Consider the following 288,358-nt stretch of genomic DNA (forward strand, 5'->3'; position numbering starts at 1 on the left):
ATTGGCCTCGGGGAGACCAAAACATCCAACACCGCGGAGACACCATCACGTGTTTCTCAACGCAGTGATTCCAGAACACTGCCCCCATCCCTTACGGGAAATATGCAGATGCATGTAAAGAAGCTGCGGAGACACCATCACGTGTTTCTTGACGCAAGCAGTGAATAGCCAGGCCTTTCCCCGGGAAGGAACAACCACGGGAAGGGCAGCATCCTATGAAGGAAAGCCACCTATGCCAAGCATGGTATCCATCCACAGACAGCTGTTTCGGGGTTTTTGCCCCTCATCAGTGTGGAGTAGGAAAATTATGCTCCTTGCACACGCTGAACTAAACACATATAAAATGTGTCCCCTGACACTGTGAAACTGTCCCGGAGGTGGGACTTCCCTTCGTAATGACAAGCAGCACAGCCGGCATTCATACCCCTTTGGCGCCAGGCGCCGCCTCCTCAGTGTTGTTTGAATCTGTCACAGAGCCTGCGCTGTTGTGTTAAACCTTGGCCATGCGCAGTTATCGCTGCCCATCTTCTGACATCTTTTGGTGTCAGGATGACTGCGCCTGTGCGGCTGCGCAGCCCGAGATCCCGCCACGCAGTGGCTTCTGATTTAGTCACACTGTGGGGCTGGGATTCATGGGCATGCGCAGTGCATATCTTTGCCTCTCACTCCTCTACATCCGCCTTCTTCAGAGTGTGTGGCGTCAGCTGATCCCTAATCACATGCCAAGGCCGTGACGCCGCACAGTCAGAGGAAGGCGGAAGGAGATGATAAAGAGGCGAAGATATGTACAGCGCATTCCCATGAATCCCAGCCCCGCAGTGTGAGTAAATCAGAAGACACTGCGTGGCAGGATCTCGGGCTGCGCGGCCGCACAGGTGCAGTCATCCTGACACCAAAAGATTTCAGAAGATGGGCAGCGGCCAAGGTTTAACACAACAGCGCGGGCTCTGTGACAGATTCAAACAACACTGAGGAGGCGGCGCCTGGCACCAAAGGGGTATGAATGCAGGCTGTGCTGCGTCTCATTGCGAAGGAAAGTCCCACCTCCGGAATGGTTTCACGTTATGAGGGGACAGATATTTTATAAGTGTTAAGTGCAGCGTCTGCAAGGAGCATAACTAAAAGACCCACCTGTTCCTTGCGCAGCATTACTGCTGCACAAGGTGGCTCTTAGAGTTACAAACGCCTGAGAGGGGGGGACAGGTTCCCTTTTATTGCTGTTATTGTGCCAGCGTGGCGGTCGCTGGATACGTTGCAGGATACACAGCAGGGGAGCAGCAGGGTTACTGAACCCCACTAACACATTGGCGAGATGTTTGGCTCTGTGCAAACAGCACTTCCGGGCAGCAACCGGCAGTGTTGGAGCCCAGGTACAGCAGGAGGAACAGTGTGTAGGCTGAAGCCAGCACTGGAGGCATTTGAATGTCTGTTATTGTGCCAGCGTGGCGGTCACATGACACGTTGCCGGATACACAGCAGGGGAGCAGCTGGCGTTACTGAACCCCACTAACACATTGGCGAGGTGTTTGGCTCTGTGCAAACAGCACTTCTGGGCAGCAACCAGCGGTGTTGGAGCCCAGGTACAGCAGGAGGAGCTGTGTGTAGGCCGAAGCCTGCACTGGAGGCATTTGAATGTCTGTTATTGTGCCAGTGTGGCGGTCGCATGACACGTTGCCGGATACACAGCAGGGGAGCAGCTGGCGTTACTGAACCCCACTAACACATTGGTGAGGTGTTTGGCTCTGTGCAAACAGCACTTCCGGGCAGCAACCAACGGTGTTGGAGCCCAGGTACAGCAGGAGGTGCAGTGTGCAGGCCGAAGCCAGCACTGGAGGCATTTGAATGTCTGTTATTGTGCCAGCGTGGCAGTCGCATGACACGTTGCCGGATACACAGCAGGGGAGAAGCAGGCATTACTGAACCCCACTAACACATTGGCGAGGTGTTTGGCTCTGTGCAAACAGCACTTCCGGGCAGCAACCGGCGGTGTTGGAGCCCAGGTACAGCAGGAGGAGCAGTGTGTAGGCCGAAGCCTGCACTGGAGGCATTTGAATGTCTGTTATTGTGCCAGCGTGGCGGTCGCATGACACGTTGCCGGATACACAGCAGGGGAGCAGCTGGCGTTACTGAACCCCACTAACACATTGGCGAGGTGTTTGGCTCTGTGCAAACAGCACTTCCGGGCAGCAACCAGCGGTGTTAGAGCCCAGGGACAGCAGGAGGAGCAGAGTGTAGGCCGAGGCCTAATTGGATCAAGTTTAAAGTGAACTTTTAACCCCCCCCCCCATGCGTTAGCAACTGAAAGAGCCAACTTGTGCAGCACTAATGGTGCACAAGGACAAGGTGGTTCTTTTCATTATGCTCCTTGCACACGGTGAACTAAACACTCATAAAATATGTCCCCTGATACCGTGATACCGTCCCACAGGTGGTACTTTCCGTCGTGACGAGACGCAGCACAGCCGGCATTCATACCCCCATGCCGACAGGCGTCGCCTCATCAGCGTTGCTTGAATCTATCACGGAGCCCGCGCTGTTATGTTAAACCTTGGCCATGCGCAGTTAGCGCTGCCCGTCTTCTAACATCATTTGGTGTCCTGGTGGCTGTGGCTGTGCGGCCGCGCTGCCAGAGATCACGCCACGCTGTGTCTTCTGATTTAGTCCCTTTGCGGGGCTGGGATTCCGGGGCCTGTGCAGTGCATATCTTCGCCTCTCCCTACTCTACATCCGCCTTCTTCGGAGTGTGCAGCGTCACGGCCGTGGCATCTGAATTGGGATCCGCTGACGCCACACTGTCTGTAGAAGGCGGGGGGAGAAGAGGGAGAGGCGAAGATATGCGCAGGCCCAGGAATCACAGCACCACAGTGTGACTAAATCAGAAGACACAGCGTGGTGTGATCTCTGTAAGCGCGGCCGCACAGGCACCATGACATCAAATGATGGCAGAAGATGGGCAGCGCTAACTGTGCAAGCCCAAGGTTAAACATTACAGCGTAGGCTCCGGGACAGATGCAAACAACGCTGAGGAGGCGGTGCTCGGCACCATGGAGGTATGAATGCCGGCTGTGATGCGTCTCATTGCAAAAGAAAGTCCCACCTACGGGACTGATTCACGGTATGAGGGGACACATACTTAATAAGTGTTAAGTGCAACATGTGCAAGAAGCATAACAAAAAGCCACCTGTTCCTTGTGCAGCATTACTGCTACACAAGGTGGCTCTTTAAGTTACAAACGCCTGGGGGGAGGGGACAGGTTCCCTTTTATTTGCTGTTATTGTGCCAGCGTGGCTTTTGCTGGACACGTTGCCGGCTACACAGCAGGGGAACAGCTGGCGTTGCTGAACCCCACTGACACGTGACCGAGTGTTTTTTCTGTGTAGCCAGCACTTCCGTGCGACAACTGACAGTGTTGAAACCCAGGGAATCCAAGAGGAGCAGAGTGTAGGCCGAAGCCTGCACTGGAGGCAGGTAAATGTCTGTTATTGTGCCAGTGTGGCTTTTGCTGGACACGTTGCCGGCTACGCAGCAGGGGAACAGCTGGCGTTGCTGAACCCCACTGACACGTGAGCGAGTGTTTTTTCTGTGTAGCCAGCACTTCCGGGCGACAACTGACAGTGTTGAAACCCAGGGAATCCAAGAGTTGCAGAGTGTAGGCCAAAGCCTGCACTGGAGGCAGGTAAATGTCTGTTATTGTACCAGCTTGGCTTAAGCTGGACACGTTGCCAGGCTACACAGCAGGGGAACAGCTGGTGTTGCTGAACCCCACTGACACGTGAGCGAGTGTTTTTTCTGTGTAGCCAGCACTTCCGTGCAACAACTGACAGTGTTGAAACCCAGGGAATTCAAGAGGAGCAGAGTGTAGGCCGAAGCCTGCACTGGAGGCAGGTAAATGTCTGTTATTGTGCCAGCGTGGCTTTTGCTGAATACGTTGCCGGCTACACAGCAGGGGAACAGCTGGCATTGCTGAACCCCACTGACACGTGAGCGAGTGTTTTTTTCTGGGCAGCCAGCATTTCCGGGCACCAACTGACGGTGTTAGAGCCCAGGGACAGCAGGAGGAGCAGATAGGAGGTTTTGTCAGATACACAGCTGGGAATCAGCTGACGTTCCTGAAACCCAATAACATGGCAGCAAGTGTTAACTGTGCAGCCAGCACTTCCAGGCACCAACTAGCTGTGTTAGAGCCCAGGGAAAGCAGGAGGAGCTGAGTGTAGGAGGAGGCCTACTTGGATCAAGTTGAAAGTGAACCTTTCACCCCCCATGCGTTTGCAACTGAAAGAGCCAACTTGTGCAGCACTAATGGTGCACAAGGACAAGGTGGTTCTTTTAATTATGCTCCTTGCACACGGTAAACTAAACACTTTAAAAATGTGTCCCCTGATACCGTGATACCGTCCCACAGGTGGTACTTTCTGTCGTGATGAGACGCAGCACAGCCAGCATTCACACCCCCATGGCGCGGGGCGCCGCCTCATCAGCATTGCTTGAATCTGTCACGGAGCCCGTGCTGTTATGTTAAACCCTGGCCATGCGCAGTTAGCGCTGCCCGTCTTCTAACATCATTTGGTGTCATGGTAACGGTGCCTGTGCGGCCGCACCGCCCGAGAGACCGCCTCGCAGTGTCTTCTGATTTAGTCCCACTCCAGGGCTGGGATTCCTGGGCATGCGCAGTGCATATCTTCCCCTATCACTAGTCTCCATCCGCCTTCTTCAGAGTGTGCGGCGTCACAGCTGTGGCATGTGAATTGGGATCAGCTGATGCCACACTGTCTGTAGAAGGCGGAGGGAGAAGAGGGAGAGCCAAAGATATGCACTGTGCATGCCCAGGAATCCCAGGCGTGATCACTGGCAGCGCGCCTGCACAGGCACAGTCAGCATGACATCAAATGATGTCATAAGATGGGCTGCACTAACTGTGCATGCTCAAGGTTAAACATAACAGCGCAGGCTCCGGGACAGATGCAAACAACGCTGAGGAGGCGGCGCTCGGCACCATGGGGGTATGAATGCCGGCTGTGCTACGTCTCATAGCAAAGGAAAGTCCCATCTATGGGACGGTTTCATGGTATGAGGGGACACATACAGTGGGGCAAAAAAGTATTTAGTCAGTCAGCAATAGTGCAAGTTCCACCACTTAAAAAGATGAGAGGCGTCTGTAATTTACATCATAGGTAGACCTCAACTATGGGAGACAAACTGAGAAAAAAAAATCCAGAAAATCACATTGTCTGTTTTTTTAACATTTTATTTGCATATTATGGTGGAAAATAAGTATTTGGTCAGAAACAAAATTTAATCTCAATACTTTGTAATATATCCTTTGTTGGCAATGACAGAGGTCAAACGTTTTCTGTAAGTCTTCACAAGGTTGCCACACACTGTTGTTGGTATGTTGGCCCATTCCTCCATGCAGATCTCCTCTAGAGCAGTGATGTTTTTGGCTTTTCGCTTGGCAACACGGACTTTCAACTCCCTCCAAAGGTTTTCTATAGGGTTGAGATCTGGAGACTGGCTAGGCCACTCCAGGACCTTGAAATGCTTCTTACGAAGCCACTCCTTCGTTGCCCTGGCGGTGTGCTTTAGATCATTGTCATGTTGAAAGACCCAGCCACGTTTCATCTTCAATGCCCTTGCTGATGGAAGGAGGTTTGCACTCAAAATCTCACGATACATGGCCCCATTCATTCTTTCATGTACCCGGATCAGTCGTCCTGGCCCCTTTGCAGAGAAACAGCCCCAAAGCATGATGTTTCCACCACCATGCTTTACAGTAGGAATGGTGTTTGATGGATGCAACTCAGTATTCTTTTTCCTCCAAACACGACAAGTTGTGTTTCTACCAAACAGTTCCAGTTTGGTTTCATCAGACCGTAGGACATTCTCCCAAAACTCCTCTGGATCATCCAAATGCTCTCTAGCAAACTTCAGATGGGCCCGGACATGTACTGGCTTAAGCAGTGGGACACGTCTGGCACTGCAGGATCTGAGTCCATGGTGGCATAGTGTGTTACTTATGGTAGGCCTTGTTACATTGGTCCCAGCTCTCTGCAGTTCATTCACTAGGTCCCCCCGCGTAGTTCTGGGATTTTTGCTCACCGTTCTTGTGATCATTCTGACCCCACGGGGTGGGATTTTGCGTGGAGCCCCAGATCGAGGGAGATTATCAGTGGTCTTGTATGTCTTCCATTTTCTAATTATTGCTCCCACTGTTGATTTCTTCACTCCAAGCTGGTTGGCTATTGCAGATTCAGTCTGCCCAGCCTGGTGCAGGGCTACAATTTTGTTTCTGGTGTCCTTTGACAGCTCTTTGGTCTTCACCATAGTGGAGTTTGGAGTCAGACTGTTTGAGGGTGTGCACAGGTGTCTTTTTATACTGATAACAAGTTTAAACAGGTGCCATTACTACAGGTAATGAGTGGAGGAAAGAGGAGACTCTTAAAGAAGAAGTTACAGGTCTATGAGAGCCAGAAATCTTGATTGTTTGTTTCTGACCAAATACTTATTTTCCACCATAAAATGCAAAAAAAATGTTAAAAAAACAGACAATGTGATTTTCTGGATTTTTTTTTCTCAGTTTGTCTCCCATAGTTGAGGTCTACCTATGATGTAAATTACAGACGCCTCTCATCTTTTTAAGTGGTGGAACTTGCACTATTGCTGACTGACTAAATACTTTTTTGCCCCACTGTATTTCATAAGTGTTAAGTGCAGCGTGTGCAAGAAGCAGAACTAAAGGAGCCACCTGTTCCTTGTGCAGCATTTGTGCTACACAAGGTGGCTCTTTCAGTTACAGATGCCTGGGAGGGACAGGTTCCCTTTAATTGCTGTTGTAGTGCCAGCGTGGCGGTCGCTGGACACGTTGCCGGATACACAGCAGGGGATTGAAACATGAACACAGCTGGAGACCTGGATATTGTTGGCAACCAATTATTTAATCGGTAAGAGGAGTGGCAAATTCCTGTGAGATCCAGGCCTTGTTCATTTTCAAAAAAGTAAGCCGGTGAACGTTATCGGATGATAGTTGCATGCGATGGTCTGTTAGTACACCACCTGCAGCACTAAAGACGCGTTCCGATAATACACTGGCAGCAGGGCAAGCCAGCACCTCCAATGCATACTGGCTAAGCTGTGGCCATGTATCCAGCTTAGAGACCCAAAACTTGAAGGGGGAGGAGCCGTCTGGGAGTACGCTGAGAGTGCAAGACATGTAGTTAGTCTGTCACCATCTGACGGAAACGTGGCCTCCTGCTGACTGGATCCGTCACCGTCAGTGATGGTGTAGACATTTGTGGCGGGCACACAAAACTTTGCCACTGTTGGAACAGACTGGTCTTGGCTTGTGCTGGGCCACTGCTTCTGCTACCTCTTTGTGCAGAGATTCCTCCACTGCCTCTACGCACAGAGCTGGAAAGATGTCTTCCTCCTCGATTGACTCCTCCTCATCCTCCTCACAAAAGGTCCCCTGCCTATTCCTTTGTGAGGAACCACGTCGCGCAGACTGTCCAGAAGCCGATGGCATTTCTGACTCCTCATCCTCAACCTCTTCCACCACCTCATCCCTTAGCGCTTGCAGGGTTCTTTCAAGGAGGCAGATAAGGGGGACAGTCATGCTGACTAGTGCATCATCTGCACTCGCCATCTGCGTGGATTCATCAAAGGCCCGCAAAACCTGGCAGATGGCCTTCATAGTGGCCCACTCAGTGGTTGTGAAGTCTGAACGGCGCGCACTGCGACTTTTTTGCGCCTGATGCAGCTGGTACTCCATTACTGCTGGCTGCTGCTCACACAACCGCTCAAACATATGTAATGTGGAATTCCACCTGGTGGGGAGGTCACATATGATGCGATGTTCCGGAAGACGGAATCGGCGCTGCAGACTTGCAATGCGCGATCTGGCCATGCTGGAACGCCGCAAGTGAGCACACTCAAGGCGGACCTTGTGCAGCAGTGCATCAAGATCCGGATAGTCCCTCAGAAAACTCTGCACAATCAAATTGAGCACATGTGCCAGACATGGGATGTGAGTGAGGTTGCCAAGGGCCAGAGCTGCCACCAGATTTCGGCCATTGTCACACACTACCATGCAGATTCGCTGGCGCCAACCACTTGTCGCTCTCAGAATTGATGGCATTCCAGAGCTCCTGCGCTGTGTGGCTTCGATTCCCCAAAGAAATTAATTTAAGTACGGCCTGTTGACGTTTGGCCAATGCTGTGCTCATATCAGTTGTAACAGGTAAGCGTTCACGGGTCAAGGTGGAGGTAGACCGTGACGGCTCCTGCAACGATTATTCTGAGGAACTGGAGTATGAGGAGGCGTTGGCAGTACACGTACAGCACCACTCGCCATGTCTGTACCCGGCTCCACAACATTGACCTAATGGGCAGTGAGGGAAAGGTATCGTCCCTGTCCATGGTGACTGGTCCACGCATCGGTGGTGAGGTGGACCTTGCTACTAACGGCGTTTAGTAGCGCATGTTTGATGTTTGCCTCCACATGCTTTTGCAGGGCAGGGACGGCTTGCCTGCTGAAATGAAAGCGGCTGGGCACATTGTATTGTGGGACTGCCAATGCCATCAAGTTACGGAAGGTGTCAGTCTTCACCAGCCTGAATGAGAGCATTTCCAGTGACAGAAGTTTGGCAATGCCTGCATTCAGAGCCTGTGCTCGTGGGTGGTTTGCCGAGAATGGCCGCCTTTTCTCCCATACCTGTGCTACTGATGGCTGTAGACTGGGCAGGGAGTGTGAGGATGACTGGGAACGTGGTGCTGTGGGTGGAATTACACTGGGTCTCTGGACAACAGTGCCAGAGGTTCTTCCATGCCGATCCTGTGAAAAAGCCGAACCAGCAGTGTGTGAGCTGGAGGAAGAGGCAACAACACGAGCTGAAGAGGTGGTAGGTGCCGCTGTAGGTTGGCCTAGGTCTTCAGTGTGTTTTTGTAACTCCACCGCGTGCTTGGTCCGCACATGTTTCCACATGTTTGAGGTATTGAGGTTGCTGACATTTCTACCTCGTTTGATTTTCTGACTACACAGCTTGCATTTGACAAAGCAAATGTCATCTGCAACTGTGTCAAAAGAGGACCAGGTACTGCAAGTCTTGGGAGCGCCCGCTTTGGATTTTGGAAGAGGCATGCTCCTAATGGGTGCCGAAGTGGAGGCTCCAGGCGCCACAGTCTTCCCCCTCTCTCTCCCAGCCGTTCGGGGAATCTCTTCCTCAGAGCTGCTCCCACCACCTTCCTGTTCCTCACGCCATGATGGGTCGAGGACCTCATCATCTACGCTACCCTCTGCCACCAACTGCTTCTCCTGGATAGTCTCGGCAGCACAGTACACACCAGAAACTGGCACCTGGGTCTCCTCATCTGATGCGTACTAAGAAGTTGTAACCGGAAGCACTGTCCCACCCGCCTCTTCTGATTCAGAGAGACAAAGCTGTTGGGCATCACTGCATACAGCCTCTTCTTCTGATTCTCTAATGATGCTTGGCTGGCCCCCTGTTTCCAAGCCAAGAGATTCAGAGAACAGAAGTAGAGATGGCTCCTGTCCTGGGCTCTCTGACTGCCTGGGCAATTTGGCAGGTAGTGAAGAGACAGATGGTTGCTCTTCAGTGCTCTGTGCCTGAGAGGATGTGGCACTTATTCCGACAAAGCTGCGCATGAAGGTCTGCTCCCTGCTGAAACTGGGGGATGATGAGTCACCGGTGCCCGCAGCTGGCACAGAATCCCCACGTCCTCTCCCTGCTCCACGCCCACGTGTCTTACTCCCTGCCTTCTTCATCGTGATAGACTGAGTGATAAAGATAGGCAGAAAAGTACTAACGGCTTAGTGTGCTTATTCCTGAACAGCTGCTAACAGGTATAAGAAACACTTATTTTATGGAGTGTGGACTAGACTTTATTATGCGCTTATGTGTCCTACACAACAGTAAAGTGGAGTGTTTGGTGAACTTTGGGTTTGTTTCGCAGAACAGACACTACAGAGTGAGTGCAGTACTCACACACACACCGTGCAGACAGCCGTGAACGGCGCTGCAAGGCCAAGAAAAGCTCCTCTATCTAACCCTATTGCAATTTAGGACAATGGATTCAGCAGTATGAGGCAGTTACGCACTCTGAGCTGAACACAACCGGTTGTGGCTGCGGACAGACTACAGAGTGAGCTGCACTCACACAGATGGAAAGCCACTAATATAGGATATATTTGAAAAAATGTGCAGCAGGCTGCACTAATTGCAAAAAAGGACAATGGATTTAGCAGTATGAGGCAGTGACGCACTCTGAGCTGAACACAACCGGCTGTGGCTGCGGACAGACTACAGAGTGAGCTGCACTCACACAGACCGTGCAGACAGCCGCGAACGGCGCTGCAAGGCCAAACAAAGCTCCTCTATCTAATCCTATATAGTGATTTTCCACAATCTAGCAGGATACAGATGGAAAGCCACTAATATAGGATATATTTGAAAAAATGTGCAGCAGGCTGCACTAATTGCAAAAAAGAAAAAGGATTTAGCAGTATGAGGCAATGAAGCACCCTGAGCTGACCACAACCGGCTGTGGCTATGGACAGACAGCAGAGTGAGCTGCACTCACACATACAGACCTTGCAGACAGCTGTGAAATGCGCTGCAAGGCAAAAGCAAGGTGAACACACAGCGGTTGCTAATTTAGCCTGGATTAAGCACAATTAAGCAAATCGCAATCTCTAAACTGTTCCTCAGTCAGAACACAGCGTCCTGTCCCTAACTGAATTCACAGCAGAGTGAGCACAAAATGGCGGCGGCGGCGACTTTTAAAGGGCGTCGTGACATCATTTCAGCAGCCAATCACAGCCATGGCAGTAGTTACGTGCCCACCATGCAGAACAGGATGTGCCCACACTTCAAATCATTCCTCATTGGCTGATTCATAAAAAACCGGGAGTTTGCATGATGGGAATTTCCGATTCCGGTTTCCGATACACTGAAAGTATGGGAACTTGGTATCGGAATTCCGATACCGCGAATATCGGCCGATACCCGATACTTGCGGTATCTGAATGCTCAACACTAGTGGTAATATGTGGTCTGGTCGTGTTGGTATTTGTTCCTTGTATGTAGTTGGTCACCATGTGGTGGTAATATGTGGTCTTTATATGCTGTGTTGGTATATGTCCCTTGTATGTGATATTGTTCAGTCACTGTGGTGTTAATATGTGGTCTGCACATGGTGTGGTGATATTTGTTCCTTGTAGATAGTATTATAGGTCACTATGTGGTGATAATATGGTGTCTGGTCATGGTGTTGTGGTATTTGTCCCTTGTATGTGGTATTATTGGTCATTTGAAAAATTGAAAAATAAAAATATACCTAAATTGTATTGCATATTTTAACAAATGTTTAATAAGTTGGAGTAGAGTAGGGCCTGGCCAAAAGAGTATACCTTGTCGTCATGGCAGATTAAAAAAACAAAATCTGCTGGCTATACGTGTATGATCTGGTGATGGGAACTGAATGTGTGATTGCTGAGAAATGGAGTTTTTAAAAGAGACAGCGGTGGGGTTGTGGACAGTTCGAAGGGTGGAGACGGGGCTGGGGTGGAACCAGGGCGGAGTCTTAAGGGGGCCCGGAAAATGTTGCCAGTATGGGGCCCCGAAACTCCTAGTGGCAGCCCTAACCGGAGCCCCTGGAGAGCGGTCACATCTGCCAATGTGACAGCTCTCCACAGGAGATCGTCGTGGGACACTCGTTATTAAATGGATTACATCAGATCAGCAGGGAGTATGCTGTTGGTTTATTATTATTAATTTTTTTTACAGGTGATTGAGGGCTTCGGGGATTAGCTGTATGGTGAGTACGTATGTTTATATGCGTCTACTGTATGTGTGTATGTGTTTTTCTACTATTGTCCCATCATCCGGCTAGCTGTCACTGTAGCAGGCATAGCCGTATGGGACTAGTAATCCCATCGGACGATGTCTGCCTACATACAGACCCGTACACACACAGCCCCGCAGACCCCCGCACACAAACACCCGCACACAGACACGCACATCTTCACCGCACACACACACAGTCTACGCCCACACACTCTTCCCTCTCCCGGTCTGCAGCGTTTCTCGCAGGCACATCCGCAGCAAAACCGCAGATCTTTTTTAAACCTGTGGTTTTGCTGCGGATTGGCCTGACACAATGGAAGTCAATGGGTGCAGAAACGCTGCAGATCCACAAAAAGAATTGACATGCTGTGGAAAATAAAACGCTGTAAATCCGCGTGTTTTTTTGCCGCAACATGTGCAGCGCCCCAGGGTCCTGGTCTTTGCAGTAATATCATTCTCCTCTAGGGGGAGTGATGTTACGTTTGGAGGCAGTGAAAGACAACTGAATCCAGGTATCACAAACATACAACATATTTCGCACTCCAGACCACCAAGGGGAGCTATGCTCCTATTTATTAGGGCACTCCTCACACTTAGGTAAAACTGGTTGCCTGGGGAGGAAGTTAGAGAGTTGCTGGCTGAGCTTGGCTCAGGTAGTTGGTCCCTGACAGGGGTGGGATCCTGTCAGAGGCCGAGACGGAAGGACACGGAGCTGCGCCTGCCCTGAGTGCGGCAGCTTCCAGAAAGAGACACTAAAAGAGAACTGTACTGTAGAGAGGGTGAAGAAGTCGTAGCAAAGGAGTGGATATCAGAGGAGTTCTGCCCTGCACAGGCTGCCTCCTTCTGAGGCGCAGGATCCCGGTAGCCAGAACACTGAGGGAGCAACAGTCCTTTATGCCTTGCTCCAGAGACCGGCAGGACAGCTAATTTCACGTTACCTGCCCGCCCTATACCCAGGAGGCAAGGTGGCACCCACGAGAGGCTGGGGCTTGATAGAGTCCCTGTAAAAAGCCTCAAGCCACCGGTCATACGGGTTTGTCCTATCCATCTGGGGGACAGAGAGAGAGACATAACATCTATAATAGTTGTGAGGACCTTATGAGAAGCTTAGCAGTAAGGTACTACAACACACGGAGCTAGAGGAAGGCTACTGATTTCTACCTCGATAAGGGGACTCTGGATTTGCCTCCAAACCAGCCTGACTCTGCCTGCCCTGTGGTCTGGTGCTCTGACCTGTGGATGCTGAAGCCTTCAGTAAAAAGGTAAAGAGACTGCAACCTTATGTCCTCATTCTTCACTGCGCCTCTCACCACCCACCATCTACACACAGGGAAGCCCTGGGGACAGGGTCAGACTGGGGTGTCTGGGGCCCACCAGGAGAATGGACTCTAGGGGCCCACCCTACAGCTATATGCAAATATCTGTCATTATAGCGGAGCATCAGCTGTAAAACACCGGCGGCTGCTGCACATCTACCGTGTGCCCCAATAACTGGGATGTATAATTACGGTAGTTTACATTAATGGGGTTCTTGGTTAAAACAAGTTATCACCGATCCATGGGCTCCACAGGATAGGTGATCGCTTAGGTCCGACCATTAGAAACTGCACCGATTGGAAGAATGGGGAAGTTTTATCCCTGACAGGACACTTTTATCACCATTTTAAAATGCAGTGGCAGGTGGGATGTCTGACCGCAGCTCCATTCTCTTTGGGGCTTCCAGAAAAAAACAAGTGCAGCCACTGAGGGAATGAATGGATCAGTGATCTAGTCGGACATGCCACTCCAGTCTAATGGGGATAAAAAGTTCCACATTTTGCTGAATGGGTCCAAGCAGTCAGACCCCCACCAATCAATATGTTATCACTTATTCTGTGGAGAGGTGATTACTTTTTTCCACAGGAAATCCCCTGTAAGTGCATCTCCGCCGCTGTGTACAAAGCATTAAAACTCTAATGGAAATAAAGAATCTTCTCCTAATTAATATCAGAGAGAACAAATGACCACCATACACAACACAATCCACTATACCAATACCAATATTACCACATGCAGGAAGAATTACCACTACACCATGACCAGACCACATAGTGACCGAATAATACTACATACAAGGGACAAATACCGCCACACCAAGAACAGATCACATATTACCACCACACAGTGACCGTATAATATGACTTATTAGGGCAGCACGGTTCAGAGGTTAGCACTGCAGCTTGCAGCGCTGGGGTCCTGGGTTCAAATCCCACCAAGGACAACATCTGCAATGAGTTTGTATGTACTCTTCGTGTTTGCGTTGGTTTCCTCCAGGTACTGTGGTTTCCTTCCACATTTACAAAGACATACTGCTAGGGAATCTAGATTGTGAGCCCCATCGGGGACAGTGGCAATAATGTCTGTAAAGCGCTGTGAAATTAATAGCGCTATATAAATGACTAAAAATAAATAAAAATAAATATTACCAGCATATAGGGACCACATGATACCACATACAAGGAGAAATACTGCCACGCCGCGACCAGACCACAAATTACCAACACATAGAGCCCGAATACTACAATATTGATTATGAATACAAACCACAATACTAACAACACTGTTATTACCACCAGTGACAATGTACACAGTGCCTCTGTATATAGTGTCAGTGTACAGGTAATACAGTGATCACCAGTGACATTATACACAGGAGCTCTGTATATATTGTATAGTGTACGGGTAATACAGTAATCACCAGTGACATTATACACAGGAGCTCTGTATATAGTGTCAGTGTACAGGTAATAGAGTGACCACCAGTGACATTACATACAGGAGCTCTGTATATAGTGTCAGTGTACACATAATACAGTGATCACCAGTGACATTATACAAAGGAGCTCTGTACACAGTATATAGTGTAAGTGTACAAGCAACACACTGACTCACCGGTGACATCTGTAGTTGAGGTCTTTTTTCTTCATCCAGTGCAGACCGCCATTACTTCTTCCAGCCAAGACTCGTCTCTACAGAAAATAACACAGTTAGCTATAGCTGATCGCTTCCAGAGCACATTCCCCACTATTTTCCTCGACTTTTATACTATGATATCTCACATGTAGTGTGACCAAATAAATAAGAATGATCACCACTATGGTATTAATATATAAAAAACAATTTTATTAAATTCAAGTATAAAATATGTAAAAATACAGTAAACAACATGTAAAGAAAGGTGTAGAATCCACAATAAGGGACTAAACTGCCATAGGCTTACTCTAAACCAACGGGATAGGCACTGGCATACAGACATAAAGGTAACCCACTAATGAAAACTGCCTAGGTACATCACAGAATGACTATGTCAGGAGCTGTGAAGGCAATGCTAAAATGGCATCTACCTGTGTGCAAATATCCTAATAGGAGAAGCTAACAGCTATCCGGCTCGCAAGGATGAATAGCCGAAAGCCTAAATGGCATATGACAAGTGGGAGATGTAAGCGACAAAAAATATATACCTTTGCTGTGCGTCCCGTGTGAGAGCCCCGGCGTCCCTCTGCCCCGACGCGCGTTTCGCGTTCGCTTCTTCTGGAGGCGTGTCAGGGCAGGGGGTAAGCCGGTTTTTATATCACAAATTGCGCCGTTTTCATATCCGTGGGTAGTGCGCATGAATAGAGTGCGGACCCAAGGGATAGCAGGTTAGGGGTGCCCATTGGGGTATGGTGTAGCCGAGTCGTACTTACGGACGACTCATTTAAACAAATCCACAGAACACAATGGTATTATATATGCATACGCATGCCGGTATAGGCTATAAACTATGTGAAATAGTCTTATGAAAGTGACCCGTGCGCTGTGGAAGAAATTGTGGACACCCACTTAACTAGGAAGAAATCCAACCAGAGCCAGCATATGGATACAAGCAAGATGTATACATAGTATAGAAGTCTTATATATTCACATACACTTGCTCAAAACAATATTGTACACATCCCTCCTATATGGGGGTCAAAGTACCAACTATACGTAGATATCTCACATGTAGTGTGACCAAATAAATAAGAATGATCACCACTATGGTACTAATATATGAAAAACAATTTTATTAAATTCAAGTATAAAATATGTAAAAATACAGTAAACAACATGTAAAGAAAGGTATAGAATCCACAATAATGGACTATACCGAGTCGTCCGTAAGAAATCCAACCAGAGCCAGCATATGGATACAAGCAAGATGAACACCAGACAGGAATTGTATATTAAAAAACGCCTTTATTAAATACAGTGGCAATTAGATGTATATTTTACATATTCATAAAAAATCCGCATGAGAAAAGACAAAAATAATAATGTATAAAAGAATTTAAAAAAATATAGAAAAACCTGAAGTAAAAGGCTGACCCCAACAGTATATATAAGCAAAGAAGATGCTGCCTATACAGACTAGCAAATTACTCCTAAAAAAACAGAACACAAGGTGCCAAGGTGCAATATAGCCAGATACGGCCGAAAATGTGCACAGCACAATATTAAATACGGGCAATGATACTACTCTATTAGTTGGAAGCCGTGGGAATCACTAAAGTCCACCAATAACCAAGGGGATCAAAGCACATCTGCTTGCACAATTAAGGTATAGTGTGCTCCCCATACCACCACCTCACATGCTTGGATTAATTAGGCTGCTTTGATCCCCTTGGTTAGCATCTTCTTTGCTTATCCTTCCACCAATTTTGGTAAATATTGTTGCACTATTGACACTTTATTTATATTTAGCACACTGCTGATATCTGTATTTCTTTTTTTGTACAATTATTAACATATTTGGGCACATTGCACTTTTAGTAGTCCAGCATACATCTATATACGGATACTCTTGTGCTGCTTATTATTTTTAAGGCTTTAGTTGGGCTACATAGATTTTGTGGGAGCTACACCCCTTGCGGCTTATATATACTGTTGGGGTCAGCCTTTTACTTCAGGTTTTTCTATATTTTTTTAAATTCTTTTATACATTATTATTTTTGTCTTTTCTCATGCGGATTTTTTATGAATATGTAAAATATACATCTAATTGCCACTGTATTTAATAAAGGCGTTTTTTAATATACAATTCCTGTCTGGTGTTCATCTTGCTTGTATCCATATGCTGGCTCTGGTTGGATTTCTTACGGACGACTCGGTATAGTCCATTATTGTGGATTCTATACCTTTCTTTACATGTTGTTTACTGTATTTTTACATATTTTATACTTGAATTTAATAAAATTGTTTTTCATATATTAGTACCATAGTGGTGATCATTCTTATTTATTTGGTCACACTACATGTGAGATATCTACGTATAGTTGGTACTTTGACCCCCATATAGGAGGGATGTGTACAATATTGTTTTGAGCAAGTGTATGTGAATATATAAGACTTCTATACTATGTCAGGTGAAGAAAAAAAAGACATAGTGGCACCCTGCACAGTAGCAGGACCCTTTTGTTCTCCCCATGGAAGACAGTAAGATCAAAAGTAAATTACAGCAGTAATAATGTCCCCTGATTGGCCCCTACAGCAATTATGTCCCCATTTGCCACCATAAACCAATAATGTATGTTCCTCATCCTGACCTCAATACAGTAATTATGTCACCCCTTTATTTAATAAGGTGCCAGATCCTTGGTCCCTTTATTTAATGTCTCCATCTTGGACCCCAATGTCCACCTTAATAAGGTCCCTATCCTGGCCCCCTTCCAGTAATAATGTCCTCATCCTGGGCCCCTTTATTTAATGTACCCTCCCTGGGCCCCTATGTCCGTCCCTATGGCCACTACCTTGCCCAACTACAGAGGGGGGGATTCTTCTCACCTTCTTGCGCTCCCCAGTATCCTCTTCTGGCTTCATATTCGGCCTGGTCGTTACAATGGCTGCCGACTGCAGCTGTGATAGGGCACTCTGCTCTGTGACAGGCCGCGCGCTGACGTCACATAGCAGTAACACTGAAAGGCCGCTGGCCTATAAAAGGCTGCAGGAGTCATTTAACAAGACTGCCCTGTCACAGTAGCAGCCGGTATTCATCTTGTTGTGCGTTGTCGCCAGGGTTGGCTCCAGGTTTTCATGGGCCCCTTTAACACATGCCACGATTCCTGATGCACAGATAAAAAAACAGATATAGTACAAAATATAGGCACCACACAGTGCGCCATACAGTATTACGGGCACCTCATAGTCCTTCATACAGTATTATGGGTAACCACAGTCCTCCATACAGTATTATGGGCACCTCATAGTCCGTCATACAGTATTATGGTCAACACATAGTGCCCATACAGTATTACGGGCACCTCATAGTCCTCCATATAGTATTGTGGGTAACCACAGTCCTCCATACAGTATTATGGGCACCTCATAGTCTGTGATACAGTATTATGGTCAACACATAGTGCCCATACAGTATTACGGGCACCTCATAGTCCTCCATATAGTATTATGGGCCCCATGTAATGCTTCTCCATACAGCACATCATGGGCCCCCTGCTCCTACATACAGTATTGTGGGCCCCGTGCTTCTTTACACAGTATTATGCCCCCCAGCTCCTCCACACAGTATTATGGGACCCCCGATCCTCCACACAGTATTACGCCCCCCCAGCTCCTCCACACAGTATTATGCCCCAGCTCCTCCACACAGTATTATGGGCTCCCCGCTCCTCCACACAGTATTATGCCCCCCCGCACAGTATTATGCCCCCCGCACAGTATTTCCCTCCCAGCTCCTCCACACAGTATTATGCCCCCCGAACAGTATTATGCCCACCCCCTGCACAGTATTATTGCCCCCCGCACAGTATTTTTTCCCCTGCACAGTATTATTTCCCCCTTGCACAGTATTATGCCCCCCGCACAGTATTTTCCCCCCCAGCTCCTCCACACTATTATGCCCCACAGTATTCCCCCCCCAGCTCCTCCACACAGTATTATGCCCTGCACAGTATCCCCCCCAGCTCCTCCGCACAGTATTATGCCCCCGCACAGTATTCCCCCCCAGCTCCTCGACACAGTATTATGCCCCGCACAGTATTCCCCCCCCAGCTCCTCCACACAGTATTATGCCCCCGCACAGTATTTCCCCCCTCCAGCTCCTCCACACATTATTATGTCGTACCTCCCCCTGCACAGTATTTTGCCCACCCCGCACAGTATTATGCCACCCCTACCCGCTCCTTCATTATTATTGTCCCCAGTCAGACATAAAAAAAAATCCTCACCTCTCCCGTTCCCAGCGAAGGTCCGGTGCACTCAGCGTCTCTCTGGCTCTGCAATGCTCAGGACAGAGAGGCTGAGCGCTCAGTGATGACGTCATCGCACCCTCTGCCCTGAGACGTCGCAGAGTCAGAGGGCGCTGAAGACACTACAGCTGCCGCAGGAACCAGGAGACATGAGTATTAGAAGGGGGGCCCGATGCCAGCGCTGGCACTGGGGGGGGAACCCTGGTCGTGGCGGCGGTCAGAGCCGCCCGAAGATTTAAAGGGCCCGCGTCTTTTTTTTTTCTTCTTCCTCCTCCACCTCCCTGGGTCGGGGTCCACCGGTATCCCCGTGGGCCAGTCCGACACTGCCTGGGGACATACTTCACCTGTGAGAAGATATACTATCTAGCTGCCATAACATCACCCCAGCGGACCCCTTAGCAGCGTTGGTCACCCTGACCGAATACCACAGGTGGCGTCACGAACATATCCCTTTAAAGACCTTTCCCTTTAATTCGGACGTCCCAAGGGCCACGGACCGGGTCAGCCACCGTGACATCCCCCTGAGAACCGAAGGACCCGGTACAGAGTACCCCACAGCGCCTGGGGGGCGATCCATATGTGCACACCAAATGTCAGTTTCCCATTGACTAATATTGCTTGTGCACTATGCTGCGGATTTGATGCAATTCCGCGAGTGCAAAAAACGCTGCGGATCCACATCAAAATCCGCAACGTGTGCACATAGCCTAACAGTGGGCAACCAGGCTTATCAGTGGTTAGCCACGTCTGGCTGAGGGGTAGGGGTGACACTGTGGGACCTTGCCTGCCAGTAAGGTTTCCTAATTATGCACCAATATTATGTGAAGGAAGGGTGGCTAACACTACAATATTGCCATGATGAAGGGTGCAGGTAGACGTGCCCACCTCCCCCACAGCCGTGCCCTCTGTATACAGCCAGGCTGTGGGCACACAGATGCCTACGTACATGCCACCAGCATCTGGACATAGTTTCCTCTCCAGGCGGGGACGGGGCAGGGAACACATCTGGGAGCGGATAGTGAGGGGGAGTCGGACAAGGAAGTGCAGGAGGCAGGGCGCACTCCGTGCAGCTGCACAGTCACACCGAAAGGCTTCTGCGGACACTACGAGGACTAATGTGGTGCGGGGCAGCCGAGGTGACCGGCATGTAATGGCACTGGAGAGAGACCGCTGCTGGAGGACAAACATGGCAGCTCTCCTCACCGCTGCACTGTGGAGTATGGCGGTGCTGTGCACGGCGCGGCCGGGGATACAGGTAAGACTGCGCTGAGGGGAGACGGTGCCCCTCACCTGTGCACCGGCCAAAGGCGGGAAACTCCCACAGAAGAACCCTTCACAGGTTGTTACCCGAGAGCCCACCTCAGCCCGCAGGTGCCCCCATAGAGACAGCTGGTACCAGACACCTGGCACATAACTGCGGTCCTCACAGCCCTCGGGTTATCATCTCGCCAGCCGCCATAGCTGCACAGCAGGTTGTCCAGTACCTCAGCATTAGGTGAAGGGCATTTCCAGGTGCAGCAGACACATGCTTTCCTAGAAAAGCCAGGCTGCGGAAACTCCCCACATCCTGCCATTGTGCGAGGAGCTGGCCGTATCCACACTGTGTAACCCACCTCCGCCATGGTGCCTCCTCTGTGCTGCCCGAGGACTGGCATCTGCTCATCATGGCCCCAATGTTACACTGAATCTGACGTGAAACACGAACAGTACTGGAGAATAGTGAAAGCTGTGAGGACATAAAAAGTACCAGAATTCCAGCCAGCCGGGGTTTTTGGAGAAATAGTCACTTCTGGCTTTGGTCGTGGTGTATCTGCTTATACGTAGGTAGTATCAATGTATAAGGTTATTTTATCACAAAACTACAAGGATAAGGCTATTGTGGGCTGAGGGAGCCATTCATGTAGTGAAGGGTGGTCTACCCCATATACCCCATTGTGCAAACTCTGAGCACACTGCTACTATCAGAATACAATAAACTGCCTAGTGCCGAAGTTATAAATGGCACATTTGTCTCTTGTGCCTGCTGATACAATTTAGTGCATAAACAAAATCTTATTCTGCTTCAAGTTTTGTACCACAAACTGATACCTAAGTTTTTTTTTTAGTATTTTTTGCACCACCCATTGCTTTCCATGGGTGAAATACGCTGAAAGAAGTGACATGTTCCATTCTGCAAAACCCAAGAATTTGCCCGTGTTACTGAGTACAAAAAAAACAAGCTGTGTGCATGAGATTTCTGAAATCTCATAGACTTTGCTGGTACTACAAAACAGAGCTGATAATGTGCATAAAAATGCTGAAAAACATGCAACCTGTGAACAAGGTCTTACACTTACTCGCCTCTCTGAAAGATAGAGGGGTTCCGAGCAATGTGCCAGCTACATGTGTCCAACATAATCATTTAAAGGGTTTGTACCAAGTGACCACATTTTCTTCTATTTGAAGGTTAGGTGCCTGCCTGTGCATCGCTTACTTCAGGAAGCATTAGCGCCAGCATGCAGTATGTATGCACAATGGCAGTCTGATACACTGGTAATGTTCTCCTCGGAATCCTTGTGTCCTTGTATACACGTGAATCTTAGGGTACCGTCACACAGTGGCATTTTGATTGCTACGACAGCACGATCCGTGACGCTCCAGCATCGTAACAATGCTATTTGTGAACCATTTCATTGTAGATTGTGATTTATGTTTGGGATCATTATCTTGTTGGAAGACAAATCTCCGTCCCAGTCTCAGGTCTTTGAATTTCCACAAAAATTTAAAATAACCAATAAATTTCGTTCAACTTCACAATTGTGTTCCACTTGTTGTTGATTCTTCACCAAAAATTTACATTTGGTATCTTTATGTTTGAAGCATGATATGTGGGAAAAGGTTGAAATTTTCAAGGGGGCCGAATACTTTCGCAAGGCACTGTATAATCTATCTATCATCTATCTGTCTGTGTGTGTGTGTAAACATTATTCTTCAATGGAATATGTAAAATAAGAGGTTGGACAAAGAAATGACATCACAATTCTTTTTTTAATTAAATAATAGATCTTTATTTAGGTTACAAAAAGCAGACAAATCCGCATGAAAAAAACTCATGAAAATCCGCACAAAAAAACGCACGGATTTTTGCCTGCGTTCTGCCAAGAGATGCAGATTCTGTGCAGAAAATTCTGCAGACAAATCTGCAACCTGTGCACATAGCCCAAAAATCAAAGATGAGCTGCGGCCACCGACATCAGGGGCTTATCTACAACATTCTGTAATGCTATAGATAAGCCCCTGATGTATCCTGGAAGATGAGAAAAAGAGGTTATATTATACTCATCCAGTCGGAGTCCCGCTGCGGTCCGGGTCCGATGGGCGTCGCGGTCCGGGACCTTCTATCTTCTTACGATGACGTCCTCTTCTTGTCTTCACGACGCAGCTCCGGCGCAGGCGTACTTTGTCTGCAAAGTACTGCAGTGTGCAGGCAGTGGGAAAGGTCAGAGAGGCCCAGCGCCTGTGCACTGCAGTACTTTGCTCTTCGCTTTTCTATAGAATGGTGACTTTCCAAGCTTTCTTTTCATTTTAGAGCACATAATAGTGATGGATTTAATTGTAGCAGTGTCTCATTTTTAGAGTTTTTGAGTTGTGTTCAGCATTGCTTTTTTTGCAGTTCATGAACTGAACTTGTGTGGCGGCGTGCCAAGTAATCAATTAATTTCCATTGTCAAAGAAGGGAAATCACAGTTGGATAAATACGGAAGGCTGAGATTTTGGGATTATATGATTTAGTCAATTGAGAAGCATAATAATACTTTGCTTCCTACATAAATATTATATACTAGATGGTGGCCCGATTCTAGAATATGTATGTATATAGCAGCCACATAGTATATAGCACAGGCCACGTAGTATATAGGAGCCATGTAGTATATAGCAGACAAATACTACGTGGCCTGTGTTATATACTACGTGGCTGCTATATACATACATATTGTAGAATACCCGATGCGTTAATACAGGCCACGCAATATATAACAGTGGCCACGCAGTATATAACACAGCCACGTACTATATAACACAGCCCACACAGTATATAGCAGCCACGTAGTATATAACACTGCCCACGCAGTATATAGCAGCCACGTAGTATATAACACTGCCCGCGCTGTATATAGTAGCCACGCAGTATATAACACTGCCCACACAGTATATAGCAGCCACGTAATATATAACACTGCCCACGCAGTATATAGCAGCCACATAGTATATAACACTGCCTACGCAGTATATAGCAGCCACGCAGTATATAACACTGCCTATGTAGTATATAGCACAGCCCACAGAGTATATCACACAGCCCACATAGTATATAACACTGCCTATGTAGTATATAGCAGCCACGTAGTATACAGCAGTGTGGGCACCATATCCCTGTTAAAAAAATAATTAAAATAAAAAAGTTATATACTCACCCCTGGGATCCACCGAAGCTCCGGCGATACGCGCACGGCTGCCGCCATCTTCCGTTCCCAGGATGCATTGCAAAATTACCCAGATGACTTAGCGGTCTCGCGAGACCGCTAAGTCTTCTGGGTAATTTCGCAATGCATCGCCGGGAACGTAAGATGGCGGCCAGCGCGAGCGGCTCGGCGGACAACGGAGGGTGAGTATAGCAGGTTTTTTGTTTTTTTTATTATTTTTAACCCCTTCATGACCCAGCCTATTTTGACCTTAAAGACCTTGCAGTTTTTTGCAATTCTGACCAGTGTCCCTTTATGAGGTAATAACTCAGGAACGCTTCAACGGATCCTAGCGATTCTGAGATTGTTTTCTCGTGACATATTGGGCTTCATGTTAGTGGTAAATTTAGGTCAATAAATTCTGCGTTTATTTGTGATAAAAATGGAAATTTGGCGAAAATGTTGAAAATTTCGCAATTTTCACATTTTGAATTTTTATTCTGTTAAACCAGAGAGTTATGTGACACAAAATAGTTAATAAATAACATTTCCCATATGTATACTTTACATCAGCACAATTTTGGAAACAAAATTTTTTTTTGCTAGGAAGTTATAAGGGTTAAAATTTGACCAGCGATTTCTCATTTTTACAACGAAATTTACAAAACCATTTTTTTTAGGGACCACCTCACATTTGAAGTCAGTTTGAGGGGTCTATATGGCTGAAAATACCCAAAAGTGACACCATTCTAAAAAAATGCACCCCTCAAGGTACTCAAAACCACATTCCAGAAGTTTATTAACCCTTCAGGTGCTTCACAGCAGCAGAAGCAACATGGAAGGAAAAAATTTACATTTAACTTTTTAGTCACAAAAATTATCTTTTAGCAACAATTTTTTTTATTTTCCCAATGGTAAAAAGAGAAACTGAACCACGAAAGTTGTTGTCCAATTTGTCCTGAGTACACTGATACCTCATATGTGGGGGTAAACCACTGTTTGGACGCACGGCAGGGCTTGGAAGGGAAGGAGCGCCATTTGACTTTTTGAATGAAAAATTGGCTCCACTCTTTAGCGGACACCATGTCACGTTTGGAGAGCCCCTGTGTGCCTAAAAATTGGAGCTCCCCCACAAGTGACCCCATTTTGGAAACTAGACGCCCCAAGGAACTTATCTAGATGCATAGTGAGCACTTTGAACCCCCAGGTGCTTCACAAATTGATCCGTAAAAATGAAAAAGTACTTTTTTTTCACAAAAAAATTCTTTTAGCCTCAATTTTTTCATTTTCACATGGGCAACAGGATAAAATGGATCCTAAAATTTGTTGGGCAATTTCTCCTGAGTACACTGATACCTCACATGTGGGGGTAAACCACTGTTTGGGCACATGGTAAGGCTCGGAAGGGAAGGAGCGCCATTTGACTTTTTGAATGGAAAATTAGCTCCAATTGTTAGCGGACACCATGTCGCGTTTGGAGAGCCCCTGTGTGCCTAAACATTGGAGCTCCCCCACAAGTGACCCTATTTTGGAAACTAGACCCCCCAAGGAACTTATCTAGATGCATATTGAGCACTTTAAACCCCCAGGTGCTTCACAGAAGTTTATAACGCAGAGCCATGAAAATAAAAAATAATTTTTCTTTTCTCAAAAATGATTTTTTAGCCTGGAATTTCCTATTTTGCCAAGGGTAATAGGAGAAATTGGACCCCAAATGTTCTTGTCCAGTTTGTCCTGAGTACGCTGATACCCCATATGTGGGGGTAAACCACTGTTTGGGCGCACGGCAGGGCTCGGAAGGGAAGGCACGCCATTTGGCTTTTTAAATGGAAAATTAGCTCCAATCATTAGCGGACACCATGTCACGTTTGGAGAGCCCCTGTATGCCTAAACATTGGAGATCCCCCACAAGTGACCCCATTTTGGAAACTAGACCCCCCAAGGAACTTATCTAGATGCATATTGAGCACTTTAAACCCCCAAGTGCTTCACAGAAGTTTATAACGCAGAGCCATGAAAATAAAAAAAAAAAATTATTTTCTCAAAAATGATCTTTTAGCCTGCAATTTTTTATTTTCCCAAGGGTAACAGGAGAAATTTGACCTCAAAAGTTGTTGTCCAGTTTCTCCTGAGTACGCTGATACCCCATATGTGGGGGTAAACCACTGTTTGGGCACATGCCGGGGCTCGGAAGTGAAGTAGTGACGTTTTGAAATGCAGACTTTGATGGAATGCTCTGTGGGCGTCACCAGGGCCGGCGTCAGCACCCGGCACAGCGGGCAAATGTCGGGGCCCTGGGGAGAGAGGGGGGCCCACTCAGACTGTCATAGATACAGCTGGGCGAGCAGGAGATAACATGCTCTCTCCGCCTACAAAGTCACTGCTGGCTGCGTTCTCTTAACCCCTATGTGCCAGCTCTGACACAAGCATCTTATCACTCAGTGAGTGCAGCCAGGCAGGCACACATAGGGGTTAAGAGAAGGCAGCCAGTGTGACATTGTTTGTGGGGGGAGAGAGTTCTCTGCTCTGCTCTCCGCCCCTGGCTGGCTGCTGTGCTGCTGAAGTTATGAGGCAGATTCAGGAGGAGCTCCTAGTCCTACCAGTGCATGAGTGAGTGGCGCTGCTATATACTACGTGGGCTGCGCTGCTATATACTATGTGGGCTGCGCTGCTATATACTACGTGGGCTGCGCTGCTATATACTACGTGGGCTGCTATATACTACGTGGGCTGTGCTATATACTACATGGGCTGCTATATGCTACGTGGGCTGCTATATACTACATGGGCTGCTATATACTACGTGGGCAGTGTTATATACTACATGGCTGTGTTTATATGCGATCATGAATCGGGGTATGTGTTAAAGGAGGGGCCCACTGAGACTCTTTCGCCCGGGGCCCTCAAAAACCTGGAGCCGGCCCTGGGCGTCACGTTGCGTTTGCAGAGCCCCTGATGTGGCTAAACAGTAGAAACCCCCCACAAGTGACCCCATTTTGGAAACTAGACCCCGAAAGGAACTTATCTAGATGTGTGGTGAGGACTTTGAACCCCTAAGTGCTTCACAAAAGTTTATAACGCAGAGCCATGAAAATAAAAAAAAAAAAATTATTTTCTCAAAAATGATCTTTTAGCCTGCAATTTTTTATTTCCCCAAGGGTTACAGGAGAAATTGGACCCCAAAAGTTGTTGTCCAGTTTCTCCTGAGTACGCTGATACCCCATATGTGGGGGTAAACCACTGTTTGGGCACACGTCGGGGCTCAGAAGGGAAGTAGTGACTTTTGAAATGCAGACTTTGATGGAACGGTCTGCGGGCGTCACGTGCGTTTGCAGAGCCCCTGGTGTGCCTAAACAGTAGAAACCCCCCACAAGTGACCCCATTTTAGAAACTAGACCCACCAAGGAACTTATCTAGACATGTGGTGAGCACTTTGAACCCCCAAGTGCTTCACAGACGTTTACAACGCAGAGCAGTGAAAATAAAAAAATCATTTTTCTTTCCTCAAAAATGATGTTTTAGCAAGCATTTTTTTATTTTCACAAGGGTAACAGGAGAAATTGGACCCCAGTAATTGTTGCGCAGTTTGTCCTGAGTATGCTGGTACCCCATATGTGGGGGTAAACCACTGTTTGGGCACACGTCGGGGCTCGGAAGTGAGGGAGCACCATTTGACTTTTTGAATACAAGATTGGCTGGAATCAATGGTGGCGCCATGTTGCGTTTGGAGACCCCTGATGTGCCTAAACAGTGGAAACCCCTCAATTCTACCTCCAACACTAACCCCCCCACACCCCTAACCCTAATCCCAACTGTAGCCATAACCCTAATCACAATCCTAACCCCAACACACCCCTAACCACAACCCTAACCCCAACACACCCCTAACCCTAACCACAACCCTAATTCCAACCCTAACCCTAAGGCTATGTGCCCACGTTGCGGATTCGTGGGAGATTTTTCAGCATCATTTTTGAAAAATACGCGGGTAAAAGGCACTGCGTTTTACCTGCGGATTTTCCGCGGATGTCCAGTGTTTTTTGTGCGGATTTCACCTGCGGATTCCTATTGAGGAACAGGTGTAAAACGCTGCGGAATCCGCACAAAGAATTGACATGCTGCGGAAAATACAACGCAGCGTTTCCGCGTGGTATTTTCCGCACCATGGGCACAGCGGATTTGGTTTTCCATAGGTTTACTTGGTACTGTAAACCTGATGGAAAACTGCTACGAATCCGCAGCGGCCAATCCGCTGCGGATCCACAGCCAAATCCGCACCGTGTGCACATAGCCTAATTCTAAAGGTATGTGCACACGCTGCGGAAAACGCTGCGGATCCGCAGCAGTTTCCCATGAGTTTACAGTTCAATGTAAACCTATGGGAAACAAAAATCGCTGTACACATGCTGCGGAAAAACTGCACGGAAACGCAGCAGTTTACATTCCGCAGCATGTCACTTCTTTGTGCGGATTCCGCAGCGGTTTTACAACTGCTCCAGTAGAAAATCGCAGTTGTAAAACCGCAGTGAAATGCGCAGAAAAAACACGGTAAGTCCGCCATAAATCCGCAGCGGTTTAGCACTGCGGATTTATGAAATCCGCAGCGGAAAAATCCGCAGAGGACCAGAATACGTGTGCACATACCGAAACCCTACCCTTAACCCTAACCCTACCCCTAACCCTAACCCTAACCCTACCCCTAACCTTAACCCTACCCCTAACCCTAGCCCTAACCCTTTTCTAACATTAGTGGAAAAAAAAAATTATTTTTTTATTGTCCCTACCTATGGGGATGACAAAGGGGGGAGGGTCATTTATTATTTTTTTTATTTTGATCACTGAGAGATTATATCTCAGTGATCAAAATGCACTTTGAACGAATCTGCCGGCCGGCAGATTCGGCGGGCGCACTGCGCATGCGCCCGCCATTTTGGAAGATGGCGGCGCCCGGGGAGAAGACGGACGGACCCCGGCAGGACCGGTAAGTATGATGGGGTGGGGGGGGGGGATCGGAGCACGGGGGTGGTGGATCGGAACGCGGGAGGGGTGGAACGGAGCACCGGGGGGTGGAACGGAGCACGGGGGGGTGGAACGGAGCACGGGGGGGTGGAACGGAGCACGGGGGGGGTGGATCGGAGTGCAGGGGGGGTGATTGGAGCACGGGGGGGGTGATTGGAGCACGGGGGTGAGCGGACAAAAGCACGGGGGGAGCCGGAGCACAGGACGGAGGGGAGCCGGAGCAGTGTACCGGCCAGATCGGAGGGCTGGGGGGGCGATCGGTGGGGTGGGGGCACAGTAGTATTTCCAGCCATGGCCGATGATATTGCAGCATCGGCCATGGCTGGATTGTAATATTTCACCCGTTATAATAGGTGAAATATTACAAATCGCTCTGATTGGCAGTTTCACTTTCAACAGCCAATCAGAGCGATCGTAGCCACGGGGGGGTGAAGCCACCCCCCCTGGGCTAAACTACCACTCCCCCTGTCCCTGCAGATCGGGTGAAATGGGAGTTAACCCTTTCACCCGGCCTGCATGGACGCGATCTTTCCATGACGCCACATAGGCGTCATGGCTCGGATTGGCACCGACTTTCATGACGCCTACGTGGCGTCATGGGTCGGGAAGGGGTTAACACTACATTTTTTTTACTATTGATGCCGCATAGGCAGCATCAATAGTAAAAAGTTGGGGACACACAGGGTTAATAGCAGCGGTAACGATACCGCCGGCATTAACCCTGTGTGAGCGGTGACCGGAGGGGAGTATGCGGGCGCCGGGCACTGACTGCAGGGAGTAAGGAGCGGCCATTTTCTTCTGTACTGTGCCCGTCGCTGATAGGTCGTGGCTGTTTTGCCGCGACCAATCAGTGACTTGGATTTCCATGACAGACAGAGGCTGCGACCAATGAATATCCGTGACAGAAAGACAGACGGAAGTGACCCTTAGACAATTATATAGTAGATAAGCTTAGGTACGGTAAGTACATCAGAGAGATAGCCTTTTATTTTTATATCCCATTGTAGTGTACATACATTATATATAATTATATACAGGGTGGGCCATTTATATGGATACACCTAAATGAAATGGGAATGGTTTGTGACCTAGATTGGCACGCTGAATTTGCAGAATGGGCAAAACAAAAATTTGAACAGGACCCTCAGTTTACACAGAACATTATGTTCAGTGATGAGGCAAACTTTTTGGGTGGGCCATTTATATGGATACACCTAAATAAAATGGGAATGGTGACAGTTTTCTTGCATAGGGAGTCTTGCATTGAAATCTGCTGCAATGACTCGGGTACTGCGTTCACCAGACATCAACACAATTTCTATCCGCTCCTTACGTGTTAACATCTGCAACATGTCAATGGCTGTAAACAAAGAGAAACTTGTAAATAACTCATGAAAGAATAAAGATACGTTAAAACCAAGCACATCATTGTTTTTCTTGTGAAATTCTCAATAAGTTTGATGTATCACATGACCCTCTTCCCATTGAAAAAAATAAAGTTGGATCCAAAATGGCCAACTTCAAAATGGCCACCATGGTCACCACCCAACTTGAAAAGTTTTCCCCTCCCATATACTAATGTGCCACAAACAGGAAGTTGATATCACCAACCATTCCCATTTTATTTAGGTGTATCCATATAAATGGCCCACCCTGTATATTAAAAAGCGACCTAAAGCTATATTGAATAAAGGTTAGAAATTTAACACATAATTTGTTTAGAGTGTAATCACTATTTCTTGTTATTTACTAGACACAAAACTTCTTTAACTTTAGAAGAGCAGATAAAGTGTAAGGCTATGTGCACACGTTCAGGATTTCTTGCAGAAATTTCCTGAGAAAAACTGGAAATTTTCTGCAAGAAATCTGCATGCATTGTTTGCGCGTTTTTACCGCGTTTTTGGTGCTTTTTTTTGCGGATTTTTCCGGACATGTCCCAATGCATTATATAGTGGGAAATCCGCAAAAAATCCGCAAAATTAATGAACATGCTGCGTTTTTTTTCACGGAAAAAGCGCATCATGTGCACAAAAATTGCGGAATGCATTCTAAATGATGGGATGCATAATGTATGCTGTTTTTTTTGCAGTTTTCTAGCGCTTTTATAGGGAAAAAACACGAAAAAAACGCGAAAAATCAGCAACGTGTGCACACAGCCTAATAGTTATCTAAATGATGTAGTATGTCATACGCACTTTTCAGGATCTACTGCTATTGGTTTTGCAGTTGGCATCACTGAATGTTGCTTTATTTTTATGCAGTTTTTTTTGCACCGAAGCAAGAATTGTTTTGAGAGGGCAGAGGTGTATCTCGGGTTTCTGGCACCCGGGGCAAGAATTCATTTTGGCGCCCCCCAAGGACATATGCGATTTTCACACTTAGTCATGTACCGACGAGCTCCTCCCCCTAATGCTCTCAATGATCAGTGAAAAACTGAGAGAAGCAGAAGAGAAGCTCGACATTGTCACAGGACCACAAGTATGAAAGTCGCATGTGAGTGAAGTGTCCATGTGACAACTACTGGATCCTGCAGAGCTGAATCCTGACATCGCAGGCTTCTGAATTTTCACAACTAATGCACTGCACACTTTTAGGATTCTCCCTTGCCTGTGGACAGTCATGTCAGCACATGCATGCGATTTGTATACTTCTCACCACAATCTGACTAGACGTCCCCGGCCTCGCTCAGTTCATTGAGTGAGGCCACACATATCTAGTCAGTATGTGACCGCATGTATCTAAATTGCCAGCATGAGAGAATCCTGACAGTGTGCAGGGCGCACTGTGAGAATTCAGAAATCTGTAGTCATAAAGAATGACTGCAGACTCATTACAAACCTGGACATTCCGTTTAAAGCTCCTAACATAAATAAAAACATGAGAATTAGTCAGTATCACAAATAACATTTACATCCAGGTACCTTATAGATGACGTCGTCTCTGGAGCCGATCTTCTTTTCTTCATCTTGTCCAGACCCCATGATGAGTTTTCTTATCCACAGCCGTCTCTGCAGACTTCCATCTTCTCCGTTCTTTTGCAGAAAATCTCCACATGACGCCCTTAAAGATACAAGTGTCATTATAATGCTCCTGAATAAAAAATTGCCCCTCACTATATTGTCTGCACAAAATATGACCCCCACACTGTCCCTCTTATGGTTCATGCTCTTCACACTGACCTCTCCTTTCCATACCGGCCCCCTCTTCACATTGTCCTCTCATACTGTGTTTCCCCTATAAGGCCCAGTATTTATACTGTACTCTCTCATCACACTCCCCCTTGCTGGTATACTGTCCCCTCCTGGCTGTGCCCTCACACTGTCCCTCCATGCTACACCCCCACTATTCAGTTTCTATTCTGTACCCACTCACTTTTGTCCCCCCATACTGTCTCCTCACACTATTACCCTCCCTCCTTATACTGTCTCCTCTCACATCCCTCTGTTCACCATACTGTCTCCTCATATATTTTCCCCCTCACTTTCTATACTACCTGCTTACCTAACTCCCCATACTGTGTCTGCACACATCCCATCACCCTCACTCCCCGTACTCTGTCCACATACATTTTTCACATCGCTCTTCATACTGTGCTCTCATTCTCCCATATTGTTTTCTAATACATGCCCCCCATTCCCTCATGATGTTTCCTCATACATGCCCCCAATTCCCCCATACTGTTTCCTCATACTTGGCCCCAATTCCCCTGTACTGTTTCCTCATATATGCCCCCCATTGCTCTTCATTTTGTGTCCTCAAGTCTCCCACACACATTAAATCCCCCATCCCCACTACAAATCTCACCCCACACATAATAAATTCCCCAACCCCAAATTCTCCCTACACATAATAAATCCCCCTATCCCCACTCAAATTGTCCACACACATATTATTGTCCTCTACCCCACGCCATCATTGATCTCTTCACTACCTCCATCATTGCCTTCTCCGTCATGCCCATCATTGCCCATTTCACCACCTCCAGCATTTCCTCCCCAGCAATCCCATCATTGCCCTTTCCACCACATCCATCATTTCCTCCTCCTCCACCATCCCCATCCTTGCCCATTCCACCACTTCCATCATTTCCTCCTCCACCAACATCCCCATCCTTGCCCATTCCACCACTTCCATAATTTCCTCCTCCACCAACATCCCCATCCTTGCCCATTCCACCACTTCCATCATTTCCTCCTCCATCACCATCCCCATCCTTGCCCATTCCACCACTTCCATCATTTCCTCCTCCACCACCATCCCCATCCTTGCCCATTCCACCACTTCCATCATTTCCTCCTCCACCACCATCCCCATCCTTGCCCATTCCACCACTTCCATCATTTCCTTGTCCACCACCATCCCCATCCTTGCCCATTCCACCACTTCCATCATTTCCTCCTCCACCAACATCCCCATCCTTGCCCATTCCACCACTTCCATCATTTCTTCCTCCTCCACCACCATCCCCATCCTTTCCCATTCCACCACTTCCATAATTTCTTCCACCACCATCCCCATCCTTGCCCATTCCACCACTTCCATCATTTCCTCCTCCACCACCATCCCCATCCTTGCCCATTCCACCACTTCCATCATTTCCTCCACCGCCATCCCTGTTATGGACCTGGTGGTTAGGAGCACCCGGCACGGCCTGATAGTTAAACTCACGCAGGACAAGCTCTGGGATGTGGGAGCTCTGCTGACCGCAGGCCCTAATCCTATCACAACAACTAGAAATAGCTGTGGAGCGTTCCTGACTCTCCCTAGACGCCTCTTCACAGCCTAAGAGCTAGCTAGCCCTAGAGATAGAAAATAAAGCCTACCTTGCCTCAGAGAAATTCCCCAAAGGAAAAGGCAGCCCCCCACATATATTGACTGTGAGTAAAGATGAAAGTCACAAACGCAGAAATGAAACAGGTTTCAGCAAAGGGAGGCCAGACTTACTAAACAGACAGAGGATAGGAAAGGTATCTTTGCGGTCAGCAAAAAAAACTACAAAAGACCACGCAGAGTGTGCAAAAAGACCTCCGCACCGACTCACGGTTCGGAGGTGCCACTCTGCATCCCAGAGCTTCCAGCTAGCAAGACAAAATCATGATAACCAGCTGGACAAGGAAACAATGAACAAATAATAACTATCAGGAACTTAGCTTCTGCTGGAGAAGACAGGTCACCAGAAAGATCCAAGAGCGAACTGAACCAATGCAGGAACATTGACAGCTGGCATGGAGTAACGATCTGAGTGGAGTTAAATAGAGCAGCCAACCAAAGGATAAACCACGTCACCTGTGTAAGGAACCTCAGAAGCAGCAGCTTCACTCACAGCCACCAGAGGGAGCCCATGGACAGAACTCGCCGAAGTACCATTCACGACCACAGGAGGGAGTTCGACAACAGAATTCACAACACATCCCCATCCTTGCCCATTCCACCACTTCCATAATTTCCTCCTCCACCAACATCCCCATCCTTGCCTATTCCACCACTTCCATCATTTCCTCCTCCATCACCATCCCCATCCTTGCCCATTCCACCACATCCATCATTTCCTCCTCCACCACCATCCCCATCCTTTCCCATTCCACCACTTCCATCATTTCCTCCACCACCACCATCCGCATCCTTGCCCATTCCACCACTTCCATCATTTCCTCCACCACCATCCCCATCCTTACCCATTCCACCACTTCCATCATTTCCTCCACCACCATCCCCATCCTTGCCCATTCCACCACTTCCATCATTTCCTCCTCCATCACCATCCCCATCCTTGCCCATTCCACCACTTCCATCATTTTCTCCTCCACCACCATCCCCATCCTTCCCCATTCCACCACTTCCATCATTTCCTCCTCCACCACCATCCCCATCCTTGCCCATTCCATCACTTCCATCATTTCCTCCTCCACCACCATCCCCATCCTTGCCCATTCCACCACTTCCATCATTTCCTCCTCCACCACCATCCCCATCCTTGCTCTCTCCTCCCCCTACACACACACACACACCATTTACTTCTCTGCACATTCCCCTGCAGCACGCCACACACACACACACACACACCCCTCTCACCTCTCCTCGCGCTCTTCATTGCCTTCCTTTGACACAGCCATCCGCTGAATGATGACTTCATCCAGCGGCGGGTCTGTGTGAGAGGAAGCGCGGGCAGGAAGACAGATCGCTGCAGCTCCGCTGCTATTTTCTCTTGTGGGCAGCGGAGCTGCAGGGATTTCTCCCTGCCTGCCACAGCCACCCTGCAGGGGCCCCCCTCCATCTCCGCACCTGTTGGGAGCCGGCGCCTCTGCAGCTTCTCTGTGCTTCTCAGCTTGACAGTCGGCACAGAGAACAGCTGACTCCCAGACCAGGGGCGGCAGAATGCAGCTGCCGGGGGAGACACTGCGGATCGCCATATTATGCGGCCCGACTGCGCCCCCCTGCCGGCTGCGCCCGGGGCACATGCCCCGGCTGCCCCCCCCTAGATACGCCACTGTGAGAGGGAATGGAAAATATAAATGAAGGACTTATAATTCACCATGCCAAATTTAATTCTGGATTTGATTTAAACAAATGCTGTTTCAGACTCTAAATTGGTGATATTCCATGGTCTGCTTTTAGGGAAATTGTCATCTGATTCATGCTGCTCGAACTATGGGCAGCGTGAATCAGAGGCTGTCTGCATTATTACAATTGTGTAAGTGTTACTATGAGACACTGGTGTTTCAAAGAAAAAATACTTTGATAAGACCGGCAGGGATTAAGTATCTTACTTGTTTTAGGCTAGTCCCCAGAGAGGGCTGGTAATGGAACCAGTGCAGTTAGTGACAACAGTACTGCTACCTGGTGACCTCATTTGAGGGCAGTGCTAGACAATGTGGTGCGCACACCGCTTCCATCACCACCCCCTGAGACTGTCTTCTTTCACAGTTAGAAGATGCAGCAGCGGAGATCAAATCAGATTGCTGTCGTTGAGCTCACCTCTCCCGCAGCTTCTATCACCATCAATCCAGGACCTCTTAAGGGAGTGGTGATGAGATACAAAAACTGTAGTAAGTAACTGTAGGTAAGTGAGTGTAGCCCCAGCCTCCTGAGATGTTCTGTTTGAGACTCCTCTCAAATGAAACATCACAGGAAGTTAAGTAAAAAAAATAAATTTAGGGATTAGCTAGATAGGGAAAATGTAGGGTATTTTATAAGAAAGAAAATTAAAAAGTGGTTGGGATGTAAATATATATACAGCGGTATGTAATCGTTTGGGCACCCCTGGTCAAACTTACTGTTTTTTTTTTTTTTTAAATTATAAAAAGGAAAATGGGTCTATGCAAAATTTTGGGCACCCTTGGTGATTTGTGTGCTCAAATCTAATAACTTTAATAACTTTGCCCAACGCTTCAGACCTTAATTGGCCTGTTCCTGTCATTACTAGGAAAGACCAAGTGATCTAAATTTCCCATGTTTATAAAAGCCCAACCTATTCTAACCTTGTGCAAAACAGCAGCCATGGGTTCTTCTAAGCAGCTGCCTAGCACTCTGAAAATGAAAATGGTGGAGGCCCACAAAGCAGGAGAAGGCTATAAGAAGATATCAAAGCGTTTTCAAGTTGCCCTTTCTTCAGTTTGAAATCTACATATATAATCGACAGTTGGGACTTCCGGCCACTGTTTCCGAATCCCATAAGGCACCGCGGCAGTGTCACTTGCGCAGGCACAGTTTGTGGCGCAAGTGACATACACGTCTCCGCTATTCCCACACATGCGCAGTAACAGCTGCGTTGTTACTACGTATGCGTGGGAATAGCGGTGACGTGTATGTCACTTGCGCCTGCGCAAGTGACGTTCATGTCACATACACAGATGTTAATTTCACCGCACTCCCAATGCAATAGCATCTGGCCTATTTCTAGTGTAATTAATAAATGGCAGTTAACAGGAACAGTGAAGGTCAAAATAAGGTTTGGAAGACAAAAGCAAAATTTCATTGAAAGTTGCACGTAGGATTACTGCAAAGGCAAATCATAACCTCAGCTTGACTGCAAAAGATCTTCAGAAACATTTATCAGGCATTGTAGTTGTGGTACATTGTTCTACTGTTCAGAGACACCTGCACAAACATGGCCTTCATGAAAGAGTCACCAGAAGAAAACCTCTTCTGCGTCCTCACCATAAAATTCAGTGTCAAAAGTATGCCAAGGAACATCTAAACAACTCTGTAGCATTTTGGAAAGAAGTCCTGTGGACCGATGAGATTAAAATAGAACTCTTTGGCCACAATGTATGTGTTGAGTGAAAAGGGCACAGAATTTCAGGAACAAATCATCTCGCCAACCATTAAGCTTAGGGGTGGATCAATCAGGCTTTGAGGTTGTGTTGCAGTCAATGGCACGGGGACTAACTCACTATTAGAGGGAAGAATGGATTCAATGAAATTTCAACAAATTCTTGATGCAAACATAACACCATCTGCAAAAAAAGCTGAAGTTCAAAAGAGAATGGCTTCTACAAATAGATAGTGATCCTAAACATACCACAAAATCCACAACAGACACCCTTAAAAGGCACAAGTTGAAGGTTTTACAATGGCCCTCACAGTGCGCTGATCTGAACATCAGTGAAAATCTGTGGCTAGACCTCAAAATAGCAGTGCATGCAAGACGACGAAGGAATTTCACAGAAGTGGAAGAATTTTCCAAGAAGAATGGATGAAAATCCCTCAAACAAGAATTGAAAGACTTGGCTGGCTACAAAAAGTGTTTACAAGCTGTGGTGCTTGAAAAAGGGGGTGCTACTAGGTACTGACCATGGAGGGTGCCCAAACTTTGCATCTGCATATTTTCCATTTTGTAATTTTTAAAATGTAAAAGATGAAAAAAATATATATATTTTGCCTAAAATACAAAGGAAATATGTCATGTCTAACTTCAGACCTTTTAGAGATCGTTTAATTTTCAACTTGCTTAACTGTTTACAATAACAGTAATTTTGACCAGGAGTGCCCAAACTTTTACATATCAGTGTATATTTATAAAGAAAATTTTAGGTACCGGACCACCCCTTTAAGACCTGACTTTATTGTGGTGTTAGGGACACTTAACATATTTGATAATTTTTCTAATATACATTCATTATCATTCTGTGGGTGACCATTATTCTCTTAATGGAATTTCGTCAACAGAATGTGACACCCCAAACTATTTATATGCGCATGCAGCCTTTTCAAAGACAAGTCCAACAATACCTTTATAGCCCTTTCCTCCGTTACTGAGAATCAGTGTTTGAACTGATATGCAAATGAAACTAAAAAGCTATTGTAGATCTATAGCCTCTGTCACTCCAGCTCTATTCCCTGACCAGTGCCCTATTTTCCTGAGGTCAGTGGGAAGTAGAGCTGGAGTGACAGAGGCTATAGATCTACAATAGCGCTTAAGCATTATTTGTCACATCAATTCAAACACTGATTTTTCAGTAACAGAAAAACAGACTAGCCCTATAAAGGCATTTCTGGACTTGTTTCTGAAAGCGCTACATGTGTAGATAAATAGTTTTGGGGCGATATCCTGCTGACATACTTCCTTTAACCCGTTCATGACATTTCATGGAAACTTAACCCCCTAAATGCTACGATCGAATGCAATCGCAGTATTCCAGGAGCCGGTAGAGGGATGACAGCCCCTCTGCCTGCCTTTGATTCGGAGACTCCACGGCGTGACCCAGTGACGTCATGACAACATCTGGGTCACCAGAGCTAGGAAAGCTACTGATCATATGACTGGTGTCTGCAACGTACTGGTCACTAAAGCGTACAGGTCACTACAATGGCCACTTGTAATTTTCACTCAGCAACTTTCATTGTTGCTTGTTTCTGGAAATACTCATGGAGTCAAAATCGTCACTACCCTTGTAGATAAATTTCCAAAGTGGCATAATTTCCAAAATGGGATCACTTGAGGGGGGATTCTGCTCTTCTAGCAATTAGGGGCTCTGTATATGGAGTCTGCAAACTGTTTTAGGAACATCTGCGCTCCAGGAGGCAAATAGCGCTTTGTTCCTCCTGACTCTCTCCATATGGCTAAGTAATACAGTACAGCCACATACGGGATATTGCTACGTTCAGTAGAAATTGTGGGACAAATTTTGGGGTTATTTTGGTGCCATTTTTACTCACTTCTTGTGTGAAAATGTAAAATCTGGGACTACAATAACAGTTTGGTGGTAAAAATTTAGTTATTTTTTCTTCACTGCCCAATGGTATAAAATTTTGTGACACACCCGTAGTGTTAATATGATCACTGCACCCCTAGATGAAGTTATTGATAGATGTAGTTTGTAAAATGGGGTCACTTACAGGGGTTTTTGCTGTTCTGGCGCCTCATGGGGTCTCCCAGTGGGTCATAGCCACAGTAAAATCTGGAAATCCTTGCCTTCTGAACTTCGGACTGTGCCTGAAAAATATTTCCTGATTACATGTAGGGTATTGGCGCACTCAGAAAAAAATGGACCTTAGTTTGTTGTAAAAAAAAATCCTATTGTCCCTTAGAAAAATTAAAAACTTGGGGCTAAAACAGTATTTCAGTGGTAAAAATGTAATTTATTCTTTCTTCACTGCTCAGTGGTATAAAATTCTGTGAGGCACATGTGGTGGCAATATGATATATGATCACTGCACCCCTAGATGAATTCATTGTGGAGTGTAGTTTGTAAAATGAGTTCACATACAGTGAAGGCAATAATTATTTGGTCCCATGCTGATTTTGTAAGTTTGCCCACTGACAAAGACATGAACAGTCTATAATTTTAAGGGTAGGTTCATTTTAACATTGAGAGATAGAATATACAGTGGGGCAAAAAAGTATTTAGTCAGTCAGCAATAGTGCAAGTTCCACCACTTAAAAAGATGAGAGGCGTCTGTAATTTACATCATAGGTAGACCTCAACTATGGGAGACAAACTGAGAAAAAAAAATCCAGAAAATCACATTGTCTGTTTTTTTAACATTTTATTTGCATATTATGGTGGAAAATAAGTATTTGGTCAGAAACAAAATTTCATCTCAATACTTTGTAATATATCCTTTGTTGGCAATGACAGAGGTCAAACGTTTTCTGTAAGTCTTCACAAGGTTGCCACACACTGTTGTTGGTATGTTGGCCCATTCCTCCATGCAGATCTCCTCTAGAGCAGTGATGTTTTTGGCTTTTCGCTTGGCAACACGGACTTTCAACTCCCTCCAAAGGTTATCTATAGGGTTGAGATCTGGAGACTGGCTAGGCCACTCCAGGACCTTGAAATGCTTCTTACGAAGCCACTCCTTTGTTGCCTGGCGGTGTGCTTTGGATCATTGTCATGTTGAAAGACCCAGCCACATTTCATCTTCAATGCCCTTGCTGATGGCAGGAGGTTTGCACTCAAAATCTCACAATACATGGCCCCATTCATTCTTTCATGTACCCGGATCAGTCGTCCTGGCCCCTTTGCAGAGAAACAGCCCCAAAGCATGATGTTTCCACCACCATGCTTTACAGTAGGTATGGTGTTTGATGGATGCAACTCAGTATTCTTTTTCCTCCAAACACGACAAGTTGTGTTTCTACCAAACAGTTCCAGTTTGGTTTCATCAGACCATAGGACATTCTCCCAAAACTCCTCTGGGTCATCCAAATGCTCTCTAGCAAACTTCAGACGGGCCCGGACATGTACTGGCTTAAGCAGTGGGACACGTCTGGCACTGCAGGATCTGAGTCCATGGTGGCGTAGTGTGTTACTTATGGTAGGCCTTGTTACATTGGTCCCAGCTCTCTGCAGTTCATTCACTAGGTCCCCCCGCGTGGTTCTGGGATTTTTGCTCACCGTTCTTGTGATCATTCTGACCCCACGGGGTGGGATTTTGCGTGGAGCCCCAGATCGAGGGAGATTATCAGTGGTCTTGTATGTCTTCCATTTTCTAATTATTGCTCCCACTGTTGATTTCTTCACTCCAAGCTGGTTGGCTATTGCAGATTCAGTCTTCCCAGCCTGGTGCAGGGCTACAATTTTGTTTCTGGTGTCCTTTGACAGCTCTTTGGTCTTCACCATAGTGGAGTTTGGAGTCAGACTGTTTGAGGGTGTGCACAGGTGTCTTTTTATACTGATAACAAGTTTAAACAGGTGCCATTACTACAGGTAATGAGTGGAGGAAAGCGGAGACTCTTAAAGAAGAAGTTACAGGTCTGTGAGAGCCAGAAATCTTGATTGTTTGTTTCTGACCAAATACTTATTTTCCACCATAATATGCAAATAAAATGTTAAAAAAACAGACAATGTGATTTTCTGGATTTTTTTTTCTCAGTTTGTCTCCCATAGTTGAGGTCTACCTATGATGTAAATTACAGACGCCTCTCATCTTTTTAAGTGGTGGAACTTGCACTATTGCTGACTGACTAAATACTTTTTTGCCCCACTGTATATAAATATATAAAGCTGAGTGTATGTATGTGTGTGTGTATGGTGTATGTATGAAGTCATGCCCACTCCTCATACACCGCCCACTCCGCATAGCCACACTCACTCCACATGCAAATCCCTGTCCACACGGCTCACATTGTTAGTGCACACGGGCGGAGACACATTCACCTCAAAAGCCACTCTGCAAAACTTACCGGCTGTGACGTCCCAGCCGCTGCGAGCTACAATCAGAGCCGCCGCCTTCAGAGTATTAGTGCGCGCAGGCCCAGGCTACATCTAGTTACGTCGAAAATGAGAGGAGTGAGGGGAAAATGAGAGGAGTGAGGGGAGAATGACAGGTGTGAGGGGGAAAATGAGAGATGTGAGGGGGAAAATTATACAAGTGACGTGCTCCAGGGCCGTGGGGTACTCGGTACCGGGTCAGGTACTTAAAGGGGCGTGTCACGCAGCGGCGACCCGGTCCGTGACTCTGGGCGCCCATGTTAAAGGGAGGTCTTTAAAGTTTTTGAAATAAAGGAATGTTTATCATGACGCCACCTGTGGTATTTGGTCAATAGGGACCGACTCTGCTTAAAAGGGGTCCTCTGGGGTGATGTTATGGCAGCTAGATGGTATAACTTCCCACAGGTGAAGTAGGTCCCCAGGGCTCCCAATGAATAGATGGAGGATGGTGAGTGGTGCAGTAAAGAACGAAAGACGCAGCTGTGCAGTCTTTTTACCTGGTTTACTGATGGTAGCAGGTAGCCACAGTCCAGGGCACCAGATCACAGGTACAGGCAGGGTCCAGACCGGCTGGGAAGCGAGTTTAGAGTCAAGCTTTATCAGGTGGAGTTAAAAGCCTTCCTTCTAGCGCTGTGTTGTTATAGTCCCTTACTGCCTATGGCTTTGTAACAATGTCCTCTCAGTTATCTCTGTGCTTTGTTGAACTGGGACACAAACCCATATGACTGGTGACTCGAGCCTTTTCACAGGGTCTCTATCACAACCCGGGCTTTATGTGTCACTGTGTCTCCTGGGTGTTAGAGCGAACAGGTGATGTATAATCCAGCTGTCCTGTCGGTTTCTGCTGTGTCTTAGAGTCCCACAAAAGCCTCGGTCTTCCGGCTACTGGTGTCTGCGCTTTGCCAGGGAAGACAGTCTGTTTGCTGCTGTCCTCTCCTGGTGTCCTCGCCTGTGCTTCTCTCTCCAGCATGTTAGCTAAAGGCTGTTCTTCCTTTTGTATCTCGCTATCTAGGAGCTACAACACTTCAGGCTGTACGGCCCCTCACTCATCCTTCTGCCTCAGACTGCTCCTGTGTGCTGGAAGTGCATTTGAACAGCAAGGTTGATTGCTGTAGAGGGGAACTAGAAAAAAAAAATCTATAAATCTTCAGCAGAGCGAGTGTGAGCGAGCTGAGTGTGAGCTGAGTGTAAGTGTGGACGGCGGTAAGTGTGACTTGTGATTCAGTGACTTTGGATTCAGGGAGTTTCCAGGGGAGGAATTGCTGTCTGATTTTTATTAATACTTTGTATTTATTTATTTATTTATTTATTTTTTAATTGAACTGTTCTGTCTGGTGCAATCCCCATTAGGAAATGTGCTCCACGATTGTTAATGCCAGCCAGTGCACATCTTGCCACATGTATGCAGTCCTTGAGCAGCCGATCGAGGGTGCATACTGCTGTGCGAGATGTGAGCACGTTGTGCATTTGGAAACCCAGATTCTGACTCTAAATGTGCAGCTGGCAACACTGAGATCCATAGACAATATGGAGAGGAGTCTTCTGCTCACGGAGCAGACGCTCAATGGGACAGATGAGGGGGGTGATGGTGGGATGGAGCTGCAGGACAATGAAGTAGCAAGCTGGGTGACAGTTAGGAAGCGGGGTAGAGGGAAGAGTGCCAGGGAGGCTAGTCCTGATCTGGAACACCCCAATAAGTTTGCTAAGTTGGCAGATGAGGGGGGTGCCAGTACAGGGGTAGCACTGCTGCAGCCAGGCATGTCCTCTGAAAGCCGGAGGAGTGACTGCTCCAGTAAGGAGGGAAATAGGAGAGCAGGGCAGGCCAGACAGGTGCTGGTAGTGGGGGACTCAATTATTAGGGGAACAGATAGGGCAATCTGTCACAAAGACAGGGATCGTCGAACGGTGTGCTGCCTACCTGGCGCTCGAGTCCGACACATCGCTGATCGGGTGGACAGATTATTGGGAGGGGCTGGTGAGGACCCAGCGGTCATGGTGCACATTGGCACTAATGACAAAGTTAGAGGTAGGTGGAAGGTCCTTAAAGATGATTTCAGGGAATTAGGCTGCAAGCTGAAAGCAAGGACCTCCAACGTGGTATTTTCCGAAATACTGCCGGTACCACGTGCCACGCCAGAGAGGCAACGGGAGATTAGGGAGGTTAATAAGTGGCTCAAGAATTGGTGTAGGAAAGAGGGGTTTGGGTTCCTGCAGAACTGGGCCGACTTTTCAGTTGGCTACAGGCTCTACGCTAGGGACGGGCTGCACCTCAATGGGGAGGGTGCAGCTGTGCTGGGGGAGAGAATGGCTAGAAGGTTGGAGGAGTGTTTAAACTAGGAATTGGGGGGGAGGGTATTCATTTTATAGGAGGGGAAGATAGTGCAGACAGAGTCCTGGGCACAAATAAGGAAGTTGGGGGTGGCGGTGGCATGGGGGGTGGGGTCAGAACAGTTAATAATTTAAGAAATAGAAGTACAGAGAGGAACATAAAGTGCATGTATACTAATGCCAGAAGCCTTGCCAACAAAATGGACGAATTAGAACTAATGTTGTTGGAGCATAATTATGACATGGTGGGGATATCTGAGACATGGCTGGATGAGAGCCATGACTGGGCTGTTAACTTGCAGGGCTACAGCCTGTTCAGAAATGACCGTACAGATAAGCGAGGGGGAGGGGTGTGTCTATATGTAAAATCATCCTTAAAACCCATCCTGCGCGATAATATAGGTGAATTTAATGAAAATGTAGAATCCCTGTGGGTGGAGATAAGGGGAGGGGGAAAAAATAATAAATTACTGATAGGGGTTTGTTATAAATCTCCAAAAATAATGGAAGCAATGGAGAATATCCTCGTAAAGCAAATAGATGAAGCTGCGACTCAAGGAGAAGTCATTATTATGGGGGACTTCAACTACCCTGAAATAGATTGGGGAATAGAAACCTGCAGTTCCAGCAAAGGTAATCAGTTTTTGACAATTATGAGAGACAATTACCTTTCACAACTCGTTCAGGACCCAACAAGAAGGGGGGCACTGCTAGACCTAATATTAACCAACAGGCCAGACCGCATATCAAATATAAGGGTTGGGGGTCACTTGGGAAATAGCGATCACAAAATAATAAGTTTTCAAGTATCCTTTAAAAAGATGTGTAGTAGAGGGGTTACAAGGACACTAAACTTCAGGAGGGCAAATTTCCAACGGATGAGAGAGGATCTTGGTGCAATTAACTGGGACGATATCCTGAGACACAAAAATACACAAAGAAAATGGGAGACGTTTATTAGCATCCTGGATAGGACCTGTGCACAGTATATACCGTATGGGAATAAACATACTAGAAATAGGAGGAAACCAATATGGCTAAATAGAGCTGTAAGGGGCGCAATAAGTGACAAAAAGAAAGCATTTAGAGAATTAAAGGAAGTAGGTAGTGAGGAGGCATTAAATAAATACAGAAAATTAAATAAATTCTGTAAAAAGCAAATCAAGGCAGCAAAGATTGAGACAGAGAGACTCATTGCCAGAGAGAGTAAAAATAATCCTAAAATATTCTTTAACTACATAAATAGTAAGAAACTAAAAAATGATAGTGTTGGCCCCCTTAAAAATAGTCTGGGTGAGATGGTGGATGAGGATGAGGAAAAAGCCAATATGCTAAATGACTTTTTTTCATCAGTATTTACACAAGAAAATCCCATGGCAGACAAAATGTCTAGTGATAAAAATTCCCAATTAAATGTCACCTGCTTAACCCAGCAGGAAGTGCGGCGGCGTCTAAAAATCACTAAAATTGACAAATCTCCGGGCCCGGATGGGATACACCCTCGAGTACTGCAGGAATTAAGTACAGTCATTGATAGACCATTATTTTTAATCTTTAAAGACTCCATAATAACAGGGTCTGTGCCACAGGACTGGCGTATAGCAAATGTGGTGCCAATATTCAAAAAGGGGACAAAAACTGAACTCGGAAATTATAGGCCAGTAAGCTTAACCTCTACTGTGGGTAAAATACTGGAGGGCATTCTAAGGGATGCTATACTGGAGTATCTGAAGAGGAATAACCTCATGACCCAGTATCAGCACGGGTTTACTAGGGACCGTTCATGTCAGACTAATTTGATCAGTTTCTATAAAGAGGTAAGTTCCAGATTGGACCAAGGGAACCCAGTGGATGTAGTGTATATGGACTTTTCAAAAGCTTTTGATACGGTGCCACACAAAAGGTTGATACATAAAATGAGAATAATGGGGATAGGGGAAAATATGTGCAAGTGGGTTGAGAGCTGGCTCAGGGATAGGAAACAAAGGGTGGTTATTAATGGAGCACACTCGGACTGGGTAGCGGTTAGCAGTGGGGTACCACAGGGGTCAGTATTGGGCCCTCTTCTTTTTAACATATTTATTAATGACCTTGTAGGGGGCATTCAGAGTAGAATTTCAATATTTGCAGATGACACTAAACTCTGCAGGGTAATCAATACAGAGGAGGACAATTTTATATTACAGGATGATTTATGTAAACTAGAAGCTTGGGCTGATAAATGGCAAATGAGCTTTAATGGGGATAAATGTAAGGTCATGCACTTGGGTAGAAGTAATAAGATGTATAATTATGTGCTTAATTCTAAAACTCTGGGCAAAACCGTCAATGAAAAAGACCTGGGTGTATGGGTGGATGACAAACTTAAATTCAGTGGCCAGTGTCAGGCAGCTGCTACAAAGGCAAATAAAATAATGGGATGCATTAAAAAAGGCATAGATGCTCATGAGGAGAACATAATTTTACCTCTATACAAGTCACTAGTTCGACCACACTTAGAATACTGTGCACAGTTCTGGTCTCCGGTGTTTAAGAAAGACATAGCTGAACTGGAGCGGGTGCAGAGAAGAGCGACCAAGGTTATTAGAGGACTGGGGGGTCTGCAATACCAAGATAGGTTATTACACTTGGGGCTATTTAGTTTGGAAAAACGAAGACTAAGGGGTGATCTTATTTTAATGTATAAATATATGAGGGGACAGTACAAAGACCTTTCTGATGATCTTTTTAATCATAGACCTGAAACAGGGACAAGGGGGCATCCTCTGCGGTTGGAGGAAAAAAGGTTTAAGCATAATAACAGACGCGGATTCTTTACTGTAAGAGCAGTGAGACTATGGAACTCTCTGCCGTATGATGTTGTAATGAGTGATTCATTACTTAAATTTAAGAGGGGACTGGATACCTTTCTGGAAAAGTATAATGTTACAGGGTATATACACTAGATTCCTTGATAGGGCGTTGATCCAGGGAACTAGTCTGATTGCCGTATGTGGAGTCGGGAAGGAATTTTTTTCCCCATTGTGGAGATTACTCTTTGTACATGGGTTTTTTTTGCCTTCCTCTGGATCAACATGTTAGGTTAGGCTATGGGTTGAACTAGATGGACATATAGTCTTCCTTCAACCTTAATAACTATGTAACTATGTAACTATGTAACTGACTAAATCTTCTCAACTGCCTAGCAACTAACTCCTCCTCCCAACCAGAGAGAGCAGCTCCCCTGAAGTCGGGTGTAGAGCTCCCCCTTCTGGCCTGGAGTCAGAACGGTGTTGTATGTGCTAATTACTTGTTAAGAGGAATCTTTCATCGCTTCCAAGCGTCACAACACTCTCCCAATGAGGAAAGCAATGCCACTGTGACAACCAGGACCCTGGGCGTCACACTGCTGCAGTATGAGGCTGTGTATAGAGAAGAGTAAGGCGCTGCAAGTGGAGGCTGTGTATGAGGCCACATTCACACGTTCAGTATTTGGTCAGTATTTGACCTCAGTATTTATAAGCCAAAACCACGAGTGGGTGAAAACTACAGAAGTTGTGACGTGTTTCTAATATACTTTTCCTATGACTGTTTTACTCCAAGTTTTAGCTTACAAATACTGAGGTAAAAATACTGACCAAATAACGTGTGAACGAGGTCTAAAGGAGAAGTGTGTGGTGGTGCTGCAGAGGAAGTAAGCTGTGTATACGATACGCTTTATTGCAATTAGTGCTATTTCTCTCGGGATCAAGTTTCTCCAATTGTACATGGAAGAGGAGTGTGAGGTGCTGCTGGAGGAGGCGACTATAAATGAGAAAAGCTGTGCTGCAGAAAAATGCTGTGTATAAAGGAGGAGCATGAGGTGCAGGAGGAATAAGGCCCCTTAACTGTCGCCCTTTAAAAGTCGTATTGGCAGTCGTTGAGGGATTAATATTGTGTTAAAAAAAATTTTGCTTCAACAAAATGACGCCGTTGTGTTCCCAACCTGTTTACACATGTAATTGAAGCAACCATTTTGACAGAATGTGCCAAAGGAGAGGACATTTTCATTCCAAGAATTTCACTCATTCCATCTGATTTACCTTTTGATTTTAAGCGCCTCCAGTTTCCAGTTCAACTGGGATTTGCAATCTCCATTAACAAGGCTCAGAGACAGTCTTTGAAAGTAGTAGGGATCGATTTGAAATCTCCATGCTTTTCTCATGGTCAACTTTTTGTTGCCTGCCCTGTTCAAGAGTTGGAACTGCCAAAAATCTGTTCATCTTTGCAGCAGAAGGAAAAACCAAAAATGTTTATCAAAAGGCTCTTGAATTAGTTGAAAATAAAATACTATCAATACTTGGGTAATCATTTATTTAATTTGTGTTGCAAATCTGTAGTGTTGAATATATGATGTGAAATGTTTTTATGTGCAATATAATCATTGTAATTTGTTATAACTAACCACAGTTAGTTATTATGCACAGGCAACATCGGGTTTTTCAGCTAGTCAAAAATAAAATCCTCTTCCCTTCTGAGCTTTGCCCTATGCCTCAAAAGTAGTATTCTCCCACACATCTGGTATCGTATGGTGCAATTTCTCCTGTTACCCTTACGAAAATGCAAAATTTGGTGCCAAAATAACATTTTTGAGGGGAAAATGTGATATTTTTTTTCACAGGTCAATGTTATAAACTTCAAGGTGCTCACCACGCATCTAAGTGCATTCCTTGAGGGGTCTAGTTTCTAAAATGGGGTCATTGTGGGTGGTTTCCTCTGTTTAGGAACATCAGGGGCTCTGCAAATGGGGCATGACGTCCGCTAATGATTCCAGGATATTTTACATGAAAAAAGTCAAATGACGCTCCTTCCCTTCCGAGCCCTGCCGTCCGCCCAAACAGTAGTTTTCTCCCTCGTTGGGTATCAGGAGAAATTGCAAAGCAAATTGTATGGTGCAATTTGTCCTGTTACCCTTATGAAAAATGCAATATTTTGAACTAAAAACATTTGTGGGAAAAGTGGATTTTTTTTATTTTCACTGCTCAACATTATAAACTTCTGTGAAGCATCTGAGGGTGAGCTCACCACATATCTAGATCAGTTCCCTGAGGGGTCTAGTTTCAAAATGGTGTCATTTGTGGGGGATTTTCAGAGTTTAGGCACATCAGAGGCTCTCCAAATGTGAAAGCAAATTTTGCATTCAAAAAGTCAAATGGCGCTCCTTCCCTTCTGAGTTCTGCCATTTGCCAAAACAGTGGTTTTCTTTTTCATATGGGGTATCGGCATGCTCAGGAGAAATTAGCCAACAAATTTAGAGGTCCATTTTTTCTTGTTACTCTTGTCAAAATAAAAAAAATTGGGATCTGAAGTAAATTTTTTGTGAAAAAACGTTAAATGTTCATTTTTCTTCCACATTCCAAAAATTCCTGAGAAGCACCTGAAGGGTTAATAAACTTCTTGAATGTGGTTTTGAGCACCTTGAGGGGTGATGTGGCCCATAAAAAAAATGGATTTGTAAATTTTTGTTGGAAAAATTAGAAATTGCTGGTCAACTTTTAACCCTTACAACTACCAAACAAAAAAAAATGGTTCCAAAATTATGCTGATGTAAAGTAACATGTAGGAAATGTTACTTATCAACTATTTTGTGTGACGTATCTCTGCATGAAAATTCAAATTTGGAAAAATGCGAAATTTTCAAAATTCTCACCAAATGTCTGTTTTTTCACAAATAAACACAAGTCATACCGAAGAAATTTTACCACTATCATGAAGTACAATATGTCACGAAAAAACAGTCTCAGAATCAGTGGAATCCGTTGAAGCGTTCCAGAGTTATAACCACATAGTGACAGTGGTGAAAATTGTAAAAATTGTCCCGGTCATTAGCATGCAAAGCACCTTGAAGGGTAAAGAGGGTAACAACCATTAGTGAATTGGAGCTCCACCTGTGGCAGTTAGTTAGTGAAATCCTGCTATCAATATGACAGCGGGATTTAACATTCCGGCCATCCTTTGGTGTACTGTCACATGATCGCGGGGTGTCAATAGATTGTCATGACAGCCAGGTGTCTGCTAAAGAACCCTGTGTCTGTCATTACGATACTTTTGTAAACGCCAGCTTGTGGCTGGCATTCATAGGAAATTGTGATTTCTGCTTGACTGAAGCCCTGCTATGTATGGCACAAGCGATCAGAGGATCACAACTTCAAGTCTCATAAAGATACTATTAAATTCAGTAAAAAGTTAAGTTTTTTAAAATAGACAAAAATAAAAAAAAACAAGTTCAAATCGTAAACATTTTGCTTCATTGAAAATAAAACAATTTTTAAAAATACACATATTTGGCATCAAACAAAACTACTCGAGAAATAAGGGTAGGAACAAGAAAAGGCGCATATGCTATAAAAGTATGAAATTTTTTTTTATGTTTTATTGTGAATCCATGTTATTTAAAATCAGGTTTAACCCCTTAGTGACAAAGCCAATTTGGTACTTAATGACCGAGCCAATTTTTACAATTCTGACCACTGTCACTTTATGAGGTTATAACTCTGGAACGCTTCAACGGATCCCGCTGATTCTGAGAATGTTTTTTCGTGACATATTGTACTTCATGTTAGTGGTAACATTTCTTCGATATTACTTGCGATTATTTATGAAAAAAATGGAAATATAGCGAAAATTTTTAATATTTTGCAATTTTCAAACTTTGTATTTTTATGCCCTTAAATCAGAGAGATATGTCATGAAAAATAGTTAATGAATAACATTTCCCACATGTCTACTTTACATCAGCACAATTTTGGAAACAAAATTTTTTTTTGTTAGGGAGTTATAAGGGTTAAAAGTTGACCAGCAATTTCTCATTTTTCCAACACGATTTTTTTTTAGGGACCACATCACATTTGAAGTCATTTTGAGGGGTCTATATGATAGAAAATAACGAAGTGTGACACCATTCTAAAAACTACACCCCTCAAGGTTCTTAAAACCACATTCAAGAAGTTTATTAACCCTTTACGTGCTTCACAGGAACTGAAACAATGTGGAAGGAAAAAATTAACATTTAACTTTTTTTTGCAAACATTTTAATTCAGAACCATTTTTTTTTATTTTCACATGTGTAAAAACAGAAATGTAACCATAAATTTTGTTATGCAATTTCTCCTGAACACGGCAATACCCCATATGTGGGGGTAAACCACTTTTTGGGCGTACAGCAGAACTTGGAAGTGAAGGAGCTCCGTTTGACTTTTTCAATGCAGAATTAGTTGGAATTGAGATTGGACACCATGTCACGTTTAGAGAGCCCCTGATGTGCCTAAACAGTGGAAACTCCCCACAAGTGACACCATTTTGGAAACTAGACCCCTTAAGGAACTTATCTAGATGTGTGGTGAGCACTTTGAGCCCCCAAGCGCTTCACAGAAGTTTATAACGTAGAGCCGTGAAAATAAAAAATCGCATTTGTTTACACAAAAATTATTTTTTCGCCCACAAATTCTTATTTTCACGAGGGTAACAGGAGAAATTAGACCACAAAAGTTGTTGTGCAATTTCTCCTGAATACGTCGATACCCCACATGTGAGGGTAAACCACTGTTTGGGCGCACCGCAAAGCTTGGAAGAGAAGGAGTGCCGTTTTACTTTTTCAATGTAGAATTGGCTGGAATTGAGATTGGACGCCATGTCGCGTTTGGAGAGCCCCTGGTGTGCCTAAACAGTGGAAACCCCCCACAAGTGACCCCATTTTGGAAACTAGACCCCTTAAGGAACTTATTTATATGTGTGGTGAGCACTTTAAACCCCCAGGTGCTTCACAGAAGTTTATAACGTAGAGCCGTGAAAATAAAAAATCGTATTTTTTCTACAAAAATGATCTTTTTGACCCAAAATTTTTATTTTCACAAGGGTAACAGGAGAAATTAGACCACAAAAGTTGTTGTGCAATTTCTCCTGAGTTCGTCAATACCCCATACAGTTAGGGCCAGAAATATTTGGACAGTGACACAAGTTTTGTTATTTTAGCTGTTTACAAAAACATGTTCAGAAATACAATTATATATATAATATGGGCTGAAAGTGCACACTCCCAGCTGCAATATGATAGTTTCCACATCCAAATCGGAGAAAGGGTTTAGGAATCATAGCTCTGTAATGCATAGCGTCCTCTTTTTCAAGGGACCAAAAGTAATTGGACAATGGACTCTAAGGGCTGCAATTAACTCTGAAGGCGTCTCCCTCGTTAACCTGTAATCAATGAAGTAGTTAAAAGGTCAGGGGTGGATTCCAGGTGTGTGGTTTTGCATTTGGAAGCTGTTGCTGTGAGCAGACAACATGCGGTCAAAGGAACTCTCAATTGAGGTGAAGCAGAACATCCTGAGGCTGAAAAAATCCATCAGAGAGATAGCAGACATGCTTGGAGTAGCAAAATCAACAGTTGGGTACATTCTGAGAAAAAAGGAATTGACTAGTGAGCTTGGGAACTCAAAAAGGCCTGGGCGTCCACGGATGACAACAGTGGTGGATGATCGCCGCATACTTAATTTGGTGAAGAAGAACCCGTTCACAACATCAACTGAAGTCCAGAACACTCTCAGTGAAGTAGGTGTATCTGTCTCTAAGTCAACAGTAAAGAGAAGACTCCATGACAGTAAATACAAAGGGTTCACATCTAGATGCAAACCATTCATCAATACCAAAAATAGACAGGCCAGAGTTAAATTTGCAGAAAAACACCTCAAGAAGCCAGCTCAGTTCTGGAAAAGTATTCTATGGACAGATGAGACAAAGATCAACCTGTACCAGAATGATGGGAAGAAAAAAGTTTGGAGAAGAAAGGGAACGGCACATGATCCAAGGCACACCACATCCTCTGTAAAACATGGTGGAGGCAACGTGATGGCATGGGCATGCATGGCTTTCAATGGCACTGGGTCACTTGTGTTTATTGATGACATAAGAGCAGACAAGAGTAGCCGGATGAATTCTGAAGTGTACCGGGATATACTTTCAGCCCAGATTCAGCCAAATGCTGCAAAGTTGATTGGACGGCGCTTCATAGTACAGATGGACAATGACCCCAAGCATACAGCCAAAGCTACCCAGGAGTTCATGAGTGCCAAAAAGTGGAACATTCTGCAATGGCCAAGTCAATCTCCAGATCTAAACCTAATTGAGCATGCATTTCACTTGCTCAAATCCAGACTTAAGACGGAAAGACCCACAAACAAGCAAGACCTGAAGGCTGCGGCTGTAAAGGCCTGGCAAAGCATTAAGAAGGAGGAAACCCAGCGTTTGGTGATGTCCATGGGTTCCAGACTTAAGGCAATGATTGCCTCCAAAGGATTTGCAACAAAATATTGAAAATAAAAATATTTTGTTTGGGTTATGTTTATTTGTCCAATTACTTTTGACCTCCTAAAATGTGGAGTGTTTGTAAAGAAATGTGTACAATTCCTACATTTTCTATCAGATATTTTTGTTCAACCCTTCAAATTAAACGTTACAATCTGCACTTGAATTCTGTTGTAGAGGTTTCATTTCAAATCCAATGTGGTGGCATGCAGAGCCCAAATCGCGAAAATTGTGTCACTGTCCAAATATTTCTGGCCCTAACTGTATGTGGGGGTAAACCACTGTTTGGGCGCACAGCAGAGCTTGGAAGATGGAAGAGAAGGAGTGCCATATTACTTTTTCAATGTAGAATTGGCAGGAATTGAGATTGGACGCCATGTCGCGTTTGGAGAGCCCCTGATGTGCCTAATCAGTAAAAACCCTCCACAAGTGACACCATTTTGGTAACTAGACCCCCCAAGGAACTTATATAGATGTGTGGTGAGAACTTGGAATGCCCAAGTGCTTCACAGAAGTTTATAATGCAGAGTCGTGAAAATAAAAGATATTTTTTTTTCCACAAAAAAAATTTTTTAGCCCCCAAGTTTTTATTTTCACAAGGGTAACCGGAGAAATTGGACCCCAAAAGTTGTTGTCCAATTTATCCCGAGTACGCTGATGCCCCATATGTGGGGGTAACCCACTGTTTGGGCGCACAGCAGAGTTCAGAAGGGAGGGAGCACTATTTGACTTTTTGAGCGCAAAATTGGCTGTCGTGTTTGGAGACCCCCTGATGTACCTAAACAGTGGAAACCCCCCAATTCTAGCTCCAACCCTAACCCCAACACACCCCTAACCCTAATCACAACCCGATCCATAATCCTAATCACAACCCTAATGATAATCACAACCCTTACCCCAAAACAACCCTAATGTCAACCCTAACCATAACCCTAATCAAAACCCTAAATCCAACACACCCCTAATCCTAATCTCAACCCTAACCTCAAACCTAACCCTAATCCCAATACACCCTGTTAGGACTGGCGGAACGCACCAAGACAGATGGTATAGATGCGTTCGCAGTCCGGGGTCCACCGTGCAGGTGAAAACCTGCTGCTAGCAATTAGCAGACTATATGGCGGTACACTAAAGTATACACGCGTGGGTTAACCTCACCCTGCGTGAAATAAACAATCCTGTTAAGGCACAGGACCGCGGTACCGTACCTAAAGCGCGAGCAAGTAGTCAGCGAACTCAACCCCAACTAGGATTAAAGTCCGATTAGACCCTTGCTGGCACAACACCACAACTGGGTGTGTAGGAAACTGAAGAGCAATATTAAGGCACAAGAGTGCATGCAGTGCCGCACTGACGAACGCCACTAACCACCCAGGCTTGGGTAAGGAAAGCACAGAGGAAGTGCACGGCGCCGTACTGGCGGTCACAGCAACTGGACGCTATAATGTGTGACTAGTGCTGTAGGATAAGTCGGGCGCTAGGTAGCAGCCATACACCTTCCGCGAACAGTCATTCAATAGGGTAGGGGTATCCAAGGACGACTTGCACTCACAACATACACACATTAGCGATTGAAAGACAATACTAGCGCATGGCCGTGCGGTCATGCGCAGTTTATATAGCAGCAGCACAGGAAGTGGCCACAGCACCTTTGCCCTTCCAAGACCTGCCAAGAGGACCAATGGAATGTGCTGCAGAGCCTGAGCACATGACCCTCGATCTCCAACGGGAGATCTTACCCTGGGCATGCTCAGTACGTGCAGACAAGGACTTAGTCCCAGAGAAGTCCGCTCGCTGCTGACCAGCACTGACTTTAATGGCAGAGACTGGAGAAGCAGCAGTAACTCTCAGAACAGAGTGAGAATGAGCAAGACGCTGGGACCGACGTCTTTGCTGAGCAGACTCCACTGCGGCTGGACAAGAATGGGAGACCGCAGCGGAGGTGGCTCGAGATTCCCCCTGTGCAGAAGCGGGAGCTCGACCCCTAACATTACCCCCCCTCCTAGGGCCCCCCCTCCTTGGGCCTCGCTACGTTCGAAGGCAGCAATGAGCTGCGGAGCCCGAATGTGCTCAGCAGGCTCCCAGGACCTATCCTCAGGGCCGTAACCCTTCCAGTCCACCAAAAAAAATTTTTTGCCACGTACCACCTTGCACCCCAAGATAGCGTTCACCTCGAAATCGTCCGTAGACGAACCCGATGTCCCGGCAGATGACTCAGAAAACCGGGACATGTATACGGGCTTAAGGAGGGACACATGAAAGGTGTCGGTGATACCAAGGCGTGGAGGAAGGGCCAGACGGTAGACCACAGGATTAACCTGTTCGAGGACCTTGAAGGGACCCAAGTAGCGAGGAGCAAATTTAGTGGACTCAACTCGCAGCCTGATGTTACGGGCGGAGAGCCACACCAAGTCGCCAGGAGCAAAGGACGGGACGGGGCGGCGCGCCGATGAGCATCGGCGGAGGACCTCATTCTCTCCTTAGAGGCCCGAATGGCATCCTGAGTGCGGTCCCAAATATCCCGTGCCTCCACAGCCCAGTCTGCCACCCTGGAGTCTGCGGAAGACACGGGCATAGGCACAGGTACCCGTGGATGCTGACCATAGTTGAGGAGGAATGGGGTTTGTCCAGTGGATTCGGCTATGGCGTTGTTCAGCGCAAACTCTGCCCATGATAGCAAGGATGCCCAGTCATCCTGCCTGGCTGAAACAAAATGTCGCAGGTATGTGACCAAGGTCTGGTTGGCCCTCTCTACCAACCCATTCGTCTCGGGATGATAAGCGGAAGAGAGATTCAACTCAATACTGAGAAGACGACACAGCTCTCTCCAGAACCGAGACGCAAACTGGGGACCCCGGTCACTGACAATTTTGTCAGGCATACCATGTAGGCGGAAGATGTGCTTAATGAACAACGCAGCCAAGGCCCGTGCAGAAGGTAACCGTGGTAGCGGCACCAAATGCACCATTTTCGAGAAATGATCGGTGATGACCCAAATGATGGTACAGCCGCGAGACTTGGGCAAACCCACGACAAAGTCCATCCCGACCATCTCCCAGGGCCTATCTGCCACCGGCAAGGGATAGAGCAACCCAGCTGGCCTTTGACGTGGAGATTTATTTTTGGCGCAGGAGACACGCCAGAATATAATCCCTGACATCCCGGACCATATGCGGCCACCAGTACGTCCTCGCCAGTAGCTCAGATGTCCTCTTTGTCCCAAAGTGTCCACCCACTCTGGACGAATGAGCCCAAGAGAGAACCTCCGGTCGCAAATTAATGGGCACAAAAGTCTTGCCCGGAGGCACAGACTCAAGCGAAACCGGCGCTATGGTTCTCAGGCTCTCAGAAGGAACAATAAGCCGAGGCTCCTCTTCCTCCTCTTCAGTTGACATAAGGGAGCGAGAGAGAGCATCAGCACGAATATTCTTCTCCCCGGCGAAAAAATGAAGAGAAAAGTGGAACCGGGAAAAGAACAAGGACCATCTGGCTTGGCGAGAATTTAGCCGCTGGGCTGTTTGTAAGTAGACCAAATTTTTGTGGTCAGTGTAAACCTGGAAGGGAAACCGCGCACCTTCCAGAAGATGTCTCCACTCTGAAAAGGCCAACTTCATTGCTAGCAGCTCCCTATCCCCGATGGAGTAGTTTCTCTCCGCTGGCGAGAAGGTCTTAGAGAAGAAGAAGCATGGATGCTTCCGACCTTGAGCATCCTTCTGATAGAGGACTGCTCCAGCACCAACGGATGAGGCATCCACCTCCATTAGGAATGGCTTATCCACATCGGGACGATGTAAGATGGGAGCGCTAGCAAAGTGGGACTTAATAGAAGTGAAGGCCTTGGAGACCTCTTCCGACCACAATTTAGGATTCGCTCCCTTCTTGGTGAGGGCTACCAAGGGAGCTACCAGAGTTGAGAAGTGGGGAATGAACTGGCGGTAATAGTTAATGAACCCCATAAAGCGCTGCACCGCTTTAAGAGAATGGGGCTCTTGCCAGTCCATCACAGCCTGTAGTTTGGCAGGATCCATAGCCAATCCCTGGGCGGAGATGATATAGCCCAGGAACGGCAAAGACTCCTGCTCAAACATACACTTCTCCAACTTAGCGTAAAGAGAGTTTGCCCTAGGAGGTCGAAGACTCTGCCAACATCTCTCCGGTGGGAGTCAATATCTGGAGAAAAGATGAGAATATCATCCAGATAGACTACAACTGAGGTGGAAAGCATATCCCAGAAGATGTCGTTGACAAAGTCTTGAAAAACGGCTGGGGCATTACAGAGCCCAAAGGGCATCACCAGATACTCATAGTGTCCATCTCTGGTGTTAAACGCCATTTTCCATTCGTCCCCCTCACGGATGCGAATCAGGTTGTAAGCACCCCGCAGATCTAATTTAGTAAACACTCTAGCTCCCCGAAGCCTATCGAAGAGCTCGGATATCAAGGGCAAAGGATACTTGTTCTTAACGGTGATAGCGTTAAGACCCCTGTAGTCTATGCATGGACATAGTTCCCCATTCTTCTTCTGCACGAAGAAGAACCCTGCCCCAGCAGGTGACACTGACTTCCTGATAAAACCTCTTGCCAGATTCTCTTGAATTTACTGAGACATGGCCTCCATCTCCGGGAGAGATAATGGATAAACTCGACCCCGGGGAGGCTCCGCACCAGGCAAGAGATCGATAGGACAGTCATAGGGGCGATGGGGCGGAAGGGTCTCCACCGCCTTTTTGGAGAACACGTCTGCGTAAGACCAATATTGCTTGGGGAGAGAGGATAGATCTGCGGGTACCTCAGTAGTAGCAACCTGAATGCACTCTCGGTGACACCTACCCCCACATGATTCACCCCATCCCAGAATTCTGCCTGAGGACCACTCGATGTGAGGAGAGTGGTACCGTAGCCAAGGTATCCCCAACAGGACCTAATCAATACCCTCAGGAATGATGAGCAGAGAAATAATCTCCTGATGGGATGGCGACATGGACAGAGTAACAGGGATGGTCTGATGTGTTATCTGTGCGGGGAGTGTCGACCCATTCACCACTCGTACCGTTACTGGTTGAGATAGCATAACCAGGGGTATTGCGTGACGTTGGGCGAAGGCAGAAGACATAAAATTGCCCTCCGCCCCAGAATCCACGCAGAGGTCTACCGAGTGGGAGGATGAGCCAAAGGTAATTGTTCCCTTAAAGAACAATTTGGAGGCAAACGTCGCAGTGTCTAGTGCACCTCCACCTACTACCACTAGACGCTGACGTTTCCTCGACCGCTGATGACATCTGGTGGCAAGATGTCCTGACTGTTGGCATACATGGCAACCCTGGAGTGCACGAGCGGTCTGGGACTTAGATCCCGCTCGTGACACCACCTTAGGTTCCTGGAACTCAGGAGCCTGGACTGGAGATTCCAAAGGTTTGGCGAAGGTGGGAGCCAGCCGAAACCTCTGCCTACACTGGGCTCGCTCTAACCTCCGCTCGTGAAAACGGAGGTCGATGCGAGTAGATACTGTTATTAACTCTTCCAGTGTGGCGGGAATCTCCCTAGTGGCCAGAGCATCCTTAACGTGGTCAGCCAGCCCCCTCCAAAATATAGGGATAAGGGCTTTATCTGACCACTCCAGCTCAGATGCTAGAGTGCGGAAATGGACGGCAAAAAGGCTGACCAAGGACGAGCCCTGAGTCAGTGCCAACAGTTGGAGCGCCGTGTCATGGGTGACACGAGGTCCTAGAAAGACCTGTTTCAGAGTGCTCAGGAATAACGGAGCACTCTGCACGACATGATCGCCACGCTCCCACAGCGGCGTAGCCCACTGCAACGCCCTGTCCGACAATAAGGAAATTATAAAGCCCACCTTAGCCCGCTCTGTAGGGAAACGAGAGGCCAGAAGCTCGAGATGTATTGAGCACTGACTCACGAAACCCCTACAGGACTTACTGTCACCAGAAAATTTCTCTGGTAGCGGGAGGCGAGATAGCGTCGGTACAGGGGCGGCAGTGGACAAGGTAGCTGCAGCCACACTTGCAGCCTGAACAGCGACAGCAGTAACATCCACAGCTGAGGTTGAACGCTCAAGAGCCGCCAACCTTCCCTCCAGCTGCTGGATGTACCGCTGTAAACGCTGGTCGTCCGCCATTTTACTAGCCAGACCCTGGCGCTAGTATTCTGTTAGGACTGGCGGAACGCACCAAGACAGATGGTATAGATGCGTTCGCAGTCCGGGGTCCACCGTGCAGGTGAAAACTGCTGCTAGCAATTAGCAGACTATATGGCGGTACACTAAAGTATACACGCGTGGGTTAACCTCACCCAGCGTGAAAGAAGCAATCCTGTTAAGGCACAGGACCGCGGTACCGTACCTAAAGCGCGAGCAAGTAGTCAGCGAACTCAACCCCAACTAGGATTAAAGTCCGATTAGACCCTTGCTGGCAGAACACCGCAACTGGGTGTGTAGGAAACTGAAGAGCAATATTAAGGCACAAGAGTGCATGCAGTGCCGCACTGACGAACGCCACTAACCACCCAGGCTTGGGTAAGGAAAGCACAGAGGAAGTGCACGGCGCCGTACTGGCGGTCACAGCAACTGGACGCTATAATGTGTGACTAGTGCTGTAGGATAAGTCGGGCGCTAGGTAGCAGCCATACACCTTCCGCGATCAGTCATTCAATAGGGTAGGGGTATCCAAGGACGACTTGCACTCACAACATACACACATTAGCGATTGAAAGACAATACTAGCGCATGGCCGTCCGGTCATGCGCAGTTTATATAGCAGCAGCACAGGAAGTGGCCACAGCACCTTTGCCCTTCCAAGACCTGCCAAGAGGACCAATGGAATGTGCTGCAGAGCCTGAGCACATGACCCTCGATCTCCAACGGGAGATCTTACCCTGGGCATGCTCAGTACGTGCAGACAAGGACTTAGTCCCAGAGAAGTCCGCTCGCTGCTGACCAGCACAGACTTTAATGGCAGAGACTGGAGAAGCAGCAGTAACTCTCAGAACAGAGTGAGAATGAGCAAGACGCTGGGACTGACGTCTTTGCTGAGCAGACTCCACTGCGGCTGGACAAGAATGGGAGACCGCAGCGGAGGTGGCTCGAGATTCCCCCTGTGCAGAAGCGGGAACTCGACCCCTAACACACCCCTAATCCCAACCCTAACCTTAACCCTAATCCCAAGCGTAACCCTAATGCCAACCCTAACCCTAATCCAAACCCTAACCCTATTCCCAACTCTAACCCTAACTTTAGCCGCAACCCTAGCCCCAACTTTAGCCCCAACCCTAGCCCTAACCCTAACTTTAGCCCCAACCCTAACCCTAGCCCTAAGGCTACTTTCACAATTGCGTCGTTTGGCATCCGTCGTTTTGGACAAAAAATGGATCCTGCAAATGTGCCCGCAGGATGCGTTTTTTGCCCATAGACTTGTATTGCCGACGGATCGCGACAGATGGCCACACGTCGTGTCCGTCGTGCACTGGATCAGTTGTGTTTTGGCGGACCGTCGGCACAAAAAAGTTCAATGTAATGTTTTTTTGTACGTCGCGTCCGCCATTTCCGACCGCGCATGCATGGCCGTAACTCCGCCCCCTCCTCCCCAGGACATAGATTGGGCAGTGGATGCGTTGAAAAACTACGTCCGCTGCCCACGTTGTGCACAGTTTTCACAACGTGCGTCGGTATGTCGGGCCGACGCATTGCGACGGCCCTGTACCGACGTAAGTGTGAAAGAAGCCTAACCCTAAATTTAGCCCCAACCCTAACCCTAAATTTAGCCCCAACCCTAACCCTAACCCTAAATTTAGCCCCAACCCTAACCCTAAATTTAGCCCCAACCCTAACCCTAATTTTAGCCCCAACTGATTTCTCCTGCCGGCCGGCAGATGGCGACAGATTTGCGGTCGCCGGTAAACAGTTAATTACCGGCGATCGCAAAACAAGGGTCGGTAAAACCGACCCCGATCATGTTCTTTGGGGTCTCGGCTACCCCCGGCAGGCGAGACCCCAAAGATCATCCCGGTGCCGGCCGGCGGGTGCACTGCGCATGCGCCCGCCATTTTGTTGCCGGAAAAAGATGGCGGCGCCCATCAGGAGCCACGAGGAGCACCGGGGGAGACAGGTTAGTATCGGGGGGCTATCTGGGACCCCTTTTCTCTGTCCTCTGATGTGCGATCACATCGGAGGACAGGGAAATTGTTTTTTTTTTTTTGATCGCTGGTAAACGGTTAATTACCGGCGATCGCAAAAGCGGGGTCGGTAAAAACCAACCCGAATCATGTTCTTTGGGGTCTTGGCTACCCCCGGCAGCCGAGACCCCGGAGAAAATCGGACTCTTGGGGGCGCTATTTACTTTTTCCACAGCGCCGTTAATTAACGGTGCTGTGGTTTAAGTACCCTTAACTGCCGCCGTTAAAAGGCGTATCGGCGGTCGTTAAGGGGTTAAAAACCCCTTGGAAAAAGCTTAGGCGAGATGGCGACGTCAGGGTGGTAGCCCTGATTACATGCAAACCCATTATATTTCCAGCAGTTACTTTATTATGAGTAAACTACTACCTGGCACCTTAGAATGACCATGCACTGCTAATAAGATTATAGTACATGCTGCATGTGATCTAATGATCACCACACCATTTAAAAGCCGAACCTTTCAGTGTAGAAACATTTGCTCTTTACATTATTTATATAGTTATAGTTATACTAGATGGTTGCCCGATTCTAACGCATCGGGAATTCTAGAATATGTATGTCCACGTAGTATATTGCCCAGCCATGTAGTATATTGCCAAGCACGTAGTATATTGCCCAGCCACGTAGTATATTGCCCAGCCACGTAGTAGATTGCCCAGTGATGTAGTATATTGCCCAGTCACGTAGTATATTGCCCAGCCACGTAGTATATTGCCCAGCCACGTAGTATATTGCCCAGTTACATTGTATATATAAGCCTACAACCTGCAGTAACCACCGATCGACCAATCCGCTGCATGACCAGCTCTATCCTCGCCTACTGTATCCTCACCCATCCCTTGTAGATTGTGAGCCTTCGCGGGCAGGGTCCTCACTCCTCCTGTACCAGTTATGACTTGTATTGTTTAAGATTATTGTACTTGTTTTTATTATGTATACCCTTCCTCACATGTAAAGCGCCATGGAATAAATGGCGCTATAACAATAAATAATAATAATAATATTGCCCAGTGACGTAGTATATTGCCCAGCCACGTAGTAGATTGCCCAGTTACATTGTATATTGCCCAGTGACGTAGTATATTTCCCAGTTACATTGTATATTGCCCAGTGACATAGTATACAGCAGAGACACATAGTATATTGCCCAGTGACGTAGTATACAGCACAGAGCCACATAGTATATTGCCCAGTCACGTAGTATATTGCCCAGTGACGTAGTATACAGCACAGAGCCACGTAGTATATTGCACAGCCCATGTAGTATATTGCCCAGCTATGTAGTATATTGCCCAGCCACGTATGACACAGGTTAAAAAAATAAACATATACTCACCTTCCGCAGGCGCGTTCTAGCACTGTCGCCTGTGTGGGGTGCAGGTGATATCTTCCGCTCCCAGGGTGTGCTGGCGTCGCGGTCACGTGACCGTGTCGCGGTCACATGACCGTGACGTCATGGCAGGTCCTTGTGCAGGACCTGTCATGACATCGCGGTCACATGACCGTGTAGCGGTCACATGACCGTGACGTCACGGCATGTCCTTTACGCGCTGGCGCGCAGGACTTGTGATGACGTCGCGGTCACATGACCGTGACGTCATGGCAGGTCCTTCTGCCAGACCATCCGTGCGACCGGAACGTGCCGGTTGCATCACGAGGAGCGGGAAAGGCCGCGTAGGTGAGTATATAATCATTTTTTATTTTTTTTATTATTTTTAACATTCGATGTTTTTACTATTGGCGCTGCATAGGCTGCGTCAATAGTAAAAATCTTGGTCACACAGGGTTAATAGCAGCGGTAACGGACTGCATTACACCGCGGCATAACGCGGTCCGTTACCGCTGCCAGTAACCCTGTGTGAGGGCAGACTGGAGGGGTGTATGCGGGCGCCGGGCAGTGAGTGCGGGGAGTAAGGAGCGGCCATTTTCTTCCGGACTGTGCGCGTCGCTGATTGGTCGCGGCAGCCATGACAGGCAGCTGCCGAGACCAATCAGCGAACGAATAACCGTTACAGACAGAAGGACAGTCGGAAGTACCCCTTAGACAATTATATAGTAGATTGTGCATTAACCTTACTTACAGTGGGGAAAATAAGTATTTGATACACTGACCATTTTGCAAATTTTCCCACCTGCAAAGATTGGAGAGGTCTGTAATTTTTATCGTAAGTACACTACACCTGTGAGAGACAAAAACTAAAAATTAAAACCAGAAAATCATATTTTATGATTTTTACATACGGTAATTAGTTTGCATTTTATTGCATTAGTTTGCTACTTTTGGGAAATCCCTGCTTGCTTTTAAACCTGATTTTAATAACATGGATTCAGAATAAAGATTTAAAAAATATTTTAATACAGTTATAGCATATGTGCTTTTTTTTGTTCCTGAGACCTTATTTCTCATGTAGTGGTCTTTAACCCATTACTTGCCAAATTAGAAATTTTCATTTTACGGATTTTTCAGAAAAGGGTGTCCCAATATTCAATTAAAAATGACAATGACATGATTTCCTATTTTGAAAACACTCATTTTAAAAACACAACACAAAAAATTGGATTAATTATAAAAATTATAAAATCTTAGTTGCTAGAAGCAAAAGATTAGGCGTCCCAAAAAAAGGACAAGGTAAATAATGGGTTAAAGGGAACCTGTCACCAGATTTGGCCGATATAAGATACGGCCACCGCTTTTCAGGGCTGATAAGCAGCATTCTATAATGTTGTAGATAAGCCCCCGATCCAGCCTGAAAGATAAGAAAAACACGTTTTATTATACTCGCCCGGGGAGCGGTCCAGTCCGATGCGTGCCGCAGGTTCGGGTCCAGCGCCTCCCATCTTCTTATAATCGCCGCCCACCAGCTTGCTCCTCAGGCTCCCCAGCATCGCTCTCCTGTTCAGGTGTACTTTCCCGACGCCTGCGCACTGCAGTTCTTTGCTCTGCCCTCATCAGGGCAAAGTACGCCTGCGCCTGAGCCACAGCAAGAAGACAAAAAGAGGACGTCATCAAATGAGGACGCCCATTTGACCGGACCGCCCCTCCAGGTGAGTATAATATAACCTCTTTTTCTCATCTTTCAGGATACATTGGGGGCTTATCTACAGCATTACAGAATGCTGTAGATAAGCCCTGATGCCGGTGGGCTTACCTCATATACAATTTTGGGCGTGACAGGTTCCCTTTAACCCTTCCCGACCTGTGACACAGCGTATGCGTCATGAAAGTCGGTGCCAATCCGACCTGTGACGCATATGCTGTGTCACAGAAGGTTTGCGTTACTGCGGGTCGGGTGACCGGGGTTAATGAAAGCTCACCCGACCCGCAGGTGCAGGGGGACCTATACCTGACCCCAGGGGGGGTGGCTTTGCCCCCCCGGAGCTACGATCACTCCTGGTGACCTTTTTGTCACCCCCCTCAGATGTGATTGGAGCTAGCGTCCATGTGACGCTAGCCCTCCAATCACATGTGGAGGGGCGGAGAAAAACAATGTCTGCCTCGCTCCTCAGCTTCATCCCATCCGTGGAAGCGGAGGAGCGAGGTGCCTGACTTCTCACCTGCCCCCCAGACACCGCGATCGCCGCCGCTGCACACCTCTTCACAGCGCCGCTGCTGCACACCTCCCCCACTGCCTGCACCACCGCTGCTGCTGAGGACAAGTACCTCCCCTCTCCTGTCCTCCACTCCCCCCAACCTCCGCTCACTCCCCCTGCCCCCCCCGATCACCCCCTGCTCCGGTGATCACCCCCTGCCCCCCTTTATCACCTGCTGCTGCTGCTTTATTCTCTCCTCTCCTACCGCCCCCTGCGCCTGTCAGCCCTTCCTCCCCTGGTGATCACCTTCAGTGATCACCCCCTGCCCCCTGATCACCTTCTGTCCCCCTGATCACCCCCTGCCTCCCTGATCACCCCCTGCCCCCTTTTATCACCTGCTGCTGCAGGCTCCATTTTCTCCTCTCCTACCCCCTCTGCGCCTTTCATCCCCTCCTCCCCTGGTGATCACCCTCTCCAGTGATCACCCCTAATTATCCCCGGCCCCCCTGATCACCCCCTAATTACCTGCTGCCGGCGCCATGTACAGCTCGTCCTCTGCTTCCCTCCTGCCCCCCCTCCGTGCCTGACAGCTCCATCCTTCCCTGGTGATCACAACCCTCGCCCCCCTAATCACTCCCTGCCCCCCTGAACACCCCCTGCCCTCTGATCACCCCCTGCACTCCTTTATCACCTGCTGCTGCCGGCTCCATTTGCTCTTCTCCTACCCCCCTGCGCCTGACAGCTCCATCCTGTCACCACACCACACACACCAGCCTGACGTACACTATACGACACCACACACCAACCTGACGTACACTACACCACACACCAACCTGACGTACACTACACCACACACACCAACCTTCGGCCACCGTAGTCTTCCCGCCTCTCAGCGGTGCACGCGGCGGCTTCCGTTCCTATAGATGCTTTGTGTGCAGGACCTGCGATGACGTTAGTCACATGACCGTGACGTCATCGCAGGTCCTTCACACAAAGCATCCATGGGAACGGAAGCGGCCGTGTGTACTGCTGAGAGGGGGGAATAATAATAATAATCTTTATTTATAAGACTACAGGGGCCATCAGAAGGTGAGTATATCACTATTTTAAATTTTAATTATTTTTTTTTATTAACAATTATATGGTGCCCAGTCCGTGGAGGAGAGGAGACTCTCCTCCACGCTGGGTACCAACCGCACATGATCTGCTTACTTCCCGCATGGTGAGCATAGCCCCATGCGAGAAGTAAGCAGATCAGTGCATTCCGATGTGTACGGAATCCCGCGATTCCGCAAATTTAATGAACATGCTGCGTTTTTTTCTGGAATGCGATTCCACTCAGGAAAACGCAGCATGTGCACAAAAAATGCGGATTGCATTGGATGCTTAATGTGAGTGTTATTTTCGTGGTTTTATGGCGTATTTATAGCGAAAAACCACGAAAAAAATGCGGAAAATCTGCTACGTGTGCACACAGCCGAAATCTCCGAGTACTTATAAAAACTTGGAGGACACCCGAGCGTGTTCGGGAAATCTCGAGTACTGAGTATATTCGCTCAACACTACTCCTAATGAAAGCCAAACAAAAACAGTGGTGGCATTGTTTTTTCTTTCATCATTTTGCCTCAATGGGAGTTCCTTTTTCCAGTTTTCAATACATTATATAGTAAAGTGCGTGCTGTCATTCAAAACTACAACTAGGCTTGTTCAAACAAGATCTCATATGGCGATGATGATGGGCAAATATAAACATTACTAGATGGTGGCCCGATTCTAACGCATTGGGTAGTCTAGAATATGCATGTCCACTTAGTATATTGCCCAGCCACATAGTATATTGCCCAGCCACGTAGTGTATTGCCCAGCCACGTAATATATTGCCCAGCCACGTAGTATATTGCCCAGTGACGTATTGCCCAGCCACATAGTATATAGCACAGCTCACGTAGTACGGTATATTGGCCAGCCACATAGTATATAGCAGAGCCACGTAGTATATTGCCCAGCCACATAGTATATTGCCCAGCCACATAGTATATTGCCCAGTCACGTAGTATATAGCAGAGCCACGTAGTATATTGTCCAGCCACATAGTATATTGCCCAGTCACATAGTATATTGTCCAGCACAGAGCCACGTAGTATAGAGACTTAAAAAAATAAACATATACTCACCTTCCGAAGGCCCGTTGGAAGTCCTGCTATACTTACCATCTGCCGCCTTTCTCGCTCCTCGCCATGCTCCCGGGACCGCGGGACAACTACATTGCTAGCGGCAGCTTGCAGGCCCAGGGCTGGTGTGAGCAGGACCTATGATGTCGCACACCAGCGCTGGGACGGGAGCGGAAGCTGCCGCTTGCAATGGAGCAGTCCGGGGAGCGTGGCGAGGAGCGGGAAAGGCGGCGGAGGGTGAGTATAGTGAGTATAGCAGGTTTTTTTTTTTTTTTTTAACATGACCTATTTTTACTATTGATGCTGCATAGGCAGCATCAATAGTAAATAGTTGCGGACACACAGGGTTAATAGCAGCGGTAACGGAGTGCGTTACACCGCGGGCCGTTACCGCTGCCATTAACCCTGTGTGAGCGGTGAGTAGAGGGGATTACGGAGCGGGCGCCGGGCAGTGAGTGCAGGGGAGTAGGGGAGGGACTAATCGGACTGTGGCCGTCATGACAGGCAGCTGCCGAGACCAATCAGCGAACGAATAACCGTGACAGAAGGACAGACAGACAGACGGAAGTGACCCTTAGACAATTATATATATATAGATGACTCTTAGGAAAAGGAGGCTAAAAAAAATTAAAGTGCAAAAATGATACATTTCCTGGTAATGAAGGAGTTAAAAAAGGGCTATGGGGAACAGTTGCCAGTAGGAATCAAGCAAAGACTGACTCCCTTTGTATAAAGTGCATCAATCATCTCTGGTGTGTGTGGCAGAGATGGGGAAATAAGTACGTGATTTACGGTATATTATTTGAGTTATTGGACTTAAGAATCCCATGCTCCTTCCTTTTTCTCCCATCTATAATGCTGCAGATTTCTAATTCTCTTGCCTTGGGAAAATAGCAAATTGAATGCAAAAATTGCATACTAAAATACTAGGAGTAGATATAAAATCCCCAGTGTGTCTTGCACTGTTCTATTCTGGTAACCTCAATCTGTGACCATCCTGGGAAAATGTTTTCAAGGACTGAGTATTAATGAAGAGACTTGGCAAAGTCACTTTGAGGCTATGTGCACACGTTCAGGAATGTGTGCAGAATTTTCCTGAGCAAATCCGAACTCCTTTCGCAGGAAATCCGCTCACGTTTTTTGTGCTTTTTTTTGCTGCTTTTTTGTGGATTTTTCCAGAGGTTCCTAATGCAATAATATAGCCGCAAATTCGCAAAAAATCCGCAAAATTAATGAACGTGTTGCGTTTTTTTTCCGCAATGCATTTTTTTTGCGGAAAAAACACAGCATGGGCACAAAATTTGCGGAATGCATTAAATTGATGGAATGCTTAGTGTAAGTGTTTTTTAAGCGTTTTTGCAGTGTAAAACCGCCGAAAAAACGAGAAAAATCCGGAACTTGTGCACATAGCCTGATGGTATTTGAAACTGTGGATTGTGTATTGCTGTGTCTCTAGTGTTATTTTATGATTTGAATACTAAACTATTGCTTTAATGTTGCTTGAACTTTTGATGACACAGATCGTATCATACACTAGCAGAAGTCAATATTTCTCCTGTCTCATCCTTGGCACGTGTCTTCCCCCAAACTTACATTATGATACTCCAGAACAGATTTCATGTTGGTTTCTTTTACAAGGTAAAATGGCTGCCGTGCGTGGGTGTGTGAGACTGCTGCGTGCATAGTTTAGTTCTTAGGAAAACATACATTGTTTCATTTGGGAAGCAATCAAGTAAAGGAGGCAGATGTTTTTTTTCCTGCCCAGGGTACACGTTTTCCTGTTTCCCTGCCACCTACAAACTTAATTCAGCGTTACTAACTAGGGTGGAGTACACAGTCCAAAATCTAATGAGCAGATGAGTTGTATTGTAATATAGGAACAACGAAGGGTTGAGCACAATAGATGTGGGTTCAGGATAAACGCTGAATACGAAATGAACTGTTTTCACGTTCTATGACTATCGACATTTCCCCTCACATCCTCATCTTTATATAGTCTAAGATTCGGTTCACATCTGCCTTGTGACGCTTGACAAGCTGTAACACTGTGCCAGAGTGAATAGCAACCACACATACCACATTGACTTATAGGGGAGCTCATTTTCAGCCTCTGTTGTGGATGTTTTCAGATTTCATGGATGCTGGTGGTATACACAATATAACGTAATCCAGTACTATATTTAAGGGCTCACCTGGTGAGGTGGATTCTCTGAGCCTTAGGTCTGGGTGAGCAATACAGAGCGGGTCTTGATGACTGACACATGGGAGTACAAAGATGTATATGCAGTATAGCATCTTCCAGCTGGGCAATGGGTAATTCATTATCAACATCCATTGTACATGTATGGCGCAAGCTGGAAGAGGATGTATGGAGTGGGCTCACAAGGTAAGCCCACCTCATACCCAGCAGATAATGGATGTGACACACAGCCAGGCCTGCCTCTAATAGACGCAGGTGGAGCTAAGTTCTGCCCGCAACTGTTAACCTGTTAAATTGCACTGTAAAATTCTTACAGCAGTATTAAGTGTGTCGGCATAGAGGCGCTTCATTCCATGGCGGCGGGACCCCAATGGATTGCCATGACAGCCGGGTTGAAGACAGACAGACTGACAATCTGTTGAAGGCAGAGCTGTGTCTGTCATCACAGAGCTCCTTTTAACCCCTTCCCGACATGCACCATATCTACTATATAATTGTCTAAGGGTCACTTCCATCTTTCTGTCTGTCCTTCTGTCTGTCCTTCTGTCACGGATATTCATTGGTCGCGGCCTCTGTCTGTCATGGAATCCAAGTCGCTGATTGGTCTCGCCAGCTGCCTGTCATGGCTGCCGCGACCAATCAGCGACGACCACAGTCCGATTAGTCCCTCCTTACTCCCCTTCAGTCAGTGCCCGGCGCCTGCTCCATACTCCCCGCAGTCAGTGCCCGCTCCATACTCCCCGCAGTCAGTGCCCGCTCCATACTCCCCGCAGTCAGTGCCCGGCGCCTGCTCCATATTCCCCGCAGTCAGCGCCCACTCCATACTCCCCTCCAGTCACCGCTCACACAGGGTTAATGCCAGCGGTAACAGACCGCGTTATGCCGTGGGTAACTCACTCTGTTATCGCCGCTATTAACCCTGTGTGACCAAGTTTTTACTATTGATGCTGCCTATGCAGAGGTTCGCTGGCTCTACGCTGGATCCCGCCGGGTGAGTATATAACTTTTTTATTTTAATTATTTTTTTTAACCGGGATATGGTGCCCACACTGCTAAATACTACGTGGGCTGTGTTAGATACCGCGTGGCTGCTATATACTACCTGGCCAGTGTTAGATACTATGTGGGCTGTGTTCTATACTGCGCGGGCTGTGCTATATATTACGTGGCCAGTGTTATATACTGCGTGGGCTGCGTTATATACTACATGGCTGCTATATAATACGTGGGCAGTGTTATACTACGTGGCTGTGTTTGATACTGCATGCTATATGCTACGTAGCCACTGCTAGATACTATGTGGGCTGTGCTATATATTACGTGGGCTGTGTTATATTTTACATGGCCAGTGTTACATACTACGTGGGCTGTGTTGTATACTGCGTGGCTGCTATATACTGCGTGGCTGCTATATACTGTGTGGGCTGTGTTATATACTACGTGGGCTGTGCTATTTACTGCATGGCCTATATTAACGCATCGGGTATTCTACAATATGTATGTATGTATATAGCAGCCACATGGTATATACCAAAGGCCACGTAGTACTCCTATATACTACGTGGCCTGTGTTATATACTATGTGGCTGCTATATACATACATATTCTAGAATACCCGATGCGTTAGAATCGGGCCACCATCTAGTCTAATATATAAAGCTGAATGTGTGTATATGTTTTTATGTATGTATGTCTGGGATTGGCATCTGCACCGTCGCATCTACAGCCACAAAATTTTGCACAGTCACACGTCTGGACCCTGAGAGCGTCATAGGCTATGTTGTGAGGAGAAATTTTAACCCTGCGAGTTCCAATTCATGAAAAAATGTTGCCCTTATCTACATAATGGGGAAAAAGTGAAAGGAAAAGTGTCAGAGGCAAATTGACAGCTGCCAGATGTGAACTTAAAGAATGAGAGCGATGGCGCCAAAGAGTATATACCATACAGTTGCTAAGGTGGGGGCCCGACATGGGATACTCGCCACATACGGGGATATGAACACACACAAAATGCGCCACACACTACCACGTGCTTGAACACATATACCACCCTCAGCACACATTTCACCACACATACACCAACCTCGCCACATAAAAGTTGAAACACAAAAGTCGCCACATGCAAAACTCGCCACATGCAAAACTAGGCTCACGCAAAACTCACCTCAAGGAAAACTCGCCACACGCAAAACTAGCACACGTGGAAAAATTGCCACATGCACAAAAATTGCAACACATGCAAAAGTTGCCTCACACAAAATTTGCACATACTCAAAACGCACCACACATAAAACTCGCCACGCGCAAAACTCGCCATGCGCAAAACTTGCTGCACACAACTTGCTACACTAACCTGTCACATGCAACTCGACACACAAAAAGTTGCTAAATCAAAAAGATCCGGCACTCAAAATATCTTCAATTTAGATTTATTTTCATGCAATCCCAAATTCAAACGTTTCGGTCAGTTACTTAGACCTTCTTCCGTCTAGAATTGGACAACAGAAACAAACAATAAATTTAAACAATAAATATTCAAACGCCTCAAATTTGCGCAAAAACGTAACATACTGTTTTTTTTTTCAAAACGTCACTTAAAGAGGCTAACTATACAAAAGCAAAAACGGAAGCCCCAAAGTAACTTCTCAGCGTAGAGCGCAGGATAAATGTGATCCAAAATGTTATGTAAAATCTTCAACTCAATTCACAAAAAAAAGCAAGTCAGGTCCGTCATCTGTTAACGGTAGTACAGGGGGCTTCCACGTTACTACGTTACTGGTAGTACAAAGGCCCTGGAAAAGCATTATGGCACCTTACCCCCCAAAAGAAATCCAGTGAATTCTGCACTCCCAAATCCAAATGCCACCATCCCGCCTGAGGCCCAGTGTGCCTAAGCCACATTTATAGTCACCATGTTAGCAATGAGAGCCCGCCTAATTTATGAATTCATGTCACCAGAAGCACAAGCTGGGCATCAGGGCTGTGGAGTCTGAGTCGGAGCCCATTTTGGTGGAGTCGGTGTCATGGAAATTGAGTAGTCTGAGTCAGAGGTTTGGCTTACCGACTCCACAGCCCTGCTGGGCATAATGTACTTGTGACTACAACATACTAGGAACCACAATGTATGGGCACTACAATAGCAAATTAGCAATTTTCACTCGGCAAAATCCACTGCTGCTTGTTTCTGGAAAACATCCATGGAATAAAAATTGTCACTACACCTGTAGATAAATTCACAAAAGGGTGTAATTTCCAAAATGGGGTCACTTGAGGGGGGATTCTGCTTTTATAGCACTTAGGGCTCTGTATATGGAGGCTGCAAACTATTCTAGGAAAATCTGTGCTCCAGGAGGTAAATAGCACTCAGTCCATCCCGAGTCTCGCCGTGTGGCTAAGCAGTACTTTACAGATTATTATGGGGTATTTCTGTTCTCCGCAGAAATTTTGGGACAAATTTTCGTGCCATTTTTACCCCTTTTCCAGTATGAAAATGTAAAATTTGGGACTAACATACAACCTTGGTATTAAAAATGTAGTTATTTTTTTCACTGCCCAATGGTATAAAATTCTGCCATCCTCCTGTGGTGTCAATATGATCACTGCACCCCTAGATAAATTGATTGAGAGGTGTAGTTTGTAAAATCTGTTACTTTTGGTGGTGGTTCTGCTGGTCTGTCACCTCAGGAGCTCTGCCAATGTGACATTGCGCTACTTCCCTTCTGAGGTTTGCACTGTGTCTCAAAAGTAGTTTTAGACCACATATTGGGTTTCAGTGTACTTAGGAGAAATTGCACAACAAATGTTGAGGTCCATTTTCTCCCGTTACCCTTGTGAAAATGCAACATTTTGGGGCTAAAAAACATTTTTGTGGGAAAAATGTGTTATTTTTTTTTCACAGCTAAACATTATAAACTTCTGTGAAGCACCCCAGGGGTTCAAGTTGCTGAATGCACATTTAGATAAGTTCCCTTAGGAGTCTAGTTTCTAAAATGGTGTCACTTGTGGGGGGTTTCTACTGTTTAGTCACATCAGGGGCTCTCCAAACGCATCATGGTATCCGCTAATTATTCCAGAAAAGGTGGCATTCAAAAAGTCAAATGGCACTCCTTCCCCTCTGAGCCCTGGCGTGCACCCAAACAGTGGTTTTCCCCCACATATGGGGTATCTGTGTGCTCAGGAGAAATTGCATAACAAATTTTATAGTCCATTTTCTCCTGTTATCCTTGTGATAGTAAAAAAAATGGATCTAAAGGAAAATTTTTGTGAAAAAAGTTGCAAATTGTCTCTTCAGAGAGGAAGAGAACTAGAACTCTAATGCCACCTATTGGAAGTAGCAATCCTAACAGTCAATGTCGATCCTTTACCGAGCCTTGTCACATGACTTAGGATAATAGCCAAACCAGAATCTCAATTTGCAGACAAAAGTTAAATTTTTTCTTTCCACATTCCATTAATTCCTGTGAAGCACCTGAAGGATTAATAAACTTCTTTAATGTGGTTTTGAGCACCTTTAGGGGTGCAGTTTTTAGAATGGTGTCACTTTTGGGTATTTTCTGTCCTCTAGACCCTTCAAAGTCACTTCAAATGTGAAGTGAGAAAGCCAAACCTTATCTCCAGGACGAAACAAAGGCTGGTCTAGACGTCTCTTGTCCGCTTGTCTCTTCATTCGTTCAGAAGATTTCTTTAATGTTGCCTTCATGTTCTTCCAGATTCTACAGAAACCCTTGATGAGAGCGAGCTTCAGGCGCAGGAATGTCAGTGGTAGTAGATACAGGGAACGGAATATTGGATGTTGACTGTAGGCAACGAAAAACGGAGATTTTGCTGAGGACTCGCTCATATGGTTGTTATGTGAGAATTCAGGCCAAAGCAGAAGTTTGACCCAATCACTGATGAGCATTAACGAAGTACTGCCAGAAGTTGGCCAGGATCTGATTAACCTGCTCTACCTGGCTATTGGATTGTGGATGTGAGGCAGAAGAGAAGTCCAAGGTAGCATTCAGTAGTTTGCAGGTAACCCTCCAGAAGCGAGAAGTAAACTGAACGCCTCTATCTGAGACTATATGAAGAGGTAACTCATTGAGGCAGAAAATACGTTGGATGAACATCTCGGCAAGCACAGGAGCAGACGGGAGGCTGGACAACAGAGCAAAATGGGCTATTTTAGAAAAGTATCCACAGCTACCCAGATGACAGTACATCCAGCCTATACTGGAAGATCGGTAATGAAATACATCTCTATGTGCCGCCTTGGAGAAGATGGTATGGGTAAAAGAAGTAACCAGTCAGTCAGAAACTCTTTTGGAGTCTTATTCTGGGCACAGGAGGAAAAGGCCGAAACAAAATCTGCAATATCATTGCATAGGGAAGGCCACCATTAATGCCGTGAAATGAGAAGAGCCATTTTCTTCTGTCCAGCGTGAGCAGATAATTTGGAGAGTAACTCCTTAGAAGAACTTGCTTCCTTTCCAGTTCAGCGGTGAAGGTCTTTCCGGATGAGACCCAAGACAAGTCTAGCAGAGTGACAGTAAGCATCTTGGAGGGCTCACTGATGTGCAGAGGCTCCTACATCTAGAAAGCGCAGCCGCTTTGACGTTCTTGTCTAGTGGCCAAAAATTAAGAACAAAATCAAAACGAGTGACGAACAAAGACCACCTGGCTTGATGCGGATTTAGGTGCTGTGCGGACTGCAGATAGGCAAAGTTCTTATGGTCCATATACAGATGCTTCTCACAAAATTAGAATATCATTAAAAAGTTAATTTATTTCAGTTCTTCAATGCAAAAAGTGAAACTCCTATATTATATAGAGTAATTACAAACAGAGTGATCTATTTCATGTGTTTCTTTCTGTTAATGTTGATGATTATGGCTTACAGCCAATAAAAACCCCAAAGTCATTATCTCAGTAAATTAGAATACTTTATAATACCAGCTTGAAAAATGACTTTAAAATTCGAAATATTGGCCTATTGAAATGTATGTTCAGTAAATGAACTCAATACTTGGTCGGGCTCCTTTTGCATCAATTGTTGCATCAATAGGGCGTGGCATGGAGGCGATCAGCCTGTGGCACTGCTGAGGTGTTATGGAAGCCCAGGTTGCTTTGATAGCAGCCTTCAGTTCGTCTGCATTGTTGGGTCCGGTGTCCCTCATGTTCCTCTTGACAATACCACACTGATTCTCTATGGGATTAAGGTCAGGTGAGTTTGCTGGCCAATCAAGCACAGTGATACTGTTGTTTTTAAACCAGGTATTGGTACTTTTGACAGTGTGGACAGGTGCCAAGTCATGCTGGAGAATGACATTTCCATCTCCAAGAAGCTTGTCGGCAGAGGGAAGCATGAAGTGCTCTAAAATTTCCTGGTAGATGGCTGCGCTGAATTTGGTCTTGATAAAACACAGTGAACCTGCACCAGCTGATGACATGGATCTCCAAACCATCACTGATTGTTGAAACTTCACACTAGACCTCAAGCAGCTTGGGTTGTGTGCCTCTCCACTCTTCCTCCAGATTCTGGGACCTTGATTTCCAAATGAAATGCAAAATTTACTTTCATCTGAAAACAACACCTTGGACCACTGAGCAACAGTTCAGTTATTTTCCTCCTTGGCCCAGGTAAGATGCTTCTGGCATTATCTATTGGTCATGAGTGGCTTGACACAAGGGATGCAACACTTGTAGCTCATGTCCTGGATATGTCTGTCTGTGGTGGCTCTTGAAGCAATGACTCCAGCAGCAGTCCATTCCTTGTGAATCTCCCTCAAATTTTTGAATGGCCTTTTCTTAAAGGGAAGGTGCCATCAAAAAAAAATTTTTTTCAGAAATTGTAAAAATGTAAAGAATTAATGATTACATTTTCTTAAAAAATATTATCATTTGTTAATAATTTAGTAAAATATGAAAAATAATTTGAAAAGTTTTGGAATTTCCACTTTTCAACACTAGGGGGAGCAGCTGCTGAAATTTCAGAAAAACCTAGTGTACAACTAGCTCACATTACTGCACTGCTGTAATTATGGGCGGAGTCTGCTGACGTGTGTGATGTCTCTTCCCCTTCTGGGTGTTTGCTAAGGGATTAGAGAGGATGATATTCAGGAACCCAGTGAGCAGCCATTTTGTTGGTGACTGCAGAGTATGGCTGCCGTCACACTATCAGTATTTGGTCAGTATTTTACCTCAGTATTTTTAAGCCAAAACCAGGAGAGGAACAAATAGAGGAAAAGTATAATAGAAACATATGCACCACTAATGCATTTATCACCCACTCCTGGTTTTGGCTTACAAATACTGAGGTAAAATACTGACCAAATACTGATAGTGGATGGCAGCCTTAGGCTATTTTCACGCTAGCGTTGTTGGCTGTACGTTGCAATGCGTCGTTCAGGAGAAAAAAACACATCCTGCAAAGTTGTCTGCAGGATGCGTTTTTCCCCCATAGACTAACATTACCGACGCATTGCGACATATTGCCACACGTCGTAACTGTCGTGCGACGGTTGCGTCATGTTTTGGTGGACCGCCGCCACAAAAAAAGTTACATGTAACGTTTGTGCATCGAGTCCACCATTTTCGACCGCACATGCACGGCCGAAACTCCGCCCCATCCTCCCCAGACCTTACAATGGGGCAGCGGAAGCGTCGTAAGACTGCTTCCGCTGCCCACGTCGGACATTTCTTTCACAGCATGCGTCGGTACGACGCACTGCGACGGGCCCGTACCGATGCTAGTGTGAAAGCAGCCTTATACTGACAAGTCTACGGTCACCGAGGATGGCAGGCAGCAAGGATTCTGGGAGATATGTGGTGGAGGGAGCAGGGTGACAGCAGCACAGAGTATTTCAGGAGAGCAGTGTGCTGGTCTATGGGGGCCCCCTGTTCGGTGTGCGGAGCAGCCAGGGATTGTACGTAGAGCACTGTCTTTTATACTCATGGATGGACCATCTGCTTGTTTGCTCCACAGAAATCCAGGAAACATTTCTGCGGATTGATGGCCTGTTCTGATCCAGACTTTGCATGCAGACCCCATTCCCCTCCTCAGATCCTGTCTTCCCCATCCTGTCCTGGCAATGTGTGAAAGCGAGGCGACAGGCGCAGTCTGGGGTGACGCTGGGAAGGAAATGTAGCCATATAGTAACAATAAAAATGAGACACTTCTCTTCAGCTGCCTCTCCAGCCTTCCCCTTACTGCACCTAACTGGAGGTCATGCTGCCCCCTCTATTACCCCAGACCCGCGTGCAGGTGCTCAGCCAGAACCACCATAGAATGGGTCGCTTTCTGAAGATAATACTGCCATAGTGTTCTCACATAATACCGCCATATAGATCACACACAATACTATCAAATAGATCACACAATACTGTCATACAGTTCTCATATAATACCACCATATTGATCACACATAATACCGCCAGTGTTCTCACATACCGCCATATAGATCACACATAATACTGCCATAGTATTCTCACATAATACCGCCATATAGATCACACATAATACCGCCAGTGTTCTCACATACCACCATATAGATCACACATAATACTGCCATAGTGTTCTCACATAATACCGCCATATAGATCACACATAATACTGCCATAGTGTTCTCACATAATACCGCCATATAGATCACACATAATGCTGCCAGTGTTCTCACATAATACCGCCATATAGATCACACACAATACCACCATATAATTCTCACAATACTGATCAAGCATAATACCACCATACAGATCACATAATACCGTCATATAGATCTCACATAATGCCATAATACAGCATGACGCCCGCAGCTCCTGTTATCCCACGCATTGAGTTGTGTGTGCAATAGGGAAAGATATGCAGGGGGGAGAGGAGTGCATAGAAGTGGATTAGATACACGGTTCACCAGACAGTATCACACAGGAGAGGATTAGATACACGGCTCAGCAGACAGTATCACACAGGAGAGGATTAGATACACGGCTCAGCAGACAATATCACACAGGAGAGGATTAGATACACGGCTCAGCAGTCAGTATTTCACAGGATTAGATACACAGGTCAGCACAGGATAGGATTAGATACACGGTTCACCAGACAGTATCACACAGGAGAGGATTAGATACACGGCTCAGCAGACAGTATCACACAGGAGAGGATTAGATACACGGCTCACCAGACAGTATCACACAGGAGAGGATTAGATACACGGCTCAGCAGTCAGTATTCCACAGGAGGATTAGATACACAGGTCAGCACAGGATAGGATTAGATACACGGCTCAGCAGACAGTATTACACAGGAGAGGATTAGATACACGGCTCAGCAGACAGTATCACACAGGATAGGATTAGATACACGCCTCACCAGACAGTATCACACAGGAAAATAACTTGAAAATAACTTATAAAAATAACGAATTAAAGAGGTTTTTTTTTTTTACAATATTAAAACGCGGCACCTTCCCTTTAACAGTCCTTTCAACGCTGCAGTTATCCTAGTTGCTTGCACACTTTTTTCTACCACACTTTTTCCTTCCACTCAACTTTCCATTAATATGCTTGGATACAGTACTCTGTAAACAGCCAGCTACTTTAGCAGTGACATTTTGTGTCCTTGTGGAGTGTGTGAATGACTGCCTTTTGGACATCTGTCAAGTCAGCAGTCTTCTCCATGTTCGTGGCGCCCTACTGAAACAGACTAAGGGATTTTTTTAAATGCTTAGGAAACCTTTGCAGGTGTTCTTTGCTAATTTTTCTAATTTACTGAGATAATGCTTTTTGGCTTTTCATGGGCTGTAAGCCATAATCATCAGCATTAACAGAAATAAACATTTGAAATGCATCACTCTGTAGTGACTATTTAATATGACTTTCATTTTGTGTATTGAAGAACTGAAAAAAATTTACTTTTTGATGATATTATAATTTTGTAAGAAGCACCTGTAGATAATTACAGGATGAACCGCTCCTTTAGAGTAGAAGGTGCCACTCCTCCAAAGCCTATTTCATCGCCAACAATTCTCAATCGCCTATCAAGTAGTTTCAGTCTGGAGCCAAGAAGGCTTTGGAAAAGAAACAGATCACCATACGCCCCGTGTGAAATTTCTGAGTAAGGATGGCACTGACCCCAGATGAGGAAGCATCCACCTCCAAGAAGAATTGTTTATTACTGTCAGGTTAATGCAGCACTGGAGCTGAAGTTTAAGGAAGAAAAGGTACCTTCAGCCTCCAGAGCCCATACCTTAAGGTTAGCAACCTTACATGTTACGGAGTTGTCTGAGAGGAAAAATGTGTAATGAACTGGCAGTAATAATTTGCGAATCCCAGAAACCGCTGAATAGGCCATCAGGACAGGGCTACTTCACGATGGCAAACACTTTCTCGAGATCCATCCTCAGTCTGGTTTCAGAGATGATGTATCCTAAGAAGGAAGAGAGGTTTGTTCAAAGACAGACTTCTCAATCTTGGTGAACAAATGGTTCTTCCTCAATCTCCGCAAGACCTGGTGGACATACCTCCTGCTTGTGGGCAGATCGGGAAACAACACCAGTATATCGTCCAGTTAAACCACCACACAAGAGTAGAGAAGATCCCGGAAGATATAGTTTACTAGTTCTTGGAAGACTGCTGGGGCATTGCAGAGCCCAAACATCATTATGTGATACTCATAATGTCATCCTGGGTGTTTAAGGCAGTCTTCCATTCGTCCCCCTTGCATACTTGAACTAGGTTATATGCTCCCCATAGATTAAGCTTAGTAGAGACTCTTAAACCACTGAGACGATCAAGCAACTACGAGATGAGGATCAGAAGATACTTATTCTTGGTCGTTATCTGGTTGAGACCCTATAGTCTATACAGGGAAGTAGTGAGCCGTTATTCTTAACAAAGAATAATCCTGCTCCAGCTGGGGAGGATGACTTCTGGATAAATCCCATGAAAAGGTTCTCTTTGATATATGCAGACATGGCTCAGGTCTCTGCCTGAGATGGGATAGATACGGCCTCGAAGAAGAGAAGAACCAGGAAGAGGATCTATAGGGCAGTCATGCGGCTTGTGTAGTGCTAGCATCTCTGCTTCATGGAAGATGTCCATGAGGGCCCAATAGGCGGGAGGAAAGCCTTGTAAATTTGATGGAGTAGCCGGAGGTACAGCACGGCAAATGGGGAGCAGGCATTTCTCATGACATTACTGACCCTAATGCAGCATTTCTCCAGATCTCCAATCCAGGACAGGCTCATGTGCATGTAGCAAAAGAAGGCAGAGGAGAAGAGGATGGGACAGACCTGGTATAACATAAAAGGAGATTTTCTCCGAGTGCAACAGTCCTACCCAAAGCGCCACTGACTTGAAGATGAAGAGAACGGCTTCCGATAGAGGTCTCCCATCCACGGATTGTACCACCAATGGACATTGAAAGGGTCAATCTGATAATGATCAACCTTGGACTGTTGTATCAAATTTCCTGCGTAGCCAGAGGTCAGATAGGCTGATTCAATAAAACTGGTGTTGCCACAGGAAACTGACACTGACAGAGTCAACGGAAGAGAGGAGTAGTTGTCACCCAGGGTAGCCTCTCCTACGGACCCTAAACTCGAGTCCCCTTGCTTCTCTGGACAGGAATGAATAAGATCACTATCCTTGTGCCGTACATGTATATCGTACATGTACGGCACAAGGATAGAGCATGTACAGGAGCTCTTCCCGTGACAAATGCAGTTTACACAATAAAAAAGTTTAGATTTTAACCCCTTACCGACCTCCTCCGTACTAGTACTGCGGAGGTCGCATCTCTTAGTTTGATTCAGGCTCCGGCGGTGAGCCCACATCAAATGCGGGGCATGTCAGCTGTTTTGAACAGCTGACATGTGCCCGCAATAGCGGCGGGTGGAATCGCGATCCTCCCGCTGCTATTAACTAGTTAAATGCTGCTGTCAAACACTGACAGCGGCATTTAACTAGTGCTTCCGGCCATCGGCCGGAAATGAGCGCATCGCTGACCCCCCTCAAGTGATCTGCTACATAGGAGCGATCTGAGCTTCGCTCCTATGTAGCAGAGCCGATCGAGTTGTGCCAGCTTCTAGCCTCCCATAGAAGCTATTGAAGCATGGCAAAAGTAAAAAAAAAATGTTTTAAAAAATATGAAAAAATATAAAAGTTTAAATCACAACCCTTTTGCCCCATTCAAAATAAAGCAATAAAAATAAAATCAAACCTATACATGTTTGGTATCGCCGCGTTCAGAGTCGCCCGATCTATCAATTAAAAAAAAAGGATTAACCTGATTGCTAAACGGCGTAGCGAGAAAAAAATTTGAAACACCAGAATTACGTTTTATTGGTCGCCACGACAGTGCATTAAAATGCAATAATGGGCGATCAAAAGAACGTTTCTGCACCAAAATGGTATCATTAACAACATCAGCTCGGTGTGCAAAAAATAAGCCCTCACCCAATTCGAGATCATAAAAAATGGAGACGCTACGGCTACGGTGGAATATTACGCAATTTATTTATTTTTTTTAGTAAAGTTTGGAATGTTTTTTATCACTTAGATAAAACATAATCTAGACATGTTTGGTGCCTATGAACTCGTAATGACCCGGAGAATCAAAATGGCCGGTTAGTTTTAGCATTTAGTGAACTTAGCAAAAAAGCCAAACAAAAAACCAGTGTGGAATTGCACTTTTTTGCAATTTCACCGCACTTGGAATTTTCTTCCCTTTTTCTAGTACGGTATATACCCTAATACGGTTGCATTGAAGGAAAAATAAAAGTATTACGGGCTCTTGACAATGACATAGTCAGGAAAAAATTTTCTTCCTGAAAGCTCAAAGTTATTAAGTCCTAAAGGTTTAATAATGAAACCAGAATCTGGAAGCAATACAAACAAATCTAAAAAAAAATAAAGGAAAGTATTAAGAGAATAGGTAAAGAGGGTAACTCACGGGTTGGAAAATAGAATAATAAACTGAATACAATAATGAAGAGAAAAATTAAGAGAAAACAAAATAACAGTTTCTTGTTTGTTCATATTTGTTTAATTTTTACCTAATTAATGCATGTTTTTGTAATGTTCAAATGCAATTGCTCGCTCACTGGGCTAGATGTTGGCTAATATTGCCTCCTAGAATACTTGAGCACATGTGGTCGATGCCACATACTTTTAGAAGTGAAGTATTATATTTACTGTGTAATAAAAATATGTCTAGGGTTTTTAGTTAAGTTTTTTCTTCTGATGAAATGGTTTATCTCATGTTCATGAACCCTTGTTTTTATTTCTGTTCTGATGAGACCCACATAAATCTTGGGGCATGGGAAAACTTCATAATATACCACTGTTTTCGTAGAGCATGCAGTGTGCTGTGTGATAGCATATTTGTCCTGTTGCTTGCGTCTCACATGAATTGCATACCTGTATCGGACCTGTAATAATTAGGCCAGGGTCACACTTGCGAGTGCAATGCGAGAAACTCGCACATCAATACTCGGCACTGCCGCCGGCACGTTCAGCTGCATAGAAATACATGCAGCCGCACACTCCAGTCCCGAGTGCCGGCGACAGTGCCGGGTATTGATGCTAGAGACTCGCGTGAGTTTCTCGCAAGTGTGACTCCACCCTTAAAGGGGTTGTCCACTACTAGAACAACCTCTTATTGAACTAAATGTTTGGCCCTTATAAAATAGAAGAGCCTATACTACCCTGCCGCTGATTGGGCGTCGTGCACCCTGTGTCCTTCCACTGCACCAGAGCTCCAGGCCCACGAGTGCTGGCACGGCATGGGAGGTGAGTATAGGTTTTTTTATTTTATCGGTGCCATACATTAAGTTTAAGAAGGGTTTGTCCTAGTAGTGGACAATCCCTTTAGGGATGTGTTCACACATTGCGGATTAGGCTTAGGAATTTCTGGTGCGGATTCTGCCTCTCCTGGCAGAAAACGCACCTGCGGATTTATTGCGTTTTTTGTGCGTTTTTGTGGTGGTTTTATTGCGGATTTGCTGCGTTTTTACCCCTGCGGTTTTCTATAAAGGAATAGGTACAAAAATGCTGCAGATTCACAAAAAAGAAGTGACATGCTACTTCTTTTAAACCGCAGCGTTTTCGCAGCGGATTTTCCGCAAATTGTGCACAGCATTTTTTTTTCTCATTGATTTATATTGTACTGTTTATCAATTGTGGATCTGCTGCGTTTCTGCACTGCAAAAAAACGCTGCGGATCCGCAGAGAATCCGCAACGTGTGCACATAGCCTTAACTTCTTTCTGACCTCGGACGGGATAGTATGTCCGAGGTCAGATACCACGCTTTGATGCAGGGCTCCGGCAGTGAGCCCGCATCAAAGCTGTTCAAAACAGCTGACATGTGCCCGCAATCGCGATTCACCCGTCGCCATTATCTAGTTAAATGCCGTTGTCAAACGCTGACAGCGGCATTTAACCGGCGCTTCCGGCCAGGCAGCCGGAAATGAGCGCATCGCCGACCCTAGTCACATGATCCTTGAGACCTCTATGGTTACTGATGCTGGCTTGCTGTGAGCGCCCCCCTGTGGTCGGCGTTCATAGCAAGCCTGCGTTTCTGCTGCATAGCAGTGATCTGATGATCGCTGCTATGTAGCAGAGCGATCGAGTAGTGCCAGCTTCTAGCCTCCCATGGAGGCTATTGAAGCATGGCAAAAGTAAAAAAAATAAATAAATAAAGTGAAAAAAAATAAAAAAAAAGTACAGGCGTGTAGTACGGAGGACATAGAACTTCAATGATCAATCATGAACTTCAATCCAATATTGCGGCCAGCATGCAGCCAGCGGGTAAGGAAAGGGTGAATCAAACACCCGAAAACTCCGCCCATATGACCGAAAACCGGTCCCGCCAAATTCAGGTGACAGGTTCCCTTTAATTTTGCATGTCGAGCTGACATTTTATTGATACCATGTTGGTGGAGATACGATCTTATGATCGCCAGTTTTTGCATGTTAATATAATGTTGCTGCAACCAAAAAGCGTAATTCTTGTCATTTTTACTTTTTTTTTCTCGCTATGCCGTTTAGCGATCAGATTAATCCTTTTTTTATTGATAGCTCTTGCAATTTTGAACGCGGTGATACCAAATATGTGTATGTTTGATTTTTTTATTGTTTTATTTTGAATGGAGCGAAAGGGAGGTGATTTAAACTTTTTATACATTTTTTTTTATTAACTTTTTTTAACTTTTGTCATGCTTCAATAGTCTCCATGTGAGACTAGAAGCTGTCATATCCCGATCGGCTCTGCTACATACAGGTGATGATCAGATCACATGTACAGTATGTAGTAGAATACCTCAGTTGCTATGAGCGCCGAACACCAGGCAGCGCTCACAGCAAGCCGGCAGTGACAACCATAGAGGTCCCCAGGAGACCTCTGGTAGTCATGCCAACCCACCGGTGACCTGCGACCACGTGACAGGGGCCACCGATGGGCAGATTTCTGGCCCAATGGCCGGAAGCACGCGTTAAATGCCGCTGAAAGAGTTTGACAGCAGCATTTAACGGGTTAATAGACAGGGGTGGATCCCGATTCCACCCGCTGCTGTTCCAGGCACATGTCAGTTGTTCAAAACAGCTGACATGTGCTGGAAAAGAAGTGGGCTCACCGCCAGAGCCCACATCAAAGGGGGAGACATGACATGTGCAGTACTAGTACGGCGCCTGTCGTGAAGGGGTTAAAGTGATACCTTGGTTGATGAAATCCATCTTATGTTTGTTCTTTAATCTTTATTTTCGATTTTAAGTTAATGATATGCTCGTGCCCCAGGGCGGACCTGGAGGGGGGTCTTTATGTGGTGCTCTGATTAGGTATTTATAGTGCAGACTCCTGACAGGTCACTGATCCCCCACTGACCTGCCCCTAGTTTGCATAATAAATATCTGTACATACTTATAAAAAAACAAAACAAATAAACTTCTGCAGACAGGTACCAGCTGTGGCAACTACTCTGCAGCATAATCGCATGTTTCATGTCAAAATAATACATGTTCCTGATGTTATTCTGCTTGAAAAAAATTAGTTTGAAAATGGCACTCTCTGCACCTGCGCAGTAGTAGCTATCGGTGTATATTAAGCTGTGATCTGAGAGCTGCTACTGCGCAGGCCTGGGCGGCACCATCTTGGAGGAGGAAATTTTTTTTCTTATCCATTAAGATGGCGCCGCCTGTGTAGTAGCAGCTATCGGATCACAGCTATCGGATCACAGCTATATACACCGATAGCTACTACTGCACATGCGCCAGTGGCGCCATCTTACTGGAGAAGGAGAAAAAAATCCTCCCCCAAGATAGTGCCACTCGCGCCTGCACAGTAGCTGCTCTCGGCTATCTCCAAGAGCTGCTACTGCACAGGCAGCTCCATCTTGGAGGGGTTTTTTTTCCCCTTCTCCATTAAGATGGCGCCACCGATGTCTGCACAGTAGCATCTATCGGATCACCGCTATATACATCAATAGCTGCTACTGCGCAGGCACGGTGGGATCCATTTTCAAATTGATTATTTTTTCTAGCTGAATAACATCAAGAACATGTATTATTGCAACATGAAACATGCAATTATGCTGCAGAGCAAGTGCCACGGCTGCCATCTGCCTGCAGAAGTTTTTTTAATAAGTATGTACAGATATTTATTATGCAAACTAGGGGGTAGATCAGTGACCTGTCAGCAGTCTGCATTATGAATACCTAATCAGAGCACCACATAAAGACCCCCGTCCAGGCCTTCCCACGGGGCATATCATTAACTAAAAATGAAAATAAAGATTAAAGAACAAGTACAAGATGGATTTCATCAACCAAGGTAACATTTTAATCAGTATAATGGCGCCTACCTGACACTGTGTGTTTGTAGGTTACTATGCACAATCCTGCTGACAGGTTCCCTAAAAAATCCTCAGAACAGAGTTTTCAGATTATGAAGAGGATTTGGCGAGATTCTGCTCAGTTTCTGCTCCAAAAACTCATCACGCCTATTTTGGTTTTGGTGATGTATTAATGTACTGATAGTAGTTCTGGTGATGTATTTATGTAATTTTTTTTTGTAGCCCTTGGTATTGGTTCAGTATAGCATCGCAGCCCTTTTACAAAAAAATATTGTGCACCCTTTATTTAAAATATGACATACTAAAAAGAAACGAAAAGCCTAGCTTCAAAAACGCATGTAAAAAAACTCACTCAAAAATGCAATGGAATGACTTAAATAGCCTAATTTATCTACTATGCACAGAAAATCTGGAACATCAAACACTTTTCTCAAGAACGTAGCCTACAAAGCAATCTTGCAGATTTCCTAAATGTCATGCTGTGATACTTACGGTAGTTTGGACCAACATTTCTCTATTGTAAGGCTGCTAATTAGATGGACCTACCAACATTTTTCATGTGCTGATATGAAAAGCAGACTTAGTAACAATATGTGCTGTTCTTCTTAAGATAATATTGTCTCACCTGTTGAGCCTGTCATGTGATTTACAGAACTTTACTTTCACCACATTATTCTATTTTAAGTAATATAATTACTGAACTACCCTAGTCATTATAACTTCCTTATGAAACAGCATGGGAATGTAAGCAGCATAATACATGTGGTCAGAAAACATCAGCACTACTGTGAACATTTTTTTTCTGTGGTGATATTACTCCACATCAGTATCTACCTTGTGCAACATTAAAGACTTGACCCATGAAGAAAGTTGGCAATTTCTAAATTACTAGCTTCCTGTAAAAAAGCCAGAAAACACTAGAGGTTTATATGGAACCAATTGTTTGTTTAGTTGAAACTTTTTTTTTTTTATCAACCAAGACTGGATTCTGTGAGGAGATATGGAATTACTCATAGCTAGGCCAGTTTCACAGTTCGGTAAAAAACGGACCTTTCTCGCATTGGAAGTATTAAGCAGTTGGCTCGGGTTGAGATATCTGGCGGACTGGCTCGGTTCATGTTTCTCATTCTACAATGGTCCATGTTTCACAGACGTGTGAAGCAAGTTGAATCTGGGTGCTTTTTATCACTCGTAATGTGGATTCATTGGCCAGACTGCCTGCTATTTATTGGAATGGGAGGTTTGAGTGTTACATCCATAATATTAGAGAAACAAAAACTGTTGGCCTTTTCAAAACAGTTTGTACAAAAAAAATAATGATTTGGAAAATATTTAGGAAATGAATCTATGATAACATTGGAAAATGTTTCTGTTCATTCTGCATACAGGGAAATGAAGGTTAAATGAAAAAAGGGAACTTATTGAATACCTATTGGGTGATATGGTGCCCATTCTGCCAAATTTATAATAGTTCCACATATAGCATAAATAGTAGGCATAGCTCAGTTGGGATGCCAGACATGCTTCTCTTAACTTTACCACCTCTTGGCTGATGTACACTTAGGCTAGTTTCACATTTGTGTTAGAATCCGCAGCGTTTAATCCGCATCCGCAAGTACAGGAAAAAACGCATATCAACATGTACAAACGCAGCGTTTTTTTAGACGCATGCGGGAACTGTTATGACCTGGTGGTCAGGACAATAATGGACCTGGTGGTTAAGAGCACACGGAATGACCTGATAGTTACTGATAATAAGGACGAGCTCTGGGACGTGGGAACTCTGCTGACCGCAATCCCTAATCCTATCACACACACTAGAAATAGCCGTGGATTGCTCCTAACGCTCCCTATGCAACTCGGCACAGCCTAAGGAACTAGCTAGCCCTGAAGATAGAAAAATAAAGCCTACCTTGCCTCAGAGAAATTCCCCAAAGGAAAAGGCAGCCCCCCACATATAATGACTGTGAGTAAAGATGAAAATACAAACACAGAGATGAAATAGATTTTAGCAAAGTGAGACCCGACTTACTGAATAGACTGAGGATAGGAAAGGTTGCTTTGCGGTCAGCACAAAAACCTACAAAAAGACCACGCAGAGGGCGCAAAAAGACCCTCCGCACCGACTCACGGTGTGGAGGCGCTCCCTCTGCGTCCCAGAGCTTCCAGCAAGCAAGAACACAATAAAAATAGCAAGCTGGACAGAAAAATAGCAAACCAAAGAAAAACAAGCAGGAACTTAGCTTCTGCTGGGAAGACAGGTCACAAGAACGATCCAGGAGTGAACTAGACCAATACTGGAACATTGACAGGTGGCATGGAGCAAAGATCTAAGTGGAGTTAAATAGAGCAGCCAGCTAACGAATTAACCTCGTCACCTGTGGAAGGAAACTCAGAAACACCCACAGCCACCAGAGGAAGTCCATGGAGAGAAGCAGCCGAAGTACCATTCACGACCACAGGAGGGAGCCCGACAACAGAATCCACAACAGGGAACCCCATTTTTCTAATTTTGGTTATAGACATTACCACAATGAATTTTAAACCAAACAATTCAGATGCAGTTGAAGTTCAGACTTCCAGCTTTCATTTGAGGGTATCCACATTCAAATTGGATGAAGGGTTTAGGAGTTTCAGCTCCTTAACATGTGTCACCCTGTTTTTAAAGGGACCAAAAGTAATTGGACAACTGACTCTAAGGCTATTTCATGGACAGGTGTGGGCAATCCCTTTGTTATGTCATTCTTAATTAAGCAGATAAAAGGCCTGGAGTTGATTTGAGGTGTGGTGCTTGCATTTGGAAGGTTTTGCTGTGAAGTAAACATGCGGTCAAAGGAGCTCTCCATACAGGTGAAACAAGCCATCCTTAAGCTGCGAAAACAGAAAAAACCCATCCGAGAAATTGCTACAATATTAGGAGTGGCAAAATCTACAGTTTGGTACATCCTGAGAAAGAAAGCACTGCTGAATTCATCAATGCACAAAGACATGGGCGCCCACGGAAGACAACAGTGGTGGATGATCGCAGAATAATCTCCATGGTGAAGAGAAACCCATTCACAACAGCCAACCAAGTGACCAACACTCTGCAGGAGGTCAGCGTATCAATATCCATATCTACCATAAAGAGAAGACTGCATGAAAGTAAATACAGAGGGTTCACTGCACGGTGCAAGCCACTCATAAGCATCAAGAATAAAAGGCTAGACTGGACTTTGCTAAAAAAAACATCTAAAAAAGCCAGCACAGTTCTGGAAGAACATTCTTTGGACAGATGAAACCAAGATCAACCTCTTCCAGAATGATAGAAAGAGCGAAGTATGGCGAAGGCGTGGTACAGCTCATGATCCAAAGCATACCACATCATCTGTAAAACACGGCAGAAGGCAGTGTGATGGCTTGGGCATGCATGGCTGCCAGTGGCACTGGGTCACTAGTGTTTACTGATGATGTGACACAGGATAGAAGCAGCCAAATGAATTCTGAGGTATTCAGAGACATACTTTGTGCTCAATCCAGCCAAATGCAGCCAAACTGATTGGTTGTCGTTTCATACTTCATAGTACATGCCTGCACAAGGCAAGATTGCACCTTGTGCAGGCATGTACTATGGAGGACAGAGAATGATCTTCAATCCAATATTGCAGCCAGCATGCAGCCAGCGGGTAAGGAAAGGGTGAATCAAAAAACCCCAAACCCCGCCCCTATGGCTGAAGATTGTTCCCTCCAAATTCAGGTGACAGAGTCCCTTTAATATTATAATTTTCCTCAAATTGTTCCACTCCTTGTTTTGTCTTACAAATACTGATATAAAATACTGACCACATACTGCTATTGTGACGGCAGCCATGTTGTTTTAGTGGTAAGGTTGTTGACGTCATTGCGTCCTGATTCTGTTCTGCTCTGCAGTATCCATTGGACACAGACTGAAGAGACAATGGCTGTCATACAAAACAGATCTATCTCATCAAGTCAGGTGTCAGAAATAATAAATTCATGATGCACATATAACAGCCTCATGAATTCACTATTTCTGACACATGTCCAGGTGAGCATAGGTATGCCTTGTATGACCGCCATTGTCTCTTCACTTTGTGTGAAATAGAGTACGTACACAGAATAGAAAAAGGAGGTTATACAATGCACTTCTCTACTCACCAGGTCAGGCGTCCTAACTAATGAGTTTTTCGACACCTGACCTGTTGAGTATAGTTTTGCATTGTATTGCCACCATTTTCTCTTCAGTCTGCAACACTAGTCACATACTAAGCAGAATGAAGAGATTATGGAGAAAATACAAGTATAAATTTTTTGGTCCACCTCATAGCTCTATACTAAAGACACACAAAGTGTTGTACTTGCTAATTATTGGAGCTATGATGTGGCAAAAAATAAAGTGTGCAGCGCAGTGTTTTATTTGGTGCACGGTGTGTGTTGCCGGTGGTGAAAGACACAATTAACCAAACATAATTGGGGGCAAAAACTTGTATTTATTTTAGAACAACAAAAATATTTATTTAACTGCGCCTGCTTGGGGTAGAGTGATAGAAACGGGGGGGTGTGAAGCTGTGAGGCCTGGCTAACTGTGGACGACGCAGGGGTGGCAGGAGAAAAGGCAATGAAACTTGTGGGGTCTGGTAGTTCGGGGATAGGGCTTGACACATGAGAGGCCTGAGACGCACTGGAAGGGTGAGACAAACCTGACATTACAGACACACTAGGAGGTGAGGGGGGAGGAATACTAAGAGTACGCTGTTTTTTATTTTTTCTCCCTTTATGGGATCGCCAGGTTCTGCTAAGCCTCGGTGGGCTCATATGTCGTGGCATGGTCGTGGTTGATGACCATGCCAGAGTCCATAGTGCTCGTAGAGCATGCAGCAATGCCAGAGTCCATAGTGCTCGTAGAGCGGAAGGCCATGCCAGAGTCCATAGCACTTGTAGAGCGGAAGGCCATGCCTGGGTCCTGCTGCATCGTGGTGGTGGTGGCGGTACGGAAGGCCATGCCTGGGTCCTGCTGCATCGTGGTGGTGGCGGTACGGAAGGCCATGCCAGGGTCCTGCTGCATCGTTGTGTCAGTGGAGGAGGTCCAAGCAGGAGCAGCGGTTGTCATGGTGGAGGAGGTCCAAGCAGGAGCAGCAGTTGTCATGGTGGTGGCGGTGGGCTGTCCAACAGCACTCGGCATGGTGGTGGTGCTGTACTGGTGTCCGGCAGTGCTAGGAATAGAGGTGGCCGTGCAGTGGTATGCAGCAGAGGTCGGCATTGATGTTAATCGTGACAGTGAAGGCACAGATGGATATGCCGCCACTGTCTGCTGAAAATACCGACTCTGCTGCATAGCCTGCACGTAAGCAGCATTGCAGGCCTGCATGACACTAAGCTGGAGATCAGGAGTAAGGTGTTCCGACATGCCCTGCTCAATTTGGTTAAAAAAAATTATGTGCTGGCCTCTGGAGGTCAGCTTTTACTTGGTGAAGGCTTTTGGTGACCTCCTGGATACGTGTATTCATGTGGCTAAGGGAAATATCCATTCGGTCACCCAAAGCCTTGAGTCCTTCGTGAAAAACCGAGTAAAAACTCGGGCATGAGGGACCTGTCCGATGCCCTCTGCCGCTGCTGGGAGGAGCCCTCCAAAAAAGGGGCAGAGGACTGAGAAAGGGGAAGTCCTGATGGACCAGCTTCCTGGTCTCCAGTTAGTGTGGCAGGCCCACTTGCTGCAGCGCTGCTGGATGGCTGGGACGGGTCCGTGGCTGTCTGATGAAGGACCGCTCCAGAACCAGGGCCAACAGTACTGCTCCATGTGCTGTGAAAAAAAGGAAAAAAAATTAATAACAAAAATTAACCAGACGCTAACTCCTGTGGAATAGAAACATACAGATTATGGCAATACAACTCAACCTAATTCACGGGAGAAATACTTACGTTCTCTGGGCAAGGACCGGTCTTAAAAATGCCAGAACGCGATGGTATTTGTACTTTCGGATCCTTGCTCCTGAACCACTGGGAACACGGCTCTCTTGATGCAGCTCCTTGTTGAAGCGGTCCTTCATCGAACGCCAACGTGTTTTGACTTTGAGCACTGCTGAAAAAAACAAAAAATTATGGTTAGACAATGTACTTTTGGCCGTGCTCACACAACTGTGTGTGATGAGAGAAACTCCTGAGAGTTTCTCTCATCACACACAGTTGTGTGAGCACGGTCAAGGTCTCTGCTGCTTCACACTGCATTCTAATACTTACAAAATGCAGTTCGGACCCGAGTAGGGGCATTGTCCCAGCCATCCCACATCGCTTTGGCCACCTCATTCCATAGGCACCGGATCGTCACGTTGTCCGAGTGCTGTGGAACCCGGGTGTCCCACAACGGGACTCGCTCCTGGACTAGGGAGATGAGGAGGTCATTTTCTGTGAGGTCTTCATCCCATTCTGGAACCTAAAAATTAAATACAGAAATTTATGTTGGATACATTAACATAAGGAAAAGAAAGAAAACAGAGGCTGAGAACTGGCATGAATAAGGAAAGTCAAGATACAAAAGGAGTCCAGAAGAAAATTGTAAAGAAAGATGAAGGCAAAGAAAGGAAGATTAACCCCTTAGTGACAGAGCCAATTTGGTACTTAATGACCAGGCCAATTTTTGCAATTCTGACCACTGTCACTTTATGAGGTTATAAATCTGGAACGCTTCAACGGATCCCGCTGATTCTGAGATTGTTTTTTCGTGACATATTGTACTTCATGTTAGTGGTAACATTTCTTCGATATTACTTGCGATTATTTATGAAAAAAACGGAAATATGGCGAAAATTTTTAAAATTTAGCAATTTTCAAACTTTGTATTTTTATGCCCTTAAATCAGAGAGATATGTCACGAAAAATAGTTAATAAATAACATTTCCCACATGTCTACTTTACATCAGCACAATTTTGGAAACAAAATTTTTTTTTGTTAGGGAGTTATAAGGGTTAAAAGTTGACCAGCAATTTCTCATTTTTACAACACCATTTTTTTTTAGGGACCACATCACATTTGAAGTCATTTTGAGGGGTCTATATGATAGAAAATACCCAAGTGTGACACCATTCTAAAAATTACACCCCTCAAGGTTCTCAAAACCACATTCAAGAAGTTTATTAACCCATTACGTGCTTCACAGGAACTGAAACAATGTGGAAGGAAAAAATGAACATTTAACTTTTTTTTGCAAACATCTTAATTCAGAACCATTTTTTTTATTTTCACAAGTGTAAAAACAGAAATGTAACCATAAATTTTGTTATGCAATTTCTCCTGAATACGCCAATACCCCATATGTGGGGGTAAACCACTTTTTGGACGCACCGCAGAACTTAGAAGTGAAGGAGCGCCGTTTGACTTTTTCAATGCAGAATTGGCTGGAATTGAGTTGGCGACTCTGGGTTCAGCACCTGTTCACACTCAGTCTATGTTTGGATGTGCAGGTCAGGTTTTTGAAATGTATTCTTTAGCCTTCTGATCGTGCACTCCCCGCCTCCTAGCCACAGGTGTTTTAATTATAGTAGGTCCAATACCCCTCCACAGAAAGAGAGAATTTGAGTCCAAGAAGAGGTTTCACATGTACCCATTCAGATGGAGACGTTTATTCTCGGTGAGGTAGGTCAAGCGTAGGACCTCGTATAAGAGAGATGCCGTAAAGTGGCTACGAGGTACACATAAATATGGCCATTTTTATGCGCTAAAAGCTCTCATTTTTCATATTTCTAGTGCAGTAATGCAGTTCAAATTTCGTGTTTTCAAGTTTGCATGTTTTGGCGCTGCAGTGTGCTGCCCTTTTTACTTAACTATATACGAGTTGGCGACTCTGGATTCAGCACCTGTTCACACTCAGTCTATGTTTGGATGTGCAGGTCAGGTTTTTGAAATATATTGGCTGGAATTGAGATCGGACACCATGTCACGTTTAGAGAGCCCCTGATGTGCCTAAACAGTGGAAACTCCCCACAAGTGACACCATTTTGGAAACTAGACCCCTTAAGGAACTTATCTAGATGTGTGGTGAGCACTTTAAACCCCCAAGCGCGTCACAGAAGTTTATAACGTAGAGCCGTGAAAATAAATCGCTTTTGTTTACACAAAAATGATCTTTTCGCCCACAAATTCTTATTTTCACAAGGGTAACAGGAGAAATTAGACAAACAAAACAAAAGTTGTTGTGCGATTTCTCCTGAATACGTCGATACCCCATATGTGAGGGTAAACCACTGTTTGGGCACACCGCAGAGCTTGGAAGTGAAGGAGCGCCGTTTGACTTTTTCAATGTAGAATTGGCTGGAATTGAGATTGGACGCCATGTCGCGTTTGGAGAGCCTCTGATGTGCCTAAACAGTGGAAACCCCCCACAAGTGACCCCATTTTGGAAACTAGACCCCTTAAGGAACATATCTAGATGTGTGGTGAGCACTTTGAACTCCCATGTGCTTTACAGAAGTTTATAATGCAGAGCCGTGAAAATAAAAAATATTTTTTTTTTCCACAAAAAAGATTTTTTAGCCCCCAAGTTTTTATTTTCATAAGGGTAACAAGAGAAATTGGACTGCAATAGTTGTTGTCCAATTTATCCTGAGTACGCTGATGCGCCATATGTGGGGGTAAACCACTGTTTGGGCGCACGGCAGAGCTCGGAAGGGAAGGAGCGCCTTTTTGGAATGCAGACTTTGATAGAGTGGTCTGTGGGCATTATGTTGCGATTGCAGAGCCCCTGATGTACCTAAACTGTAGTAACCCCCAACAAGTGACCCCATTTTGGAAACTAGACCCCCCAAGGAACTTATCTAGATGTGTGGTGAGAACTTTGAATGCCCAAGTGCTTCACAGAAGTTTTGAATGCAGAGTCGTGAAAATAAAAAATATATATTTTTTTCACAAAAAAGATATTGTAGCCCCCAAGTTTTTATTTTCACAAGGGTAACAAGAGAAATTGGACCCCAGAAGTTGTTGTCCAATTTATCCCAAGTACGCTGATGCCCCATATGTGGGGGTAACCCACTGTTTGGGCGCACGGCAGAGCTCAGAAGGGAGGGAGCACCATTTGACTTTTTGAGCGCAAAATTGGCTGTCGTGTTTGGAGACCCCCTGATGTACCTAAACAGTGGAAACCCCCCAATTCTAGCTCCAACCCTAACCCCAACACACCCCTAACCCTAATCCCAACCTGATCCATAATCCTAATCACTAACCCTAACCATAATCACAACCCTTACCCCAAAACAACCCTAATGTCAACCCTAACCATAACCCTAATCAAAACCCTAAATCCAACACACCCCTAATCCTAATCTCAACCCTAACCTCAAACCTAATCCTAATCCCAATACACCCCTAATCACAACCCTAACCTTAACCCTAATCCCAAACCTAACCCTAATCCCAAGCATAACCCTAATGCCAACCCTAACCCTAATACCAACCCTAATCCAAACCCTAACCCTAATCCCAGCTCTAACCCTAACTTTAGCCCCAACCCTAGCCCTAACTTTAGCCCCAACCCTAACCCTAGCCCTAAGGCTACTTTCACACTTGCGTAGTTTGGCATTCCGTCGCAATCCGTCGGTTTGGACAAGAAACGGATCCTGCAAATGTGCCCGCAGGATGCGTTTTTTGCCCATAGACTTGTATTGCCGACGGATCGTGACGGATGGCCACACGTCGCGTCCGTCGTGCACTGGATCAGTTGTGTTTTGGCGGACCGTCGGCACAAAAAAACGTTCAATGAAACGTTTTTTTTGTACGTCGCATCCGCCATTTCTGACCGCGCATGCGTGGCCGTAACTCCGCCCCCTCCTCCCCAGGACATAGATTGTGCAGCGGATGCGTTGAAAAACTACAGCTGCTGCCCACGTTGTGCACAATTTTCACAACGTGCGTCGGTATGACGGGGCCGACGCATTGCGACGGTCCCGTACCGACGTAAGTGTGAAAGAAGCCTAACCCTAAATTTAGCCCCAACCCTAACCCTAAATTTAGCCCCAACCCTAGCCCTAACCCTAGCCCTAACCCTAGCCCTAACCCTAGCCCTAACCCTACCCCTAACCTAACCCTACCCCTAACCCTACCCCTAACCTAACCCTACCCCTAACCCTAACCCTACCCCTAACCCTAACCCTACCCCTAACCCTAACCCTAATTTTAGCCCCAACTGCTGTTCTCCTGCCGGCCAGCAGATGGAGACAGATGGCGGGCGCACTGGGCATGCGTCCGCCATGTTCTTCTGCCGGCGGCCAGGAGGAGCAGCAAGAGGATCCAGGGACACAGGTGAGTATTGTAGGGTCCCTGAATCCCCCTATTTCTCTGTCCTCTGATGTGCGATCACATCAGAGGACAGAGAATTACACTTTACTTTTTTTTTCTTTTTGCGGTCGCCGGTAAACAGTTAATTACCGGCGATCGCAAAACAGGGGTCGGTAAAACCGACCCCGATCATGCTCTTTGGGGTCTCGGCTACCCCCGGCAGCCGAGATCCCAAAGATTCTCCCGGTGCCGGCCGGCGGGCGCACTGCGCATGCGCCCGCCATTTTGAAGATGGCGGCGCCCACCGGGAGACACGAGGAGCATCGGGGGAGCTAGGTGAGTAAACTAATTACCGGCGATCGCAAATGCGGGGTGGGTTAAAAACCCCCCGAATCATGTTCTCTGGGGTCTCGGCTACCCCCGGCAGCCGAGACCCCGGAGAAAATCGGCCTCTGGGGGGCGCTATCGACTTTTTCCACAGCGCCGTTAATTAACGGCGCTGTGGTTTAAGTACCCTTAGCGGCCGCCGTTAAAAGGCGTATCGGCGGTCGCTAAGGGGTTAAAGAATACTAAAGTGAGGATACAGTAAACAGTCAGCTTTGTATACGTACACGCTGCCGCCTTGCCACCCGACCTTGACTCCGCTGCTCCAGCCCAGCCTCTGCTGCAGTAGAAGAAGTGCTCTAAAAAAATGAAAAAAAAAAATTGTCATATGTGTAGATGTGACAGTGAATACTTACCAATCTGAGGAGGGGAGTACTCGCTTCACTGACATGTTCGGTTTCAGAAAGCCCAGGACGTTGCTCCTCATCAGAAGAAGAAGACATTCTGATGCATGCAGAAAGAAAGAAATGGAAGAAATTAGGACATGTAGAGACAGAAAATAGAAAATAAAGGCATTGGCTAGGATATACTCACATTGTTCTGGGTGTAGATTCCTTCCTGTGTCTGGTCTGCTGCGTCTGGAAAGCTTCTCTGTCTGCTGCGCAGTGACCTGCAACTGCCCACTCCCTACCTTTATCTCCTTGTATGTGGGGGGTGGCTTATCAGTGTCTAGACATGTATTTCTCTGGAGCAACGCATGCGTTCACGATCGCAAGCAAATGCATGTGCTTGTGAACGCATGCGTTCACATAGACAGCAATGCGTTTTTTTGGTGCATTCCTTGCGCAGTCAACCGCATACGTTTCTAGGTGGAAAATTGACGCCTCTAGAATTACTACATGTAGCGTTTACCACGCCAACCCGCAGATGACGAAACGACGCATGCGTCGTCAAAAAGCAACCGATCGCAGACGCATGCGTCCCTAATGTTAAATATAGGAATACACAACGCATGCGGATATTTGCGGAAGAAACGCTGCAGACACAACTGCAAATGTGAAACCGGCCTAGAAAAAACATTATAGAATAAGGCAGATATATTTACCAACACCAGGTCACATACTAATTCACTACAGGATCCAGCAGGTACCCATGATAAAGGCAGAGGCAGCACAAATGCAAAATACTGATTAACCACTCACAACCCACAACCTACCACGCATGGAGGAGGTGGCTTCTTAGTATTATAAATGCCCAAAGATAAGGCTTATAAAGTGAGCCAGTCACGCAGATAACTGTAATGTACAGTGGCTGGCTTCTAGCCTATTGGTCATGCCTATACTATAAGAGCTAGTGGACTGCCCAGCACTTAGGATAGGTCATCAACTTCTGATAAGGAGGGGTCCGACACTCTGCACCCTCACCGATCAGTTTTTATCTGTGTCAGCGGCTGCCAGTCAGTGGTACTCACTTGCGGAGCTGGCCGTCTTCTGATAGTGGCCACTGCAGGGTACTACACATTCTCCTATTGTCCTGAATAGTGTAGTGGCCGTAGCAGGCTGCTATTAGTAGACTGAGCCATTCCGCAAGTGAGTACTTCAAGCCAGTGGCCGTCGACATTGATAACAGCTAATCGGCGGGGTGCTGGGTGTCTGACCCCAACCGATCAGACATTGATGACCTATCCTCAGGATAGGTCATCAATAAAAAAAGCGTCTGACCCCAACCGATCAGACATTGATGACCTATCCTCAGGATAGGTCATCAATAAAAAAAAAGTACTGGACAACTTCTTTAAGTGCATCCCGCAGAGACTCTGATGTATACTTAAATCTAAATAAATTTTGCACGTTCACAGATTTGTAATAAATACTGACTCATCTTGGCTCTGCCCTTTCTCTGTTGTGAATTTGCATTCTGACACATTTTATTTTATTAGTCTTCCTCATCACGTCTCATCTTGCACAGAAATAAGTGTTGAGGTTGCATACCAATCCAGGCAAATAACACATGAAGTGAAAAATACAATCTTTCTTCTTGGCAACGCGAACAATACACTTGCTGCGGCTATGCAATTGGCTTCAAGCCCCATAAATCTGCAGAAGGTGTCCGCTGTATGTTATACCTGACACTCTGCTGCAGTGTTTCGGGATCGGAAATAACGCCAATGATAAGCGCTTAGACCAGGGGTGGGGAACTTCAGGGCCATTTACGGCCCTTGATGACCTTTTATCAGGCCCCAAGCAGATTCTCAGGGACTGTATTCTTGGGCAGAGAGGTGTATTTTGATTACAACCAGCACATTAACCCCTTAGCGACCGCCGATACGCCTTTTAAAGGGAACCTGTCACCCCGTTTTTTGAGATTGAGCTATAAATACTGTTAAATAGGGCCTGCGCTGTGTGTTCCTATAGTGTATGTAGTGTACCCCGATTCCCTATGTATGCTGAGAAATAACTTACCAAAGTCGCCGTTTTCGCCTGTCAATCAGGCTGGTCAGGTCGGGAGGGCGTGGTGACATCGGTGGTTCTTCCTCAGCTTTACGTTGGTGGCGTAGTGGCGTAGTGGTGAACAAGCAGCGCGCGATCTGCGCTGTAATCCCTTGCATCGGTGGGGGCGGCCATCTTCCTGGGGCCGCGCGTGCGCAGATCGAGTGCTCTGCTGCACGGGGCTTCAGGAAAATGGCCGCGGGATGCCGCGCGTGCGCATTAGAGATCGCGGCGGCCATTTTCCCAAAGCCGAGATGCAAACTCGGCTTTGGGAAAATGGCCGCCGCGATCTCTAATGCGCACGCGCGGCATCCCACGGCCATTTTCCTGAAGCCCCGTGCAGCAGAGCACTCGATCTGCGCACGCGCGGCCCCAGGAAGATGGCCGCCCCCACCGATGCAAGGGATTACAGCGTAGATCGCGCGCTGCTTGTTCACCACTACGCCACTACGCCACCAACGTAAAGCTGAGGAAGAACCAGCGATGTCACCACGCCCTCCCGACCTGACCAGCCTGATTGACAGGCGAAAACGGCGACTTTGGTAAGTTATTTCTCAGCATACATAGGGAATCGGGGTACACTACATACACTATAGGAACACACAGCGCAGGCCCTATTTAACAGTATTTATAGCTCAATCTCAAAAAACGGGGTGACAGGTTCCCTTTAACGGCGGCCGCTAAGGGTACTTAAACCACAGCGCCGTTAATTAACGGCGCTGTGGAAAAAGTGAATAGCGCCCCCCAGAGTCAGATTTTCTCCGGGGTCTCGGCTGCCGGGTGTAGCCGAGACCCCAGAGAACATGATTCGGGGTTTTTTTTTTACCCACCCCGCATTTGCGATCGCCGGTAATTAACCGTTTACCGGCGATCACAAAAAAACCCAAAAACCGCGATCTCTTTTTAATTTCTCTGTCCTCCGATGTGATCGCACATCGGAGGACAGAGAAAAGGGGTCCCAGGTAGCCCCCCAATACTCACCTATCTCCCCCGGTGCTCCTCGTGTCTCCCGGTGGGCACCGCCATCTTCAAAATGGCGGGCGCATGCGCAGTGCGCCTGCCGGCCGGCCCCGCGTCAGTCTTTGGGGTCTCGGCTGCCGGGGGCAGCCGAGACCCCAAAGAGCATGATCGGGGTCGGTTTTACCGACCCCTGTTTTGCGATCGCCGGTAATTAACTGTTTACCGGCGACCGCAAAAAAAAAAAAAAGTAAAGTGTAATTCTCTGTCCTCTGATGTGATCGTACGTCAGAGGACAGAGAAATAGGGGGATTCAGGGACCCTGTCATACTCACCTCTGTCCCTGGATCCTCCTGCTGCTCCTCCTGGCCGCCGGCAAAAGAAAATGGCGGGCGCATGCGCAGTGCGCCCGCCATCTGTCTCCATCTGCTGGCCGGCAGGAGAACAGCAGTTGGGGCTAAAATTAGGGTTAGGGTTAGGGCTAGGGTTAGGGTTAGGGCTAGAGATAGGGTTAGGGTTAGGGTTGGGGCTACATTTAGGGTTAGGGTTGGGGCTAAATTCAGGGTTAGGGTTCTTTCACACTTACGTCGGTATGGGGCCGTCGCAATGCGTCGGCCCGACATACCGACGCACGTTGTGAAAATTGTGCACAACGTGGGCAGGGGCTGTAGTTTTTCAACGCATCCGCTGCCCAATCTATGTCCTGGGGAGGAGGGGGCGGAGTTACGGCCACGCATGCGCGGTCAGAAATGGCGGATGCGACGTACAAAAAACGTTTCATTGAACGTTTTTTTGTGCCGACGGTCCGCCAAAACAACTGATCCAGTGCACGACGGACGCGACGTGTGGCCATCCGTCATGATCCGTCGGCAATACAAGTCTATGGGCAAAAAACGCATCCTGCGGGCACATTTGCAGGATCCGTTTCTTGTCCAAAACGACGGATTGCGACGGATGCCAAACGATGCAAGTGTGAAAGTAGCCTTAGCAAGAGAAGAAGAAAGCTTATGCATAAATATGTGCACACCTGCTACAAAGTTATGAGAAAATATATGTAATTTTTATTATTAGCATGAACACCAAATAGCACAAAATCTAAAATCAATTAAAAACAACAATGACCATACACCCTTACACATATGAAGATGTACATTACAAAACCCTCTCTATATGTATACTCATGGATTGGTTATAGACAAGAAACAATCTACATTAATTAACCATCAACAATTCCATATTGTATATCCCCAGCAAATAACCAGGTAAGTATACCATACCAATAAACATGTCCCTGGCCCTATTTCAAAGAGCCAAATAAGGGCGTCCCCAAACTTGCTCAAAATGGTTGCCACCCATGTAAATGGGGAAATGTGTAAATAGTTTCAGTCCCTGCTGGAATCAAGTAAGAATATAAAGTTGTATCCCAAAATAGCCATATATATGGGGCATATTAATGATACAAACGAATAGCCCCTGGAAGTAATAAGTGGACTAAACGCATAAAATGCAAGCCAGCATGTCCTGGGCATGGAACACATAAGGCACAGCCGTCCACAATGAAGTAAACCTGCTGGTATGCAGAGTAAGGCTGTTAAGATTCCAGCTCCGGACCAGGGCTAAGAGGGAATGCAGGAAGAGTAAGGGTGTGGGTAAATCCCACGCGTATCGCCGCTCTAGGCGGCTTCGTCAGGGAAGATCTTATTACTTCCAGGGGCATTAATATGCACATTTCCCCATTTACATGGGTGGTAACCATTTTGAGCAAGTTTGGGGACGCCCTTATTTGGCTCTTTGAAATAGGGCCAGGGACATGTTTATTAGTATGGTATACTTACCTGGTTATTTGCTGGGGATATATAATATGGAATTGTTGATGGTTAATTAATGTAGATTGTTTCTTGTCTATAACCAATCCATGAGTATACATATAGAGAGGGTTTTGTAATGTACATCTTCATATGGGTAAGGGTGTATGGTCATTGTTGTTTTTAATTGATTTTAGATTTTGTGCTATTTGGTGTTCATGCTAATAATAAAAATTACATATATTTTCTCATAACTTTGTAGCAGGTGTGCACATATTTATGCATGGGCTTTCTTCTTCTCTTGGTTTAACATATATATTCCATGCATTTGTCAGCACCCTGCTTTAATGATATAACTATATATTATTGTAAGACAGTGGTGCACCCGAAAATTTAAATATCGATTGAAAGTAGCCTTAGGGTTAGGGTTGGGGCTAAAGTTAGGGCTAGGGTTGGGGCTAAAGTTAGGGTTAGAGTTGGGGTTAGGGTTTGGATTAGGGTTGGTATTAGGGTTAGGGTTGGAATTAGGGTTACGGTTGGGATTAGGGTTAGGTTTGGGATTAGGGTTAAGGTTAGGGTTGTGATTAGGGGTGTATTGAGATTAGGGTTAGGTTTGAGGTTAGGGTTGAGATTAGGATTAGGGGTGTGTTGGATTTAGGGTTTTGATTAGGGTTATGGTTAGGGTTGACATTAGGGTTGTTTTGGGGTAAGGGTTGTGATTATGGTTAGGGTTAGTGATTAGGATTATGGATCAGGTTGAGATTAGGGTTAGGGGTGTGTTGGGGTTAGGGTTGGAGCTAGAATTGGGGGGTTTCCACTGTTTAGGTACATCAGGGGGTCTCCAAACACGACAGCCAATTTTGCGCTCAAAAAGTCAAATGGTGCTCCCTCCCTTCTGAGCTCTGCCGTGCGCCCAAACAGTGGTTTACCCCCACATATGGGGCATCAGCATACTCAGGATAAATTGGACAACAAATTTAGTGGTCCAATTTCTCCTGTTACCCTTGTGAAAATAAAAACTTGGGGGCTACAATATCTTTTTTGTGAAAAAAAAAATATTTTTTATTTTCACGACTCTGCATTCTAAACTTCTGTGAAGCACTTGGGCATTCAAAGTTCTCACCACACATCTAGATAAGTTCCTTGGGGGGTCTAGTTTCCAAAATGGTGTCACTTGTGGAGGGTTTCTACTGGTTAGGTACATCAGGGGCTCTGCAAACGCAACATAATGCCCGCAGACCATTCTATCAAAGTCTGCATTCCAAAACGGCGCTCCTTCCTTCCGAGCTCTGCCGTGCGCCCAAACAGTGGTTTACCCCCACATATGGGGTACCAGCATACTCAGGACAAATTGGACAACAACTTTTGGGGTCCAATTTCTCTTGTTACCCTTGTGAAAATAAAAACTTGGGGGCTAAAAAATCTTTTTTGTGGAAAAAAAAAATATTTTTTATTTTCATGGCTCTACGTTATAAACTTCTGTGAAGCACATGGGGGTTCAAAGTGCTCACCACACATCTAGATAAGTTCCTTAAGGGGTCTAGTTTCCAAAATGGTGTCACTTGTGGGGGGTTTCCACTGTTTAGGCACATCAGGGGCTCTCCAAACGCGACATGGCGTCCAATCTCAATTCCAGCCAATTCTACATTGAAAAAGTAAAACGGCACTCCTTCTCTTCCAAGCTCTGCGGTGCGCCCAAACAGTGGTTTACCCCCACATATTGGGTATCGACGTACTCAGGAGAAATTGCACAACAACTTTTGTGGTCTAATTTCTCCTGTTACCCTTGTGAAAATAAAAATTTGTGGGCAAAAAGATAATTTTTGTGTAAACAAAAGCGATTTTTTATTTTCACGGCTCTACGTTATAAACTTCTGTGACGCACTTGGGGGTTTAAAGTGCTCACCACACATCTAGATAAGTTCCTTAAGGGGTCTAGTTTCCAAAATGGTGTCACTTGTGGGGAGTTTCCACTGTTTAGGCACATCAGGGGCTCTCTAAACGTGACATGGCGTCCGATCTCAATTCCAGCCAATTCTGCATTGAAAAAGTCAAACAGCGCTCCTTCACTTCTAAGTTCTGCGATGCGCCCAAAAAGTGGTTTACCCCCACATATGGGGTATTGGCGTATTCAGGAGAAATTGCATAACAAAATTTATGGTTACATTTCTGTTTTTACACTTGTGAAAATAAAAAAATGGTTCTGAATTAAGATGTTTGCAAAAAAAAGTTAAATGTTCATTTTTTCCTTCCACATTGTTTCAGTTCCTGTGAAGCACGTAAAGGGTTAATAAACTTCTTGAATGTGGTTTTGAGAATCTTGAGGGGTGTAGTTTTTAGAATGGTGTCACACTTCATTATTTTCTATCATATAGACCCCTCAAAATGACTTCAAATGTGATGTGGTCCCTAAAAAAATGGTGTTGTAAAAATGAGAAATTGCTGGTCAACTTTTAACCCTTATAACTCCCTAACAAAAAAAAATTTTGTTTCCAAAATTGTGCTGATGTAAAGTAGACATGTGGGAAATGTTATTTATTAACTATTTTTCGTGACCTATTTCTCTGATTTAAGGGCATAAAAATACAAAGTTTGAAAATTGCAAAATTTTAAAAATTTTCGCCATATTTCCGTTTTTTTCATAAATAATCGCAAGTAATATCGAAGAAATGTTACCACTAACATGAAGTACAATATGTCACGAAAAAACAATCTCAGAATCAGCGGGATCCGTTGAACCGTTCCATAGTTATAACCTCATAAAGTGACAGTGGTCAGAATTGCAAAAATTGGCTCGGTCATTAAGTACCAAATTGGCTCTGTCACTAAGGGGTTAATTTCTTCTTGCTCTGTTAGCACACACACAATGTTCACTACTGAACATTGAAGGGCATGCAATGAAAGATCACGTCCTGACACCAGTGCTAGAGTCAGGAGGTACATTGTGGGCAGAGCTTGTACGGCCCCCGAAGGATGGTATAAATATCCAAATGGCCTTTGGCAGGAAAAAGATTCCCCACCCCTGGCTTAGACGTTTGCACCTTCAATGCTGATATTTAAAACATATACTAACTAACTAAACTACGACATATAGTGAGGAGGTCTATGTTACCCCAACATGATCATGATGTGCCAGTTTATATCAAGCGCTGGACCTAAAATGATTGCCCAACAGTTGGAGGAAAGTATTGCAGTGCATCACTTAAAATCATATGGTCAATTAACTTAGTGTTAGTAAAAATTAATAAAGAGCATGTTAAAAAGGAGTACAGATAGCAAAAGACTTAATGAAAACTTTTTTACCATTATAAAATTCTTTTTTTATGCAAAATGTGAGACATATCTATTTAGAAGTATACTGACCCTCAGAATAAGATTTACATGTCATTTATACTGTATGGTGAACTCCATAAAAATAAAACTAAAAAAGAAGAAACAATTAGAGAAAATTTCTCCAAAAAAAAAGATAATCATCTTTAGTAAATACTCTGAAATGGTTCTAATAAAAAAAAAACTATTTCCCCTTCTAAAAACAAGACAAAATGCAACTGTTGACAAAAAGAAAGTTGGTAATTAAGTTATTGCTTTCGATAAGCAATGATGATGATAAGAAAAAAAGTGTCCCAGAGTGCCCAAAATGGCTCTTACCTCAAAACGCTTAATATTGTTTTCTCCTCCATTATAATTAGTCACTTCTTGAGCTTCTGCAAATAGCACTGATGCTGGGTGACGAATAGTAAGTGTCAATCTTTACCCAGCTCTCTGTACCATGAATAGAATGGAAATTCTCCCTGTTTCTTCTTCTTGTATGACGCTAACTGAACATATAATGTATTATCACCGCCCGGGAAATCCTACTGTAAAAAATAAGAAAAATGTGTAAACAGTCCTAAGTGGAGTTGGTGTGAATCGATTCGTAGGACCCAGTTCAGTGGCCATAGATTACTTACTAATTGAATCTCATCAACTTTAGTACTAACTGATCTCACTTAAACCCCTAGATTTATGAAGTCAAGTCTGTTAGGCTGCTTTCACATTTGCGTCTGTGTCTGCAGCGTTACATCCGCATGCGTCCTGTGTACATATCTTTAACATGGTGTACGCAGAGACATGCATTTGCTTGCGGATGTGTGCGCATGCGTCATTTCGTGATGTGCGGCGGGGTGTGGCGATCACAACATGTTGCATTTTTGAAATCGTCAAAAATTCCTCAAATATGCGCAGGCATGCGCATGCGGATGAGTGCGTAAAAAACGCATTACTGGCTATGGGAACGCATGCTTACGCATGTCCTTGTGTACACATGCTTTTGATGCAATTGCGTACTTCAGACTGCGCATGTCCAGTAGCTGATTGAGACACGCCCTCCTGGAAATATCGAACGTATGCGCATAAACGCAAACACAGGCAAAAAACGCATGCACACACAGTCATGCGTAAGCTCATGCGGACAAAAAACTGTTGCGTAAGCATTCGTTTGCATGTGTTTTGCATGCATTTGCGCATGCGGATGATTCACTGCGGACTCAAACGCTAATGTGAACCTAGCCTTAGTGAGCCTGAACTAAGCACACTTGGAAATGCAGAATCATCTTGTTGTTACTGGTGTTGTAAGCTTCTCAATTTCATTGAAATTTGCTGAGTTGCAGTTTATTCTAGAAGTACTTTTAAAGTTATTTCGTTATTTTGCTGCATACAAAATTAATATGTAGGATTTAAATTGAAATTCTATAAAAATGTGTGTAGGTGACAAGCAGAAGGCCTTCTATCCTTTAGAAGCCTTTTGACTCTTTTCTAAGTATTTTTTTAAAGGAGAATCCGTAATGAATCTCAGGTAACTTGGTGAAGATTTTTTTCCCCCCCCCTCTGGCTTTCTATTCAATTTTTCTTCAAAGGAGGAAATACATTTAAGGAAATTTGAACTATGGTGCTTATACGTGCTTGGTTACTTTTTGGTTGGGTTTTGATAAAAATGACAGAATTCTTGGACCAGTTATGTCTGCAAATTGTGCAGGTCTCTGTTCTCTTCTACATTGTGCATTTATACAGGAGCTGCCTGGTATAAAACAACAAGTAATTTCTCTTTCATAAAATGGATAAAAATGGTGCATGCTCCAAATTTTTCTACACAGATCTTCCACAAGCAAACATGCTAACAGTAGTAAAGTGTGCAGTCTGTTGTGCACTGAGTGAAAACATGGTCATCTGTGCTCAATAGTGATGAGCGAGTATACTCGTATACTCGTGTGCACGGGTTTTTCCAAGCACGCTCGGGTGACCTCCGAGTATTTATGACTGCTCAGAGATTGTTTTCATCACGGCAGCTGAATGATTTACAGCTACTAGCCAGCCTGAGTACATGTGGGGGTTGCCTGGTTGCTAGGGAATCCCCCCACATGTAATCAAGCAGGCTAGTAGCTGTAAATCATTCAGCTGCCGTAATGAAGACTAAATCTCCGAGCAGTCATAAATACTCGGAGGGCACACGAGCGTGCTTTGGAAAACCCTAGCAATGAGTACACTCGCTCATCACTAGTCCTCAATCTTACGATTCTACATGTTAAGAACAGTGACAAGAGAAGGCATAAGATTCACAGGTTCGTTTACCATTAGAATCTAAAACAGCATATTGCCAATGTATTTTATACTTTATGATAAAGGGTACTGACAAAAAGAGAGTGCAAATCTAGTTTAAAGCTATACCCCCTTTGGTATTATTTCCCTACACAGCAGAACCATTTTGGATCATATATTTGATATATCATACTGTGTGTGGAGCTTCATTTTTTGAAGCACGAAGAGGTTCAATTTAATTCTTTCCCTGAAAAAATTACCACCTGTTGTGAAACTTGTATAGCAGCCCTGTCCCATCCTGTTGTAAATATCCTTTATTTAGAGGCGGATGTGGAATGAAAAATTGTTGGCAGTAGAGAAGATAACACAATGGACATCTGTTACACAGCTAGGAAATGCAGGACAAATATAAGCATTTTGCAGGAAATCTATTTTTGAGAAAGGTTTCTGATTGAGTACATTATACACACACAAATTCAGGTTTTCGTAAATAACTTTTTATAAGAAAATGTAAACATTTTATTAACCCCTTACTGCCGGAGACAATTTTCACCTTCACTACATAGCACCCTTTTTCTAATCATGTGGCTTTGTATCTCAGGAATGTTTCTTCTAATCCCAATGATTCTGAGATTCTTTTTTTCTCATGATTCTTTGTACTGTAGTGAGTTTAAATCAATAACATTTTCGATTTATTTATGAAAATGTTGGAAATTGAGCAAAAATTTCGCTAAAGTTTTATGCCCTTTTAACAAAAGTCATTCCAAACAAAATAATTAAGAAATTACTTTTCCTTTTATTTTATTAGGATGTTAAAAGGGTTAAAAGTCCCCTTCATGACATGAGCAGTACATGTACTGCTCATATCGTGTCTCCCCCTTTGATGTGGGCTCCGGCGTTGAGCCCACATCAAAGTTGAGACATGTCAGCTGTTTTGTACAGCTGACATGTGCGCGCAATAGCGGCGGGTGAAATCGCGATTCCCCCGCCGCTATTAACCTGTTAAATGCCGCTGTCAAACGCTGACAGCGGCATTTAACCATCGCGCGGCCGGAAAAGAAGCACATCGCCAACCCCCGTCACATGATCGGGGGTCGGCGATGCGTCAGGATGGTAACCATAGAGGTCTTTGAGACCTCTATGGTTACTGATGCCGGCCTGCTGTGAGCGCCCCCCTGTGGTCGGTGCTCATAGCACACCTGCAATTCAGCTACATAGCAGCGATCTGATGTTCGCTGCTATGTAGCTGAGCCGATCGAGTGGTGCCAGCTTCTAGCCTCCCATGGAGGCTATTGAGGCATGGCAAAAGTAAAAAAAAAAATGTTTTTAAAAATATGAAAAAAAAAATAAAAAAATATGAAAGTTTAAATAACCCCCATTTTGCCCCATGCAAAATATAATAAAAAAAAAAAATCAAACCTACACATATTTGGTATCGCCGCGTTCAGAATCACCCGATCTATCAGTAAAAAAAAAGCATTAACCTGATCGCTAAACAGCGTAGGGAGAAAAAAATTTGAAACACCAGAATTACGTTTTTTTTGGTCGCCGCGACATTGCATTCAAATGCAATAACGGGTGATCAAAAGAACATATCTGCACAAATGTGGTATCATTAAAAACGTCATCTCGGCACGCAAAAAACAAGCCCTCACATGGCCATATTGACGGAAAAATAAAAAAGTTACGGCTCTGGGAAGGAGGGAAGTGAAAAATGAAAACGCAAAAACGAAAAAGGGCCGCGACTTGAAGGGGTTAAGTGAAATGAAAAAATGAAAAATAGAAATTAGAGCTACTGGTAATTGTATTTCCAGGAGTCCATCATGACAACACGACAGGAGGGTAGTCCTTATTCATCCTCTAGGGACAGGAAACACAAGAGGTTAAAAGCTCCCCCCTTTCCGCCTCATCCCCTGTGTCTTTTACCAATCACTACACCAGGATGGATGCAACTCTATTTTATTGAATTCTTACATACAAATGTTAACGTCACATCAGCTTCAGAATTCAGGGGAGGGAATGTAATGATGCTGTCATAATTGACTCCTGGAAATACACTTAGGGATAGGTCTATTTTCTATTTTCCCCAGGACATCCCTCATGACAGCATGACAGGAGAAATACCAAATAAATGGCATTCTAGGGAGGGACCACTGCCTGCAAGACCTTTCGTCCGTAAGCTAATTGCTGACCTGACATCACAACTAGCTTGTAGTGCTTATAAAAGGTCGTTATATTAGACCAAGTTGCAGCCCTACAGATTTGGTCAATGGAAACCCTTGCTCTTTTGGCCCAGGATACAGAAATAGCCCTTGTGGAGCTGGCTTTAAATTTAAGCTGGGGATCTTTTTTCTGTGACTCATATGCTAACGATATGGTTGATGTTATCCATCTAGACAAAGTTAACTTTGAGCCTTTTTTGCCATTATTCTTTCCTGCATATTGTATGAATAAGTTTGAGTCCTGCCTCTAAGGAGCTGTTACTTCTACATAGCTCACCACTGTCCTTCATACGTCCAGTGTGTGAAACAGCCTCTCCTTCTCATTTTTTGGGAGATGACAAAAAGATGGAAGAACAATATCCTGTCTCAAAGCTTAAATATTAAGCGATCCTCTAGGATCTGTAAATAGGGATCCCTACTGATAGTGACCTGATTTAACCCAAGCGTTTCACTGAGGTTACTGCTACTAGGAATGCAGTCTTCATGGAGAGAAAGTGTAACAACTCTGCTGGCATCACGGCATGGCCTCACATCTCTCACACAATCTTACCCACTGCTCCAGGCCATGATGTGGTTTCTGTTTCATGCCAGCTCCATGTTCTGTGTCTGTGCTCTGTGCATGCTTCATGGCTATGTGTATAGGGGGCCGGCGCCTGAACTCTCTGGTTCTTATAGGAATCAGGTGCATCTGTCTAATCAGTTCCTGACCAATTACCAAGAGGCCTCCTGTATATAGTGCAGCTCCACCCTGTGGTCTGGGCCTGTGCAACTTACTCCCTCAGTCAGTTCTTAGCTGCTGAGGTGCCAGGTCCTGTCTCGGTTACTCTTTCTTGTCTGCCACCCAGGGGGGTGTTGTACCCTGGTCTTGTCCTGTTTAGCCACCCAGTGGGGCTTTGTACCCTGGCTTGTGTCTATGTCTCTGTGTCTTGTCTCGTTCGTGACTCTGTCTTAGTCTAGTCCTATTCCTCTGTCTGTTTATATCTGTCTTGGTTTGCCTTTTCTGCTCTGTTCATCACTGTCTGTGGCTCTGCTTCTCTTTGCTCTGCACTCTGACCTTGCTTTACACTCTGTGGCTCTGCTTCTCTTTGCTCTGCACTCTGACCTTGCTTTACACTCTGTGGCTTTGCTCTCAGCTCTGCACTCAGACCTTGCTCCGCACTCTGTGGCGTTGCTCTGTGGCTCCGCTCTTTGCGGTTCTACCTGGCTCCGCTCTTTGCGGTTCTACCTGGCTCCGCTCTTTGCGGTTCTACCTGGCTCCGCTCTTTGCGGTTCTACCTGGCTCCGCTCTTTGCGGTTCTACCTACCTCCTGCGTTTCTGCACTTGGCTCCGTCTCCGCTCTTGGCTCCGCCTCCAGCGTCTCTGCTCTTGGCTCCGCCTCCAGCGTCTCCGCTCTTGGCTCCGCTCTTGGCTCTGTTTTCTCCTTCTCTTCTCTTAGTTCCACCTTCTACTCGTACTCAGCCTCCTGCGTTTCTGTTCTTGGTTCTATCTCTTGTGCTTTCGCTCTGCATCCGCTCTTGCGGTCTTTCTCTACTTGTTATTTAGTCCTCCTGTCTGAACAGGTTCCTACCTGTTTCACATACCTGCCTGCAGACCGGTCCCTACCGGTTCTTCCTATGTTCGTGTGTCTGTTGTACCCGTCTGCCTGCCTGTGTCCCAGCCGTGCACGCCTGTCAGCCAGAGTACCAGCCGTGCCCGCTCCGTTCCTTAGTGGGATCAGCAGCCACAGCCAGACATCACCCTGGAGTGGCACCTGGTAGCTTCCTATTGCACAAGTCTGACCTCACCATCATAGGCTCCAGCGAACACCTAGGAAGCTACTTAGTTACGCCCCTTCCAGGGAAGTTTGGTCTGTGGTCCAGTGGGGCCACACCCCCGTATGCCCGCGCCAACCAGTCTGGGCGCGTGCGTGACAGAAAGTTGATGCTGGATTCCTCCTGGGGCTCAAAGAGATCTGCATAGTGTAACCAGCACCAGGTTTAGGTTCCATGGTGGAATGGTCTCCCTGACTGTGAGTCTCAACCTAGTAATGGCTCGAGTGAACCTTGCAACTCAACCCAAGGATGGTCTGCTAAAGGGAAGTCCATAAAGGCGATAAGGTCAGAAATCTGTACGTTTAGCGTTCTAGGCCTCAGGCCCATCTCAAATCGTTGGAGGAACTCCAGTATTCTGGGAACGTCTGGTCGAGCTGCGTCCGAAATATATTTCCTCACGTAAGAGCAGAACCTTTTCCATATCTTGGAATAGATCACTGACGTCACTGGCTTCCTACTCGCCTGCCTGGTAATTATCACCTTCTGATAACCCCTTAGAGCTTAGGAGTTTCCACTCAGGATCCAGGCTGTCAGGTGTAGAATGCGAGAGTCTTGGTGCCAGAGGGGACCCTGGGACAGCAGGTCGCATCTGTCTGGAAGGGGCGCCGGATCTTCCAATGCCATGTGGCATAACGCTGGAAACCAACTCCTCCTTGGGCCAGAAGGGGGGTACCGATATCACTGTTGCTTGTTCTTCCTTGATTTTCCTCAGAATTCTTGGAATAAGGAGGAAAGTGGGGAATGCCTACAGAAAATCTTCCCAACTTTGAGATAGGGCATCTATCCCTTCTGGATTGTCCCTTGGATGTATGGAGAAGAACCTTGCCATCTTTGCATTCTTCCGGGTTGCAAACTGGTCTGTATGTGGTATCCCTCATCTCTGGGTCAGCTGGTGAAACACTTCTAGGTTCAATCCCCACTTGGAAGACCATAGCTTTTTCCTTCTGTTATGTTTTCGAAGCCTTTCAAGTGCACTGCCGAGATGAACCGTGCGTTCCTTTCTGCCCTCTGAAATATATGTTCTGCTAAGGTCTGCAGGAGCTGGCCTCTCGGACCTCCTTGGCGCCGCAGAAAGGAAACTGCTGTGATGTTGTCCGAAAGAACTTTCACATGATGATCTCTGACCGTATCCTGACAAAGCTGCAGAGTATCCCATACTGCCTTTAGTTCTCTGTAGTTGGAAGATCTTCTCTGCAGATATCGACCTTCCTACTTTGCTCCCCATTCTTTCAAACTTGCGTCGGTGGTAATATGGGCACAGGGAGAAAGATTCCATGGTACTTCTCTTTTGAGATTGTTCCCGGATGTCCACCATGATAGGGAACTCCTTAGACTGGCCTGGGATTCCCATCTTTCTGTCTAGACCCGAGTGATGCCTGTTCCAGACTGTAAATACCGAACCTTCAAGCCATCTTGAATGAGCCTGACTCCATCGTACGCTCGGAATGCAGGACATCATCAGGCCTAGGATCCTCATGGCATATCTGATGGAGACTGTTCTCTTCCTCTGCAATGCCTGGATCCTTTTCTGATCTCTTCCCGTTTCACCTGAGCCAGAAAAGACATCCTGCAATGGGAATCGAGGAGGACTCCTAAAACACCTTCTGAGTACTTGGGTATAGGTTGGACTTTTCCCAGTTTACTCGCCAACCCAGGCCCCCTAAAATGTTGATAGCCTGGGCCAGCTGCTGATTGAGGTGGATTCCTGAGTCTGCTACTAGCAGGATGTCATCTAGGTATGGGACCACGATTATTCCTTCCCTTCTCAGAAAGGCTACTACATCCGTCATTATCTTTGTAAAGATGCAAGGGGCTGAGGATAGGCTGATTGGAAAGCACGTAAACTGGAAATGGTGGCCTGATCCCTGATGATCTAAAGCAAACCTCAGATACTGGCGGTGGTTTGGGTGATTTGGCACGTGGTAGTATGAATCTCTTAGATCTAACGTGCACATGAAGGAGTCTTTCCCTATTAGCTGGATGCTTGATTTTATTGCCTCCATTTTGAATCTCTTGTACCTGACCCAATGATTCAGGGGCTTTAAGTTTATAATGGTCCGATATTTGCCCGAAGGTTTTTTTATGGAGAAAAGGGAGGAATAGTGACCCTGACCTATCTCTAAAACAGGTACCGGATCCACTGCTCCTATCTCCAAGAGGTTCTTGACGTCTGCCCAGAGTGTCTTTTGCATGGAGAGGGATTGGGGTTTGGTGGTGCAAAGCCGTTGAGGTGGGAGATAGAGAAGTGTATCCTGTACCCTTTGACTATGGTCCGCAGGATCCACTGGTTGCTCGTAATGGCCCTCCATTGTCCCAGGAAGCCCTGCAATCTCCCCTCTACCTTCCCGGCATCAAGACCTTCTCTGTGAGCCGGAAGAGAACTGGGTGGATCTACCCTTACCTCCACATGGGGTAACTCAACCTGCCTGATTTTCCCTTCCCCTTATAGTCCTGCCTAGGGGACTGACAGGGCCACGAAAGGAATGCAGTTTCATTTTTTTCCTCCGGGAACCCCTTTTTGTCGTCCGCGGCCTTCTCTAAAATGACATCTAGCACCGGACCGAAGACATGTATACCTGAGGAAGGGATGGAGCAGAGTTTACTCTTAGACTGGCTGCCCCTGACCATGTTTTAAGCTCGATGGCCCGCTGCGCCGAATTAGAGAGCACATTACTCCTAGCTGCAATTCTTACAGACTCCGCTGAAGCATCTGCTATAAACTGCATCACCATTTTTAGTATAGGGAGGGACTCCAACATAACCTCTCTAGGGATGTTAGCTTTTATCTGGGTGGTCAGCTCATCAATCCAGATGCACATAGATCTGGCTACCAAGGTGGCTGCTATAGCCGAAGATTACCAACTCCTTTTCAATAGTCCCGCTGCCTTCCTATCCATAGCGTCCTGCAGGCAGGAAGAATTCTCAAATGGTATTGAGGTCTTCTTTGTCACTTTGATAATAGGAATGTCCACTTTCGGAATTTCTTCCCAAGCCTTGATTTCCTCTGGGTCAAAGGGGAGACGGGCTTTAAAGTTCCTGGGAATGACCAGGTGCTTTTCCGTATCGTCCCATTCTTCCAGGATCATAGCCTTGATGTGTTGGTTGACTGGGAACACTCTATTCCTTTGCGTTCTCAGTCCCCCAAACATCTCATCTTGAATTGAGTGAGGGACCTCAGTCTCTTCCATTTTCATAGTAGCTCTCACAGCCTTCAATAGGTCATCCGTATTCTCAGATGAGAAAAAGTACTTCTTTCTCTCCTCCGAAGGCCTCGGGGGAAAACTCTCTTTTCCCTCCTCCATGTCTTCCTCTGAATAGAATGAGTACTGGGACGCTTCCTCTGAGGATTCCTCCATCTCCCATCTGGCTCTTTTGTGATGAGAAGTGTTCGGATCTGGATGTAGTGGGATGAGACTGGCAACCATGCTCTGGTGGACCTCTTCCCTAATTATTGCACGCATATCTGTTAAGAAGGACGCTTGTTCTTTCAGAAATTTTTAAACAAACCCAGCACATAACTGTTTTTTTATATGAATCTGCTAGCTTTGTATTGCATATCGGGCATCTCCTCATTCTCTTCCAGGAAGAGGAACTCGATATTAAGGGAGTCCCTTTATCCTAATATGAAAGACGGAAAATTTTTGCATTCACTCTTCATGGCCACTACGATATGTATTTGGTGAGGCAAGCGCTATGGGGTTACTTACACTGGCCAAGGACTGCTTGGCTGGTGCTTCTGAGCGGTGCAAATTAACCTCCATGGTTCAGACTGTGCACACCACACCATTCTGTCAGCACCCATTTATAGGGTCTTGCCTTGTCCAGGTGGCCTTCAGATTACCCCCACAGACCTTCCATGCATTCCTTGTTGGAACGCACGCTGCACCACCTCGATCAGAAGTGCCCCTTTAAACCGGAAGTGCACTCAATCAAAAGACATCCTCACGCTGGAACGTACGCTTGTCTGTGCGACCGGAAGTCAGCAGCTGGCAGCATCATGGAGCCGAGAGCCCTCCGGAGAGGGAAGCGGCATCGTCGGGAGCTCCGTCCTGCTCCACCAACAGGCTGCGGGACCCCCGCCCAGTGAGGAATTGGCTCCGGACCCTTTTGACAGCAGGAAGGGAAGAGATCCAGTCCCCTCTGATCCTGCTGAGCCCCGGTAAGCAGATTGTGCTCCTGCGCTCCTCTTGCTGCGCCCTGTCCTGCTAGGGACAGGAATAACACTGCGGGTGAGGCGGAAGGGGGGCTTTTAACCTCGTGTGTTTCCTGTCCCTAGAGGATGAATAAGACTACCATCTTGTTGTGCTGCCATGACGGATGACCTGTGGAAAATTAAATTTCTTCAATTAAAAGTTGTTTTAGCCTCAAATTTTTCATTCTCACAACCTGTAAATGAGAGAGAATGCTGTGAATTGTTAATCAATTTTTGTTGAATGCTCCGATATCCCATATGTAGTCAGTGTCTACTGTTTGCACACACCGCACGACACAGAAGGGAAGGAGCATTTTTTTTACATTTGGAGCACAATTTTGACTGCAGGAGTCGTCCACCAAGGATGCTATTTTGGAAACTACTCACCTCAAAGTGTTTATCTAGCGGTGTTGTGCTCTTTTCGGATTCAGAGAAGCTTTATGTAAGTTTATAACATTGCGTCGTGAAATTGAAAAATTTATTTTTTAGCCCCAATTATTTCCCTTTTGCAATGTTATCAGGAGAAATCGAATGCCACAAATTGTTTGCACTTTTTCTTGAGTTTACTGAAACCCCATATTTGGTTGGCATCTACTGTTTAGGCACATATCAGGTCTTGGAAAGAAAGGCACTCTGTTTGACTTTTGAACCACAATTTTGTTGGGAATAGATTTTGGACACCTTGTTGCATTTACAGAGCCCCCAGGGTGCCAAAATGGCAGAAACACACTGCAAGTGACACCATTTTGAAAACTACGCCTTTAAAGGAATTCATCTTAGAATGTAGTAACCTTTTGTAGACTCATATGTTCTTCATGAAAATGTACATATTTTTCAATGAAAATGTTTGTTTAGCCCCAAATTTTTCCTTTTGGAGCTAACATTTTTGGATTTCAAAATTTGTAAAGCCATTTTTCCTTAGTACGCCGAAACCTAATTTGTGGTCAGCAAAACTGTTTTGCCACACAGCATGGCACAGAAGAGAAGCAGTGCTATTTGATTTTTGGAGCTCTATTTTGTTTTGAATAGATTGTGAACACCTTGTTGGATTTTCAGAGTATTCTAGGTGTCAAAATGGCAGAAGCCCCAACAAGTAAGCTCATTTTGAAAACTACACCCATCCACTAATTTATCTAGGGGTGTAGTGAATGTCTTGAACTTAAAGGTTCCTGTCAAAAGTTTATATCATTGGGACACTGTTATGATAGTGTAGCAACTCAGGAAAATGGGCAACACATTAAAAACTGCAACTGACTCTGCCGCTTCCTGTACAGACTAGAGATCCTGACTCTACAGTCCCTAGTGGTTCCTGTGTGAGCTGAGATTGCCATTATCTAGTCTGTGATTAGGGCTATCTATGCTACCTGAAAGGCTGTTGAATGCTTTGCGTTCCTACTAAAGAACGAGAGGGCAGAGCAGAGTAAATTACCTGCAGAAAGGAAAGTGCACTGAAATAGAAAGAGATCCCAGAGTGAGTAAAACAAACCATGAGGATAAAGGATTAAGTGCGTACTTATAGCGAATATGCTGCCTATCTCCAAAAAAGAAACAGAAGATAGGTGCAGGGAAAAGAACATAAACGGCAAAGAGATGAACCATATCTAATCTTTCACTGATTGGCTTAAAGTACAGCAGTATGGCTGGACATCCAAATGAGACCATCACCAACAGGAAATAATACCAGCAGGGAAAAGTATATAAAGCCTCACCCGAAAGGTGATAGAACAGGCAAATGAGTAAATGAAAACACCTGTTACCCTAACAAGACAAAAGTAAGGAAAACAGAAACTAAACATGCAGAGAAAAGGTGTATCTCCTGTGGCTCAGTGTTCAGAGAAGACAACCACAAAGACAAACTTATGGGTTCAAACTCAGACGCATGACAGACCCAAACATGAAAAATTACATTTTTCCACTAAAATTATGCTTTATCTTCAATATTTTTTGTACAGTGGCTAATAGGAGAAAATAGAAAATATTATGTTTTACATATTGCATGGTCTAACTTGGACAAATGGTAGGGCTAGGAATGGAAGAAATGTTATTTTGCTTTTGGAGAGCAAATTTGTCTGGAATAGTTTGCAAGTGCCAATTGCAAAGCCTCAGAGGTACCTGAACAGCAGAAAAAAAAACCAAAGTGACTCCATTTCAGAAACTACACTTTTTTAAGAAATTCATCTAGAGTTATGGTGAGCATTTTAAAGCCGCAAATGCTTCATATACTTTTATAATGCTGAGATAATAAAAAAAAAAAAAAAGGGAAAAAAACATCATTTTTTTTTACTCGCACAAGGTTTTAATTGGTGGAAATGGAACCCAAAATTTATAAAGTGATTACTCCAGAATCCAGTAATACTCTGTGGTTGTAAACTACTGTTTGTGCACACAGGAGGGGGGTTCGAAAGGGAACAATCGCTGTTATTGCACAAAGTTGGCATAGTAGTTTGTGGGTGCCACTTTCAGCGCCCTTGAGGTTCTAGAGAAGCAGTAAACCCACAGAGTGACCTCATTTTGGAATCTACACCCTTCAGGCAATTCATCTAGGGGAATGGTGAGGAGTTTTATACCACAGATGTTTCACCAATTTCTTTACCATTGGGCTGTGTGAAAATGAAAAATTACATTTGTTACAACAGAAAGTAGATTTAGATCAAATTGAATGTTTCATCTTTATGGTAGTTGCTAAGGAAAAAGTACTCCATCATTTTATTATGTTTCTCCTATGTAATGCAATACCCTATATGTGGTTATAAACTTCCGTTGGGGCACACGGCACGGCTCATAAGAAAAGGCGCACCATTAGAAATTCACAAAATGTGAGCCCATTTTACAAATTACTCTCAGGTTAAGCATCTATGAATGTAGGTACTATCCGTATGACATGCGATGCAATCCACATCTAATGGATGCATCATTTCTGGGGCGGCTGAGAGCTGGTGTTATTATTCTGGGAAGGGGCCTTTATCCATGGAGCTTCTCAGCCAATTAATAACTTATCACAGGCTTGCCTGTTTATTAACCCCTTAATCCCATATGACGTACTATCCCGTCAAGGTGACCTGGGACTTAATTCCCAGTGATGGGATAGTACGTCATATGCAATCGGCCGCGCTCACGGGGAAGATCGCGGTCGGGTGTCAGCTGACTATCGCAGCTGACATCCGGCACTATGTGCCAGGAGCGGGCACTCGACCGCTCCTCGCACATTAATCCCTGGAACACTGCGATCAAATATGGTTGCAGCGTTGTGGGGGGCATAGGGAAGCATCGCGCAGGGAGGGGGCTCCCTGCGGGCTTTCGTGAGACCCTCGGTACAAGGCGACGTGCTCAGCTTGTACCGAGCGTCTCCTCCCTGCAGGCCCCAGATCCAAAATGGCCGCCTGTAAGCCTGGAGCAGTGCACGTCAGATCGCTGATCTGACACAGTGCTCTGCAAACTGTCAGATCAGCGACCTGTCACTGTATAGTGAGATGTCCCCCTCCCCCCCCCCCCCGGGATAATGTGATAATGTAAAAAAAAAATGTAGATGTGTAAAAAAAAATAAAAAATTCCTAAATAGAGAAAAAAAATATTATTCCCATAAATACATTTCTTTATCTAAATAAAAAAAGCAATAAAAGTACACATATTTAGTATCGCCGCATCTATAACGACCCGACCTATAACACTGTCCCACTAGTTAATCCCTTCAGTGAACATCGTAAAAAAAAAGGGGCAAAAAACAACGCTTTATTATCATACCGCTGAACAAAAAGTGAAACACCACGTGATCAAAAAGACGGATATAAATAACCATGGTACCGCTGAAAACGTCATCTTGTCCCGCAAAAAACGAGCCACCATACAACATCTTCAGCAAAATTAAAAAGTTATTGTCCTCAGAATAAAGCGATGCAAAAAAAAAAAAAATTTTTCTATAAAATAGTTTTTATCGTATAAAAGCGCCAAAACATAAAAAAAGATATAAATTAGGTATCACAGGAATCGTACTGTTTTACCAAACATTGAACGGTATAAACTTTCCTTCCCCTCCGCCCCCCCCCCCCCCCACACACACACACACACAAACAAAAAAAAGGAAATTCATGAATGGCTGGTTTTTGGTCATTCTGCCTCACAAAAATTGGAATAAAAAGCGATCAAAAAATGTCATGTGCCCGTAAATGTTACCAATAAAAACGTCAACTCATCCCGCAAAAAACAAGACCTCACATGACTCTATGGACCAAAATATGGAAAAATTATAGCTCTCAAAATGTGGAGACGCAAAAACTATTTTTTGCAATAAAAAGCGTCTTTTAGTGTGTGACAGCTGCCAATCATAAAAATACGCTAAAAAACCTGCTATAAAAGTAAATCAAACCCCCCTTCATGACCCCCTTAGTTAGGGAAAAATAATAAAATTTAAAAAATGTATTTATTTCCATTTTCCCATTAGGGTTAGGGTTGGGGCTAGGGTTAGGGCTAGGGTTAGGGCTAGGGTTGGGGCTAAAGTTAGGGTTAGGGTTGGGGCTAAAGTTAGGGTTAGGGCTACAGTTAGGGTTGGGGCTAAAGTTAGGGTTGGGGCTAAAGTTAGGGTTAGGGCTCCAGTTATGGATGGGGCTAAAGTTAGGGTTATGGTTTTGATTACATTTACGGTTGAGATTAGGGTTAGTGGTGTGTCAGGGTTAGGGGTGTGGTTAGGGTTGGGATTAGGGTTAGGGGTGTGTAGGGGTTAGGGGTGTAGTTGGGATTATGGTTAGGGGTGTGTTTGGGTTAGGGTTTCAGTTACAATTGGGGATTTCCACTGTTTAGGCACATCAGGACTCTCCAAACGCGACATGGCGTCTGATCTCAATTCCATCCAGTTCTGTGTTGAAAAAGTAAAACCGTGCTCCTTCCCTTCCGAGCTCTCCCGTGTGCCTAAACGGGTTTACCCCAACATATGGGGTATCAGCGTACTCAGGACAAATTGGACAACAACTTTTGGGGTCCAGTTTCTCTTGTTACCCTTGGGAAAATAAAAATTTGGAGGGCTAAAAAACAATTTTTGTGGGAAAAAAATGATTTTTTATTTTCAAGGCTCTGCGTTATAAACTGTAGTGAAACAACTTGGGGGTTCAAAGTTCTCACAACACACCTAGATAAGTTCCTTGGGGGGTCTAGTTTCCAATATGGGGTCACTTGTGAGGGGTTTCTACTGTTTAGGCAGATCAGGGGCTCTGCAAATGCAACGTGATGCCTGCAGAACAATCCATCTAAGTCTGCATTCCAAATGGCGCTCTTTCCCTTCTGAGCTCTGCCATGCGCCCAAACGGTGGTCCCCCCCCCACATATGGGGTATCAGTGTACTCAGGACAAATTGGACAACAACTTTTGGGGTCCAATTTCTTCTCTGACCCTTGATAAAATAAAAAATTGGGAGCAAAAAGATCATTTTTGTGAAAAAATATGATTTTTACGGCTCTGCATTATAAACTTCTGTGAAGCACTTGGTTGGTCAAAGTACTCACCACACATCTAGATAAGTTCCTTAGGGGGTCTACTTTCCAAAATGGTGTCACTTTTGGGGGGTTTCAATGTTTAGGCACATCAGGGGCTCTCCAAACGCAACATGGTGTCCCATCTCAATTCCAGTCAATTTTGCATTGAAAAGTCAAACGGCGCTCCTTCCCTTCTGAGCTCTGTCATGCGCCCAAACAGTGGTTTACCCCCACATATGGGGTATCGGCATACTCAGCACAAATTGTACAACAACTTGGGGGTCCATTTTCTCCTGTTACTCTTGGTAAAATAAAACAAATTAGAGCTGAATAATTTTTTTGTGAAAAAAAGTTAAATGTTCATTTTTTTTCCAAACATTTCAAAAATTCCTGTGAAACACCTGAAGGGTCAATAAACTTCTTGAATGTGGTTTTGAGCACCTTGAGTGGTTCAGTTTTTAGAATGGTGTCACACTTGGGTATTTTCTATCATATAGACCCCTAAAAATGACTTTAAATGTGATGTGGTCCCTAAAAAAAAATGGTGTTGTAAAAATGAGAAATTGCTGGTCAACTTTTAACCCTTATAACTCCCTAAGAAAAAAAATTTGGTTCCAAAATTGTGCTGATGTAAAGTAGACATGTGGGAAATGTTACTTATTAAGTATTTTGTGTGACATATCTCTTTGATTTAAGGGCATAAAAATTCAAAGTTGGAAAATTGCGAAATTTTCTAAATTTTCGCCAAATTTCTGTTTTTTCACAAATAAACGCCGGTAATATGAAAGAAATTTTAACACTATCATGAAGCCCAATATGTCACAAGAAAACAATGTCAGAATCACCGGGATCCGTTGAAGCGTTCCAAAGTTATAACCTCATAAAGGGACAATGGTAAAAATTGGCCCGGTCATTAACATGCCCCCTTGGGGCTTAAGGGGTTAAAAAGGGAGGACCCCTCCCCCCTCAGCTGCCCCAGAAATGGTGCATTCATTAGATGTGCCAATTCTGGTGCTTAGCCTCGGCTCTTTCCGATTGCCCTGGTTCGTTGGCATTCAGGGTAACTGTTTTGGGGTTGATGTCAGCTTTGTAATATCCGCTGACATCAAGCCCAGGGGTTAGTAATGGAGAGGAGTCTGTCAGACACCCCCATTACTAACCCCGTAAGTTAAAATAACAATGTGAGCGAACCATTAGGATGCATTTGGACAACTGTATAAATCGGTCCGAGATTGAACTGCAATACTCGTACTAACCACGACTCTCTTGACATGAGCGTGACAACTGCATAGAAATAAACAAAGCTGTCACTCTCGGGTCTGTAGAGCCTCGGCCAGTCCATTCATTGGACTCTGACCGATTTATTTGATCGTCTGAATAAACTCTTGCTAGGTATCTGTGACAAAATCCACAACTGAATTTGGCAGCTGAATTTTTTCTCCCATGTGAACTTACCCCTTGATCTAGAAAAGAGAACAATACTGTGGCATTTGAACACATAAGTTCTTTTTGTTTGTATTTTACATGATGTGAGCTAAAGAACGCTGTGTATATTCTCTTATGCACATAGGAATATTCATGTGGATGGAAAATCCCTTTAAAAATTGATCACACTCCTAGTTGACAGTACATGGAGCATAGATTTCTGACCTGCTACTTGTCATGAGTAAAAGTAAAAAAAAGAAAACAGCTCATGAAAGACATCAACCGAGCATATCAATCTTTGTCAAATGTGTAGTATGCGATCTTTCGTGCCATATGGAAAAGGATCTTGTGTTACTTATTTTACTTTTCTCTGAGTCATACTTCTGGGAAGCAAAATGAAAGCGTTCACCCATAGATGAAAACTGACATAAAAGGTGATGAGAGCTCTCTTTCCATTATCGGTTTAATATTCTTGACTGTACCTCCATGTGTTCAGGTTGAGGGTGAGACGCCCATAGGTCAGTGACACAGTGTTCCATGGAAATACCCTGTTATATAGTTATATAGCTCTTCCACTTAATAACCTGTCTGTCACACTAATAGAAACAGCATAACATTGTGAAGGTGAGAAACAATAGTGAAGAAAACGTCCATAATAGTGCTGGGAAAGCAGAAACAATACCCACACCTAAGACATAAGCACATGCGTTTTTTTGGTGAACATGTGTTGATTTTTTTTTTGCATGATTTAAATGTACTAGCTATTCAGTAGGATAACTAGAGTCTGGAGGGCTCTGGTGCAAAATTTGTACCTAGCCCCACCTATAAGTTAATTTGATGAATCGGTCCTTCTAGCTTTTTAGATTCTATAATAATATTAATAATAATCTTTATTTTTATAAAGCAAGGAATAATATTAGTAGGATAATAAAACCTAACTTTTAAGGTGTAATCAAATAAAAACAGGGGAACACATTTATGAACAATACCATAAAGAAAGTGCTCAAAAATACCAGTTCAGATAATAAATAGTTTGGTCTCACCCCTTTGATGTCCTGGAAAAGGCTATGCTTCCAATAAGGAAACCAGGGGAAGCGGTATGTTGCATTGGCTGCCCTGTCATGCCCCGTGCCAGTCTCCCGTAGTCTCCTGTCCTGACAAGGACAGTACCCAAGTGTGGTCATGTCTTAGAAGATGTCCCTTAATTCCCTCCTGATGCGTTTCATCCACTAGTCGAAGTGGACTCATTATGGGAATGGGAGTATATAGAGATATTAGGGTTCTGAGTTTCAGAACCATAGTGAATATTTTTGGACATCTTTGCACATGCCAATTTTCAGTTATTTCTCATAACCCCTTTCCCATGTACAGCACCATGGAATTAATGGTGCTATATAAATAAATAATAATAAATTTAATTTATGCATAAAATTGAGGGTCCCTCTTCCACATATACAGTGGGGGAAAGTATTTGATCCCTTGCTGATTTTGTTAGCCCAATGACAAAGACATGAATAGTCTATAATTTTAAGTGTAGGTTAATTTTAACATTGCGAGATAGAATATCAAAAATAAAATCCAGAAAATCACATTGTATACATTTATATAAATGTATTTGCATTTTTCAGTGAGATTAAGTATTTGATTCTTCTGGCTAACAAGACTTAACCCTTGTTAGCAAGCACAGCAAGCAGTCAGATGTTTTTTGTAGCTGATGATGAGGTTTGCGCACATGTGAGGAGGATTTTTGGTCCACTACTCTTTGCAGATCATCTCTAAATCATTAAGATTTTGAGGCTGTCGCTTGGTAACTCAGAGCTTCAACTCCTTCTATAAGTTTTCTATGGTATTAAGGTCTGGAGATTGGCTAGTCCACTCCATGACCTTAATGTGTTTTTGAGCCACTCCATTGTTGCCTTGACTGTATGTTTTGGGTCATTGTCTTGCTGAAAGACTCAGCCACGACCTATTTTTAATGTCTTAGCGTAGTGAAGGAGGTTGTCACTTAGGATTTTATCGTAAATGGCTACATCCATTCTTCCATTGATGTGGTGAAGTAGTCTTGTGGCCTTAGCAAAGACCCCCCAAAACACCTCTATGCTTGACAGTGGGGATGGTGTTCTTTGGGTCATAGGCAGCATTTGTCTTCCCCCAAACACGGCGAGTTGAGTTAATGCCAAAAACCTTAATTTTTGTCTCATCTGAGCACCGCACCTTCTCCCAATCACTCACAGAATCATCCAGTTGTTCATTGGCAAGCTTCAGACAGGCCTGCACATGTACCTTCTTGAGCAGGGGGACCTTGCGGGCACTGCAGGATTTTAAATCTTTACGGCGTAATGTGTTACCAATGTCTTTCTTGGTGACTGTGGTCTCAGCTGCCTTGAGATCATTAACAAGTTCCCCCGTGTAATTTTAGGCTGATCTCTCACCTTCCTCATGATCAAGGATACCCCTTGAGGTAAGATCTTGCATGGTGTCCCATATCGATGTCGATTGACAGTCACTTTGTATTTCTTCCATTTTCTTACTATGGCACCAACCGTTGTCTCCTCACCCAGCGTCTTACTTATGGTTTTGTAGCCCATTCCTGCTTTGTGCAGGTCTACGATCTTGTCCCTGACAGCCTTAGAAAGCTCTTTGGTCTTGTCCCTGTTGTAGAGGTTGAGTCTGACTGATTAATTGAGTCTGTGGACAGCAGTCTTGCATCTTGTGTACCTGTCTTGTTAGGTTCCCGTGCGGTCGGCGGCACGTCAAAACGACGCACGCAGAGGCATCTGCAGACAAACATGTCCATGCGTACCCACTGTTAAAGATAGGTACGCAAAACGCATGCGTAGCTGTGCGGATATGAAGGGAAAAAGTATGCAGCCTTACGCAGGGCTGCCGAACGCAAATGTGTACTTAGCCTAAGACCGCTGCCTTTAATGCATGTAACGAGGTGATTAGGAGCGTCTAACAGGTCTGGATGAGCCAGAACGCTTAATGGTTGGTAGAGGATCAAATACTTATTTCTCACTGCAAAATGCAAATAAATGTATATAATTTATACAATGTGATTTTCTGGATTTTATCTTTGATATTCTATCTCTCAATGTTAAAATTAATCTACCCTTAAAACTATAGACTGTTCATGTCTTTGTCAGTGGGTAAGCTTACAAAATCAGCAAGGGAATTATATACTTATTTCCCCCTCTGTATATGTGAAAGAGTATACCTATGATGAGGGACCCTAAATTTTATACATAAATTAAATTTATAATATTACCAAAATATGAGTGCATTGAAGCACTCACAGACCACTATGACACACAAAAATATAATAAAATCAATAAAGTTTATTGAAAAACAATTTTAAAACAATACAAAAATACCATATGAGGATATCAAAAAGACTCTGACAAAATTCCATATTTAAGCAGCAGGAATGTAGTTATGTATCTCGTGGGAAGCATGCTAGTACCATAAAAAATTGTAACCTTGGTCAAGTAAAAAAACTCACATAAAAATCATTTAAGGTCCTAATGTTATGTATATAAACCTGGATGATAAGAGCCTAGTTTCACTTAGACGCCCATGGAATCATATATTTGCAGCTGGTTAGAAAATACTATTAAAACATAGCTTTTATTATTATACGCTAAAATCACTATATTACCACGTGGTTACAAAGTGCCGGTGCTCACAACATAGTGCAAAACATAAAACCGTAAGAAAATCTTGGCAAACCACACATATGCCTCTTTCCCAGGGTTAGTAGAATTTTAGCCCTTTATTGGGTATAGCAGATAATGGAGATACCACATCAGTCCCCTTTACTATTGCTTGTTACCTCTGAGGGGCGTTTTTTCTTTCAGCACCTTCCCTGGACACGGAAAGAGTGCTATACATTTCACCCCACAGTTAACCTAGTAATGTGACCAAAATCCGTCTGGTTTAGACCAACAAACCAATGTACATGCTGGCATATGCCCAGAAAACACAGCGGATCCTCTTGCTGTCACTTATTACTGCATATGGTGTTTACACATAAAACGCATGCTCCATAAATAAACAGAGGAATACAGAAACCTCTCTCATGTTATTAAACCATAGATGCTTCCGGAATACATATATACCCCTCTCAATACACTGGTAGGTATATGTTCAATTGGTGCATCGAATGGATTTATATCAAAATATGTTAAGGTTTATACTCATCCATGGGACCGGGTCTTCCCAGCGGTGCCTTTTCAGAGTGCCAGGGATCCTTCTCTTTGATAAGTGCAACGTAGCACTCCGTTCCTCAATCCCTCTAGAGCTGATGTCTCCCAACGTTTCATAATAATATTCATCAGGGGGGTACTGACATCTTAGCAGCATACATCGGTGAGCATTGAGCATTGCCAGGGAAGGTGCTGAAAGAAAAAACGCCCCTCAGAGGTAACAAGCAATAGTAAAGGGGACTGATGTGGTATCTCCATTATCTGCTATACCCAATAAAGGGCTAAAATTCTACTAACCCTGGGAAAGAGGCATATGTGTGGTTTGCCAAGATTTTCTTACGGTTTTATGTTTTGCACTATGTTGTGAGCACCGGCACTTTGTAACCACGTGGTAATATAGTGATTTTAGCGTATAATAATAAAAGCTATGTTTTAATAGTATTTTCTAACCAGCTGCAAATATCTGTAGACTATACGGGTTGTATTTCAATATTGTCCTTCGCTGATAAAGAGCCCATGGAATCATAGTAGATAAAGTTAATGCTTACCCATGTTGAATATCGCTGCAGTAGTGCCCCTGTATATGTGGAAGAGTATACCTATGATGAGGGACCCTAAATTTTATACATAAATTAAATTTATGAGATCAAATAACTGAAAATTGGCATGTACATATTTATTTGCCCATTTTGTGATGAAGCCCCTAAGGGTATGTGCAGACGTTGCGGTTTTTCCCGTGGATTTGCGGCAATTTTGATGCTGCGAATCTGCAACAGTTTCCCATGCGGTTTACAGTACCATGTAAACCCAATCCGCTGTGCTCATGCTGCGGAGAAAAACGTGCGGAAACGCAGCATTGTTTTTTACGTAGCATGTTAATTCTTTGTGCGGATCTGCAGCGTTTCTGCACCCATTGACTTGCATTGAGTCGGACACATCCACAGCAAAACCGCAGATCTAAAAAAGATCTGCGGTTTAGCTCTGGGGGAAACGCTGCAGATCGGGAGGAGGGAGTGTGTGAGGGGAGTGTGGGTGGTGACTGTGTGCGTGTATGTGTGCGGGGCCTGCGGGCGGTCGCGGCTCTATGCAGGGCTGTCGGGGGTCTGTGCCGAACTCTGTGCGGGGCTGTCGGGGGTCTGTGCGGGGCTGTCGGGGGTCTGCCGTGACTGTCGAGGGTCTTCCGGGGGTGTGTGTGGGGCTGTCGGGGTCTGCCATAACTGTCGGGGGTCTGTCGTGGCTGTCGGGGGTCTGTGCGGGCTGTCAGGGGGGTCTTGGGGGTGTGTGTGTGCATGCAGGCATGCCTGCTACAGTTACAGTGATTGATACATTAGCCAATGATGGGACAGTAGTAGTCCCATCATCCGGCTAATGTGTTGAATGTAAAAAAAACCCACATACACAACTAGCTTTTCTAGCTATAAAATATAGGGGGACCCCACATCATTTTTTTTTTAGGGTCCCCCTATTTTAATAGCCAGTAAGGGCTACGAAGACAGCTGCGGGCTGATATTCATAGCCTGGGAAGGGGCCATGGGTATTACCCCCTTCCCAGTCTACAAATATTGGCCCCTGGCCTTCGACTTTCCCCCTCTGGCGCAGAAAATTGCGCGGGAGCCCACAACACTTTTTTTCCTTTTTTTTTTTTTATTAAACGTTCATTAATCAACATCGGCCTTGCTATTATACAGTTGTGGCCAAAATTATTGACACCCCTGCAATTCTGTCAGATAATACTCAGTTTCTTCCTGAAAATGATTGCAATCACAAATTCTTTGTAATTATTATCTTCATTTAATTTGTCTTAAATGAAAAAACACAAAAGAGAATGAAGCAAAAAGCAAAACATTGATCATTTCACACAAAACTCCAAAAATAGGCAGACAAAAGTATTGGCACCATCAGCCTAATACTTGGTTGCACAGCCTTTAGCCAAAATAACTGTGACCAACCGCTTCCGGTAACCATCAATGAGTTTCTTACAATGCTCTGCTGGAATTTTAGACCATTCATCTTTGGCAAACTGCTCCAGGTCCCTGATATTTGAAGGGTGCCTTCTCCAAACTGCCATTTTTAGATCTCTCCACAGGTGTTCTATGGAATTCAGGTCTGGACTCATTGCTGGCCACCTTAGAAGTCTCCAGTGCTTTCTCTTAAACCATTTTCTAGTGCTTTTTTGAAGTGTGTTTTGGGTCATTGTCCTGCCTGAAGACCCATGACCTCTGAGGGAGACCCAGCTTTCTCACACTGGGCCCTACATTATGCTGCAAAATTTGTTGGTAGTCTTCAGACTTCATAATGCCATGCACACGGTCAAGCAGTCCAGTGCCAGAGGCAGCAAAGCAACCCCAAAACATCAGGGAACCTCCGCCATGTTTAACTGTAGGGACCGTGTTCTTTGAATGCCTCTTTTTTTCTCCTGTAAACTCTATGTTGATGCCTTTGCCTAAAAAGCTCTACTTTTGTCTCATCTGACCAGAGAACATTCTTCCAAAACGTTTTAGGCTTTTTCAGGTAAGTTTTGGCAAACTCCACCCTGTCTTTTTTATGTCTCGGGGTAAGAAGTGAGGTCTTCCTGGGTCTCCTACCATACAGTCCCTTTTCATTCAGACGCCGACGGATAGTACGGGTTGACACTGTTGTACCCTCGGACTGCAGGGCAGCCTGAACTTGTTTGGATGTTAGTCGAGGTTCTTTATCCAACATCCGCACAATCTTGCGTTGAAATCTCTTGTCAATTTTTCTTTTACGTCCACATCTAGGGAGGTTAGCCACAGTGCCAAGGGCTTTAAACTTCTTGATGACACTGCGCATGGTAGACACAGGAACATGCAAGTCTTTGGAGATGGATTTGTAGCCTTGAGATTGCTCATGCTTCCTTGCAATTTGGATTCTCAAGTCCTCAGACAGTTCTTTGGTCTTCTTTCTTTTCTCCATGCTCAATGTGGTACACACAAGGACACAGGACAGAGGTTGAGTTAACTTTAATCCATGTCAACTGGCTACAAGTGTGATTTAGTTATTGCCAACACCTGTTAGGTGCCACAGATAAGTTACAGATGCTGTTAATTACACAAATTAGAGAAGCATCACATGATTTTTCGAACAGTGCCAATACTTTTGTCCACCCCCTTTTTATGTTTGGTGTGGAATTATATCCAATTTGGCTTTAGGACAATTCTTTTTGTGTTTTTTCATTTTAGGGCTCTTCTCCATTTGCGAGAAACACGTTTTTGTCTCGCATGTGAAAACCAAGCTCTGGCGCCGGCACTTGGGAGCTTAGCGTGCAGCTCCATGTGTTGCTATGCAGCCGCACGCTCCGCTCTGGAGTGCCGTTACCAGATCTTGGTTTTCACATGCGAAACACGGACGTTTTCTCGCAAATGGAAAAGAGCCCTAAGACAAATTAAATGAAGATAATAATAATAACAAAGAATTTGTGTTTGCAGTCATTTTCAGGAAGAAACTGAGTATTATCTGACAGAATAGCAGGGGTGTCAATACTTTTGGCCACAACTGTATATCTATGGATATATCTATCTATAGATACATATATATATCTATCCATATATCTATCTGGCTACTTTCACACATCAGGTTTTTTGCCGTCAGGCAAAGTTCAGCGAGTTTTGAAAAAAAGGATCAGTTTTTTTCTCATTGAGTTGTATTGGCACCAGATTGCGCCTGATGGCCACACTTTTCATCCGTTTTTTGCCGGATCCGTCAAAAAAAGCTGTTTGCGGTGGACAGAACGTTTTTTCTGTCTGGCGAAAAAACGCACAGTGATGGATCCTGCAAAAAACATATGAAACTGAGATGTGAAATGATGAATCCGGCCTCCGAATTCGTTTTTTCATGCATTTTTTTCCATTGAAATCATGCACATTTTCCGTTTTCTCTCTCTAAAAAAAAACGGATCAGTTGCATCAGTTTTTTACTATTTGCAATAGATCAGTTTTTTCAAAAATTCGCCGGATCCTGCCAGACGGAAAAAACTGATGTGTGAAAGTAGCCTAACTATCCATATATCCATCTACATCTATCCATAGATAGATCTATCCATAGATCTATCTATTCATATACAGTATCTATAGATCTATCTATATGTAGATCTATCTATATATCTATTTCAATCCTTCTATCTATAGATAGATAGATAGATACAGTCATGGACAAAAATTTGGAGAATGAGACAAATATTAATTTTTCCAAAGTCTACTGCTTCATTTTTTCTAATGGCAATTTGCATATACTCCTGAATGTCAGAGTGATCAGCTTAACAGCAATTACTGTATTTGCAAAGTCAATATTTGCCCAGAAAATGAACTTTAACCCCCAAAACACATTTCAACATCATTGCAGTCCTGCCTTAAAAGGAGCAGCTAACATCGTTTTAGTGATTGATCCATTAACACAGGTGTGGGTGTTGATGAGGACAGGGCTGGCGATCAATCAGTCATGATTAAGTAAGAATGACATCACTGGACACTTTAAAAGGAGGCTGGTGCTTGGTATCATTGTTTCTCTTCAGTTAATCATGGTTATCTCTAAAGAAACACGTGCAGCCATCATTGCACTGCACAAAAATGGCCTAATAGGGAAGAGTATCGCAGCTACAAAGATTGCACCTCAGTCAACAATCTATCGCATCATCAAGAACTTCAAGGAGAGAGCTTCCATTGTTGTCAAAAAGGCTCCAGGGCGCCCAAGAAAGACCAGCAAGCGCCAGGACCATATCTTAAAACTGTTTCAGCTGCGGGATCGGACTACCAGCAGTGCCGAGCTTGCTCAGGAATGACAGCAGGCTGGTGTGAGTGCTTCTGCACGCACTGTGAGGCGGAGACTCTTTGAGCAAGGCCTGGTTTCAAGGAGGGCAGCAAAGAAGCCACTTCTCTCGAGAAAAAACATCAGGGACCGCCTGATATTCTGCAAAAGGTACAGGGAGTGGACTGCTGAGGACTGGGGCAAAGTCATTTTGTCTGATGAATCCCCTTTTCGATTGTTTGGGACATCTGGAAAACAGCTTATTCGGAGAAGAAGAGGTGAGCGCTACCACCAGTCTTGTCTCATGCCAACTGTAAAGCATCCTGAAACCATTCATCTGTGGGGTTGCTTCTCAGCCAAGGGAATCGGCTCACTCACAGTCTTGCCTAAAAACACAGCCATGAATAATGAATGGTACCAGAATGTCCTCCAAGAGCAACTTCTCCCAACTGTCCAAGAGCAGTTTGGCGCCCAACAATGCCTTTTCCAGCATGATGGAGCACCTTGCCATAAAGCAAAGGTGATAACTAAATGGCTCATGGAACAAAACATAGAGATTTTGGGTCCATGGCCTGGAAACTTCCCAGATCTTAATCCCATTGAGAACTTGTGGTCAATCATCAAGAGACGGGTGAACAAACAAAAACCAACAAATTTTGGCAAAATGCAAGCATTGATTATGCAAGAATGGACTGCTATCAGTCAGGATTTGGTCCAGAAGTTGATTGAGAGCATGCCAGGGAGAATTGCAGAGGTCTTGAAGAAGAAGGGTCAACACTGCAAATATTGACTAGCTGCATTAACTCATTCTAACTGTCAATATAACCTATTGGTACTCATAATATGATTGCAATTATATTTCTGTATGTGATATAAACATCAGACAAACACTAATAAAAACCAGAGGGCAGCAGATCATGTGAAAATATAATTTTGGTGTCATTCTCAAAAATTTTGGCCATGACTGTAGATAGATAGATAGCTAGATAGTGCTGCCATCGTTTTTCTGGATAATAGATAGATAGATAGATAGATAGATAGATAGATAGATAGATAGATAGATAGATAGAAGGAATGAGATAAATATATCTATGGATAGATGTAGATAGATATATGGATAGATAGATATATCTATCCATATATCTATCTACATCTATCCATAGATATACTACATCTATCCATAGATATATTTATCTCATTCCTTCCATCTATCTATCTATATCCCATTCCTTCCATCTATCTATCTATGATATGAATGAGATAGATAGATAGATAGATAGATAGATAGATAGATAGATGATAGATATAATAGATGGATAGAAGGAATGAGATAGCTATAGATAGATAGATAGATAGATAGAAAGAATGAGCTAGATAGATAGATGACAGATAGATCTATAGATAGATAATATCTATCGATCTATGTATAGATATATCTATTTATCTATCCCATTCCTTCCATCTATCTATTGATAGAAGGAATGAGAGATAGATATAATAGATAGATAGAAGAAATGAGATAGATGATAGATAGATAGAAGGAATGAGATAGATAGAAGGAATGAGATAGATGATGGATATAATAGATAGATAGAAGAAATGAGATAGATGATAGATAGAATAGATAGAAAGAATGAGCTAGATAGATAGATAGATGACAGATAGATCTATAGAAAGATAATATCTATCGATCTATGTATAGATCTATTTATCTATCTCATTCAATCTATCATCTATCTCATTCCTTCTGTCTGTGTCTATTGAAGGAATGAGATAGATGATAGATATAATAGATAGATAGAAGAAATGAGATAGATGATAGAAGGAATGAGATAGATGATAGATAGAATAGATAGAAAGAATGAGCTAGATAGATAGATCTATAGATAGATAATATCTATCGATCTTTGTATAGATCTTTCTATCCATCTAGCTAATTCCTGCTATCTATCTATCTATCTATCTATCTATCTATCTATCTCATTCCTTCTATCTATCGCATTCCTTCTATCTATCTGTCTATCTATCTGTTTATCTGTGTGTAATGGAGGGTGGGTTGGATAAATGTAAAAGAGGAGGTTGGACAAGAAATGACATCATAAATCTTTTTTTTGTTCAATAATACATCTTTATTTAGCTTTCAAAAATGTGAAAAAAGCGCATAAACGCACCTGCGTTTTCAGCCAAGAGCTGCGGATTTAGTGCAGAAAAATACGCAGGCAAATCTGCAACGTGTGCACATACCCTAAAAATTTCTGGTGCAAGCAATTTCTTTCATAAGTCACATGCTTAGTGAAAGGAAGTCAACCTTTATGCACATCACAAGAAGAAGGAAATTGCATTGGCGTTTGAATCATTCTTATCTTGTATGTGTTCTATCAGAGAACGGGAGCCATTTTGGTGATTGATCTATGATGCTCTCTGGGGCAGACAAATAATGGCCTGATGGTCTTTCCTATGTAAAACAATTCAAAGGGACAAAAAATAATGTAAACTACATAACATGCTCTACAGGTAATGAAATCCCTGACTACATGTGAAATGCCCCCTATCTGGAGCTGTTTGGTTAAAGTTAAATATAAAGAACAAATAGAACAATCCCCACATTTTGAAACTATCTTATGGACTCAAATTTTCTAACCAAAATATCCTTTACATTGAAGTTTTAAGAGATCGTGAGTACAATTTCCTTCTTTTGATGTTATGCCACTGTTTATTTTTGTTTTTGTTTTTTTTCAAAACGCACCTGAAGTCTCTGAATGTTCTAGCCTGTCTCAGCTTACATTTCAGAGGAGTGATTAGCAGTGGCACACATCTCCCCTGCATGCCACCTGTTTGCAATTTAAGTGTCACATGGTCTGTCAATATACACACCATTTCTGAAGTTAACAGGCCTGTTAGACAAGTCAGGAGCAAAGATGTTGAGAAGTTCAAGTCAGGGTTGGGATTTTAAAGAACAAAAAATACCAATCTCTGATGATACTCTAGAGCACCATCAAATCCATTATCATCAAATGGAAAGAACATGATACCACAACAAATCTGCCAAGAGGAGGCAGCTCACCAAAACTCTCAGCCCGAGCAAGGAGGGCATTAATCAGAGAGGCAGCACAGACATCAAAAGTAATCCTGAAGGAGCTGCAGAGTTCCCAAGCAGAGACTGTCCATATGTCCATACGTGCACAATAAGTCGCACAATCCATAGAGGTGGCCTTTATGGAAGAGTGGGCAGAAAAAAAGCTTTTACTTACACACACAAATTGTAAGGCTCATTTTGAGTTTGCCAAAAGACCGATGTAAAATGGATGATTTTGCATGCGCTCTTGTGAACCATCAATAAGAAAAACTAGGATAAAGTTACTACAATGTTCCTTGTTCTTTTTTGGGAAAGGTGCTGAATGCTGACCATTGAATACTTATATATTTCATACTAGATGGTGGCCCGATTCTAACGTATCGGGTATTCTAGAATATGTAGGTAGTATATAGCACAGGCTACGTACTATATTGCACAGTGACGTAGTATATAACACAACTGACGTAGTATATAGCATAGCTACGTAGTATATAAGACAGCTACGTAGTATATAACACAACGTACGTAGTATATAGCAGTGCTATGTAGTATATAACACAGCCACGTAGTGTATTGCACAGGTATGTAGTATATTAGTCAGCCACGTAGTATATAGCAGAGCCATGTAGTATATAACATAGAGTGCGTTACACCGCGGTCCGTTAACGCTGGCATTAACCCTGTGTGAGCGCTCAGCGCTGACTGCAGGGCACTAAAGCAGCGGCCATTTCGCTGCCAGACTGTGGCTGTCGCTGATTGGTCGTGGCAATGGTCGTGGGCGTTTTGCAACGACCAATCAGCGACTTGGATTTCCATGACAGACAGAGGCCGCGACCAATGAATATCCGTGACAGACAGAAAGACGGAAGTGACCCTTAGACAATTGTATAGTAGACTAGATGGCAGCCCGATTCTAAAGAATCGGGAGTCTAGAATCCATATATACTTTATTTATTCAAATGTAAGAATAATACAATTAATAAATAATAGTAAGAAAGAACAAAAAATGGCTGCACTCACCAGCTCTTGACAATTCTTGTTATTTAAGGTACAGTTACACAGGATCCATGAACATGCTTATGAGGGGAGGGATGAAAGACATCAGACTTAGCACGCTGTTTGCGCTTACGTGCGGCATCGGCGGCTTTTCTCTCTGCATCATTACCATACTTTATATCAGACCTGATCTTACGTGCGCCATCATAAGCTTTGGACTCTGTGTCATTCGTATACTTAACAGTGTCCATGCGCTTGCATCTATCCTCTGTACTCTTGTTAGCACGCTGTTTGCGCTTACGTGCGGCATCGGCGTCTTTTTGCTCTGCATTATTAGTATACTTTCTATCAGACCTAATCTTACGTGCGCCATCAGCAGCTTTGGGCTCTGTGTCATTAGTATCCTTACTATTAGAGCTCATGTTGGCTAAGCTAAACAGCTTTAAGCGTGGTGGTGGCAAACAACAGGTTAATAAGAGGCAGTGTCAGGTAGTAGGAAAATAGCCAGTTAATAATAGGCAATAGTTCTTTGCAGGAATGCAGATATTAATAAATAGGCAGTTTATATTGCAGAGAAATTGCTGGGCAATAATGGACAATGTCCTTATGTGGCAAATAATAGAGCAATATACCCAATGTGGCAAAGAAGAGGTTAATAAACGGCAGTCTCTCAGTATAACAGTCAGTGAATAATAGGCAGTATATGGAGAAAACACCAAACAAAAGTTCAAAATTGGTGTGAAAATGTCACTGAACCACTTCACAACTAAATATATATAGTTTTGGTAAATGGTATTATCATTTTTTTGACGAAATTCGGCAGGAGCTTGAAGAGCAACGTCACTGGGCCCGCCTCCACGCAGTAGAAACTTGCTGTGAGGTAAAAATTCAAAAATCACACCAAAATGGCGGGCGGAGTGTGTCACAGTACGGCACGTTTCTGATTGGTCGCTCGCAGCAGGCGGCAACCAATCAGACACTGGACACTGTTGACGTCACTTATCTCCGGACATTAGCTCCGGACATTAGCTCCGGACATTAGCAGGAAGTAGTATTCTAGGCAATTATATATTAGACTAGATGGCAGCCCGATTCTAAAGAATCGGGAGTCTAGAATCCATATATACTTTATTTATTCAAATGTAAGAATAATACAATTAATAAATAATAGTAAGAAAGAACAAAAAATGGCTGCACTCACCAGCTCTGCATTATTAGTATACTTTCTATCAGACCTAATCTTACGTGCGCCATCAGCAGCTTTGGGCTCTGTGTCATTAGTATCCTTACTATTAGAGCTCATGTTGGCTAAGCTAAACAGCTTTAAGCGTGGTGGTGGCAAACAACAGGTTAATAAGAGGCAGTGTCAGGTAGTAGGAAAATAGCCAGTTAATAATAGGCAATAGTTCTTTGCAGGAATGCGGATATTAATAAATAGGCAGTTTATATTGCAGAGAAATTGCTGGGCAATAATGGACAATGTCCTTATGTGGCAAATAATAGAGCAATATACCCAATGTGGCAAAGAAGAGGTTAATAAACGGCAGTCTGTCAGTATAACAGTCAGTGAATAATAGGCAGTATATGGAGAAAACACCAAACAAAAGTTCAAAATTGGTGTGAAAATGTCACTGAACCACTTCACAACTAAATATATATAGTTTTGGTAAATGGTATTATCGTTTTTTTTGACGAAATTCGGCAGGAGCTTGAAGAGCAACGTCACTGGGCCCGCCTCCACGCAGTAGAAACTTGCTGTGAGGAAAAAATTCAAAAATCACACCAAAATGGTGGGCGGAGTGTGTCACAGTACGGCACGTTTCTGATTGGTCGCTCGCAGCAGGCGGCAACCAATCAGACACTGGACACTGTTGACGTCACTTATCTCCGGACATTAGCTCCGGACATTAGCTCCGGACATTAGCTCCGGACAGGAAGTTGGCACAAATTGCAGGAAGTAGTATTCTAGGCAATTATATATTAGATAGTTACCATGTGATTGTTAAGGCAGACCTGTGGATTTTGTTTGTTGAGATCTGCAGCACATCCTTTTCTAGTTGAATGGTTACATTTTTATATTGTATGACTTCCAAGGGTCACTATTAAACTTAAAAAAGGTATTGCCTTTTGTGTCATATAAATAGTATATGCCATAAATGTCTAAGAGATGCACGTTCCACTCTTTAACACATGGAACGCTCTACAATGAAGACTATGGGTGTTTTAGTGCTGCATTTCACAATTCCCCTACAATAGAATAGTGAGAGCTGCATGCATAATCAGCCACCACTGTAACTCACATATGGCTCTCTCTAATGAATCTTAATACTCTATTTGTGTTTCCCATCCCTGCTTCTGAGCAGTGTGATTCTCTGGAAATTACTGTATACAGAAGGATGTGGGACGCAGATTTTGCTCCCATTACTGTGAGAGTTGTCGTCATTGCTGGTCCAATCTCCCTGACCACCAGAATTGACATTTGTACTTGTAAATTTAATGTAATGCCTCATCAGAAGCCATACTGAATTGTCAGAGCTAGTAATTGCTGCATGGCTAATGGTGCAAGAGGAGTTCGTATGAGGAGGAGAGTTGAAGGAGTTATTAGTGACTGTTGCTTGGTTTGTATACGTGCTAATTCTTTATCCTTCTCTGTTTTGGTTTATTCCCCTACCTCCATGCCCCAGTGCATTCCTCTGTTACAGGTGAGTGAATATTTTGTATTCCTGGAGTTCTCTGTTAAGCCCTTGCTTGTGTTGCCTTGTTTATCAGGTTGGTGTGCTACGGTGCACAGTAGCGCCCACTCCTCCCTGGTTGGGGAAAGAGAACAGATGGAGTGCTAACTCAGGAAATGAGGCAAGAGCAGAGGCCCCAGCATCTTTGCCATCTAAAGTATCCCAAGAAGCAGGGTGAGCTAGGGCGCCCCCATAGTGTTAGAGACAGAGAAGGCGCCCCTGGTCCTGGGTCATCCGACAGCTGTGTCTTGACATTACCATAATGGTTTATTGGTGCACCAAACCAGTGTTCCTCACAGTGTGGGGTGAGCTGAGAAGGCACTGACTTGATTATATTATAATTGATGCTTTTTGTCCTTGGTTTAATGTTGTATTTAGTTCAGGAATCAAATGTTAACATAACTTAACTGACAACCGCTTTTTATGCTGCAAATGGCCTAGCGTAATCTGATAACCTATACTCGCCTACCTGTCCATCTCTGCTTAAGAATTGTGCTGCCTGAGTCTGTCTTCTTCCTAGACTAAGCTCATAAGAGCATGTAAAAAGTCATCTGATTTTCATCCAGAAAAAAACAATGATTTTTCATCCATATGCAATTCGTATGACAATCGTTTTTATATATCAGTGAATAAAAGATCCCCAAACTTTCGGTCTAGCCAATACTTTTGTATTGATGGCTTATCCTCAGCTTCCAGAATACGCCAACTGGCTGTGGGAATTCTTTGGTGTTCTGTGAATAATTTGACTAAATTATATCAGTTTATCTTGGGGTCAACATTCATTTTGTGATAAACTCCAGATGCATTCTTCTGAGCTCTTTTGCAAGACCCCAATTTTTCATTCATTTTGTTTCCTGATGGGTCCCTGTTTAACAGTCCTGTCTCCCTACCCCACAGCTTTTGAATCCGACCTGACACTCAACAAAGACGTATATCTTTAGTTTATTCAATTCTTGACATCCCTCCCCCTGACATTAAAGATTTAGGAATATTAAAATTACTAGGTAGATGGTACCATTTGAAAAGAAAGTCTGGCTGTTCATCTAGTAGAAACCTCTATTAAAATAATGCATGGGGCTTATTCTGTGCACTCAAGGTTACATTTACTTTTCACACATCTTCCCCAGAGTATTCCCTTTTGTCTTGACTTCTTGCCTCCATGTATTCTTAATGTGCCCTTTAGTAGTTCAATTTTGGACGGCAATTATTTATCTACGTAGCGGAAGCCCTACAGTTCCCTTTCTCTAGGACAGCTTCAGTGCTGTTACTGAGAAACAAGCCCCCTTGACATCAAAACCAAGCCCATAAATTAACTCAACATATTTGCACAACTGCAAGAATTCATATTGCAGCCATCTGGAAGATAAGCACCCTCTCTACTGATATGGTCAAGGATAGGATGAATAAAATGCCCCTGTGAAAAATAAATGCGTATAAAACTGATACAGGAAAGAAAAAAAGGTATCAACCACTGAGGACTCTCAATTCTAAATATTTTGCGTATAAACCTTGGAGCCTTGCATAAGTCATGGAGCCTTTCACTTGGACCTTACAGCTTTGGTTAGATTATGGGTGAATCTGAATTAGATGAATCCTGACCTCTTGAGGCTCTTTATGAGAGTCTTACTACCTCTATAGACAAGTAACATATGTTTATATATATATATATATATATATATATATATATATATATATGTCATGTTAATTATCTGAATGTCATGCTGAGTTACCCTGATCCTGATTTTGCCTGTCCCACTCCCAACATTTTTTTAAATTCTATTTGTATGGTTATTATACTTTTTTTCATTTTGTTGTATTGTTACTGATATGTTATTACTGGAAAACCTCAGTAGTAAATTTTTAATGTTATCTAAAATGTTCTCGTTTTTTGATAAAAGATTTGATTGCATGTACAACATGTTTTGTCTGACTAGCCCCCTGTGCAGGGACATCTATACTCGTATATAATTACCTAAAAGGTACTTCCGTCTGGTTCTAACTTCCGTCTGTCTGTAACGGAAATCCTGGGTCGCTGATTGGTCGCGGCCGGCCACGATCAATCAGCGATATTGGGGGGGGGGGGGATTAAACACTGCTTCATTTTTTATGCAGCATCAATAGTAAAAACACATTGTTAGAAATAATAAAAAAAACAAAACAAAAAAAACATTATATTCTCACCTTCCAAAGTCCGCCGTTGCCTTTCCTGCTTCTCGCGCTCCGATCCCAAGAATGCATTGGGGCAACGCCTCGAGATCACGTGGCGGTCTCCCGAGACCGCTACATGATCACGGGTTATTGCTGCCAGGCATTACTGGGAACGTAGCTTTGTGAGGAGCATCGGTAAAGGCCTCGGCTGGATCCGGGGGCTGACGGAAGGTGAGTATATAACTATTTTTTATTTTAATTGTTTATTTTAACAGGGATATGGTGCCCACATTGCTATGTACGACATGGCCTGTGTTATATGCTGCGTGGGCTGTGTTATATACTGCGTGGGCTGTGTTATATACTGCATGGGCTGTGCTATATACTACGTGCCTGTGTTATATACTGCATGGGCTGTGCTATATACTACGTGCCTGTGCTTCATACTACGTGGACTGTGCAATATACTACGTGGCTGTGTTATATACTGCGTGGGCTGTGTAATATACAGCATGCGCTGTGTTATATACTACGTGGCTGTGTTATATACTATGTGGGCTGTGCAATATAATACATGGCTGTGTTATATACTGCGTGCGCTGTGTTATATACTACGTGGCTGTGCTACATACTACGTGGGCTGTGCAATATACTGCATGGGCTGTGTTATATACTGCGTGGTCTGTGTTATATACTACGTGGCTGTGCATTCTAGAATACCCAAAGCGTTAGAATCGGGCCACCATCTAGTGTTTTCATATGTGTGTAGTTAGTGTAGGACTGAAAATACAATAATGTGAACATAGCCTTACATTGGGGCCAATCAGGGGTGGCAGCAGTCACGTGCCATATTAATGCTATCATGGCTTCCATTCTGAGTGATGAAGAGAACCGATCACCAGTGTGTGGCTGATAAGTTTTACTAAATAAAAAGGGAAGCCATAACTAGGTGATTGGTTCCCTTTAACTGTTTCTGTCAAGGTTCCCCACAGATGATTGCTGGGTGGTAAGGGGGAGTGGGTTGGAGGGTTGAGGGGGAGGGTGAATATCAGCAGGGGAACATTTTTTGAAAAGCTAATTGTCAAGTGATCCTTTTACCAAAATATGAATTGCCGAAGTCAGAGAAACCCTTTAATATGCTAGCATGTTCTCTTGTGTTTTTTTCAGAACTCTCTGAAATGTGATCCACATAAGCAGTATGAAAATCGTGGACGATGCTGCACTAAATGCCCACCTGGTATGTTTTAAATAAACTGCTAAGACATCTCTTTATGGTGTGTGTATATAGGGCTTCATTTTCTGGAGAACATATTGACAGGCTAAGGCCTCTTTCACACTTCGTCTTTTAGCTCCCGTCGAAATCCGTCGATTTTTGTAAAAACGGGATCCTGCAAATTTTTCTGCAGGATCCTGTATTTTCCCATAGACTTGTATTAGTGACGGATTGTGACGGATGGCCATCCGTTTCATCCGTCGTGCACTGGATCCATCGGAAAATTGTTGTTCGTCGGGCGGAGAAAACGTTCAGAGGAACGTTTTTTCTGCACGCTGGAAAATCGCTCAGCGACGGGTCCTGCGCTGCCCGTCGTTGGCTATAATGGAAGCCTATGAACGCAAGATTCATCGCTGATCATCAGAAACAGGAATCTAGCGACGAACCCATATAAGTCGCATCGACGCATTCTGACGGCCGCCTGCCGACGAAAGTGTGAAAGTAACCCAACAATGATATAGCAATGTGAAAGCACTGTGGATAAAACGTACGAGGCCCAAACAGAAAACAAACTCATCTCTGTGACAAAGTAATCTTCCTACTCAGAGCAAAGACCATATTCTATTTGGTTACGTGGATATTTAAGAGTAACCATTCTTTAATTTTTTATTTCAGAAATCGCGTCAAAAGAAGAAACTTTATAATATATCTTATCAGAAAAATATGCTTCGTTCTCCACCAGGACTGATCATTTATTCTCAAAATTATCAATTCACATGTAAAATCTCTAATCCATGATGAATCCATGTTACGCTATTGAAATAGGAGAAGGCAGTTGCTTCTGAATAAGATGACAGGATGGGGTAGGACTAGAGAAGAGCTTTGTCTCAAACTCCACCTTCCTCCTCCCTCCCTTCTACATAGAATCTTATCAGTAGCAGCTTCCATCTCCTATATTAGCAATGGGAACGTCTTAATACAGATTTTACCCATGAATTGAGAATTTTGAGAATGATATGATCAGTCCAGGTGGAGAAAGAAGCAGATCTTTCTGATAAGATACAGAGGTGTGAAAAAGTATGTGCCCCCTTCATGATTCCCTATTCTTTTGCATGTTTGTCACACTTAAGGCTATGTGCACACGTAGGAAATGTGGTGCAGAATTTTCTGCACTAAATCTGCATCTCCTGGCAGAATCCGCAGGTGCGGTTTTTATGCGATTTTAGTGTGTTTTTTTTGTGGGGAATTGATGCAGATTTTGTGCAGTTTTTACCATTGCAGATTTCTATTAATGGAGGGGTGCAGAAACGCCCAAATGAAGTGACATGCACTTCTTTGAAATCTGCAGCGTTTCCGCTCGGATTTTTCTGCACCATGTGCACAGCTTTTTTTTTTCACATTGATTTACATTGTACTGTAAATCACAGTGCAGATCTGCAGCGTTTCTGCAGCAGAAAAATCCGCTGCAGAACTGCACTAATTCTGCACTAAATCTGCATCGTGTGCACATACCCTAAATGTTTCAGATCACCAAACAAATTTAAATATTAGACAAAGACAACACATGTAAACACACAGTGCAGCTTTTAAATGAAGGCCTTTATTATTAAGGGAAAAAGAAATCCAAACCTACAGGGCGCAGTGTGAAAAAAGTGATTACTCCCCCCACCCACCTTAAAACATAAATTAACTGTGGTTGATCACATCTTTGGGAAGCAGAGTTCAAATTCCCTAGCCACACCTAGGCCTGATTACTGACACACTTGTTCTCAATCAAGAAATCACTTAACACTAGAAGTCCCAGAAATTTCGAGCTCCAAAGGTTCCAAGTCTAACCACACCATCAGAGGCTCTAGTGAACAGTCAGGTGATCGTTTAGTCACGCCCCTCCAGGCTCTCCACGGTCCATGGCACAGTAGTTCCACAAACCATGTCTGTGACAATGATCCACAAGACTTTTGGGAGAATACTCTGTAGACTCGTGAGATAAAAGTTGAACTTTTTGGAAGGTGTATGTTCCATTACATCTGGTGTAGAAGTAACATTATTTCAGAAAAGGAAAGGAAAATCATACCAAAAGTAAAATATGTTTTGGTAGTGTGATGGTCTGGGGATGTTTTGCTGCTTCAGGACCTGGAAGACTTACTGTGGTAAATGGGACCATGAATTTTGCTGTATACCAAAAAATCCTGAAGGAGGATGTCCAGTCATCTGTTTGTGACCTCAAACTGAAGAGCACTTGAGTTATGCAGCAGGACAATAATCCAAAACACACCAGCAAGTCCACCTCTGAATGGCTTAAGAAAAACAAAATTAAGACTTTGTAGTGGCCTAGTCAAAGTCCTGACCTTAATCTGATTGAGATGCTGCGGCATGACATTAAAAAGGCGGTTCATGCTCGGAAACGCTCCAATGTGGCTGAATTACAACAATTCTACAAATATGAGTGGGTCAAAATTCCTGCAGAGCAATGTAAAAGACTCATAGCCAATTATAGCAAATGCGTGATTGCAGTTGTTGCAAGGGTGGCCCTACCACCCCAGCTTTAGGGGGAAATCACTTTTTCACACAGGGCTCTGTAGTTTTGGATTTCTTTTTCCATTAATAATATAGACTTTTAAAAACTGAGTTTTTTATTTACTTGTGTTATATTTGTCTGATATTTACATTTGTTTGGTTATCTGAAACATTTAAGTATGACAAACTTGCAAAAGAATAGGAAATCAGGAAGGGGGCAAACACTTTTTCACACCATTGTACATTGCTAAGTTGCTTACCTTCATCTGTACTAGTGATTTATGAAATACAAATTTAAACAATGGTTGGTCTTTAACCCCTTCATGACCTTGGGATTTTTCGTTTTTCCGTGTTCGTTTTTCACTCCCCTCCTTCCCAGAGCCATAACTTTTTTATTTTTCCGTCAATTTGGCCATGTGAGGGCTTATTTTTTGCGGGACGAGTTGTACTTTTGAACGACATCATTGGTTTTAGCATGTTGTGTACTAGAAAACGGGGAAAAAATTCCAAGTGCGGTGAAATTGCAAAAAAAAGTGCAATCCCACACTTGTTTTTTGTTTGGCTTTTTTGCTAGGTTCACTAAATGCTAAAACTGACCTGCCACTATGATTCTCCAGGTCAGTACGAGTTCATAGACACCTAACATGACTAGGTTATTTTTTATCTAAGTGGAGAAAAAAAATTCCAAACTTTGCTAAAAAAAAAAAAATTTCGCCATTTTCCGATACTCATAGCGTCTCCATTTTTCGTGATCTGGGGTCGGTTGAGGGCTTATTTTTTGCGTGCCGAGATGACGTTTTTAATGATAGCATTTTGGTGCAGATACGTTCTTTTGATCGCCCGTTATTGCATTTTAATGCAATGTCGCGGCGACCTAAAAAACGTAATTCTGGCGTTTCAAATTTTTTTCTCGCTACGCAGTTTAGCGATCAGATACACCAAAAGCAAACCACCTTCACACAAAGGCATGAAGTAAAAAAGTAAATCTTTATTAATCACAATATTAAAAATAGACAATGGCGGGTGAACACCTAGAGCACAGGACAAAAGGTGGGCACCCCAGAGCAAAATCTCCACATATAATAGTAAAAGTACTTTGAATACAATGTAAACTGGCAAGTGCCAATGTGCAATTAATCATGTACATACATGCAGTTCATACAGCGGAGTAGAATTACAGTAGTAATGACAAAATATATGATTGCCAAGTGAAAACAAAAATGTATAATTACCAAATGGAGCGCTCCTGGGGACCCACCACACCCGACGCGCGTTTCGCACCGATCAGGTTAATGCTTTTTTTTAATTGATAGATCGGGCGATTCTGAGCGCAGCGATTCCAAATATGTGTAGATTTGATTTTTTTTTTATTGATTTATTTTGATTGGGGCGAAAGGGGGGTGATTTAAACTTTTATATTTTTTTTTTTTTTTTCACATTTTTTTTAACTTTTTTTTTTTACTTTTGCCATGCTTCAATAGCTTTCATGGGAGGCTAGAAGCAGGCACAGCACGATCGGCTCTGCTACATAGCAGCGATCTGCTGATCGCTGCTATGTAGCAGAAATGGAGGTGTGCTGTGAGCGCCGACCACAGGGTGGCGCTCACAGCCACCAGTGATCAGTAACCATAGAGGTCTCTAGGACCTCTATGGTTACCATCCTGACGCATCGCCGACCCCCGATCATGTGACAGGGGTCGGCGATGACATCATTTCCGGCCACCCGGCCGGAAGCGGTGGTTAAATGCCGCTGTCTGCGTTTGACAGCGGCATTTAACTAGTTAATAGGTGCGGGCAGATCGCGATTCTGCCCGCGCCTATTACGGGCACATGTCAGCTGTTCAAAACAGCTGACATGTCCCGGCTTTGATGCGGGCTCACCGCGGAGCCCTGCATCAAAGCAGGGGATCTGACCTTGGACGTACTATCCCGTCCGAGGTCAGAAGGGGGTTAAGGCAACTTTTTCAGTGATATGTTTCAAATCTTTTGAAGCTTATTTCCTTTGGCACGTGTGCTAATATTTTTATAAGACTTAATGAAAAAATTTTGGGGGAACAATGCTACTATTATTTAGTTGTTTACAGGAACAAGTTGAACGTTTCAATGATTCCTTTTTTCTTCTGTACTTGACAATGAAACCTAACATGTTGAAACAGTTTGCATCTTTAACCAATATAACTAGTTAAATATATTTAACTTCAAATATGCTGATTTAATTGATGTATAGCTTTGTACAACACACAGAAGTTGCAGAAAGTGTATACCTCTCTGCAGGAGCCACCGTATCTGTGCATTACACACACGGCCCATTGATTTCAGAAGACTTTGTGTGATGCTTAGTTTTTACAGTTCTAACTTTCGAGACATGGTTTATGTGGTTCAATTGCATGTTCAGCATTAAGTTGGCTGCTAACTAGACATAATGATATGATTTACATTTTACAGTAGCTTATACTCATATTTATTCAACCTAGGCACACACATGAAAGCCAAATGCACTCCCATTGCAAACACGACCTGCAGTCCCTGTGGCCCTAATGAATATATGAGCGTTTGGAATGAAGATGTGAAGTGCACACATTACAGGGTTTGTGATTCAGGTAAGTGATTGATTGTCACTACTGACTACACAGTCATTTAGGGTATGTGCACCCTTTGCGGATTTGGCTGCGGGTCCACAGTGAATTTGACGCTGCGGATTCGCAGCAGTTTTCCATGCTTTGTACAGTACCATGTAAACGTACGGAAAACCAAATCTGCAGTTCACATGCGGAAAATACCGCACGGAAACGCTGCGGTTTATTTTCCGCAGCATGTAAATTCTTTGTGCGGATTCCACAGTGTTTTACACCGGCTCCATAATTGGAATCTGCAGGTGTAAAAATGCAGGAGAAATCCGCACAAAAACCGCGGTAAATCCGCAGGTAAAAGGCAAGGCGTTTTACCTGCGGATTTTTCAGAATCTGCGCGGAAAAATCCGCACACAAATCCGCAACGTGTGCACATAGCCTTACTTTACAGTTGTGTGATACTTTAAAAGTGCATTAAAATTTACCATGGTGCCACATAAAAAAAATATATAAATTCTTGTACTTGGACTTTTTATTGATCATAATGGCATAGTTAACCTAATTTTCCTAATATACTTACTAACTATACTATTTTACTGCTTTTTTTTTTTTACAACTTTCTTTTTGATGACTTTATTTGAGAATCTCAATGGGATACTTAAACAAAGCGTCCTCAGGGGAAAGAGGCTACAGTTACTGTCACCCTATCCTTCTCCTTGAAACTAAGCATTTTCACTGAAATTAGTTTTAGGGGCTGAGCTAGTCCCTGCTCTGTCACTGTGCGATGTGCACAGTGCGCTCTCTCGCCTGCTCAAATCAGTAGTAAGTTAATTGTAAGCAAAAAGGCTATGCAGTAGTTTTTATGTGAGGTAAAGCTTTTGCTGCTTGTGTCACGCCTGCATTTCGCATACCTTCGCAGCCACACCTTACTCACTACATTCAACACTCTTCTTCACTGCCTCTTCCTGAGCTGTCTTGTGCTCACTGCTCCTAGAGAATATCTACCTGGCTATAGGGGGTGCGGCCAGATCCTACAGCAATTTAACCTGTGCCCTGTCCCCTGTGCGCATGGTCTCCAACAGGGCGCAGGCCGAAAGTGGCATGTGTTCCGCTGGAAATCCCGGTGATGCCGTGTGCAAATGAGAGCTCCTCTGCTCTTGTGCCGGTGGCGCTCACAGCAATTGTATTTGCGTCTAATAGATGTGAATACAATTGAGTGCAAGGAGGGAGTACAGGAGAGATGTGATCGGTGTCAGTGACACCTGTGTACCTGCACCCTGGCCTTCACTGTGCTGAATGCCTGCGGTTAAAGGTAGGTCCCAAGCAGCCGATGGCATTCAGCAATGTCACTTTTTTGTCCCCAAAGTGCGCCCCGCCCCCCCCCCCCCCTCAGGATGGCAGAAAGTAGGGCCCTAGGCAGGCTCCTACCCTGACTACACTTCATCCCAGCCCTGCCGTCCTCTACCTGCACTGAAATGCTGCAATACTGCATGCCTTTTGTGATTACTAGGTCTCGGGACATTGTGTTATCTCCAGTCTAAAGGTCTCATGTGACATCATGACATCACAAGGGTCTGATAATCACTAGAGGCACCATGTTGCAAGCATTGAAGTGCAGAGGATGTTGGCACTGTCCTGTTCTGGATGCTATGAAATTCCAAAGTGGAAGCCAGACCTGGGTAGTGTGAATCTTTTTGCTCACCTCTAATAGCAATGGTGTGAATCAGGTTTCAATTACTTTATATATCTGGAGTCTATAGGGCTCTAAGTGTCACTCCTACTGGCATCAGAACTTCTGGCATGATGGAATGTACCATACATGCCTTTAAATAAGGAGGGGGACATAGAAACTACAATATCTAGCCATCATCAGTAACAGTCACACAGTTTTACAGAAGGAAGATAATCACACTGTCCCCTCAATAGGCAGACATAGTACCCGCACGTTTGATTCTATTCTGATGCATCATGGAGTTTATAGTGGTGCATAGAGTTAATAAAGCCAAACAAAATCGGAAATTCAGGAGACTGTGGAAGTGAGAACAATATACAAAGAAAAATTGTGTTAGATAATTCATTCTGGGAGCACTGAAATGTTATGTTTCCACTGGACTGCTGCGAAACCAGTGACATTCATCAGCTATAACAGATGACAAAACCTTAGCACTTTATTGTAATTGTATGGCACTTTGACCTGTTATAACCTGTATAATAAGGTCAATTTTGTTGATGAAATGATCTTCATGTATTTCATGGTAATTCGCCTACATACATATGTGTGTTTACAAATACTGCTTTTACATCAGATGTGAAGAGTTTGCTATGGTTGCCCAATATTGATAATGGATTAGAACCATTGTCAGTACTCAAGCTTAGCAATTCCTCTGCATCAGGCAGGCAGCAGCTCTTTCCCTTATGTTATTCAGCTCTCTGGACAGCTCCATTGGAACCACCTTGAGGCAACAAGTCGCTGAACTTCAAAAATTTGGTGCCACCTACCAAGAATAATTGTCTTAAGTTGCAAACACTAGTCTTGTATCAACAAAAAGAAATAATTCAGTTACACAGACACCTCCTGGATTTACGCAACTCGGGCTCCGAATCAAGCGCATGCATGCCGTTGCCTGCATAGTTCATTGTTGATCGTCACCATTACCGAGAATTCCTTAACCAATGCATTTATTTGATTTCAAATTCAACTTGCTCTTTTTACCAGATAGAGGAAAAATGTACTCTTTATTATTTATCTTGCCTTATGTTGAAAGGAACTGACCTCCTCATTGATCTAAATACTTTCATCACAGCTATAGATCAAGTCTTTGACTCAAATTGTTGAGCCATAGCTGAAACCAAATTGCATCATTTACTTTAAGGACAGCACTCTGTTACCAAATATACATCAGAATTGCATAACAGGGGGGTGGTCAACACCACATGGAATTTAGCTGCCATGGGGAGTCAATTCCGTGGATTCCGTGGATTATCAGAGCTAGTGGAAGATGAGCTTGTCAGGGTGGAGGTCACTGATAATTTGGAGGACTTTAATTAATTCAGATGCAGAATTGATTAGAGACTTACTGAACAAAGAAAGGAAAGACTGCAAGTATTTGGAAACAACCCAGCCTACTCCTTTAGTCAATCAATTGAACACCCAAAAAAAGGGAAAATATGCCTGAACCCCTTTAGTCAATCAATAGAACACCCAAAAAAAGGGAAAATATGCCTGAACCTATGCAAATTGATGTAATCCAAAAACCTGTCTTTGCAGTTGAGAATGAGAGGCGACGTACAGAGAAAAATCTATGCCTCTATTGTGGGGGCTGTGGACTATAGCCCTCACAAGTGCTAAGACTGCAAGTAATCTAGATCTTTTTAAACAGCCAGATTCTGTTATACAAAACATCTCATCTATCATGAAGAATAGAGATAAAACACATTCATCTTCTCATTTTTGTCGTTCCCATACAGGTCATTATTGGGAGACATAAAATACAATGTTCCGCCATGTTAGATTCTGAAACTGGAAGGGAATTTCATAGATTTACAATTCACATTTAATAACATTGTGAGTAGTACTAAATCCATGCCAATTGATATGGAAACTGTGGATGGATCACCTTTATCTTCTGGACCTGTTACTCAGACAATTGAACTTGAAATCTGTTTGAACCTGATCATCATAAAACTGTTATTTTTCATCTTGTCTTCTCCCTGGTTTCCAGTTATTCTTGGAATTCCCTGGCTTTCAATTCATAATCCTGATATCAACTTGGCATCAAGGTGCATTACCTTTCCCTCTGAGTACTGTAAGGACAATTGTCATGTAAATCCTTCTGTTCTCAAACAAATCCAAGTCTCCAAGATCTCTCAACAGAGTTATGATAAATTACCACCTCAGTACCAGCAGTTCAATTTACCTCCTCATCGTCCTTACGACTGTCCCATTGAACTGCTTACTGGAGCAACCATTCCATTTTGACAAATTTACAATCTTTCTGAGCATGAATTAAAAGTACTTAAAGAATACCTGGATGAAAATTTTAGAGAAATGCTTCATTTGACCTTATTCAGCCCCAGCTGAGGCATCATTGTTCTTTGTACAACCCTGCGGCAACGTATTGATTAAAGAGAAATAAGATTACCATTAAAAATGACTACCCTCTCCTGTGAATTCCTGAGTTTTTTTTAGAGACTCTGCTCTGACAAGATTTTTACCAGACTTGATCCAGAGGAGCCTATAATCTTATATGGATTCGCCCCGGGGATGAGTGGAAACCACCCTTAGAACGATATACCAACATTTTTAATGCCTGGTTATATCTTTTGGCCTTTACAATGCCCCAGCCACCTTTCAGAAATAAACTAACCCCTTAGTGACAGTGCCAATTTGGTACTTAATGACCAAGTCAATTTTTACAATTCTGACCACGGTCACTTTGCAAGGTTACAGCTCTGAAACACTTCACCATATCCCACTGATTCAGAGATTGCTGTTTTGTGACATATTGTGCTTCATGTTAGTGGTAAAATTTATTTGATATAACTTGCATTTATTTATGAAAAAAACTGAAATTTGGCAAAAATTTAGCAAATTTTCAAACTTTTATTTTTTGTACACTTAAATCAGAGCGTGGTGTCACACAAAAATAGTTAATAAATAACATTTCCCACATGTCAACTTTACATCAACAAAATTTTGGAAACATCTTTTGTTTTGTTAGGAAGTTATAAGGGTTAAAAGTTGACCAGCGATTCCTAATTTTTCCAACAAAATTTACAAAATTCTTTTAGGGACCACCTCACATTTGATGTGAGTTTAGGGGTAAGTATTATAGAAAATGCCCAAAAGTGACACAATTCTAAAAACTTCACCCCTCAAGGTGTGCAAAACCACATTCACGAAGTTTATTAATCCTTCAGGTGCTTCACGAGAACTAAAGCAATGTGGAAGGAAAAAATGAACATTTTACTTTTTTCACAAAAAATTTACTTTGGAACCATTTTTTTATTTTATTTTCACAAGGGTATCAGGAGAAAATGGAACACAGAATTTGTTGTGCAATTTCTCCTGAGTACACCAATACCCCGTATGTGGGGAAAGCCACTGTTTGGGTGCACAGCAGGGCTCAGAAGGGAGGGAGCAACGTTTGACTTTTTGAATGCAAAATTGGCTGGAATCAATGGTGGTTCCATGTCGCGTTTGGAGACCCCTGATGTACCTAACCAGTGGAACCCCCCAATTCTAACTCCAACCCCAACCCCAATACACCCCTAACCCTAATCTTAGCCATAACCCTAACCACAAACCTAACCCTAACACACCCCTAATCCCAAACCTAACCATAAACCCTAGCCCAACCCTAACTTTAGCCCAACTCTAACCCTAATGGAAAAATGGAAATAAATACATTATTTTAATTTTATTATTTTTACCTAATTAAGGGGGTGATAAAGGGAGGTTTGATTTACTATTTTTTTATTTTGTCTATCACAGTGATCAAAATGAACCAATAGGAAAAATTTCCTACTGTTGCCGGGTTCCGGCTGGCAGATCTTGGCGGGCGCACTGCGCATGCGCCTGCCACGCTTGCAGTCTGCGGGACTTCATAGGGGATTCAGGGACACCGGGGACCCCATTTCTTTCTCCTCTGATGTGCCATCACAGCAGATGAGAGAGAAATTCAATGGGAAATGAGACTTTTTTTTTTGCGGTCGCCATAATTCCAGTAATAATGGCAATCGCAACACTGGGGTCGATAAAAGCCAACCCGAATCATGTTCTCTGGGGTCTCAGCTATTCCCCGTAGCTGAGACCTTGGAGAAATTCTGACGCTGGGGTGCACTATACAGTTATTTCTCAGCGCCGTTAAAAAGCTGCACTTAGGTATAAGTACCCTTAACTGCCGCCGTTAAAAGGCGTATCAGCGGTCGTTAAGGGGTTTTGAGATTTGCACCAATTTGTTGTTGTTTATCTCGCTGTCATTGTTATATTTTAAGACACTTTCGAGGAGCATCACAAGCATGTCCAGTTAATCCTGGAACATCTACAAAAGTAGAATCATCTCTATATCAAACTCGAAAAATGTAAATTTAAACAAACCAGGATTTAATCTCTTGGATATATCATCTCCCTAGAGGGTTTGAGCATGGATCCTGTGGTTGACTGACCTACACCAAGATATTGAAAAGATGTCCAGTGCATAATAGGCTTTGAAATTTTTTATAAACCTTCTGAATCACTTCACTCACAATAAAAAATAAAGCTTTTTTTCTGGTCCCTAGAGGCAAATGTGGCTTTTGACAAACCGTAGATTGTTTTTACTTCAGCATCATGACGGCCACATCCAAATCATGTACTGCCATTTGTTGTCTAAGTAGAGGACTTCGTCTCTATGGTGGGAGCTATTTTGTCTCAACTAATTGGAGAAAAGATGTAGCTTCATCCATGTGCATTTCTTTCCCATACCATGTCATCTGCAGAAAAGAACTACAACATTGAAAATAAAAAAACTTTTAGCCATTAATGTTGCCTTCTCCTGTATGAAGACATCTTTTGGACAGAGCAAATGACCCTTTGACTGTCCTTGCTGACCACAAAAATTTTGAGTCTATCTGTACAGCTAACAGGTTGCCTGCAAGACATGCACGATGGGCCTTGTTTTTCTCCAGGTTTAATTTTTCAATTTCTTATTTGCCTGATTCAATCCAGAATATTTGTTGAACCGCAGGAGAGGTCTAACACTGACTGCACTGTTTTATGCCCAATTTCTTGGAAGTATTGGACTCTAAGGAATTTTTAACAGAGGTCAAAGATGAATTGCAAAATGACTTGTATTAATGATCCTTCTATAGATGTGGATCTCTTTTTTTTTTTGGAAGGGTTTTGGATGCAGTATTAGGCCGGCCTCACACTCCACGTATAAAAATACAGTCCGTTATTTACGGCCGTAATACGCAGAAAAGTCCCCAAAATAGTGGTCCGTATGTCATCCGTAGGCAGGGTGTGTCAGCGTATTTTGCACATGGCATCCTTCGTATGTAATCCGTATGGCATCCGTACTGCGAGATTTTCTCGCATGCTTGCAAAACCGACATACAGACATACAATGGATCCATGGGATCAAATAATCGTAAAAACATATATACTGTCATATATATATGAGACATATATATATATATATATATACAGTTAGGTCCATATATATTTGGACAGAGACAATATTTTTCTAATTTTGGTTATAGACATTACCACAATGAATTTTAAACAAAACAATTCAGATGCAGTTGAAGTTCAGACTTTCAGCTTTCATTTGAGGGTATCCACATTAAAACTGGATGAAGGGTTTAGGAGTTTCAGCTCCTTAACATGTGCCACCCTGTTTTTAAAGGGACCAAAAGTAATTGGACAATTGACTCCAAGGCTATTTCATGGACAGGTGTGGGCAATCCCTTTGTTATGTCATTCTCAAATAAACAGATAAAAGGTCTGGAGTTGATTTGAGGTGTGATGCATGCATTTGGAAGGTTTTGCTGTGAAGTAAACATGTGGTCAAAGGAGCTCTCCATGCAGGTGAAACAAGCCATCCTTAAGATGCGAAAACAGAAAAAAACCCATTCGAGAAATTGCTGCAATATTAGGAGTGGCAAAATCTACAGTTTGGTACATCCTGAGAAAGAAAGAAAGCACTGGTGAACTCATCAATGCAAAAAGACCTGGGCGCCCACAGAAGACAACAGTGGTGGATGATCGCAGAATAATCTCCATGGTGAAGAGAAACCCCTTCACAACAGCCAACCAAGTGAACAACACTCTCCAGGAGGTAGGCGTATCAATATACAAATCTACCATAAAGAAAAGACTGCATAAATGTAAATACAGAGGGTTCACTGCACGGTGCAAGCAACTCATAAGCATCAACAATATGAAGGCTAGACTGGACTTTGCTAAAAAAACATCTAAAAAGCCAGCACATTTCTGGAAGAACATTCTTTGGACAGATGAAACCAACATCAACCTCTACTAGAATGATGGAAAGAGAAAAGTATGGCGAAGGCGTGGTACAGCTCATGATCCAAAGCATAGCACATCATCTGTAAAACACGGCGGAGGCAGTGTGATGGCTTGGGCATGCATGGCTGCCAGTGGCACTGGGTCACTAGTGTTTATTGATGATGTGACACAGGACAGAAGCAGCCGAATGAATTCTGAGATATTCAGAGACATACTGTGTGTTCAGATCCAGCCAAATGCAGCCAAACTGATTGGTCGTCATTTCATACTACAGATGGACAATGACCCAAAACATAAAGCCAAAGCACCCAGAGTTTATTAAAGCAAAGAAGTGGAATATTCTTGAATGGCCAAGTCAGTCACCTGATCTTAACCCAATTGAGCATGCATTTCACTTGTTAAAGACTAAACTTCAGACAGAAAGGTCCACGAACAAACAGCAACTGAAAACCACCGCAGTGAAGGCCTGGCAGAGCTTCAAAAAGGATGAAACACAGCATCTGGTGATGTCCATGAGTTCAACACTTCAGGCAGTCATTGCGAACAAAGGGTTTTCAACCCAAGTACTAAAAATGAGCATTTTATTTAAAATTATTGAATCTGTCCAATAACTTTTGGTCCCTTTAAAAACAGGGTGGCACATGTTAAGGAGCTGAAACTCCTAAACCCTTCATCAAATTTTAATGTGGATACCCTCAAATGAAAGCTGAAAGTCTGAACTTCAACTGCATCTGAATTGTTTTGTTTAAGACTCATTGTGGTAATGTCTATAACCAAAATTAGAAAAATGTTGTCTCTGTCCAAATATATATGGACCTAACTGTATATATCATACAGCGCTAGATAGCTTAAAAGCCAGTAATTCAATTGCCAGCTTTTCCTATCTCCTTCACAAACCCGACATGATATGAGACATGGCTTACATACAGTAAACCATCTCATATTCCTTTTTTTTTTGCATATTCCACACTACTAATGTTAGTAGTGTGTATGTGCAAAATTTGGGCGCTCTAGCTATTAAATTAAAGGGTTAAATCGCGGAAAAAATTGGCGTGGGCTCCCTCGCAATTTTCTCCGCCAGAATGGGAACTTTTCAGAATATTTTCCCAGGCTCGAGTTCATATGAGGACATCCAGCAGAGGGCGCATCACCGCAACTCGAGGTAACTTCAGGTCATGCACCTACATTCCATTCATTCGCCGGGTTATTACAGGCAGGGGCGGCTGCATTAGCAGGCTTCTGCTTGTAAAATTAGTTAACCCTTTCAGATGGATTTACAGCGTGGGACAAGACTGATCATCGGAAGGTATGGAATATTGTTTTTTTTTTTACATTTGTTCCAGGTGACAAGGGTCTTCAGGTGGATTACCAGTATAATAAAATATTACAACAACCTGTGTATTTATTTCATTAAAATACTTTGTAATAATGTGTGTGTGTTTTTTTAACCATTTCATACTATTGGATTAATAATGGATAGGTGTCATAATTGATGCCTCTCCTTTATCAATCTGGCTTAATGTCACCTTACAATAGCAAGGTGACATTAACCCTTCATTACCCCATACCCCATATCTCACCACTATACCGGAATGGGAAGAGAGTGGCCAAGTGCCAGAATAGGCGCATCTTCCAGATGTGCCTTTTCTGGGGTGGGTGGGGGCAGATGTTTTTAGCCGGGGGGGGGGGGGGGGGCAATAACCATGGACCCTCTCCAGGCTATTAATATCTGCCCTCAGTCACTGGCTTTACCATTCTGGCGGAGAAAATTGCGCGGGAGCGCACGACAATTTTTACCGCGATTTAACCCTTTAATAGCTAGAGCGCCCAAATTTTGCACATACACACTACAAACAGTAGTGTGGAATATGCAAAAAAAGGGATATGAGATGGTTTACTGTATGTAAACCATGTCTCATATCATGTCGGGTTTGTGAAGGAGATAGGAAAAATCGGCAATTGAATACCGTACCGGCTTTTAAGCTATCTAGCGCTGTATGAAATATTAATATATATACATATATGTGTCTCACTGACATATATATATATATATATATATATATATATATACATATATATATATATATATATATATACACACCCCTATACTATGTGTAGACATTTATCTTAGCTATTCTATTCTAACCTGTCTGTGTGATTTTACTGTACACCGCACTGAATTGCCGGCTTTTCGCTAGAACACCGCTGCGTATTTCTCGCAAGTCACACTGTTGGCCCGTGTGTAAGCCGTATTTTTCTCGCCCCCATAGACTTTCATTGGCGTATTTTTTGCGCAATACGGTGACAAACGCAGCATGCTGCGATTTTCTACGGCCGTAGAAGACCGTATAATACGGATCAGTAAAATACGACAGATAGGAGCTGGGCCATAGAGAATCATTGTACCGTATGCAATTCGTATTTTCTGCACCTCTCATACGTCCGTAAAACTCGCTAGTGTGAGGCCGGCCTTACAGATTATAGGTTCCTGAATCTGCTTGACTTGAAGTCTCCAAACTAGGCCACGATTCTAAACTTTCAGGACATTCTGAAGTTATGAAAACTCATGAACAATGCTTCATTCATTTTGTTTGGCTAACTGTAGGAATGATATGAGAAAATATATTTCATCCTGTTTGAGATGTGCATGAAACAAGACACCACGATCTTCTTTAGGACTCGTTCAACCTTTTCCAGTTCCATCCAGGCCTTGGGGATCAATCTCAATGGATTTTATAGTGGACCTTCCTTTTTCTAAAAAAAATGACTTGTTATGGTGGACTGACTCGCAAATGTAGCCCATTTAATTTCAACTACATTTCCTATCGCTGAACAAACCGCAGAATTAATGATTAAAAAGATATTTAGGCTGCACAGAGTTTCTGACAGTGAAGTTTCTGCTAGAGGTGCTCCGTTCTCATCAAGATTTTGGAAAATCTTCAGTATAGCTTTAAAGGTTAAGCCCCCGTCACACATAGCGAGATCGCTAGCGAGATCGCTGCTGAGTCACAAGTTTTGTGACGCAACAGCGACCTCAGTAGCGATCTCGCTATGTGTGACACGTAGCAGCGACCAGGCCCCTGCTGTGAGATCGCTGGTCGTGTCGGAATGGCCTGGACCTTTTTTTGATTGTTGAGGTCCCGCTGGGTAGCACACATCGCTGTGTTTGACACCTTACCAATGACCTCGTTGACAGGAGTCCCTCATTGAGGTCTGTTAATCGTCATGAAATAACTGCCATGTGACATCGTTGTACAGGTCGCCGCATCGCTGCTGCGTCGTTGGGGAGATCGCACTGTGTGATATCTCACCAGCGACCACATAGCGACGCAGCAACGATCCCTGACAGGTCGTATCGTTGTCGGGATCGCTTTAGCGTCGCTAAGTGTGACGGGGCCTTTACTGTTAATTTCTCTACTGCCTTCGATCCTCAATCCACTGGTCAGACTGAAAGAACTAACCAGACTCTAAAACAATGCCTCCGCTGTTTTATTTCCTATCTTCAGGATGATTAGCTGGACTATTTACCAACTGCAGAATTTGCCTATAACAACTCCAAACATAGTTCTACATTCATCTCAAACTCTATTTTTGCTAACTATGGCTTGCATCCAGTATTCTTAATCTTCCATTTAACACTTCTATTCTTGCTCTTACCAAAAAGGTTGGTGATAAGGTTTTGCTGCCAAAAAATCTAAAAACACATGTACCATCTTTTAAATTTGGTAAAAAAGTCATAAGACCTTTTTCAGATTTCTGCACAAATTAACCAAGTTGCCTTCCATTAAAACATCCTAACAGCCGGAAAATTGTATTCATTGTATCCTTGCTCAAACCATTTAATGAGAACCCCTTTCCACGAAAAACTCTTCCACATGCTTCACTCTAAAAGGTACAAGGTGATGAGGAGACTGCAGTATTTGGTGAAATTGAAAGGGTTACGGACCAGAAGAGAATTCATGGGAGCCGGAGTGCAGTATTCACGACCCTAAGCTTACAAAAGCATTTCATTACAGGCAGCCACGGAAACCAGCTCCTGAGATGTTCGGAGGCCATCCTAGAAGTAGGAGACTATTGTCAGGACTCCAACCTAGCAATTCCTGTACACAAGGTAGCGGCTATTCACCTCTCTGGCCAGCTCCTAGCTAGTTTAGTTACCAGCACCTGTTGTGTCTGATCTGCTCCACCCTGTATTTTCCCGATTGGCTCATTCTGTGCTTTCTAGATTGGACTACCTATTTAACCCAGGCCTTTGTCCCTCTTCCTTGCAAGATCATTGAGCTCCCAGCCTTTTAAGGTACCGTCACACTAAGCGACGCTGCAGCGATACCGACAACGATGTCGATCGCTGCAGCGTCGCTGTTTGGTCGCTGGAGAGCTGTCACACAGACAGCTCTCCAGCGACCAACGATCCCGAGGTCCCCGCTCTGCTTTCCGGCCGCTGTGCTCACAGCCAGTGCAGGAGGAGTGCAGAGAAGCACAGCGCCGGGGACAGACAGCGGTAGGTAAGTATGTAGTGTTTTTTTTTTTTTACTTTTACGCTGGTAACCAGGGTAAACATCGGGTTACTAAGCGCGGCCCTGCACTTAGTTACCCGATGTTTACCCTGGTTACCAGTGAAGACATCGCTGGATCGGTGTCACACACGCCGATCCAGCGATGTCAGCGGTAGATCCAGCAACGAAATAAAGTTCTGGACTTTCTTCAGCGACCAACGATCTCCCAGCAGGGGCCTGATCGTTGGTCGCTGTCACACATAACGATTTCCTTAACGATATCGTTGCTACGTCACAAAAAGCAACGATATCGTTAACGATATCGTTATGTGTGCAGGTACCTTTAGTCTAGCTCGCTCACCTGCTGCTCCCTCATTACCATACTGTTTACCATACTGCTGTTTCTGTGCACAGACCTCTGGCTATCCACTGACCATGCTACCTGCCTGTGCTACCCCTAGTGGTTGCAATAATAAAGACTCCAATCCAGACCTGGACCACTCCAACCATTTTTATTCATAATGGAGACATAACTTGTACAGCACTAGGCGATGTAAATGTATTATGTGTATTATGGTGTAAGTTGTGCCAAATGTTTTAAATAATGTGCAAGTTCTAAAAATTTGGCTTAATCTGTACAAAAGCTAGTTATGTAAAAAAAAAAAGGCCTGAGGGCATTTTACAGTAGGCAATTAGCATGTAAAGTATATTAGTATGGAGAAAGCGTTCACAAACATTGGCCAGTGTAAACATGTTTATCCGTCAAACAGTTGTCAAGAATTCAGTCATTTCTCTTTGATCATTTTATGATGGCCTAAAATTTCTCCTTTGCAAATAGTACATTTCCTACTGTGAAATTGTATTTCCTACTCATCAGACAGCATGAAAAACTTGCAATCTTACAATTGAAGTTATAAAATTAAAATACAAAAATGTAAGATAAATATAACATAACATTTTTTGATAAATATTCCCCAGCTGAAAATCTATTTTATAGTTATGAAATAATTGCTATATGTGCTTATCAGTCACTTTTACTTTACCTCTCTTCAAGGGAAACTCCTCCCTTCTTAGTTTTAGTTGTGCAGTGAAAGGAATGCGGACACCTGTTTTTGTGATTGTGGGGGTTCCAGTAGTGGAGTCTCCAGTGATTAGACATTTGTAATCTATCCTGTCAATAGGTGATATATAGACCTTGTCAGATCCCTCATTCCTCCCTCAGCTGAGGTAAGAGGGGATGGCCTATTTGATACCATTTTAATCCAGTATTAGGCCAGATTTATGCTGTTGGTCATATCTTCCCCCGGGAACCTCCAAGAGGAACAATATGGCCATCATCTATCCGAACATCCATCAAACATTCCATACATGCCACACAACAATATGATATCGCGATAATTCAGGGAGATAGTGGGTTACCAGCTACAAATACTTTTGAGACTTTACGCATAGATGCCAATTTGCTCCCTAATCATGGATATCCATGGATCGTGTCAAATTCCCATTTTAGATCTATAATGGAGAATATTATACTTCCATTGCCATGTCAGGTCTCTGATATGAAGCCGTAGTGTCTGTCTTTGGGGAAGGTAGCCTTACCTTGCATTGATTAGCACCTCTTTAGTAATAAAAATACACAGTGAGGCTATGTGCACACGTCAGGATTTCTGGCAGAAATTTTCATGACAAAAACCTGACATTTCTGCCTGAAATCCGCATGCGTTTTTTGCGCGTTTTTGATGCGTTTTTTTTTTTTCCAAATACATAGAATTGGGGAAAAACGCTAAAAAAACGCTAAATTAATGAACATGCTGCTTTTTTTTTACCGAATGTGCACAAAAATTGCAGATTGCATTCTAAATGATAGTATGCATATGTCTTCAGTTTCTAATGCGGTTTTATCGTGTTTTTATTGCGAAAAAACGCGAAAAAACCTGAACGTGTGCACATACCCTTAATCTCTTTGTGTACATACTCCATGTCTGCTATTCATTAGATAACCTCCTTCAATTACCTTTTCACTGCGGGTGGTGCAGACTGTGATCCAATGCCCCACCAGGTTTTTATCTGTATAACTCCATTTATGAAGAATTACCAGAGAAGGTGGATTTACTCTGCATTGCTGATTTTCAATAGAGTCCAAGAATCAAGATCTGAGGATAAAATGGTTAATTTAACGCGTTTCAGAGTCAATCTGATTTCTTATAATAAACCCCAACTTCCCCAAAAAGTGGTGATCCTTTTAATACTTATTAGCTTTCCTTCCTTTCCTGCCTTTGGTCAAATCAATAATCAAGAGGAAGTCAGAATTGTTGCTGGCTGCTCACTTCCTCATGATTACTGATTTGTCCAAAGGTGGGGAGAGAGGCCAGCGAATGGAGGGAGTGATTGAATGAAGTCTGGAGCCGCATATGTAAAATCTCCAGCGCACAGTACAGATACAGAATAATATTTACCGTATATCTAGGAACTTAACGCTGACGTCTCGAATGATTAGTCGTTTTCTCCTGTTTCTTCTCCATCTGGTCAGATCTTCATGTGAACATCCCCCAATCATGACTCGTCTTGTAACGATGATCGTCGCGGCGCTGTAAATAACAAGGTCACATACATTGCATACATACATATGTCTCCCCCTCACTGTGTCCCTGAATACAGATATGTTCTCCACCATTAACCCCTTCATGACCCCAGCTTTTTCCGGTTTTCGTTTTTCGCTCCCCTTCTTCCAAGAGCCATAGCTTTTTTTTATTTTTCTGTCAATATGGCCATGTGAGGGCTTATGTTTTGCGGGACAAGTTGTACTTTTGAATGACATCATTGGTTTTAGCATGTCATGTACTATAAAACGGGAACAAAATTCCAAGTGCGGTGAAATTGCAAAAAAAGTGCAAACCCACACTTGTTTTTTGTTTGGCTTTTTTGATAGGTTTACTAAATGCTAAAGCTAACCTTCCGTTTTGATTCTACAGGTCATTATGAGTTCATAGACACCAAACATGTCTAGGTTATTTTTTATCTAAGTGGTAAAAAAAAAGAAGAAATTGCGCAATTTTCCGATACCCATAGCGTCTCCATTTTCTGTGATCTGGGGTTGGGTAAGGGCTTATTTTTTGCGTGCCGAGCTGGTGTTTTTAGTGATACCATTTTGGTGCAGATAAGTTCTTTTGATCGCCCGTTATTGCATTTTAACCAATTAGTGACAGAGCCAATTTGGTACTTAATGACCGGGCCAATTTTTGCAATTCTGACCACTGTCACTTTATGAGGTTATAACTCTGGAACGCTTCAATGGATCCCGCTGATTCTGAGATTGTTTTTTCGTGACATATTGTACTTCATGTTAGTGGTAACATTTCTTCGATATTACTTGCGATTATTTATTAAAAAAACGGAAATATGGCGAAAATTTTTAAAATTTTGCAATTTTCAAACTTTGTGTTTTTATGCCCTTAAATCAGAGAGATATGTCACGAAAAATAGTTAATAAATAACATTTCCCACATGTCTACTTTACATCAGCACAATTTTGGAAACAAAATTTTATTTTGTTAGGGAGTTATAAGGGTTAAAAGTTGACCAGCAATTTCTCATTTTTACAACACCATTTTTTTTTAGGGACCACATCACATTTGAAGTCATTTTGAGGGGTCTATATGATAGAAAATAATGAAGTGTGACACCATTCTAAAAACTACACCCCTCAAGGTTCTCAAAACCACATTCAAGAAGTTTATTAACCCTTTACGTGCTTCACAGGAACTGAAACAATGTGGAAGGAAAAAATGAACATTTAACTTTTTTTTGCAAACATCTTAATTCAGAACCATTTTTTTTATTTTCACAAGTGTAAAAACAGAAATGTAACCATAAATTTTGTTATGCAATTTCTCCTGAATATGCCAATACCCCATATGTGGGGGTAAACCACTTTTTGGGCGCACCGCAGAACTTAGCCGTTTGACTTTTTCAATGCAGAATTGGCTGGAATTGAGATCGGACACCATGTCACGTTTAGAGAGCCCCTGATGTGCCTAAACAGTGGAAACCCCCCACAAGTGACACCATTTTGGAAACTAGACCCCTTAAGGAACTTATCTAGATGTGTGGTGAGCACTTTGAACCCCCAAGTGCTTCACAGAAGTTTATAACGTAGAGCCGTGAAAATAAAAAATCGCTTTTGTTTACACAAAAATGATCTTTTCGCCCACAAATTCTTATTTTCACAAGGGTAACAGGAGAAATTAGACCACAAAAGTTGTTGTGCGATTTCTCCTGAATACGTCGATACCCCATATGTGAGGGTAAACCACTGTTTGGGCGCACCGCAGAGCTTGGAAGTGAAGGAGCGCCGTTTTACTTTTTCAATGTAGAATTGGCTGGAATTGAGATTGGACGCCATGTCGCGTTTGGAGAGCCCCTGATGTGCCTAAACAGTAGAAACCCCCCACAAGTGACCCCATTTTGGAAACTAGACCCCTTAAGGAACTTATCTAGATGTGTGGTGAGCACTTTGAACCCCCATGTGCTTCACAGAAGTTTATAATGTAGAGCCGTGAAAAAAAAAATCGCATTTTTTCTACAAAAATGATCTTTTTGCCCACAAATTTTTATTTTCACAAGGGTAACAGGAGAAATTAGACCACAAAAGTTGTTGTGCAATTTCTCCTGAGTACGCTGATACCCAATATGTGGGGGTAAACCACTGTTTGGGCGCAGAGTGCCGTTTTACTTTTTCAATGTAGAATTGGCTGGAATTGAGATTGGACGCCATGTCACGTTTGGAGAGCCCCTGATGTGCCTAAACAGTAGAAATCCCCCACAAGTGACCCCATTTTGGAAACTAGACCCCCCATGGAACTTATCTAGATGTGTGGTGAGAACTTTGAATGACCAAGTGCTTCACAGAAGTTTATAATGCAGAGTCGTGAAAATAAAAAATATTTTTTTTTCCACAAAAAAAATGTTTTAGCCCCCAAGTTTTTATTTTCACAAGGGTAACAATAGAAATTGGACCCCAAAAGTTGTTGTCCAATTTGTCCTGAGTATGCTGGTACCCCATATGTGGGGGTAAACCACTGTTTGGGCGCACGGCAGAGCTCGGAAGGAAGGAGCGCCGTTTTGGAATGCAGACTTTGATAGAATGGTCTGCGGGCATTATTTTGCGTTTGCAGAGCCCCTGATGTACCTAACCAGTAGAAACCCTCCACAAGTGACCCCATTTTGGAAACTAGACCCCCCAAGAAACTTATCTAGATGTGTGGTGAGAACTTTGAATGCCCAAGTGCTTCACAGAAGTTTAGAATGCAGAGTTGTGGAAATAAAAAAATATTTTTTTTTCCAACATTACAATTTATTGTAGCCCCCAAGTTTTTATTTTCACAAGGGTAACAGGAGAAATTGGACTGCAATAGTTGTTGCACAATTTATCCCGAGTACGCTGATGCACCATATGTGGGGGTAAACCACTGTTTGGGCGCACGGCAGAGCTCGGAAGGGAAGGAGCGCCTTTTTGGAATGCAGACTTTGATAGAATGGTCTGTGGGCATTATGTTGCGATTGCAGAGCCCCTGATGTACCTAAACTGTAGTAACCCCCCACAAGTGACCCCATTTTGGAAACTAGACCCCCCAAGGAACTTATATAGATGTGTGGTGAGAACTTTGAATGCCCAAGTGCTTCACAGAAGTTTATAATGCAGAGTCATAAAAAATATATATATATATTTTTCCACAAAAAGGATTTTGTAGCCCCCAAGTTTTTATTTTCACAAGGGTAACAAGAGAAATTGGACGCCAGAAGTTGTTGTCCAATTTATCCCGAGTACGCTGATGCCAAATATGTGGGGGTAACCCACTGTTTGGGTGCACGGCAGAGCTCAGAAGGGAGGGAGCACCATTTGACTTTTTGAGCGCAAAATTGGCTGTCGTGTTTGGAGACCCCCTGATGTACCTAAACAGTGGAAACCCCCCCAATTCTAGCTCCAACCCAACTCCAACACACCCCTAACCCTAATCCCAACCCAATCCATAATCCTAATCACTAACCCTAACGATAATCCCAACCCTTACCCCAAAACAACCCTAATGTCAACCCTAACCATAACCCAAATCAAAACCCTAAATCCAACACACCCCTAATCCTAATCTCAACACTAACCTCAAACCTAACCCTAATCCCAATACACCCCTAATCACAACCCTAATCCCAAACCTAACCCTAATCCCAAGCATAACCCTAATGCCAACCCTAACCCTAATACCAACCCTAATCCAAACCCTAACCCTAATCCCAACTCTAACCCTAACTTTAGCCCCAACCCTAACCCTAGCCCTAAGGCTACTTTCACACTTGCGTCGTTTGGCATCCGTCGCAATCCGTCATTTTGGACAAGGAACGGATCCTGCAAATGTGCCCGCAGGATGCGTTTTTTGCCCATAGACTTGTATTGCCGACGGATCGTGACGGATGGCCACACCGCGTCCGTAGTGCACTGGATCAGTGTTTTGGCAGACCGTCAGCACAAAAAAAGTTCAATGAAACGTTTTTTTGTACGTCGCATCCGCCATTTCTGACCGCGCATGCGTGGCCGTAACTCCGCCCCCTCCTCCCCAGGACATAGATTGGGCAGCGGATGCGTTGAAAAACTACATCCGCTGCCCACGTTGTGCACAATTTTCACAACGTGCGTTGGTATGTCGGGCCGATGCATTGCGATGGCCCCGTACCGACGAAAGTGTGAAAGAAGCCTAACCCTAAATTTAGCGCCAACCCTAACTCTAAATTTAGCCCCAACCTTAACCCTAAATTTAGCCCTAACCCTACCCCTAACCCTAGCTCTAACCCTACCCCTAACCCTATCCCTAACCCTACCCCTAGCCCTAACCCTAGCCCTAACCCTACCCCTAACCCTACCCGTAACCCTAGCCCTAACCCTACCCCTAACACTAACCCTAGCCCTAACCCTACCCCTAACCCTAATTTTAGCCCCAAGTGCTCTTCTCCTGCCGGCCGGCAGATGGAGACAGATGGCGGGCGCACTGCACATACGCCCTCCATTTTCTTTTGCCCAGAAGATGCCGGCGGCCAGGAGGAGCAGCAGGAGGATCCAGGGACACAGGTGAGTATGCTAGGGTCCCCGAATCCCCCTATTTCTCTGTCCTCTGATGTGCGATCACATCAGAGGACAGAGAATTACACTTAGCTTTTTTTTGCGGTCGCCGGTAAACAGTTAATTACCGGCGATCGCAAAACAGGGGTCGCTAAAACCGACCCCCGATCATGCTCTTTGGGGTCTCGGCTACCCCCGGCAGCCGAGACCCCAAAGACTCTCGCGGGGCTGGCCGGCGGGCGCACTGCGCATGCGCCCGCCATTTTCAAGATGGCGGCGCCCACCGGGAGCCACGAGGAGTATCGGGGGAGATAGGTAAGTATTGGGGGGCTACCTGGGACCCCTTTTCTCTATCCTCCGATGTGCGATCACATCGGAGGATAGAGAAATTAAAAAGAGATCGCTTTTTTTTTTTTGCGATCGCCGGTAAACGGTTAATTACCGGCGATCGCAAATGAGGGGTGGGTTAAAAAAACCCCGAATCATGTTCTCTGGGGTCTCGGCTACCCCCGGCAGCCGAGACCCCGGAGAAAATCCGACTCTGGGGGGCGCTATTTACTTTTTCCAAAGCGCCGTTAATTAACGGCGCTGTGGTTTAAGTACCCTTAGCGGCCGCTGTTAAAAGGCGTATCGGCGGTCGCTAAGGGGTTAATGCAATGTTGTGGCGACCAAAAAAAACGTAATTCTGGCGTTTTTAATTTTTTTCTTGCTATGCTGTTTAGCGATCAGGTTAATATTTTTTTGTATTGATAGATCGGGGATTCTGAACGCGGCGATACCACATATGTGTAGGCTTGATTTTATTTTTATTGTTTTACTTTGAATGGGGCGAAAGGGGGTGATTTAAACTTTTTATATTTTTTTGTATTTTTTTTCATATTTTTTTAAAACATTAGAACACTAGAAGCTGGCACAACTGGATCAGCTCTACTACATAGGAGCGAAGCTCAGATCGCTCCTATGTAGCTGAATTACAGGCTTGCTATGAGCGCTGACCACAGGGTGGCGCTCCTAGCAATCTGGCATCAACAACCATAGAGTTCTCAACGAGGCCTCTGGTTACTATGCCGACGCATCGCAGACCCCCGATCACGGAATGGGGGTCAGCGATGCGCTCATTTCCGGCCCGATGGCTGGAAGCGCTAGATAAATGTCAGTTAATAGTGGCGGGTGGATCGCTATTCCACCCACCGCAATTGCGGGCATATGTCAGCTGTTCAAAACAGCTGACATGTCCTGGCTTTGATGCGGGCTCACTGTCGGACTTACTGAACAAAGAAAGGAAAGACTGCAAGTATTTGGAAACAACCCAGCCTTCTCCTTTAGTCAATCAATTGAACACCCAACAAAAAAGGGAAAATAAGCCTGAACCCCTTTAGTCAATCAATTGAACACCCAAAAAAAGGGAAAATATGCCTGAACCTATGCAAATTGATGTAATCCAAAAACCTGTCTTTGCAGTTGAGAATGAGAGGCGACGTACAGAGAAAAATCTATGCCTCTATTGTGGGGGCTGTGGACTATAGCCCTCATAAGTGCTAAAACTGCAAGTAATCTAGATCTTTTTAAACAGCCAAATTCTGTTATGCAAAACATCTCATCTGTCATGAAGAATAAAGATAAAATACATTCATCTTCTCATTTTTGTCGTTCCCATACAGGTCATAATTGGGAGACATAAAATACAATGTTCCGCCATGTTAGATTCTGAAACTGGAAGGGAATTTCATAGATTTACAATTCACCTTTAATAACATTGTGAGTAGTACTAAATCCATGCCAATTGATATGGAAACTGTGGATGGATCACCTTTATCTTCTGGACCTGTTACTCAGACAATTGAACTTGAAATCTGTTTGAACCTGATCATCATAAAACTGTTATTTTTCATCTTGTCTTCCTGGTTTCCAGTTATTCTTGGAATTCCCTGGCTTTCAATTCATAATCCTGATATCAACTTGGCATCAAGGTGCATTACCTTTCCCTCTGAGTACTGTAAGGACAATTGTCATGTAAATCCTTCTGTTCTCAAACAAATCCAAGTCTCCAAGATCTCTCAACAGAGTTATGATAAATTACCACCTCAGTACCAGCAGTTCAATCTACCTCCTCATCGTCCTTACGACTGTCCCATTGAATTGCTTACTGGAGCAACCATTCCATTTTGACAAATTTACAATCTTTCAGAGCATGAATTAAAAGTACCTAAAGAATACCTGGATGAAAATGCTTCATTTGACCTTATTCAGCCCCAGCTGAGGCATCATTGTTCTTTGTACAACCCTGTGGCAACGTATTGAGTAAAGAGAAATACGATTACCAATAAAAATGACTACCCTCTCCTGTGAATTCCTGAGTTTTTTTTAGAGACTCTGCTATGACAAGATTTTTACCAAACTTGATCTAGAGGAGCCTATAATCTTATATGGATTCGCCCCGGGGATGAGTGGAAACCACCCTTAGAACGATATACCAACATTTTTAATGCCTGGTTATATTTTTTGACCTTTACAATGCCCCAGCCACCTTTCAGCAATATATTAACCCCTTAGTGACAGAGCCAATTTGGTACTTAATGACCAAGTCAGTTTTTACAATTCTGACCACTGTCACTTTGCGAGGTTACAGCTCTGGAACACTTCAACATATCCCACTGATTCTGAGACTGTTTTGTTGTGACATATTGTACTTCATGTTAGTGGTAAAATTTATTCAATATAACTTGCATTTATTTATGGAAAAAAACTGAAATTTGGCAAAAATGTGAACATCCCCCAATCATGACTCGTCTTGTCACGATGATCGTCGCGGCGCATACATTGTATACATACATATGTCTCCCCCTCACTGTGTCCCTGAATACAGATATGCTCTCCACCATTAACCCCTTCACAATCCCAACCTTTTTTGGTTTTCGTTTTTCGCTCCCCTTCTTCCCAGAGCCATAACTTTTATATTTTTCTGTCAATATGGCCATGTGAGGGCTTAAGTTTTGCAGGACAAGTTGTTCTTTTGAATGACATAATTGGTTATAGCATGTCGTGTCGTGCTTTTTTGATAGGTTCACTAAATGCTAAAGCTAACCTTCCATTTTGATTCTATAGGTGATTACGAGTTCGTAGACACCAAACATGTCTAGGTTATTTTTTATCTAAGTGGTAAAAAAAAGAAATTGCGCAATTTTCCGATACCCGTAGCGTCTCCATTTTCTGTGATCTGGGGTTGGGTGAGGGCTTTTTTTTTGTGTGCCGAGTTTGTGTTTTTAATGACACCATTTTGGTGCAGATAAGTTCTTTTGATCGCCCGTTATTGCATTTTAATGCAATGTCGTGGCAACCAAAAAAAACTTAATTCTGGCGTTTATAATTTTTTTCTCGCTACGCTGTTTAGCGATCAGGTTAATCGTTTTTTTTTAATTGATAGATCGGGGATTCTGAACTCGGCGATGCCACATATGTGTAGGTTTGATTTTTATTTTATTTTGAATGGGGCGAAAGGGGGTGATTTTAACTTTTTTTATATATTTTTTTAAAAATTTTTTCATTTTTTAAAACATTTTTTTTTTTACTTTTGCCATGCTTCAATAGCCTCCATGGGAGGCTAGAAGCTGGCACAACTCGATCGGCTCTACTACATAGGAGCGAAGCTCAGATCGCTCCTATGTAGCCGAATTACAGGCTTGCTATGAGTGCCGACCACAGGATGGCGCTTATAGCAATTTGACATCAACAACCATAGAGTTCTCAAGGAGACCTCTGGTTATTATTCCAACGCATCGCAGACCCCCGATCACGTGACGGGGATCAGCGATGCGCTCATTTCCGGCCCGATGGCCGGAAGCGCTAGTTAAATGTCATTTAACAGTGGCGATCGCGATTCCACCCGCCGCTATTGCGGGCATATGTCAGCTGTTCAAAACAGCCGACATGCCCTGGCTTTGATGCAGGCTCACCGCCGGAGCATGCATCAAAGCAGGGGATCTGACCTTGGACATACTACCCCGTCCAAGGTCAGAAAGGGGTTAATATACTATTAGCAGCGTACCAATCAAAATAGAAAGTGATAAGCAACACTGTTCCACCCATTAACTATAATCTCTAGTGCCCAATAGTATCAATTATTCAGTGTCACTCTCCCCAATTAACTTTAACCCCTTCATGACCCAATCTCTTTTGTCCTTAATGACCTGGCCATTTTTAGCAATTCTGACCAGTGTCCCTTTATGAGGTAATAACTCAAAAACGCTTCAACGGATCCTAGCTATTCTGAGATTGTTTTTTTGTGACATATTGGGCTTCATGTTAGTGGTAAATTTAGGTCAATCATGTTTGTGTTTATTTGTGACAAAATTGGAAATTTGGCGAAAAATTTAGAAAATTTCGCAATTTAAAAATTTTATTTTTTCTGTTAAACCAGAGAGTTATGTGACACAAAATAGTTATTAAATAGTTATTAAATAACATTTCCCACATGTCTACTTTACATTAGCACAATTTTGGAAACAATTTTTGTTTTGTTAGGAAGTTATAAGGGTTAAAAGTTGACCAGCGACTTCTCAATTTTACAACAACATTTCCAAAACCATTTATTTTTAGGGACCACCTCACATTTGAAGTCAGTTTGAGGGGTCTGTATGGCGAAAAGACCCAAAAGTGACACCATTCTAAAAACTGCACCCCTCAAGGTGCTCAAAACCACATTCAAGAAGTTTATTAACCCTTAAGGTGTTTCACAGCAGCAGAAGCAATATGGAAGGAAAACATGAACATTTAACTTTTTAGTCACAAAAATGATCTTTTAGCAACATTTTGGAAACTAGACCCCCCAAGGAACTTCTCTAGATGCATAGTGAGCACTTTGAATGCCCAGGTGCTTCACAAATTGATCCATAAAAATGAAAAAGTACTTTTTTTTCACAAAAATTTTCTTTCAGCCTCAATTTTTTTTTCATTTTCACATAGGCAACAGGATAAAATGGATGCTAAAATTTGTTGGGCAATTTCTCCTGAGTACACCGATACCTCATATGTGGGGGTAAACCACTGTTTGGGCGTACGGCAGGGCTCGGAAAGGAAGGAGCGCCATTTGACTTTTTGAATGGAAAATTAGCTCCAATCGTTAGCGGACATCATATCACGTTTGGAGAGCCCATGTGTGCCTAAACATTGGAGCTCCCCCACAAGTTACCCCATATGGGAAACTAGACCTCCCAAGGAACTTATCTAGATATGTGGTGAGGACTTTGAACCCCCAAGTGCTTCACAGAAGTTTATAACGCAGAGAGATGTGAAAATAATCTTTTTTTTTCTCAAAAATGATTTTTTAGCCCGCAATTGTTTATTTTCACAAGGGTAACAGGAAAAATTGGACCCCAAAAGTTGTTGTCCAGTTTGTTTTGAGTACGCTGGTACCCCATATGTGGGGGGAACCACTGTGTGGGCACACACCCCTAACCTTAATCCCAACCCTACCCCTAACCCTAATCCCATCCCTAACTTTAGCCCCAACCCTAACTTTAGCCCTAACCCTAATTTTAGCCCCAACCCTAACTTTAGCCCAACTCACTTTAGCCCAACTCTAACCTTAATGGGAAAACGGGCGGGAGGGGGTGATCACCGGGGCAGGGAGGGAGATCAGCGGGGCAGGGGGTGATCACCGGGGCCAACAAACTTTAGCCCAACTCTAACCTTAATGGGAAAACTGGGGCGGGAGGGGGTGATCACTGGGGTAGGGGGGAGATCAGCGGAGCAGGGGGCGATCACTGGGGCAGGGGGAGATCAGTGGGGCAGGGGGGAAATCAGCGGGGCATGGGGCAGATCAGAGGGGCAGGGGGGAGGTCAAGGGGTCAATTATGGGGGCAGTGGGGCGATTATGAGGGCAGGGGGTGATCACTGGTGCGGGGGGTGATCACCGGGGGGGGCAGGAGGGGGCTGTCAGACATGGGGGCTGAGGAGATGCAGCAGACAGAGCCGGCACTAGCAGCAGGGGGGTGATCAGGGGGTGATCAATGGGGAAGGGAGCGGATGGCGGGGGAGCGGAGGGCAGCAGAGGGGAGTACCTGGCAGTGGAAGGGTAGCAAGCAGGCACCTCGCTGTTCAGCTTCCACGGACGGCATGAATCTGCACAGCGAGGCAGCCATCGTTTACTCCGCCCCTCCACATCTGAATGGAGAGATAGCGTCACATGGACGCTAACTCCAATCAGAACTGGGGGTGGTGAGAAAGAGGTCACCAGAAGTGATCGTAGCCACTGTGGGGCAAAGCCATTCCCCCTGGGCTCAAGTACAAGTCCCCCTGTACCTGCAGGTCGGGTGACATTTGAGTTAACCCGTTCACCTGACCTGCAGGAACGCGATCCCGCCATGACGCCACATAGGCATCACCGGTCGGATTGGCACCGACTTTCATGATGCCTACGTGGCGTCACAGGTCGGGAAGGGGTTAAGGCTATTATGTGCACACGAAAAATATGCAAGGTTTTATAGTACAGGAAAAGTGAATGAGATCCCTGAAATCTCATGTACATGTTGCTTATTTTTTCCTTGCAGACTGAAATCTGCATAATGTCAATTCTTGCAGCGTATTTCACCTTTTCATACTAATGAGTGGGGGAAAATATGCAAAAAGAATAATAAAAATATTTTTTTTATGCAGCGTTCTTCCTGCCATCACATTGTTATGCAGCAGAATTTTCTCCTTCAAATCCTGAATGTGTGCACATAGCCTTAGTCTCGGTCCTGTTTCCCCCCCCCCCCATTCATTACAAGTGCTTGATAGCATTATAATGAATTTCATTATAAGTCCTTGATAGCGTTCATTAAAAAGGTTCCTATGCACCTTATCCCCTTTTCTCCTCAATAAATTTTAAGTCTCTGATGATATAGTGAATTGTGACATGGGGGAGGACACTATCAGGGACTTAGCACCCTCTCACATACATATATAACATCCTCCTCCCCTACCCCCTGTTATAGGTCCATTGTAAGTCTCCCTTACTCAGATCCTAATCCCACACCCCCTTCTTTTTCTCCCCCCACCCCCATCATTGTCCTCTCCTCCACCCCATCATTGTCCACTCCCATCATTGTCCACTCCCCCACCCCATCATTGTCCACTCCCATCACTGTCTTCTGCCCACCTCCATCATTGTCCACTCCCCCACACCATCGTTGTCCCCTCCCCCATCCCATCATAGTCCTCTCCCCCACCCTCATCATTGTCCTCTCCCCAGTGTATTGGTAAACAACAACTCGCCTCTCCGTCCGTTCCCCCGCAGCATCGGTGTCACCAACAACTTTCTTTCTAACACAGGTGCGTGCAGCATTCTGATATCATCAAGCTGTTGTACACCTGTGTCACAGAGAATGCGCTGGGCATGAAGCAAAGGATGTATTCCTGCATTTTCTACTGTAGGCAGCAGGGCTGCAAGGATCTCTGTCTGCCCGCCGTACATGATGAGGGCAATCTGTCCAAGGGCCCCACTGAGCTTTTAGCTCTGAGAAACAGGCCAGATTGGCCTCATTTGTTGTGAATTCTGCTTTTGGGCTCCCTCCGGTGGTTGTAGGTGGTAATGCAGTTGTCCCTGGGTTGCAGTCCTGGACAGGTGTATCTGCTGATTGCAATTCTGACTGGGGTATTTAGGTTTGCAGGACTCATTAGTCCTTGCCAGTTGTCAATATTTCTTGGGAAGTGTTGGATCTCTGTCTGGCTTCTCCTGCTTAGCTGCCAATTCAGCAAAGATAAGTGTCTGTTTCTTTTTCTATGGCACACAAGCTGTGTGCTTGTTTTTTGATTGTATTACTGCTCTGAGTGTAGGAGTCGCTGGAGTTGCAGATATACGTTCCACGTCTTTAGTTAGATGGAGGAATTTTTTGTATAATCTGCTGTGGATATTTTTGGAAGGGTTTTAATACTGACCGCACAGAACTCTGTCCTATCCTTTCCTATTTTAGCTAGAGTGGCCTCTTGTGCTAAATCCTGTTTTCTGCCTGTGTTTGTCTTTCCTCTCCTACTCACAGCCAATCTTTGTGGGGGGCTGCCTATCCTTTGGGGTTCTGCTCTGACGCAAGGTAGTATTCCTATTTCCATCTACAGGGGTATTTAGTCCTCCGGCTGTGACGAGGTGTCTAGGGTTTGTTAGGTACACCCCACGGCTACTTCTAGTAGCGGTGTTAAGATCAGGATTTGCGGTCAGTATAGTTACCACCTACTCCAGTGTAAGTTTTCATGCTGCTCCAAGGTCACCGGATCATAACACTCATTATTAGCTGCCCTGAAAGGGTACCGGGCCCCGGTGCAGCTGCGTCAGGGGTATGTCCGCCCCTGGCTTCAGTCCCCCCCACTCCTCCAGTGCTGCATAGGCAAAGCTGCCTTTCTTAGCAGAACTGGAGAGCACACTATTCAGGCCAGTTGGCTCACCTTCTGCAGCATTGGAGGACCAGAGGGGCACTTAAGGTGGCCAGATCTAGTGATTCAGCTTCAGAGCAGGGCTAGGAGATTAGCCACCTCTGAGGTGGCTGGTAACCTAGGAAACAACTGTAATATAGAGTTAAAAACCACCATTCCTGAGAACAGAGGTAATTTTGAATAAGTTCTTGGCAAGCAGGTAGCCGGGAGGCAGATGAGGTACTGAAGATAGGATCTTAGGACAACCACTTTAGTTGTGATATAACTAAGGAAGCAGTAGTTATGTCCTAATGAGGCGAGAAATGTTTCTTTACAGTTTGGCTTCTGTGCTCATGTTATCATTCAGTCTATGCCTGCAGTGTTCATTTCTTTATGTGGTCACCACATGCTTACATATAGTTATGCATGATTACCATTTTTTTTTTCATTTCTTTAGCATTTGATCAAGCAAAGAGAAGTGGGATGTTAGGATTGGTGGGTTTTGTGGTTGAAGTTGGTGTGCCCCACCTATGTGTGGAATGTTACAGTATGATTTTGTGTTTCCTTGCTCAAAATGATTTGCTATGGAAAGAAGCAAGTTTTGAATCGGTTATGGTGTCTACTGTCAGGATACGAATATGATTTGAGGGGCAGAAAGCATGTATATTATTTAGATGTATTTTTGTTATAAACATATTTGTTTATTGCCTGTTATGGAGACAACATGTGTTTTTGACTTGTGGTGCTGTGGTTTTATCTATACTTAGAACCCGCCAACTGAAAGGAAAATATGTACATTTCTGGGAGATAATTGGAATAGAAAGTGAGATTGTTCTTTTACTGACCTTAACATTCTGCTCCCAAAACCCTATCTATCTAATTGTTGATCACAAGTCATTACAGTGACCATACATAAATACCCTCATCACACTGATAACACTGCGCAACAAATTTCAGGGAAGTTCTTGTCACCTGAGAAATTGTATTATTATTAGGCTACGTTCACATTAGCGTTACGCTAATGTGCGTCGCTGTTGCGTCGGCGACGCGCCCCTATGTTTAACATAGGGGACGCGTGCGTCTTTTTGCACGCGTTTTCCGACACGTGCGTCGTTTTAGACGCTAGCGTCGGACGCAAGAAAACGCTACAAGTTGCATTTTTCTTGCGTCCGATTTCGGCAAAAAACGACGCACGCGTCGCAAAACGCGCGCGTTTGCACGCGTTTTTCCGTGCGTCGCCGCTGCGTCGCCGACGCAACAGCGACGCGACGCTAATGTGAACGTAGACTTATTGTATCTTATAGATTTTGATATGCTGAACACGAATATGTGCTCCAAAAGTCTGTATCATGGAAGGTTTTAACCCCTTCATGACCAAAGCTTTTTATGAGTTTTCGTTTTTCACTCCCCTCCTTCCCAGAGCCATAACTTTTTTTAATTTTCTGTCAATATGGCCATGTGAGGGCTTATTTTTTGCAGAACAAGTTGTACTTTTGAACTACACAATTGGTTTTACTTTGTCGTGTACTCAAAAACGGGAAAAAAATTCCAAGTGCGGTGAAATTGCAAAAAAAGTGCAATCCCACACTTGCTTTTTGTTGGGCTTTTTTGCTAGGTTCACTAAATGCTAAAACTGACCTGCCATTATGATTCTCCAGGTCATTACGAGTTCATAGACACCAAACATGTCTAGGTTCTCTTTTATCGAAGTGGTGAAAAAAAAATCAAAGTTTGCTTAAAAAAATAAAGAAATAAATTGCGCAATTTTTCTAGACCTGTACCATCTCCATTTTTTGTGATTTCGGGTTGGGTGCAGGCTAATCGTTTGCATGCCGAGCTAACGTTTTTAATTATACCACTTCTGTGCAGATACGTTCTTTTGATCGCCCGTTATTGCATTTTAATGCAATGTCGTGACGACGAAAAAAAGTCATTCTGGGGTTGTGATTTTTTTTTATCACTACACCGTTTAGCAATCAGGTTAATTCTTTTTTCTTATTGATAGATCGGGCGATTCTGAACGCGGCGATACCAAATATGTGTAGGTTTGATTTTTTTTTTTTTCATTGCTTTATTTTGATTGGGGCGAAAGGGGGTGATTTGAACTTTCATGTTTTTTTTTGTTTGTTTTTTTTTATATTTGTAAACAATTTTTTTTTTTTTACTTTTGGCATGCTTCAATAGTCTCCATAGGAGGCTAGAAGCTGCCATAGCATGATTGCCTCTGCTACATAGAGGTGATGCTTAGCTCACCTCTATGCAGCAGATTTACATGCTTGCTATGAGCGCCGACCACAGGGCGGCACTCATAGCAATCTGCCATCAAAAACAATATGAAAATATTGTTTAAAAACGGTCAGTGAAATATTTTACCTCAATCTCTTGCTGTAAAGTCAGAATTGTCTTTTGATTCCTCCCCATGCACAGGAGATGTGGTACGCTCCGCACACGGTCAGCCGAATGATTGACTGCGCCTGCGTGCAATTCGCATAAGTGCTTGTATATGTGTAGATCAGCGATTTATGTTATTTCAGTGGAAAATTCAGAAAATACTGTTTCAGAAAAATTTCATATGAGTTTTTAGAATTCTAAGGCTGCCGTCACACTAGCAGTATTTGGTCTGTATTTTACATCAGTATTTGTAAGCCAAAATCAGGAGTGGAACAAATAGAGGGAAAAGTCTAATAGAAACATATGCACCACTTCTGCATTTATCACCCACTCCTGGTTTTGGCTGAGAAATACTGATGTAAAATACTGACCAAATACTGACAGTGTGACGGCAGCCTAACACATTGTAATGTTTCGTATAATTTCTCAAAAACCTTACGTGATAGGAAAAATCTGAAGTAATTTCTGAAATCAGCATGAAAAAAATCTATCAGGAACACTCAAAATTGTCCGAGGGACAAAACCTTTGTAACACAGTGTAACTTTTCAGTCTAAGGCTATGTTCACTTGGTGTTTTACCATCATGTCTGGCTCCTTCAGGGCTCATGTCTGAAGCCCTGGAATCTGGATTCTGGTGTATGTACTGACAGGAGCATTGACTGTAATGATGCAGACACGATGTCCATTATCAGATCATATAAGCCAAATTGAGGTGGGCTTCAAAACGCAGGCAACACATCTTGTAGCCTGCTTCAAATAGACATATATTGCCAAAAGTGATGTCTGACAAAGTACATACCGGTAGTAACTTCCAGGGCTTCAGATGTAAGCTCCGAAGAAACCACCGATGTAAGGGTAAAATACAGTGAAAACATAACCTAAAACTATTCGGATTTATTTAAATATGAAACACTTTTTTTTGTAGATTGTCGTTATTCCTATAAAGAATTTTTTAATTTGTGTTATTGAATTGCGTGGAAGATTCGATCCATATGAATTGCAGAATTACATGTACAACTATGAAACTTGTCTTCTGGCAGGAAATGCATTACGCGAGACTTTTAAGGGGAACAGTACATACCCTCGGGAATGTGAGTGCTTTGAAGGATATTACTTTGATGTAAAACAAGACATATGTATGGAGAATGACAGGTGTCTCCCTGGATTTGGAGTGCAATTACCAGGTAACTACTCAGTGTGACATGAATGGCTGCTCTTTTTGGGGGTGGTGGAGCATTTTCAGAATGATCTGTTTTGTACAATTTATTTACTAGTAGATATTTCAGGAACATGCACCTTACAGTTTGCATTTTTTCCCCCTCATAGTTCAGTCAAATAAGAATACTGTCTGCACTCCATGTCCTGTGGGATATTATTCTAACATTTCATCTGCAACAGATGCTTGCATTCACTGGACAAAGTAAGTAACTCTGTGGTTGTCTGTTTTAAAGGGAATGTCATGAAAAAAAAAAGTTTTTGAAAAATTGCTAAAATGTAATGTACTAGTTTAATTTTCTTTAAATATTAACTGTATCATAAGCTGGGGTTTAGACACGAAGCCTGTATCACACACTGGGAGTAGATACGCAGAATATAAAATGCAGTAGGATTAGATACGTTGACTGTATCACGCACTTGGATTAGATACGTGGCTCAGTAGATTGTATCATGTGCTGGGATTAAATACTGGGACTATATCTCGCTCTGTTATTAGATATGTAAACTTTATCCCTCACTGGAATTAAATACGGTGGACTGTATTATGCGTTTGGATTAGATACCCATAGTGTGTCACGTAGTATGGGGTTTAGTTATGCTCCGCTAAGCCTATATTTAATCCATCTTGTATGATGCACACAGTGTATCATTCAGGATGAGATTAGATACACCCAGTGCATCACACAGAATGGGGTTAAATACATGGTGTGTATCACACAGGATGGGGTTAGATACACTGTGTGAGCAGTGACAAGGGAAATTGTAGTTAAAAGCACTGCTCTGGACAACACTAAAATAGCTCACAACTCCTCCCACAGCTGAGAACTGGACAACCCAGGGGGCGTTCCCAGGTGAGACAGTCAGTGTAGGAGATGCTGTCAGATACCAACCACAGTTTGTTATACTCTGAGGCTACTGTATTTGTGGTTTGTAAGACTTGCTTCACACGTCCTGGTGATTCCTGCACAGGAAAAAACAGTACTGGTGAGATCTGTGGTCCATGTTCGTGTGACATCCGTATGTACGTGTGTGACATCCACGCATCCATTTGCTGTGTGTCTGTGATTCACATCTGTGTGGCATCCGTGTGCTATCTGTGTGACACGTACTGGCACCTGGGAAAAGCAGTACAGTTTGCACTGATCCCAAGCGCCGGCTGCTGAAGGCATCTCTCATCATTGTCGCCTGATCTTCCTGTGATCACATGACCAGGTGACAATGATGAGAGTTGTATTCAGTACCCACTGTGTAAAATTAAGAATTAAATTTTTTTTTAAAAATACCGTTGGCTCCCATGTGATTTTCACAAACAGCAGAGGGAAAACCCATGGCTGGAGGCTGATGTTAATAATCTGGGAAAAGGGACAATATCTCAAAAGGTTTTCAGGCTATTAATAACAGCTCACAGCTGTTTGCTTAGCCTTTACTGGTGATCATGTCAGCTTTGTATTTTCAACACCCATTATGAACCCCATAGTAAGTTTTGAAATAAACGCACAGCAAGAATAAAATACTTTATTTGAAATAACACATCATAATCCATCTCTTCGACATCTGGTTTTCAAACTTAACGATAACATGATGCGATCGTTCAGGCTGAAAACCAGGAGACCTCTCATTGATTCACCGTAGTTCATCATCCCGTCTGTGAACTGCTTGTGGGAACGCAGCTTCAGTGATCGACGGTAACCTCTATGACGTCACCGCTCGTCACTGTAGCTGCACTTGCAGCAGCTCATTTTCTCCTGGTTTTTAGCCTGGATGGTCACATAACGCCACTGTTTAGTTTGTAAACCAGATGTCACAGAGATGGATTTCGGTGTGGGACAGGATGGATTATCCTCATGTCGGACAGATGAGGGATATGGTTGCTTATTAATTTAGTTTTTTTTATAGGGAACATGCGCTTCAATGGATTTTAGGCGTAAAGGTGAGTACAACTTTGTTTTTTATTTTTTAATAAATGTGTAAACATGGAGTTGAGTTTTATTTCAAGATTTTATTCTTGCTGTGTGTTTATTTAAAAACTTACTATGGGGTTAGTAATGGGGCGTCTTATAGAGGCATTCCATTACTAACCTTTGGGCTTGATGTCAGCTGACAATGCAAAGCTGATATCAACTCCAATCCTATTACCCTACTTGCCACTGACACAAGGCAAGTGGGAAGAGTGAGGCTAAGCCCCAGATTTGGCGCATCTTATGTGCAATTTCTGGGGCGGCTGAGGGCCGATGTTGGTAGCCTGGGGGCAATATCTCTGGTCCCTTCACAGACTATCAATATCAGCCCACAGCTGTCTGTTAAACCTTTGCTGGTTCGAATTTATTGGGGACCCAACGTGATTTTTTTTTCTGGGGTCCCCATAAATTCACCAGGAAAGGCTAAGGTACTTTCACACTGGCGTTTTTTGCCAGACGTCGCAATGCGTCGTTTATGGCAAAAAAACGCATCCTGCAAAGTTGTTTGCAGGATGCGTTTTTGCCCCATAGATTAACATTGGCGACGCATTGCGACGCTTTGCCACACGTCGCAACCGTCGTGCGACGGTTGCGCCGTGTTGTGGCGGACCGCCGGGAGCAAAAAACGTTAAATGTAAAGTTTTTGCTCCTGACAAACCACTTTTTCCGACCGCGCATGCGCGGCCGGAACTCCGCCCCCACCTCCCCGCACCTCACAATGGGGCAGCGGATGCGCCGGAGAAATGCATCCGCTGCACCCGTTGTGCAGTGCGTCAAACGCTAGCGTCGGAATCTCTGCCCGACGCATTGCGACGGGGAGATTCCGACGCTAGTGTGAAAGTAGCCTAAGCAAACAGCTGTGAGCTGTTATTAATAGTCTGGGAACCTTTTGGAATATTGTCCCTTTTCCCAGGTTATTAACATCCACCCCAGAGCTTTGCCTCTGCTGGTTATGAAAATTACATGACAATGGCTGCATGAAAAAATTAGTTAATACTAATTAAAACAGTACATGTCATTTTTATTAAAAATTATGTAATCAATAATTATTAATACAAAAATAAATTTTGCAACATACAATGCCTACAAGTAGTATTCAACCCCCTGCAGATTTAGCAGGTTTAATAAGATGCAAATAAGTTAGAGCCTTCAGACTTCAAACAAGAGCAGGATTTATTAACAGATGCATAAATCTTACAAACCAAAAAGTTTTGTTGCTCAGTTAAATTTTTGTAAATTTTAAACATAAAAGTGTGGGTCAATTATTATTCAACCCCTAGGTTTAATATTTTGTGGAATAACCTTTGTTTGCAATTACAGCTAATAATCGTCTTTTATAAGACCTGATCAGGCCGGCACAGGTCTCTGGAGTTATCTTGGCCCACTCCTCCATGCAGATCTTCTCCAAGTTATCTAGGTTCTTTGGGTGTCTCATGTGGACTTTAATCTTGAGCTCCTTCCACAAGTTTTTAATTGGGTTAAGGTCAGGAGACTGACTAGGCCACTGCAACACCTTGATTTTTTGCCTCTTGAACCAGGCCTTGGTTTTCTTGGCTGTGTGCTTTGGGTCGTTGTCTTGTTGGAAGATGAAATGATGACCCATCTTAAGATCCTTGATGGAGGAGCGGAGGTTCTTGGCCAAAATCTCCAGGTAGGCCGTGCTATCCATCTTCCCATGGATGCGGACTAGATGGCCAGGCCCCTTGGCTGAGAAACAGCCCCACAGCATGATGCTGCCACCACCATGCTTGACTGTAGGGATGGTATTTTTGGGGTCGTATGCAGTGCCATCCAGTCTCCAAACGTCACGTGTGTGGTTGGCACCAAAGATCTCGATCTTGATCTCATCAGACCAGAGAACCTTGAACCAGTCAGTCTCAGAGTCCTCCAAGTGATCATGAGCAAACTGTAGACGAGCCTTGACATGACGCTTTGAAAGTAAAGGTACCTTACGAGCTCGTCTGGAACGGAGACCATTGCGGTGGAGTACGTTACTTATGGTATTGACTGAAACCAATGTCCCCACTGCCATGAGATCTTCCCGGAGCTCCTTCCTTGTTGTCCTTGGGTTAGCCTTGACTCTTCGGACAAGCCTGGCCTCGGCACGGGAGGAAACTTTCAAAGGCTGTCCAGGCCGTGGAAGGCTAACAGTAGTTCCATAAGCCTTCCACGTCCGGATGATGCTCCCAACAGTGGAGACAGGTAGGCCCAACTCCTTGGAAAGGGTTTTGTACCCCTTGCCAGCCTTGTGACTCTCCACGATCTTGTCTCTGATGGCCTTGGAATGCTCCTTTGTCTTTCCCATGTTGACCATGTATGAGTGCTGTTCACAAGTTTGGATAGGGTCTTAAATAGTCAGAAAAGGCTGGAAAAAGAGACAGTTAATCCAAACATGTGAAGCTCATTGTTCTTTGTGCCTGAACACTTCTTAATACTTTAGGGGAACCAAACAGAATTCTGGTGGGTTGAGGAGTTGAATAATAAATGACCCTCTGAAAAGACTTTTCACAATTTAAAAAAAAATAAACAAAGAAATAACATTCTTTTTTGCTGCAGTGCATTTCACACTTCCAGGCTGATCTACAGTCCAAATGTCACAATGTCAAGTTAATTCCAAATGTGTAAACCTGCTAAATCTGCAGGGGGTTGAATACTACTTGTAGGCACTGTATTTACTTTAAAGAGGTTAGCAACAAATGGAAACCATCAGTGCATGACTACTAAACAATACCATGAAATTAAAGGGAACCTCTCAGCAGGATTGTGCTGAGTAACTTATAGACAGTGTCAGGTTGGCACCGTTATACTGACTAAAATGATACCTGGGTTGATGAACTCCATCTAGTGTTTGTTGTTTAATCTTTATTTGTAGTTTTCAGTTAATGAAAAGCTCGTGCTTCAGGGCGGCCTGTGAGGGGGGCGTTTTTATGTGGTGCGCTGCTTACATGTGCATCCTTATGGCTTATGTTAGGTCTCTGATTCCACAGTGACCTGCCCCCTATTTTACATACTGAATATAATATGGTTAGAAAAAAAATAAATTACATTCATCATGCAGGTGCCGCAGCGGTAGCATGGTCGGATTTATAATATCCATATTTTTATTTTATTTGATCAAATAACTTTCTTTAGAAAAAAAAATCTTCCTCGAAATTGCACCGGCCGTGCCTGCGGAGTAGCATAATTCGGAAAGCGATAGATGCTACTGTGCAGACAACACTGCCATATTGCTTTCTGGTCTCCACCAAAATGGTGCCGGCCGCTGTTGTGAGTTCTGTTTTTGGGCTCCCTCTGGTGGTTACTGATGGTACTGGGTGATTTGTGTTCTGCTGTCTCTGGTGTCCACCTGTTCTATTAGGATTTGGGAGTTTCCTATTTAACTGGGCTTTCTTGTCATTTTCCCGCCGGCTATCAAGGTTATCAGAGTGTTTTGTTACCTCAGCTTCTGGCTTCAGTAATCTTCAGGACAAGCTAAGTTTTTGATTTTCTTGTTCCACGTTTTGATTTATTTTTGTCTTGTCCAGCTTGCATATAATTGTTTCTTTGCTGCTGGTTGCTCTAGCGGGCTGTAATTGCTCCTCATGTTCCATGAGTTGGAACATGAGTTCAAGTAATTACAGGATGGTTTTTTGAAGGGTTTTTTGCTGACCGCGCAGTTTACTTTTGTATCCTCTGCTATCTAGTTTTAGCGGGCCTCATTTTGATGAATCTGATTTCATACTGTGTATGTGCCTTCCTCTCATTTCACCGTCATTATATGTGGGGGGCTGCTATTTCTGTGGGGTATTTCTCTGGAGGCAAGAGAGGTCTGTGTTTCTTCTAATAGGGGAAGTTAGATCTTCGGCTGGTGCGAGACGTCTAGGATCAACGTAGGCACGTTCCCCGGCTATTGTTATTTGTGTGTTCAGGTTTAGGGTCGCGGTCAGCTCAGGTTCCATCACCCTAGAGCTCGTTGGTGCTTGTCCTTTTGTGATTCCCTGCCATTGGAATCATGACAGTATAGCCGGCCACAAAATGTTTGGGCTGAAGTAGGAGGAAAAGGAGTCTGAGGAAGTTTTTTTTTTTTTTCTCCTCTGAGGTTGCTGCCTAGCCCTAATTGCAGCCTGGCTGATTTTTTTTTTTTTTCCTCCTCTTAAGGCCCCTTCACATTAAGCGACGCTGCAGCGATACCGACAACGATCCGGATCGCTGCAGCGTCGCTGTTTGGTCGCTGGAGAGCTGTCACACAGACCGCTCTCCAGCGACCAACGATGCCGGTAACCAGGGTAAATATCGGGTAACTAGGCGCAGGGCCGCGCTTAGTAACCCGATGTTTACCCTGGATACCATGCTAAAAGTTAAAAAAAACAAACACTAGATACTTACCTAACGCTGTCTGTCCTCCAGCGCTGTGCTCTGCACTCCTCCTGCACTGTCTGTGAGCCGGAAAGCAGAGCGGTGACGTCACCGCTCTGCTTTCCGGCTCACAGACAGTACAGGAGGAGAGCAGAGAAGCAGAGCGCAGCGCTGGAGGACAGACAGCGTTAGGTAAGTATCTAGTGTTTGTTTTTTTTTACTTTTAGCATGGTATCCAGGGTAAACATCGGGTTACTAAGCGCGGCCCTGCGCTTAGTTACCCGATGTTTACCCTGGTTACCAGTGAAGACATCGCTGGTTCGGTGTCACACACGCCGATCCAGCGATGTCAGCAGGAGTCCAGCGACGAAATAAAGTTCTGGACTTTATTCAGCAACCAACGATCTCCCAGCAGGGGCCTGATCGTTGGTCGCTGTCACACAGAACGATTTCATTAACGATATCGTTGCTACGTCACAAATAGCAACGATATCGTTAACAATATCGTTATGTGTGAAGGTACCTTTAATCCTTGAATGGCTCTGACCTTAGCTGTTTATCATGGACGTCCAGAGTTTAGCTTCCAGCTTGAATAATCTTGCTGCTAAGGTTCAAAATATACAAGATTTTGTTGTACATGCTCCTATGTCTGAACCTAGAATTCCTATTCCAGAGTTCTTTGCTGGAGATAGATCTAGTTTTCTGAATTTTAGGAACAATTGCAAGCTGTTCCTTTCTTTGAAATCTCGCTCTTCTGGAGACCCTGCTCAGCAGGTTAAGATTATTATATCTTTCCTGCGGGGTGACCCTCAAAATTGGGCATTTGCATTGGCACCAGGGGATCCTGCGTTGCTTAATGTGGATGCGTTTTTTCTGGCATTGGGTTTGCTCTATGAGGAACCTAACCAAGAGATTCAGGCTGAAAAAGCTTTATTAGCTCTCTCTCAGGGGCAAGATGAAGCAGAAATATATTGTCAAAAATTTCGGAAATGGTCAGTGCTTACTCAGTGGAATGAGTGCGCCCTGGCTGCAAAGTTCAGAGATGGCCTTTCTGAGGCCATTAAAGATGTTATGGTGGGGTTCCCTGCGCCTACGGGTCTGAATGAGTCTATGACTATGGCTATTCAGATTGATCGGCGTTTACGGGAGCGCAAACCTGTGCACCATTTGGCGGTGTCTTCTGAACAGGCACTTGAGACAATGCAATGTGATAGAGTTCAGTCTAGAAGTGAACGGCAAAACTATAGGCGGAAAAATGGGTTGTGCTTTTATTGTGGTGATTCAGCTCATGTTATATCAGCATGCTCTAAACGCACAAAAAAGGTTGATAAGTCTGTTGCCATTAGTACGTTACAGTCTAAGTTCATTCTGTCTGTGACTCTGATTTGCTCATTATCATCCATTTCCGTCGATGCCTATGTAGATTCAGGCGCTGCCCTGAGTCTTATGGATTGGTCATTTGCCAAGCGATGTGGGTTTAGTCTTGAGCCTCTGGAAGTCCCTATTCCTTTGAAGGGAATTGACTCTACACCTTTAGCTATGAATAAACCTCAGTACTGGACACAAGTGACCATGCGTATGACTCCCGTTCATCAGGAGGTGATTCGCTTCCTGGTGTTGTATAATTTACATGATGTTCTAGTACTTGGTCTGCCATGGTTACAAACTCATAATCCAGTCCTTGACTGGAAAACAATGTCTGTGTTAAGCTGGGGATGTCAGGGGGTTCATGATGATGCACCTCCGATTTCTATCGCTTCATCTACTCCTTCTGAGGTTCCTGTATTTTTGTCGGATTATCGGGATGTTTTTGAGGAGCCTAAGCTCAGTTCGCTTCCTCCTCACAGGGATTGCGATTGTGCTATAGATTTAATTCCTGGTAGTAAATTTCCTAAAGGTCGTTTGTTCAATCTGTCAGTGCCAGAGCATACTGCTATGCGGGATTATGTTAAGGAGTCCTTGGAAAAGGGACATATCCGTCCATCTTCGTCTCCTTTGGGAGCAGGTTTTTTTTTTCGTGGCCAAGAAAGATGGGTCCTTGAGACCTTGTATAGATTATCATCTTTTGAATAAGATTACCGTAAAATATCAGTATCCTTTGCCTTTGTTGACTGATTTGTTTGCTCGCATTAAGGGGGCTAAATGGTTCACTAAGATTGATCTCCGGGGTGCGTATAATCTTATACGAATAAAGCAAGGTGATGAGTGGAAAACCGCATTTAATACGCCTGAGGGCCATTTTGAGTATTTGGTAATGCCTTTCGGACTTTCTAATGCTCCTTCAGTCTTCCAGTCCTTTATGCACGATATTTTCCGTGAATATCTGGATACATTTATGATTGTGTATTTGGATGATATTTTGTTTTTTTCTGATGACTGGGAGTCTCATGTTCAGCAGGTCAGGAAGGTGTTTCAGGTCCTGCGGGCTAATTCCTTGTTTGTAAAGGGCTCAAAGTGTCTCTTTGGAGTCCAGAAGATTTCTTTCTTGGGGTATATTTTTTCCCCTTCTACTATTGAGATGGATCCCGTCAAGGTTCGGGCTATTTGTGACTGGACGCAGCCTGCATCTCTTAAGAGTTTGCAGAAGTTCTTGGGCTTTGCTAATTTCTATCGTCGTTTTATAACTAATTTTTCTAGTGTTGTTAAGCCTTTGACGGATTTGACTAAGAAGGGTGCTGATGTTGCTGATTGGTCTCCTGCGGCTGTGGAGGCCTTTCAGGAACTTAAACGCCGGTTTTCTTCTGCTCCTGTGTTGCGTCAGCCTGATGTTTCGCTTCCTTTCCAAGTTGAGGTTGATGCTTCCGAGATTGGAGCGGGGGCGGTTTTGTCACAGAGAAGCCCCGATTGTTCGGTGATGAAGCCATGTGCGTTCTTTTCTAGAAAATTTTCGCCCGCTGAGCGGAATTATGATGTGGGTAATCGGGAACTTTTGGCCATGAAGTGGGCATTTGAGGAGTGGCGTCATTGGCTGGAGGGTGCTAGACATCGTGTGATGGTCTTGACTGATCACAAAAATCTGATTTACCTTGAGTCTGCCAGGCGTCTGAATCCTAGACAGGCTCGTTGGTCACTGTTTTTCTCTCGTTTCAATTTTGTGGTTTCATACCTGCCAGGTTCAAAGAATGTGAAGGCGGATGCTCTTTCTAGGAGTTTTGTGCCTGACTCCCCTGGAAATTCTGAGCCCACTGGTATCCTTAGGGATGGGGTGATTTTGTCGGCCGTATTCCCAGACTTGCGACGTGCTTTGCAGGAGTTTCAGGCGGGTAAACCTGATCGTTGTCCGCCTGAGAGACTGTTTGTTCCGGATAGCTGGACCAGTAGAGTCATCTCTGAGGTCCATTCTTCTGCGTTGGCAGGTCATCCTGGAATATTTGGTACTAGAGACTTAGTGGCCAGGTCTTTTTGGTGGCCTTCCTTGTCTAGGGATGTGCGTTCTTTTGTGCAGTCTTGTGAGGTTTGTGCTCGGGCTAAGCCTTGCTGTTCTCGAGCCAGTGGATTGTTGTCACCTTTGCCTATCCCGAAGAGGCCTTGGACGCACATTTCCATGGACTTTATTTCGGATCTCCCTGTCTCTCAAAAAATGTCCGTCATCTGGGTTGTGTGTGACCGCTTTTCTAAAATGGTTCATCTTGTACCCTTGCCTAAGTTGCCTTCCTCCTCTGAGTTGGTCCCTCTGTTTTTCCAGAACGTGGTTCGTTTGCATGGGATTCCGGAGAACATCGTTTCTGACAGGGGATCCCAGTTTGTGTCTAGATTTTGGCGGACGTTCTGTGCTAAGATGGGCATTGATTTGTCCTTTTCGTCTGCATTCCACCCTCAGACGAATGGCCAGACGGAGCGAACTAATCAGACCTTGGAAACTTATTTGAGGTGTTTTGTTTCTGCTGATCAGGATGACTGGGTTACCTTTTTGCCGCTGGCCGAGTTTGCCCTTAATAATCGGGCTAGTTCTGCTACCTTGGTTTCTCCTTTCTTTTGTAATTCGGGGTTTCATCCTCGTTTTTCCTCTGGTCAGGTGGAGCCTTCTGATTGTCCTGGAGTGGACATGGTGGTGGATAGGTTGCATCAGATTTGGAGTCATGTGGTGGACAATTTGAAGTTGTCCCAGGAGAAGGCTCAGCAGTTTGCTAATCGCCGTCGCCGCGTGGGTCCTCGACTTCGTGTTGGGGACTTGGTGTGGTTGTCTTCTCGTTTTGTTCCTATGAAGGTCTCTTCTCCTAAGTTCAAGCCTCGGTTCATCGGTCCTTATAGGATCTTGGAAATTCTTAACCCTGTGTCGTTTCGTTTGGATCTCCCGGCATCGTTTGCTATTCATAATGTGTTCCATCGGTCGTTGTTGCGGAGGTATGAGGTACCTGTTGTTCCTTCGCCTGAGCCTCCTGCTCCGGTGCTGGTGGAGGGAGAATTGGAGTATGTTGTGGAGAAGATCTTGGATTCTCGTGTTTCCAGACGGAAACTCCAATATTTGGTCAAGTGGAAGGGTTATGGTCAGGAGGATAATTCTTGGGTGGTTGCCTCTGATGTTCATGCTGATGATTTGGTCCGCGCTTTTCATAGGGCTCATCCTGGTCGCCCTGGTGGTTCTCGTGAGGGTTCGGTGACCCCTCCTCAAGGGGGGGGTACTGTTGTGAGTTCTGTTTTTGGGCTCCCTCTGGTGGTTACTGATGGTACTGGGTGATTTGTGTTCTGCTGTCTCTGGTGTCCACCTGTTCTATTAGGATTTGGGAGTTTCCTATTTAACTGGGCTTTCTTGTCATTTCCCCGCCGGCTATCAAGGTTATCAGAGTGTTTTGTTACCTCAGCTTCTGGCTTCAGTAATCTTCAGGACAAGCTAAGTTTTTGATTTTCTTGTTCCACGTTTTGATTTATTTTTGTCTTGTCCAGCTTGCATATAATTGTTTCTTTGCTGCTGGTTGCTCTAGCGGGCTGTAATTGCTCCTCATGTTCCATGAGTTGGAACATGAGTTCAAGTAATTACAGGATGGTTTTTTGAAGGGTTTTTTGCTGACCGCGCAGTTTACTTTTGTATCCTCTGCTATCTAGTTTTAGCGGGCCTCATTTTGCTGAATCTGATTTCATACTGTGTATGTGCCTTCCTCTCATTTCACCGTCATTATATGTGGGGGGCTGCTATTTCTGTGGGGTATTTCTCTGGAGGCAAGAGAGGTCTGTGTTTCTTCTAATAGGGGAAGTTAGATCTTCGGCTGGTGCGAGACGTCTAGGATCAACGTAGGCACGTTCCCCGGCTATTGTTATTTGTGTGTTCAGGTTTAGGGTCGCGGTCAGCTCAGGTTCCATCACCCTAGAGCTCGTTGGTGCTTGTCCTTTTGTGATTCCCTGCCATTGGAATCATGACAGGCCGCGCAGATATACAGTATGTAAGATAGCGGTAGGACATTGAGAGATCTTATTATCTGAAAACTGCAAATAAAGATTAAACCACAGTCACAAGACCCTGGTATCATTTTAATCAGTATAAAATGACACTGTCTGTAGATTACTCAGCGCAATACTGCTGACAGGTTCCCTTTAAAGGGACACTGTCACCTGAATTTGGAGGGAACAATCTTCAGCCATGGAGGTGGGGTTTTCGGGTGTTTGAGTCACCCTTTCCTTACCCGCTGGCTGCATGCTGGCTGCAATATTGGATTGACGTTCATTATCTGTCCTCCATAGTGCACGCCTGCGCAAGGCAAGATTGCCTTGTGCAGGCATGTACTACGGAGGACAGAGAATGAACTTCAATCCAATATTACAGCCAGCATGCAGCCAGCGGGTAAGAAAAGGGTGAATCAAACACCCGAAAACCCCGCCTCCATGGCTGAAGATTGTTCCCTCCAAATTCAGGTGACAGTGTCCCTTTAAATATCACTGCACCTTAGAAAGCTCTTTTGAATTAGAGGAGGCTGATTAGCAGGTTTTGGTTAAATTTAGTTAAAAGACAAAAAAATACTTTCATAACTTGAAACATGAAATAGTAATAGCGTTTTGAGTATAAGATGCAAATATTTACAAATAGTTGCAGTAGTAAGTAGTACTGTAAAGTGTTTGTTTAGTACTTTCCCTTCATTGCATTCTGTGCCATTCCTCTCATTTGTTATCTGTATTTACTCTCCACTTGACTTGCTTTTCTAGAACACTTCACAAGGGTAGACAGGTTCTCTGTGGGCTTTAACCCTTACACGACCTTGGGATTTTCAGTTTTTGCGTTTTCGTTTTATTGCTCTTCTTCCCGGAGCCATAACTTTTTTTTATTTTTCCGTTAATATAGTTGTAAGAGGGCTTGAATGATTTGACCACATAGTGTACTGGAAAACGGGATAAAAAACGTATGTGTGGCGAAATTGCAAAAAAAATGCAATTCCACAATTATGTTTTGTTTACAATGTTCAATAATTGCTAAAACTGACCTGCCATTATTATTATCCAGGTTTGTACGAGTATGCAGATTCCAAACATGTATGACATGTTGCCATTTTCCGAGACTCGTAACATCTCCATTTTTTGTGATTTGGGGCTGGGTGAAGGCTTATTTTTTTTGGGCACCGAGCTGACTTTATTGATGCAGTTTTGAGTTAAATACAATATTTTGATTGTCTGTTATTGTATTTTATTTCAATAAAGAAAAAAACATAATTCTGACATTTTAATTTTTTTTCTCGTCACGCCATTTACTGATAGGATTGTTATTTTATATTTTGATAGATTACACATTTCTGAATACAGCGATACAAAACTGGTATTTTTTTATTGTTTTAATTTCATGTTTAATTTTTTTAAAACAAAAAAAATATTTTACTTGCTTCAATAGCCCCCTTAGAAGCCTTCAGCCCTGCTATGTATAGCATAAATCATGATCTTCTGTTTGCCTTGGGCCAGCAATCATATGAGGTTCACAATGACAGGCACGGGAGTCTTCTGCCGACCTCCTGCTGTCTTGACTTCTTTCGGTTAGCGCATGTTAGATACCGCTGTCAGAGATTGACAGCGGCATTTAACGTATTAACAACCGCAGGTGGATTCGTGATTAGGGGTACATAACAGTTGATCAGATCAGCTATCATGTGCAGGAAAACATGCGGGCTTAGCGCCGGAGCCCACATCAAATGCAGGGACACTACCTTGGACCTATCAATACCTGAAGGTCATGAAGGGGTAAATTGCTCCAGTACTTCCAGTGACAGAAATTAATATTGTAAAATGTATTCCTACAAACAGGGCCTTATTCAGGCGTTTATGCTGTCCTATGCACTTTAAATGGTCAGCCTTTAGTATTAAGTCAGAGTAATGTCAGATAGTGGTTAAAGGGGTTGTCCCATCTAAAATGAAAAGTCTACAGTCACTCTGCAGGACTGCCACCAGTTCCTTGTTAGATATAAGCCCTGTCAGTTATCTGGATTATATCGGACTAGAAACCAGCCCCAGTAGCATGGAAAGTTAAACCGAGAACACGGACGTGTGGATTCGTGGATCAAGATAACCGCAACCCAAGTTTAAATTATATATTTTAATCGCCGTAGGGGCACACTAGACAAAACACTGTATGCACAATGGTTATACATATATAGAATTGTCAGATATGCAAATACAAATAGTAGTAGTACAAAGTATGCAGAAAATGAATCAGTTACCAGTCAGATGAAAGAACTTGTGGGGTGGGGCTGCCACATAGGAGGCTGGTGGTCCCCTCTGTTCCTTGACTTTTCCCCACAAGATAGGTTGTCATGACCTCTCCTGAAAAAGCAATAGGCTATGCTATACACAAGCATTTAATCCCTTGAGGTCACTTCCCTCCTGACACCTGGGCTGGACCTAAATCCCCTCTCTTTGCATGTAGCAGCTAAAAACTTCAAAACCGAAGATATTTCATAACTCCTTAATGGACAGTCCTAGGGAGGCGCTTTTGGTGCCATCGGATATGTCCGGGCCCCTGCTAGAAGGTCTTTCTATAGGAGCTTGGAAATTAGCTAGTGTGGCTGGACCACCTGCTGAGCTAGGTATCCTGTTACAGCTACATATGCTTTCAGGAGGATTGTAAACTGCCATTAAATCCCCCCCATCCATCACACTGACAAATTAAGGATTATCTCATTTAAATTACTACAGGACAAGAACCACCATCATACATGCATACATCACCAGAATCACCATCAGTAAATAAATGCAGCACCAGAGCCATCTTCAGTACATGACTATATCATCTGTTCATGAATACATCACCAAACAACCATTAGTATATGAATGCAGCACCAATGCCATTATCAGTGCATATAGTAACAGACATCCATTAGTACATGAATACGTCATCAGAAACATCATCAGTACATAAATACATGAAGTGCAATATGTGTGAAAATGTCACAATATGTCACGAAAAAACAGTCTCAGGATCAGTGGGATACGTTGAAGCTTTCCCGAGTTATAACTTCATAAAGTGACAGTGGTCAGAATTGTAAAAATTGGCTTAGTCATTAAGTACCAAATTGGCTCTGTCACTAAGGGGTTAAATGAAAAAGAACCTAGACATGTTTGGTGCTTAAAAACTCGTAATGATGTGGAGAATCATAATCGCAGGTCAGTTTTATCATTTAATGAATATGGTAAAAAAAAAAAAAAAAACAATTGTGGAATTGCACTTTTTTGCAATTTCACTGTTCTTTGAATTGTTTCCCGTTTTTCAGTACAAACAAATGGTGCTGTTCAAAAGTACAAGCTTTTAAAAAACAAGCCCTCATGGCTGTATTGATTAAATTAAAAAGTTATGGCTCTGCGAAGAAGGGGAGCAAAAAACGGAAACTCAAAAATGGAAAAACCCAAGGTAGTGAAGGGTTAAACATTTAAAAAGTCACTTAACTTTTTGGAGAGATTTTATCTTTGAGACTATTTAATTCTGAGCAGATTGAGGGGAGGGGAATCAGGGTTCTGAGACCCCCACCAATCGCACAAAAGATTTCTTATAAGGCCGGAGTCACACTAAACGTATGAAAAATTAGTCCTTAGTCTCCCTGATGAGTCGTACTAGTATAATCCGATTTTTCACACTTAGTATCCGACTGCAGTGCGATTGCAATGCGATTTTAAGACTAGTTGTACATACAGCAATTTTCTGTCATTTACACATCGTTTTCAATGAAAATATTGGTGTGTCTGTGTATGTATAATAGATAGAATAAAAGCTGTCAATTCATGTGCTGCGTACAGTAATATCACAGAGTGACAGGTTAGAATGGAATGATTAGAATAGGTATATACACATGGAATACATAGATATATAGATGTCAGTGACACACACATACAGTGGGGCAAAAAAGTATTTAGTCAGTCAGCAATAGTGCAAGTTCCACCACTTAAAAAGATGAGAGGAGTCTGTAATTTACATCATAGGTAGACCTCAACTATGGGAGACAAACTGAGAAAAAAAAATACAGAAAATCACATTGTCTGTTTTTTTAACATTTTATTTGCATATTATGGTGGAAAATAAGTATTTGGTCAGAAACAAACAATCAAGATTTATGGCTCTCACAGACCTGTAACTTTTTCTTTAAGAGTCTCCTCTTTCCTCCACTCATTACCTGTAGTAATGGCACCTGTTTAAACTTGTTATCAGTATAAAAAGACACCTGTGCACACCCTCAAACAGTCTGACTCCAAACTCCACTATGGTGAAGACCAAAGAGCTGTCAAAGGACACCAGAAACAAAATTGTAGCCCTGCACCAGGCTGGGAAGACTGAATCTGCAATAGCCAACCAGCTTGGAGTGAAGAAATCAACAGTGGGAGCAATAATTAGAAAATGGAAGACATACAAGACCACTGATAATCTCCCTCGATCTGGGGCTCCACGCAAAATCCCACCCCGTGGGGTCAGAATGATCACAAGAACGGTGAGCAAAAATCCCAGAACCACGCGGGGGGACCTAGTGAATGAACTGCAGAGAGCTGGGACCAATGTAACAAGGCCTACCATAAGTAACACACTATGCCACCATGGACTCAGATCCTGCAGTGCCAGACGTTTCCCACTGCTTAAGCCAGTACATGTCCGGGCCCGTCTGAAGTTTGCTAGAGAGCATTTGGATGATCCAGAGGAGTTTTGGGAGAATGTCCTATGGTCTGATGAAACCAAACTGGAACTGTTTGGTAGAAACACAACTTGTCGTGTTTGGAGGAAAAAGAATACTGAGTTGCATCCATCAAACTCCATACCTACTGTAAAGCATGGTGGTGGAAACATCATGCTTTGGGGCTGTTTCTATGCAAAGGGGCCAGGACGACTAATCCGGTACATGAAAGAATGAATGGGGCCATATATCGTGAGATTTTGAGTGCAAACCTCCTTCCATCAGCAAGGGCATTGAAGATGAAACGTGGTTGGGTCTTTCAACATGACAATGATCCAAAGCACACCGGCAGGGCAACGAAGGAGTGGCTTCGTAAGAAGCATTTCAAGGTCCTGGAGTGGCCTAGCCAGTCTCCAGATCTCAACCCTATAGAAAACCTTTGGAGGGAGTTGAAAGTCCGTGTTGCCAAGAGAAAAGCCAAAAACATCACTGCTCTAGAGGAGATCTGCATGGAGGAATGGGCCAACATACCAACAACAGTGTGTGGCAACCTTGTGAAGACTTACAGAAAACGTTTGACCTCTGTCATTGCCAACAAAGGATATATTACAAAGTATTGAGATGAAATTTTGTTTCTGACCAAATACTTATTTTCCACCATAATATGCAAATAAAATGTTAAAAAAACAGACAATGTGATTTTCTGGATTTTTTTTTCTCAGTTTGTCTCCCATAGTTGAGGTCTACCTATGATGTAAATTACAGACGCCTCTCATCTTTTTAAGTGGTGGAACTTGCACTATTGCTGACTGACTAAATACTTTTTTTGCCCCACTGTATATATATATATATATATTCTATGTGTATACACCTATTTTATATATTCTATTTTAACCTGTCACGCTGTGATATTACTGTGCGTGCCAAATGAATTGACGGCTTTGCTTCTAACTATGTTATATATATATATATATACACACCATATATACTCGAGTGTAAGCCGACCCGAGTATAAGCCGAGACCCATAATTTTGCCACAAAAAAATGGGAAAACTAATTGATTCAAGTATAAGCCTAGGGTGGGAAATGCAGCAGCTACTGGTAAATTTCAAAAATAAAAATACATACCAATAAAAGTAAAAATGATTGAGACATCAGTAGGTTAAGTGTTTTTGAATATCCATATTGAATCAGGAGCCCCATATAATACTCCATACAGTACATGATGGGCCCCATAAGATGCTCCATACAAAATATGCCCCACCCTGTAGACTGTGAGCCCTCGCGGGCAGGGTCCTCTCTCCTCCTGTACTTGTGTGTGCCTTGTTTTACTCATGTTTATTGTACTTATCTATATTTGCCCCGTTCAAATGTAAAGCGCCATGGAATAAATGGCACTATAAAAATGAATAATAATAATAATATAGTGCATAAAGTTCATGATGGGCACCATGAGATGCTCCATATTAAAATATGCCCTATATAATGCTGCATAAAAGGTTAATGATGGCCCCATAAGATGCACCATAGAATATTATGCCCCATGTAATGCTGCACAAAGGTTGATGGCCCCATAAGATGTTCCATAGAATATTATGCCCCATATAATGCTGCACAAAGGTTGATGGCCCCATAAGATGCTCCATAGAAAATTATGCCCCATATAATGCTGAACAAAGGTTGATGGCCCCATAAGATGCTCCATAGAATATTATGCCCCATATAATGCTGCGCAAAGGTTGATGGCCCCAAAAGATGCTCCGTAGAATAATATGCCCCATATGCTGCGATTTAAAAAAAAAAAAAATTACGTCCCTGGGGGTTTGGTGCCAGTGTCCTGAGCAGGTGGGGACACCAGCGCGCTATGGGGGCCAGATGCGAGAGTTGCTGCTGGCTCAGGATATCGGTACTTGCGATATTCACCTGTCCCGTTCCACCGTCGCGCGCCGTTGTGTCTTCCGGGTCTCTGCAGTGACTGTTCAGGCAGAAGGTGCGCATTAACCAGCTCATCGCGCCCTCTGACCTTAACGTCACAGCCAGATGACGCGATAGGCACAGCCCGACGATGGAAAGGGGACAAGTGAATATCGCCTGGCTTACCCTCCCCCATTATATTCACCCTCCTGGTGTGGTCCCTGCTTCTCCGATGGTCTCTGGCGTCGGCAGCTTGTTCTTGTGTTCAGTGGTCACATGGTACCGCTCATTAATGTAATGAATATGCGCTCCATGCCTATGGGAGTGGAATCGCGTCCATATTCATTACTTTCATGAGCGGAACCACGTGACCACTGAACACAGGAACAAGCTGCCGGCGCCAGAGACCATCGGAGAAGCAGGGAAGTGCAGAGACCGTGCCGGGAACAGGTGAGTATGATGTGAATGCCGCCACTCCTGCAGCTCCCCCTCCTCCGCCGACCCCCTGGGACAATGACTCGAGTATAAGCTGAAAGGGGCACTTTTAGCCTAAAAAATGGGCTGAAAATCTTGGCTTATATTCCAGTATATACGGTATACACCAAATTATTATGTAAATTATATTTTTCTTGGATTTTCCTAAATGGTCGGTGCAAATTAGTCCGTCTAATAAAAGTCATCACCCGTTAGAGTTTACATCGAATGTCATTGAAGAAACCTCCCAATGATAACAGTATAATCTCCAAATACAAACTCAAAATGCAATGTTCCAAATTATTAGGCACAGTAGAATTTCTAAACATTTGATATGTTTTAAAGAACTGATAATGCTCATTTGTTAAATTTTCAGCATTAAGAGGTCACATTTACTGAACAAAAAAGCTATTTAACTCCAAAACATCCTAACAGGCCAAGTTACATGTTAACATAGGATCCCTTCTTTGATATCACCTTCACAATTCTTGCATACATTGAACTTGTGAGTTTTTGGAGAGGTTCTGCTTGTATTTCTTTGCATGAAGTCATAATAGCCTCCCAGAGCTGTTGTTTTGATGTGAACTGCCTCCCACCCTCATAGATCTCTTGCTTGATGATACTCCAGACGTTCTCTATAGGGTTGAGGTCAGGGGAAGATTGTGGCCACACCATGAGTTTATCTCCTTTTATTCCCATAGCAGCCAATGACTCAGAGGTATTCTTTGCAGCATGAGAAGGTGCATTGTCATGCATGAAGATGATTTTGCTCCTGAAGGCACATTTCTGCTTTTTATACCATGGAAGAAAGTTGTCAGTCAGAAACTCTATATACTTTGCAGAGGTCATTTTCACACCTTCAGGAACATTAAAGGGCCCTACCAGCTGTTTCCCCATGATTCCCACCCAAAACATGACTCCTCCACCTCTTTGCTGACGTCGCAGCCTTGTTGGGACATGGTGGCCATCCACCAACCATCCACTACTCCATCCATCTGGACCATCCAGGGTTGCTCGACACTCATCAGTAAACAAGACTGTTTGAAAATTAGTCTTCATGTATGTCTGGGCCCACTGCAACCGTTTCTGCTTGTGAACACTGTTTAGGGGTGGCCGAATAGTACGTTTATGCACCACAGCAAGCCTTTGAAGGATCCTACACCTTGAGGTTCGAGGGACTCCAGAGACACCAGCAGCTTCAATATCTGTTTGCTGGTTTGTAATGGCTTTTTAGCAGCTGCTCTCTTAATCTGATGAACTTGCCTGGCAGAAACCTTCCTCATTCTGCCTTTATCAGCACGAACTCTGTGCTCAGAATCACCCACAAATCTCTTAATAGTACGATGATCACGCTTAAGTTTTTGGGAAATATCTAATGTTTTGATCCCTTGACCAAGGCATTGCATTATTTGATGCTTTTCAGCAGCAGAGATCCTTTTTATTTCCCATATTGCTTGAAAACTGTGGCCTGCTTAATAATGTGGAACATCATTTTTAAGTAGTTTTCCTTTAATTAGAATAACCTGGAAAACTAATTATCACACGTGTTTAAGATTGATTTCAGTGATCCATTGAGCCCTGAGACACAATACCATCCATGAGTTTATTTAAAAAACAAAACAATTAAATCTTTATGACACTTAAATCCAATTTGCATAATAATTTGAAACACGGTGTATATATGTGTGTGTGTCACTGACATCTATATATATTTATTCTATGTCTATATATCTATTTTATTGACATGAATTGCCGGCTTTTCAAAGGACACCAGTGCATAAAAATTGGACAGCACTCGAATGGTCTGAGTGCTGTGCGATTTTATTTATTTATTCTCGCACCCAAAAGCTTGCATTGGCGAGTCTCGGACAATATACATGTACAATCGCATGCTGCAATTTTACACGTACGCCACATACACCTGAGAAAATAAACACTGATGTGAGCTGCCCCATAGATTAACACCGGTCCAAGTGCTATGCGATGTTTTCTCTCATAGCACTCACCCGTATTCTACGGTAGTGTGGTGCCGGGCCTAAGCGTGCAGCTCAGGAGACAGGAGCACACAGAAAACCTATGACTTTCTGCTGCTTTCATACTACAACGTGGGTGAGCGCACCTGTTTGCTGAGCTGCTCACTTATATGGAGTATAAATTAAAGGGCCTAAAACATATTATAAAATCTCTCAAAAGTTTAGATGCTCTTTAAGGTGCATTTACACTGGCTGATGATCTAAACAGGCTGCCAATCACGCGATGCACAAGCAAAGCTTTTGTTTGTTTGGTGAAATTATTTTTAAGCCTACTTGAATATCATCGTTCTTGGCAGAAGGTCATCGTGTGTAATCAGGACTTGTGCCGTCGAGAACAATGTTGTTCTATGCACACAGAATGATCATGTTAACGATCGGTCTGGTGCACATAGTAGTGCAGCCAGCCTGTCTAAACATGCTGTTAAACAACTACCAATCGGCTTCATGTAGCTGGACAGTGTTCCTTTAAAGGCTGTACTTGTCCAGTGTAAATGAACCTTTAGATTTATGTGCCTTCTAGGTGTTATCTGCTTTTATTAGAGTTATTCTCATTCCTTTCTTTTTAATCTGGTCCAGACACAAGGGTGACTTTTCCCAGCCACAGCTCGTCTGTGCAGACTCTCCTTTTCACCGGTTTTCTGCAGCACATATCGACACAGTGGACTTAAAAATAACAGTATCATTATAATGTCCTCTAAATAATAATATAAGCCCATACTGTGCCTATGAAAAAATAATTACCCCTCACTTTGCTCCCTACACAAAAAATGACCTCCTTTCCTACAGAATATTGTCCTTGCCATCTTGCCTTATGTACTGCCACACTTCTCCTCCTTACGTATTATAACCGCCACACCGTCCTTTAACCCCTTCCCGACCCATGACGCCACGTAGGCGTCATGAAAGTCGGTGCCAATCCGACCCATGATGCCTATGTGGCGTCATGGAAAGATCGCGTCCCTGCAGATCGGGTGAAAGGGTTAACTCCAGTTTCACCCGATCTGCAGGGACAGGGGGAGTGGTACTTTAGCCCGGGGGGTGGCTTCACCCCCCATGGCTACGATCGCTCTGATTGGCAGTTTCACTTTCAACAGCCAATCAGAGCGATTTGTAATATTTCACCTAAAAAACTGGTGAAATATTACAATCCAGCCATGGCCGATGCTGCAATACCATCGGCCATGGCTGGAAACACTGGTGTACCCCCCCCCCCACCACCGATCTCCTCCCTGGTCCTCCGTTCTGTGGTCCGCTCTCCTCCATAGTTCTATCTGCTCCCCCGTCCTCCTGCCCGCTCCCCCTGTGCTCCGATGCCACCCCCCCATCCTCCAATCCACCCCCCATGCTCAGATCTCCCCCCCTTATACTTACCGGGCCTCCCGGTGTCCGTCCGTCTTCTCCCTGGGTGCCGCCAGCTTCCAAAATGGCGGGCGAATGCGCAGTGCGCCCGCCGAATCGGCCGGCAGATTCGTTCCAGGTATATTTTGATCACTGTGATAGGTTATATCACAGTGATCAAAATAAAAAAAATAGTAAATGACCCCCCCCTTTATCACCCCCATAGGTAGGGCCAATAATAAAATAAAGAAAATATTTTTTTTTTCTTTTTCCACTAGGGTTAGGGTTAGAACTAGGGTTAGGGTTAGAACTAGGGTTAGGGTTAGGTTTAGGGTATTTGCACACGGTGCAGAATGGCCGCGGATCCGCAGCGGATTTGCCGGGGATCCGCAGCGGATTGGCCGCTGCGAATTCGTAGCAGTTTTCCATCAGGTTTACAGTACCATGTAAACCTATGGAAAACCAAATCCGCTGTGCCCATGGTGCGGAAAATAACATGCGGAAACGCTGCGTTGTATTTTCCGCAGCATCTCAATTTTGTGCGGATTCCGCAGCGTTTTACACCTGTTCCTCAATAGGAATCCGCAGGTGAAATCCGCACAAAAAACACTGGAAATCTGCTGTAAATCCGCAGGTAAACCGCAGTGCCTTTTACCTGCGGATTTTTCAAAAATCGTGCGGAAAAATCTCACATGAATCCGCAACGTGGGCACATAGCCTTAGGGTTAGGGTTGGAATTAGATTTAGGGTTGGAATTAGGGCTAGGGTTGGAAATAGGGTTAAGATTAGGCTTGTGGTTAAGGTTATGCATAGGGTTAGGGGTGTGTTGGAGTTAAAGTTGTGGTTAGGGTTGGGATTAGGGTTAGGGTTGGGATTAGGGTTAGGGTTGGGATTAGGCTTACGGGTGTGGTTAGGGGTGTGTTGGGGTTAAGGTTGTGATTAGGGTTATGGCTACAGTTGGGATAAGGGTTAGGGGTGTGTTGGTTAGTGTTGAAGTTAGAATTGAGGGGTTTCCACTGTTTAGGCACATCAGGGGTCTCCAAACGCAACATGGTGCCACCATTGATTCCAGTCAATCTTGTATTCAAAAAGTCAAATGGTGCTCCCTCCCTTCCGAGCCCCGACGTGCGCCCAAACAGTGGTTTACCCCCACATATGGGGTACCAGCGTACTCAGGACAAACTGGGCAACAACTATTGGGGTCCAATTTCTCCTGTTACCCTTGTGAAAATAAAAAATTGTTTGCTAAAACATAATTTTTGAGGAAAGAAAAATTATTTTTTATTTTTACGGCTCTGCGTTATAAACTTCTGTGAAGCACTTGGGGGTTCAAAGTGCTCACCACATATCTAGATAAGTTCCTTGGGGGGTCTAGTTTCCAAAATGGGGTCACTTGTGGGGGGTTTCTTCTGTTTAGGCACATCAGGGGCTCTACAAATGCAACATGACGCCCGCAGACCATTCCATCAAAGTCTGCATTTCAAAAGTCACTACTTCCCTTCCGAGCCCTGACATGTGCCCAAACAGTGGTTTACCCCCACATATGGAGTATCAGTGTACTCAGGACAAACTGGGCAACAACTATTGGGGTCTAATTTCTTTTGTTACCCTTGTGAAAATAAAAAATTGCTTGCTAAAACATCTTTTTTGAGGAAAGAAAAATGATTTTTTATTTTCACGGCTCTGCGTTGTAAACTTCTGTGAAGCACTTGGGGGTTCACAGTGCTCACCATATATCTAGATAAATTCCTTCGGGGGTCTAGTTTCCAAAATGTGGTCACTTGTAGGGGGTTTCTACTGTTTAGGCACATCAGGGGCTCTGCAAACACAACGTGACGCCCGCAGACCATTCCATCAAAGTCTGCATTTCAAAGTCACTACTTCCCTTCTGAGCCCCGACGTGTGCCCAAACAGTAGTTCCCCCCCACATATGGGGCATCAGCATACTCAGGACAAACTGGACAACAACTTTTGGGGTCCAATTTCTCCTGTTACTCTTGTGAAAATCAAAATTGCCGGCTAAAAAATAATTTTTGAGGAAAGAAAAATGATTTTTTATTTTCACGGCTCTGCGTTATAAACTTCTATGAAGCACTTGGGGGTTTAAAGTGGTCACCGCACATCTAGATTAGTTCCATGGGAGGTCTAGTTTCCAAAATGGGGTCACATGTGGGGGAGCTCCAATGTTTAGGCACACAGGGCCTCTGGAAACGCGACATGGTGTCCGCTAACGATTGGAGCTAATTTGTCATTCAAAAGTCAAATGGCGCTCCTTCCCTTCCGAGCCTTGATGTGTGCACAAACAGTGGTTTACCCCCACATGTAAGGTATCGGTATACTCAGGAGCAATTGTCCAACACATTTTAGGATCCATTTTATCCTGTTGCCCATTTGAAAATGAAAAAATTGAGGCTAAAATGATTTTTTTGTGAAAAAGAAGTACTTTTTCATTTTTACGGATCAATTTGTGAAGCACCTGGGGGTTCAAAGTGCTCACTATGCATCTAGATAAGCTCCTTGGGGGGTCTAGTTTCCAAAATGGGGTCACTTGTCGGGAAGCTCCAATGTTCAGGCACACAGGGGCTCTCCAAACGTGATATGGTGTCCGCTAAAGATTGGAGCCAATTTTTCATTGAAAAAGTCAAATGGCGCTCCTTCCCTTCAAAGCCCTGTCGTGTGCCCCGACAGTGGTTCCCCCCACACATGAGGTATCGGCGTACTCAGGACAAATTGTACAATAACTTATGGGGTCCAGTTTCTCCTTTTACCCATGGGAAAATAAAAAAATTGTTGCTAAAACATCATTTTTGTGACGAAAAAGTTAAATGTTCATTTTTTTCCTTCCATGTTGCTTCTGCTGCTGTGAAGTACCTGAAGGGTTAATAAACTTCTTGAATGTGGTTTTGAGTACCTTGAGGGGTGCAGTTTTTAGAATGGTGTCACTTTTGGGTATTTTCAGCCATACAGACCCCTCAAACTGACTTCAAATGTGAGGTGGTCCCTAACAAAAATGGTTTTGTAAATTCCGTTGTAAAAATGAGAAATCGCTGGTCAAATTTTAACCCTTATAACTTCCTAGCAAAAAAAAAAAAAATGTTGTTTCCAAAATTGTGCTGATGTAAAGTAGACATATGGGAAATGTTATTTATTAACTATTTTGTATCACATAACTCTCTGGTTTAATAGAATAAAAATTCAAAATTTGAAAATTGCAAAATTTTAGCCAAATTTCCATTTTTTTTCACAAATAAACGCAAAAATGATTGACCTAAATTTACCACTAATATGAAGCCCAATATGTCACGAAAAAACAATCTCAGAACCGTTAGGATCCATTGAAGCGTTCCCGAGTTATTACGGTACCTCATAAAGGGACACTGGTCAGAATTGCAAAAAACGGCCAGGTCATTAAAGTCAAAATAGGCTGGGTCATGAAGGGGTTAATGAATTATCCCCACAACATCATCCTCCCTTATGAACTATGGCCTCCATACTTTCCCATGTCATGATCTCCATATCAAAACACTGCCCCCCAAATGTTAAAGGGACACTGTCACCTGAATTTGGAGGGAACAATCTTCAGCCATAGAGGCGGGGTTTTCGGGTGTTTGATTCACCCTTTCCTTTCCTGCTGGCTGCATGCTGGCTACAATATTGGATTGAAGTTCATTCTCTGTCCTCCATAGTACACGCCTGCGCAAGGCAAGATTGCCTTGTGCAGGCATATACTACGGAGGACAGAGAATGAACTTCAATCCAATATTGCAGCAGCATGCAGCCAGCGGGTAAGGAAAGGGTGAATCAAATACCCGAAAACCCCGCCTCTATGGCTGAAGATTATTCCCTCCAAATTCAGGTGACAGTCCGTTTAAAGCCTACAGTGCTAGCTACTGAGCCACCGTGCTGCCCTATGCCATCTTCTGTATATTTCCCCATCCATACTGTGCTATCATTCTATATACTGTTCGCATACTGTACCCTCACATTATACTACCCTCCATACTGTGCCTCACACTATATATTGCCCCCCATAGTGTACCCTCTCACTGTACTGCCCCTAAACTGTTTCCTCACTGTATACTTCCTCATACCCTGCCCTCACCCTATATACTATGCCCCATACTGTTCCCTTACACTTTATAGGTCCCCAATACTGTATCCTCACTCTGTATGTTGCCCCCATACTGTATCCTCTCACTATATACTGCCCCCACATACTTTGCACTCATACTACATACTGCCCCCTAAAATGTGAACTCCCACTGTCACTCTCTTTTTATACAGAACCACTGTCCAGAGTAAAAGTCCTTTTAATGTTTGGTTCTATGAGTGCTTACCTTTTCCTGGCTACTGCCACAGTGTTTCCACCTTATCTGTGGTGCTGTAGTGACCACAGCAGCATGATTTTCATACAGCAACTTCAACCAAGAAGTGTTGATGCGCTCACATGTCCACTTGTATTCTGGTCCAAAGACACAAATATAAATAAATGCAAAGATGCCTGTTTTGTTATTTGGTCTTGCAGAAGGTAGAATTAAGAAAAAAAACTTTTTTTTCTCCTTTCTGCTGGCACTGCTTCCCTACAGCCCCCTGCCTACGCACCAGCCCTGCTCAAACTAAGAGTTCTCTAATTGTCTTCAACAATATTGGAAGTCAATCATCGCTTGTTTTGTTTCATTTTCAGCTGAAAATGGACTGAAGGAGGAGTCATTAGTGCAGTTGTTTGTTCTCTACTCTGGTCACTTAATCATTCTTACAGGTGTCCCGAATAGTCTTAATGGGGCTTCATCAGATAAAATAACTTTGCAGCAATTGCAGGGACTGTACTAAGAAGTGTAGGGTAAAGTTATTTTCTCTGCTGAAACCCTCTTCAAACTATTTGGGACATCTGGAAGAATTATTTCCTGGAGGAGAAAAGGTGAGCACTACGATCAGTCCTGTATCATATCAACACTAAAGCATCATGAGACCACTCATTTGTGGAATAGCTAGCACTCACAATTTTGGCCAAGAACGTTGTCATGAATATACATGTAGAATGGTATCTAAATTTTTTTCCAAGAACAATTTCTCCTAACAATTCAGGAACAATTTGGTGATAAACAATGCTTTTTTCCAGCATGATGGAGTACTATGTCACAAGGCAAAAAGGGAACAAAACATTTGAATTCCTGGACCATGGCCAGTAAACTCTCAAGATAGCAATACATTTGAGAACCTGTGGTCAATCCTCAAAAAGCAAGTGGACAAACTATAACACCGAAATTATGATAAGCTCCAACCACTGATCAGGCAAGAGTGGGATGTCATTAGTCAGGATTTGGTCCAGAAGCTGCTATCCAGCCTCTAGAGGGAATTGCAGAAGCCTTAAAAAATAAGGGACAACACTGTAAATATATGGTCTTTGCATAACCATGATGGATTTATCAATAAAATCTTATACTTTTCTGAAATGCTTATAATTGTACTTCAGATGCCATAGAGACATCTGACTGAGATGTAAAACCACTGAAGCTGGAAACCAAAATTTGTGTTAGTCTCAAAACTTTTTGCTGCGACTGTACAGCATATGGTGACTCAGTTTATGGTTTGGAAATAGTCTGTATATGATGACCTGATAGTTTGTTTTTTTTATGTCTTGCAGCTGTACATATGTTGGATTACATGAGATTGTTCCCGGCACTAACATCTCTGATGCTATCTGTGATCGTGGCATTGTCTCACCAGATCGTACGTGTCTGATTTTTAAAGTGCAGAAAAGCATATTCTAATGTAATAAGCATTGTTGATAAAGTGTTTTCCCAGAATAGATGACATTTCACAAATGATCCATTTTTAATTGTCAAATCTCTCTCTCCTCTCCCTCTCTCCTCTCTTTTTCGCTCTTTTCTCTCATTCTCTCTCCTCATCTCTTTCCTCTTTCCTCTCCTCTCTTCTTCCCCTGGAAATCCGAACATTACAACGGATTTCCAGGAAAAGTTCATGTTTGGCGCTTCGCTCCAGACACTAACTGTCCGGTACGAACTTTGTACGAAGTTCAGGTTCACTTATCTCTACTAATGAATAATACACTTCAGAAATACGAGTCTTTAGTTTTCTCCGCCCCAGGTTTCAGCATAAATTGTCACTGTTCACACTAGCACTACAGCATCTGATATTACTATAGCTATAATAAATCCATTGTGCATCAGATCCTAATGTTAAATTGTATAAAACACTAGAGCAGACAGACTACCCTGTTCTGGCTCAAATGGAACGTAACATGAGTGAAACCTTATTTGTGAAATATTTATCAATCTGATTTATTTTGTATTGTTTATATTTACATGTTAAATTTACTTATTTTTCTAAAGTAACTTTTTTTTTTAATGCAGTGACAAATGTGATAATCACAATAATCGTAATGATTGTAGTATCCGGGATTATGATATGCATCATCTACTCTGTGTGCTATAAGAAGAAGAAATTCAGTACACTTATAGGTATTGTTCCTCATAGTATCAATTATATGTGCAATTGTTAAAAGTTCAGAAGAGCAGCTCATTTCATTATAATAAATGTTTACTTACAATGCGCTCCTAATTAACTGCTGACTGCATGTAAATCGCAAAGCTGCTTCTGCTTTGGTAATGATGAGTCAAATTAAGAGTGGTTCATCTAAGTCAGGGGTGCACAGCTCTAGTCCTCAAGGGCAACCAACAGTGCATGTGTTCAGGATTTCTTTAGCATTGCTCAAGGTATTGGAATCATCACCTGTTCTCGTGATTAAATTATCACCTGTGCAATGCTAAGGAAATCCTGAAGACATGCACTGTTTGTTGCCCTTGAGGACTGGAGTTGTGCACCCTTGATCTAAGTGTTTTTAGAATAGTTCTTCCAGAAACAGTGTAAAAAGATTGGTACTATTTATGTGTACTATCACAGTGCTCTAATAACATTTATGACTCCAATAACAGTGATGACCAAAGACTCCCAATAACCGTGCCAGTCACATTGCCTGAATGAAAAGAATACTTTGAAACTCAAGATTTAGGGGCAGAAGATTCAGGCAACAGCAGCAAAACAATTTGAGCTGGACACGTCTCATGGATGCCAGCTCAGAGGTTCATTCCTGAAGCCATAGCATGTTGTGTAAAGGTACCTTCACACTAAACGACGCTGCAGCAATCCAGACAACGATCCGGATCGCTGCAGCATCGCTGTTTGGTCGCTGGAGAGCTGTCACACAGACCGTTATCCAGCGACCAACGATGCGGGTAACCAGGGTAAACATCGGGTTACTAAGCGCAGGGCCGTGCTTAGTAACCCGATGTTTACCATGGTTACCATCCTAAAAGTAAAAAAAAAACAAACTACATACTTACCTTCCGCTGTCTGTCTCTGGCGCTCTGCTTCTCTGTACTGGCTGTGAGCACAGCGGCCGGAAAGCAGAGCGGTGACGTCACCGCTCTGTTTTCCGGCCGCTGTGCTCACAGTGAGTGCAGGAAAGCACAGCGCCGAGGACAGACAGCAGAAGGTAAGTATGAAGCGTTTGTTTTTTTTACTTTTAGGATGGTAACCAGGGTAAACATCGGGTTACTAAGCGTGGCCCTGCGCTTAGTAACCCGATGTTTACCCTGGTTACCAGCGAAGACATCGCTGAATCGGTGTCACACATGGCGATTCAGCGATGTCAGCGACGAAATAAAGTTCTGGCCTTCTAGCCCCGACCAACGACATCACAGCAGGATTCTGATCGCTGCTGCGTGTCAAACTAAACGATATCGCTAGCGAGGACGCTGCAACGTCACGGATCGCTAGCGATATCGTTTAGTGTGAATGTACCTTAACAGCTTTAAAGCAGCCAACCTCCTAATCTCCACACCATGAATCCACACTATATCAGTACATAGAGATTAAAGCGGTTGACAAGATGCTTACTTGTCCTTTAACTCCTTTTTTTTTTTTAATAAATATGATACAAAATGTTTCTTCAATATGAGAATTTTTTATTAGTAGTATTATTATATCATATATCTGTAAGTCACTAACCTTGTAATTTACCAATATTGTTTGCATTTTCAGTGCAAGTTCAAAATTGGGTACAAAAAAGTTGTGATCAAGAGCATGGATCTCAGGTAAGCACGAGCGTATAGTATACTTGTGATCGGGTTCTGTGCAAGACCCAAATGTAAGAACTGTTGACCTATAAATGTACTAATGTCTTGTGCATCCTTACAAGGGTGTCCTTATGAAGCAGTTCTGTCTCTCAGTAGTGTTAAGTGATCACACACATCTGATCTTCAGCCATAACTTTGGGCAGATGTATGCCATACATTTCTTATTCTGTTATGGCATAGCTGAAACAAAATACATATCCTTCTGTTCAAATAATTACTAAATACAATTTTTATATTTTTAGAAAAAAATAGCATTCAAAGAACAGATTAAAGATGATTCAAGAGATTGCTTGAGAACATCTCCAGAGGAACGCAATCTGCTAAAAGAATCATTGGTTCACCAAGGAAGAATGATTCCAACAGAAGTGGAATACTTCGAAGAAGGAAGGTCAGTAGAAACAGAGCATGGGAGCATGGTTGCAGGCTTGGACTCAACACTGGATCTCGATATTGGCTCTCTGGGAACACTTCGTGGTTTTTCAGATACCAGTTCAGATAGACTGCTGCCTCCCTCACAGGAAGAAGGTGTCAGTATTCCACTGTATTCTCATAATCACTGTGGTCAGTCTGCAAAAGAAATTCAAGACGATTGTGCAAGAGATCCCGTAAATAATGTGTGCAGCCATTGTGCTTCTCGGCATACATTTCAAGCATTCTCACAGGCAACATACCCTTCACCAGAGAGAAATGATGGCGAGGAGCCATGTTCGTGCTTCACTGACGGGCAGTATTCAAGAAGTGGGAGTTGTGCCAGCAGCAGCCCTACTACAGAAGTACCATCAACTACATCAGGTGAGATAACAGTTTTTGTGTCTTGGAGTTTCTATATTCTGTCCGTTATGATCCATATTTTTTCAGATTCTTATAAGGATTAGAATAGTGCTGCATGTTATTTAGGCTGTCAAATGACAACAGAAACCTAATGTAAAAGAAATTGAACATGAGTAAGCAGTTATAGCAAGCCTGTTGGAGATTTACTGTGGATTCCCTGAAAAAGACTGCAATAAATATAGCACAGTTCTAGGGATTTGGATTTCCAGATAGCCATTCGCCCATATAGGAATGATGTTATGGCATGCTGCAGACTATCTAGTCAACAGGGTAAAGCACCAACCACCAGAGCTAGGGACCCAGTTCCAAAATAAGAGACGTGGCAAGGGTATATATATAATAACAATATTTCTTTATTAAGTAATGGTAATAGCATATACAGGTCCTTCTCAAAAAATTAGCATATAGTGTTAAATTTCATTATTTACCATAATGTAATGATTACAATTAAACTTTCATATATTATAGATTCATTATCCACCAACTGAAATTTGTCAGGTCTTTTATTGTTTTAATACTGATGATTTTGGCATACAACTCCTGATAACCCAAAAAACCTGTCTCAATAAATTAGCATATTTCACCCATCCAATCAAATAAAAGTGTTTTTTTAATAACAAACAAAAAAACCATCAAATAATAATGTTCAGTTATGCACTCAATACTTGGTCGGGAATCCTTTGGCAGAAATGTCTGCTTCAATGCGGCGTGGCATGGAGGCAATCAGCCTGTGACACTGCTGAGATGTTATGGAGGCCCAGGATGCTTCAATAGCGGCCTTAAGCTCATCCAGAGTGTTGGGTCTTGCGTCTCTCAACTTTCTCTTCACAATATCCCACAGATTCTCTATGGGGTTCAGGTCAGGAGAGTTGGCAGGCCAATTGAGCACAGTAATACCATGGTCAGTAAACCATTTACCAGTGGTTTTGGCACTGTGAGCAGGTGCCAGGTCGTGCTGAAAAATGAAATCTTCATCTCCATAAAGCATTTCAGCCGATGGAAGCATGAAGTGCTCCAAAATCTCCTGATAGCTAGCTGCATTTACCCTGCCCTTGATGAAACACAGTGGACCAACACCAGCAGCTGACATGGCACCCCACACCATCACTGACTGTGGGTACTTGACACTGGACTTCAGGCATTTTGGCATTTCCTTCTCCCCAGTCTTCCTCCAGACTCTGGCACCTTGATTTCCGAATGACATGCAAAATTTGCTTTCATCAGAAAAAAGTACTTGGGACCACTTAGCAACAGTCCAGTGCTGCTTCTCTGTAGCCCAGGTCAGGCGCCTCTGCCGCTGTTTATGGTTCAAAAGTGGCTTTACCTGGGGAATGCGGCACCTGTAGCCCATTTCCTGCACACGCCTGTGCACGGTGGCTCTGGATGTTTCCACACCAGACTCAGTCCACTGCTTCCTCAGGTTCCCCAAGGTCTGGAATCGGTCCTTCTCCACAATCTTCCTCAGGGTCCGGTCTCCTCTTCTCGTTGTACAGTGTTTTCTGCCACATTGTTTCCTTCCAACAGACTTACCATTGAGGTGCCTTGATACAGCACTCTGGGAACAGCCTATTTGTTGAGAAATTTCTTTCTGGGTCTTACCCTCTTGCTTGAGGGTGTCAATGATGGCCTTCTTGACATCTGTCAGGTCGCTAGTCTTACCCATGATGGGGGTTTTGAGTAATGAACCAGGCAGGGAGTTTATAAAAGCCTCAGGTATCTTTTGCATGTGTTTAGAGTTAATTAGTTGATTCAGAAGATTAGGGTAATAGGTCGTTTAGAGAACCTTTTCTTGATATGCTAATTTATTGAGACAGGTTTTTTGGGTTATCAGGAGTTGTATGCCAAAATCATCAGTATTAAAACAATAAAAGACCTGACAAATTTCAGTTGGTGGATAATGAATCTATAATATATGAAAGTTTAATTGTAATCATTACATTATGGTAAATAATGAAATTTAACACTATATGCTAATTTTTTGAGAAGGACCTGTATATATGTGCACATATGGAAAGATATAAAAAATACAATCACAACAATAAAATCACAGAAAATATGGATAAAAATATGTAGGTAAATATACAGTATGCTAAAAAAGGAAGGAGGTTAGTATCGGGACTCTCATAAAAACAGATAGAAAAATATAAAAAATGTGTACCACTGGTTCTGAAAAGGATAAAAATGAATACAAATATCACACAAAAGTGTCTATGGGGTTAATAAAAAATAATATAACCCATAATGTAATCTACTCTGGCCATATGGCCAAAACACCATATAAAAAGGTGCAATAGTGCAAATAAACAGTGTGAAGAGTGGGCAGGAAGCACCACCGTGCAAGAATCGCAATAAGTAAACAAGAAAGGTGATAAGGAGAAATAATTTATGAGAGTACCTGTACCTTTAAGTGGCAATGTAAGATCCAACCAAAGCGCACCCCGACGCGCGTTTCGGATGTAAAAGCCTTCGTCAGGGGGTGGCAGGTGTAATACGCAGGAGGTTTATATAGATCACTGATATCGGACGCCATTGTATTGGGCGGCGCAGGCGCCGACAGTCAGGTCCGGAAGTCCCCGCCCACGACATCACATGGCCGGACGCACAGGAGCAGAGTACCTGGCGTTGCCTAGGCCACAGCGACGCCAAGACCAGGGACAAGCGAACCGCCGAGGACGCATGCGCACAACTCCGGCGTGCGATGTGAGTATGAAGTGGAGGAGGCCAGCGCTGACTCACCAAAGAGGGTGTGGCTTACCGTTAGGTTATAGGAGAAGGGGGGAGAAAGCTACCATAATGGAGGTAACCTGTGGCCATATTAATATCCAAGTTGGCCCCATATAGATCATAAAAGTATGCCATATAAGTAAATAGCAAGGTGGACTGAAATAATAAACTGGAAACGCATGGTAACGCTAAAGCCGGTGATTATATGTGTGTATGCATCAGGAGGTACCGGATGAGCAATTCGCTCAAAAGGGAAGGAAAAAACGGTGAATGTAGTGAAATATATCTGTAAATAGATTGCGGGGAGACTAAATGTATAGTGCTACAGACATATACAAGGACACAAAAGAGAAAATATCATAATAATATTAATGATGAATAATAATAATAGTACATACAAACAATATAATATAATATAAAAGGGGCTACCAAGTCAAAATAATATCTATTATAGTATAATAAGTGAAAATATCCTTGCGGACTGCCCGCAAGGACAAAAGTGCACACAGGTGCATCAGGAGGTACTGGATGAGCAAAATATTACAAAAATGTATAATGGCTCACAAATTATACCAATGAAAAATATAATCACTACCAATAAATGTGCTAAGAAATTTACTAAATATGACACCACAATCTACTCTCGTTTTGTGTCCTTGTATAGGTCTGTAGCACTATACATTTAGTCTCCCCGCAATCTATTTACAGATATATTTCACTACATTCACCGTTTTTTCCTTCCCTTTTGAGCGAATTGCTCATCCGGCACTTCCTGATGCATACACACATATAATCACTGGCTTTAGCGTTACCATGCGTTTCCAGTTTATTATTTCAGTCCACCTTGCTATTTACTTATATGGCATACTTTTATGATCTATATGGGGCCAACTTGGATATTAATATGGCCACAGGTTACCTCCATTATGGTAGCTTTCTCCCCCCCTTCTCCTATAACCTAACGGTAAGCCACACCCTCTTTGGTGAGTCAGCGCTGGCCTCCTCCACTTCATACTCACATCGCACGCCGGAGTTGTGCGCATGCGTCCTCGGCGGTTCGCTTGTCCCTGGTCTTGGCGTCGCTGTGGCCTAGGCAACGCCAGGTACTCTGCTCCTGTGCGTCCGGCCATGTGATGTCGTGGGCGGGGACTTCCGGACCTGACTGCCTGCGCCGCCCAATACAATGGCGTCCGATGTCAGTGATCTATATAAACCCCCTGCATATTACACCTGCCACCCCCTAACGAAGGATTTTACATCCGAAACGCGCGTCGGGGTGCGCTTTGGTTGGATCTTACATTGCCACTTAAAGGTACAGGTACTCTCATAAATTATTTCTCCTTATCACCTTTCTTGTTTACTTATTGCGATTCTTGCACGGTGGTGCTTCCTGCCCACTCTTCACACTGTTTATTTGCACTATTGCACCTTTTTATATAGTGTTTTGGTCATATGGCCAGAGTATAATACATTATGGGTTATATTATTTTTTATTAACCCCATAGACACTTTTGTGTGATATTTGTATTCATTTTTATCCTTTTTTAGCACCAGTGGTACACATTTTTTATATTTTTCTATCCGTTTTTATGAGAGTCCCGATACTAACCTCCTTCCTTTTTTGGCATACTGTATATTTACCTACATATTTTTATCAATATTTTCTGTGATTTTATTGTTGTGATTGTATTTTTTATATCCTTCCATATGTGCACATATATATATGCTGTTACCATTACTTAATAAAGAAATATTGTTATTATATATATACCCTTGCCACGTCTCTTATTTTGGAACTGGGTCCCTAGCTCTGGTGGTTGGTGCTTTACTGCTGTCAAGTGGTTCCCACTTATCTTCTTTGTTTTCACTGGGGTCTTCATAAGAATTTATTTTAAGATATATTTTTTCCTTATATAAATATATACTGCCCCTCTAGTGCTAACAATTTGTGTCTAGTCAACAGGGTGTCTACATTATAGATTTGCCACTTTTTTTTTTTGCATCAAATTTCATTGCTGCGAACCTAAAAAAAAGCTTATGAAAAAAAAAAGTCCTGCAGTGTTCAAACTTGTCTCATATACCATACATATGACCTTGTGAGGAGAATTCACAAATATAATCCAACCTCAAGTCTTCAGACCCACACAAGTGATGAGTCTCCCTGATGAAGTGTTGTGGAGATGAACAAGTGCTGGAGATGTAGGCACTAGTCTGCTGTATCAAGCCAATTGTAGCTTCACAGATACTGCAGCAGCTCCTTCTGGTCTGTATTGTTTCTCTAGTTGGTTCTCGTGACTGAGATGATTTCTCAATATTACATCCAATAAAAAGTGGGAAGATACCTCACCTAATAGGATGCATTACAAGTATTTCTAAATTTATTTAACAATTGGTATATTTTAGCATGTGCAAACCTAGTAATTACAATTACTTTGTAGTCAAGATATGTGCTGAGCAGTAAGCACAGGTGTCAGAAAAGAGTTAGGCTATGTTCACACGTTGTGTTTTTTCTGCATTTTTTTTTCTACAGGCAAAACAGGCATGTTCACACATGGCATTTTTAAATGCAAATTGTTTTACAGTACCAGCATACTCTATGAGATTTCAGAGATCTCATGCACACAGCTTGATTTTTTGTCCTCAATATTTTGTGCTTTGCTTGGTTTTTGGAGAATAGAGCATGTTACTACTTTCAGTGGTTTTTAAGCATTTTTCACCTATTGAAAGTAATGAGTGGTGAAAAAAACGCAGGTATCAAATTTTTTGTCTCTAAACTTTTATCGGAATGTACAAGAGACAAATGTAGCATGACAAAAAGTCAAGAAAAAAACAAGCAACGCCTGTTTTTTTTTTTTCTAATAATAAAAAAAAAAAGGAAAATAAAAACGTAGCCAAAAGGCAGGTGTGAGCATACCCTAAAAAGCAGGTTTTGCTGCATTTTTTAGCTACATTTGTCTTTTGTGCATGCTGATTCAGTTTAGTGCCTGTTGTTCCTGAGTTTTCTGCACCAAAAGCACAGCAAAAACTGACCCCTGGATTTTTGCACTTACTCGTTGCTTTCTATGTGTGAAAAAACCGCTGCAAAAACGCTGAAAGAAGAGACATGCTGCCATTTTCAAAAATGCAGCAGTTTTCCAAATCCGTCAGGAAAAAAAAATAGTGTGCATGAGATTTCTGAATTCTCATAACTTTTGCTGGAAGTGTAAAACTCAGCTTTTAATTTGCATTAAAAAAACACAACTTGTGAACATAGCCTTAAAAGGAGTATTCCCATCTCCAAGATCCTATCCCAATATGTAGTAGGTTTATTATTATCATTATTATTAATATTATTATTATTAATAATATCAACAAATTCCTCCAATTATAAGGCTATGGCACACGTTGCGGATTTGCCTGCGGATTTTTCTGCACAGAATCTGCATCTCTTGCAGGAAAACGCAGCCAAAAATCCGTGCGTTTTTGGTGCGGATTTTATGCGTTTTTGAAAGCTAAATAACGATCTATTATTGAACAAAAAAAATAAAGAATTGTGATGTAATTTCTTGTCCAACCTCTTCATTTACATACTCCATTGAAGAATGTTTACACACAGAGATAGGTCTAAAGATAGATCTATAGATAGATAGATATATTTATAGATAGATAATACCAAGCCTGATGTTTAGTAATAAACATAATAAAATGGTACATAAAGAGTTAAACACACACACACACACACACACACACACACACACACACAATCTGAGTTGGCCGGGGTCACACTTGCGAGAAACTCGCACGAGTCTCGCAACCTCAATACTCAGCACTACAGCCGGCACTCGGACCGGAGCGTTTAGCTGCATAGAAATACATGCAGCCGCACACTCAGGTCACGAGTGCCAGCGGCAGTGCCGGTATTGAGGTGCGAGACTCATGCGAGTTTCTCACAAGTGTGACCCCTTAACGCAATATCTGTTTAATTTAGAAAAAATGGGAAAAAAATTGTGTGGGCTTCCGTGCAATTTTCAAGTCCAGAGTGGGAAAGCCAGCAACTGGGGGCCGATGTTTGTAGCCTGGGAAGGGGTTAATACCCATGGATCTTCCCAAGCTATGAATATCACCTGCAGCTGTATATTTAGCCTTTACTGGCTATTAAAATAGGGGAACCCCCAAAAAAATGATGTGGGGTCCCCCTATAATTAATAACCAGAAAGGCTACGCAGACAGCTGCGGGCTGATATTCATAGCCTAGGAAGGGGCCATGGATATTGCCCCCCTCCCCCTGGCTACAAGTACCATATCCCAGACGCCCCAGAAATGGTGAATCTGTAAGATGCGCCAATTCCGGCACTTAGCCTCTCTCTTCACACTGCCCTGTAGCAGTGGCATATAGGGTAATAAGGGGTTAAGTATTGTAAGGTGACATCAAGCCTGGTTAGTAATGCAGAAGCGTCAATAGGACACCTATCCATTACTAATCCTATAGTAGTGAAAGAGTTAAAAATAAAAAAAGACAGCCAGAAAAAGAATTTTAGGGTACATGCACACGTTGCGGATTTTGCTGCGGATCTGCAGCAGTTTTCCCTGAGTTTACAGTACCATGTAAACCTATGGAAGAAAAATCCGCAGTGCACATGCTGTGGAATAAAGTGCAGATACGTAGCGTTGTTTATTCCGCAGCATGTCAATTCTTTGTGCGGATTTCACAGCGGTTTACACCTGCTCCATAATAGGAATCCGCAGGTGTAAAACCACAGGTGGAATCCAAACAAAATCCGCAAAAAAATTGCGCTAAATCCACGGTAATTCCGCAGGAAATCCACAGTGCGGATTTACCAAAATGAGTCCGGAAAAATCCGCACCACTTTCCGCAATGTGTGCACATGGCCTAAATATTCTTAATTTCACCATACTTACAACCACGCCTAATTCCCCGAAGCCATTGATCGCCTGCAAAAAATAAAAAATAATAAACCAAACGTATACTCCCTGTCCGATGCAGTCCAATTAATAACGAGTGTCCCATGACCATCTTACCTATAGAGCTGTCACAACAGGAGATGTCACTGCTCTATAGGCCTCCAGTGACACACTGACAGGAGACAATGGCTCCTGCAGTGTTATCACTGAAGGTTCAATGAGTTATTGCTCTCATTTTACGGCACTGCTGCGTGAGAATTTTCCCACGCAGCAGGGCCGTAAGTGACAGTAAGAACTATACTATACTCATAGCGGGGGAGGGATACAGTGTGGAAGGATACCTTCCGTCATTATATCGCAGTGCCCCTGGAAAGGTCGCATCTGCTGACGTGACAGCTCTCCACTGGAGATCATCGTGTGACACTCGTTCTTGCATGGATTACTGTGGATCAGGAAGTATATTGTTTGTTTATTTTCATATTTCTTACAGGTGATCGAGGGCTTCGGGAACTAGGTGATTGGCGATTATATACTGTATGTTGTATGTGTGTATGTGTTTTTTTTTTTTTTTTACACTTTAATACAGTAGCCGGATGATGGGACTACTGCTGTTCCATCATCCGGCTAGCTGTCACTGTAGCAGGCATAGCCGGATGGGACTAGAAGTCCCATCGGACGATGCCTGCCTACATACAGACTCACACACACAGCCCCGCACACACACATAGCCCCACGCACACCCACACACAGACACACACAGCTCCGCAGATCCCCGCACTCAGACACACACACGCACATCCCCGCAGACCCCTGAAAACACACACACACACAGCCCCGTAGACCCCCGCACAGCTCCGCAGACCCCCGCACACAGACACACACACCCACACAGCCCTGCAGACCCCCGCACACAGAAACACACACAGCCCCACAGACAACCGCAGACACACACAAACACCTGCACACAGACATGCACATCTTCTCCGCACACACAGTCTCCGCCCACACTCTGCCCGATCTGCAGCATTTCTTGCACGCCACTACACAACAGATTGCTACTTACAACAGTTTTTGGTCCTGTACAAAAAATCCCAAAGAGCGCTCGCTTTCCTCTAGTTCCAGGAGAAAATTGTTCAGTGTCTCATATTTGACTCAGTGGCACAGGAGGAAGCATTGAGTCCGAGGATGTATGGAGACTTGCAGAGTGCCATTTTCTTTGCCCTGTCCCTGCCACTCCCATCCAAAAGTATCCCAAAAAAAGAAGCTGGGTTTGTAGGAAGCACAGTATAAGGAGTGATTCCTGGTACTATTGCCCAATATGCCCATCCCAACCAGGCCTTTGTATCTCCCCCTGTTTTGAGACCTACCATACATTTTACAATTGGGTTTTTTTTTTTTTATTTATATTTTCTGCTTAATGGGCCTCAGTAGAGTAATTTTTTATGGAACAAGTAATGAAGAGAATATTTTCATCAGTAAATCACATTTTACCCAATTTTACAATTAATTCCATGGCTTGATCAAGCACATACTAAACTACTATTCAGACAAATTCTCATCCACATTTCTACGTCTGTTTTCTCCAGAATGTGGACCTCACAAATGTTCTTAAAAAAAAGAGAGGTCACCTGACAATTCCAGGGCTTGAACACTCGCATAAACATTTGTGACCATTCATCTTAGTTTGACTGTTTCTACAATGGTCTTGCTACCCAAAATTTTGGGCATGATCATTTTTTTGGAGGATCTCTTTTTATGAGGCTGTTCTATACTTATACCCTATGGGCTTTACTGCATGGTTCTTGCCGAACATCCTGTACAAATAGTTTGATGATTCTGTAATGTATTGGTTGTTTTATGTACATAGCGGTTCCTACCTTGGCGGGCGAGAGCTTGCTATGGTGCACCACGTATATTGACACATTCGTCTCTCATATAGAGATTGATGGAGCTAAACGGACGTTGTTCTACTAGTCTTTTGCCATTCTAGCCCTGCTGGTGTTCTTTCATCTTTGGAACAAACTCAGGTTTGCCACATAGTTGGCTGCATTTTCCCTCACGTTTTGCCTCTCATTCCAGTACAGTTTATTCTTCCTGCTAGAATTTACGCAATTGCAAGACAACTCTTTTGTTAGCAAGACCACGTTTTATCAGTAAATCTGCTTTTAGGGGCATGCCTCCCTCTGTGAAAGATTTTCTTGTTTGGAAGCTCAATGTCTCTGTAAGGCCGGGTTCACACTGCGTTCAGTGTCTCCGTTAAACGGACTACGTTACACCGCAGCATAACGCGGTGTACCGTAGTCCGTTAACGCCGCCATTGAATGCAATGTTGGACGCATCACTACCGCACGCCCACAATGGGCGTGCGCTAGCGATGTGCCGTCAATGAGTGACGGACCCGAGAAGTAGGCTGCAGCGTTTCCGGGTCCATCACTGCTAGTGCAGATGGAGCTAGCAGATGCTCCATCTGCGCTAGCGCTGTGCCAAAGTCGGCACTTGCGTTAGCGCAATCCGTTTAACGTATGCGTTGAACGGACTGCACCAACGCAATGTGAACCTAGCCTAAGCTTTGAATGGGTCCTGGAATTCCTTCAATTTTACCCTAAAGACCAAATGGTGCACCATCTATTATAGGCACAGCCGTGTGTACAGTACTCACATTGGCGCCCTATTGGATGTATTTTTGAACACTGAAAAACTAGTGCAATCAAATTTTAGGTGTGTTCCTCAGAACACATAAAAAAGAATCATAAAAGTGACAGTGAAAAGAAATGCAAACTGTAAATTTTCAAACTTGTGTTGCATCAACTGCATACAAAATGGTGGTGTCAAACTACTCACTAGCTCACTAAATAAATACATTACAGGATATAATTTACAAAAAAGACATTTATTGGTGATTTATGATGCTCTTGAACTACACAGGCTCAGCAAATATGACAGTGTATTCCAAATAGAGCCAAATTTGTGTTCCAAAATTCACATTGTGCTCCTTCCGCTCGGAGATCTGCCGTTTGTCTAAACAGAACTTTGACTACATGTGGGGTATCGCCAAACTCGTAAGAAAGCGGGTAATAAATTGTGGGGTCCACTTTTTTTTTTTTTGGTGTTCTCTCTGGCAAAAGTGAGAAATTTGGGGCAAAAGCAAGATTTTTGTGAAAAAAATGATCTTTTTCAATATGACGACCTACTATTATCAAATTTTGTGTCGTACCTGTGTTTTCAGAATGCTTACTATACCCCTGGATAAAATCCTTGAGCAGTGTAGTTTCCAAAATGGGGTCACTTGTGGGGGGTTTCCACTATTTAAGCACACAAGGGGCTCCCCAAGGCTAGGTTCACATTGCGTTAGTGCAATCCGTTTAGGGCTAACGCAATATCCAAAAAGGGATTGCGTTCGGCAATCCCGCTAGCGCAGATGCCCGATCTGCGCTAGCGAGGAACGGACCCTGAACACTGCAAGCAGCGTTCGAGGTCTGTCCGAAACTAACGGCACATCGCAGACGCATGCCAAAAATGGCATACTTTTGCGATGCGTTAGGGATCCGTTAGCACATTGCAGTCAATGGGTGCGCTAACGGATCCGTTACGTAGCATTAATTGCGACAATTGCGCCATGTAACGGAGTCCGTTAGCGGACACCCACTAACGCAATGTGAACCTAGCCAAACCCGACATGGTGTCCACTCTCTATTCTAGCCAAATTTGCATTCAAAAAGTAAAACAGTGCTCCTTCCCTTCCGAGCCCTGCCGTGCAGCCAAACAGTGGTTTTCCCTCACATATGGGATATCGGCATGCTCAGAAGAAAATGCACAACAAATTTTGTGGTCTATTTTCTCTTGTTACTCTTGTAAAAATAAAAAAAATTGGGTCTGAAGTAAAATTTTTGTGAAAAAAGTTAAATGCTCATTTTTTCCTTCCACGTCGCTTCAGTTCCTGTGAAGCACATGAAAGGTTAATAAACTTCGTGAATGTGGTTTTGAGCACCTTAGGTGATGCAGTTTTTAGAATAATGTCACTTTTGGGTATTTTCTGTTATATAGACCCCTCAAATTCACTTCAAATGTGATGTGGTCCCTAAAAAAAAATGGTTTTGTAATTTTTGGGGGAAAAATTAACTTTTAACTCAACTTCCTAACAAAAAAAATTATGTTTAAAAAAGGGTGCTGATATAAAGTAGACATGTGGGAAATTATATTTATTAATGTAACTATTTTGTGTGACATAACTTTGTGATTTAAGGGCATAAAAATTAAAAGTTTGAAAATTGCAAAATTTTCACCAAATTTTTTATTTTTTCACAAATAAACTCAAGTCCTACCGAATTTTTTCTTACCACTAACATGAAATGCAATATGTCACAAAAAAGCAATCTCCTAATCAGTGGGATCCATTGAAGCGTTCCAGAGTTATGACCTCATAAAGTGACACTGGTCAGAATTGTAAAATTTGGCTTGGTCATTAAGGTGAAAATTGGCTCAGTCACTAAGGGGTTTAGAAAATAAATGTGTATAACAAAACATGTGTAATTGCAATAATTTTCGGGGAAAAAGTCACAATTAAACAGTCTGCCATCATAAAGTAACTGCAGCCTTGTTTTTCAGACCAGAAACACCCTTTAAGATCACAAAAGTCTCTCTGCAAGTTGCAACTGATGATAGTGAATTTGTAAATATAGAAATCCAACAAGATTAGATTTCTGCTGACGAGTAGGTCTTGGCCAGGTCATGACAGCACTACATTCATCATTTGTTTTGATGAGATTGCAATTTTATGTCACATGGCTACAAATCATTGTGTAGTTCAGTCCTTAAGTGAGAGGAAATGTAAGGAAATGGCTACTAATTGTTGTTTTCTAATCACAGGAAATGTGACTGGGAACCAAAACACCACAGTAATTTCAACTGCTCCAGTAATGCACATTAAAACGGATATTGTTGTAGTGTACTATACTTCTAGCTCACAAGACACAAACGCAGCGACAGATGAGGACTCCATGAGGCGGCCAACGCAGGAGGAGAGCCGCAGCCATAATGACAGCTTTGTGATCAACACTCAGCCTCCCAGATACACAGATATTCCCTGTTCTTCAATTCCAGATACGGACAGCAAAATCTCTCCAGATCAGCTGAGGAGCCCCAATAGTCCAAATATTTTTTCTTCTCCAAATTCAAACTTTGTACCCGTGCAGGAAGAAGGAAAGCCAGAATATTATATTTGAGCAATCATGCCTGTTATTACTTTTGACATGTATAATTTGGTGTCCACAAAACTGTGAATTATTCAGCAAGTCCCCCAGCTATTGTTATTTATCAGAAATATGGGAATCAATGGAGACTTCGAATGAAGGTGAAGTGGGACACAATTATTCAAACATACTTTCTTTCCCCTAATATCAGACTTTTATGATCTGGTGCTCATGTTCCAATATGTCATGTATTTATTTATCAGTGTGGAAACTTTGACATTGAAAGAGGAAATTGTGCAATCTGTCACATTTTCAAACCTGATATTTTAAAGGGAGTCTGTCATCCCTTTTTTCGATTTGAGATAAAAAATATAGTTCAATTGTGCATGAGCTCTGCATTATAGCAGTACCTTTCATATCACCCGATTCCCCACGTTTGCTGAGAAAATACTTTTGTAATCTCTCCGTTGTCCTATGTAAATTACCCCGGTCCGGTCCGATGGGGAGGGCCTATTCGCCGTCTCTCCCCCCGCTCCTTGGCGTTCGCGACGTAACAAGATCTGTGAATAGCACAGATCCTGTACAGTTTTTGCCCGTGCGTATTGGCCTCTAGCGCCTGCGCAGTATGTGTTGACCAACTGTGGGCAAAGCATGAAATCATTATTGCGCATGCGCTGGCTTTTTACCCTATGCTCTGTGTCCTGGAAGTATTGCTTTTGAAATCTTGTGTTCCTGGACGCCGGTAACATATGTATTAAACCCTGCACATAACGCTGGAAGTTTTTTAAAATGAATCATTTTTGGGATTTGTAAAGTTTTCGGGCGTCCAGCAAAACAAACTTTGCATGGAAAGACTTCCAGGGCACAGAACGTCATGGAAAATGCTGGCACATGCGCAATAATGAGTTTTATGCTTTGCCCACTGTTGGGCAAAACATACTGCGCACGCTCGAGAGGCCACTTCAGGGCGCAGGAAAACAACCCCAACGCAGGAAGGAAGAAAAATAAATGCGTAGAGCAAGGCAGGCGGTGGGGAGAAACGGCGAATAGGCCCTGCCCATCGGTCCGGATCGGGGTAATTTACAAAGGACAACGGAGAGATTACAAAGGTATTTTCTCAGCAAAGGTGGGGAATCGGGTGATATGAAAGGTACTGCTGTAATGCAGAGCTCATGCACAATTGAACTATATTTTTTTATCTCAAATCGAAAAAAGGGGTGACAGATTCCGTTTAATATTATGCAAAGTAAGATATATTTTGACATGGCTATTTTTCTTTTTGACAATTAAGTGTATTTACAATAATGCTATTGTATCAATTGTGCATATTATTCAGCCATAAAATTATCACCAATTTTCTAAAATGATGCATGCAGTCAAAAGAGATCTGACCTGTTGAGGCATGACCCAGCCAGACTTCTAATGGAGTCCTGTAGTATCTGGCACCAAAATGTTTGCTGAATATTCTTTTTAGTCCTCTAAGTTGTAAGATTGGGCCGTTGTGGATCATACTTTTCTGACTAATATCGAAGGAATTTGGAGGAAAAATCAAGTTCCTCAACAATTTTTATTACTCTGCTAAAAAATCCACTGCCATTAAGGAATACTGTTATGAAGAGGTGTACTTGATTTAAAACAATGTTTAAGTAGGCAATATTTGTCAAAGTGATATCCACGTGAATGCCAGAGCCCAAAGTATCCCAGCAAAATATTGCCCAGAGCAACAAAGTGCCTCTGCTGTCTACAGGTAGTCCAACCCGATGCTATCTCTTTTCCTGGTAAGCAATGTGCATGTATCTGGCCGGCTTCATGATGTAAAAGAAAATGTGATTCATCAAACTAAGTTGCTTTCTTTCTTTCACGGTCCAGTTCTGATGCTCCCCTGCATATAGTGGGTGATTTCACTGGTGGATAGGGGTTAGCATAGGTAGCCTCATACATATCTTCTGTGACATACTGTCATCAACCACAAGACTTACCATTTTGAAGATACTTTGACCCTGTCATCCACCAATCACAATACAATTCTTGCCAATGTTGCTCAAATCCTTAAGTTCCCCATACAAAATAGCTGTTGGCTAAATAAGGAGTTGGCTGACTACTGATTCGCCCAACTCCTCCATAAACAGGAGTGCTAGACGTGGTCCTCTATGAGAGACCTCCTACCATAGTCCTCTGGCGGGGACTTATCTGTCTGAGAAATAAAAGATTGACAGTTTGAAATCGGACATGCCGAATCTCCCCCAATATCATCTATTGGGGGAGAGTCGGGAAGACACCATACACATTAAACTTTTGTCCAAGCTTGCCAAAATCATTGAGTTTGGCCAACGTTAGTATAATGTATATGTGCGCCTTTACAATTTAATCATTTTTCTTATATCCAACAAATCGCTTTCAAGAAATGGCTGTACACTTGCACAATAGATCTGAACACCAGACAGACATCATTGTAAAAAAAAATAAAAAAATGATGGGTTTTAAAATCACCTTTTTCTTGTTGTAAAGTTGATGTCTTATCAATGTATATGTGTGTGTACAATGTAAATACACAGGGGGTAAAATAATCACCAATTTTCTATGTAAATATATATTTCTAAAGGTGCTATTGACATGAAATTCTCACCAGATGTCTTTAACAACCCATCCAATCCATACAGGCAATGACATCAAACCATAGATGTCCATAAATTAAGCTATGTGTAAGTATGAGAAATGACATGGAAAAAGTATTGAACACGCTTACTAAAATGTAGTTGATACTTTGTACAAAGTCTTTGTTGGTGATGACAGCTTCAAGATGCCTTCTGTATGGAGAAACTGGTTGCATGCATTGCTCAGGTGTAATTTCAGTAGTAATACACAACACTACTTCAGCAGTGCTGTGTATTACACTAATCTCTCAGTGCTTGTCTGACAATTAGTGTATCAGGCATTGGCTCATTCACGATCTGATTGGCTATACTGTATTGCAGATCTGAAGGTCATAGTCAAACCTTCAGTTGCTATAGCAGCCCATCAGCATTTCACGTGATCACGCTGTGTGGGTGATGATGGGCAAACTCCACATTCAATAGTCACTATTAATAGCGACATATGAGAGGTTAAACTGTTAGGATAGGCTTTAATGCTATAAACATAAGGATGAATCAAAACATCCAACACCGCGGAGACACCATCACGTGTTTCTCAACGCAGTGATCCAGAACACTGCTCCCATCTCTTATGGGAAATATGCAAATGCATGTAGAAAAGCCGCGGAGACACCATCACGTGTTTCTGAACGCAAGCAATAAATAGCCAGGTCTTTCACCGGGAAGGAACAACCACGGGAAGGGCAGCATCCAAAAAGGAAAACCACCTATGCCAAAACATGGTTTACCGCATCGCGGTAAAAAAAGCAGCATGTTCATTAATTTAGCGTTTTTTTTCCGCATTTTTCCCGCTATTCTATGCATTTGGAAAAAAACGCGCACAAAAATGCGGAAAAAAAACGCATGCGGATTTCTGGCAGAAATGTCAGGTTCTGACGTGTCCTGTCCTGACGTGTGCAAATTTCTCGTGCTCAAAAAATCCCTTAAATTGGTATGAAAGTATGCTTCTGTAAACAAACAATGGACATAGATTTCCATTGCATAATTGTATATTAAAGGACACTTGTGCACACTGGCTGTACAGTAGCTCAGGTAAAGGTAGATGCAAAGCAAGGGCCATAATAAGGCCTCATTCTTAAAATCAGGAAAGCCTTTCCCACAACTTTCTTTTTTTGGGAAAGGTTTTCCCGATCTTCCAGAAAGTGAAAAGTAACCTGTCCTCTAACTTGACAACTAATGCTCAGGGCTTTTTTGTAGCTATTTTTGCTGAGGGGGTTGCTTTCTTGTACATTTATATTTCTATTCTATATCACTGGGAATAATCTGTTCTAAGCATACAGAACCGAAAATTTTTTTTTAACTCTAAGCGCAGTGAAAATATTTTCAGGTTCACTAAAGGTGTTGTCCAGTACTTTTATATTAATGACCTATCCTTAGGATCGGTAGAGATGCAACACCTGGAACCCCTACCAATCATCTGTTCCCCATGCTGGCGGCAGCTGGATGCGATCAGTAGGCAGATGTGAAGTGCCCAGCCATGGCAACTATACAATTGATGGAGCTGTGCTGTCTGTCTATACAACTGATCACATCCGATCGTCGTTAGGAACAGCTGATTGGCAGGGAAGCCAGGTTTCGCACCCCACCAATTTTATATTGATGACCTACTCTAAAGATCGGCCATCAATATAAAAGTACTGGACAACTATTTAACCTTATTTCAGCTTCTTTCTTTCCTATTCCACCATACAGTGTGCTCAGTGATGCTGTATATTTTGGATCCAGACAGCACTTGCGTAAAGCCACCATGGTCCTACAAGTTTGACCTAGAAACACCATATGACCAATTAATGCCTAATAAAAGGACGGTGAGACAGCATGCAGTTGTAATGGGATTTTTAACTGCAACTCAACTGCAACATCTGAGTGCATCGTAGAAGTGTCTTATCATTTTAGGATCAAAACACTGTAATTATTGATGAGGTTGCCCACTTTCTCTTGTTGGTGGAGATTTCTTGACAAACTTACCAGCACTACTGTCTATAATATGGCTGCTTGTGTGGGAGCAAGTGACCAGACCAACCCATCAGTGTCTTCCAATTATGAAACGCCTTACGTGGGAAAGCTACTTTTCTGTTGCAGGAGGCTGATGGACAGGTCTGGCCACATGCTACTTTTCAAACGGCAAATGTATGGATAGAAGTGTTCAGTGTCGGACTGGCATGCCAAGGACCCACCAGTAACATTGACTTTGGGGGGCCCACTTTTCACCTGCATACAAATATAACACTACCCTTGTTCACAAATTTACCTACCGTATATCTCTATATAATAATAAACTGGATAGTTTGATTAATGAAAGATGAGATGCTGCTTTTTTTTTATATAGAGTGAATTATACCAAGTTCTGCCCATACAGTGAGGTTGTAGGCCCAGATCTGCACAGGGGTCCGCTGGGGGATTCCCCTGTTACCCTATGGGCCAGTCCAACCCTGGAAGAGTTAATCAGTGTGTGATTAAAGCTGCATTGACAAGAGAAAATGGGCAACCCTTATATAGCTTTTATTTGGGATTTTACAAACTTTGCTCAAAAGTAGGGAATGTTACAAAATAAGGAACAACAACATGTCTCACTCATTTTATCTCCTATTGCTCCTGATCCATTGGTCCCCACTAGTTTGGCAATGATGACTTGTTGGCTGTCATTCACATTACTAATCCTAAGCCTTATTGAAGATATTTGCATGTATATCGTACATGACCACTGAGACCAGTTGTCTGTAGTGGTCACATGAATCATGGGTGGGATGTTCTCACTGCAGTATCTGTTATGAACTGGTGGTTCAGAAACACAATGGACCTGGTGGTTAAGAGCACACCAAGTGACCTGATAGTTACTAATAACATAGGACGAGCTCTGAGACGTGGGAACTCTGCTGACCGCAATCCCTAATCCTATCACACCACACTAGAGGTAGCCGTGGAGCGCTCCTGACCAGACCTAGGCGCCTCGGGCACAGCCTGAGAAACTAGCTAGCCCTGAAGATAGAAAAATAAGCCTACCTTGCCTCAGAGAAATTCCCCAAAGGAAAAGGCAGCCCCCCACATATAATGACTGTGAGTAAAGGTGAAAATGCAAACACAGAGATGAAATAGATTTTAGCAAAGTGAGACCCGACTTACTGAATAGACCGACGATAGGAAAGATATCTTTGCGGTCAGCACAAAAACCTACAAACAACCACGCAGAGGGCGCAAAAAGACCCTCCATACCGACTAATGGCACGGAGGTGCTCCCTCTGCGTCCCAGAGCTTCCAGCAAGCAAGAAAAACCAATATAGCAAGCTGGACAGAAAAAATAGCAAACAAAAGTAACACAAGCAGACTTAGCTTATGCAGGGAAGACAGGTCACAAGAACGATCCAGGAGAGAGCAAGACCAATACTGGAACATTGACTGGAGGCTAGGAACAAAGAACTAGGTGGAGTTAAATAGAGCAGCAGCTAACGACTTAACCTTGTCACCTGAGGAAGGAAATTCAGAAGCCGCAGCCCCACTCACATCCACCAGAGGAAGCTCATGGACAGAACCAGCCGAAGTACCACTCATGACCACAGGAGGGAGCTTGACCATAGAATTCACAACAGTACCCCCCCCTTGAGGAGGGGTCACCGAACCCTCACCAGAGCCCCCAGGCTGACCAGGATGAGCCAAATGAAAGGCACAAACCAGATCGGCAGCATGAACATCAGAGGCAAAGACCCAGGAATTATCTTCCTGACCATAACCCTTCCACTTAACCAGGTACTGGAGTTTCCGTCTCGAAATACGAGAATCCAAAATCTTCTCCACTATATACTCCAACTCCCCCTAAACCAAAACCGGGGCAGGAGGATCAACGGATGGAACCACAGGTGCCACGTATCTCCGCAACAATGACCTATGGAATACATTATGGATGGAAAAAGAAGCTGGAAGGGTCAAACGAAAAGACACAGGATTAAGAACCTCAGAAATCCTATACGGACCAATAAAACGAGGCTTAAACTTAGGAGAGGAAACTTTCATAGGAATATAACGAGACGACAACCAAACCAAATCCCCAACACGAAGTCGGGGACCCACACAGCGCCTGCGGTTAGCGAAACGTTGAGCCTTCTCCTGGGACAATGTCAAATTGTCCACTACATGAGTCCAAATCTGCTGCAACCTATCCACCACAGTATCCACACCAGGACAGTCCGAAGACTCAACCTGCCCTGAAGAGAAACGAGGATGGAAACCAGAATTGCAGAAAAACGGAGAAACCAAAGTAGCCGAGCTGGCCCGATTATTAAGGGCGAACTCAGCCAAAGGCAAAAAGGACACCCAATCATCCTGATCAGCAGAAACAAAACATCTCAGATATGTTTCCAAGGTCTGATTGGTTCGTTCAGTTTGGCCATTTGTCTGAGGATGGAAAGCCGAGGAAAAAGACAAATCAATGCCCATCCGAGCACAAAAGGCTCGCCAAAACCTCGAAACAAACTGGGAACCTCTGTCCGAAACGATGTTCTCCGGAATGCCATGTAAACGAACCACATGCTGGAAAAACAATGGCACCAAATCAGAGGAGGAAGGCAATTTAGACAAGGGTACCAAATGGACCATCTTAGAGAAGCGATCACAAACCACCCAAATGACCGACATCTTTTGCGAGACAGGGAGATCCGAAATAAAATCCATAGAGATATGTGTCCAGGGCCTCTTCGGGACCGGCAAGGGCAAAAGCAACCCACTGGCACGAGAACAGCAGGGCTTAGCCCGAGCACAAGTCCCACAGGACTGCACAAATGAACGCACATCCCGCGACAGAGATGGCCACCAAAAGGATCTAGCCACCAAATCTCTGGTACCAAAGATTCCAGGATGACCAGCCAACACCGAACAATGAACCTCAGAGATAACTCTACTCGTCCATTTATCAGGGACAAACAGTTTCTCCGCTGGGCAACGGTCAGGTCTATTAGCCTGAAATTTTTGCAGCACCCGCCGCAAATCAGGGGAGATGGCAGACAAAATTACCCCCTCTTTGAGAATACCCGCCGGCTCAGGCAAACCCGGAGAGTCGGGCACAAAACTCCTAGACAGGGCATCCGCCTTCACATTCTTAGAGCCCGGAAGGTACGAAACCACAAAGTCAAAACGGGAGAAAAACAGCGACCAACGAGCCTGTCTAGGATTCAACCGTTTGGCAGACTCGAGATAAGTCAAGTTCTTGTGATCAGTCAAGACCACCACGCGATGCTTAGCTCCTTCAAGCCAATGACGCCACTCCTCGAATGCCCACTTCATGGCCAGCAACTCTCGATTGCCAACATCATAATTACGCTCAGCAGGCGAAAACTTCCTGGAAAAGAAGGCACATGGTTTCATCACCGAGCCATCAGAACTTCTTTGCGACAAAACAGCCCCTGCTCCAATCTCAGAAGCATCAACCTCGACCTGGAACGGGAGCGAAACATCTGGCTGGCACAATACAGGGGCAGAAGAAAAACGACGCTTCAACTCCTGAAAAGCTTCCACAGCAGCAGAAGACCAATTGACCACATCAGCACCCTTCTTGGTTAAATCCGTCAACGGTTTAGCAATACTAGAAAAGTTATTGATGAAGCGACGATAAAAATTAGCAAAGCCCAGGAACTTTTGTAGACTCTTCAGAGATGTCGGCTGAGTCCAATCATAAATGGCCTGAACTTTAACAGGATCCATCTCGATAGTAGAAGGGGAAAAAATGAACCCCAAAAATGAAACCTTCTGAACACCAAAGAGACACTTTGACCACTTCACAAACAAAGAATTCGCACGCAGGACCTGGAACACCATTCTGACCTGCTTCACGTGAGACTCCCAATCATCCGAGAAGACCAAAATATCATCCAAATACACAATCAGGAATTTATCCAGGTACTCTCGGAAGATGTCATGCATAAAGGACTGAAATACTGATGGAGCATTGGAAAGCCCGAATGGCATAACCAGGTACTCAAAATGGCCCTCGGGCGTATTAAATGCTGTTTTCCATTCATCGCCCTGTTTAATACGCACAAGATTATACGCACCACGAAGATCTATCTTGGTGAACCAACTAGCCCCCTTAATCCGAGCAAACAAATCAGACAGCAGCGGCAAGGGGTACTGAAATTTGACCGTGATTTTATTTAGAAGGCGGTAATCAATACAAGGTCTCAACGAACCATCCTTCTTGGCCACAAAAAAGAACCCTGCTCCCAATGGTGACGACGACGGGCGAATATGACCCTTCTCCAAGGATTCCTTTACGTAACTCCGCATAGCGGCGTGCTCTGGCACAGACAAATTAAACAGTCGACCTTTAGGAAACTTACTACCAGGAATCAAATCGATAGCACAATCGCAATCCCTATGCGGAGGTAGGGCATTGGACTTGGGCTCATCAAATACATCCCGGTAATCTGACAAGAACTCTGGGACCTCAGAAGGGGTGGATGATGAAATAGACAGAAATGGAACATCACCATGTACCCCCTGACAACCCCAGCTGGACACAGACATAGATTTCCAATCCAATACTGGGTTATGGACTTGTAGCCATGGCAACCCCAACACGACCACATCATGCAGATTATGCAACACCAAAAAGCGAATATCCTCCTGATGCGCAGGAGCCATGCACATGGTCAGTTGGGTCCAGTACTGAGGCTTATTCTTGGCCAAAGGCGTAGCATCAATTCCTCTCAATGGAATAGGATACTGTAAGGGCTCCAAGAAAAATCCACAGCGCCTAGCAAACTCCAAGTACATCAAATTCAGGGCAGCGCCTGAATCCACAAATGCCATGACAGAATAGGATGACAAAGAGCAGATCAAAGTAACGGACAGAAGAAATTTCGACTGTACCGTACCAATGGTGGCAAACCTAGCGAACCGCTTAGTGCGCTTAGGACAATCGGAGATGGCATGAGTGGAATCACCACAGTAAAAACACAGCCCATTCCGACATCTGTGTTCTTGCCGTTCAGCTCTGGTCAAAGTCCTATCACATTGCATAGGTTCAGGTTTATGCTCAGATAATACCGCCAAATGGTGCACAGTTATACGCTCACGTAAGCGTCGATCGATCTGAATGGCCAAAGACAGACTCATTCAGACCAGCAGGCATAGGAAGTCCCACCATGACATCCTTAAGGGCTTCAGAGAGACCCTTTCTGAAGATTGCTGCCAGCGCACATTCATTCCATTGAGTGAGCACAGACCACTTCCTAAACTTCTGACAATATATCTCTACCTCATCCTGACCCTGACACAGAGCCAGCAAATTTTTCTCTGCCTGATCCACTGAATTAGGTTCATCATAAAGCAATCCGAGCGCCAGAAAAAACGCATCAATATCACATAATGCAGGATCTCCTGGCGCAAGGGAAAATGCCCAGTCTTGAGGGTCGCCACGTAATAAAGAAATAATGATCTTAACTTGTTGAACTGGGTCACCAGAGGAGCGGGGTTTCAAAGCCAGAAACAGTTTGCAATTATTTTTGAAATTCAGAAACTTAGCTCTATCTCCAGAAAATAAATCAGGAATAGGAATTCTAGGTTCTAACATAGATTTCTGAACCACAATGTCTTGAATTTTTTGTACTCTTGCAGTGAGATGATCCACACAAGAAGACAGACATTTAATGTCCATCACTACACCTGTGTCCTGAACCACCCAAATGTATAGGGGAAAAGAAAAACAATACACAGTGCAGAGAAAAAAAAAATGGTCTCAGAACTTCTCTTTTTTCCTCTATTGAGAAGCATTAGTACTTTGGGCCTCCAGCACTGTTATGAACTGGTAGTTCAGAAACACAATGGACCTGGTGGTTAAGAGCACACCCAGTGACCTGATAGTTACTAGTAACATAGGACGAGCTCTAAGACATGGGAACTCTGCTGACCGCAATCCCTAATCCTATCACACCACACTAGAGGTAGCCGTGGAGCGCTCCTGACCAGACCTAGGCGCCTCGGGCACAGCCTGAGAAACTAGCTAGCCCTGAAGATAGAAAAATAAGCCTACCTTGCCTCAGAGAAATTCCCCAAAGGAAAAGGCAGCCCCCCACATATAATGACTGTGAGTAAAGGTGAAAATGCAAACACAGAGATGAAATAGATTTTAGCAAAGTGAGGCCCGACTTACTGAATAGACCGAGGATAGGAAAGATATCTTTGCGGTCAGCACAAAAACCTACAAACAACCACGCAGAGGGCGCAAAAAGACCCTCCGTACCGACTAACGGCACGGAGGTGCTCCCTCTGCGTCCCAGAGCTTCCAGCAAGCAAGAAAAACCAATATAGCAAGCTGGACAGAAAAAATAGCAAACAAAAGTAACACAAGCAGACTTAGCTTATGCAGGGAAGACAGGTCACAATAACGATCCAGGAGAGAGCAAGACCAATACTGGAACATTGACTGGAGGCTAGGAACAAAGAACTAGGTGGAGTTAAATAGAGCAGCACCTAACGACTTAACCTCGTCACCTGAGGAAGGAAACTCAGAAGCCGCAGCCCCACTCACATCCACCAGAGGAAGCTCATGGACAGAACCAGCCGAAGTACCACTCATGACTACAGGAGGGAGCTTGACCACAGAATTCACAACAAGTATCATCAGGGACCACTGAAGCAGTTGCGCTTGAGTGATGGGCGATTCAATTGGTAAATTAGGGTAATTTTTTTCTACTTTTTAATATTCCCTACTCTTGTGTAATTTTTTACATGGAAAAGGTTGCAGGTCCCGCTAACATTTATGATTGACACCTGGCCCCCCTACAGATCTGATACTGAAGACCTATACTAAAGCACTGATCAATATCATAGTTCTGGACAAGCCCTTGAATACGAACATAAGTAATACATTGTAATCACTTAATATTGTCTGCAACTATTTGTAAATACCAACCAGGATACCGAGTACATAATATCAGAAAATCTGGGAAAAATGGGCAAGTATACGTAGTAATAACCCAGACTCTATATAATCGCTCCAAACACTGAATGCAACAAAAGGAGAAAACAGGAGCATATAGTAAACATATAAAACAATCTTTATTATAACAATACCATTAAAAGGAAGGGTATAGGACACGAAATGAGCGTGACAATGTACACCATGACATCACATGATAAAAAAGGGGGAGAAAAACATCCCACATCCCGCCACCCCGACGTGTGGTAAGTAGGTGGTTGTAATCTGGCAGCAAATGGAAAGCACCCATGTAAGTAACCATGTACCAAGGGAATGGATAGGGTCACAATAATAAATATATCCCACCAGACAGGCAAGGATCTAATGTGCACTGACCAGACAGGGAGTCCCTGCAGCGGTGGTAGTGCCTGGCTCATGTACGGCAAAGTATATAACCGAGCCTGATAACTAGCATCCCTGGCGTTCCCTGCACACCAATAAGAACACTAGTAACTCCCCTTGAGGAAGCGGCGTGTTCACGCCGCGAAACGCGCGTTAGGGTGTTCCTACCGGTGAGATCCCCTCATCCTTCTCCCCCCACGGGCAGTAGGTAAGCTTACCATGTAATTGGTGCTGTTAGCACTGGGACGTTCTTTGTTATTTAGGGTCACTGGCTGTGCACTCTGCTCATGGTATTAGTGCAGCGGCGATTCCCTCTCACACCACATTACCTCCACATTACGTTACAGTGTTCTTATTGGTGTGACAGGGAACGCCAGGGATGCTAGTTATCAGGCTCGGTTATATACTTTGCCGTACATGAGCCAGGCACTACCACCACTGCAGGGACTCCCTGTCTGGTCAGTGCACATTAGATCCTTGCCTGTCTGGTGGGATATATTTATTATTGTGACCCTATCCATTCCCTTGGTACATGGTTACTTACATGGGTGCTTTCCATTTGCTGCCAGATTACAACCACCTACTTACCACACGTCCGGGTGGCGGGATGTGGGATGTTTTTCTCCCCCTTTTTTTCATGTGATGTCATGGTGTACATTGTCACGCTCATTTTGTGTCCTATACCCTTCTTTTTAATGGTATTGTTATAATAAAGATTGTTTTATATGTTTACTATATGCTCCTGTTTTCTCCTTTTGTTGCAACTATTTGTAAATATCTGTAAATATTTGCCCTGTGTGGGTTTTTTCTTGTGTTGTACAGGTGATCACTAATCTTGCTTTATCAACTTTGCACATTTTGTTATTTCCTCAGCTGGATAGGCTTTTCTCACTCCACAGTTATGTCACCATGATACATTCGTATAAAAATGAAACATCCACCCCTATAGAGTATCTTTTTGGCATACACTGAAAAACATTACATCTGATTTTTGGGTATTTTTTGCACACTTTGTATTTTTTTTCTGGGGAAAAAAGTATGCATCACCTTTATTCCTAAAGGTGTGACAGTGACATTATGGACATTACACCAAAGGTATCAATGTATCAGTCTCGCTTGTCTAGGTTTGTTTTATCCAATGTTCTTGTGAATATATAAACACGTATGTAATTACTCAGGGAATTATGATATAGCAATAAAAAACAAACCAAAAAAAACCTGCGCAATATTTTTTTCTGTACCTAGTAGGGGTTATGTGTGCGTATACATACATACACACTTTCATACATACATACTACATACATACAGTTGAAACTAGAAGTTTACATATACTATATAAAAAGACACATATGCATGTTTTTCTTAATATCTGACATTATCTTAAACCAAGTATTGACCATAAATGAGTGTCTGCAAGGTAAAAAAAAATGAATTACAAGAATCAATATGAAAATGCAATTTATTTAACAAAAATCCATTAAAATTTATTAAAATTATAAAGGTGCTAGGAAAGAAAAAAGGGAACATATTCCAAGGTGTGCCAAAAAACATGATGTAGCAGTTCACAAATTAATACCAAAAAACATTTAAGAATTCAATGAAAATTATCGCCTAAGTGGATCCCTGTAGTAAAGTGGCAACAATAAAGTGCATCTATAGTCCTGTGATCCAGATGCAAGGTGAATGAATTCAATGTAATCTGCTTGAAATAATAAGAAGCTAGACAGGCAAAAAATGGTTGTAAACAAATCCCTGTACTAAGGTGCCATCAGTTCACATGCATCTATGGTTAAAGCAAGGGATAATAAACTTAATATGTCTATGTTTATACCCGTCAGACTGAAAGGCTGGGCACACGATGGCGTCCTTCTACCCCGACGCGCGTTTCGCTCCACTTTTTCGGGAGGCTTTACTGTGGCTGCAAGCGGCATCTGATTTTTTTATGTACATCCATAAACTTGTATGGGTGAGTTTCATCGGATTTACAGAAGAAACTAGTGCATGCTGTGATTTTCTTCACATGCAGATTCGGACTGTGGAAAAAAAATCTCAGCTGCACTGCTCCATACAATAACATTGACCTGAACGATGTCAGTTTTTTTCCACATATGGGACTGAAAATATGGTTGTGTGAACGAGTTCTAACTGACACATCTGCAGGTTCCTCTCCGCTTCATCTTCCATCTCACAAGCAGACATGGTTGTAATATTGTTGCAATACAGCAGAGCTGAGAGAGCTGCAGCTGCTAACGTGTTTGTAGTGAGACAGTTCAGTTCAGACACCCAGCTCTGCAGTGAGATCAGGAGCACAGAGAGCGGTCATTGCACATCAAATCACATATCACACTGGTAACGTCTCCTTTCGTTTATGATAATCTCTGGAGGTAGATTCTTATGCAGATTAGTGTCCTGAATAGCTCATTTACAGTTGAAACCGGAAGTTTACATACACTATATAAAAAGATACATTTGCTTTTTTTTCTTCTCAGTATCTGATATGAAATCAGAATAAACCTTTCCCAGTTTAGGTCTATTAGGATTACCATAATTATTAATATTTGCCAAATGCCAGAATATTGATAGAGAATGTTTTAAGGCATTTTTCTTACTTACTGCAAATCAAAAGTTTACATACACTAAGATTTCTATGCCTTTAAACATTTCTGGACTGCCCATATGATAATTCCATGTGTTTGGAAGCTTCTGACAGTTTTTTTACAGCATCTGAGTTAATTAAAGACACAGCTGTGGGTGTATGTTAATGGACACCTGAAACACACTGCTTCTTTGTGTAGCATCATGGGAAAGTTTAAAGAAATCAGCCAAGATATCAGTTAGAGAATTGTGTACTTGAACAAGTCTGGCTCATCCTTGGGTACAATTTCAAGATACCTAAAGGTGCCTTGTTCATCTGTTCAAACAATTATACGCAAGTTCAAACAAGATGGGAAAGTCTAGCCATCATACCGCTCAGGAAGGAGACAGGTTCTGTATCCTAGAGATGAACATGCTTAGGTCCAACATGTGCATATCATCCCAAGGACAAAAGCAAAAGACCTTGCGAAGATGACAGCAGAAGCTGGTAAGATTGTGTCAATATCCACAGTGAAACGAGTACTGTATCAACATAGGCTGAAGACCACTCTGCCAGGAAGAAGCCATTACTCCAAAGGAAATATAAAAAAAGCCAGATTAATGTTTGCAAATACACACAAGAAAAATTAATTTTTGGAGACATGTCCTGTGGTCTGATGAAACTAAAATTTAACTTTTTGGGCCTAATGTGTTATGACCTGGTGGTCAGGACAATAATGGACCTGGTGGTTAAGAGCACACGGAATGACCTGATAGTTACTGATAATAAGGACAAGCTCTGGGACATGGGAACTCTGCTGACCGCAATCCCTAATCCTATCAAAACACACTAGAAATAGCCGTGGATTGCTCCTAACGCTCCCTATGCAACTCGGCACAGCCTAAGGAACTAGCTAGCCCTGAAGATAGAAAAATAAAGCCTACCTTGCCTCAGAGAAATTCCCCAAAGGAAAAGGCAGCCCCCCACATATAATGACTGTGAGTAAAGATGAAAATACAAACACAGAGATGAAATAGATTTAGCAAAGTGAGGCCCGACTTACTGAACAGACCGAGGATAGGAAAGGTTGCTTTGCGGTCAGCACAAAAACCTACAAAAAGACCACACAGAGGGCGCAAAAAGACCCTCCGCACCGACTCACGGTGCGGAGGCGCTCCCTCTGCGTCCCAGAGCTTCCAGCAAGCAAGACAACAATAAAAATAGCAAGCTGGACAGAAAAATAGTAAACCAAAGAAATACAAGCTGGAACTTAGCTTCTGCTGGGAAGACAGGTCACAAGAACGATCCAGGAGTGAACTAGACCAATACTGGAACATTGACAGGTGGCATGGAGCAAAGATCTAAGTAGAGTTAAATAGAGCAGCCAGCTAACGGATTAACCTCGTCACCTGTGGAAGGAAACTCAGAAACACCCACCAGAGGAAGTCCATGGACAGAACCAGCCGAAGTACCATTCATGACTACAGGAGGGAGCCCGACAACAGAATTCACAACAGTACCCCCCCTTGAGGAGGGGTCACCGAACCCTCACCAGAGCCCCCAGGCCGACCAGGATGAGCCAAATGAAAGGCACGAACCAGATCGGCAGCATGAACATCAGAGGCAAAAACCCAGGAATTATCTTCCTGACCATAACCCTTCCACTTGACCAGGTACTGGAGTTTCCGTCTCGAAACATGAGAATCCAAAATCTTCTCCACCACATACTCCAACTCCCCCTCAACCAACACCGGGGCAGGAGGATCAACGGATGGAACCACAGGCGCCACGTATCTCCGCAATAACGACCTATGGAACACATTATGGATGGCAAAAGAAGCAGGAAGGGCCAAACGAAATGACACAGGATTGATAACCTCAGAAATCTTATACGGACCAATGAAACGAGGCTTAAATTTAGGAGAGGAAACCTTCATAGGAACATAACGAGACGACAACCAAACCAAATCCCCAACACGAAGTCGGGGACCCACACAGCGCCGGCGGTTAGCGAAACGTTGAGCCTTCTCCTGGGACAATGTCAAATTGTCCACCACATGAGTCCAAATCTGCTGCAACCTATCCACCACGGTATCTACACCAGGACAGTCCGAAGACTCAACCTGCCCTGAAGAGAAACGAGGATGGAAACCAGAATTGCAGAAAAATGGCGAAACCAAAGTAGCCGAGCTGGCCCGATTATTAAGGGCGAACTCAGCCAACGGCAAAAAGGACACCCAATCATCCTGATCAGCAGAAACAAAGCATCTCAGATATGTTTCCAAAGTTTGATTAGTTCGTTCGGTTTGGCCATTTGTCTGAGGATGGAAAGCCGAGGAAAAAGACAAATCAATGCCCATCCTTGCACAAAAGGATCACCAAAACCTCGAAACAAACTGGGAACCTCTGTCAGAAACGATGTTCTCCGGGATACCATGTAAACGAACCACATGCTGGAAAAATAATGGCACCAAATCAGAGGAGGAAGGCAATTTAGACAAAGGTACCAAATGGACCATCTTAGAAAAGCGATCACAAACCACCCAAATGACCGACATCTTTTGAGAGACGGGGAGATCCGAAATAAAATCCATAGAAATATGCGTCCAGGGCCTCTTCGGGACCGGCAAGGGCAAAAGCAACCCACTGGAACGAGAACAGCAGGGCTTAGCCCGAGCACAAGTCCCACAGGACTGCACAAAAGAACGCACATCCCGTGACAAAGACGGCCACCAAAAGGATCTAGCCACCAAATCTCTGGTACCAAAGATTCCAGGATGCCCAGCCAACACTGAACAATGAATCTCAGAGATAACTCTACTAGTCCATCTATCAGGGACAAACAGTTTCTCCGCTGGGCAACGGTCAGGTCTATCAGCCTGAAATTTTTGCAGCACCCGCCGCAAATCAGGGGAGATGGCAGACAAAATTACCCCCTCTTTGAGAATACCCGCCGGCTCAGGAACACCCGGAGAGTCAGGCACAAAACTCCTTGACAGGGAATCAGCCTTCACATTCTTAGAGCCCGTTAGCTACGAAACCACAAAATCAAAACAGGAGAAAAATAACGACCATCGAGCCTGTCTCGGATTCAACCGTTTGGCAGACTCAAGATAAGTCAAATTCTTGTGATCTGTCAAGACCACCACGCGATGCTTGGCTCCTTCAAGCCAATGACGCCACTCCTCGAATGCCCACTTCATGGCCAACAACTCACGATTACCAACATCATAATTACGCTCAGCAGGCGAAAACTTTCTAGAAAAGAAAGCACATGGCTTCATCACCGAGCCATCAGAACTTCTTTGCGACAAAACAGTCCCTGCTCCAATCTCAGAAGCATCAACCTCAACCTGAAACGGGAGCGAAATATCTGGCTGGCACAACACAGGGGCAGAAGAAAAATGACGCTTCAACTCCTGAAAAGCCTCTACAGCTGCAGAAGACCAATTGACCACATCAGCACCCTTCTTGGTCAAATCAGTCAACGGTTTAGCAACAGTAGAAAAATTAGCGATGAAGCGCCGATAAAAATTAGCAAAGCCCAGGAACTTTTGCAGGCTCTTCACAGATGTCGGCTGAGTCCAATCGTAAATGGCCTGGACTTTAACAGGGTCCATCTCGATAGTAGAAGGGGAAAAAATGAACCCCAAAAATGAAACCTTCTGAACTCCAAAGAGACACTTTGACCCCTTCACAAACAAGGAATTCGCACGAAGGACCTGGAACACCATTCTGACCTGCTTCACATGAGACTCCCAATCATCCGAAAAGACCAAAATATCATCCAAATACACAATCAGGAATTTATCCAGGTACTCTCGGAAGATGTCATGCATAAAGGACTGAAATACTGATGGAGCATTGGAAAGCCCGAATGGCATAACCAGGTACTCAAAATGGCCCTCGGGCGTTTTAAATGCTGTTTTCCATTCATCGCCTTGTTTAATACACACAAGATTATACGCCCCTCGAAGATCTATCTTGATGAACCAACTAGCCCCTTTAATACGAGCAAACAAATCAAACAGCAACGGCAAAGGATACTGAAATTTGACTGTAATTTTATTAAGAAGGTGGTAATCAATACAAGGTCTCAAAGAACCATCCTTCTTGGCCACAAAAAAGAACCCTGCTCCTAACGGTGATGACGACGGGCGAATATGGGCTTTCTCCAAGGATTCCTTTATATAACTCCGCATAGCGGCGTGTTCTGGCACAGATAAATTGAACAATCGGCCCTTAGGAAACTTACTACCAGGAATCAAATTAATTGCACAATCGCAATCCCTATGAGGAGGTAGGGCACTGGCTTTGGGCTCATCAAATACATCCCGATAATCCGACAAAAACTCTGGAACTTCAGAAGGAGTGGAAGACGAAATAGACAAAAATGGAACATCACCATGTACCCCCTGGCAACCCCAGCTGGACACAGACATAGATTTCCAGTCCAATACTGGATTATGAACCTGAAGACACAAAAGAGAATAGTAAAACCAAAAACACTCAGTTTGAAAAAATGTTGCAGTAATCCCCAAGTGCTAGTGAAAGATGTAAAAAACAGGGTATTTGGTTGATACGTTTTTTGCAAAAAATGTATACTAAGCTGCTCTACCAATCTTCACGGTATACCCTTATCAGAGCAGTCCTAACTAATGTATGCAATCCCTATCTGATGTATTTAAAAACCTGATCATCTGTATATAACCTGTGTGAACAGGGTTCAGAGAGGAAAAATCCATGTGTGCATACAGGGTAGAACAGCTTTTGTGCAGATAGCCCAAGAGGAGTGGTGGAACTCCCCAGTCTTGTAGACACAAGAGAACAACCCTGTATGCACACATGGATTTTTCCTCTCTGAACCCTGTTGTCTTCAGGTTTCTTGGTGGTGTGTGAACATGATCATACAGACTTGTTCACTGTGCAAGTAGCCCATGTGTTCCTGTTTCCTGGATTATGAACCTGTAGCCATGGCAACCCCAAAACGACCACATCATGCAGATTATGCAACACCAGAAAGCGGATATCCTCCTGATGTGCAGGAGCCATGCACATGGTCAATTGGGTCCAGTACTGAGGCTTATTCTTGGCCAAAGGCGTAGCATCAATTCCTCTCAATGGAATAGGATACTGCAAGGGCTCCAAGAAAAAACCACAGCGCCTAGCATACTCCAAGTCCATCAAATTCAGGGCAGCGCCTGAATCCACAAATGCCATAACAGAATAGGATGACAAAGAGCAAATCAGAGTAACGGACAATAGAAATTTAGACTGTACCGTACCAATGGTGGCAGACCTAGCGAACCGCTTAGTGCGCTTAGGACAATCGGCGATAGCATGAGTGGAATCACCACAGTAAAAACATAGCCCATTCCGACGTCTGTGTTCTTGCTGTTCAGCTCTGGTCAAAGTCCTATCACATTGCATAGGCTCAGGCCCATGCTCAGATAGTACCGCCAAATGGTGCACAGCTTTACGCTCACGCAAGTGTCGATCGATCTGAATGGCCAAAGACATAGACTCATTCAGACCAGCAGGCATGGGAAATCCCACCATGACATCCTTAAGGGCTTCAGAGAGACCCTTTCTGAAGATTGCTGCCAGGGCACATTCATTCCACTGAGTGAGCACAGACCACTTTCTAAACTTCTGACAATATATCTCCGCTTCATCCTGACCCTGACACAGAGCCAGCAAGATTTTCTCTGCCTGATCCACTGAATTAGGTTCGTCATAAAGCAATCCAAGCGCCAGGAAAAACGCATCAACATCACGCAATGCCGGATCTCCTGGCGCAAGGGAAAATGCCCAGTCTTGAGGGTCACCACGTAACAAAGAAATAATGATCTTTACTTGTTGAACAGGGTCACCTGAGGAGCGAGGTTTCAAGGCAAGAAACAATTTACAATTATTTTTGAAATTCAAGAACTTAGATCTATCACCAAAAAACAAATCAGGAATTGGAATCCTAGGCTCTGACATCGGATTCTGAACCACAAAATCTTGAATGTTTTGTACCCTTGTAGTGAGATTATCCATCCAAGAGGACAGACCTTGAATGTCCATGTTTACACCTGTGTCCTGAACCACCCAGCGGTAAAGGGGAAAAGAGAGACAAAACACACTGCAAAGAAAAAAAAATGGTCTCAGAACTTCTCTTATCCCTCTATTGAGATGCATTAGTACTTTGGGCCACCTGTACTGTTATGACCTGGTGGTCAGGACAATAATGGACCTGGTGGTTAAGAGCACACGGAATGACCTGATAGTTACTGATAATAAGGACGAGCTCTGGGACGTGGGAACTCTGCTGACCGCAATCCCTAATCCTATCAAAACACACTAGAAATAGCCGTGGATTGCTCCTAACGCTCCCTATGCAACTCGGCACAGCCTAAGGAACTAGCTAGCCCTGAAGATAGAAAAATAAAGCCTACCTTGCCTCAGAGAAATTCCCCAAAGGAAAAGGCAGCCCCCCACATATAATGACTGTGAGTAAAGATGAAAATACAAACACAGAGATGAAATAGATTTAGCAAAGTGAGGCCCGACTTACTGAACAGACCGAGGATAGGAAAGGTTGCTTTGCGGTCAGCACAAAAACCTACAAAAAGACCACGCAGAGGGCGCAAAAAGACCCTCCGCACCGACTCACGGAGCGGAGGCGCTCCCTCTGCGTCCCAGAGCTTCCAGCAAGCAAGACAACAATAAAAATAGCAAGCTGGACAGAAAAATAGCAAACCAAAGAAATACAAGCAGGAACTTAGCTTCTGCTGGGAAGACAGGTCACAAGAACGATCCAGGAGTGAAATAGACCAATACTGGAACATTGACAGGTGGCATGGAGCAAAGATCTAAGTGGAGTTAAATAGAGCAGCCAGCTAACGGATTAACCTCGTCACCTGTGGAAGGAAACTCAGAAACACCCACCAGAGGAAGTCCATGGACAGAACCAGCCGAAGTACCATTCATGACTACAGGAGGGAGCCCGACAACAGAATTCACAACACTAATGACCATCGTTACGTTTGCGGGAAAAAGGGAGAAGCTTGGAAGCCTAAGAACAAAATCCAACTGTGAAACATGGGGGTGGCAGCATCATGTTGTGAGGTTGTTTTGCTGCAGCAGGGACTGGTGCACTTCTCAAAATAGATGGCATCATGAGAAAATAAGCTTATATGGCAATATTGAAGCAAGCATCAGCCAGGAAGTTAAATGTTGGGCGGAAATGGGTCATCCAAATGGACAATGACCCGAAGCATTCTGCCAAAATGGTAACAAAATGGCTCAAGGATAACAAAGTCATTGTTTTGGAGTGGCCATCACAAAGCCCTGATCTCAATCCTATTGAAAATTTATGGGCAAAGCTGAAAAGGTAGGTGCGAGCAAGGCAACCTACAAACCTGGATCAGTTACTCCAGTAGTTACTCCAGTTTTGTCAGGAAGAATGGGCCCAAATTCTGACCAACTATTGTGAGAAGTTCATGGAAGGGTTTCCCAAATGTTTGACCCAAGTCATTTAGTTTAAGGGCAATGGTACCAAATACTAATGAAATGTATGTAAACTTTTGACTTTGCCGTAAGTAATAAAAATGCTTTAAAACAGTAATAAAAATGACTTAAAATATTCTCTCATTATTCTGGCATTTGGCAAATATTAATAATTATGGTAATCCTAATAGACTAAAAACGGGAAAGGTTTATTCTGATTTTGTGTCAGATATTAAGAAAAACATGCATGTGTGTCTTTTTATATAGTGTATGTAAACTTCTAGTTTCAACTGAACTTACATATTTGTGTACATATCTACAGTGGGTACGGAAAGTATTCAGACCCCTTTAAATTTTTCACTCTTTGTTTCATTGCAGCCATTTGGTAAATTAAAAAAAAGTTAACTTTTTCTCAATAATGTACACTCTGCACCCCATCTTGACTGGAAAAAAAAACAAATGTAGAAATGTTTGCAAATTTATTAAAAAAAAAGCTGAAATATCACATGGTCATAAGTATTCAGACCCTTTGCTCAGTATTGAGTAGAAGCAGGGCCGTATTTGCCACTAGGCACTTGAGGGCATGTGCCTAGGGTGCCAGGATGTGAGGGGGCAGCACCTGAGCAAATTTTTTTTTAGTCCGGGGTTGGCCCATCCACCCACCTACCCCAGTCTTCGGGATGCTGTGGGGATCTCGGATCCCACGCTGACACCGCTGTGGAGGGCGAGGCACTGCTGAGGAGGAGTGAGGACGTCACATTAGGATCCCGCGGTCACATATAAGTGGCACACGATGCCAGTGATGAGGTCAGTGCTGGAGATGAGGGAAGTCCCAGGCCAGCTGGTGATAAGAGGAGGTATGGCTGCAGGTGAGTGGTGAATCCAGTCCTCAGGTCCCAGCAGATGCACCATTTCTGGGGCAGCAGGGGGCTGGTATTTGTAGCTGGGGGAGTCCAATATCCATGGTCCCTTCCTAGGCTATGAATATCAGCCCGCAGCTGTCTGCATAGCCTTTTCTGGCTATAAATTATAGGTGGACCGCACGTCATTTTTTTTAGGGGAGTCCCCTATTTTAATAGACAGTAAAGGCTAAGTATACAACTGCGGGCTGATATTCATAGCCTGGGAAGATCCATGGGTATTAACACCTTCCCAGGCTACAAACATCTGCCCCTAGTCGCTGGCTTTCCTTCTCTGGCGCAAAAAATTGCACGGGAGCCCACGCCATTTTTTTTTTCAATTTTTTTTATAAATTAAATAGATATTGCATTTAAGGCCAGGGTCACACTTGTGCATCAATACCCGGCATTGCCGGCACTCGGGACTGGAGGGTGCGGCTGCATGTATTTCTATGTAGATGAATGTTCCGGTCCCGAGAGCTGGCGGCAGTGCTGGGTATTGAGGTGCAAAACTCGTGCAAGTTTCTTGCAAGTATGACCCCGGCCTAACACAGATTTTGTGTATGTGTCTTTATTTAACTCTTTATGTACCATTTTATTATGTTTATTACTAAACATCGTGCTTGGTATTATCTATCGATATATATATATATATATCGATAGATAGATATCTATAGATAGATGGATAGATATATCTATAGATAGATGGATGATAGATAGATCTATCGATAGATCTATCTATCGATAGATGTATCTGTCTGTCTATATATATCTATCTTTCTGTGTGTGTAAACCTTATTCTTTAATGGAGTATGTAAATGAAGAGGTTGGACAAGAAATGACATCACAATTCTTTTTTTTGTTTGTTCAATAATAGATCTTTATTTAGCTTACAAAAACGCATACAAATCTGCATGGATAAAAAATAGCATGAAAATCCGCATCAAAAACGCATCAAATCCGCATGGATTTTTACGCACATTTTCTGGGAAGAGATGCAGATTCTGTGCAGAAAATTCTGCAAGCAAATCTGCAACATGTGCACATACCCTAAATGATGAGCTGTTTTCAGTACACTGATAGTGGCCATGCTGGAAGTTGTAGTCCCACTGTTTCTATAAGTGATGAGAGCTGTTCTCTGCTCCATGTGTCAGATTTGCTTTGGGTGATCACATTATTATTGTAAACCTTCCCTGCCCCATTATTAGGGAGCTGATGGGGACGGCACAGACTGATGACAGGGCTGATCTACCCACAATGTGTTTAGTCCCTTCTAAATCTCCACAACTTTGAGACTTTTCTCTTGTTTCCAAGCTAAGGATCACAGATCAGGAACACATAAGGATATTCCGGGCCTGGATCTGCCATAGACTTCGGGTTTCAGTCCCTGATGTCCTGTCAGTTGCCCCTGATATCTACCTTGGGGCTCTCTGACCACCTGGTCCTTTGTTCCCTATGAGGATGATCGGTGCCCTATGTCAGTGATGCTGATTATCCCCTGACCCCGGCTGATTGCAGTAATGGAGACAGCAGCAGGAGTCATATGGGCGATTTATTATGGCCGAGAACTGATAGTAATGATCCTCCCTGGTGACAGTGTCGGTGTATACTGTATGCATCCCAAGCAGATATAGACAGCAGGGAGGTCCAAGCCCAGGATCCGTACCAGCTTATTCCATGGGATGCCCTCCATAGGTCGGTAATGTGTCCACTGCAGGTCCTTCCATGTATTTCATTGTAAGTAGTAAATACTTCTTAAAGCTGCCATACACATTAGGTGGCCATTGTCCGTCTCTCCCGACTCCTCCAAACTCATCGATATCGGCAGCTTTGGTGAACATTGGTCCAAGGTTGAACTTGATCGCACTAGGTCTTTTTTCAACCTATGTAACAATGGTTGTAAGTTGCAAAAAAGCTAATAATTTAGATTTTTCTTCACTAGCGCATAACAGGTTGCACCATGACCCTAATCGCTTGCATTGCACTATGCGACATAGCGGGGTTTTTGGCCAGTTGTGGCCCCACCCTAAGCATACTGTATGATTTACTGACTACTTTCCCAATGTTCCTGTAGGGATTCGGACAGAAATCCGAGAGTGGACCCTCTGGGTCGTGACTCTAGAGCCCCCGGGGTCGAGCGGACCAGATGGAATCACCCCCTATACAGGGAGTGTTAGGAGCAGGACCTCGGGGGAATGGAGACACAACAGCTAGAGCCAAAGGGACGACCCAAGATAAAGAAGGAGACTACAGAGCTATTAGAATGGCGGGGAATAATAGGAAAACAGGACTTAACTGATAATGACAGGAACACAGACGATATAGGACACGGCAGGACCACAGGACTTGGCAGGAGACGGCAGGTACACGGAACTTGGTAGGACACAGCAGGAACACGGAACTTGGCAGGCGACAGCAGGAACACGGAACTTGGCAGGACACAGCAGGTACACGGAACTTGGTAGGACACAGCAGGAACACGGAACTTGGCAGCACACAGCAGGAACACGGAACTTGTCAGGACACAGCAGGTACACGGAACTTGGTAGGACACAGCAGGAACACGGAGCTTGGTAGGACACAGCAGGAACACGGAACTTGGCAGGACACAGCAGGAACACGGAACTTGGCAGGACACAGCAGGAACACGGAGCTAGGCAGGACACAGCAGGAACACAACACTGAAACAAAGCGAACACTAAGCAGGGAAAAGATACTGGTATAGGGGAGCCTAGGGCATAGGGACACTGACAGCAGACAGTGCACCTACAAAGCAAAGGCGTCTTACCTAGGAAGACGCCAGGAAGAAATAGCCGATGGGCGCTGCCATGTTGGGGCGGAGCTATCGGGTCGCGACCTCCCAGAGGGCTCAGCGCCGGAGGAGACGCGACCGCGCATGCGCAAAGACGCTGGACGCCGAGAGCCAGAGAAAGAAGCTGCAGAGCGGCGAGGAACAGGATCGCGAGTGCGCCGCGGGATGGAAGAAGATGGGTAAGTATGTGCGGGCGTGACAGTACCCCCTCCTTAGTCCCCCTTTTTTTAAGGCTAGAAAGGAATCTTTTCATGATAAGGGGAGCATTGATGTTCTCTCGGGGCTCCCAGGACCTCTCCTCAGGACCAAATCCCTCCCAATCAATCAAAAAATAGGTCTTACCCCTAACTACCTTTTTAGCAAGAATATCTTTAACATTAAAGATTCCATCAGAAGTACAGAGCTGAGGAGAGAGAGAGGTAGCGGAGTGAAAACGATTAAACACTGCGTGCTTGAGAAGAGACACATGGAAGGCATTGGGAATGCGCAAAGAGGCAGGTAGCTTCAATTTATAAGAGACATCATTAATGCGACTCAAGATAGGAAAAGGACCAATATAGCGAGGACCCAGTTTGCAAGAGGGAATTTTAAGCTTGATATAGCGAGAGGAGAGCCAAACTTCATCACCCGGAGAATATGGGGGAGCATCCAAACGCTTCTTATCAGCAAACTTTTTCATATTAAGGCTAGCTCTCTCAAGAGCCACTTTGGTTTCATTCCAAATCTTAGAGAATTCCCGGGACAAGAAATCCGCTGCCGGTACCCCCGAGGAAAGAGAAACAGGAAGAGGAACGTTCGGATGTTGACCATAGACTACAAAAAAGGGAGTTTTGGAGGAAGACTTGCTGGGAAGATTGTTATATGAGAATTCAGCCCAGGGGAGAAGGGAGACCCAGTCATCTTGGTGTGCATTGGAAAAGTGTCTTCTTGACTCCTATATGTCCCACAATTTTGGAGGAGTGACCCCAACGTAAAACTCTCTCCTTGTCTTGATTAGCCACAAGAGTCTTGCCAGGAGGAGTTGAAATCACTCTTAGAGGAGCAAGAGTGACGATCTTCGCAGGATCAATGATGTGAGCCGGAGAATCTTCAATGTCCTGAGGCTGAAAGGATCTCGAAAGAGCATCCGCTTTGACATTCTTATTTCCGGGTCGGAAATGAAGTTCAAATTCAAATCGTCCGAAGAATAAAGACCATCTGGCTTGTCGTGGATTTAGTCTTTGGGCAGACTGAATATAGGCTAGATTCTTGTGGTCTGTGTAAATGGTGAATGGATGAAGAGACCCCTCAAGAAGATAACGCCACTCTTCCAAGGCTAGCTTGATAGCCAATAGTTCTTTATCCCCTATAGAGTAGTTACGCTCAGGAGCGGAAAAGGTTTTAGAAAAAAACCACAGGTCACCATACGTCCGGACGAAGATCTTTGCAAAAGTACGGCTCCAGCTCCAACAGAGGATGCGTCGACCTCAAGGACAAACGGTCTATTAGCATCAGGACGATGAAGCACAGGGGCCGTAGCGAAACTTTGTTTAAGGGACTGAAAGGACTCTTCAGCCTCAGGGGTCCAAAGACTAGAGTTGACTCCCTTGTGAACTAGGGCAGAGATAGGCTTGGTCATGGAAGAAAAATGAGGAATAAATTGTCTATGGTAGTTGGCAAAGCCAAGAAAACGTTGGATTGCTTTTGTTCCAAGAGGACGAGGCCAATTCAGGACAGCAGAAACCTTCTCTGGATCCATCTCTAAGCCAGATCTTGAGACAATATATCCAAGGAAGGGAAGTGAAGATTGCTCAAAGACGCACTTCTCAATCTTAGCGAACAGATGATTCTCTCTTAGCCATTGCAGAACACGACGGACATCTTGCCTGTGAGTGGAGAGATCTGGAGAAAAGATGAGAATGTCGTCAAGGTAAACTACGACTGAGGAGTAGAGAAGATCCCGAAATACATCGTTCACAAATTCCTGGAAAACCGCGGGGGCGTTGCAGAGACCAAACGGCATAACCAAGTATTCGTAGTGACCGTCACGAGTATTGAAGGCAGTCTTCCACTCATCGCCTGCACGAATACGAACCAGATTGTATGCGCCACGTAGATCTAATTTGGTAAAAATTTGCGCACCCCGAAGACGGTCGAAGAGTTCCGGAATGAGTGGCAGAGGATATTTGTTCTTCACCGTGATGTTGTTTAGGCCTCGATAATCAATGCAGGGACGAAGAGAACCGTCCTTCTTCTTCACGAAAAAAAAACCTGCTCCGGCAGGAGAAGAAGACTTGCGAATGAATCCTTTAGCAAGATTCTCTTGAATGTACTCAGACATAGCTTGAGTCTCAGCAGGAGAGAGAGGATAGATTCTTCCCCTGGGCGGGTTAGTTCCAGGCACGAGATCTATGGGACAATCATAGAGACGGTGAGGCGGAAGACCCTCAGCCTCCTTCTTGTAGAAGACATCAGAAAAAGCGCTGTAGACACAGGGTAAGGTGGGAAAAGAAGAGGAAGGAGAAGAATTAGAGGAAGACCCCACAGGACGCACCGGCAGCAGACAACGTTCCCGACAAAGCTCTCCCCAGCGCAAGATATTGCCATTGCGCCAATCTAAAATGGGCTCGTGATTCCATAACCAAGGAAGACCTAAGAGCATAGCATGAGACAGACCCGCTAAAACATAAAATGCAATTCTCTCCTTGTGCAGAGCCCCAACTTGAAGTTCCACCTCAAGTGTTACTTGAGTAATGGTCTCCTGTAAAGGTTTACCATCCACAGATGCAAGAATCACAGGAGCCTCTAAGGTTTTGACTGGAACGGAGAATTTCAAAACCTCTTCCAACCTGATAAAATTCCCTGCTGCGCCAGAATCCACATAAGCATCCAAAGAAATGCCCTTGCCAGCAATATGCAAAAGAACGGACAAAGTGAGGGGTTGAGAGGGATCACACACACCTAGGGAGGCCTCTCTTACCTGACCTAGGCGGAGAAGTTTTCCGGACGTTCATGGCAAGACCGCAATAAATGAGCAGCACTCCCGCAGTAAAAACATAACCCCTGAGTGCGTCTCTCTTTACGTCATTGTTCGGACATCTTAAGACGGTCCACTTGCATAGGTTCTGGTGCGGACGCCTGAGAGGAAGTTCTAGGCTGTGGGCTGAGTGGCTTACGGGTGGCAGGAGAAGGACGAAGAGATCTCCGCTCGCGGGCGCGTTCTTGGAACCGAAGGTCAATACGGGTAGCTAAGGAAATTAATTCCTCCAAAACTGTAGGGGTGTCCCGACCAGCTAACTCATCTTTTATGCGCCCAGAGAGACCCCGCCAGAAAGCACCCACCAACGCCTCATTGTTCCAGCCCAAGTCAGAGGAGAGGGTGCGGAACTGAATAGCGTACTGGCCTACGGATAACGATCCCTGATGGAGAGAAAATAGAGCTTCAGTAGTAGAGGCCAGACGTCCAGGTTCGTCAAAGACAAGACGGAAAGTCTCCAAAAATTCAGACAACCGGGAGACTAGGGGATCGTCTCGCTCCCAGAGTGGATTAACCCATGCCAAGGCGTCACCCTCCAGATGGGAAATCAAAAAAGCAACCTTGGACCGATCCGTTGGGTAATGCTGGGGCAGAAGCTCAAAGTGAAGACGGCATTGGTTTAAAAATCCTCGGCAGGATTTAGGATCCCCATTGTACTGAGGCGGTTTAGCCAAGCGGAGTGGAGGGTGGGAAGCAGGAGCAGGCGTAGAAGCGGCTGTCTGGATAGAAAGCAGCCGATCGTCTATTGAAGACATATAACTAAGTATATGGGCCTGGGTGTCACGCTGCTGAGCTAACTCTTGCTGTAAGCCAACGAGTAGAGCGGCGTTGCCAGGATCAGAGGGCAGGAGCGTAGACAAGCGAGAATCCATAACTTTCATAAAGGACATTATACGGGACTGATTCTCCCGCAAAAAGAGTAGCTCTTTTTGCGCAGCAGAGGCCCCAGCGGGGTCCATGGCCTTTGCTTACTGTAGGGATTCGGACAGAAATCCGAGAGTGGACCCTCTGGGTCGTGACTCTAGAGCCCCCGGGGTCGAGCGGACCAGATGGAATCACCCCCTATACAGGGAGTGTTAGGAGCAGGACCTCGGGGGAATGGAGACACAACAGCTAGAGCCAAAGGGACGACCCAAGATAAAGAAGGAGACTACAGAGCTATTAGAATGGCGGGGAATAATAGGAAAACAGGACTTAACTGATAATGACAGGAACACAGACGATATAGGACACGGCAGGACCACAGGACTTGGCAGGAGACGGCAGGTACACGGAACTTGGTAGGACACAGCAGGAACACGGAACTTGGCAGGAGACAGCAGGAACACGGAACTTGGCAGGACACAGCAGGTACACGGAACTTGGTAGGACACAGCAGGAACACGGAACTTGGCAGGACACAGCAGGAACACGGAACTTGGCAGGACACAGCAGGAACACGGAGCTAGGCAGGACACAGCAGGAACACAACACTGAAACAAAGCGAACACTAAGCAGGGAAAAGATACTGGTATAGGGGAGCCTAGGGCATAGGGACACTGACAGCAGACAGTGCACCTACAAAGCAAAGGCGTCTTACCTAGGAAGACGCCGGGAAGAAATAGCCGATGGGCGCCGCCATGTTGGGGCGGAGCTATCGGGTCGCGACCTGACAGAGGGCTCAGCGCCGGAGGAGACGCGACCGCGCATGCGCAAAGACGCTGGACGCCGAGAGCCAGAGAAAGAAGCTGCAGAGCGGCGAGGAACAGGATCGCGAGTGCGCCGCGGGATGGAAGAAGATGGGTAAGTATGTGAGGGCGTGACAGTTACATCCTGTCCTCACCACAATATTACAATAGACGTGGTCTACGGATACACGGCCAACCATGGAGGAAGTGGCACTACTGTAACTCTCTAAACACTGTAAAGTGTGTTCTGGGGCTTCTCCCAGCAAAGCATCTACAAAGGAAGGGATCAGATTCCCTTAGCCTTGGGCAGACAAGGGTGCACTTTACTGCTCCATCATGCATTATTTATATTATTATTTATTGTTAATTGCTATTGCTATTTGGACAGCCCCTTTTCATTCCCCATGTTTGCTCCCATTAAAACGAAAATGCCTATGCTGACCCCTTGTGTTGACTCTGTTCCACCAGTGTCGGCACTTATGGTGGGACAAAAAAAACACTGCTAGCAGCATTTTTTTCCGCTGCTGCAAGTACCGCATTTGCCGGATCGTGCCGCACATGTCCACAAGTCCCATAGGGAATGAATGAGGCAGAAGGCAGTGTTGCCGTAAGTGATCTGTTATGCAGCAGATGCAGAAAAACTGCCGGATCTGCCGCGAATGGCAAAAATCGCTGGTGTGAAAGTAGCCTAAGTCATTGCCGACAGTGTCTGCATTAGTCATACTCAACAATGGGGGAATGGGGGAAGCAGCATGAAAAGTGCCTAGGGCAGCATAAACTCTTAATACGGCCCTGAGTAAAAGCACCCTTTTGAGCTAGTACAGCCATGAGTCTTCTTGCGAATGATGCAATAATTTTTCACACCTGGATTTGGGGATCCTCTGCCATTTTTACTTTGGTGGACAGCCATTTTCAGGTCTCTCCATAGATGCTCAATTGGGTAAAGGTCAGGGCTCTGGCTGGGCCAGTCAAGAATGGTCACAGAGTTGTTCTGAAGCCACTCCTTTGTTATTTTAGCTGTATGCTTAGGGTCATTGTCTTGTTGGAAGGTGAACCTTGGGCCAAGTTTGAGGTCCAGAGCGCTCTGGAAGAGGTTTTAATCCAGGATATCTCTGTACTTGGCTGAATTCATGTTTTCTTCAATGGCAACCAGTCGTCCTGTCCCTGCAGCTAAAAACACCCCCATAGCATGATGCTGCGACCACCATGTTCTGTTAGGATTGTATTGGGCAGGTGATGAGCAGTGCCTGGTTTTCTCCACACATACCGCTTAGAATTATCACCACAAAGGTCTATCTTCATCGCATCAGACCAATGAATTTTATTTCTCATAGTCTGGGAGTCATTCATGTGTTTCTTAGCAAACTATATGCGGGCTTTCATATGTCTTGCCCTGAGGAGAGGCCTCCGTCGGGACACTCTGCCATAAAGGCCCGACTGGTGGAGGGTTGCAGTGATAGTTGACTTTGTGGAACTTTCTCCCATCTCCCTACTGCATCTCTGGAGCTCAGCCACAGTCATTTTGGGGTGGTTCTTTATTTCTCTCACCAAGGCTCTTCTCGCATAATTGCTCAGTTTGGCTGGACGCCAGGTCTAGGAAGACTTCTGGTGGTCCCAAACGTCTTCCATTTAAGGATTATGGAGGCCACTGCTCTTAGGAACCTTGAGTACTGCAGAAATTCTTTTGTAACCTTGGCCAGACCTATGCCTTGCCCCAATTCTGTCTCTGAGCTCCTTGGCCAGTTCCTTTGACCTCATGGTTCTCATTTGGTCTGACATACACTGTGAGGTCTTATATAGACAGGTGTGTGCCATTCCAAATCAAGTCCTATTAGTTTAATTAAACACAGCTGGACTCCAATGAAGGAGTAGAACCATCTCATGGAGGATCAGAAGGAAATGGACAGCATGTGACATAAATATGAGTGTCTTAACAAAGGGTCTGAACACTTATGACTATGTGATATTTCATTTTTTCTTTTTTAATAAATATGCAAAAATTTCTACATTTCTGTTTTTTTTAGTCAAGATGGGGTGAAGAGTGTACATTAATGAGAAGAAAAATGAACTTTTTTGAATTTACCAAATGGCTGCACTGAAATAAAGAGTGAAAAATTTAAAAGGGTCTGAATGCTTTCCGTACCCACTGTATATTGTACTATAAGTACTTATCATCTTGTGTATAACATTTGCAATGGCGTAGAGATTACAATTGCAGAGGGTGTGACTGTGACCAGGCCCAGTAAGTCGGGAGCCCGCTGACACCTGCCCTGCCTGTAGCTGAATGTGCATCCGCAGACACACATTAACCCCTTTCTGACATCAGACGTAATTCCATCCATGTGCCCTGGCCCTATTTGACCATGGATGGAATATTACGTTTGAGCAATCGCCCATGCACAAGGGGTGTGTGCGGATGATCACCATTGGGTGTCAGCTGATTCTGACAGCTGACACCTGGCACTAAGTGCCACAGACCACTCCCGGCACTTTAACCCCCGAAATGCTGCGATCTAACACAATTGCGGCATCCGGAAGTCGTCAGAGGGTGGACAGCCCCTCTGTCTTTGTATCGGAGACCCCTCAGCATGAGGCAGTGTCCCGATCGTTGCCATGGTGACCCAATGTCGTCAAGACAACATCTGGGTTACCAGACCTAGCAACTTTGCTGGTCTTGCCCAGTGCATGATGAGCAGAGCTGACAGTTTCTACAGCATAGGGATGCTGCTTCATCTCCATGCTGTAGAAGCGATCAGCCTGCAGAAATGATTGTCCCAAAGTGGGACAAAGTAAAAAAGTTACAAAAAGGTAAAAAAACATCTAAATAATGGTAAAAATATATTTTTTTAAATAATAAAAAAAGAAAGGATATTGTATCTCTAAATAAATATTTGAATGAGACAAAATCAAAGAAAACAATAAAAGTACACATATTTGTTATCACAGCATCCGCAACGACTCGTCCTATAAAACTGTCCCACTTGTTAGCCCCTTTAGTGAACACCATAAAAAATAAATAAAAACAAGGCAAAAAAACAATGCATTATCATCATGCAGCCGAACAAAAAGTGGAATAAAACGCGATCAAAAACACAGATAGAAATATACATGGTACCGCCGTAATTTTGTCCCACAGAAAACAAGCCATCATATAGCTCCATCAGCGGAAAAATAAAAAAGCTATAGCTCTCTCAATAAAGCAAAGCAGAAATAATTATTTTTTCTATAAAATAGTTTTTATTGTAGAAAAGAGCCAAAATATAAAAAAACAATATAAATGAGGTATCGTTGTTATTGTACTGTCCCGCAGAATAAAAGTGCCTTATCAATTTTACCACACACGGAACGGCATAAACCCCCCACACAAAAGAAATTCCTGAATTGCTGTTTTTTGTTCGCTCTGCCTCCCGTAATAAAATCGTAATAGAAATCAATAAAAAAATGTGCCCGAAAATGGTACCAATAGAAACGTCAACTCGTCCCACAAAAAAAACAAGCCATCACATGACTCTGTGGGCCAAAATATGGAAAAATTATAGCTCTCAAAATGTGGAGATGCAAAAAGTAATTTTTGCAATAAAAAACGTCTTTTAGTGTGTGACAGCAGCCAATCATAAAAACCCGCTATAAATCTGGTATCGCTGTAATCACTTCAATCAGAATAAAGTCGCCTAATCACTTATACAGCACGAGGAATGGCGTAAAAAATAAATAAAACCAATTCTTCACCTACTATTCATTTTTTCATTCTGCCTCCCAAAGATCGCAGTAAGGCTCAGCTCACATTTATCTCTGTGTAAGTACATGATTCAGACAGAACCCTGGGCAGAAGATTCCCTATGAGGCAGATGGAGGCACTGTGGACGTCGTCTTACCTGTTATTCGGCGGTGTCTGTCGTTTTAGGTTTGCATAAAAGTGCCATTGGCCACAGTTTTGTGCACTTCTGAAAAGAATGACAACACTGAACAGAGGCCAGACGGAGTCCAGAGTAAATCTACTGCCTCATTATAGTGAATGGATCCCTCGGGGGTTTCATCTGAATCATGTCACTCGGAGATTTAGATGGAAACCCCAAAGTAAGTGGTGAGCGTAGAGCTCCGGATAAATGTGATCCCAAACGTTATGTAAAATGTTCCCAATAAAAGCTTCAACTCAATCCACAAAAAAAGAAAGTCCTCACTCAGATTCGTTATCTGTTAATGGAAATATAGGGGGGCTTCCACATTACTAGTAGTTCAAAGGCTCAGAAAAAGCAAAATAGCTCCTCACCCGTGAAAAGAAATTCAGCAAATTCTCCGCTCCCAAATCCAAATGCCCCCCTCCCTTCTGAGCACCACAGTTTACCTAAACCACATATGGCATCCACGTTTGGCATTTCTGAAGCGATGAGAGCCCGCCTAACTTACCGATGCATGCCTCCAGAAGTATGGGCTGGGTATAATGTACTGGTAACTGCAATGTACTGGTCACTACAGTATACTGATCACTACAGCGGCAGTTTGCAGTTTTCACTTGGCAACATTCATTGCTGGTTGTTTCTGGAAAATACCCATGGAGTCAAAATCATCACTACACCTGTAGGTAAATTCACAAAGGAGTATAATTTCCAAAAAGGGGTCACTTCAAGGGGATTCTGCTCTTCTAGCAATTAGAGGCTCTGTATATGGAGTCCGCAAACTCTTCTAGGAAAATCTGTGCTCCAGGAGGCAAATAGCGCTCCATTCCTCCAGAGTCTCTTCGTATGGCTAAGTAGTACAGCCACGTATGGGGTATTGCCACGTTTAAAAGAAATTGTGGGACAAGTATTGGAGCCATTTTTACTCACTTCACTTGTGTGAAAATGTAAAATCTGGGGCAAAAACAAAATTTTCATGGTAAAAATGTACCATATACTGTATACTCGTATATAAGCCGAGCTTTTCAGCACTTTTTTTGCTGAAAAAGACCCCCTTGGCTTATACACAAGCAGGGCCGCCATCAGGGCATTACTGCCCTGGCGGGCATATGGGGCTCGATCATCAGAGGGGACCCGCATTGGTCCCCATCTCTTCGGCTGATCGGGCCCAAGAGGCAGGCTTGTGCCTGTGCAGTAAATGAACCTGCGTCCGAGACTCTATTGCCGGAGGCTGGCAGCTGACGTCAGCGTGCACGTCGCTGGCGTATGACATCATTGTCATTCGCCGGAGAGTGCACGCTTGAAACGCCTGGAGGGAACTTCGCCGCAGGAGCATGGCAAGGTAAGATTTTTTTATTGATAGCGGCCCAGGGCAGGATGGGAGACACGGGGGCAGGATGGGAGACAAAGGGCAGAATGGAGATAAGGGGCAGAATGGAGATGGGGCAGGATTGTAGACACTGGGACAGGATTAGAGACAAGAGGGCAGAATGGAGACAGGGGGCAGAATTGGAGACACTGGGGCAGGATTGGAGACATGGGGGCAGGATTGGAGACACGGGGGGCAGGATGGGAGGCATGAGGGCAAAATGGAGACGAGGGGCAGAATGGAGACATGGAGGCAGAATGTAGACAAGGGCCAGAAAGTAGACAAGGGGCAGAATGGAGACACGGGGCAGGATGGGAGACAGAGGGGCAGAATGTAGTCAAGAGGCAGGATGGGAGACACAGGGGCAGAATGGGAGACACGGAGGCAGGATGGGAGACACGGGCAGGATGGAGACAGGGGGCAGGATTGTAGATGGGGCAGGATTGTAAACACTGGGCAGGATTGGAGACACAGGAGGCAGGATTGGAAACACAGGGCAGGATGGAGACATGGTGCAGGATGGAGACAAATGGGGCAGGAATATGGGGCAGGATGGAGACACATGGTGCAGGATCATGGGGCAGGATGGAGACAGATGGTGCAGAATCATGGGGCAGGATGGAGACAGATGGGGCAGGATCAAGGGGAAGATAGGGCAGGATCATAGGGCAGGATGGGACATCACATGGAGGCAGGATGGGAGAACATATGGCTGGAGCCAGGAATGAGACACATGGGGGCCAGAATGGGTGATATTATTGCTGCAGTAATGTATTTATTTTATTTTTTGAGTATACGGTTTAAAATGGGGGAAGCTGTCCTTTTACTGTGCAGAGCAACACTATCGCCTTTTTTTCTTCATTTTGTGTAGTTTAGAATTTGGGAAAAAAATAAGTAATGTGTTCTGCAAGGGGTGCACTAGATAACTGTGTTATTTCCTGCAGAGATGAGCCCTGGTTGGAAGAAGTAATTGTGGTCTGTGCTGGATGAAGATGAAAAGCAAAGATGAAGGACTTCACCTAGAGATGTCACTTGTGAGTCAGTGTGTTACCTGTACACTGACAATATACACTGTATACTATATACAGTGGTCCTGTGTACAATGTCACCAGTGATCACTGTATTACCTTTACACTATACACTATATATATACAGAGCTCCTGTGTGTAATGTCACCGGTGATCACTGTATTACCGGTACACAGACAGTACATACTAAGTACAAATCTCCTGTGTATAATGGCACTTATGGTGATATTTGTATTGTGTTTTTTTATTACTGATTAGTATTTTAGAATTCAGTCACAATGTGGTGGTAATATGTTGTCCGGCCATGGTGTGGCATTATTTGTTCCTTATATGTGCTATTATTTGGTCACTATGTGGTGGTAATTTGTGGTCTGGTCATGGTGTGGTGGTATTTGTCCCTTGTATGTGATATTATTGGTCAATTTAAAAATTGAAAAATAAATAAAAATATACCTAAATTGTATTGGATATTTTAACAAATGTTTAATAGGTTAGCTTAGAGTAGGGCCCGGCCAAAAGAGTCTACCTTGTCGTGATGGCGGCTTAAAAAATCTTTTGACTGTGGATAGTTCGAGGGGTGGAGGAGGGACTGGGGTGGAGCCTGGGTAGAGTCTCAAGGGGGCCCCCAAACTTTTGACAGTGTGGGCCCTTGAAATTCCTAGTGGCAGTCGTGTACACGAGTCACAGTCCCACTTACTTGTTCTCTGCTGCAGTACGGGTGCTCCCCGGTCTCTTCTAGTCATCTGCGCACGTCTGCAGCCTCTGTGAGTGTTCCAGTGACTGCTGACAGGGCCGACAGTTGGTGCTAGCACCAAGGCAAGTGCCGGGGTCCTGAGCAGGTGGGGACACTGGCACGCTATGGGGGCTAGGTGTCTCTGCCACCGCTTGCTCAGGCCCCCGGTACTTGAGATATTCTCCACGTTCCACAGCTGTGATGTTTTCTGCGTTAGTGTTCACCCTCTGCTGGAACAGTTAGTGTAAAGAGACAATGAAGCTGAGGAGCAGCAGTCAGCGACAAGAGGTGGGTATTTCATTTTTTTGCAGAAGCAGCAATATATGGTATATGGGGATCAGCATAAACTGTATTGAGTATTATATGGGGCATCTTATGGGGCCCATCATTAACTTTATGGAGCATTATATGGAGCATATTTTGTTTGGAGCATCTTATGGGACCCATCATCAACTTTGTGAAGCATTTACCTGTTGCTGCTGCATTTCCCACCCTAGGCTTGTACTTGAGTCAATAAGTTCCCCAGTTTTTGTGGTAAAATTAGGTGCCTCTGCTTATACTCGAGTCGGCTTACACTCGAGTATATACGGTAGTTATTTGTTCTTCACTGCCCAATGGTATAAAAGTCAGTGACACACCCGTAGTATCAATATGATCACTGCACCCCTAAATGAATTTATTCGCCCAGAGAAAAATTAAAAACATGGGGCTAAAACAAAATTTTAGTGGTAAAAATGTAATTTATTCTTTCTTCACCGCTCAGTGGTATAAAATTCCGTGAGGCACATGTGGTGTCAATATGATCAGTCCACCCCTCTATGAATTCATTGGGGTCTGTAGTTTGTAAAATTAGTTCACATATGGGGGGTTTCTGCTGTTCTTGCACTTCAGGGACTCTGCCAATGTGACATGGCACCCTCAAACCATTCAAGCAAAATCTGAACTCCAATATGGCTCCTTTTCCCTTCTGAGCTTTGCACTGTGCCTCAAAAGTAGTATTCCACCACAGATGGGGTATCGGCAAACTCAGGAGAAATTGCACAACAAATTGTATGGTGCAATTTCTCCTGTTGCCCTTATGAAAATGCAATATTTTGTGCTAAAAACATACAGCTCAACATTCTAAACTTCTATGAAGCACCTGAGGGTTCAATGTGCTCACCACACATCTAGATCAGTTCCCTGAGGCGTCTAGTTTCCAAAATGGTGTCACTTGTGGGGGATTTTCACTGTTTAGGCACATCAGAAGCTCTCCAAACATGACATGGTGTCCGCCAATTGCTGCAGCAAAGTAAAATGGCGCTCCTTCCCTTCCGAGCTCTGCCGTGCGCCCAAACAGTGGTTTTCTACCTCATCTGGGGTATCCACATATGCAGGAGAAATTGCACTACAAATTTTCGGGTCATTTTTTTCTGTTACCCTTGTCCAAATAACAAATTTTGGATCTGAAGTTAATTTTTTGGGAAAAAAACTTAAATGTTCATTTGTTTTTCCAAATTCCAAAAATTCCTTTGAAGCACCTGAAAGGTTAATAAACTTTGTGAATGTGGTTTTGAGCACCTTGAGGGGGGCAGATTTTGGAATGGTGTCACTTTTTTATATCTTGTATCATATAGACCCCTCAAAGTGACTTCAAATGTGATGTGGTCCTTAAAAAAAAATTGTGTTGTAAAAATGAAAAATCGCTGGTCAACTTTTAACCCATATAACTTCCTAACAAAAAAAAGTTGGTTCCAAATTTGTGCTGATGTAAAGTAGACATGTGGAAATGTTACTTATTAAGTATTTTGTGTGACATATCTCTGTGATTTAAGGGAATGAAAATTCAAAGTTGAAAAATTGCGAAATTTTCAAAATGTTTGACAAATTTACGGGGTTTTTTTTCACAAATAAATGCGAGTCATATCAAAGAAATGTTACCATTATCATTAACTACAACATGAAAACAGTCTCAAAATCATCATGCTCTATTGAAGCGTTTCCAGAGTTATTACCTCATAAAGGGACAGTGGTCAGAATTGTAAAAATTGGCTTCGTCATTAATGTGCAAACCACCCTTTGGGGTAAAGGGTTAAGGCTGGAATCACAGAGAGAAATACGGACGAGTGAGAGACGCAAACACAACGCATTGCACTCGGACCAATGTTTCTCTGTGGGTCAGCTCCCATCAGCCGTATATTTCTCGGCCGTATTTTACGGGCTGAGAAAATCGTAGCATGCTGCGATTGTCAGCGTATTCCTCCAAAAATGTGCCAATGAAAGTCTATGGGGTCGAGAAAAATACGGATTACACATGGACCACACGTGTGACTTGCAAGAAATACGCAAGACTTTTCCAGGTGACAGGAAATGGGCCAAGCCATTATCAGGAAGCTTAGACATGCTAATTAGCTCAAAAAGCGCTACAGACATCTATCTCGGATGAACGCCTCCACGGAGTCCTGCAGCATGTCTACCTACATAAATGTGGAGATGCTTCTTGTTCTGGTCCAAGAAAGGCCAGAACTTTGGGACCAGAGGGATGCACATTATTCTGACCAGGCCAGAAAAGAGGCGGCATGGAGGAGGATCTGTTTCCAAATGTCTCCAGATTTTGTGGACCGTCCACGTGAGGGACAGCAACAAATTAGTCAGTTCTCTCATGTTTTCTAAATCATATTAACTGCACTAAATAACATGTTTTCACAGTATCCCCTTAAATTCTATCATGTGTATTTTTTGCTCATTATGTGTAATCTAGATTATGTTTATAAATGACACCTTACTAAGCCACATTATTATTATTATTATTTATTATTATAGCACCATTTATTCCATGGCGCTTTACATGTGAGGAGGGGTATACATAATAAAAACAGGTACAATAATCTTGAACAATACAAGTCACAACTGGTACAGGAGGAGAGAGGACCCTGCCCGCGAGGGCTCACAATCTACAAGGGATGGGTGAGGATATAGTAGGTGAGGATAGAGCTGGTCGTGCAGTGGTTTGGTCGATCGGTGATTACTGCAGGTTGTAGGCTTGCCGGAAGAGGATTGTCTTCAGGTTATTTTTGAAGGTTTTACATGACTATGTGAAATGTCTATAAACTTGTTGATCCAATGTGCGCAATGTCCTAATACATTATTATTGTGTGACATTGCAGTGAAAGATAATAATAATAATAATAATAATCTTTATTTTTATATAGCGCTAACATATTCCGCAGCGCTTTACAGTTTTGCAAAGATGTTATGAGACGCTGGCGCAGCATCTGCAACCAGTACAGGCGGGAACGTCAGCAGCGGGCCAGGAGTGGGGATGCAGCACCGATTAAGCTGAAGTATATCTATTTCGACCGGCTGGCATTTTTGTCTCCCATTCTGGATCTCAGACCGTAAGTACATACATCACTCCACATTACACATATGCTATTTAGGGTCATATCTCCAACTTTTTTTTTTAAATTAAATTTCATAACAGAAATTAGTCCAGCCTTACTGAGAGAGAGACAGGGTCGGATTCTGAGGCCAATATTGATTTGGTCAGGGGAGGTGAAGAGGTGGCTGGCCCATCTTCTAAGCCTTCCAGCTGCATCCCCCAAGCTCCACCTGCATCAGCACCAGTACCTGCAACAGTACCTTTACCAGGACCTGTACCCTGCAGCCTTGAGGAAGCAGGCAACAGCAGCAGCCCTACTGTTCATCTTGAGGGCTCCCCTGTTGTGAATTCTGTGGCAGAGCTCCCTCCTGTGGTCACAAGTGGTACTTCGGCTGATTCTCTCTGGGAGCTTCCGTTTGTGGAGGAAAGTGGTACTGCGGCTTCTGAGTTTCCTCCCTCAGGTGATCTGGTGAGGTCGTTAGGTGCTTCTCTACTTAACTCCACCTAATGCTTTGATCCATGCTTCCTGTCTATGTTCCAGTGTTGGACTTGTTTTTCCCTGGATCATTCCTGTGGCCTGCTGCTCTGCATAGCTAAGTTCTTCTTTGCTATTTGTTTGCTATTTTTTCTGTCCAGCTTGTCTATTTGTTTTGCTGGAAGCTCTGGGACGCAAGGGTGTACCTCCGTGCCGTTAGTTCGGTACGGAGGGTCTTTTTGCCCCCTTTGCGTGGTTTTATTTAGGGTTTTGTGTAGACCGCAAAGTTATCTTTCCTATCCTCGCTCTGTTAAGAAAGTCGGGCCTCACTTTGCTGAATGTATTTCATCCCTACGTTTGTCTTTTCATCTTAACTCACAGTCATTATATGTGGGGGGCTGCCTTTTCCTTTGGGGTATTTCTCTGAGGCAAGGTAGGCTTATTTTCTATCTTCAGGCTAGTTAGTTTCTCAGGCTGTGCCAAGTTGCATAGGCAGAGTTAGGCGCAATCCACGGCTGCCTCTAGTGTTGTTTGGAGAGGATTGGGGATTGCGGTCTGCAGAGTTCCCACGTCTCAGAGCTCGTTCTATTATTTTGGGTTATTGTCAGATCACTGTATGTGCTCTGACCGCTATGTCCATTGTGATACTGAATTGCCTATCACAACAGTACAGGAAGCCAAAAGTGCTAATGATTCTCAATAGAGGGAAAAAAGAAGTTCTGACACCATTTTTTTTTTCTTTGCACTGTGTTTTGCCTTTTTTTTCCCCTAGACATTTGGGTGGTTCAGGACACAGGTGTAGCAATGGACATTAAAGGTCTGTCTTCATGTGTGGATCAGCTCACGGCAAGAGTTCAAAATATTCAAGATTTTGTGGTTCAGAATTCTTTGTTAGAACCGAGAATTCCTATTCCTGATTTGATTTTTGGAGATAGAACTAAATTTCTGAGTTTCAAAAATAATTGTAAACTATTTCTGGCTTTGAAACCTCGCTCCTCTGGTGACCCAGTTCAACAGGTTAGGATCGTCATTTCTTTTTTGCGTGGCGACCCTCAGGACTGGGCATTTTCTCTTGCGTCAGGAGATCCTGCATTAAGTAATATCGATGCGTTTTTCCTTGCGCTTGGATTGCTGTACGATGAGCCTAATTCAGTGAATCAGGCAGAAAAAAAATTGCTGGCTCTTTGTCAGGCTCAGGATGAGATAGAGGTATATTGCCAGAAATTTAGAAAGTGGTCCGTGCTCACTCAATGGAATGAATCTGCGCTGGCAGCTATATTCAGAAAGGGTCTCTCTGAAGCCCTTAAGGATGTCATGGTGGGATTTCCTATGCCTGCTGGTTTGAATGAGTCTATGTCTTTGGCCATTCAGATCGGTCGACGCTTGCGCGAGCGTAAATCTGTGCACCATTTGGCGGTATTACCTGAGATTAAACCTGAGCCTATGCAGTGCGATAGGACTATGACCAGAGTTGAACGGCAAGAACACAGACGTCTGAATTGGCTGTGTTTCTACTGTGGTGATTCCACTCATGCTATCTCTGATTGTCCTAAGCGCACTAAGCGGTTCGCTCGGTCTGCCACCATTGGTACAGTACAGTCAAAATTTCTTCTGTCCGTTACCTTGATCTGCTCTTTGTCATCGTATTCTGTCATGGCGTTTGTGGATTCAGGCGCTGCCCTGAATTTGATGGACTTGGAATATGCTAAGCGTTGTGGGTTTTTCTTGGAGCCCTTACAGTGTCCTATTCCATTGAGAGGAATTGATGCTACGCCTTTGGCCAAGAATAAGCCTCAATACTGGACCCAGCTGACCATGTGCATGGCTCCTGCACATCAGGAGGTTATTCGCTTTCTGGTGTTGCATAATCTGCATGATGTGGTCGTGTTGGGGTTGCCATGGCTTCAAGCCCATAATCCAGTATTGGATTGGAAATCCATGTCGGTGTCCAGCTGGGGTTGTCAGGGGGTACATGGTGATGTTCCATTTCTGTCAATTTCGTCATCCACCCCTTCTGAGGTTCCAGAGTTCTTGTCTGATTACAGGGATGTATTTGATGAGCCCAAGTCCGATGCCCTACCTCCGCATAGGGATTGTGATTGTGCTATCAATTTGATTCCTGGTAGTAAATTCCCAAAAGGTCGACTGTTTAATTTATCCGTGCCTGAGCACACCGCTATGCGCAGTTATGTGAAGGAATCCCTGGAGAAGGGGCATATTCGCCCGTCATCGTCACCATTAGGAGCAGGGTTCTTTTTTGTAGCCAAGAAGGATGGTTCGCTGAGACCTTGTATAGATTACCGCCTTCTTAATAAGATCACTGTTAAATTTCAGTACCCCTTGCCATTGTTATCTGATTTGTTTGCTCGGATTAAGGGGGCTAGTTGGTTCACCAAGATAGATCTTCATGGTGCGTATAATCTGGTGCGAATCAGGCGAGGCGATGAATGGAAAACTGCATTTAATACGCCCGAGGGTCATTTTGAGTATCTAGTGATGCCATTCGGACTTGCCAATGCTCCATCAGTGTTTCAGTCCTTTATGCATGACATCTTCCGAGAGTACCTGGATAAATTCCTGATTGTGTACTTGGATGACATTTTGATCTTCTCGGATGAATGGGCGTCTCATGTGAAGCAGGTCAGAACGGTTTTTCAGGTCCTGCGTGCTAATTCTTTGTTTGTGAAGGGATCAAAGTGTCTCTTTGGTGTGCAGAAGGTTTCATTTTTGGGGTTCATCTTTTCCCCTTCTACTATCGAGATGGATCCTGTTAAGGTCCAAGCCATCCATGATTGGACTCAGCCGACATCTCTGAAAAGTCTGCAAAAGTTCCTGGGCTTTGCTAATTTTTATCGTCGCTTCATCTGCAATTTTTCTAGTATTGCCAAACCATTGACCGATTTGACCAAGAAGGGTGCTGATTTGGTCAATTGGTCTTCTGCTGCTGTGGAAGCTTTTCAAGAGTTGAAGCGTCGTTTTTCTTCTGCCCCTGTGTTGTGTCAACCAGATGTTTCTCTTCCGTTCCAGGTCGAGGTTGATGCTTCTGAGATTGGAGCAGGGGCTGTTTTGTCGCAGAGAGGTTCTGATTGCTCAGTGATGAAACCATGCGCTTTTTTTTCCAGGAAGTTTTCGCCTGCTGAGCGAAATTATGATGTGGGCAACCGAGAGTTGCTGGCCATGAAGTGGGCATTCGAGGAGTGGCGTCATTGGCTTGAAGGAGCTAAGCATCGCGTGGTGGTATTGACTGATCATAAGAACTTGACTTATCTCGAGTCTGCTAAGCGTTTGAATCCTAGACAGGCTCGTTGGTCGCTGTTTTTTGCCCGTTTTGACTTTGTGATTTCGTACCTTCCGGGCTCTAAAAATGTGAAGGCAGATGCTCTGTCTAGGAGTTTTGTGCCCGACTCTCCGGGTTTATCTGAACCGGCGGGTATCCTCAAGGAAGGAGTAATTGTGTCTGCCATCTCCCCTGATTTGCGACGGGTGCTGCAAAAATTTCAGGCTAATAAACCTGATCGTTGTCCAGCGGAGAAACTGTTTGTCCCTGATAGGTGGACCAATAAAGTTATCTCTGAGGTTCATTGTTCGGTGTTGGCTGGTCATCCTGGAATCTTTGGTACCAGAGAGTTAGTGGCTAGATCCTTTTGGTGGCCATCTCTGTCGCGGGATGTGCGTACTTTTGTGCAGTCCTGTGGGATTTGTGCTCGTGCTAAGCCCTGCTGTTCTCGTGCCAGTGGGTTGCTTTTGCCCTTGCCGGTCCCGAAGAGGCCTTGGACACATATCTCTATGGATTTTATTTCTGATCTTCCCGTTTCTCAAAAGATGTCAGTCATTTGGGTGGTCTGTGATCGCTTTTCTAAGATGGTCCATCTGGTACCCTTGTCTAAATTGCCTTCCTCCTCTGATTTGGTGCCATTGTTCTTCCAGCATGTGGTTCGTTTGCATGGCATTCCAGAGAATATCGTTTCTGACAGAGGTTCCCAGTTTGTTTCGAGGTTTTGGCGAGCCTTTTGTGGTAGGATGGGCATTGACTTGTCTTTTTCCTCGGCTTTCCATCCTCAGACTAATGGCCAGACCGAACGAACCAATCAGACCTTGGAAACCTATCTGAGATGCTTTGTTTCTGCCGATCAGGATGACTGGGTGTCCTTTTTGCCTTTGGCTGAGTTCGCCCTTAATAATCGGGCCAGCTCGGCTACCTTGGTTTCGCCATTTTTCTGCAATTCTGGGTTCCATCCTCGTTTCTCTTCAGGACAGGTTGAGTCTTCGGACTGTCCTGGTGTGGATACTGTGGTGGACAGGTTGCAGCAGATTTGGACTCATGTAGTGGACAATTTGACCTTGTCCCAGGAGAAGGCTCAACGTTTCGCTAATCGCAGACGCCGTGTGGGTCCCCGACTTCGTGTTGGGGATCTGGTTTGGTTATCTTCTCGTCATATTCCTATGAAGGTTTCCTCTCCTAAGTTTAAACCTCGTTTCATTGGTCCGTATAGGATTTCTGAGGTTCCTAATTCTGTGTCTTTTCGTCTGACCCTCCCAGATTCTTTTTCCATACATAACGTATTCCATAGGTCATTGTTGCGGAGACATACGTGGCACCTATGGTTCCATCTGTTGACCCTCCTGCCCCGGTTTTGGTGGAGGGGGAATTGGAGTATATTGTGGAGAAGATTTTGGATTCTCGTGTTTCTAGACGGAAACTCCAGTATCTGGTTAAGTGGAAGGGTTATGCTCAGGAAGATAATTCCTGGGTTTTTGCCTCTGATGTCCATGCTCCCGATCTTGTTCGTGCCTTTCATGTGGCTCATCCTGTTCGGCCTGGGGGCTCTGGTGAGGGTTCGGTGACCCCTCCTCAAGGGGGGGGTACTGTTGTGAATTCTGTGGCAGAGCTCCCTCCTATGGTCACAAGTGGTACTTCGGCTGATTCTCTCTGGGAGCTTCCGTTTGTGGAGGAAAGTGGTACTGCAGCTTCTGAGTTTCCTCCCTCAGGTGATCTGGTGAGGTCATTAGGTGCTTCTCTACTTAACTCCACCTAATGCTTTGATCCATGCTTCCTGTCTATGTTCCAGTGTTGGACTTGTTTTTCCCTGGATCATTCCTGTGGCCTGCTGCTCTGCATAGCTAAGTTCTTCTTTGCTATTTGTTTGCTATTTTTTCTGTCCAGCTTGTCTATTTGTTTTGCTGGAAGCTCTGGGACGCAAAGGGTGTACCTCCGTGCCGTTAGTTCGGTACGGAGGGTCTTTTTGCCCCCTTTGCGTGGTTTTATTTAGGGTTTTGTGTAGACCGCAAAGTTATCTTTCCTATCCTCGCTCTGTTAAGAAAGTCGGGCCTCACTTTGCTGAATCATTTCATCCCTACGTTTGTCTTTTCATCTTAACTCACAGTCATTATATGTGGGGGGCTGCCTTTTCCTTTGGGGTATTTCTCTGAGGCAAGGTAGGCTTATTTTCTATCTTCAGGCTAGTTAGTTTCTCAGGCTGTGCCGAGTTGCATAGGCAGAGTTAGGCGCAATCCACGGCTGCCTCTAGTGTTGTTTGGAGAGGATTAGGGATTGCGGTCTGCAGAGTTCCCACGTCTCAGAGCTCTTTCTATTATTTTGGGTTATTGTCAGATCACTGTATGTGCTCTGACCGCTATGTCCATTGTGATACTGAATTGCCTATCACAACACTCCCCCCAGCCTGCTGTCATATCCCGCCATGGGCGACGAAGGCGAGAGATCCCTGCCTCTGATACCAGGAGGTATGTTGACACGGGGGTGCTCAATTACCTGTCCTGGGCTGCCCAGCATGAGGGTGAAGAGTCATATTCCCGCAGCCTGGCCCGGTAACTCCGTCCCCCACTCCGTGAGGTGAGGCTACGTGTGTGAGGATCCATTCAGATCCTCATTGATGCATGCACACCCCCAATACCCCATATGATGTATTTGAGTTCTTGGAGAGGTGGCAGCTGTCACCATGTAACCTGCCCTGAGTTTACCCCAACCCAGAAGTGCATGCTCAATATGGATCTGAGGCACCTCCTCCATGGAGCCTACACCTCACCCCATTCCCCCCCAAACCAACCTTTGACACAACAGGCCCACATGGCAGCCTATAACCTACCTGCCCAATATGGCCACTTGTACAGACCTAGTGTTGGAGGCTGTTCCCAACCTAGCTTTGGACGACATGGCCATATTGGGGGGTATGAGGCACGTGGCTACCAGAATCCCCAGCAGTATAATCTCCATTATCCCTATGGCCACTTCGCCACTCAGCAACCTGATCCTGGCCACATCATACATCATGGCCCAGATTATGCACCCCCACAGGGTGAAGGCCAAGTTGGACACCAAAGCCAGCAACAGAGAGGCTGGACTCCCGCCATCACCTCCACCAAGATTTGTAAAAAAAAAGAAATTCTGATTTTGCTTTAGCAAATTTATGTTTATGTTTGATTATTTGGTTTAGCAAATCTCGAAAAAAAGGTATGCCCAAGTTTGTCTGGGCACAAAAGCCATATGATGGAAATATGGTTTTTGGTAACAAAAGTTATATTTTGGCTTTATAAAAAATTAAAAAATGACAAGTTTTGTCTCTTATTGGATTAATTACTAAAAGATCAAAAAAAATGTATCTAGAAGATAAAGTAACTGAACACACACAACAACTTAAAGGAAAAATTATATTTATATACACAAACATTTTAAACTTACAACATAGATACAGCATGCTCTTGCCAGGGAGTAAAACCCTGAGGTGTAACAAAATAATTAGTGAAAATATCACATACTTTCAGTCCGGAGGGTGGACAACGGTGAGGGATCACATGTGATCTAGGCCTACCCACATTGCCCAACACACCTTCAGCACCATCAGATGAGGAGCAATCATGAAGTCGGGTGAAGTTATGTAGGACCACACATGCTTTGATGACCTCATTTACGTTGGCTTCACTCAGATGAATGGCTGACTGGAGGACCCGCCACTTGGCACAAAGAATGCCAAAGGCGCACTCCACCAGTTGCCATGCGCGTGATTGGCGCAAGTTAAAGATTCTACGCCGGTGGTCCAGGTTTCGACGAGGATGTGGCCTCATTACATGCCTGGTTAAATGAAAGGCCTCATCTGCAAAAAGGACATAAGGCACAGAATCTTGATTGGAGCCTGGAAGCTGACGTGGTGGTGGTAGTCCAACTGGTTATTGCGCAGCCATCGACCCATAATGGAAGAACTGAAGACTATAGAGTCTCCAGTTCTTCCATAGACCCCAATGTCTACAATTATAAACCTGTAGTGACTGTCAACCAGAGCCAACAACACTACAGAAAAATATTGTTTATAATTATAGAATTGGGACCCTGAGTTTGGCGGCTTACGCACACGGATGTGCTTCCCATCAAGGGCTCCAATACAATTAGGAAATTAGTAGTGCTCCTCAAATCCCCAGGCAATCCGCAACTAGTCTTCCATCTTGGGTTCAGGCATGATCACTTGATGAAGTCATGACCAGATTAATGAACAGGTAAACCGGACTATGCCTGAGATTGTAAACTTCCCAATCAAAAAATCATGATGGAGTTCTGCATATGATAGACCAGTTGTAAGGAAGCTAAAAGAAAACAAATGTGGAAAAAAAAACATTAAAACTGGTTCAAGGTTTTAAACAATTCATATAGAGCACATGTACTGTGTGGAACTAACAAGCCAGACTATCAGTACCTTAAAAAATTAACACTGGCTATGTGAATTTAACATAAATAACATTCTTATTACTAAGAGTAGAGATTTGAGATATATTAAGAAGAAAAGAAGCGAAACTGGTAAGCAGAACTAGATAAGACATTTAGAGCCACATCATCAACAGAGTATGAGGAGAAATACATACCGTAACATAAGGAGAAAGCGTTCCTCAGCAGATATACATTTGCGCATCCTGGTGTCCTGAAAGGTGATCCCAGAGCGCACTGTCTCCGACAAAAGATCAAAGGTGGCAATGCTCATGCGACAATATTGATAAAACTTGTCAGGATATATCCACATAGATGCATAGAGACGGTGGAAATGGCCTTTAGTGAGGCGTTGCCTCAAAAGCGGATGGACCCACATTCGTCTCCTCCTCCTCGGGTCCACTATCACTGGGTATGGCTGGCCAAAGCGGCGTGACAAAACCCAGTTGTATAGAACACGCTCAGTTGGGGTGAAACTAAGTCTGTCTGACATGTTACCAACAAACCACCAATACACCAACACAAGCACAGCAACAAAATGGCCAGATTGGAGGCTGCCACCTGTTGTAGAGGCAGTAAGTAGGGTTGCTGATGATTTAAATTATTTTCAGGCCTCAAAACCGTTAAATGTCCATTTTGCAAGGTTGCGAGAAAAAAAACGCTATGCGGATGTCATACGGATTACATACGGAGGATTACATGAGCATAAAACGCAGCCACACCTTGCCAACGGATGACATAAGGATCACTGTTCAGGGAACATTTCTGCATATTACGACCGTAAAATACAGTCCGTATTTGTATACGTTGTGTCTGACTACAGCCTTAAGCTGAAATACAGCTCTTGCAAATATGAAGAGACCACTGCAAAATTTTCAATTTGTCAGCTTTTTCTCTTTCTGACAACGTCTCCAAATTTCCAAGCTATAAATTTTGTATTTTGTTTCTGAAAAGGAGAAATTATCAAAAAATAAAAAAAAACCCCAGTGCTTTCAGACCTCAAATAATGCAAAGAAAACAAGTTCATAATCATTTAGAAACAACAATACTAATGTTTTAACTCAGGAAGAGTTCAGAAATCAATATTTTGTGGAATAACCATGATTTTTAATCACGGCTTTCATGCGTCTTGGCATGCTTTCCACAAAAATGTAAGCAGTTCTTCTTTGTTTGATGGATTGTGACTATCCATCATCCTCTTGATTACTTTCCAGAGGTTTTCAGTGGGGTTCAGGTCTGGAAATTGGGCTGCCTGTGAAAGGGTTTTGATGTGGTAGTCTCTTCATTTTTGCTAGAGCTGTATACAGTATCCATAAGCAGCGCAACAAGTGACACTTTACCCGGATTCCTTATATATAATTGAGAATCAGATCTGTATTTGTAATCATATCTATCTAATATCTTCTAATCCAGGACTTGCCTGTTAAGATATGCAATACTGATAATAACCACAAGATGGCATTCTAATCTACCAAGGCCAATAACAGAGCTAAAAAACCTGGAGGCTGAATTAGGCCGGTTTCACATTTGCGATTGAGTCCGCAGCGTTTCTTCCGCATATATCCGCATGCGTTGTGTATTCCTATATTTAACATTAGGGACACATGCGTCTGCGATAGTTTGCTTTTTGCCGCGTTTGACGACACATGCGTCGTTTCGTCGTCTGCGGTTTTGCGCAGAAATGCAACATGTAGTAATTTTTAGAGGCGTCAATTTGCCGCCTATAAACGTATGCAGTCGATTGCGTAAGGAATGCGCCAAAAAAAAACGCATTGCTGTCCATGTGAACGCATGCGTTCACAAGCACATGCATTTGCTTGCATTCGTAAAAGCATGCGTTGCACCAGAGAAAAACATGTCTAGACACTGATAAGCCACTCCCCACATACAAGGTGATAAAGGGAGATAGTGGACATTTGCAGGTCACTACTCATCAGACAGCCAAGTAGATCAGACGGACCACAGCAGACAGCCAAGCAGAGCATACAGACCACAGCACCTTTGAGAAAACAAGCCTCTGAACAATGTGAGTATATCCTAGCCAATGCCTTTATTTTCTATTTTTTGTCTCTACATGTCCTAATTTCTGCCATTTGTTTCTTTCTGCATGCATCAGAATGTCTTCTTCTTCTGATGAGAAGCAACGTCCTGGGCCTTCCGAAGTAGAACATGTCAGTGAAGTGAGTACTCACCTCCTCAGATTGGTAAGTATTCACTGTCAAATCTACACATATGACATTTTTTGTTTTTCATTTTTTTTTAGAGCACTTCTACTGCGGCAGAGACTGGGCAGGAGCAGCGGAGTCACGGTCGGGTGGCAAGGCGGCAGCGTGTACGTATACAAGGCTGACTGCTGTATCCTCACTGTTGTATTCTTTAATCTTCCTCTCTGTACTTTACTCTTTCTTTTTAATTCTCTTCTGGACTACTTTTGTATCTTGACTTTCCTTATTCATGCCATTTCTCAGCCTCTGTTTTCTTTCTTTTCCTCATGTTAATGTATCCAACATTAATGTCTTTATTTAATTTTCAGGTTTCAGAACGGGATGAAGACCTCATAGAAAATGACCTCCTCATCTCCCTGGTCCAGGAGCGAGTCCCGTTGTGGGACACCCGAGATCCACTGCACTCAAACAACGTAACGATCCAGTGCCTATAGAATGAGGTGGCCAAAGCGATGTGGGATGACCATTATGTTTTTTTTTGTTTAACAGTGGCCAAAGTCAAAACATGTTGGCGTTCAAAGGATCCGAAAGTACAAATACCATTGTGTTCTGGCATTTTTAAGACTGGTCCTTGCCCAGAGAACGTAAGTATTTATCCCGTGCATTAGGTTGTGTTGTATTGCCATAATCTGTATGTTTCTATTCCACAGGAGTTGTCTGTTTCATTTTTGGTAGTAATTTTTTTTCCTTTTTTCACAGCACGTGGAGCACTACTGTTGGCCCAGGTTCTGGAGCGGTCCTTCATCAAACAGCCACGGACCCGTCCCAGCCATCCAGCAGCGCTGCAGCAAGTGGGCCTGCCACACAAACTGGAGACCAGGAAGGTGGTCCATCAGGTCTTCACCTTTCCCAGTCCTCTGCCACTGCCCCTTTTTTTGGGGGCTCCTCTCGGCAGCGGCAGAGGGTATCGGACAGGTCCTTCATGCCCGAGTTTTTGCACTTGAGCTCGGTTTTTCACGAAGGACTCAAGGCTTTGGGTGACCGAATGGATATTTCCCTTAGCCACATGAATACACGTATCCAGGTGGTCACCAAAAGCCTTGACCAAGTAAAAGCCGACCTCCAGAGGACAGCACATCATTTTCTTAACCAAATTGAGCATGGCATGTCGGAACACCTTACTCCTGATCTCCAGCTTAGTGTCATGCAGGCCTGCAATGCTGCTTACGTGCAGGCTATGCAGGCTATGCAGCAGAGTCTGTATTTTCAGCAGACAGTGGTGGCATATCCATCTGTACCTTCACTGTCATGATTAACCTCAATGCCGATCTCTGCTGCATACCACTGCACGGCCACCTCTATTCCTAGCACTGCCGGACACCGGTACAGCACCACCATCATGCCGAGTGCTGTTGGACAGCCCACCGCCGCCACCATGACAACCGCTGCTCCTGCTTGGATCTCCTCCACTGACACCACGATGCAGCAGGACCCTAGCATGGCCTTCCGTACCGCCACCACCACGATGCAGCAGGACCCTGGCATGGCCTTCCGTACCGCCACCACTGTTATGACCTGGTGGTTAGGAGCACCCGGAATGACCTGATAGTTAAACCTCATACAGGACGAGCTCTGGGATGTGGGAGCTCTGCAGACCGCATGCCCTAATCCTATCACACACACTAGAAATAGCCATGGAGCGCTCCTGACCAGACCTAGGCGCCTCGTCACAGCCTAAGAACTATCCAGCCCTAGAGATAGAAAATAAAGCCTACCTTGCCTCAGAGAAATTCCCCAAAGGTAAAGGAAGCCCCACACATATATTGACTGTGAGTAAAGATGAAAGTCACAAACGCAGAAATGAAACAGGTTTCAGCAAAGGGAGGCCAGACTTACTAAATAGACAGAGGATAGGAAAGGTAACTTTGCGATCAGCACAAAAACCTACAAAAGACCACGCAGAGTGTGCAAAAAAGACCTCCGCACCGACTCACGGTGCGGAGGGGCCACTCTGCATCCCAGAGCTTCCAGCTAGCAAGACAAAATCAAGAAAACCAGCTGGACAAGAAAACAGTGAACAAATAAAGACTATCAGGAACTTAGCTTCTGCAGGAGAAGGCAGGTCACCAGAGAGATCCAGGAGCGAACTGAACCAATGCAAAAACATTGACAGCTGGCATGGAGTAACGATCTGAGAGGAGTTAAATAGAGCAGTCAACCAAAGGATAAACCACGTCACCTGTGTAAGGAACCTCAGAAGCAGCAGCTTCACTCACAGCCACCAGAGGGAGCCCATAGACAGAACTCGCCGAAGTACCATTCACGACCACAGGAGGCAGTTCGACAACAGAATTCACAACAGTACCCCCCCCTTGAGGAGGGGTCACCGAACCCTCACCAGAGCCCCCAGGCCGATCAGGATGAGTCAAATGAAAGGCACGAACAAGATCGGAAGCATGAACATCAGAGGCAAAAACCCAGGAATTATCTTCCTGACCATAACCCTTCCACTTGACCAGGTACTGGAGTTTCCGTCTCAAAACACGAGAATCCAAAATCTTCTCCACCACATACTCCAACTCCCCCTCGACCAACACCGGGGCAGGAGGATCAACGGAGGGAACCATAGGCGCCACGTATCTCCACAACAACGACCTATGGAACACATTATGGATGGCAAAAGAAGCTGGAAGATCCAAACGAAATGACACAGGATTAAGAACTTCTGAAATCTTATATGGTCCAATGAAACGAGGCTTAAACTTAGGAGAGGAAACCTTCATAGGAACGTGACGAGATGACAACCAAACCAAATCCCCCACACGAAGTCGGGGACCAACACAACGCCGGCGGTTAGCGAAAAGTTGAGCCTTCTCCTGGGACAATGTCAAATTGTCCACCACATGAGTCCAAATCTGCTGCAATCTGTCCACCACCGCATCCACACCAGGACAGTCCGAAGGCTCAACCTGCCCTGAAAAGAAACGAGGATGGAAACCAGAATTACAGAAAAAAGGAGAAACTAAAGTAGCCGAGCTGGCCCGATTATTAAGGGCGAACTCAGCCAAAGGCAAGAAAGACATCCAATCATCCTGATCAGCAGAAACAAAGCATCTCAGATATGTCTCCAAAGTCTGATTAGTTCGTTCGGTTTGGCCATTAGTCTGAGGATGGAAAGCCGAAGAAAAAGACAAATCAATGCCCATCTTAGCGCAAAAGGACCACCAAAACCTCGAAACAAACTGGGAACCTCTGTCCGAGACGATGTTCTCTGGAATGCCATGCAAACGAACCACATGCTGGAAAAACAATGGCACCAAATCAGAGGAGGAAGGCAGTTTAGATAAGGGTACCAAATGGACCATCTTAGAGAAGCGATCACAAACCACCCAAATGACCGACATCTTTTGAGAAACAGGGAGATCAGAAATAAAATCCATGGAAATATGCGTCCAGGGCCTCTTCGGAATCGGCAAGGGCAAAAGCAACCCACTGGCACGAGAACAGCAGGGCTTAGCCTGAGCACAAATCCCACAGGACTGCACAAAAGAACGCACATCCCGTGACAAAGAAGGCCACCAAAAGGATCTAGCCACCAAATCTCTGGTACCAAAGATTCCAGGATGACCAGCCAATACTGAACAATGAATCTACGAGATAACTCTACTAGTCCATCTATCAGGAACAAACAGTTTCTCCGTTGGACAACGGTCAGGTCTATCAGCCTGAAACTTTTGCAGCACACGCCGCAAATCAGGGGAAATGGCAGACAAAATTACCCCTTCTTTAAGAATACCCGCCGGCTCAGGAACACCCGGAGAGTCAGGTACAAAACTCCTTGACAGGGCGTCAGCCTTCACATTCTTAGATCCCGCAAGGTATGAAACCACAAAATCAAAACGGGAGAAAAAGAGCGAACATCGAGCCTGTCTAGGATTCAACCGTTTGGCAGACTCGAGATAAGTTAAATTCTTGTGATCCGTCAAGACCACCACGCGATGTTTAGCTCCTTCAAGCCAATGTCGCCACTCCTCGAATGCCCACTTCATGGCCAACAACTCCCGATTGCCCACATCATAATTGCGCTCAGCAGGCGAGAATTTTCTAGAAAAGAAGGCACAGGGTTTCATCACCGAGCCATCAGAATTTCTTTGCGACAAAACAGCCCCTGCTCCAATTTCAGAAGCATCAACCTCCACTTGAAAAGGGAGCGAAACATCTGGCTGGCACAACACAGGGGCAGAAGCAAAACGACGCTTCAACTCCTGAAAAGCCTCTACAGCCGCAGAGGACCAATTGACCACATCAGCACCTTTCTTGGTCAAATCAGTCAACGGCTTAGCAACACTGGAAAAGTTAGCGATGAAGCGACGATAAAAATTAGCAAAGCCCAGGAACTTCTGCAAGCTGTTCACAGATGTCGGCTGAGTCCAATCGTAAATGGCCTGAACTTTAACAGGGTCCATCTCGATAGTAGAAGGGGAAAAAATTAAACCCAAAAATGAAACCTTCTGAACTCCAAAGAGACACTTTGACCCCTTCACAAACAAGGAATTCACACGAAGGATCTGGAACACCATTCTGACCTGCTTCACATGAGATTCCCAATCATCCGAAAAGACCAAAATGTCATCCAAATATACAATCATGAATCTATCCAGGTACTCTCGGAAGATGTCATGCATAAAGGACTGAAACACAGATGGAGCATTAGAAAGCCCGAATGGCATAACCAGATACTCAAAATGGCCCTTGGGCGTATTAAATGCCGTCTTCCATTCATCACCCTGTTTAATTCGCACAAGATTATACGCACCACGAAGATCTATCTTGGTGAACCAACTAGCCCCCTTAATCCGAGCAAATAAATCAGACAGCAGCGGCAAAGGATACTGAAATTTGACTGTGATCTTATTAAGAAGGCGGTAATCAATACAAGGTCTCAAAGAACCATCCTTCTTGGCCACAAAAAAGAACCCTGCTCCTAACGGTGATGACGACGGGCGAATATGGGCTTTCTCCAAGGATTCCTCTATATAACTCCGCATAGCGGCGTGCTCTGGCACAGATAAATTAAACAGATGGCCCTTAGGAAACTTACTACCAGGAATCAAATTAATAGCACAGTCGCAATCCCTATGAGGAGGTAGGGCACCAGATTTGGGCTCTTCAAATACATCCCGGTAATCTGATAAAAACTCAGGGACTTCAGAAGGAGTGGAAGGTGAAATTGAGAGCAATGGAACATCACCATGTACCCCCTGACAACCCCAGCTGGACACAGACATAGATTTCCAATCCAACACTGGATTATGGACCTGTAGCCATGGCAACCCCAAAATGACCACATCATGCAGATTATGCAACACCAAAAAGCGAATATCCTCCTGATGTGCAGGAGCCATGCACATGGTCAATTGAGTCCAGTACTGAGGCTTATTCTTGGCCAAAGGCGTAGCATCAATTCCTCTCAATGGAATAGGATACTACAAGGGCTCCAAGAAAAAACCACAGCGCCTGGCAAACTCCAAGTCCATCAAATTCAGGGCAGAGCCTGAATCCACAAATGCCATTACAGAATAGGACGACAGAGAGCAAATCAGAGTAACGGACAAAAGAAATTTAGACTGTACCGTACCAATGGTGGCAGACCTAGCGAACCGCTTAGTGCGCTTAGGACAATCGGAGATAGCATGAGTGGATTCACCACAGTAAAAACACAGCCCATTCCGATGTCTGTGTTCTTGCCGTTCAGCTCTGGTCAAAGTCCTATCACACTGCATAGGCTCAGGCCTATGCTCAGAGAATACCGCCAGATGGTGCACAGCTTTGCGCTCACGCATGCGCCGATCGATCTGAATGGCCAAAGACAGACTCATTCAGACCAGCAGGCGTGGGAAATCCCACCATGGCATCCTTAAGGGCTTCAGAAAGACCCTTTCTGAAAATTGCCGCCAGGGCACATTCATTCCACTGAGTAAGCACAGACCACTTTCTAAACTTCTGACAGTACACCTCCGCTTCATCCTGACCCTGACACAAAGCCAGCAAGATTTTCTCTGCCTGATCCACTGAATTTGGTTCATCATAAAGCAATCCAAGTGCCAGAAAAAACGCATCAACATCATGCAATGCCTGATCTCCTGGCGCAAGGGAAAATGCCCAGTCTTGAGGGTCACCACGCAACAAAGAAATAATGATTTTTACCTGTTGAACGGGGACACCAGAGGAGCGGGGTTTCAAAGCTAGAAACAGTTTACAATTATTTTTGAAATTCAAGAACCTAGATCTATTCCCAGAAAATAAGTCAGGAATAGGAATTTTAGGCTCTAACATAGGATTCTGAACCACAAAATCTTGAATGTTTTGTACCCTTGCAGAGAGATGATCCATACAAGAGGACAGACCTTGAATGTCCATATCTACACCTGTGTCCTGAACCACCCAAAGGTCTAGGGGAAAAGAAAGACAAAACACAGTGCAAAGAAAAAAAAATGGTCTCAGAAGTTCTCTTATCCCTCTATTGAGATGCATTAATACTTTGGGCCAGCTGTACTGTTATGACTGTAACAACCCTGCCGGCATCACTGCATGGCCTTCCATTCCCCACCTGCCTGTTACATCTACTCACTCACCCAGTGCCATGCTGTGAGATCTGTCTGCTGCTGGTTCCATGCCATGTGCTTCATGGCGGCCTGCTCTGTGTATACTTCCTGGCTGTGTGCATAGGGGGGCGGCGCCAGCCAATACGGATTCTTATTGAGACTGTGTGCACCTCCCTAAGGTGCTTCTGGCCAATAGCCTTGAGGCCTCTGATACTTAAGGCATCCTCACCCATTGGAGGATGCCTGAGCAAACTATTCCCCTCAGTTAGCATTTGCTACTGAGCTGCCAGGTCATGTGTTTCCTGTCTCTGAGGGCTGCACTATTGCAGGCCTTCATCTGTGTTCTGTTTGTGTATCCGTTCCTGTCTACTCTGGTCTATGTCCGTCCCTGCTCCTTCTTTGTCATTAGTCATTTCCCACTCAGCTGTGTGTACCTCTGCCTTATCTTTCTGCTCTGTTCGCCACTGTCTGTGGCTCTGCTTCTCTCTGCTCAGTTCTACCACAACCTGTGGCTCTGTGTCTCTCAGCTCTGCTCTCTGACCTTGCTCCGCTCTCTGTGGCTTTGCTCTACGGCTCCGCTCCTTGCGGTTCCACCTGGCACCGCTCCTTGCGGTTCTACGTCTTTAGCTCTTGGCTCCTCCTCCAGCATCTTCGCTCTTGGCTCCGCCTCCAGCGTCTTCGCTCTTGGCTCCGCCTCCAGCATCTTCGCTCTTGGCTCCGCCTCCAGCGTCTTCGCTCTTGGCTCCGCCTCCAGCATCTTCGCTCTTGGCTCCGCCTCCAGCGTTCCTGCTCTTGGCTCTGCCTCCAGCGTCCCCGCTCTTGGCTCCGCCTCCAGTGTCCCCGCTCTTGGCTCCGCCTCCAGCGTCCCCGCTCTCGGCTCCGCCTCCAGCGTCTCCGCTCTTGGCTCCGCCTCCTGCGGCTCTGTCCTTGGCTCTGCCTTCTCCTTCTCTACTCTCTGCTCTGCCTTCTCCTTCTCTGCTCATAGCTCCGCCTTCTACTCGTACTCCGCCTCCTGCGATTCAGCTTTTCTTCCACTCTTGCTCTATCTTAATTCTGCAACTTTCCCTACAGGTCTCTACCTGTTCCTTTTATATTCTCCAGTCTGAACAGGTTCTTACCTGTTTCCACACATCCATCTGAATACCAGTTCCTACCAGAGTATCAGTCCTGTCTGCCAGTGCCAGCCGTGCCCGCCTGTCTGCCTGAGTGCCAGCCGCGCCCGTCTGCCTGCCTGTATCTCCGTCAAGCCAGTCCGCCCGTCAGGGCCTCTGCCATACCCGTCTGTCAGCCAGTGTCACAGCCGTGCCTGCCTGCCCGTGTCTTGTCCCCGGTGGGATCAGCATCCACAGTCCGACTCCACCCTGGAGTGGTACCTGGTAGCTTCCTATTGCACAAGTCTGACCTCACCATCAGAGGCTCCAGCGAACACCTAGGAAGCTACTTAGTTACGCCCCTTCCAGGGAAGTTCGGTCTGTGGTCCAGTGGGGCCACACCCCCAGGTGCCCGCGCCAACCAGTCTCGGCGCGAGCGTTACAATGACCTGGTGGTTAGGAGCACCCGGAATGACCTGATAGTTAAACCTCATACAGGACGAGCTCTGGGATGTGGGAGCTCTGCTGACCGCAAGCCCTAATCCTATCACACACACTAGAAATAGCCGTGGAGCGCTCCTGACCTGACCTAGGCGCCTCGTCACAGCCTAAGAACTATCTAGCCCTAGAGATAGAAAATAAAGCCTACCTTGCCTCAGAGAAATTCCCCAAAGGTAAAGGAAGCCCCCCACATATATTGACTGTGAGTAAAGATGAAAGTCACAAACGCAGAAATGAAACAGGTTTCAGCAAAGGGAGGCCAGACTTACTAAATAGACAGAGGATAGGAAAGGTAACTTTGCGATCAGCACAAAAACCTACAAAAGACCACGCAGAGTGTGCAAAAAAGACCTCCGCACCGACTCACGGTGCGGAGGGGCCACTCTGCATCCCAGAGCTTCCAGCTAGCAAGACAAAATCAAGAAAACCAGCTGGACAAGAAAACAGTGAACAAATAAAGACTATCAGGAACTTAGCTTCTGCAGGAGAAGGCAGGTCACCAGAGAGATCCAGGAGCGAACTGAACCAATGCAAAAACATTGACAGCTGGCATGGAGTAACGATCTGAGAGGAGTTAAATAGAGCAGTCAACCAAAGGATAAACCACATCACCTGTGTAAGGAACCTCAGAAGCAGCAGCTTCACTCACAGCCACCAGAGGGAGCCCATAGACAGAACTCGCCGAAGTACCATTCACGACCACAGGAGGGAGTTCGACAACAGAATTCACAGCACACCACCACGATGCAGCAGGACCCTGGCATGGCCTGCGGACTCTTAGTATTCCTCCCCCTTCACTTCCCAGTGTTTCTGTAATGTCAGGTTTGTCTCACCCATCCAGTTCGTCTCAAGCCTCTCATGTGTCAAGCCCTATCCCTGAACTACCAGACCCCTCAAGTTTCATTGCCCCTTCTCCTGCCACCCCTGCGTCGTCCACTGTTAGCCAGGCCTCACTGCTTCACACCCCCCGTTTACATCACTCTACCCCAAGCAGGTGCAGTTAAATTTAAAGTTTGTGTAAAAAAAAAAAAATTATATTATGTTTTGCCCCCAATTATGTGTGGTTTATTGTGTCTTTCCCCGCCGTCAACACACACCGTGCGCCGAACACTTAATTTTTTGGCCACATCATAGCTCCAGTAGTTAGCAAATAAATGACTGCAGCTTTGTGTGTCTTTAGTATAGAGATATGAGGTGGGCCAAAAAAATAATTCATGTATTATCTCCATAATCTCTTCCCTTAGTCTGTGACTAGTGTTGCAGACTGAAGAGAAAATGGCAGAAATACAATGCAGAACTATACTCAACGGGTCAGGTGTCCAAAAACTCATTAGTTAGGACACCTGACCTGGTGAGTAGAGAACTGCCTTGTATAACCTCAATTTTCTCGTCTGTGTACGTAATATTCCACACAAAGTGAAGGGACGATGGTGATCATAAACACGGCATATCTATGCTTACCTGTACATGTGTCAGAAATAGTGAATTCATGAGGCTGTTATATGTGCATCATGAATTAATTATTTCTGACACCTGACTTAATGAGTATAGATCTGTTTTGTATGACAGTCATTGTCTCTTCAGTCTGTGTCCAATGGATACTGCATAGCAGAACAGAATCAGGACACAATGACGTCAACAACCTTACCACTAAAGCAACATGGCTGCCGTCACAATAGCAGTATGTGGTCAGTGTTTTATATCAGTATTTGTAAGCCAAAACAAGGAGTGAAACAATTAGAGGTAAATTATAATATTAACATAACTAGCACCTCTGCCTTTATCACCCACTCCTGGTTTTGGATTACAAATACTGATAATAAATACAGACCACATACTGCTAGTTTGAGGACAGCCTTGGTTTGTAGAGGAAATACATAGGAGACACGCTAAAGACAACAAAAAATAAAGTTTATTAATGAGAAATATTATTAACATTTAAGAAAATTACTGGTACAGATAAAATTACAACAGGACATTTACATAACATTGTCCTGCCATGACACAAGTCCAATATCAGAATAAAAAAAGGCAGCAAATTGGTCCCGCATGTGACCAACTTCAGCAGTTGACCGCAGCGGGTGATGATGGTAATCGGGCAGTGGGTGTGCAACTGGTTCATCCAGTTCAATGTTGGGTCGCTCCTTAGCCATTATATCATTGTGCAGAACCACACAGGCTTTGACCACCTCGTCGACTGTCTCCATTTTTAGATTAATGGCTGATGCAAGAATGCGCCATTTTGAGACTAGAATGCCAAAGGTACACTCTACTGTTCTTTGGGCCCTGGTCAGTCTGTAGTTAAAGATCCTTTTAGTGTGGTTCAAGTCCCGACTGGAATATGGCTTCAGTAGGTTTTCACACATCTGAAAGGCCTCATCCCCAACCATAACAAATGGCATCGGTTGGACCTTGAGTGTTGGGGAGCGGTTGTGTCCGTGGAAAATTAAAATTTTTGCCATACACACGGCGGCCCATATCAGAGTTCTTAAAAGTCTGGGAATCGTTGCCACGGCCAAAAGCTCCAATGTCCACGGCAATAAAGCGACAGTCCGCATCGGCTATTGCCATGAGCACAACAGAAAAATATTTTTTGTAATTGAAGTACTCCGATCCTGTTCTGGCTACTTTTATAATGCGGATGTGCTTTCCATCCACCGCTCCCAAACAGTTGGGGAAATCACACACACTCCAGAATTTTTCCGCAATTTCAAACCACATGTCCAAGGTGGGAAGTGGTATAAACTCATCCCGGAGAACATTCCACAAAGCCCGACAGGTGTCCGCAACTATTCCAGACAGGGTGGAAATTCCAAGCCGGTATTGGAAGTGGAGGGATGATAAACTCTTTCCGGTTGCCAGAAATCTGGAAGAAAATTTTTTTTTTACAATCTATTCTATTTATGGTGTGGTTATGCTAAAGACAGAAAGGAAAATACCCAAAAATACATGTCTGAACACCCAAAATTTGGACTGTCATTGGTTTAGATTTGGAACGTACCTTAATATAACCAGCAGACGTTCCTCGGGTGGAATCGCTCTACTGAGCTGGGTGTCCTGTCTCCGTATGGTTCCTTGGACACGAGAAAGCAAATCCCGGAACGAGACTTGCGACATCCTTGTATATTCTTGGAATTTCTCCGGGTTGGCATTAAGCTCGGCATAGAGCATGTGATAGGCTCCACGGCTCTCACGTACTTCGATAATGGGGTGTCTCCAAAAACGCCTACGCCGTCTCCTTCTCAATCTTTCGCGATTTCTGTCTTGCTCTCAAGCAAACGCACAGGCAAGAAACAGCTTGATGCTTAAATCCAGGTTGAAATAAAAGCTCTCCATGCGAAGATCCATTATGACACAGCATACAGGAGCAAAATCTGAAGATTTCAGTTGTTCAAGGGTCTATATATAGAGATCCCATAATACACGCCCTCTGTAGTCCCATTGGCGCTGTCTGGTTATCTAGATTTTTCTCCTGTTAAATTTTTCACCCTGTGCACCAAAAACGCAAACGCAGAAAAAAACGCATAGAAACACGTACAAACGTGGCGTTTTTTAACCGTATGCGTTCCCCACATGCATCTAAAAAACGCTGTGTTTGTACGTGTTTCTATGCATTTTTTCCTGTACTTGCGGATGCGGATTAAATGCTGAGGATTCTACCGCAAATGTGAAACTAGCCTTACAAAAGTATCAATGGACTAGCAAGACCTAAAGAAGCGCCATACTATCCACAATGATCAGTTTATAATGTAATCATGTATTGTGATAAATTTGCTGGTTTTGTCTCAATCTCCCTCTACAAAGATGGAGCCTCCTGGTCTCTATTGGCATGTGTGCGTGTTGCGTCATAGCTGCCTCTATCCCGGTGCCCGGTGTCCAATTGAACTTCTCACCGTGCACAATTGGCAGTGTGATTTCCGGGATGGCGGCCACAAGAAGCGAAGTGCTATACATGATATACATGATATGAACGCGATCATTAACATGGATTGATCGCAGGTGACACTTGTATTATATATACTCGTTGGTAGTACTGTCCCAGTACCCCTTGACGAAGCTATAAGCGAAACGCGAGTTGGGGTACTGGGCAGTCTCATTTATAAGGTATTATGGCACATGGTCTGTACTAACTGAATATTTCATTGTATATTTTTCATTAAAGCATTAAGTTGTTATATGCACCTGCACTTTTTTATTGCATATCTAGCCTGACTTGCTTTAGTGGATTTAAACCATCATAAATGAGTAACATGTGGTATTTCATCTTGATATTATCTACCGTATATATTGAACATTACATTGTAACCACCTGCAGGTCCTAGTTTGTATATAAAGCTCTGGCAAAAATTAAGAGACCACCACATCAAAACTCTGTTATGGGCAGCCCAATCTCCCTACCTGACCCCGTTGAAAACCTCTAGAATGTAATCAATAGGATGATGGATAGTCACAAGCCATCAAACAAAGAACTGCTTACATTTTTGCGCCAGAAGCAGCGTAAAAGACTGGTGGAAAGCATGTCAAGACGCATGAAAGCTGTGATTAAAAATCATGGTTATTCCACAAAATATTGATTTCTGAACTCTTCCTGAGTTAAAACATTAGTAATGTTGTTTCTAATTGATTGTGAACTTGTTTTCTTTGCATTATTTGAGGTCTGAAAGCACTGTTTTTTGTTTTTTATTTTGACCATTTCTCCTTTTCAGAAAAAAAATACAAAATGTATTGCTTGGAAATTCGGAGACATGTTGTCAGAAGTTTATACAGTAGAATAAAAGAACAATTTACATTTTACTCAAAAATATAAAGAGAAAAATCAGACAAACTGAACATTTTGCAGTGGTCTCTTAATTTTTGCCAGAGCTGTATACATCTATATGGGCAGCAGGACTTTCTGGGGTTCTGTGTTCAATGACAACATCTATAAGGAATTTGTATGTTCTCCCTGTGTTTGCATGGGTTTCTTCGAAGTTCTCTGGTTTCCTCCCACACTCCAAAGACATACTGATAGGGAATATAGATTGTGAGCCCCAATGGGGACAGTGATGATGATGTGAGCAGGGCCGGACTGGCCATCTGGCAATTCTGGCAAATGCCAGAAGGGCCTGTCTGGTTGTGGGCTACCTTGTCTGCTACGTTGTTAGTAGAATCGGTGTTCTCAAGACAACCATACTGTTAATAGTTGTAACAGAGCACAAAGTCGCAGATTCCGTCACTTACCCCAACAGGCCACAGGTATTGTTAGAAATATTGTTCTGGTGCTTGGGGACGGAGACAACATGGGCCTGTGTGATTTCAAATGCCAGGGCTGAATTTCAGCCCCAGTCCGTTCCTGGATGTGAGTAAAGTGCTGTGGTCCCACTTAGGACCAACTGAACGGAAAATCATGTCCAAATTGAGAAGTAATCCATCATTCATTATTAAGAAGGTGGACAAAGGTGGCAACATTGTTCTGTGGCCCATCAATATATACACAAAAGAAGCTAAATGACAGTTGAGCAAAACTAATGGCTACTAAGCAATGCCATCCAATCCAACTACCATTTTCAAGAAGAAACTAGACCGTATGCTGTTTATGGACAGATGTAATGACATCTTGACCTAAGAAGGAGTTTCATTTTTTGACCAAACAACATCCGGTCGTGCCAACACTGTACTTATTGCCAAAAATTCATAAATCTGTTCACGAGCCCCCCAGGTAGGTCAATCATTGTGGGTATTGGCAGCCTGTTTGAGAAGCCGTGTATTTATTTGGATTATTTTTTGCAGCCTTTTGTTCCTCTCTTAGACCATATGTACAGGATACCTCCCATTTGATCCGACAGCTACAGGATTTGCCCGTCCCATTGAACACCATCTTTGTGACAATGGACGTAGAGTGTTTGTACACAAGCATTGATCATGCATTGGGCATAGAGGCAGTTTCTTTTTTTCTGGATCGTCAGACCTCAGGTGACCGAAGACATCACTCATTTATTTTGGATCTTTTGTCCTTTGTACTGTCTAACAGTTATGTGTTTTCGGTAATATCCCAAGCTTTCCAACACTCGGTCAATAGTGACAGGCACACCCTTCTACAACCTAGGAAACGGGATGCACCAAGGACCATAAACTTGGTTACAGCTTACAATAACCAATGGCGGGATATCTGGGATCTATTGAGTAGACATTGGGACATCCTACTCAGTGAGCCAAAACTAAGGCCTTTTATCTCTGACTTTCCAAAAATGGTAGCCAGAAAGGCAACAAATCTTAAAGACCATCTAACTACCAGCCTTTTTAAAAGACTCACGATTAAATCGGGAACAGGTAGTCGCCTAGTAGGCTCTTTTCCCTGTGGGGGATGTAATATATGTCGACATATGATTGCCAGTGATAGCATTACTCTGCCTATTTTTCCAGAAACCATTAAGACCAAATTTTATTCAAACTATTGATCAAGAAACGTGGTCTACTTGCTGATTTATCCTTGTCCAAGGATTTATGTGGGCCAAATGGGCCAGGAGGTTAGGCATAGGATCCAACAACATACTTCTAACATCGGCAAAGCCAAGACAGACTCAGAGAAGGGTAAGCCTATTACTTCAATAGCATCTCATTTCTTAGAATTTCATGGAGGTAAACAACAAGGCATATGTGTAATGGTGGTGGACCAAGTCCAGAGCAATATCCGAGGTAGGAATCCAACTAAGGAATTGCTCCGTCGGGAATCACGCTGGCTATATGATCTTAAGAGCCTGACTCCAAATGGATTCAATGAAGAATTACTTTTCTCTGGTTTTTATGGATAATAACCCTTTTGAGACCTAACATATTGCTTGTCTTTCTTTTACAGGTCTGTCATTTCCTCTCGTTTCCTTAATCCACGTCTACCTTCCCTCTGTTGGAGACGCACTAAGTTACAAATGTGTTCCTTGGTCA

The 288,358-nt window shown here is 44.1% G+C and overlaps 1 protein-coding gene across 1 annotated transcript; it reads left to right on the forward strand.

The window, feature by feature from the left end:
* The first annotated feature begins 20,134 nt into the window (after window positions 1–20,134).
* On the forward strand, window positions 20,135–223,914 carry TNFRSF11A (TNF receptor superfamily member 11a). The gene is made up of 10 exons (XM_069730634.1): window positions 20,135–20,376; window positions 141,410–141,479; window positions 146,447–146,572; window positions 177,977–178,120; window positions 178,263–178,356; window positions 205,915–206,000; window positions 206,645–206,752; window positions 208,335–208,387; window positions 208,672–209,221; window positions 221,753–223,914. Exons 1-10 carry the CDS (start codon window positions 20,272–20,274, stop codon window positions 222,106–222,108), a joined length of 1,692 nt encoding a protein of 563 aa, XP_069586735.1. The 5' UTR covers window positions 20,135–20,271; the 3' UTR covers window positions 222,109–223,914.
* Window positions 223,915–288,358: the final 64,444 nt, after the last annotated feature.

This window comes from Ranitomeya imitator, chromosome 6, assembly GCF_032444005.1.
Source record: "Ranitomeya imitator isolate aRanImi1 chromosome 6, aRanImi1.pri, whole genome shotgun sequence".
Taxonomy (NCBI): Eukaryota; Metazoa; Chordata; class Amphibia; order Anura; family Dendrobatidae; genus Ranitomeya; species Ranitomeya imitator.

What these genes read in the sequence shown, in the direction of transcription:
- TNFRSF11A (XM_069730634.1), top strand. Translation starts at nt 20,272, where the DNA reads ATGGCACTGGAGAGAGACCGCTGCTGGAGGACAAACATGGCAGCTCTC. An exon ending in TGGCATTGTCTCACCAGATC is followed by an intron (nt 206,001 to 206,644) that starts GTACGTGTCTGA and finishes TTTTTAATGCAG; the next exon opens with TGACAAATGTGATAATCACA. An exon ending in GAAATTCAGTACACTTATAG is followed by an intron (nt 206,753 to 208,334) that starts GTATTGTTCCTC and finishes TTGCATTTTCAG; the next exon opens with TGCAAGTTCAAAATTGGGTA.